General features: G+C 41.6%; 23 protein-coding genes across 34 annotated transcripts; 11 read left to right on the top strand and 12 right to left on the bottom strand.

Annotated features, from left to right (window-relative positions):
- Nucleotides 1-47347: 47347 nt before the first annotated feature.
- B-H2 (homeobox protein BarH2) lies at nucleotides 47348-59514 on the bottom strand. The gene is made up of 4 exons (XM_018110270.3): nucleotides 58551-59514; nucleotides 57238-57664; nucleotides 50203-50452; nucleotides 47348-48322 (listed from the first exon to the last, which is right to left on the bottom strand). The coding sequence occupies exons 1-4, from the start codon at nucleotides 59151-59153 to the stop codon at nucleotides 47701-47703; spliced, it is 1902 nt and encodes a 633-aa protein (XP_017965759.1). The 5' UTR covers nucleotides 59154-59514; the 3' UTR covers nucleotides 47348-47700.
- A 14661-nt stretch (nucleotides 59515-74175) lies between these two features.
- Nucleotides 74176-76279, bottom strand: LOC115564987 (uncharacterized). Its single transcript, XM_030389897.2, has 4 exons — nucleotides 76019-76279; nucleotides 75316-75913; nucleotides 74944-75239; nucleotides 74176-74813 (listed from the first exon to the last, which is right to left on the bottom strand). Exons 2-4 carry the CDS (start codon nucleotides 75855-75857, stop codon nucleotides 74674-74676), a joined length of 978 nt encoding a protein of 325 aa, XP_030245757.1. The 5' UTR covers nucleotides 75858-75913; nucleotides 76019-76279; the 3' UTR covers nucleotides 74176-74673.
- Nucleotides 76280-76803: 524 nt separating this feature from the next.
- Nucleotides 76804-78253, bottom strand: LOC115564986 (dihydroorotate dehydrogenase (quinone), mitochondrial-like). The gene is made up of 2 exons (XM_030389895.2): nucleotides 78100-78253; nucleotides 76804-78028 (listed from the first exon to the last, which is right to left on the bottom strand). Exons 1-2 carry the CDS (start codon nucleotides 78118-78120, stop codon nucleotides 76838-76840), a joined length of 1212 nt encoding a protein of 403 aa, XP_030245755.1. The 5' UTR covers nucleotides 78121-78253; the 3' UTR covers nucleotides 76804-76837.
- A 485-nt stretch (nucleotides 78254-78738) lies between these two features.
- On the top strand, nucleotides 78739-82228 carry LOC115564989 (uncharacterized). 4 transcript variants are annotated; one of them, XM_089263558.1, is made up of 3 exons: nucleotides 78739-78865; nucleotides 78965-79086; nucleotides 79162-82131. In XM_089263558.1, exons 2-3 carry the CDS (start codon nucleotides 79036-79038, stop codon nucleotides 81961-81963), a joined length of 2853 nt encoding a protein of 950 aa, XP_089119684.1. In that variant the 5' UTR covers nucleotides 78739-78865; nucleotides 78965-79035; the 3' UTR covers nucleotides 81964-82131. The 4 variants fall into 4 exon arrangements, with proteins under 4 accessions (XP_089119684.1, XP_089119686.1, XP_089119683.1 ...); XM_089263560.1 differs by having other exon boundaries at nucleotides 78752-79086; nucleotides 79162-81939; nucleotides 82048-82228; XM_089263559.1 differs by having other exon boundaries at nucleotides 78753-79086; nucleotides 79162-81939; nucleotides 82041-82228.
- Nucleotides 82229-82868: 640 nt separating this feature from the next.
- Nucleotides 82869-94165, bottom strand: LOC115564988 (transforming growth factor beta-1-induced transcript 1 protein). Of its 2 annotated transcripts, none has more exons than XM_030389898.2 (5): nucleotides 94024-94165; nucleotides 93388-93470; nucleotides 85801-86025; nucleotides 83765-83998; nucleotides 82869-83670 (listed from the first exon to the last, which is right to left on the bottom strand). In XM_030389898.2, exons 2-5 carry the CDS (start codon nucleotides 93388-93390, stop codon nucleotides 83593-83595), a joined length of 540 nt encoding a protein of 179 aa, XP_030245758.1. In that variant the 5' UTR covers nucleotides 93391-93470; nucleotides 94024-94165; the 3' UTR covers nucleotides 82869-83592. The 2 variants fall into 2 exon arrangements, with proteins under 2 accessions (XP_030245758.1, XP_089119845.1); XM_089263719.1 differs by having other exon boundaries at nucleotides 94038-94161.
- A 109-nt stretch (nucleotides 94166-94274) lies between these two features.
- Nucleotides 94275-101419, top strand: LOC108657335 (uncharacterized). The gene is made up of 3 exons (XM_089263717.1): nucleotides 94275-95281; nucleotides 100203-101027; nucleotides 101102-101419. The coding sequence occupies exons 1-3, from the start codon at nucleotides 94275-94277 to the stop codon at nucleotides 101226-101228; spliced, it is 1959 nt and encodes a 652-aa protein (XP_089119843.1). The 3' UTR covers nucleotides 101229-101419.
- Nucleotides 101420-103022: 1603 nt separating this feature from the next.
- Nucleotides 103023-135022, bottom strand: goe (endothelin converting enzyme 1). Of its 3 annotated transcripts, none has more exons than XM_089263715.1 (11): nucleotides 134520-135022; nucleotides 125875-126284; nucleotides 124609-124959; nucleotides 124385-124549; nucleotides 107339-107602; nucleotides 107120-107271; nucleotides 105162-105289; nucleotides 104534-105097; nucleotides 104336-104458; nucleotides 103766-104269; nucleotides 103023-103670 (listed from the first exon to the last, which is right to left on the bottom strand). In XM_089263715.1, exons 2-11 carry the CDS (start codon nucleotides 126188-126190, stop codon nucleotides 103583-103585), a joined length of 2655 nt encoding a protein of 884 aa, XP_089119841.1. In that variant the 5' UTR covers nucleotides 126191-126284; nucleotides 134520-135022; the 3' UTR covers nucleotides 103023-103582. The 3 variants fall into 3 exon arrangements, with proteins under 3 accessions (XP_089119841.1, XP_089119842.1, XP_017965400.1); XM_089263716.1 differs by having other exon boundaries at nucleotides 124609-124944; XM_018109911.3 differs by having other exon boundaries at nucleotides 134565-135022.
- Nucleotides 108988-110583, top strand: TwdlX (TweedleX). The gene is made up of 3 exons (XM_089263718.1): nucleotides 108988-109144; nucleotides 109219-109957; nucleotides 110026-110583. Exons 1-3 carry the CDS (start codon nucleotides 109130-109132, stop codon nucleotides 110343-110345), a joined length of 1074 nt encoding a protein of 357 aa, XP_089119844.1. The 5' UTR covers nucleotides 108988-109129; the 3' UTR covers nucleotides 110346-110583.
- On the top strand, nucleotides 114137-115273 carry TwdlY (TweedleY). Its single transcript, XM_018107328.3, has one exon. The coding sequence runs from the start codon at nucleotides 114298-114300 to the stop codon at nucleotides 115051-115053; it is 756 nt and encodes a 251-aa protein (XP_017962817.1). The 5' UTR covers nucleotides 114137-114297; the 3' UTR covers nucleotides 115054-115273.
- Nucleotides 118129-119320, top strand: TwdlZ (TweedleZ). The gene has a single exon (XM_018107327.3). It carries the CDS (start codon nucleotides 118129-118131, stop codon nucleotides 118747-118749), a length of 621 nt encoding a protein of 206 aa, XP_017962816.1. The 3' UTR covers nucleotides 118750-119320.
- Twdlalpha (Tweedlealpha) lies at nucleotides 122803-124288 on the top strand. Its single transcript, XM_018107326.3, has 3 exons — nucleotides 122803-122889; nucleotides 123000-123816; nucleotides 123881-124288. The coding sequence occupies exons 1-3, from the start codon at nucleotides 122875-122877 to the stop codon at nucleotides 124168-124170; spliced, it is 1122 nt and encodes a 373-aa protein (XP_017962815.1). The 5' UTR covers nucleotides 122803-122874; the 3' UTR covers nucleotides 124171-124288.
- Nucleotides 135023-135475: 453 nt separating the features above from the next.
- On the bottom strand, nucleotides 135476-175461 carry if (integrin subunit alpha inflated). Of its 6 annotated transcripts, none has more exons than XM_089263710.1 (13): nucleotides 175314-175461; nucleotides 170706-171095; nucleotides 159389-159513; nucleotides 156543-156640; nucleotides 150195-150321; nucleotides 144667-144728; nucleotides 144359-144407; nucleotides 142500-142574; nucleotides 139963-140357; nucleotides 139020-139903; nucleotides 138702-138945; nucleotides 137020-138639; nucleotides 135476-136944 (listed from the first exon to the last, which is right to left on the bottom strand). In XM_089263710.1, exons 2-13 carry the CDS (start codon nucleotides 170900-170902, stop codon nucleotides 136855-136857), a joined length of 3966 nt encoding a protein of 1321 aa, XP_089119836.1. In that variant the 5' UTR covers nucleotides 170903-171095; nucleotides 175314-175461; the 3' UTR covers nucleotides 135476-136854. The 6 variants fall into 6 exon arrangements, with proteins under 6 accessions (XP_089119836.1, XP_089119839.1, XP_089119835.1 ...); XM_089263713.1 differs by having other exon boundaries at nucleotides 170706-171079; XM_089263709.1 differs by lacking the exon at nucleotides 175314-175461 and adding an exon at nucleotides 174009-174113.
- Nucleotides 175462-175965: 504 nt separating this feature from the next.
- On the top strand, nucleotides 175966-177990 carry LOC108657111 (AH receptor-interacting protein). Its single transcript, XM_018109571.3, has 3 exons — nucleotides 175966-176213; nucleotides 176318-176494; nucleotides 176551-177990. The coding sequence occupies exons 1-3, from the start codon at nucleotides 176115-176117 to the stop codon at nucleotides 177241-177243; spliced, it is 969 nt and encodes a 322-aa protein (XP_017965060.1). The 5' UTR covers nucleotides 175966-176114; the 3' UTR covers nucleotides 177244-177990.
- On the bottom strand, nucleotides 177757-180007 carry BORCS5 (BLOC-1 related complex subunit 5). The gene is made up of 2 exons (XM_089263708.1): nucleotides 179886-180007; nucleotides 177757-179807 (listed from the first exon to the last, which is right to left on the bottom strand). The coding sequence occupies exon 2, from the start codon at nucleotides 179788-179790 to the stop codon at nucleotides 178678-178680; it is 1113 nt and encodes a 370-aa protein (XP_089119834.1). The 5' UTR covers nucleotides 179791-179807; nucleotides 179886-180007; the 3' UTR covers nucleotides 177757-178677.
- A 557-nt stretch (nucleotides 180008-180564) lies between these two features.
- On the top strand, nucleotides 180565-182774 carry LOC108657110 (uncharacterized). The gene is made up of 3 exons (XM_018109570.3): nucleotides 180565-180748; nucleotides 180852-181965; nucleotides 182021-182774. Exons 2-3 carry the CDS (start codon nucleotides 180895-180897, stop codon nucleotides 182645-182647), a joined length of 1698 nt encoding a protein of 565 aa, XP_017965059.2. The 5' UTR covers nucleotides 180565-180748; nucleotides 180852-180894; the 3' UTR covers nucleotides 182648-182774.
- Nucleotides 182775-183756: 982 nt separating this feature from the next.
- Yp3 (Yolk protein 3) lies at nucleotides 183757-185313 on the bottom strand. The gene is made up of 3 exons (XM_018109566.3): nucleotides 185048-185313; nucleotides 184602-184978; nucleotides 183757-184534 (listed from the first exon to the last, which is right to left on the bottom strand). The coding sequence occupies exons 1-3, from the start codon at nucleotides 185232-185234 to the stop codon at nucleotides 183863-183865; spliced, it is 1236 nt and encodes a 411-aa protein (XP_017965055.1). The 5' UTR covers nucleotides 185235-185313; the 3' UTR covers nucleotides 183757-183862.
- A 1312-nt stretch (nucleotides 185314-186625) lies between these two features.
- Rtc1 (RNA terminal phosphate cyclase 1) lies at nucleotides 186626-188022 on the bottom strand. The gene is made up of 3 exons (XM_018109567.3): nucleotides 187096-188022; nucleotides 186882-187035; nucleotides 186626-186816 (listed from the first exon to the last, which is right to left on the bottom strand). The coding sequence occupies exons 1-3, from the start codon at nucleotides 187906-187908 to the stop codon at nucleotides 186635-186637; spliced, it is 1149 nt and encodes a 382-aa protein (XP_017965056.1). The 5' UTR covers nucleotides 187909-188022; the 3' UTR covers nucleotides 186626-186634.
- Nucleotides 188023-188528: 506 nt separating this feature from the next.
- On the top strand, nucleotides 188529-197823 carry Pdcd4 (Programmed cell death 4). The gene is made up of 4 exons (XM_018109565.3): nucleotides 188529-189276; nucleotides 192102-193730; nucleotides 194541-194680; nucleotides 197711-197823. Exons 2-4 carry the CDS (start codon nucleotides 192405-192407, stop codon nucleotides 197781-197783), a joined length of 1539 nt encoding a protein of 512 aa, XP_017965054.1. The 5' UTR covers nucleotides 188529-189276; nucleotides 192102-192404; the 3' UTR covers nucleotides 197784-197823.
- Nucleotides 197824-199346: 1523 nt separating this feature from the next.
- Nucleotides 199347-200589, bottom strand: MED20 (Mediator complex subunit 20). Its single transcript, XM_018109572.3, has one exon. It carries the CDS (start codon nucleotides 200481-200483, stop codon nucleotides 199743-199745), a length of 741 nt encoding a protein of 246 aa, XP_017965061.1. The 5' UTR covers nucleotides 200484-200589; the 3' UTR covers nucleotides 199347-199742.
- A 290-nt stretch (nucleotides 200590-200879) lies between these two features.
- Nucleotides 200880-201864, top strand: LOC108657113 (uncharacterized). Its single transcript, XM_018109573.3, has one exon. It carries the CDS (start codon nucleotides 201088-201090, stop codon nucleotides 201649-201651), a length of 564 nt encoding a protein of 187 aa, XP_017965062.1. The 5' UTR covers nucleotides 200880-201087; the 3' UTR covers nucleotides 201652-201864.
- Nucleotides 201865-205435: 3571 nt separating this feature from the next.
- On the bottom strand, nucleotides 205436-210183 carry LOC108657499 (uncharacterized). The gene is made up of 3 exons (XM_018110127.3): nucleotides 208826-210183; nucleotides 208399-208755; nucleotides 205436-207267 (listed from the first exon to the last, which is right to left on the bottom strand). The coding sequence occupies exons 1-3, from the start codon at nucleotides 209657-209659 to the stop codon at nucleotides 206140-206142; spliced, it is 2319 nt and encodes a 772-aa protein (XP_017965616.1). The 5' UTR covers nucleotides 209660-210183; the 3' UTR covers nucleotides 205436-206139.
- Nucleotides 210184-210447: 264 nt separating this feature from the next.
- Nucleotides 210448-212894, top strand: CCT6 (chaperonin containing TCP1 subunit 6). The gene is made up of 2 exons (XM_018110128.3): nucleotides 210448-210714; nucleotides 211348-212894. The coding sequence occupies exons 1-2, from the start codon at nucleotides 210578-210580 to the stop codon at nucleotides 212807-212809; spliced, it is 1599 nt and encodes a 532-aa protein (XP_017965617.1). The 5' UTR covers nucleotides 210448-210577; the 3' UTR covers nucleotides 212810-212894.
- A 398-nt stretch (nucleotides 212895-213292) lies between these two features.
- Nucleotides 213293-253126, bottom strand: tyn (trynity). Its single transcript, XM_089265100.1, has 9 exons — nucleotides 252650-253126; nucleotides 244878-244915; nucleotides 232167-232205; nucleotides 216103-217276; nucleotides 215838-216013; nucleotides 215495-215768; nucleotides 215130-215424; nucleotides 214937-215052; nucleotides 213293-214657 (listed from the first exon to the last, which is right to left on the bottom strand). Exons 4-9 carry the CDS (start codon nucleotides 217274-217276, stop codon nucleotides 214506-214508), a joined length of 2187 nt encoding a protein of 728 aa, XP_089121226.1. The 5' UTR covers nucleotides 232167-232205; nucleotides 244878-244915; nucleotides 252650-253126; the 3' UTR covers nucleotides 213293-214505.
- Nucleotides 253127-272675: the final 19549 nt, after the last annotated feature.

Raw genomic sequence — 272675 nt, 5'->3', positions numbered from 1 at the left:
AGAATCATAAATGTAATTATGAGCAACAGAAAAGTAATTATAACAAACAAAAGTAATTATAACAGGCAGATAGACATGGCTATAGCAACTGGGCGACGACCCTGATTAAGAATACATATAGTTTATGGAGTTTGACAAGCGTCCAAATGCCTGTTATAGACATTTCAATGGGCATAAGGATTGTGTAATCAGATTTTGGCCAGTGCAGCAAGCTAAGTACCTGCTCCTAGCTGAAACTGTTAATCATTTGTCGAAGACGATCTGAACACAAGTAGTTTGTTAAGGAAAGACAGAGGCAACGAATGAATAGAATTAATGTATAACATATAAAATGATCTACACAAAGAGGAGGAATTCTCATAATTTCAAGTATCCGACTTCAATTCTCTTGGACTTGCCGTACACCTTAAGTATTTCCCCTCTATTCGATTCTCATCATTTTCAAAGGCAAAGTATAATATTGTACCAAAGTATAGTATTGTAGAGCAAACAGAAAGTCAGTTCCTAAAGAGCTTATCAAAGTCAAGGAGACAATATGAGACAATATACACATAGAGCCTCAACTGTAATATATACAGCTTTTAGTTCCAATTTTGGTCTAATCGAGCAAATCATCTACAAGGCTGGCCAACATGCAAAATTGGCAAGACGTGAAAATGGTTATAGGGCACTTCATTCGCTCACTCACTCACTTGCCCAGTGGCTCAGTGGCTCAGTGGCTCAGTGAGTTGGCTGCACGCTTTTCCAGTTACGGCGACTAAGCGACGCGTCGCATCGAGCTGCGAGGCGACGCGACGCGACGCGATTGTTGCGCATGCGCAAAACGACGACGCTGCCGACTTCCGCTGTAGACTGAAAATTTATGCAGTTTTAAGTAAATTTGTTAAATGCGCGCTTTAATGCTTCGTTAACGCTTCGTAAATTTTTCACAAAAACAGGCAAAGCACTAAAAACAAAGCGAAAGAAAGAAAAACTTGAGCCAAGACTTTAACAAGCCAACAGAACGCGACGAGCGGCGCGAGAAGGAACAGAGGCGAGAAGAGAGTAGAGTGCGAAGAGAGAGAGGCGAACAACGCATACAAGTCAACCACCTGTAATGAACTGACGCCACCGCAATTTAATTCACGCTGCAGCACAAAACACAGAGCGGAGCAGCCACTCCAGCGGATCCCACTTCGCTCCAGTTTGAGTGAATGCAAAGTGCAGCTCAGTTTTCTGCCTGGCAGAAACAGAAACAGACGCAGTCGCAGGCGAGACCCGATGGTCAAAGGGCTGCTTAAAGCTTACTCAACTGCGCTGCTCTCAGCTGGCAGCGGTGCAAAACTGTGCGCTCCGCTAATGAGCGGTGCAGGAGCGCGGCTGCCTGTGCTCTGAGGACGCTTTTAATTAGTCATAGTCGTACTCTCATGTGTGTGTGAGTGCGTGTATGTGCGTGTGTATGCGTGTACCGGGGGACAGTTGCAGAAGAGGACGGCCTTGCCGTTGTTGTTGCCGTTGCCGTTGCCGTTGCTGTTGCTGTTGCTGCGGTTGCAAAAATTTCTTTGAAATTTAATCTATTGTAACTAATTAAGCTGCAGCCGGTGGCCCAAGGAAAACACTTAATTTACTGTTAATGTTTGCTGTTTGCGGCTTTTGCATCAATTGCTGATGCGAACTGCGGCAGCAACAATGCAAAATCTAAATGCAATTTATATTGTTGTTTTTGTATTCGCAAGCCACCGACCTCTGCCCCTGCCCTAGCCCCTGCCCCAGTCAATTTTCCACAAGACTTTGCCCACAATTGTTTGTAAATTGTTTGCATAACATTTTACACCAGTTAACTAAAGCGCGCGCGCATCTATGAGATACTTTTGCCGCACCACAAGTCATAACTGCGCCTCTGCTAAATATGTGCTGGCACTCACTTAGCCCAGCTGCTGCCGCTGTGAATTCGGTTGGCATAGATAGAGCTAAAGTGCTGTTGATGCAATCAATCTGACAACCGCTTCAAGCGAAAATATATATGTATACGTAATGTAAATATGTCTAATACTCGGCTGATTTACTTAGACAAGCGCTTAAGTATGCGTTCATTCACATGAATGTTGTGTGGAGTGACTTGTCAGGCATTCGTAAACGTTTTACTGGCTGCGTGGTAACTATTTACATCTGAAACACAGATACACACAGTAAAAGACTCTGTCCTCTTTCTTTCTATTTCTATTTCTCTTTCTTTCTCTCTCTCTCTTTCTCTCTCTCTTTCATTCTCACTTTTTGCCTTTCTGCATATTTGCTTCGCTTTAGTTTTGCATTTATTAAGTGTGTTTCATGTATGAAAATTGTTTCCATCTGCAATTAGAAATCTTTATACATTATAATAATTCCTTTACTCATGGTTACATATTCGCAAACGCATTACTGGCTAAACGATAGTCATTTTCATCTGTAGATACATTTAGATACAGTCACAGAGGCTGCTCTTTATCTCTCTATTTCTCTCTCTCTCTCTCTCTCCCTCTCTAAATGTAATTAAATATCGTAATATATCACATAGATTCTTATAGTATTTTAATCACGTAAATGGTTACATAGATAAATATACGATATATACATATCGTAAATGCTTTACCGCTTGACCTATGTATCCAATAAGATATAGTACTATGTGTTCAACTTCGCTTATGACGTAAGACTGTAAACGATTAACAGACTAGTTAAATGAACTAACTTAATCGAAAGATACATTTTAGAATACATAGACTCTCTAACAGCATCTACACTCTACTATATAGATATAGTAATATGTCTTCCAGCTTCGCCTTTATACATAATGTATCCATAAACTGTTTACAGAGTACAATTGATTCATTGCGACCTCAAGCTTAACCTTTGAATTAGATTCGTAATCGTTTTACTGGCTAGCTCAAAGAACAGACTCATACTTTACTTTACAGTTCAATTTAGTCATATAAACTTGCACTTTACAGTTCTCTCATATATTCGTAAACGTTTTACTGTCTAATTGGAGTTTCCGTGAATAATTTGAGTTACATAAGTTTTCATATCGCATTGCATTAGGCCTCATCCTTGGATGCCTCTTTACCTCTTTGCCTTTCGATGCGACTCTGGAGAGCTTTGTCTGGTCTGTGCCCAAGCAGCTAATTTCAAATGATCGTATCGATATTATCGCCAGCTATAATTGAGCGCTGGCATTAACACCGTAACACATTTTGTGCCCCTACCCCGCTGCTCGGCCCCATCCCTTGACACCTCTTAAGCTGCCTGATTGTAATTCGCTGTGTATGCTGCGTGCATCCGCAATCCTGAATCTGTACCTGCATCAGTACCTGTATCTGTATCTGTATCTCCATCTGTATCTGTATCTGTATCTGAGTCTCTGTATACGTATCTGCGTCTCGCGTTCTTCAAACGGCCACTTTTAGGCAGGCTGTCAATATTCGTTAAGCCATTTCATATGTCGTTTGTATGCTAAAGTGTCAAGCCTGACAACAGTCCAGACTTTTGCTTAATGATCTCCCCAGTCTTGATGCCACTCACTCTCTCTCTCTCTCTCTCGCTCTCACTGGAGCTCTCTTTCATTATCTTTTTCCTGGACCTGCACTCACTGAGCAAAATTTGATTCATTTGAATAAATCGAATAAATGGTATTGGAATTGTAAAATAATTAACTTCTTTTTTAACGAAATCAAATTATTATAAAATCAAATTAGATATGTTATATTAATGTTTAAATATTTCAGAGTGATTTTTGTTTCCTGGTATGTCAATGAATTTCTCTCAGTGCACTCGGACAGTGAATAAATCATGTATTCAAAATCAACTTGACGATTTTTTCTCGTTTGCAATTATCAGCATTATGTTTTTGCTAAAAATGCGCACGGCTTCGAGTGAAACCCCCCTCCTAGCCCCCCCAGTGTCCCATTGAGTGCTACCCCGGCCAAGCGCTTTAATAAACTTGTTGCAATCACAACAGCAAAATAAAAAAAAATAAAAAACACAGAGAAAAAATGGAAAAAGAAATAAAAATCAGAAACAACTTACAGCAGCGGGCAGAGAAATAGAAATTATAAATCGTTTCTGACATTTCAATTGACAGACACCAATGAGCGAGTTAATTTTCCAGCCGAGGCACAGTTAAGCGTTAAGCACACACATACACACACACGCGCGCACACACTCACGCACAGTGGCTGCGAAAAAGCACTGGACAGCTTGGATACAGCTCCCTCCAGCCGTGCGCCGTACCCAGCCCGGGCCGTGCCGTGCCGTGCCGAGCCGAGCCGTGCTGTCCGGCTACTGTGTTAGCTGTCGCTCAAAGTGGCGATCAATGCCGTGTGAGGCGATGCGAGGCAGCAAATCCAAAATGTGATTAATTTCGTGCATATTAGAAATCATTTTTCAATTACCAACAATTTTTCAAATCGCAATCCGGGGCTACTTACTTGCTGGCTTACTTACGGCCTGTTATGATTTCTGACAACTTATCAAATCGAACGACAGAAAATCAAAAGTGATATCAATAAAGAGATCAACGAGCCGTCTTGTAAAACTGTTAAGTGAAAGCAAAAAAACAAAATCCAAAGTGCGAGACAGAGTGAGAGAGGGAGAGAGAGAGAAAAAACGAAACAGAAAAAGAAAACCCAAAAGCCAAACACCAATACAGCCGCGACACATGAGCGACTGATGAATGAATGTGTAGGAAAATGTGGACGTACTGAGAAACTGACTCAATGACAGACTGACAAACTGACGATCACTCGGTCAAGCAGACAGCCAGGCAGCCAGCAGTCAACCCTCCTCTGCGCTCCCTTCTCGAAACCACCAACCATCGAGCACTACCGCCTACCGTCTTCAGTCTTCAGTTCAGTTCAGTTTCAGTTTTCAGAGTCTTCCTTCCAGCCACGTTTAAGACGCAACGCAACGCAACGCATCGCGATCTTTAAGCTGCTTAGGGGATTAGTGTTTTGAGACATTTGACACGTTAACGTTGCACACACACACACACACACAGACACACACGCGTGCACATGTAGAGTCACCTGGTCTATATAGTTAAATAAACATATGAGCGACGGGGCAGCAACTGCCCCACTAAATATCAGAAAGGAAGTGCGTCGCGCCGCTTAAGAAATGTATCCAATGAATGCGCACAAAACTCAAGTAGTCCGAGGGGCTTCCCCTCGGTATCCCTCCCCCCTCTGTACAACAGGGTCACAGCAATTAGTGTGCGCGTCTGTGTGTGAGTGAATGTGTGTGAGTGAGTGTGTTAGGTGTTCTAGTGGTAAAGCATCTGCTGCGTAGCTGCAGTAGCCGTCGAATCGTTGACCAAACAATCAAATTTTTCCAGCTGAGTCCGAATCGATTGTAGAAATAGAAAGTAGTAGTACTAAATAATATTGTACGTATATAGAATAGATGTGTATAAACATTAGTGAGACAAGCAGCAGAGTATGGCACGGTATGATTATTCAGATGGCTTGATTAATTAAATTAATGATTGGCCAAGTGAACCGGGTTTCTGAATTCGATAGACTTTAAAAATCCCCAATCCTATCTAAACTGTATGCAAGCTCATCGCTTAAATAATAATGGTATAATGAAAGTATGAACAATAACTAGTTTCTCTTAAAATAACATTTCTTTCAAATATAATAATTGAAGCTTATCTCTCAACATAATGATAGTCTAATGCTAGCTAAAGCTTTTTAGAGTTTTTATATATAATAAATAATGTTTCTCTAATATAAAAAAAAAAATCTAGTCAAATGCTGTAATATGGTTAGTTTTTTAAATTTTTTTTAATAATAATAGCTGTTATTTAATTAAAGTTTTTAAACAAAATTTAAATGTAATATATAATGCTCTAAAAATAATATTACTTTAGTGGTATGCAAAAAGCTAAAGCTTTTCAAATTTTAAAAAATGTAATATTGAGTACCATAATAATAAAAATATTTTAAAAAAATTCGTTTAATGCTGTCTAAATAGCTAAAGTATTTTTAAATATTTGAAGTTGAATAAAAATAAATGTTTTTCTCTCAAAAATAAGAACTAGTCTAATGCAAATAGGAAACTAATATTGTAGCAAAAGTTTCAGTTAAATCACACTACTCAGGCTGAGAGCTTGGTGCATGAAGGGCGTTCCTTAAAATGCGTCATATAAAAACCCAAGCAACTCTCCTTCAGATATGCATTTTACATTTCACGAATATGAGTATATATCGTATATACATATGGTACAACATCGACATATCTTATCAATATCAGATACATTTTTTATTTGACAAACTCATTTATAATAACTTATATTTAAACAATTAATAGAACAATAAAACTTAAAGAGTTTCTATTCCTCTTCTAAATTTCATTTAATTTGTACCTTGATTTATCAAACAATTTTTTATTATTTGATGAGATATAAATCCTCATAGAATTGCCAAATTCAATTAGCTAGAAGCCAAAGAGTTGAGTGCAATAAGTGAATACTTCATGCATACATTCATGACTAGACTGTGCTGGGGTTGAGCTCTATAAATCAAAGGTGTGAATGATAAACCGTTTGGCCAGGTGATTTATGTGACTCGAGCACACGAAGCATTTGAGAGTTCACTCACATGTGGAATTCATTTACATTCATTCACACTCATTCCCATTCATTCACACTCATTTGCCGCATGCACTTTTGCTATCGATCAATTCTTTATATAACGAATCCAGAGCAAATGCCTTCGCACTCTTATTCTGTTGTCGCTGCGGCTGCGACTGCGGCTGCTACTTACCTGTGCGCTGCTACCTGCCTCTGCCTCTGCCTCTGCCGCTGCCCCTCGACTCGACTCGGCTCCTGCTTTGGCTGTTGCAAAGAAACGTTTAAGACACCTTTTTAGTTACGCGCCAATGCGCAGCAATGCAGTCGCGACGCACTGCAGCCGCCGTTCCCAATCCCAACTGCTGCTCCGACTCCTGCTGCTGCTGCTGCTGTGAGCTTATGCTGCAATTCCTTATCTTAATCTTGGCAAATTTAATTTAAACTCAATACGCAATTTACGCAAAAAGCATTTTAGATAAAGGACACAAAAGTGAGCAGCGCCCGCGGCTCAACGCAGCCGTAGAGTCGCCCGACCGGGTACAGAAGCGGCTTATACAGTCGATGCCGCCACTGTTTCAATTTCTTGTTGTTGCTGCTGCTGCTGTTGTTGTTGTTGTCGTTGTCGTTGTTGTTGTTGTTGCAGTTGCGCATGCGCAACGCAGCGCATGAAAGTTGACAAATGCCAAAATGCAAGCGGATTGTGTGTGACACTTCTTTTGAGTGGTCGCAAAGAGGACAAAGTCTCGATTCTTGGGTCTTTTGAGATCTGACTGAGACGGCGACGACGACGGCAACGGCGACGGCGATTGCGTCTTAGCTCTGGCTGCGACGCGTCTCTTCTGGCTCCTCAGCATCTTCCACTGCGCATGCAGAGATGCATTCAATCGTTCAAAGCATTTTGCGCTAAAACTCACGTGACGAGTGCAATGAGAAAGAAGCGAAGATCAAGGAGCAGCAGCAACAGCAGCTGGAGCTCGGCTCTGGCCTCCCTTTTCTCATTTAGTGCTGTTGTTGTTCTCAGCTCTCATATTTATCAGATTTCTTAAGTGCAAAGCGAACTTGTTGGCTTTTTGTCATCTTTAATGTTTGAGCCTCAAGTTAAATGTGACACTCGCTTTTGCCTTTGATTGGATTGGGCAAGTGGACGCGTTTCGCAGTCGTGGGAACGCTTACGCGTCTACATTTAACAGAGTTGGACAACAAATTTGCGCACCTATGTATGTGGTATATGTAACTGCAACTTGATCGATAGACAGTTTGGTGTGAGCGTGCCAAATGTATTGAGCCATTAAATGTTATGCTCGAAAAAGATTGAAAAACCATGTTAAGCCAAAAGATCAAAGAGCGCTTGATTGAGACAAATGAAACGTTCTACCAACTGGCAAAACAGCCCAAGCCCAGTGACAACAACAACGAGAACAACAACAACACACAGCGACTCGCCTTTGGCCACACGCCGAGAGCTGCGAGAGCTGTCGCCCTGAAGCCTTGTCAAAATGCATAAAAATTCAAATGAGAACCACCGCGAAGCTCGGCAACAGCCACAAACAACACGCCAAACATCAAAGCGCAACTCCAACTCCAGCTCCAACTCCCGCTCTCGCTCCCGCTCCCTCTCCCACTCGGAATCCCAGTCCAGCTATGGGCTGGAGCAGCGTTTACATGGCAATGGAGCTGCATTGGGCACACACATTCGGGTTAGAGATTTTGGTTTCGGTATCTAGGCTGCTCGACTCGCGAGAATACTTTGAGATTTAATGCTTATTTGCGCAGAGTCAAAACAGATCTCGGACTCTAAGGCGCTGGCCAAGACTCGCGCTAATCATGACATAAAAAAGCGCAGCAAAAACGATTTTCAATTCAATTTCAATGCGCGCGGCAATTTAATTAAAGTTTTTTCTCAGTTTACAGTTTTTTCTTCTTTTTTCTGCACGTATCAGTTGGCAGTCGGAGACAGCTGCGTAGTCGGCGCTTTGTATACCCTGTCAATGGTAGATGAGGGTATCATGGTTTCCGTTTTGTATTGTATGCCACAGGGAGAGCAAGGCGTGGCAGCAGATATGACGAGCTCAGCTCACATTATTGCAAATGATGTTCATTTTTAGAGAATGGCAATACACGTATGAGACTTGCATTATTTACTAAAAGTCGCTATATTCTATATAACGAGATTTTATGCCAAAATATTCATTATTTTCCGTTAAGTAGAACATAAGTTATGAAGCAAACTGAGCACATGAAATATTTCTTACTCGTTTAGCAAAAATGAATAGAGATACGCAGACAGATTTGCCTAAGTGAAAGTTTGTACTAGATCTAACCGATCCGTTGGGGTCCAGGGTATCCTTTAGTCGTTCACTCTCAACTGCAACTTTCTTAGTTGATTTTTTTTTGTATTTATTTGATTAGCTGATCTCAAGCCAAATGCATGCAAATCGCAGCGAGCCGTGATCGGTGTGCTAAAAGTCATTAAATTGGACATGCGATTAACATTATTTCACTCTAAATGACATTAAATGCAGTTGCATCGATGTGACTCAGCGCAATAGATTAGCCTAAATGTGTGAGACATGTGTCTCTCGCTCTCTCTTTCTCTCTGTTGCTCACTCTCTCTTAGTCACTCTGTTGTCTGTGGTGGTGCGTGTGAAAGCTTTGCTCAATTTGTTGAAGAATGCGCCTCCTGCTCACACCACCGCCTCTTCCACTGAATGACCTTGTGCTGGCTCATGCACATGCAGCGGCCGCTGTCAATTTGCAATTCGATTTGCCGATGTATATCACTCATCTAGCAATTTATGTATTGCAATCCACATGGAACAATGCCAGCTTCCCAGTAAATGCATTAAATATTATAGCCCAACTGTGTGTGAGTGTGTGTGTGTGTGTGCGGCTGCTGCTTTGGCCACAATTAAAGCCGACGGGGTCGGGCGTCTGAGAATGTTGTAGTGCACGTCACAACGGGGTAATTGCCAACTGGCAGCGTTAAACAAAAGGAAATGTTTAAACAAATTATTTTGAATTAAACCGCAGGTATTTATTAATGTTTTGCGCTTGGCCAAGCATGGCGTTTGCAATGCGTTCAGCATCGATGTGTATGTGTGTGTGTGTGTGTGTGCACTTTTTTTGCAGCTGTTCAAAGCTGTTTCGTTCGCCTGTTTTGGCACTAGCGATTTTACAACGTTTCGCTGTCGGTACAAAGCGGCGTATGCGTAATTTTTAATTTGTTCGCGCTGCTCCCGTGCCACACTGACTGCAAAAACGTTTCAATTTCGCTTATCGCTCGCTCGTTCGTTCGCTCACGACGCGGAAGTACGCTTCAATTTTTTGGCCACAAAACACACATAAAACTTGCCACGCCCCCGCCTCCACACCCGCCAGCCCCTGACTCCTTGGCACACGCAATCGCAGCCATTCACTAAGCCAGCCAATTCGTGCGGCATGCAACATGCTGTAGTGCAGCAATTAAAGCACTGCCGCAGCTTATGCAATGCCTCCTCAATCGCGGATTTGCAGAGATATACTCACACATACATATGTACATATGTACACATACATACATATATACTGAGCTCTGTGTCTGTATGTTTCCGTTTACATGAGCCGCTTTAAGCCATGCAGCACCAACCCCGCGCCCCCAGCACCCGCTCAAGTATTTAAGCACTTAATTGCAATTTAACAAATTATTAAATATCTTCACTTTTGTTTTGCTGCTGTCGAACGCATTTCATTTTGTCTTTGTATTTACGGCCATAGCATGAGCAGCAGCCTATTGCATTATGACTTTAATAAAGTCCAGTAAAACTGAAAAGTAATAAGAAATACAGATATTAAGGAGAACAATATCTTTATTAGTTGGAATATGGAATATGGAATATGGAATATGGAATATGGATTATGGAATATGGAATATGGAATATGGAATATGGAATATGGAATATGGAATATGGAATATGGAATATGGAATATGGAATATGGAATATGGAATATGGAATATGGAATATGGAATATGGAATATGGAATATGGAATATGGAATATGGAATATGGAATATGGAATATGGAATATGGAATATGGAATATGGAATATTCAATATTCAATATGGAATATTGAATATGGAAAATGGAATATGAAATACGAATTGAGCTTATAATAATAAAGATAGCCTATATTACTTGAAAAAATTCAATATCATTGTGCCTATCATTGGTGAATAAAATAGTAAAATAATCTTTAACGTCATAAACTAATTCTCAAAATTAAATCTTATAACAACAACCCAAATGTATTACTATTCTATATAATCGACTTTTTAATATCCACAGTATTTAGTACAGACAGGTCTCGATAATTTAGATCCACTTAATCCAAAATGGCAATAGTAGTACATACTATACCATTAGAGTCCTCAATCTGGACATTCAAAATGATATTACACGGACCAGCTGTATGTAATGCAGACTTAACCATCTCAAACCCTAAACACCAGTGCAGAACCTTTGTATTGAGACACTTATCTAATGGCCAACTGGATCTATCTTCTGCAGACGTATTTGCAGAGAAAGAGAGCATTGCCTCTAGAGTCTCTATCTTATCATGTAATACTCACTTTATAATCACGTTTTTAATTATAACAGTAGCCAGGGCCGGATTTCACTCGGCAATTTTATGTTAGTAAGAAAAACTTAAAAGACTGTTTCATGTTTCAGGGACCCAGGCAACTGCCGACTTGATAATTCGGCCCTGACAGTAGCTCTAATCACATATACATGAATTTCAGTACATCTAAAAACAGCTTTTCCGACATATGTAAATGTATTCAACTTAATATCTAAATACTCAAAGTATTTTAGGCATACTATCATCTGAAAATTTCATAAAGCATTTATTTTATATCCACCAAAGTCAATTTTTGGCATTCATAAGATTAAAATACTCATTAAAAAAATATATAAGAAATAACTTTACTAACTATATATAGTTTTTTACAAATATTTTGCATGGCTTATTATAGTTTTCAATCTCCGAATCTCTAGTACACTTGCAACACCCTTTTCGTTGATTATGAGATAACTTATTATATTAATCTTCTATAATAATTTTTATTCGAAACTCCGGTAATTAATCGATAGCATAGATGGACTTCTTTGAAATCTTATCACTAACCAGATCTATTAATTTCTTCCTGATTTAACCGCAATTATGGAATTGGTCAATCTTATATGATCAATCTACCATAGGCCAACACCTTAAACCTATCCAATATACGTGCTTCTCCGCTAGAGCCATTGTGGCTAGGAGACTCCGTGAGTTAATTGTTTTATTACGAAATCAAAATACAATCGAAAATTCGCAAATCTATGCGCTGACCCACAATTGGACATCGAATGCCTGCGGGCCTCGGCTGCAGCCCCTCACAATAGTACTATATCATTCAATTATTTAACACATTTTGTAATGCTGCTGCAGCATCCCAAAGATGACAGCGAGTAAATCGAGAAATGGGCAATGACAGATGAACAGAGGCCAAAGCCATAAGCGCAACTAAACAGCCAACAAAAAATGAGCAGACGAAGAAGAAGACTATATATAGATATGTGTACTGATAAACGTGTATATACGTAGCTATAAAGCGGCCTGTGTAACTGTCATAATTAAAGTAATTTGGTAGAAAATTTTTAGCCAATTAACCAAAAAGACGCAGAAAATGCGAGGCGAGAGTTGAGCGCCGAAAAAAAAAAAATCAACAAACACAGCAACGATTTTTTTTCTTCATCTGACAGGCCAGACAAAACGGACGGATGGGCGGACGGACAGCAAATGCTACTTAGTTTAATACTTTAAAAAGCCATAATAATGGCAACAACAACTATTTGGGCTTTATGGCGACGATGACGTCAGCACAAAATCTAAAGTTGAAGAAATGAAAAAAAAAAAAAAATACGAAAAAATATTTAACAAGGCAAAAGATCTAGATGGACAGAGGGAGAGAAATGGAGGGAGAAAGAGTAAATGAGACAGATAAATAAAGAGTCAAAGGGAAAGGCAGAGAACGACAGAATGCGAGAGAGAAAAGAGAGAAAAGAGAGAGAGAAAAGTTTTTCCTCTTTACTTTTGAAGTTAAGAAAGAGAGGAAGAATAAGAGAAAAAGAGAAAGATGAAAAGAAATAGAGAGAGAGAAATATAGAGAGGGATCGAAAAAGAGAGAGAAAGGTAGAGAGAAAAAGTGAGATAAATGGTGTATAGAGAGAGGGAGTGTGAGAGATATAGAGAAATAGTGATATATAGAGAGGAAGATAGTGTAAAGTAGAGAGAGAGAGAGAGAGCGACAGGGCAGAAAGAGAGCTGTCTCTTCTGATTAAGAGAGAGAGATAAAAAGCATACAGAGATCAATATAGAGAAGAAAAGAAAAAGTATTCCGAGAGAGAAACAAATAAAGAAAGGAATATAAAGGTGATGAGACGGATAAATGTGGGGAGAGAAAAGAAAATGAGGAAAATAGAGAGACAGATGGAAAACGATAAATAAATGTAGTTATGAAGAGAGATACAAAATATAAATAGAGATATAGAAATATTAAGCACGATAGACAACGAGACATTATAATGCAATATATTTACCCCAAATGTCTCGCTATATTCAGTATGTATGTACATATGATATACATATCTACTTTGGGCAATAGGTAATACACATATCCCAAAATATTTGACTTTTTAAACTTCTTCAAAAATATTTCCATCGCATTATTACTTAATCTCAGTTCTCTGTTTTTCTAACCAGAAGTAACGCCCTGCTTGGTGGGCGTGGCCCAGGCCAGATGCTCATTCCAGCTGTATCGATATGCATAACAAGATTTATTCTTGTTCTTTTTGGGAGTCTGACTCAAGCTTTCGAGACATTGCGGCGACTTTTGTTGTTGCTTAACTCCTTGAGTTCTTTTTTCTTTCCTTTTTTTTTTTTGTAACTTCTTTAGCACTCTTCTGGCTCTTCTACTTGTGTATGTTTGAATGTGTACCTTTTTCATCCTTGACTCTGACCGCAAAGTTTTGACGCTTAATCAGCGAAACCAGCAAAGCGTTAATAATGCCACGCCTTTGTCTGGCGGTCAGTTGGCATTGGCATTGCCATGGCCCAGGGCTGGCCGGGCTGCTAGTCAAATGTCACAAGAAATTTGTCAAAATGTGCAGATTGAAAGCACAGTCGAGAGGGTGAAAAGATACTGGATATGGGGTTGTTTGAGCATACTCATAATATTCAACAGACGGCAAAGTTTGTATTGAGTGCAATCATATATTTATATGTATGCATGTGTGTGAATGTGTGCGATAAGTAACAATTATGTGTGTCAACTCTTCTAGCGAGCACTTGTTAGACGGGATTCCCAGGGCAATCGATGGCTTTCGTCTCGAGTCTCGAGTCTCAATTGCGGCGCATTACCAAATTTGTCTGAAAGAGAGCTGGTCCATTCAGTGAGCCGTTCATTCATTCGGCCATTCATTGATTGAGACAAACGAGCAGCCGCAAAGTGCAGTCTCATTGTTTTTGTTGACCAACAGTTTTGTCGCACAGCTGACCCGGGAACGGATCCGGCCTAGGCCCCGATATTACTGTAGTGCCACTTGGCTACTGTGGTGCCCCATTCTCAGCGATGTTCCCATCGACGCTCTCAAATTACGAAAATTATAATCGCCAGCTGAGAGGCAAGAGACATGCTATAAAAATCAGAAACACAGCAGCAGCAGCAGAAACTCACCACAGTCTCACTCACACAAACACACACACAAGCTGAAGCACACTCTGTGGTGTGGGGTGGGTAGCGGGGAGTGAAAACCAGTCGGCAGGCAAATCGAAAGACAACAACTCTGCGCACGCATGTCACTTAACCCGGGCTTTTGACGCTGCTGCTGCTGTCGCTGCCGCTACCGCTGCTGCGGTGGTTGGCGACGTCGTCATCGTCGTCATCGTCGTCGTCGTCTTTGTCTGCTAAGCTGGCTCGTTTAAACTCCGCCTTTTATTTTCTAATTGATTTAAAGTGTGTTAACTTCCGCTGTCGATAATTTCGGTCCAGCCAGCGTGAGAGCAGCGCCGCCTCGCTCTCGCTGGCTCGCTTGCACTCGCTCTCTCGCCGGCGCGGTCGGGTGACAGACGAGCCGTCTCGCTCTGGCGCACGCATCAATCGCTAGCTGAACTTTCGCACCAATAAGCACCAGCGACGGCAATGTTGACGAGTGCCAAAAAAAAATAAAACACACACACATACACATGCAAAAACTGTGCACGTAAGCAGCGCGCAAGTAAACAACAAAAAAAAGAAAGGAAACGAAAAAAGGAAAAAACGCTTGGCTGCCTTTTTACAGCAAATTGTTAATTAATCTTTATGGCAACCGCGCGCGGCGCTCTCTGGCCATTGCTATCTCTTTCGCTCTCTGGCCTTTGGCATCCATGTCTCGCTTGCTCTCTCTCTCTCTCTATCTTTCTCTCTGTGTCGCTGTTTCGCTCTGCTTGCCGGCAGAGCGTGGGTGTGCAAAGGAATTCGTTGCCTGCTCTGTGTGTGTGTGTGTGTGTGTATGTGTGTGTGTGTGAGGCACAGTGGGTGGTTGCCGTTACAATTTTGACACCTCACGCGTTTGGCTTTAACATTGGCGTCGACGTCGCTGCGCTGCTTCGGCTCCGCTATGCTCTGCTCTGCTCTGCTCTGCTTGCTACGCCTGCAGGATGTTAAGTAAAAAGCATTTTAAAAGTTATTTTATGGCATTTAATGCAGTTTTGGATACAGAAAAACTGTGCGTTTAGATACTTTGACTTGAAGTTTGTACAAGCACACCCACACACACACACACACAGACGCACACACACATACTTATCACACCAAAAGAGCGACGAAGTGTGCAGGCTATCTCACTTTAGCCAATGCGCGAGGATTCAGCACTTTGCCTGCTCTCTCCACGCTGCCTCTGCGTTCGTGTGGGTGTGTGAAAATGGCGTACGTAACGGAAACGCTTTTATACAATTAGATGAGAGAGTACGTGGCAAAGATTATGCATCGCTGGCAGCCAGTAGCTGGTTTTCCTGCACGCCAAGTACTCAGCTTAGAAGACGAATTCACGGAGAATTCCGCGACAGAAGAGAGTTTCATGTATTAACAATGGATTAAGTACCATATATAGCAGATGTATAACAAGAATAATTGGCATAATAAAGTAAGACTAATTACATTTGTTTGAAAATAATATTTCTTCAACTATATTCGATTAGTATACGCATAGAAAATAATTTGAAAACTTTTATTTGCAAGCAATAAGAAAAGAATTTTAAATTTTTTCATAATATGATAGTAAATTGAAGTTGGTTAGAGATACTATAGATAAGCTTTTTTCGACTCAGTTACTGAATTTAGAGCAACTTAGGTAAGAAAGTTTTGGAAGTACTTAAACTCCATTTTAATTTAATAAATTATCTATATATATATACATATATATTTAGAACACAATTTTAAAATGAAATAAAAACAGAAAATGTAATCGAAGTCTGTAGACTTTATCATTCTTGGATGGATATTTTTGCAATTAAACAATTTTTAAAAATTTTGTTTCATTTTGGGGGTGATATCAACTGAAAGAAAGAACAACATTTGAATTTATTTCATAATGTTTTTGATTAATTACTTTGGTAAGAGTTTTCGATTTTTTAAATTATGAATTTCACAAAATTTTCTGTTTAAAGCTCTTATAGGTCTTGAGATAGACGCGTTAATCGTACGGACAGACAGACAGGGCCAGACCAAGTCAGTTTTATGTTGTCTGTCCCGCCTCCTTGCTATGCCCTGAATTCCCAATCACATGGAAATAAATAAAGCATAGATAACTAAAACTTAAAGCAAGTAGAAAACTCTTTTCATTTATTTTTTATGGAAAACCTGTTTACCACATGACAATTACGTCTCTTGCCACATATTTCAGCGCAAGTCAAGTGCTGCACATGACTAAAATTGATGTAAATTTTATGTTTTCGAAATCAATTTGATGTTTTTTTTTCCTTCTTTTTTCCAATGCAAGCTGGGCAATCTGCATTGTGCATAGGCAGTCAACTGGGTTAGCTGGCAATTTGTTGGCGTTTCGTGCGAACTGAGTGAATAATAAAAAATCGATAGTTAAAACACACACACACACACACACACGCACATACACACATACACAGTGGCTATAAAAATTGCTTACAAAATCAACAAACAAGCGATGTCCATGCAATGGCCATGCAAAATGACCCATTACCATTAATTAGTTGCGTTTAAAGCGCCAACAACGACAACTAATGAAATGGCCGCAGCCTGATAAAGCGATAAACAAACAACAACAGCAACAACAACAACAACAATAATAACAACGGCAGTGACAATTTAAGTGCAATTAATATTTGTTTTACTTTTTTATTTACAGTTTTTTCTCATTTTTTTATTTATTTTTGATTTTTGCCTGACTGCAACATGCAACAATGTGGGCGGGCTACAGCCTTGGCAATTGTTTGGCGACATTTGTTGTTATTGTTGCTGGCAAATTGTTTGTTGATTTTTCGCTGCTGTTGCAGTGCAATCAGCCAGAGGCCTGCTGCCATGGCTTCTGGAATGGACAGGCAGCGCAACCGCCGCAGCAGCCCCCCTGGTGGCCGGCTCGACAAATACAATAAATATTATGGCGCTATTATTAAATATAATTTGCAGTCACGCCATGCCGCACACGTAATGTTGATTATATTTTAATTAATTTCTCGACTTTAATGTTTTTCGTTTTCATTTTCGTTTGCCAAATCGCCAATCGGCAATCTGAAAAGCGCAATTCGAGTGCCCGATAATTAATATGCGAAGAGGACAAACCCTTATCACACACTTCACTCGTTTGCGATTACAGCGCGATGGCAATCGCCTGGTGTTAAGTGGATTATGCATAGGGATTAGGCCAACTGTTCGGCCGAGCACTAGACATTGCATAATTGGAAACGGAAATATGTTGGTCAACAATTCACTTGGCCGCTGAAGTGGCCTAGAAAATAACCGAAAATTGAAAGGAACAAACAGCAGAAGCACACATACACACACACGCAGAGAGAGAGAGAGAGAGAGAGAGAGAGAGAGAGAGAAAACCCAAATGAAACCCAAAACCAAACAAACCGCTGACTCGAGGGTCTCGCCATGAGCGCGCTATTACGTGTAACTGTAATTAAACGAGTCAGCGATACATGATTTTAACGCCTGTCGCGCAGCCACGGGAAAAAATAAAGGACGAACGGAGGAGCGGACTAACAACAGAGAAACACCTGAACCTGAAAACACAACACAACAGCGACAACAACAGCAACACAAACTGGGTTTGGTAACAGGTTCACATTACCCTGGCGCGCTAAGCGGCTTTTAAGGACTCGGCCTTAGACAGTTACTCCGATGCGGACACGTTGTTCTGTTTATCTAGTGCGAGGACAATGACGCCACAGAAAACGGCTTGGCGCACTGAACATGTGCAGCGCACATGTGTGCGTGTGTGTGTGAGAGAGTCCTGTTGTGTCATGTCCTGGGCAGTTTTGTTTTCATTGTGGCTAACATAAGTGACCAATTTTATGTGTCATTAAAATTGAACGCAGCCAGGACACCCGCTCGCTGCTGCTGCTGCTGCTGCTGCTACACATAATTAAATTACACCTGTCCCTGGGCCCCGAGCTCACCGAGTCCTATACACAGTAGCAACGGTTAAAAGTTCATTAACGCGCCTGCGCGCCAGCTACGTATGGAAAGCGCTTACCGGAAATGGTCTTCGCCTGTGTTTGCTCTCGTCTTTGGTCTAGTTAAAAAGGTGACCCCCCCCCCCCCCCCCCCCCCCTCTCTCTCTCTCTCTCTCTCTCTGGCCTAGTGTGTGTGGCTGCATATCAGATAATAATTAGCCAAGGCAACAGCAACAGCAACAACAACCACGAACAACGAACAACAGAAACCGTTTACAGTAGCCGCCTCGCTTGGCCCTAAAGGCGCCCCAGAGCGTACGCTGTTTTCCATTGATGAAATATGAAAACTGTGTGAGAGAGTGATAAAGGGGATCGTGGGGGGGAGAACGGGGGTAAGAGTAGAAGAGAACGACTGAACGGCTTAATGAGCAACAGAAATGCGCTGCACATGGCCCATTAAAGCGACCCGCATTCGCATTCGACAAGTACAAGGAGTTAAACCAAGGGCAACAGCCATCAAAACTGAGTCAAGGATAAGTTATGAGCACACTGAGAGAAATTATTTGGTATATCAGCTCAGAAATTCACTTACAAACGAAATTCTACTGTAGTTCAAACTAGTTGAGTATAGAAATTGTCAAAAAATATTACAGAGGTTAATTTTTAACTCTGTTTAGATACAATCTAAATATTTTTCATCTATGTCAAGATTTAGATATAACATAACAAAGTCTAGATAGTCTAGTAAATAGTTTAGGTTTCTGTTTATTTACTACATATTCATTTGAATCCTTTTTTCTCTGTATACTTCATAGTAACTATTTTTATATAGATGCCTTCTGTCATCCTATTACATTTTTAGCCCATACGTAAATAAGTTCCGACGAATTCTAATATTATCTGTAATGTTTTAAATGTCTTTTATCCGTTTAGTAAGAGTAAGGATAAGAGTGTATTTTTTTTATATTATATGATATAACAATTCATGTTCATTGATTCATCAAAGTACCTAAGCATCAAATAAATGAAAATAGAATTAGTTAAGCTCATTAAATGTGGGTTATCAAATTGGATTGGATTTGTTAATATGCAAGTGTAGGAGAACCCATGAAGTTGTTATGTATATATATATGTGTACATATGTGCTTCACTAGGACGACAACCCGGGGCAATTAGGCTATATCCATCTAAGCTAATCAGTCCCAAGCTACATAAACTCAGCTGAAATTCTCAGTGTATATTCATGACCCGAAATTCGCAGTGAGAACTTATTAGTCTTATCAAATACTGTTCGGTAGCAATTGATAGTTCTATTTCTTTTTTATGTGTTTATTTTTGGGGCATATTTCTGATTTAATTCGAGATTTTATATGCTTCCAATTCTAGATAGCTCTACCTCTAAAAAAAAACAAGTGTTTTAAATATTGGAGTCTTATTCTTATAAAATAGTTTTGTATTCCTTATTATTTCTTTTTTATCAAACTCGTAAGTATATGTAGAAATAAACTTGTTTGCCATGGTAAGACAAAATGTGGGTGTGTTATTCGCTCTATATGAATGTATCTATATGAAAATGGTTGTGTAAAATACATTCCCCTAGATTGGAAATATGCAAATTGCACAGAGATTGCAAATATTTAAAGAAAATGTCTTATAAATCTCTATTTATATTATCGACAAAATATATTTTTTATTAAGTTTTTACATTTTCATATTTAACATAATATGGACTATATAAGCATATATATTTTTATTTATTTATATCAATATTCTTCTTGTTATTCATCTATTTAATTCATTGTATTGTTTTATCGTTAAAGAATTCCGTATTGTTTTTCAATTCTTATTTAATTATGAATACCTTTTGCTTTCCATAAGTTCTTTTTTTGTTTGCCCAGCATCCGCCTATGCAGCTATATAGAGAAAAGTGTACGGGAAATACGTTACGCTTTAAAATTGATATGGCTTCATTCGATTCGATTTGATTTCGTTTTATGGCCGGACTTGGATGTGGCTTTCAATTTAAAACCAATCTGGAGGCCCAGACCTAAACGCCGATCATTAAAGGATCATTAGTGCTCATAATCTGATTATAATGCGCTCAGTTTGAGTCTGTTTTAGTTTGCTGTTGTTGTTGTTGCTGCTGTTGTTGTTGGCCTCTGTTAATTTTTCTCGTTTTATTTTGCTTTTATTTAGTTTAGTTTTCGTTTTATTAACAACTTTTACCTGATTTTTGGGTATTCGGATGCTGCGAGCAAAAGCCAAAGATTTTTTATGACTTGGACGCCAATTAATGAAGCACATCCCGTTGGCCACTCGGATCGCGTGTCAGCGACAAATCTTTAAGCTACATACATATATACACATATATCTATCTCTGTATCTCTAAATATCTGTATATCTGTGAGTGTGTGTGTGTGTGTGTGCGCTGGGAGAGCTTGAAGCCAGGGACCGAGTGACCCCTGCATGGGAATGTGTGGTTTGTCGGTGTTGAGTTAATGTGCCGGAAATAGAATTATGAATACGTTGGCGTGCGTAATTTATGCCGTTCAAAATGGCTCAGCTCGGCTAATTGGTGGCGGCGATTGCCGCATTGCCGGATCACTGGATCGCTGGATCGCTGGATCGTTGGATCGCCAAGGCTTTTAGATTTATCTATGGCCTAGCACTAAATAAACAGCGAGCCACCTCGCTGAATCCTGTTGCTGTTGCTGGCCCGCTTGCCCGTTTGCCGCGACGGGCGTTATAATTTACACTTGAGCTAAAATATTGATACTCGAAAAGCAATTTAGATAAGCCGATGCGACGGGCCCAGACGCACACTGGAAATTCCGCTTCACACCTACAGTCCACAGTCGGCCGATAGGTGTGAAAGGTGTGCGTATGCATGTGCATATGTTTGTGTGTGTGTGTGTGTGTGCCTGGCTAAGTGCGTGGCAGGACGCGCTGAGCCTCTGACGCAGCCTAAGGCAGCTGTCACCGAGCCAAGTCTGCGCAAAAACCAAAAAAAGGAAAACAGAGAAGAAAATAAACAAAACATGAAAATAACAACAGCGACAACAACAACAACAACTGCTACAGTAACAGTAACAGCCTCGTCTCGTTTTGGCCTTGTTAGAGGAACTCAAGTGCTACCAGCTGTCAACGAATGCTAAGCTGGCGTCGCTGCCACGCCCTCAACGCCCAGCACGCCCAGCACTCGTTGGCTGTGGCATTAATGAGTGCGATAACATCAAAAGGCTAGACATGATTTGTCAGACCCATGCGCGGGTCAAAGGGCAGCAGCAGCAGCAGCAGCAGCAGCCGTCAAGTGCAACAGCTCTCCCACCCGAAAGGAAGTGCCCGAAATGCCGAATGTGTAGCGTATAATTAACGTTCATTTATTTTCAAATTAACATTCGATCAACGTGCAGCAGCGCACTGCACTGAACTCGAGTAGCAATCGAGAGCAGCAGGAGGAGGAACGGCGTCGGAGGAGTAGACGATAATCGGTAACAAGCGAGGGCTACCTTCTAATTTGCAGCCGTCTATTTAACGCCGTTTTCACCTGATGTTCTCATGCAATTAGCCAACACCAACTAGCCACAGCCACAGCAACGCGGAAGACTGTACGTGTTGAAGTCCTCGACATCTAGACCATATATGTTCACGTAAATTATCTATTCATTTCTTATACGCGCCATTGTCTAATGGGAATTATACTTTAAAGAGATAAAGTCTGTAGATAAAGTAAATTTGAAGCCCATTAAATGCTAAACGAAATACTCTCATGAATTAGAATTTCCTCACTTTCAGCTGGAGCTGGAAAAAATGTCAAGGAAACAAATGAAGCAAACATGCTGATTGTCCTCTAATCATTAATCACTCAATTAATTAGTTAATCAATCAGTCAATGAGTCAGCTAGTCAGTAAGTTATTCGTCCAGTAGAACAATCAATGAGTCAATGAGTCAATGTGTCAATAAGTCAGTGATTCAATAAGTCAATAAGTCAATGATTCAATGATTCAATGAATTATGAGTCCATGAATCAATGAGCCTATACATCATTGGATTATTCTGTAATTCGATCAATGAGTTGGCTAATGTTAATGAAGCCAACTCTCAGTTAGTCAGTCAGTCAATCAATCACACATGCGATGCTACTGCATCATACAGTCTGTCACAACCAGTCAGAGAAACATTCATAGTCAATCCATGGCTCATTCTGTCACAGACACAATCAGTCACTCAATCAGTTACTCAGTCAGACAATCATTAATAGATCAGCCAATCCAAAGACTATTTAGTCGATCTGCTAGCTAAGTATTCAATTAACAAATAATAATTCAATTAAACAGTCCTTCAATCAGTGAGCTCTTCAATGAGTGTATTAGTCAATCAGACAACCAGCTAAGCATTCCCATAGGCAATCAGGGAATCATTTCTTGACAAAGTCGCTCAATCCTTCAGTCGGTACATTATCTTAATCTGGTAGTCAATCTGGCTATGCATTCTACGCATCATATAGTCAATCAATCAATCAGCTGAACAATCAACCCGATAGTCAGTCTGTCAATCAATCAAAATCTTTTTCATTTAGCCACTCAAGCTAGTTTCGCTAGTTTTTGGAACAATTTGTTACTCAATCAATCAATCGCGTACTAAGTAACTGTGTTAAGTCTATCAATCATTTGATTATTCAACCAATGTATTGGGCAATCATGCAATCAATTCGGCAGTTCTTCAGGGCTCGGACAATCATACTTTGACTGGGAGTCCCTTTTACTCTCAATCGACCTTATAGAGACTATGCGAGTCAGTTAGTAATTTAGTCAGTGAATCAGTCATAAATCCATAATAATCCGTCATAAAGCCAACGAGTTAGTCAATTGAGTTCCATATCAGACACTAAAATCCGTCTTTATAAAAGGTAATTTGAAGGAACAGTGCAAGTATGACTAGACGATTAAATATAGCTTTGACGTATTTAAGAAGTGGATTTCGATAAGGAAATTCCCTGGTATCAATACACAGAGGAATCCTGCAGTTTCGCAGGATGCTTTAAACACCATCGCTTAGCTAATGGCTGGCTAGTAGCTACTGAATTGGCTGACGGTTGAGTTAACTTTTAAGTGGCACTTTCTATCCAGCTCTCATTCCTAACGCCCCTCGCCCACACCTCGGCCGACAATTGACTAATGACAAAGTTGTTGTGTGTCCTGTGAACATGAACCGGACACAACAAAACAATGGGTTCAGGGTATAAAGAACGAATGAGAAAAAAAAGAATCCCCGGGTCGAGCACTACCCCCGAAAAACTTGACCGTGCTTAAAAACAAAGTTGCGACATTTTCAGACTCATTTCTGCCCTGGGACAGTGTGCTAAGTGGGGTATATCAGTGCAGAGGAGTAGGAGTGGGATCCAAAGACTTCAAGTAGGCACTGTTAATGGGAGACGGTTGAGCAGGGAATAGACTATGATACGAACAGTTGAGGCAACTTTCAACTACTACAGGGTATCTTCAAGCCACGCAGTTGCCCCCTGAGCTCTGCTGCTGTTGTGCATTTCACGGACGGCAGCAACAGCAACACAAATGTCGCCAAAGAATGAAGGAATGAAAAAAATGCAAAATGTTTTTAATGTGAACACTTTTAACACTAATGGTGCCGGAATATTTAATTTGTTAGCTCAAGGGAAAGCAGATGAAGAGCTTGAGGGAGGGGGCAGGGTTAGGGGCAGCCATTGGGGCTGGGCTAAATAGAACCGTTGAAAAGTAACGGGCCGAAAGCGCATTAAGAGAAACACCGACAGCGACAGCGACAGGAATGACGCGGCAGGTGGATGAAAGAACCAACCCTGGCGAAAGTCTACCACAAAACATGTCAAATGTGAAAGCCCACCGCACAGGCCACTCCCCCGCTGCCACACCGCCGCCCCCACGCCGCTGGCACGCAGTTGGCTGGCAGCTTTTGAGCCAGAGATGCTGGCGTAAATTTGTTAATTTGGCACCGCTGACAACCGGAGCCAAGCAGCAGAGAGGCGATCCAAACCACCCAGCCACCCAACCACCTAACCACCCAGCCATGTGGCAGCAACAGGCAACAGCAGTAGTTCTGTGTGGCTGATGAGGTGGGTGGGCAGAGCTTCGAGGGCTTTCGGCAGGTTTGGGTTGTTTTTCAGCAAACATTTTATTTATTTTGTTGTTGTTGTTGTTGTTGCTGTTGTGCGCGTTGGTGTTGCGAGTTAAAATTGTTTTAATGCTGGGGCAAATTTATGCAAATTGCGCTCTTTTTGCATATTTAAAAAGCGAATACACGAGCACTTTACCAAAGTAATTTGTTACATAATGGAGCCAGCTCCAGTTGCAGTTACCACACACACACACACACACACACGCTCTGAGATGCTGCCAGGAGGAGAGACAACGCGGACAGGAAGCGAGCCGAGCGCCATGTTGGAAAAGTTTAATTTGGCATAAGTGCGCGCCATTTTGCAGCGTTTTCTGAACTTTTTAATGGAACCTACAAAAGCTGTCAACACAAAAAAATAAAAATAAAGCGAAAAAATGGAAAAAACGAAAGCAAGCTGAGAAAGCCCGTAACGGCCAGCTGTAGTGGATTGAGAAGGAGCAGCAGCAGCAGCAGCAGCAGCAGCAGCAGGAGGCGGACGTTGCGCTGCGAGCATGTCACAAAATTATGCAAATGCCGCCTGGCTGTTAAAATATGTTAATGCCGCACTCTCTGTGCTCTCCTCTGCACATTTGCACAGCGCTCGGTTGCCTTTGATGCTTTCAGGGCTTCAGCAAAGGCGAGCAAGGACACTTAACGAGCCACATGTGCATGGGCCAAGCCGTCTGTCCATACGTTCGTCCGTTCGTCAGTCCGTCAACCAACGATCAGAAGCAAAAGCACGAACCACGCTCGCCATTTACAGCTTGAGATGAGCTCAACTTGAGAGAAAGAGAGAGAGAGAGAGAGAGCGAATGTACTGAATCCAAACATATTCCGGAATATAATAAAGTATGAACCGGAACTGGAAGAGAGAATTTTTGAATTTCATTTGTATCTCAGGCAGATCCTTTATGTCCCCAGATGCTGTCGCAGCTATCTGAATTTCTCCAAGATATATCTCACGCATTCCATTACGGAAGATTCTTTCAGGCGAGAACCGAACCGAGCGCCGAAAGCTCTGAACCGGATAACTAAATGCAAAATATCTTCGCTGCAGCTATCATGCTGAAGCTCCATAAAATCAATCAACGTACTCTTATAATAATCTATTTATAGTTTTTTAATTATGAATGAGTATAAACAGTATAAAAACAGCATTGGGAAATACCCTGCGTCCCATTCGATATTCGTTTTTATATACACTCCATAAGCTTTCGCATAGCAAGAGGCTTGGTCTATTATACTTCATCAATGGTGTTGCTTAGATACCAAATTTGAATGGCATAAATTCAACACTTAGTAAAAAAATAAATAAAATATACAAACAGCTCCATAAGCATAAGCCAACCCATAAACGAGACTAGCTATAAATTATTTGATGTGCTATATGGGGAACTATGCAAATACAATTTCAAAAATATGCATAGCCCGTGCAGCTCCCGAGATTGATGCGATAATGCATAAGGAGAGAATGTGAGCAAGAATACATATATAGTGTCTGCCACGCCTCTTTTTGCTGGTTACATTATCTTAAAAGGACCATTTTCAATGATCTATAAAGATATATATTATGAATATATATGTTTCTGTCCTATGATTTCTTTGGAGATAGATCGTATATTCTTTCAAGGAATTATCTATTTCTGTCCTCAGAACAATTAGCAGGGCTTAGCATGCATCTAGTTCCAAATACCAAACATTTCTCTAGTCGAACTCTTGGCCTAATCAATGTATGATAAATATCCAAGGATAAGACATATACTAAACTGCGAACTGATTGACTTTATTGCCAAATAAATGAAGAGAGAGTCACTTTCGTCTCGGCAAGAGTGCGTAGTTGAATATTAATTTTAATTAAGCACAAGTAGCGCAAATGGAAAAGATGGGAAAAGCAACGCCCGCTTTAACATAACAACTAATACAACATAAATTACCAACAACTTTTTGCTGTCCAGTCAAAACTCAAAACTTTCGAAAACAGCAGCGCAGAGCCAGCCGAGAGGCGTCAGAGATTGGGTAAATTGATGGATAGATGAATGGTTGCTTGGCTTGGTGAGAGCAGGGGGGGCAGTGGGGGCAGTGGGGGCAGTGGGGCAGTGGCATGGGCAGGAGGACAGGTAGGGGGATGCTGTTGTTGGATGTGGACACAGCAATAAATCGCCACGCCCCAAAACAAAAAAAGCGAAAACAAAGACATCATGGAAAATAATAAAGTGAGCGAAACAAAGAGAGAGAGAAGGAGAGACCTAGTGTCCGCGAGGGTGGGGACATGGGGTCTAGACAATCCCAATGCCAATGGCATTAAAAGCGACGGCCAACAAAACTTGTCAACCTCTAACGATAATTGAGTCATAAACTTTATCTAATGACAATTTATGCCATTGAAAACAAAACAGAGAAACGAGCTGAAAGCGCACTCGACACCGGAAAGATCGAGATAGACAGATGTGTGTGAGTGCCGGACCTCTAGCAGGCGACAGAAATGGAGATGGAGATGGAGAAGCCAGAAGGAGAAGGAGAAGGAGATGAAGAGAGAGACTGCTACAGCTCTAGAGATACATGCATAAATTTCATTCTTGCGGCTTTAAATCATAATTTCAAAATGCATAACAATAAAAGTAATAAAAATGATCTCATTAGCAATGCTGCCATTACTTACAGCGAACCGAAACAGTTGCCGTTAGTAGTTGTAACTGTTGCTGTTGTTGTTCTTGTTGTTGTTGGCGTTGCCAAGAGCCATGTCCAAGCCCCTAGGGCTGGCTCTACGTACTGCGACTCTGGCCGACATAATTTGTCTGCGTCAATTACAGAAACCGCAACGCATTTGAGCTCAGCTTCACTCAACTCTGGCTGGAGCGAGAGAGAGAGAGAGAGAGTCGCAGTATGCGAGCGCTAGAAAACCCACACTAATTAACTTAAATTTCAATTAAAATGTCTTTTGTTATGTGATTTTTATGTGGCCCGGTCGCCCATTAGTTCATAGCCGTGGCGAACCGGAAACTTTTGTCACCCAAAAAATGCTAATGAATGCGCCAGTCCGATCGTCCGCTACACCTACCTGAATACATATATATATTTACTTATATAAAGGTGAGTGTGTGCGTGTGTGTGTGTGTGTGTGCGTGGAGCTCGTTATATTCATTTCATTTGGCCTACTGCAGTGCGTCTCGTGTTTATTTGTTAATTTTTGGTTTTTGTTTTCGGTTTTTCTGTTTTACGTGCTTTTTCTCTCTCTCCCTGCCCCTCTCTCGTTCACTCTATCGCTTTGAAAATTTCTTCATTAGCACATAAATTAAGTTTAATTACATTTTAGTTGGCTTTATTAAAAATCATGTGGCCCAACGACAACTTACAATGCAAATAAATAATATCAACTACAAACAACAACAAAAATAAACAAAAATGAAAAAAGTAGCTGTCGCAAGTGAGAGCAAAATGGCGTCAACAACGGAAATGCGCCATGAAAGCTGACATTTTGACAAGTTGCGGCCACAGCGGGACAGGGAAATGCCCTAACTACTGTCTGCATTGGCAATTAACCTAGGGTATCCATATACTGATAGATACCCATTGAAGCCATTGAAAATGGGCAATCAGGGTATATAGGCTTTGTTAAATGTATGTAACAGGCAAAGCGAGGCGTGACAGACCCCATAGAGTATATATATGCATATACATATATATTTATTCTTAATCAAGGCCACGTCTGTCTGCCTGTCTGCGTCGACATCAGAAGAACAAGAGCTAAAGACGTGAGACAAAAGATTCTGGATATCTCAACTAGTATTGAAATTTAAGATTTACAGCGTAAGGTCAAGATCTGATGATTCCTTTCCAGTGCTCAGTTTTTTTCTGCAATAGCTGACTATCAAAAGCTTGCTTATTTTATATTTAAGATATTTGACTTGTGATAACTTACAAGCTAAGCTAAACTTACGTTGTCCCCAAAATAACTAAGGGATATTGTTCCCTTCATAGGACCCCAGACAAATGAGAAATTTAAATAAATAAGTATTTCGAGTTGTTTCGTATGATATAATATGCTTCATAAAATATACTCTCAGTCTGATTTGGTCATTATCAAATAGTTAGAAACGGCCTTATAGATTGAGTTATAAAATATTTCCGATTTATTTCTTATGACAATATTCCCACCCATCTTCGCAGCTGTTTGATATTATAATTCGACTAGCTCTTAAGCTCCCTGATTGAAAAATTGATCATCAATACCTGAAACTCCTACCGAATGCTGTTTACATCATAATATAACCAGCAATATTTTTGATATTAGATAATCGCACCTTTTTCTGTTTCTATTCAACAGTTCCTTTCTATCAGCTGTTTAAGTGCTTGATAAATGTTGCCAGGTCGTGTAACGCTCTCCAGAAACACCCTAGACACTTGTTTGATACTTTCTGAAAGGTTAAAACAAAGCACAAATTAATATCAGAAGTAGATCGAATTCAGTGGGCCATATTGAGAGAACAAGAAATAACTTGGCCAAAAGCCTGCTAAGTAGTAGTCGGACGTGAAGCTGATGTGCTTGATTTATAGATGAGCTCAGATGAACATGGGGAAATGCAACGAGGCGACAGATGTTCAGTTATATATGTGAGAGAGTGTCTGGCATTCATTGCACCTGTAAACCCTTTTCCAATTATTACCCCTCTCCATTTCAATCTCGCTCTAATGCTGTACCTAACCTCTGGCCATTCCATCAATTCATTAAGCACATACCATTAGGCCGGGCAGGCTGGGCCAATCAATTGTCAAATGTTCGGGGCAAGAAAACAGAAATAAAACCAAAACATGGAAAAGAAAAACAATTATATTTATTTATTTTTATCGTTGCGTATTTATCTTAATTACTTTTCCTCCTCAGCACTGAGTGGCTGCCCAACGTCCTTACACAGAGCCCAGGCCCCTGCCCCCTGCCCTGCCCCTCCTCCAGCTCCTGCTGCTGACGTGCTATACAATTCAATTTGGCCCGACGGACAGCTGGAAAACGACAAACGACAAGCGACAAGCGACAACACACAAAAACAAAGACGACAACAACAAAACAATTCAATCAACTCGAGCTCTTATTGTTGTTGTTGTTGTTGCTGTTGCTGTTGCGGCTGTGTTATCACCTATTGATATCCTTTTTAATGATACGCGCGCTGGCCAAACCTTTTTCAAGCGCTTCGACAATTAGAGAAGCCTGTCCAAGCCGATTGACTGACTGTTAGCCTCAGCCTCGAGTCGCGTCGAGTCGCGTCGCGTCGCGTCGGCTCGTATCAATTTACTTTGGGGCGTTGGCGGTAATGGAGAAGGCAGTGCGGCGACAGAGGGCACGGAGGGCAGGACAACTATGTCATCAAAATGTGAACGAGATGAGAGAGAGAGAGAGAACATGATGTCGTTTTGATTCACCGCAAAACAAAATAGTTCATCAATCATGCACACTTGACCGGACCAAACCGAGCCGGACCGGGCCTCTGGGCCGAATGCTCACGGCACAGTGGGTCACAAAATGCTGTCAACCAAAATAGAATTAAATTAAATAAACATGAATCTAAAGACTGCAGAGAAGATGTACCTAAATGTGAACAGACATATTCATATTTATTCAATAAAAAGCTTTAAAATAAAATATTATTATAATCAAGTCTTTTAGTTTTTTTCTATACAAACAGTTCAACAAGAAATACAAGTTATTGATAATACCAAAACGGTTGATCGATTAATCGATTTGGCCTGTAAACTGCATAATTCGAATCTCTTCAAAGTTTGTATTGAACTAATTTTGCTAGATTTTCTCTTTGAACTCATGTTAGAGGATCTTTAATGGAAGCATTTCAGCTTGAAACTTCAGTTAATCAGTCCACACACACACACACACACGTTAGTTATAGGTATTGCAACGTCTTTGTTCCATGGTGCTGAGCTTGATTGTGTATATCGATACTCAGGTTGCTGTGTACCTTTTTTTTTTCTTACGTCAGCATTACTTTGGCTACTTCTGGACTGCTCTCGGCCGACCCCTCGCCCACACACTCGGTGCCTGCTTAGAGCCACATTAGAGGGCAAATGTCGCATCCTTTAAGTGAATTGATGGCCGGCCGTGTGACAAACGATCATCAATCACATTGAGCTGGCCAAGTTTTGGGTTTGGTTTGAGACTCTGTCGAGCTGTCAAAGGCGTAGCATAGAGGGGGGCATAGAGTTACGCCGGCGTACCGCCTCGCGCCGCCTCGTTTCGAGTGCGGCGACTTTCGCACGCCCAACCTGGCCAAGTGGCCAAGTGACCAAGTGAATGGACCACCGCACTGTGAGAAGCGAGCGAGCGAGCGAGCTGGCCGTATTAAATGCAAATTGGCAAACGTTCAAAATGTAATCAATGCGGAGATGCGTACAATGTAATCGAGACCGACCGGGCCGACTGGGGCAGTGCGGGGGAGCTGCGAGTATGTGGAGCGGCAAGGCACTGGCTGGCAAGGCTTTTTGACCAAGTTAAGTGCCCATTAATGCGTAACACGGAGATTGGCTTCAAAAGCCATGTACCGAGTGCCTTTAATTGTTATTAAATTACCAGAGCCACAGCCAACGCGCGAAGCCCAACAGCCAACAGAGCCAAGTGCGTTCACATCGACAGCGAAATGTGAATGTGAATGGAAATTGCAGACAATAAAGGGGTATATCTATAGATCTATATATATATATATATATATATATATATATATATAAGTAAAGATATAAGCATTCTATGGGAATGCAACACTAATAAAACCATATTCAAACAAGAGGGCTCTAGACGAGACTGCTAGACTAGGAAATACCCTGAAATCTCCAAGCTGATATTCTAATCATTGTGCACTCCTTTGTACACACATACATAAACACATGCACACGTGCTTCCACACGCACGTATAACCACGCGCTGTGGACTGTCTCCAGGTCCAATAATATTAAAATTATGCTGGAAACATCAAAATAAATGTATCGATTACTCTCGATAACAAAACAAACGATAAACTCTTACTGCAGTCTCTAGCTCTTATATATTCTGAGATCTCGGTGTTCATGGAGACGGACAGACGGACAGGGCCATATGGACTCTGCTCGTCATCCCGATCAAGAATATACATATATATTTTATGGGGTATGCGATGATTCCTTCTGCCTGTTAAATAAATTTACTCAAAACCATTATACCCTGATTTCCCATTTTTAATGAGTTCAGGGTATAAACACTAACCTAATCTATTCAAAAAATATTTGGGAGTAGCTTAAATAAATAGAGCAGTAGAGAGAGCAGGAAGAATAATCATATTTATGCACATACTCAAATCATAATGTAATACAAAGGATCGCAATTGGCTTAATCAAAGCTCATTTATTTGGGGCATGCGATCGACATCAACTCCGACTCTGACTCCGACTTCGAGTCTGGCTGTAGACCACACGGGTGGCATGAGAGCCTTTTAATACATTTCAATATAAATATTGTTTAGGGCTCTATTGTTGTTTGGCTTTCGCTTTAAAATGCGATGATTTTGCATATTAGCCGAGCCGAGCAGCGCCGGGCAGCGAGAGGCAGCCGTGAAGTTCATTCAACTGTTCAGCGGCCCAAACTGTTTGGCCTCGGGCAATGCGTTGATCGGACGGACAGGCGGACGGACTGAGCTGCTGCTGCTGCTGCGGCTGCAGCACAGTAGCCAAAGTGGAACAGCGTCGGATGGAAAATCGAAATCCAAATTATTGACACTTGATGTGAGACGAAAGAAAGGCATTACAACAGCCAGAGGGCAGGGCAGCGCCAGAGGCAAAGCATCCACACACACACAGGGAGAGAGAGGGAGGCAGGGAGAGGCAGAGGGAGGTAGGGCGGAGAGAACCTGAACGTTCGCTCAGCTGCTTGTCTTCAGCTCTTTTTTTTCCGTGGCCAAGCTACCGAAAATTGTTCATTAATGAAACTTAATTGATTTCATTCATTAATCATTAAGCAGCGCCCATAGACGAGAGCAGCAGCGGCAGCAACGGCGGCGGCGGCCCGCGAGAGGCGTCGCATCGTGTGCGTGTTAGACACTTCCGCTCTCAGCTCGCAAAAGGGTTACGAGATGACGCAGCTTACGCGACGATGCATACACACACACACACACAGACACACACACACGTGTGTGTATGTGGATTATCATATTTGATACCATACATATGTATGTGATACCATACACTGAGAGAAAAAAGTCTGTTTAGCCTATTGCCATCGATTGTCTATGTAGGTATACTAGAATTGAGGGCGATGTATGTATATAAATGATAGAGAAATGTTGCAGACGTGAGACTTGTTATAATTCAAGAATAGTAAAGACTTTATCTCGCATAAAATAGACAATAGAGAGTGAGCATTAAACTTGCGCTAGCCGTCTATATACTGTTAGATTCATAGAGTACAGGACTGTCCATATTCGAGGACTCATCTGACATATAATGCGGACATCAAAATAATTATGATTTTTCAACATCAAAATATATTGTGTTTTTCTTTTACAAAAATAAATAATAATATTGTAATAAGAAAGCGAAACGCGGGTCCGTCGAGTCTGGGTAACCTTGTAGGGCTGCGAGATTTGTACGTCGAATATGTACACTCCATATAATTATATATCTTAATATATATATTTTTATATGTAATTTGTTAATTCACCTCATTTTTGTTGTCTGCTCTCATTTAATAGATCTGTGCATATTAAAGATTTGTTTAATATTTTATGATTTCTCAGTGCATTCAGAATGTGATTTTCAACAATGACTTTCACTCACACACACACACACATACATATACACACATATGCACAGCAAAGCAGTGCAGTCAGCATGCTCAGGTTACACGCATTCAAGTCGTAAACTAAACTTTGCTATATATCATCTCCCTAAACAATAAAAAATATTATTTATGCCATCAAATCATAAGTTTCCGAGGCGAAAAAGAGAAATAACACCAAAGTGGAAATACACTCATGAGTGGACTCGGGCAGTCGAAGTGTAACCCATTCAAGAGGTCATAGATTAGGGGTTGGATCCTGAATTTGCCTTACTTCAAAGTACAGAATGTGTGAAAATAATCAACAATTCAGAAACAATTCACTTTGACACGGTTGAAACGGTCAAGCTGCCCGAATGTTAAAGTATAAGCAAATCAAAACCCCAATAAATATATGGGAATAAAAAGAATATATATTTCAGTTTGAGCCACTCAAGGACCACAACTTTCCCGGAGATCTTAGATTACATTAAGTTTTATTTTTCCCCTTAGCGAAAATGTAATGATATTATTTCTTATATTTAGTTATTGTTTTTAATGTATTTTACTATTTATAAATTAAGATTTTGTTATTAAATTTTATTGAAGTAATTTATTTTAATTTATTGTATTACTTTTTGGTTCGAATTTAATTAATTGGTTGTTTGTTTTATTAATTAACTTATTTTGACGTAAGCGTTGACATAAAATTAATAGCAAGTCAAATGGTTGATGAAGCCTTCGGCTAAGTTCTCGCAAGACATTTTGATCTACATGATCTACTTTGCCTTTAGTCAGATTTAATGAAAGAAATTGAAATTAATAATCGAAATTATTGTATTGATAATATTGTATAATCGGTGAAAACAAATGTAGTAAATGACACATTTAAAAAGTAATTTTTTATTGATATTATTTTTGGTTTGTACTTTAAAAAAAGGGTCCCGTTGAGGGTTAATCTGGCCCTGTGAATATTACAAAAAAAATTTCTTCTTGTCTGTATTTAATAACTGTTATTAAAGTTTATTGAATGCATAAATTAATCAAAAAATTTATTTATTTACTTATTAAGAACTTGCAAATGGTATAATATTTAAGCTAAGTTAAGGTTACAAAAACGCTAACTGATGAGGCCTTTGGCTTGCTAATATAATCGATTAGTGTATATTAAAGAGCCGAAGACCCTAGGAACCAGTGCTAAATTCTTAAGTTAGTCTTAATTGTTCTCTTTTAAATAAAAAAATACTATATACTGAACGATTTCAATTCGTACATAATTTTTATTACCCCCTTCTCTTTTAAGGTATGGGCAACAAATCGAGCCAAGTAGTTAGCATGCCCATGCCACTCGAAAGGGAAGAGTCAATAATTTTGATTTAAAATGTGCGCAGGCGCTGCTCAAAGCGAACCGCAGCCAGAATCTGAAAGAGACTCCGCATGCCATATGGGCAATGTGACAAATTTATGAGACGGCGATCCCCAGAAATCACTTGGCCTGTGTTGTGACAATGAACGCATTTCGGGCCACAAACGGGTCTATTGAAAAGCCCGCACGAATGCACGAATGTAAGACCTGTGGAGAGAGAGAGAGAGAGAGAGAGAGAGAGCATCTTGTGGAGCTGCATGAGGAAGACGCATTGGATTCAGTTTTGGGGGCTGTGACTCCAACAGCGAGCGCGGCTTCGGGGCCCTTTGTTGAAGTGTGTTTTGTGTTTTGGGTGTTAAATTTATGTTTGGCTTTTAGCTAAATTCAAATTCTATCGCTCAATTATGTTGAGATAAAAGGAAATTGCTGCGACATTAACACTTTCTTAATCTGATGTTCTGAATTTATATGCGGCCGAGGAATTTAAGGCGGCGTCTCCAACAATCCATCCCAGCCAGAGGCCAGAGGCCGATGCCGATGCCGTTGCCGTTGCCATTGCCGCATTAATGCCACGCGCATCGGGCCCGGCCAACAGATCTTAAAGGGTTCCACACCAGAGCAGAACAGAACAGAACAGAACATAACATAACTGAATCGAAACGAGCTGAACCGAACCGAGCTGATCAGAGTCAATGTGGAGCGAAGACCTCAAACGAAAACGAGCCCAAAACCGTGCGCTGTTTATTTTAAAATTTATTACCAAAATTATCGACTAAACGATGCAAGCAAAAACAATCGATAAAAGTGAATTCTTTTAGCCGGGGCGACTCTCTGTGAGGATGCGCTGGACGCTGGACGGGCCCGTTGCTGGCCCGTTGCCAGTTTAAAAGCCATTGCATTAAACGTCAAGAAAAACCTTTTAATTTGCTTGTAACAAAAATTTGTTATCTCCTAAACTGTGCCATAAAAAACGAGAACGCAAACGAGATGTGGACCCAGCGCCGAGCCGAAGCCAAACTCTGCCCCGAACCCAGATCCATTTTAATATATCACAGGCAATGGCCATGCAGGCGCTGTATATTGGGAATGGGAAAGTGAGTGTGTCTGTGTGTGTGAGTGTGCGTGTGAGTGAGTAGCAAGGAGAAGCAGTCGACATTCAGTCTGGCCACGTCTCAGATCTTGAGTCTCTCGCTCTCAACTCTCGATTCTCGATTCTCGTCGAGGCTGGCTCTTAAAAGGTGTTGATGTTTAAGTTTAACATTGTTTCTCGTTATCGTTATAGTTTAGTGGCAGCAACAACAAAAGCAGCCCAAAAACCCAAACACACAAAACTCCGAAAAAAAAACCCTATATAAAATAAGATGAAGAAGAAGAAGAAGAATCTCAACTCTGAGCCCGGCTAATTGATGCAACTTTTATGGCGGGCCCAAAGAGCCGAGAGAAATTGTAGCTGGAGTTAGTATTTTTAGCTCACGTTTACAACTCGACGATAAGCATCGCAGCACTTGAGATAACATCCCCAGCAACAACAACAACAACATAACAGAAACAACAACAACAAGTCCAGGCAATACTCTACTTGAGCTCCAGCTTGTTGGCATCTTGTGGAGGAATATCTGGAGCACTCGCGTACAACTTTTACATTATGCACTTTGAATACATCTTGTGCGATAAGCGCTTGTGCTCTGGTGCTCTTGTTCCTCTGTTAGTCCAATCGGCCCCTCTGCGCGATTGTTGTTGCTGGCCGCGTTGCTGGTTGTTGTCTCCGCTAAAATATATTCATCAGAGCCCCGGCTGATAGAGCGAGCGACGCAGAGCTGCTTTAATGAATGGCCAGTTCCAGTTCCCGAGCAGCGTTTCAGCCTCTTCGGCTGGAGGTAGGTGTGCTAATTGATGTGCCATCTCATGGCCAGGGCCTGACGCACGTTGCACGTCCAGCCCCGGATGCCGGACCCCTCAGCGCCCCACCACGCACCCCTCACTCCTCACCCTGCAGCGTTTCGATGTTGGCGCGTGGGCTTATCGCGCCCAAAGTTGGGGCGTCATAAAGTTGCACGTTGTCAACGCGCGCCAGCCTGCAGCCTGCAGCCTCCAGCCAGAGCTCCAGCTCCAGCTCCACACAGGCCGAAGAGGCAGTCTGACAGACATACAAAGAATTTCTGGGCTGGCTAATGCATCAATCTGTGCGGCAAACTATTTGATTTATAGGCTGTAAGGCGCCTGGCATCAAGCACAGAATGCGGACACTCAAAAGCAGGAAACGGATCAGGCAACAGATTTGTGCTCATTTATATTTTTAAATTTATGTAAATATATATATCGGATATTATTGTAGAGCAAATCTATTCGGTATTCTTTTTTATTTACTATTAAAGTATTTCGAGTACCATTCAGTTTAAGTGACGCTAGAATCGCTTATTGAAATTTATATAATACATATATATGTATGTACATCATATCATTCATGTCCTTATTGTACTTCATATACATCATACTGCACACTCTTCAGGCATTTCAAGACTTCATAGACTTACATAATATTTTATATCCTTTGTATACATTATTTTCTGCACTTGGTTACTATTCAATGCAAAACTTCATATGATGTATACTTCATAAACTTGATGTACATCTTATACTTCATATACTTATGGTACTACATATTACATATATCTTATATGCTTCGTAAGCTCTATGTACTGAATAATATACCTTATATACCTCATTTATATGATGACATTCAGATACATTATGTACAGAGAAGAAAAAGGAAACTTTATAAAGTTTACATACTTTACATGTTTTACATACTTTATATACCTCATATGAATATGTGTACGTACTTCATATCATTCACATTCATTTGATTCGGATTCGTGTTGCCTTACTTCATATTCATTGTATACCTCACATAGTTAATATACTTCATATAGTTTGTATGCTTTGTATAATTCACATACATTACATGTTTTATATACTCTGTATACGTTACATTCCTCATGTATTCTTGACATTCTTTAAGTACCATATTTACTTTGCATATTTATTTATACATATACTCTATACTCTTTTAGTACTTTCATATTTTTCTTACGCTTTATATAATTTATATACATAATTCAAATACTTCACATTACTGCATAAACTTCACACAGTTCATATATGTATTAATTCTATATATTTCTCATATTACAAATACTTCAATTAGTTAATTGATTTAATTAATTTTCAATTCAATTTTTCCAATCTAACTAAAACCACAAATATTACAACTGTTTCTTCTATAAGTAATGCTAAGTCAAAGTCAAATTTAACCATTTGAAACCTGTTTGGGAATATAAGTAGTTGAGCTATATAAAATCAATAAAAATCGATTTCCCTAATTTGCGAATTAAGAAAATCCAAATGTATTAAATCTCTTCAGCTGATGCATATAATATTTATTTATCTGTATCTTTTTATATTTTGACAGAGGCTATGTGAATAAATTGTTTGGAATGCCATTCATATCCTACACAAAGCTTATTTACGTTTAGATTTCCGTCTCTGCGGCTATATATATTAAATAGTATATTAGACTCGATTCGGTTGCCAAACACCAAAGGCCACTTAAAATCAATGGATATACGAATTAATATTGTAGGCACACTTTTCAACTTGGCTAGCGAGACAGAGAAAGAGAGGCGAGGAGAGAGGGAGATGGATGGAAGCGCGGCGAGTGGGGTCGAAAATGGAAAACTAGATAAATGTTGTACAAATTGTTAACTGCTTTTTTATGTTAATCGCTGACTATGTTTAAACAACAAACAGATAGAAAATAAAATAAGCGAAGAAGAAGATGGAGAAGGAGAAGGAGAAGGCGAAGCAGAAGAACGAATGACAAAATCAAAGCGCACGACAAACGCTGTTCAAAACGTTCGAAATTTGTTAAGGCCCAAATGTGGTCGAATGGCTATAATGCGCGGGGCAACAGGTGAATTTTGAATGCGAGCTTAATTTATGAAAATATCAAGCGATGTATCCGATCCGACTTTGGCTTGGCGCTGCCTCGATTCTATTTCCCATTTATGGAACGCGAACAAAAAGCTTGAATTTGCACTCTGATCGGGCTCGTCCAGCCCCGACCAGACCCGGCCTGCACCGCCCGTCCGTCCGCCTTCCCCGACCAGCTGCGTGAATCTGTATCTGTGTCGAAGTCTGGCAAATGGCTTGCTAAGTGGTTTTAACACTTTTATAGCGTTAAGTTTTTAATTTTATTCGCTAATAAATAATTTAAGTCAATTTTCAACATATAAAAGATTGTGCGTTCATTAAATGTGGTGCCCTCCACGTTTTGTATTCGAGTCGAGCCGATTCGGATTCGGATTCGGATTCGATTTCGATTTAATTCGATTTTATTTCTTCGACACACACACTCACACAGAGGTTTATTTATATGAATACGTTTCATTCACTAAAATAAAGAAGAGAAAAAATATAAAACACTCATGAATACAGCTCGAGTGTTAATCGATGTCGATGTTAATGCCTTGCGCTCGGGTTCAACTTGTGGAGCTTCAACCAATTTGACGACAGCCTTTGTCAGTGGACGCATTTGTTGTTTTGTTTAAACTGACATTTAAGTAATTATCTAATTAAGTTAACATTTCGCTTAAAGATAAGTGCCAAATTATTTATTTTCCAATTTCGATTATGCCATGAGTTTTCGTGCATAAATCATTCCTTTTATCGCTTCATCCGAACCAGGTCAAATCCAAATTTCTTGCACTCTTCTCTTTCCACTAAGTCAATTTTAAATAAACACATGAATGCATTCATTTCCAGCACCGTCTCTTAGTGCTGTACAGTGTTGAGTGAATTAGCAGTTAGCAGTTAGTTAGCAGACACTCCTTTAATATTTACATATCATAATACTCTATCCGATAGTTGAGCTCCCCATCATTTACACACATTTACCAAACCATTCAGACATTAAATTCCATCATCTATGAGACTTCTCTCTCATACAATGGATAATCGGGCTTCTTTAAATTTATAGATTTAGTATTTAGAGCTAAGCTACATTTTAGGATATTTTATTTATGTATTTACTTTTTGTTTATTTTTAAAGTTAATTCATTTTCGGTTTGTAAACGATTTTTTTTTATATCTAATTAATTTGTGAAATAATAATATCAAAGCGAATTTAATTTTGCTCTGTATATTTATACTCATTAAGTATATTAGCTTAATGTATATTTGCTTAATGTCTCGGTCTGCACCTGTTTATTGAAGCAAAGGACTTGGAATTTGGAATATAACTCGAATATTTCCCTTGTATTGTATTCAGATTTTTCCGGTACAGGCACTAGAAGCTTGGTAAATCAGGTTATACTATATCTGAAAGAAAGTTATAATTTGAGTATTATATAAAAATTATAATACATTAATTTTAATAATTAATTTAAATAAATTTTTTTTAAACAGTCCAAAAAATTATTTCTACTTCGTAGTTCCTTTTGTAAGAATTATAATCGGTATGGGCCCTGATATCTGAAATATGATCAATGCTATATCTAAAGAGACTTCACATTGAAAGTCAATGACAACCAATTATAGTGTATTTTTAGGCTTTAGAAGCCGTAGTATATATATATTTTTATTCAGGCCCATCAGAAACGTGGCGAGCCTGGAGTTGAGGAATGAAAAACTTAATATGAAATTTTAATTAACCTCGCTTCTTAATAAAATATAGAGAGCGTCGCTCGTAAAAACATATCTTTCAAATTCCAAACAATATTTATAAAATGTAAGCGTCCGACTATTATAGACTTAATTGCTTATATTAAACCTGGGCTTAGTTTACAATAATATAATTGATGAATGGGCTGCAAAGACCAGGAATGCGATGTATATATTCAGACACAATGTTGTACCTCTTCCCCCTCTTCTGTTATAGAGCCGGTTAAAATTTCCATACATGTACATATTTTTGGCTGCCTTGAAGGTCAGACACTTTTTACAGCTCTTCTTTCCCGCTTTTTACTCACTTCACTTGATCGTTGTCTGCATGCAAAAAAATGGCAATAAAAAGTCTAAAGTAAAGTGAAGCATTTTAAAAAATACTTATATTGTATCAATTTTACGATACATTTTTTATCAGGCGCATGTAATCAAATCTCTATAAGGATTCAAGTGTGTGCAACAATTGCCGCATTTCGCTGGTAATTCGAGATGCGTACAAAGTTTCAGTTTGGCTTTGCGGGGCCCCCCGCGTCGCTGCGGCTCTCATTGAAATGTACATCAAAATAATAATCAAAAGTAATTTGCAACAGCAGGAGCAACGACAACAACAACGAAAACAACAACAACAAAAGCAGCAACAATGACAGGCGGCACTTGAACACCAAAATAGGCATTAGAGTCACATCCTCATCCCGCACCACCTCAGCCTCATCCCCAGCCCCATGCATACCCAAACACACACACACACACAGAGAGAGATCCGTCATTGAGAGCGGGCGGGTCTGGTCTCTGGTCACATAGCGTATGCTACACGACGACGGGGTGCTCCTGCTCCTGCTCCTGCTCCTGCGCCTTTGCCTCGTCCTGCTCGTGCTCCTGCTGTCTGCATTTCCACTTGGTTTACCGCGCACATCAACACCCTCGGCTAATTGATGACAAATTATTATGAGCCAGCAGCCTCTCGCACCCAAAGCCAATTTTGATGAATGGAAACGGGAATGGGAATGAAAATGGCAGTGGAAGTGGAAGTGGAAATGGAAACAGCAATAGAAATGGAAATGGAAATTGTAATAGAAATGGATGTATTGTGGATGCGAGTGCGGCTCTGTGGCTCTCTCACTCTCGATGGCATGTGGATTGGCCAACTGACGTCGGCAAGCGGCTGACAACTGTCAAATTAGCAAACGAGCAAACGAACGGCCAAACACAAAAGGAATTAAGGCCAAAAATTACATTTACACATACAGCGGTCGTACTTACCGAGAGAGGACAAAACAGCAGCACGAGCCAAGGACGAGCCACAGTCGAGGCTTGTATTCAAATTGTGAACATGTCGAGGTCGCACTGCACGAGGGCTGCCACCACAGTTCTGAGAGCATGTCAGAAACCGAGTGCAAGCGACTTTGATTCAACAACAGCATAGCTATATGAGAGGAAAAATCTCTTAAAATATGAACATGAAAATTGTTACTATAAAATAATGACAATATTTGTATTTAGGCTTGATTTACTTTAGCAAGATTTGGGGATAAGTTGAATATTTAAAGAATCATATTGGACTTTGCATTATAATAGAGTTTTGTTTCCCTTAAATTAACATTATAATATGATTGTGATTATAATATACACTTAAATTCGAAAGTCAGACCTTTCATTAGAGAAACAATTTGATATATTTGTGAGTGGGCATTAATCTAAATTTAATTTTATATTTAATATAATTTTAGCTACTTACTATTTCATAAAATATATCCTTAGTATAATGTATAATATATTTTGGTATATTCCACTTTTCGAGAGTCACACTTCAAAACATACTTATACACATATACTTAGATACACAACTTAATCTAAACATGATTAAAAAAGTGTTCAAGAAAAGTTGTTATATATTATAATTGATATATATATATTATAATTGATTTTATTTTCAATTTTTATTATACATCATATTTTGGTATATCCGAAATTGGCAATATTAGACCACAAAAAATATATATCAGAAAGTATAATATAATTAATTGTCATTTATAAAACTAAAAGGCAGAAGGATAAATGCTTTAATTCAAGAACAAAATCAACTCGAGAGCTTGTAGTTAGCTGAACTGCAGTGGCCACCCTCGCTGTTCATCCCCCGTGCGGCACGGGCATGGCGTGTCAAAGAGACTGCGTGCCACGGCGAGTCGCTTTCGTTTGCCTTCATTGCCGACGCATCGCCTGCTGTTGCCTTTTTGGCCGTGGCACAATTGAAAATTGGCTCAGCCCGAAGTCCGCGAGTGCGAGTGAGAGAGCTGATGAGCGAGAGGGCGAATTGTAGTTGGTGTCGGAATTGGAATCGGAGGCGACTTCAAGTTCGGGTAATTGGATCCCGTGAGCAACTGTTTGCTTTCTGGGCACTGCAGCAACTTCCTTCTGCCTTTTGTTCTGGCCATTAGCGTGTGCAATGTGCGCTCGCTGGATTTTGGACGCAAGTTGGTGATTGTGCCGCTGGCACCTCGCACAGCTTGCGGTCCATGCGCAGTCCGGGAGGGAGATGCAGCACTTCAATTGCCTCCTGCAGCCAGCCGTAGGCGCATTTTAGTCACACATCACTTGGCACTTGGCAGTTGACAGTTGGCAGTTGGCAGTTGAATTTTGTCGCAGTTGCCATCATAGTTGCAGCCACGTGCCGCATAAACAAAGGCTTGACTTTTGGCCGGGCTGGGCAGGCAGAAGCCCCCACGCACTCCCGACTTTTGGCTAACGGGACTTGGCCCCGGCGCCGCCAATGACAGCAAAAAACAGAAAGAGCCCGAGAAAGAAAAGGGGAAAAAATCCAAATATCGTATCGTCTTACTGCCCTGTGAGAACCTTTTGACATTGGCGTGTGCCTGGGCAACGACTCCACATGCCGCTCGTCGCTCGCCGTTCGGGCTTGGGCTCTGATTGCGCTGCGCACAGTTAGAATTGATTGAAAATTGGTTAACCGCAGAGGCAATTGCGCAGCGAATTGCAAATCGAAGATGATGCCGTAACCGAATAATAGCGCCCAGCATCTTAATCTAAAGCCGCCCCAGCCAGCGCCGTGTAACTCCATCAGCAGCGATTTGCATGCAACGCACTCAAATTGGGCCGCAGGTTCAAAACCAGTAGCCGCCTGTTGTTGCAGTTGTTGTAGTTGTTGCAGCAGCCACAGCCGCAGTCTGAGTAATTTGCAGCGTTTAACTGGCGGCGGGGGCCAGCGGCAAATCGATTTCTGCAGCTTCTGGCGCCACAAACCGATTTACAAGAGACAAGCATGGGGCGGGGGGCGGGGGGGCGAGGGAGTGGTGCACGACTCGACTCAATATTGATTTAGACTTAACCTTGCCGCACAGTCGAGCCGCCCCCGTCGCTGACCTTCAGCTACATAAATTTCGCACAGCTTCCGCTCGCATCCTTCGGCCCGGCTTCCGGCGTGCGCGCGCGCGCTGACATCTAATTTGATAAACACGCACAAATTTATTGATAACGGAAACGGGCGAGTCCAAGGCGAAAGAATGGCTTCGACTTGCGTCCAATGTGCGCAACAAATTGCCTGTGTAATCAAAAAGCTTCCTCCAGCACCGACCCCTGCTCCTGCTCCTGCCCCTGCTCCTGCTCCGGCATAACAAAAGTTGTCAATTAGCCAGGAAGAGCGAGCAGGACGCCGAACGCATTGCAGCAGCTTCCGGTGTGAAAGCATTTTGTCAGCTTGGACGCACAAAAGGCGCCCCCACAGAGCGTAGCCGGCCTCAAGATGTTCGCCGGCAGAGAGATCCATAAAAAAACGACGCCTGGACTCCTTTGTGCCAGCGACTCGCGCTTTCTCAATAACCATTTCAGCACAGTGAATCGTAGGATAACGATCTATCAAAATGCTAATGCTGCTATTTCTATCCACTGAACTGTAACTGGTCAATCGAATTATGCAAATCTGGCATTTCAAGCGAACAATCAATGTCCGATATTACCATTGGATATATGTATGCATACCATATGTGGCCATTAAAAAATCTATGTAGAACCAAGTGAGTATATCTCCTCTTATATAGAGAGAGAGAGAGAGACAGAAAGAGAACCCTGCTTTATATAGGACATACAAACAGTTCCTTGTAAACAATATATGAGAAACTCGATTCATTTAAATTTGAACTATATATTGAAATTAAGACAATATGTACATTTATTCAAATAATAATATTCATACAAAGTAAAGATATTAATGTTATATAGCGACGTCATTTGTAATATGGAATATGCTCATAATAGCTGCAAAGAAAATTATTCGAAATTTGTTAGGTAAGAACAACAAAATATATATGGAGCCGCTTAACTCAATCAAGAGAATATATTATAATAAATAACAAGAGAGCTCTAATCGAGACTGCTCGACTAGGAGATACCCTGAACTGAGCGAACATCTTTTCTAATCATTCAGATGTTCTTTTACTCACATATACACAAACACATGCATACGTACATACACATGCTCTTTTAACAGTCCATAAATTATAGCATTTCGTCATCAGGATGACAAGCTGAGCCAATATAGTCACATCCGGTTTCTAGTGCATCCAAGCTAGAATAAGAAAGATTTGACTACATACATACATATACCTAATGCAGTTAGATCGTAATATTTTCGTCGATATCCCAACTCTCAATTATTCATAAACAGCTGTTGGCATTTTCTTTAAGCATAGCTTAAAGACGAAAAAATATGTTGTGCATCTCGGATTTTAGACAATTTCTACCGTCTCAATATATCTGCCTGAATTTTGATCACGTTTTAAATACTACAAATAGTTGGACTTCGACAAAAACTCAAATTTGATATAACGTTATGAAAATTTGATCAGCAAAGTCCATCCAAAAGAAAAGTTATTGTAGACTGCGTAGTGTTCAGGATATCTCCTAGTCAAGCACTCCCTACTAGAGCACTCTCTACTTGAGTTCGATTAAGAGTAACATCATCTATGGTGCTACAATGTGTGAGCAGCCCCCAACAAATTACTAATCCTGCCTGCTGCGACTTTACCCAAGATCTCTGAAATAGTAGTTGACTAAGAGAGCGTTTAGAATCCAATGTCAGACATTTGAGTGAATTATTAATAAGATCGATAAGAACTTGTAGAGCTTGGAGGTGCGAACGGACGGTGCGGTAGTGCGCCAGTATTGTACGCTCCATTTAAACCACAAATTTGCAGCCTAATAACAGTTTGTCAAGACATTCGATCTATGATCGTACTTCCAGAGAGAAGAAGTATAGGATTTGCAAAGTCAATAGGTATTATTCTATGGGTATTGCCAGCAAATGACATTGAAATTAACAATTTATTTAGACGCAATCATACTCTACAGGGTGGCTGCCTCTTCAGGGTGAGACCATGAACAATGTTGACAGTAAACATCGTTTGTGCTGCTTGTGAAATCTGTTTATCCAATACAATTGAATGAAGCTTGATAAAATGATACAATCCTATTAGCTGCCACAGTTTACCGCCCTTCTTTCGGTTATCCGTCTTGACTATTTCGAGACTCAGCTGTCAGAAATCTCCACAAGACGAAGTCTGCATTACTTAAGTCGGCTGTAGAGTATTGGGAGATTAGACGACTCGGAAAGCCTTACTTCACTTTTTCCGCATTCTTAAGGCACAGGGATAAAGAGAAACTTTTCATTTATTTATATCACCAATATATTAGAGTCTTTTATAATAGGTAGACTACCTTTGCCCCACTCCATCTAGGAATCGCACCTCTACATTTAATCTTTGGCATAGCTAGCACAGTACTTAGCTCTTGTTCATTGATTTCACTTCGATTGCCCGATTCATGGGACTTTCATTCGTGTATACATATATGTACATATATAGCCGCATATATGTCGAATCAGTGTTAATTAGTCGTTCGGTTTGTGGCTACGACAGCATCCTTTACGCACATTTGCTCAGCTCGTTCGACGCGGATGCCAATGGCTAACGAATGCTAATGGCTGCATGGGAAAAGTTTCGCACGGTCGTGCGGCACTCATAAATTTATGAGTGGCACTCGTAAAAATGCAAATCGCTGCCAGAGAGAAAAGCGCAACAAATAATCAATTTGTTACAGAGGCGCTGCGACAGGACCACGAGCAGGCGGCGGCGCCCAAGGATGCGAAGGCCCAGTTTGCATGCTCTACGCACGCAGCTCGAACCCTCCTGAGGCAAGCAGGACTTGGAGGACGCAGTGCGTTGCGTTGGCCACTTCACGCAACAGCCGCAGTTGGAGTGGATCGACTCTAGGCTAGGAGGAGGATGGGCTCAGCCACAGCCTCAGTCGCAGCCGCAGTCTCGGTTCGTCTCGTCTCGTCTCGTCTTGGGGGTTGGGCTCGAGGCTGAGAGGCAGCGCAAATCGAATTCGCTTAGCCGCAACCCCGTAAATTAAGAGCAACAAGCGCTGTTGCCTTTGTCAAACAAAAGTTGCGAAAATGGCAAGCGGCAACTAAATAAGCAAAACAAACAGCAGGCCGCGCCACATACAAGCTCATATCAAAGTGACTGCCCTCATCCCTCCACTTCCCCGCACCCCACCTCGATGACAGCCAGCCCTTGAGGGTTGCAAGTCAATTAGAAACGATTCGAGGCAGCTCGGCGCACTCGAACGCCGCGCAATGCCGCGCAACGCCGTCTTTTACTGTGAGAGCTCAGCGAGTTGCGCGTCGCCCGTGAAGAGCTGCGGGAACTTCAGTTCCGCTCAAGATTGGCAAATGTTAACAATTTGCAAGTGGCACACACAGTTTAGGGCACGGCCTTCCCAGGGCTAGGGCCAGGGCCAAAATGCAACAGTTTTTCAAGAGGCTCCGGCCAAGAGACTCGTGTGTCAGCTCGCATTACGCTCAGGACGTGAAGGACCGCGACTTGACTCGGCCACTCGGCCAGCCACTCGAGCGCACAGTTGCAAAAACAAAGGCTCTCGCATCTCGATTGCTCTTTTCCAGCTCCTTCTCATTCTCGATTTCGGATTCGATTTCGATCTCGAGTCCGGACTCTCACTCTCACTCTATCGTTCTTATTTTTTGCTCTTTTATTTGTTACAACACACAATAGACGTCTTAAGACTAGGCACAAAAAAATACTAAAGATAAGAAAAAAAAATGGGTTTAAAAAAAAAAAAAAAAAAAATTCCCTGCTTATGTACAAAACATTTACAAAAATGTACAAAAATCCTTTAAACTACGTTTTAAATATTTTTATATCGAGAAAAAAAAAATACACTACGACTACATGCATATATATTATTTATATATAGTATATTATTTATAGATCTACTTCATATTTGTTGCGAGACATTTCGTAGTCGCCCTCTGAGATCCAGCCTTGCTGCTGCGGCCGCTGCTCTGGCTCACACCTCGAGCGCCAGCTCCTCGTCCTCTTCGTCCTCGTCGACGTCGACCGCTGGCAGCGCCGTCAGCGTCGTCAGCTCCCCGCGCTCCGCCTCCAGCGGCGGCGTCTTGGCGGCCGACGCCAGTGGCGCCTCCTCGGCTGGGCCGTGATCGCGGCGCGGCGGCGGGCTGCCCGGATTGAGGGGCGGACTCGGCGTCAGCAAGCGCTGCCGACTGCTGCTGCTGCGCTCGTAGTCGGCCTCGCTGTTTGCGCTCTGGCTGGTCGCCGGCGAGCGCTCGCGCGGCGCCAGCGGCGGCGCATAGTAGCCGCCCAGCATGGGCGCGGCTCCCGGCGGCGGCGGCATGCCCGGCAGCCCCATGCCCGGCGGCATGCGGCTGGGGTACATGTAGGTGGCGGGCAGCGCCGGCTTCTGCAGCGCAGCGGCGGCCGCCGCCTGCCGGTAGTAGATGTCGATGGCCGAGGGCGGGGCGCCGTGTGGCGTCTGGGCCGCGGCGGCGGCTGCGTACGGCCAGGCGCTCAAATAGGGCGTGGCGCTGCCGTAGAGCCGCTGAAAGGCCGCGTAGTTGCCGGCCTCGGCGAGCAGCTCCAGGCCCACGGCGGTTTGGCGCTTCCACTTGGTTCTGTCAAAGGCAAACAAGAAGAAGAGAAGGAGAAAAACTCGATTAGTTGCGTGTCGAATGCTAAAAAAAGAAGGCAGCAAAACGAAAAACTACGAATGGGCATTAGGCAGCAGGCCTCGATCTAAGCCAAACTAATCCGCAATGACGGCTGCTGAGGCTGCCTCCTGCTATTAATCATGCCACAGAGTGCCGACTCATGCCGCTGACTGCGCGTGTCCTTGCCGCCCGCTGAGCGCCAGGACGGCCGACCGACCACTCGCAGTCGCCGTCAGTTGCCCTTTGCTATTATTGCTGTTTATATTTCGCACTTAATTGTTTTGTCATTTATCTTGCAGTCCCAACCGACGCACGCCCACCACAGAGACGCCAAGAGTGGAAGAGAGAGAGAGAGAGGGAGGGAGGGTGAGAGAGTGAGACCGGCCTAATTGGCTAGGCACGCCTGCACTTGCCCAAGGCGTAGCCAGAGAGCAAGAGCGAGAGCATCTTTGGCAAATCCTTTAATTGCGCCTAGGCGCCAGTCGGGCCAGCGTCGCGCCCGACGCTGAAGCTGAGCTGCAATTTTCGCGCGTTCATCGACTGCAGCTGTGAAAGTGTTTAACATTACCCAATACCCTACAGAGTTGGTCATATGCAATATGTTAAGGCACTTGGGCCACATGACCTAAATTAAGATTTTGCTATACACTCTAAATCTCTTTCTCTCTCTCTCTCTCTCTCTCTCTCTCTCTCTCTCTCTCTCTCTCTCTCTGTCTCACTCTCTTTTTGCAGGATAGAATGATGGTAAGAACTATTAAATACCCTGCAGCTGAGCATATGTCAAGACACTTTGACCACATGTCTCAAATGAAGATTATTACTACATTCCCCTAATCTCCCTCTGTCTCTAAATCTCTCTTTTTCTCTTTCTCTATCCAATATACATATAAAGGTATTAGCTTCATTACAATTAAGATTTTATTTTAGTAGAGAATATCTCTACCTCTTGCTCTCCCTCGCTCTCTATCTCTCTCTCTCTCATCCACACTCTTTTGGCAGTGCACTGGCAAGTCGTTGCAATCGAGTCAGCGAACTCTGCTCTCAATATCCGGTTGACTTTTTGCCCACCTATGGAAGATGCTGAGACTGCGGCCAGACTATAAATGTCTGAGTCGGAGTCGGAGTCGGAGTCTGAGTCGCCGCTTGAGTCTCCTCGCCGCTTTTAATGCCCGACGAAATGTGACAAGTCATTGGGCAATAATTAAAAATGAGAAAAATACAACAGCAGCAAATAATAATAAACGAGAGAAAGAAAGAGAGAGAAAAAAATGCTATTAAACGTAATAAGGCAGCGACTTTGGCAGCTATTTTTAAACAGCAGCAGCGGCAAATGCCATTAGAAATCGAATCGAATAGCGGATGACGCCGAGCTGCCCCTGATAGGCAGCACCGACAGCACATGCGCCATACGAAAGACTTAGGCAACAAACTTGCGGCGAGTGGTGAGAGGCGAGTGGCGAGTGGCGCACGAAAAAAGTAAACAACTCATTTAATAAACAGCAAAGCATTTTACGACTCTTGCGCAAAATGCAGCAAATTAAGCAATCAGCATAAAAACAAAACGCATAAACAGCGCCGGGCACTGATTCCGAACCGGTTCGCCGCTCGGCAGATGGGCAGACGGACAGACGGACAGCGGGCCGATGAAGTGAACCGAAACGGCTTTCGGGGGTAGCCATTAAAATGGTTTTTATTCGAAAAGTGCGCGAAAAAATGGGCGGTTCCATAAAAGGCGCTGATTAGCTAGCTAGTTGGCTAATCCACGTTCTGAGCAACCCCTTCCCCTGCCCCTGCGCCAGCCCTTTCCTTGGTTGGTTGATCAATCAAAGGTACCGACGACTCACCTGCGATTCTGATACCAGGTCTTCACCTGGCAGTCGCTCAGCTCCAGCTTGTTGGCCAGCTCCATGCGATCCTGCACGCTGAGATACTTCTGCCGCTCGAAGGACTTCTCCAGCGTCTGCAGCTGATGGTCGGTGAAGGCGGTGCGCGCCTTGCGCTGCTTCTTGCTCAGGCTGAGCCCCAAATGGGAGTCCCCATTGGCGCTGCTGTTGCCATTCTTCATGCTATCCTCGCCGTCATCGTCTTTGCCGCCTGTTTGAGATATATATGTAAACATATTAATGCTATATAAACATCACTCTCTCTCTCTCTCTCGCTTGCTTAGTTTTTCTCTTTCTTTATCCATCTATATATATATATACATTTGTCTAGCATCCAACTTGTACTTGGCTTTATGGCAAGAGCACATGCAACATGAGATAAACACAACAGCGGCCTGTGGCATGCCATTGCTAATTTGCAATTAAACACTTTATGAGCACAAATTACAACAACAACAATAATAATAAACAACAACGACAACACAATCACTCGATTTATCTCTCCTTTGCTGTGAAACGTGTGAAACGAAGCCTAACAAATCGCATAGCGAGTACTCAAAAATACTTTTGAGTCTGTTCGCTAATCCAATTTCATCATGGATCAACTTCTATTTATAAGCAATTCGCCATTTAATTGAGTTTTTCATTTTGCGAATAAACGTATTCTCAACTAAGTCGCAGCTGATGAGTTTGATTGGGTCTCCATGTGGAAGTACAACAGTCTGAAAATCTCATCATTTTTGCTTTCATGCATTGCCCAACAAGTCTTAATTGGTTTGCTTTACAAAGATATATATACACGAAAATCAAGTATAAATATAATTATTTTTTGCTCATATATTATACTATATACTACAAGTTTTAAATCTGTGTATCTTTATTTTGATATTTTGGCTGGCTTAGTGAAGAAAAGAAAAGACGAGATCAAAGATCAAGTAACATGATTAATATATAAATAAATTTTTGACTACAAATTTTAGTAATAACCAAAATATTAACAATTTACAAAAACAAATTAAAGTGACATATATTATAAATATTATCCTCAGTATTCAAGATGGTTTTTTCCTAAAAAATGTAAGTAAGATTGAACCTCAAGGCAGGAGAAAAATAAAGCATATTCCCCTTCTTTTTTTTAATAGTAGAGTTTACTAAAAAGTGATCAGAAATCATTTCAGCATTAGTTCAGCTTTCTGCCTATGTCCAATATTTGGTGTACTATTAAAACTTAATATAATGCGTTACTCTGAACCCATTTTATGTCTTGGCACTATTGTGACATCGAAGCGATAATATTCTGTCCTCGCTACAGAGGTGCGCAACACAGCCACAGCTGAATTTTCATCAATATATTTACAGATGTTAAATATTGTATATTCGAATAAGCACCAATTATTTCCTAGGTTTTTGGTTTCTATCGGTCAGTCAAAAACAAAACTAAATACATTATATATGTAAGGAAAATAAATATAATTGTACATTGTGTAAAAATTATGCAATTATATGTATTATTATTATTTTAATTATTTCGACATCCATGACATATTTAGCTTCAACAGATAAAGTATCTGCAAGCATCCCGATCATCTCTGTAACATCGCCATTTGCCAATTCTGCTGGACAAGCATTTGACTATGTCTCTACTCATCCGTACTCTATGCCAATCGCATAGGCAATAATCCCTTGATAAATATCTAAGCAGGCGTTCAAGCTCACACTTGGATATTGAAAAATATTAATAGGAAATTCGTTTTTCTTTTTGCTTACTAGATTTACAGTATCATCTCCTCTCTTGCTTTGTCTGTCTGTCTGCTAGTTTGTTGTGTGTATAGCTATCGTGTATTTCCTTTTCACCCTTTTTAGCCATGTTTGTTGTGGCCGAGTGTGCATGCACTTAAAACCAGTCAACACACAGCTGGCAGCTGCTCGCTGCTCGCTGCTAGTCGAAACTCAGGCGGCAAAACATTTCCGCAATATCTCCATCTCGCTCTCAAGTAGTGCCCCCCTCTCACTCGCCGTGCATTAGTAATTAAGAGCTTGTGGCTAAACTGTATTAAACATGCTTAACTGTGCAGACAAAAACGCTGTTGGCGCACTTCCTTCTGCCTTCTGACTGTCTCAGCGCTTGGCCAAGTTTTGTTGCTGTTGCTGCTGCTGCTGCTGCTGCTGGCTGCATTAAATTGCGCATGGCAGCAACACATTTGCAATTGGCCTTTTTGCATTTTAATTAAAGCAACAACAAGTCTCATTTAGCTGCCTTGCGCTGCTCTTGTTCATTTTTGTTGCTAAACGTTTATCAGCATTTTGATAATGTGCACGCCTAAATGCAGTCAGCAACAACAGCAACAACAACAGCAACAACAACAACAGCAGCAGAAACTAAAAATGTAAATGCTACAATAATGCTTGCATAACGGTAACGCGATTGTATGCATTATCATATATAACTATGCATTGTGTCTAGAAATTTTGCGCTGCCTTTCCGAAAACACAAAAAATCACAAAGAAAACGAAAGACTTAGGCAACGAACTTGCTGTGGCTAAGCCAGCTATACGCAGACGTATTACTGTATGAGTTTTTGTGAGTGTGTGTGTGTGTGCACTTGCTCCATGTAGTTGTTGTTGTCTTTGTTGTTTGTTGTTGTTGCTGTTGCTTTTAGCGGCCACACGCTTCGCTTGGAAGCCAACTTAAAGTTTAAGAAACGAGACGAAACAAAATATTAATTTCAATCAACGATATATATATATATTTTTATAAATATAAGCAGCGAACAGCAACAAAGCAGAGCACAAAGAATGTGAGACGAGTGCGAGAAGGGGAGGGGTGGCGGGTAGAGAGGTGTGATACGAGTGTCTGCATGTCGCTGCGGATCAGCGCACAGTTCATTTGACAGACGGCGACTCAGCTCAGAGTAGCGGCTCGAATCAAGCTAAAGCTCAATTTCAAACGCGCTGCGCGCCTGCGATGCGAGAAGCTCCTTATCCTCACTCGCATCCTGAGCGATCCTGGGACGGGTCGGAGCACTGCGGATCGGGTCGTGTCCGATGTGCAACTGTCGCTCGCACGCGTCTCAAGTGACACGCGAGTGTCACCAAAGCCCTGAGGTGAGCAACAAATTTCAGTTACGAGCAACAACAACAACAACAGCAAGAGCAACTCGAAGCGCATTCTTGTTCTGTTGCTGGCGAGCTTCGATTAGGCCATTTAAATTAACGTTTTTTTTTTTTTTTGCGTTGCGATTATAAGAGGCACACAAAAAAAAAAGCAGATCCAGCCAAAAGGGATGCGACTAAATAATACCCTGGAACAACGCAATGAAATTTGAACTAGTTTTTTGCTAGTAGTCAAAGAAAATGGAGAAAAATGGGGAGAAAGAGAGAAACAGAGAGAGAGAGAGCAAGTATGATATGTATCTACATAAATTTAAAATGCACGCAGATTGAAGAAATCAGTCCAACATAGATATTTATCGATATTTAAAAAATATTAGGTTGCAAACCGAGAATCTTAGCTAAATAATAAATAAAATAAAGAGCGAAAATTAGAACAGCAAACTAAAATAAGCTTCAAATCAATATTTATCGATGTATGCGAAAAGATTATTTAGACTTTAGTTTGGCTCAAGTAACGCCATGCAATCGCAAAACATATAGCAGAAGAGATCACCGAATATATCTATCTATTACTAAAACTATGTCAAAATTGTATATTTTATATTGATTTTATCGATACTATATCAGTTGAAGATGCAATCAAAGTTAAGTAACTTTATATATTTATGAAGCTTAATAAAGCAAAATATATGTTAGAAATAATTATATATATATATGTAGCCTTTCTCGAGTTGAATATCACTTTTGTTAAATATTCCCAATATCTACAGGGTATATTAAATATAATAAAATTAAGGGGAAAATAATCTGTTTTTTTTTTTCATTTGTTTTTTTTTTTCTTTTTTACTGCTTTTTTTTCTTTCTTTTTGTTTTTGTTGACTGCCCCGAAATCGAAGCTCGCAGCGTGGGCTAAAAACTCGACCCAACTGTGAAAGAGAATCGACATCCAGCTGATTAAAAGCGTGTGCGAGCGTGTGCGTCTGTGTGTGTGTGTGTGTGTGTGTGTGTGGGCTGGGTGTTGTTATGGCTGTGACTGTGGTGTGGCCAACACATTTATGGATTTTAAATTTCTTTCATTTGGCTTGTGTCTCAAATCAAAACAGAATTTCTTGAATTGACAGCGACGCGGGGCGCATTTCTCCCTCCACTCATACACACCTCTCTCCCTCTCTCTTTCTCTCTCTCTCTGTCTTCTTTCTGTGATGTTGATTATATTTAATTAAGTTTAGCACAAGTCCAACGATATTAGAATTGTGCGTGAAATCGCGAATGAGTTTAAAAACGTCGGTTGATCAAATCGAATCATTAATAGGCCTAAACAGTTTAATTCGTATGAATATCGTGTCTAAATTATGATTTATAGATGGATAACTTTCTTCATAGATAAATGACTATATAGCCAGATGAAAGTGTGACTCGAAAGAACGTAATTTAATGTGGCTTTCATTAAAGTCTTTCCTTATAAATCCAAAAATTATTACTCATTGAAATTATCTTAATTTAATTTAATTTAATTTAATTTAATCTCAATCATTTTTTGTGACTCATAAGCTCCAGTTATATTATTTTGAGCGTTCCTTTATTCACCTCCGATTGTTGGCCCTGTTCTGATTTTTATTGAGCCATAACAAAACGCTATCGCTGTCTGCCAATTAGGCTTAAATGGATTTTTTATGCTTCTCCCTTTCGTATTGTTTTATGTTTCGATAATGAAAATCAATTTCAAATTGTAATGCTGCATATGAAATCCATTGTTGTTTATGCAGAATGTCGTCAGCGTTGATTCGAATACAAAGAAATTTTGTCGGCCAGAGTTTTGGGCCCAGTTCCAGTCGTTTAGCAATAGAATCAAACTAGTCAGTCGACAGATTCTTGCCCTCTCTCCTTCTTTCTCGTTGTCTCTCTCCCTCTCTCTATAGTGTTTGCCATAGCAGCTCACACAACTCGCAGCGAAATCAATTTCCAACGCACGTTTACGACTATTTAATAGTAATTTGTCATAATTTGCATAACGTTTAAAAGCGCTTAACAAATAAATAATAATAATAAAAAAAGAAACACAGGCAGCAACAACAGCAGCAGCGACAACAAAAGTCAAATACAAATGCTGCTAATGGCAGCAACAACAACAACAGAAAACATTAAAATCAATTAAATTGTTGCATGCGAAAAGCCGTCCGAGCTCAGGTGGCAGCCAGCAGGCAGCAGGTGGCAGGTGGCACTTGACAGGTAGCCCGAATGAATAGAACGTGGGCTTTTGCCCGAAGCTGAAGCTGTTGCCGTTATCGTCTCCGATATTTGGGTGCTCTGCCAAGGATAGCTACTTGAGCTACTTGAGACTGAATGACTAACTGAAACCTCGTAATATATCCACATAATTAAGAACTGTGAACAGCTTAGCTGCATTGTTGGCAGTGAATCAGTTAATCAGTCAATCAGCTAGCAGCCGCTGTTGTTGTAGGCAGACTCATGTATATATTATATATATTTTTATCTACATTCCCAACTAAGCTTAATGCATTTTTTGTTTCTCTTCCTTTTCAGTTGCAGCTCAGCCACAAACCGCATTTACAGCCAGCTGCTGCTGTTGCAAAGCACGTGAGCCATGCTAAGATGGAAAAGCTTTAGGGGAAATGTGAAAACACAATGCACATCACAAATTGATTTCATATTTGCAGCTAAAACGTTTCAGAAAATGCAACAAACCACAATTTCCTCATTATCTAATTATTTCACTTTGAATAAGCCCAACTTAGCTGAAAAGCTTTTTTAAAATCCCGAATCAAAATATTTTTGTTGTTGCCTAACAATAACAATAAATAAATAAATAATAAATAATTTTTTAAGTGAACTAAAATGAAATATTTATAATTGACTTGAGCTATCTCTGTTATGTGTAAACTATGAATAAATGGTTCCTTCTTGCTTAAGCAATGTCCATGATATACATGAAAAGCTCCCATAAGACTCATTACATCAAGCGCACTTAGCTCGCAGGAATTATATTGTTAATTTAAAATTTAAAAATTGGATTAAAATTAAATTAATTTTAAAATTAACTTAAGACTTTCCAATGCTCTATCAATATTAACAACAACAAAAAGCGATTCTTCTGATAAGCTCTAAATTGTCTCTTAGTCTCTTTCTATAGTTTAGTTCATTGACTGATAAGAAACAACTAAACTTTAAATAGCGCAATCCAAAGCTCATTTTAAGTACATTAAAAGAATACATAGACCACATTCAAAGCTCGCTTCAAACCCGCTTACATTTCAGTTCAAATTTAAAATTCACTGAATGTCCTTTCTTCAATTAAACATCTTTAGAAAAAAGCTCACTTTAAGTACATTTTCAAAGTGCCTTAAAGCTTGTTCATAGCTTTCATTCCAATTAAAAAGATCGATGAAAGTTCGTTACATAATTGATTCATCTAAGGTCTAAAACTCACTGAATGTTATTTCCTGAACTCATTTGAAAATCACTTTAAAAACGCCTTAAAGCTCTCTTAGCTTACATCTCAATAAAAATCTAATGGTCAATCCAAGTGAATTAAATTTTTTTAATCATGCTGAAAGCTCGCACAACGTTATTTTTAAAAGTATTTAAAGCACGCTTCAAACTTGCTTAAAATCAGTTAAAGTTTTACGCAACTTTACTCAAAACACACTTCAGGCTAACTTACAGTTTACTTTAACTCAACCCAAAGCGCTGCTAGCCCTAAGAGGAAAACCCTCTCTCAACGCCAAATGTCATTTGTCAAGAATCGAAAGAGAAAGACGAGCTACATCTATGGCCTATACACGCATACACACCACATGAATAACATATGTGTATGTGTGCATTGCCGAAATTCGGTTCTCTATCTATAAATCGTTAGCTTACCGCAGTCGTCGCTGTCGCTGTCATCGATGGTGCTCGCCTGATCGCCGCTGATGCTGCTGCCCGTGCCGCCCAGCAGCATGCCGCTTGTGTTCCCGCTGTTGTTGTTGATGTTGTTGTTGCTGCTGCCGCTGATGTTGTTGTTGTTGCTGCTGCTGCTATTATTGTTGTTGTTGCTGCTGCTGTTGCCGCCGCCGCCACCGCCGCCGTCCAGCGAATGGAGCACAAGGGGCGAACGCGATCGCTCATCTTGGCCATCGACAAGGCCGCCGGCGCCGCCAAGCGGTACATTGGCGCCATGACGATGCAACGCCTCGAGGCGTTCCCGTTCCAGCTGCAGCTGATGGTGATGTGGATGCGGATGAGCATGCGGATGTGGATGCGGATGATGGGCAAGCGGATGTTGCGGATGTGTGTGCGGATTTAGAGGCTGTAGCAGCAGCACAAAGGAAAACCCCAAATGGGATATATTTATTATTTAGATGGAGTAACAGAATAGAAATTTTAGGTAGATGAGCTCGAAGAGCCTTAGGGGAAAATAGATCATAATATATAAAAAATTGGAGAGACGAGAACTTTGAGCCATTCCTAGATTTCTATATAATAATTATAAAATATAATTTCTATATAATCTGAGAGCCTTACGATGCAATTGATAAAGCTGTAATAGACCCTAAAATTTATAAAGAAAGATGCACAACAGACTAATGGATTCATGGATTAGTTGGACTAATATAATATATGATAGATAGATAGTAAGATATAGGTACAAATATATAAATATTCTAAGATAATCTGAACTGAAAAAGATTCATGACTTCATGGATGGAGAGTTAATACACTAATAGATAACTCTAAAATCGAATAGACTTTTAGGAGTTACTAACCCTTGAAATGCAAAAATACTTCCTTAAAGTTAACTATTGACATTATGCTAAGTGCTTACGACTTTTGAGGATAAAAGAACAGAGTGTGGAATGAGGAATTTCAAACAGAGTACACTCACTCCTCAATGAGGGTAGACTGAGAAATGGGGAATTAAAGCATCCACAAATAGGGCTAAAAGCACTTGAATTGCTTGAAATTACCTAAATAAAACTAAAGTCTAACTGAAGATATTCAGCTGATCAGCTTATCATAAAGATTCCCTATCTTCCTAGAGCTTACCTCCGCTCTTCAGTCCGCAAAGTTGAACTGATTGGTTGATTTTATGATTCTATACTCATTCATCCATTCTCTCTCTCTCTCTCTCTCTCTCTGTCTTTTCAAACTCTCTCATTTGATTGATTATTGATTGATTAGATTCGCTCACTCACCGTATTCCATGGGGCTGCTGTGTGGCAATCCTTGGTCAGCGGTGGCGAGTTTTCGCGTCCCGCCTGCCTGGCGAAGCGATGTAGATGGGCGTGTGGATGCTGCTGCTGCTGCTGCAGCACCGCATAGTGGCTGGGCGGGAAGTGGGCCAGCAGTGGCGCCACATGATGGTACTGCTCTCGCTCCCTCTCCCGCTCACGTTCCCGTTCCCGCTCCCGCTCACGATCGCGCTCACGCTCGCGCTCGAAGCGCAGCAGCTGCTGCTGCTGGGCCAAGTAGTGCTGCAGTGCCGCCTGCTGCTGGACTTGCTGCTGCGTCTGCTGCGCCTGCTGCTGGTGCTGCTGATGCTGTTGCTGTCCATCACGAATGGGCGACGGCGCGTAGCAATCCTCGGGCGGGCTGGCCGAGCCGCGTCCGGCGGCGGCCGCCATGGCAGCAGCGGCGGCAGCAGCAGCGGCAGCCGCAGCGGCACTGCCGGCCAATATGTCGGTGATCATGAAGCGGGAGCGCGGCGCCTGCGTGGCCGAGGGCGAGGTCGTAAGGGTGCCCGGTGTGTCCCCAACGGCTGCCGTAGTTGTGGACATTTCCGGTGGCATTGTGGTCATGTGGTGGCGCCGACTCCTTCACTTGTCTCGCTCCCCCACTGAGCTTTGCCGACGGCACAAACCAATATTCAAATAACAATAACAATAAAAAAAATAATACAATTGGCAAGATATTCACGAATAACGGCGCTTTTTATGTTTATTTGTGCTTGGCACTCGCGTCTTTTCTATCAGCGCGCTATAAGTTTGTCCGCTGTTCTTTCTGTGTGGCACAAGAACCGAAACGAAACGAAACGAGACGAGACGTGAAACGGCGAGACGAGACGAGACGAGCTCAGCAAAAGCCGTGAGAGAACCGCTCGCCTTTGGCTTTCAACCGAAACTGAGCCAAGCAACGGACACAACGGGCAACTGCTGCTGCCGCTGCCGCTGCTGCTGCTGCTGCTGCTGCTGCTGCTGGCGGCTGTTAACGGCCAAAACAAAAACACGTAAAAAAAAGTGGGGAGAACAGACAACAAAAGCAAACAAACCAGTCGAGTGCTCAGCGCGCGCACCTGTCGTCGTCTCGCTCACACACACCCGCGTGCTCAGCTCTCGGCCGAGGTGAGTTTCGCATGGTGTGTTTGTTGCTGTTGTTGTCATCTATTGCCTGCATTTATTGGTCGTAATTGGCAGCAATTGACATTCATTAGGTTTCAATCAGCGCCAGCGCTCTCTCTCTCTCGCTTGCTCTCTCTCTCTCTCTCGCTCACGTTCGCTTGCGCTCCCGCTCTCTCAGTGGTTGTGTACTCACATTTGGCAATGGCCGCGACGCTGTGAGCGCTGGCTGCCCAATATAACGGTTAGTTGGCGTGCCATAAACATTTTATGGCAAAGCTATTGCTGCTAGCACGCATTGCTGTTGCTTGCTGCTGTGCGAATGACATTTTAGTTGCCATAAAAATCACACACACTGCCATTTTAGTTGCTATAATAATCCACACTGATATAATAACACTGCTAATTAATTGCATTGCGAGAGTGTTTTATAGCAAGTGCGCGAAACTCAACACCAAACCGAGCAGCTGCTGCTCTCGCCATGCTGCCATCGCTTTTGTTGTCGTTGCTGTCGTTCTTGTTGCTGTTGTTGTTGAGGATGCTGCCACCCTGTTGTAGAAACGTGTATAATCCAGCATCTGTAAGCTCCGCCCCAATAAACTGGTTAATACACACGCACAGCATACAGAGAGACAACTCACGCACTCGCTCTCACCACAACCTATATAGCGTGACTGCTCTAACACATGCCTGGGCTGCTACACCAAAGGGGCTGTCTGGATGGCAGGCTCTCTGCTGATAGCAATTGCCCGTATGTGTGTACATGTATATGTGTGTGTGTCTGCTTGTGTGTATGTGTGTGTGTGTGTGTGCGAGTGTGCTAGTGTGAGTGTCTTTTGTTATTTTTGCGCTTGTTAACACTTTTTGTTTGGCATTTAAACAGTAAATTGGCAGCAGTTAAATGATGCGCTCTCCCTCTCTGTCACTCGCTCGCTCGCGCGCCATCAGCCGTCCTGCTCTTGCGCACGCACACACGAGCATGCATAGTTTCTCGTGTAGTAGTTGCTTAGTATCGATGTCAATTTGCTGCCTAATGTGCAAGTGAATGAGTCTGGCAACTGGATCGGGTACATAATATAAGAGCAAAGCTCTGGCATGGAGGCTGAGGCCCGATGGAGAGAGGGCAGTGGCCAGGCGTGCTCTGGGCGGATGCCGAGATGCTGATGCCGATGCTGTTGTTGCTGTTGTTGTTTTTGTTGTTATTTTGATGATGGAGTTTCGCTTGGAGCAACTGCAGACTGCAGTTGTTTTTGCTTTGGGTTGTCGTTGTTGATTTTGTTCTTGTTGTTATTACTTTTAAAAATGGCTTCATTACAAATGACTACAATTGGCGCTGCTGCTGCTGTTTCTGCTGCCGTAGCTCATATTGTGCTGTACATCTTATTATTGCTTTCCTTACGACATGCCCAAATATGTGCGCGTAAATGTGTGTGTGTGTGTGTGCATTTACATACTGAATGTATTGACCCACTATTGTTATTCTTGTATTTGCTGATTGGGTGCGACTCCTGTTGTTGAATCTTATAAATTGATCGAAACAAGCAGCACAATATCCAGAACAATAAGAATATTGTAAGCGTATTTAAGAATATACATATGTACATATGTATATTAGATATAAATATACCATCAGGATAGCGCAGCGAAATTAAATTATCTACATTGAACTCAATATGGCAACCAGAGTTACCAAATTCTTCTTCAATCTTGGCTTCAAATCAAGCCAAAAGAAGGGGGAAATTCCATATTAAAGCTTTCTTTAATATAATATAATATTATTAAAAATTAAGATATTACTTTATTCGGTTTTGCTTATTTTGTATTAGTAATTACTTATGTAGGTAGAATAGATAGCCAAACCACATTAGGAGAAACATAAAATTCGCTTTAATTGCAAATAAACAAAGAATTGGTGCATAAGCGAATTTTCCAAAGTATAATAGTAAATCAAATTCAACTAATGATCAACAAACTCTAAAATTAGGAAATTGAAAATGTCAATACTCTAAGAAAAACGCTTGAAGTAGTTTTCAATTCACAATATCTAAAGTATGTACATATGATTATATTTGCTTGACGAACATCAGTAAGACCGGCTGTTCAACCCGGAAGGGGTTGAGTTTTAGCCCAATAATCCCCTACGAATCGCTGATTTAGCATTCAAATACTCCGGCAGAATGACAAAAGGTTTTTGAAATGAAATTCCTCGCACCATTTCACACAATTGAAGACACGAATTCGAAGTCAAAACATTAAAGTCTTAGAGAAGACAGTTCATTCGAGTGACTTAAAAATCATCGATAACACTTGAGGATAATTGGCTAGGAAACTTCACTTTCTAGAAACATTCAATTATATAAATTTTGGTTATAGATGTACAAAATATAAAAAATATATATGTATGTATATTGCTATTGAATCTTTTTTTTTTTTTTGGTTAGCAAATATTTTCGGGAATGTCTTGAGTTGTATTTGAAGAAGAATAACACCAAAGATTACTTATAATAATCAATAGATTTTTTACAATCATCTACACATCTGAATTATAATAATATGTATAAACAATATAAATTTACCTTCTCTCTAAATTGAAACTGTAAACATATTAGTTCTGCATATTTTCCAAAGTAAATGTATATTGGTCCATTGTAGAGCTAGAACTCCCAAGTTGAACATGCTATGGGGAATAGATATTGTCAAATGCAGAATGAATTCTGATATTAGACCTTAATTTTTCGACTGCAATATTTAGAGTTATGTTCTTTTCTTTATTTTCATTTTTAGTTCTTTTCTATTATCGCTCTTTACAGAGATTTGCACAGATATCAGAGCTAAACTATGGAGACCTGAGAGCCTGTACTGCAAGCTTAAGGTTTGTTTATATTTATTGAATATAGTATGTATATTTGATTATGCATACTATTATTATTATATAGTAACATATAATAAAGATGAATAAAAATGTTAAGTAGATAATGTCGCTCTAGGCTCTCTAATAGATATATTTGCATGGAAAGTTTGCCGCCATTTTGTTTTGAGTTTGTGCTCCTCCGTTCCTCCGTACCGCTCCACTCCTCTCAGCGCTGCTCTCACGAAAATTAATACAGAGCCGCAATGGCAGTTCATTAAAAATGAAAAAAGCCAAATAAAATAAGAGATGAGAAAATGTTCACACTCGTCCCACAAGTTATTTAAAAAGACATTAAAAATGACACATGATGTGCAGACGTGACAGCACGGCTGGTGGTGAGAGTGGTGCGAGAGGTGCAGGTGTGAGTGGTGCAGGTGTGAGTGCTGGCCAGTGATTGCGTGGACTCATTAAAGTGGCTACAAAATGCCCCGCTGCCCATTAAGGGCTGCCCGATTGATGCTTGGTTAGCTGCGTGTAAATTTCACACCGTTGCTTGCTTGTTTTTGTTTTTGTAATTTTTTTCGTTTCTTGTTTTTAATTAGGTCTTGGCACTCAGTCAACGCTGAATGCCGTCAGAGCTAACGGTTAAAGCAACCAGCCAGCCAGCCAGCCAGCCAGCCAGTGGGCCGACCAACCACCCACAGCTACCCCCAAGGGATGCGCTTAAGTGGCTATGGAATGGGCCTGGGTTATGGTCTTTGAAGGTGTCGTAATAGCACTCAACTCGCTCTGATTCCAGATAAAAGAGAAGCCAGAGAGAGAGTGAGACAGAGAGAGAGATGGACTCGGGGTGGGTGAGCAGCAAAGCGAGGGGAAACGCTTCAACACAAACAAATTAAAAAGCACTTAACAAACGAGCAGCCGCTGAGAAGGCGAGCCCAGGCAGCTCCTCCTGCTCCTGTCAGGCGCCGCTGCTCCCGTTGCGTGAGCTATTCGGCCGAAGATCATTTAGAGCTCTGTCAACGCCGCGAGCCGAGCTAAGTTGGGAGCTGGATGCTGCGAGTTGAGAGCTGAGAGCTGAGAGCGCAGAGCTGTGAGCCAAACTCGTAAATTTCGAGACTTTGGCCGTGGCGTGTGGCGTCAGTCAAAGCGAATTCAAATTGCCCAAGTTAACATCCTGTTGCGGCGCGATTTGGAGAACTCAAAATGGGGCCGCTTCTTAATTGAGGTTTAACACAACATTTACCGCTTTTTGCTAATCGCCTTGAAGCCGCCGCCGCCGTCAGGGTGTGTCGAGACCAGATCTGAGATTCTGTTTCGGATCTAGGTGCCAGACCCTGAGCCGGAGCCAGAGTCAGAGCCAGAGCTAACCCCTGACCAGTACGTGATTTCATTCATAACAAGTAAGAAAACTCTAGTCGAGAGTGCTCGACTAGATACTACCCTGAACCAAAATAATAGAAAAGCACATTTAGTATGGTTCAAATTTCAATTTCGATGTATTTATATAAATTAAATAGAAAACTCATTTCATTAAATAAATAAAAATTTTGAAACAACTAAAAGAGATAATTCCGACACGCTCCGGGTTTGAGCCCGAGACCTTGTGATCAAGCGCCGCGCTTTCTACCTTGACGCCACCCTTCTGTTTTAATGTTCAATGTCAAAACTGAAATAGATTCACTGCTACAGCGCCATCTCCCAAATCTAAGTCAAACTAACTGCTGATGTGACTTTAAGAATGTGCAAGAACAACCAAACTAATAAAAATGTTAAAATTTCAATTTCGATTTTTGAAAAAATATAAGAGAAATTTAATCACAAATATATAAAAGTTTTGAAGCAATTAAAAGAAAACTACAACACGCCCAGCAGGATTTGAACCGGGGACCTCGCGATCGAGCGCCGCGCCCTCTACCATGACGCCACTCCTTTGTTCTGATTTGCAATGTCAAAGCTGAAATAGATTCACTGATGCAACGCCATCTAGCAGAACTAAACGAAACTAACTGCTGATGTGATTCAAAGAATGTGCTAGAAGATGTTTGAATGTATGTGTGCACACGTATTGGAAAACTGCTGTTGCTGCAGCACGTGCGTTTGTTAATTGGCCAAACATTTTGTTATTTTTTAACGTCGATTGACTAAACCGAATTTAATGAAACTTTCAGCATATGATCTACATATTCTATTGAATATTTGGCATTTAAAAGAAAACATCAAATCAAATCATTCACAATTAGCTATACTAGAATCTGACCTTCACTGGGGATTCTGGTGAATTTGGAGCCGGTATCCAAAATATAACAAAAACCGAAATTGTATAAAATGCATTGGAATATACTTTTAAAATTTGGAGACTATAGCTCTAAAAATGTAGGAGTTATAAATTTATAACCTATTGCTCTTGGGTTGCGCTGCATTGTTGGCAATATTATGAGAACTTATTTGTTGAATAATTTAATTTCTAGACGTACGATCGTAATGAAACTTACAGAACGTAATCATGATGTTTAAATGTATGTGCATACCGAGGCACAAGTCTCTAGTATTTGATATACGACTTTTACAAAGATGAGGGTGAGGGGGTGGATTTAGGGGTGGGGGGGTAAATTTTAACAAAAACCGAAATTGTCTAAAATACATCTTAATATACATTTTAAATTTGGAGACTCTAGCTTGAAAGATGTAAGAGATATAATTATTTAAGTGATCTTCGATAAGGCTTTTTATCGATAAAAAACTATCGGAATGAGTTATCGTTTTTTAGTGAAAAACTCGATATGCGCGCTGTTTTTACGGACATTTTAAAAAAAAGTTGAAGTCTCTAGCTCTTATATCTTCTGAAATCGACGCGTTCAAACATACGGACGGACGGACGGACGGACGGACGGACAGACAGACGGACAGGGCTAAATCGACTCAGCTCGTCGCCCTGATCAAGAATATATATACTTTGTGGGGTCTGCCACGCCTCCTTCTGCCTGTTACATACATTTTAACAAAACCATTATACCCTGATTTCCCATTTTCAATGGGTTCAGGGTATAAAAATCGCGCTCTCGCTTCAGTTTCAGTTTCGGTTTCTGTTTTTGTTTCTGTTTTGGATTCGGCTTAATAACAACACGTCATGTCATTTCATTTTCGACCAGGGTCTCGGCCAGCGTCTCCCAGGCCATTCCTCAATCCACAAATATCCGAACTCCCCTTCCTCCTGTCCCCATAATTTGGATACCCATTGAGAAATGTTTATCACGCAATGTCGCGTCTGTGTTTTCTTTTCTTCCTCTTCGTCTTCTTGTTTGCGGCTCCTTTCATCAGTATTCAATGTTTGTTGTTGTTGTTGTTGTTGCCTGTTGAATTTGCTGTTGCTGAAGCAACTTAGCGTATTTATATTTAATAATATTGACGTTTGCCCCACATTGCTGGACCCTCGTTAGAAACAAGCGCGCCTAATGAAACTAACAAATTTTTTAATGAATTTTGATTTATTCCAGCATTTCAATTATATCTCCAGTATATCTGACATGGGTACTTAAGAAGGCATACATATGCATATATATATTTGTACTTATATATAATTATCTATATTTCATATCAGTATTTAGTATTTACTATTTTTGTACTATCTAAGGCTTCTCCGTTTTCATTTATTTGATAACGTTTTTGAAAATACCAGGAAAATGATAAAATAAAATAATATAAAAAAGATAAAATAATTCATATTAAAATAATTAAATAAAATAAGAGCTAGTGTCTATAAGGTATATCCAACTTAAATTAAGCAACTTAAGGCATTTTTCTATTCTAAAGGGGAAAATTTGGGATGATTTCCATTTAGGTATAACAACTAGGCTAAGTCGAAATTATTATATTAGTTTCAATACATTTTACTCATCTTTTTAAGCAATTTTATTTTTAGAACTAATGCGGAACTGATATCCAGATTGGTCCATTTTGAATTAGACTCAGAATTTAGTCATTAGGAAAAGGACTGAACTGCTCCTATGATCACGTAAATATTTAAAGAGATTTAGTAATAAGATTAAATTAACCGAACAGTTGAAACTCTTGAATAACTGTTAATAGATTATTATAATTTCATAGAAACATTCACTAATTAATTTAAGTATATAAAATAATCGTTGTATCGCCCTTGTATAGTTGAGTGCTACCCTAAAGTAAGTGCATTTGGTATATGCGAATAATATTATTAATATGTACATATGTTTACAAACCATGTTTGTCAAACATTTCAATAAAAAGCAGGAAATGTGAACACTAACATTGAGTCATACTCTATATGTAGTTTCACTCAATGCAGTTTATACTAACATTTCATGAAAGGTGTAATAACATTGCAATGAGAGGAGTGCATTATCCTCTATGTTAAGTAGCATATGTCTGTTAAGTCGTACACTAGCAGAAAATGCATCCAATGCAATTTCATCTAACATTTCACTAAAGGTGTCGACGCACTTGGTGAAATGTTAGTAGAAAGTCGATGTTAACTAGCGCATATTAACACTAGCCGTAGGTCCTACACACATTAGAGGGGAAATTCAAATTCATGCGCTGCCCGTGGGGCAAACGTTTTTGTTGTTTCACATTTTGTAAATTATTTATGGGTGCGTTGGGGGCGATTTGGCTGTGTCTTATCGCTAGTTATATATCACTATGACAAAACAAAGAGCGGTCAACAAAGGCGAAGACAAAATCGTACAAACCTTAACACAGCAATAACAAAAGCCAAGCCACACACGCACACAGGCACACACAAGCACAAGCTTTTTTCGTATGTATCTTTGGGTCTTTGTTCGCAGCTCTTCTCTATCAACTAAATGGGCCGTGACCAATGACAACAACAACAACAACAACAACAAATGTGTTGAAGGCGATAAATGTACCAAGTTGTATGCTAATTTTGCGATCTCTGTGGGCCATAGCATACATACATGCATATGTATGTATGTGTATCTGTATGTATGCATAAAAAGCCGATAGATGCGACGATAGATGGATGCACTAAAGCTGAATCAAACGAGCGACAAGCAACAAATAGAAATTAAATTAAATCAATTTAAATATAGCATAAAATAAAAGTACAAAATCATGTTTCTCTAAAAGGCGACAATATAAACCAAAGCCAAAGGCAAAGGCAAAGGCAACGCACGACAACAACAAGTCCACATGAAGATTAAGTCAAAGAGGAGATAGATAGTAAGACAAACGGTTCCATTGGCTATTCCCCTCTCGCTCTATCTCGCGCTCGCTGTGCCTGTAGCGCGCGCGCTCGCGCACACACAGACAAAGCGCAGTGTATTGAAGTGAGTCGAGTTGATATTTATCGCCGCACTAAATCGCCGCAATCGCGCGCTATCGCCGCATTCGCTGCACAATTTGTGAAATTAATTTACAGCTTGAAGTCGAGAATTGCACTTAAAATGCGCATAAAACGCGTCAAGCAGCGCTAATTATGACCAAATGACAACGCCAACAGTAACAGCAGTTTTAAGAGGACACACACACAAACACACACACACACAGGCACACTCTGGTACAGTGCAGCCTGGCTTGCCACCCACTAAAATGAGTTGATTGTCACATGCAGCAGATAAGTTAAAAGTGCAACAGAAACTGCGACCAGCCACGGGGCAGGGGCATAAATCGCAGCACTCGCTCAAAATCTTATCGCCAGAACACATCAAAAGTCAAAGTTTTTGCTTAACAGCAAACAACAACAACAACAACCACAACAACAAAAGCCTCCACTCGACAATATTTTTCATGCTAAAAGACTTTTAAGCTGTCAACGACGGCGCTCATAAAAATCGACCACCAAACTGCAGACAGCTGGACAACTGCAGCATTGCAACTTGCCATGTTGCCAAGTTGCCAAGTGGCCAAGCGGCCAAGCGGCCAAGTGGCCAAGCTGCCAAGCTGCCAAGTTGCTCAACAGCGTCAAACTGTCTACCATTGTTTTTAGCATTTAATGTGGCCCGAACGAACTGCTTGGCATTTGACCATCGCCCGCTGACCAGGCTGAGCAAGCACGTATGTACATACATATGTATGTGTATGTACCTAGCCCAGGATCATGTCAAGAGATTAGCCACAGAGTGCAACGCATACGCACTCGAGCTTTAGCTAGTTCATTTCTCCTTGACTCTCGCTCTGTCACTCTCTCTTCCTATGTTAAAATAAAGGGAGCGAAAGTTTGCAGCAAAGAGCAAAGTGAACTTACATACATATGTATGTATGTACATCGAGGGTAATGTAAGAGATATGAAAACCAAGCATCCAATATGCAGTGATAGACGGAGGCTTTTGAAATTACCTGAGAGTGATCTATTATTCTTGAGCGCCAGTCAATACTGAAAATCTATTTTTGTATTGTTGAGTATAAGAAATAAATAATACAAATTAATTAGTTAAGTATAAATCTTATAAATAAAATGTAAAGTTAATTCATTAACAATTAACTTAAATTTTAATGTTGAAGCTGCAAGAAATGAAGCGCAAAATTATACGACTTTGAAACCTTTCGAATAAGTACATACAGTCGATAATGTTTAACATCGAATTATGCTACCTGATATTTCATAGGTAATTGGTTCAGAATTTATTATGTTATACTAGGATAATAACGTGATCTTACGTATTTCCCTTTAAGATTGGTAATAACGTATTATTAAGTTCTTCCTTTTTCAATTTGTAAAATACAACGATTTAAAAAATTCTTCATTACGCCTGAACGAGCTCCAACAGTGGCCCACTGACTTTTAGCCATCAGTAGGGGCCAATGTATTCATATCTAAGTGGAAAAGATGAAGTAATAAACATATACATTAATATTATGTTATTTTGGTCTTCTATTTAAAAGATATTCTAATATTTTAAAGAGTGAAAAAAATATGAATTTCTGATGAGCAAATGTTTTCCTGAGGTGCAGGAAACTGGTAGCAAGATCTCTTCTTGTCGTTTTTACGGAACTTACCCCTTCCACTAGCTCTTCTCTTGCCTTGAAAACTGCCACGCCCCGTTGGGCTGCCCCATCTCTGCCCATTATCCAGTCAAGTGATGGAAGGTTGAGCGTAACAACAACAACAAACAATTAAGTCAGAGCCGAAGCTGCTCATGTAACAAGTTGGCATCCACACGTGCCACAACTGCCTCTGTGCGTGTGTGTGTGTGTGTGTGTGTGTGTGTGTGTGTGTGTGTGTGTGTGTGTGTGTGTGTAGAAGATGGTGACAATTGCCAATGGCTGGGATGTAATTCCCAATCTATGAATATCAAATAGGCCCGTGCCACGCAGCGACTCGAGGCCCCCAAACAAACTAAGCAACAAGAAGATGGGAGAGCGAGCCGTGGCAGAGGGCAGCGCATGTGGGCAGGGCAGGGGCTAGTGTTGCTGCTGTTGCTGTTGCTGTTGCGAGCAAATCAAATCATAATATGAATTTTAAAACAAGCAAAGCAACAACCGGCTCATTGTTGTTGTTTCAGCTATTGGTGTTTGGATAGGCAAATGCAATTTTACAACGTGTTATTACATGCAAACGTTTGGCTGAAGGCGGCATTTGTGCTGAATGGGGCGGAAACGGATGTGATGTGCCGCCATTGCCACTGCCGCAGCCACTGACGTCGTTGCCATCATTGGCATCGTCGTCCTGCGTCGTCTCTCCATCTCCATGTAAGTCGCCTGCTTGTTGTGCCCGGGCTGAAATGAGATGGCATGCATTATGCTGGAGGACATACGCTTTGACGCCTTTTGATTTGATTGTCTGTCGCATCAGCACGCGACACGCCCCCACTTTTCAACGCCCACCAGCCCGCAGCCCCTCTCGCCAGGAGTCCCACAGGCCTGAGCGACATTTGTAATTCAAGTCAAGTTGTTGTTGTGAAGGACTACGGATTATAATTTCTTTTCCGTTTCAATGCATTTCATTTCCGTGTCCAACGCACGAGCTAACACACACACACATACACACACGTGTGTGTGTCCTTTGCATTTTTGACTCAATTATAATTTTTCATGCAAAAATGAGCGCTGAGTGTCGCAGTCAACATGCATAAGTAACGCTACTTGTAATCTGATTACATAACGTGATCAAATTAAAATGCATACAAGTATTCATTGCAGAGGACCAACACACACACACTTACACTCACACTCACTCAGCCTCACACATCGTCAACTGTCACTCATTTGTATGCATAATTTGAAACTGAATGCAAATGAAATGTGGCATGCTGTATGTTGATAAGTCGAATCTCATGTAAGACTTCGTATAGCCAGATAGACATACTATGCATGTGTGTATGCATGATCCATCAACAATCCATTTAATCAAAGTGCACAAACAACAACAAAGTGCAAGGCGAGTGAAGATGGCTCTACTAATCTCAGATGCTCCCTGTCTCGATTGAGATCTAAAAATTAAAATAACCTAAAAGACAATTTAGTTTCTGTAATATAATTGTGTCGGTTCAGAGATTTAACATATAATACACTGGGCGACATAAGTCTTTTGACAAAATCGGATGAGAGCATTTATGAATAAATTTATTAAATGGTATTATCAAGAATTCATGTTTTTTTTACTTTAAATAAATATTTATCATATATATTTTTAAAACCATCAATGAAAAACTAATCTATGCCCAAAAATCTCAAAATCGTTTTTAACTAAAATCAAAACCTTACCAAATATGCATTTTCAGTGTTTTTCGCTTCATAATACTCTTAGACTCTTAGATTATACAAATTAATTTGAAGTCGTTGAAATAAGCCCAGAAATCGTTCTCGTGGACTTTATAGCTTATGCTTGCTATGAAATAAATACAAAATGTATTTTTCCAAATAAAATATGTCATATTTTTGTAAGTCCAAATATCAAAAACTTGCATTTTAATTGTTGTATACTCCGCACCCATGAAAAGCGTGAAATCAGGGTGTAATTTTTTGTTAAAATGAAGCTAGCCAGAAAGACGCGAAGTAGACCCCATAGAGTATATATATTCTTGATTAGGATAAAAAGCTGAATCTATTCGACCATGGTCATCTTCCCGTTTAAAATCCTCATCAAATTCTGTTATAAAATGATTTCTCCTACCTCTTTAGATCTAGAGTGTTTTATAAAATTTTGATTTTTGTTTTATGTATTTTGGTTTGAATAAGATGTAAACCACTGTATATGTAAGTATAGATATATCGGGTCGTTAATTAATTTATGGTACTTCATGCTAATTTATAACTTTTCAGTTATTCTTCGTAAATAATTACCTGGCTCTAATAATGTGATTTTCCACCATTACTCTTTCTTGAAACGAATTAACATTCATTCTTTCCCACACTTTACTTGTAGAAATCGACAAGTCGCAATCTCATCGCTTATCATGGGAAGTACATATGTCAGTAGCTCTCATTGAGAATTAAAGGATATAGCACAGGCAGCCTCAATCGTATAAATCGCTCGGTCTATTTCAACAGCAAGAGGCAATTAACAGAATTAGAAAACATAACATAAGACAACATATACAGAACAACACAACATCTAATAATATGATTCTGATAAGTCATATATGTATAAATACATACATACATATGTATGCCTGCAAATATATGGCATATTTACCATGCCATAATGGGTATATGTATATAACTAATATATATAATTCCAATAGATACTTTTCCAATGCTGCATTCAGGCTCAGATAACAATGAGGGCCATTGCAATGGCCAATGCATTGGCCCAAAGCGAAAACTGATGACTTTTTAATTAATATACGCTATCTATTCTTATTCTCATTATGATTCTATTATACATATATCAGTCTATTAGTGGCATATTGACCTCTATTTTAAGGGATCCCGTCACACCTGGCCTTATGACATTAATGTGTTTAACAGACCAGGTGTGTAAATAGACCAGGCAAAATAGACCTGACTGTCATCACACATTTATATTCCTGATCTTAGCCAAAAATCTGAATGCATCTAATCAAATCAAATCTATATGAAAGTAGCACAAGTAGCCCTTGAAATTGTAGTATTGATAAGAATCAATATTATATCATTTTCAATACGATCTTAAAAGCTATTTTTCAATAAGCCATCACAAATTATAGAAACTTACTATGTATAGAAATTTACTTTTTAATGATTACAAAAAATTGTATCATTTCAGATTTTAAACACCCTTTAGATTCCTTCATATTAGTGAAAAACAAGAAAAAAAGCTCTAGTAGACTGCTCGACTACGAGATCCCCTGAACCCTTCGAGCGACTGATATTTTAATAAATATTCGCACATGTACACACACACGCGCACACACACAGGCATACGTACACATAACTTTCTTGTCGATTGACTATCCTCATGAAACTTTCTGAATATGATTATAACATGGATATGCATGCATTCGCTAAAGCACAAGTCTCTAGTACTTAAAATACATTTTTAGGAACAATCGAAATTGTGTAAAATGCATCTAAATATATATTATAAATTTGGAGACTCTAGCTTTAAAGATGTAGGATATATAAATTTATAACTGATTTTTATAACGTTTTTATCGATAAAAAATATCTGAATGAGTTACCGTGTTTTAGCAATGAGCTCGATATGCGCGCGCTATATACGGACATTTAAAAACAAATTTGAAGTCTCTAGCTCTTATATCTTCTGAGATCGACGCGCTCATACATACGGACAGACGGACGGACAGACAGACGGACAGTGCCAAATCGTTTCAGCTAGTCGCCTTGATCAAGAATATATATGTATACCTTGTGGGGTCTACCACGCCTCCTTCTGCCTGTTACACACTTTTAACAAAACCATTATACCCTGATTTCCCAATTTCAATGGGTTCAGGGTATAAAAAGAAAATAAAATTCCTAAAGCAAAGACTCGTGCTATGGTAACCATATAAGCTAGATGCCTTTTGTGTGCTCTAAAAATTCGATTGTGAAAGTGCATTTGAAACAAAAGTTATTCGACAATTAATTTCCCATCATAAAGCCCATAAAAGCAGCCCAAGCACAGCCGCTGAGTAAACTGCGCAGCAAGCAGAGCGCGTGCTCATATACCATGTATTGTATATATATGTATGTATTTTTGTGCGTGTGAGTGCGCACATGTTTTTAATATTTATGCCGTAGTTTGATTAGCTCTGCCCAGTGTTCATGGTATCTTCTAGTCGGGCACTCCCTTCTAAAGGAGCCTTTCTTGGTTTTAGCCGAATTTGCAAATAATACACGCTTTTGGCATCCGCATTAAAAAAATTTGAATTATTTTTGTTTTAACGTTTCATACATCATACAAAATGGAAGATCTACACATCAAGAATCAAGTAACTCATAATGTCCCAAATCCACCGATGGGCCAGTAACTGCTAACATTAATTCATAAATCGAACTGTAGGACAGGTTTGATCCACCTTGATTCCAGCTCAAAATCACTATATTATTTTTTATGCTTGTGGTAAACCACGCCCCCATTAGTTACATAGCTAAAGACCTTACATTCACATTTTTTCTAGCTCTAGCCCCACTGGCTGTATCTTTATAATCTTAAAACTACATCAGGCCAATATACCATGTGTATTAGGTTAAAAAATTTGTAATTCATAATGATATGATATATTTGTACAATTTACGAACTATGGAGGCAACTGTAGAATCATCGGGCATCATCCTCTTAGGGCATCATTATTATTGGCTACAGCCTGCACATCAGGCTTAAGTAATAAAACTTCGTTTCTTCTTCGTTTCTCTTTCTTTCTCAATAAAACACTTAAGTCTACATTTGTTACAGGATTGATTTGACAAAAAGGGGGAAAACCATGTTGCTTAAACATAGAACCAATTCGCGCATACAAACTCTATAAAAAAAAAAAAAAACTATATATAATTCTATATATATATATACCAGGAAATTTGTTTGCTAACCGAATTACAAATGCTTCGATAAAAAAAAAAATTTCATGTTTTGAATCGTTTTGGATGTTTTTCCTTTTGTGGATTCGAATCAATTGCCGAATTGTTAGCCAAAATGTAAATAGTCTCAATGACGAATTAACGAAAGCAACATGTTAAATTTATGAAAATTATGAAAATGTGGGCCCCTTTCATTGCGTATGCGTTGTTATCACTATTTTGATCTGTGGATAAACCTCTGGCTTAGCGTCCGAGGTGATTAACTGCACCATCCGTTGCTGTAGCTCATCCTGGCTAGCCTGCGTCCCGGGCGGTATCATCCAAATAGTATCTACAAGGAACAAGTGGATAATTTATACATTAATTTAAATTTAGATTTAAATATATATAAGAAAGCCGCTTCCGATTCTAAGCTGCAGTTGCAAATGGGAATTCCCATTGCCAAATTGTGCACCACTCACCGCCAAAGTACCAACCGTTGGGCGTACACAAGCGCCACATGATGGCCGGCTGAGTGGGCATCAGGTCAGCCAATATATCACAAGTTTCTCCGGGACGCAGGGACGGCACATTGATGCGTTGCGTCTGTATCGGTGATGTTAAATAACAGCCATTGGGCCAGCGTTCGGTGCCGTCGTTCTGCAGCTGGAAGGCCTGCTGCAGCGCGTTCACATGCTGGCCCTGCACAATCTTCATCGAGGGCAATGATTGCAGACTACAAAAGTCCAGGTAGCAACCGACGGCAGTTTGCAAGTTCCTGAGCAAATGGGAAATGAAATGAGCGTAAGTTCAGCTTTAAGAGCTTCGACTAGATTAAATTGACACGAACTTACCAGTTACTCATTTCCAAATAGAAACGAGCCGAGTCGCGATTCATTTGATTGTTCATGAGGCTCTGGAACTGACTGATCAGATCCTCGTGATCTGTGGTGCCCATGCAGCTGAATTGCTGCAGCAGCAGAGAGTCGATATCATAGTCATTTGTTGGCAGAGACGACCCGAGGCCCTTGATTTGCGTTGCTTGTGCGGGTGATGGTAATGCGACTGACGAGACTGGTGCCACCGACGAGGACAGAACGACGCCCATCCCGGGCGGTGCCGGCAATGGTATTGCATTGTTACTAGTGTCCATCATGGGATTTGTTGTTGTTGTTGTGTTTGTGGTGATGCCAAACAGCGGTTCGCATTGCATATCTTGCAGCAATTGCTGCTCCTGCTGCTGATGCTGTTGTTGTTGTTGCTGCTGCTGCTGCTGCTGATGCAGATGCAGCTGCTGTTGTTGCTGCTGGTGAATAAAATTATGCTGCTGCAGGGGTCCCTGCTGTAGCGGTGTCTCAGTTGTGCTTTGTGACTCGTAGGTTTCCTCGACGTCCATAGCTGCTGTGTGTTCTATGGGTTTACAATACTTCGTTCTCAAGTATCCCGTCAAATCTGCAAATCAAAATGTAAAGTGCGTTGTAAGCATATCGTTTTGTTGTTGTTCTGGCAGGGCGCTACAATGACAGAGAGAGACAATGGAGCCTGACATATATTTACCTTCTAGTAGCGTTGTGATCCAGCACGGTATTCCAGTTAGCGCACTCTATTTAATTATAGATTTAACAGCCTTATGCACATTAATGTGCTCCGCTCTAATGTAGTTTCGTTTTTACATAAATATGGACTAAAACATTAAATACGGCTACAATGCAACAAAATATGCAATATGACCGTTTGTGCGTTTTATGCAAAATACCCATCGAATGCTTCAATAATATGATTTAGATGATTTCATAAATACTGAAGCTATGCTACTTAAAATTGTTAGATGAAACACACCTGATTTATAAACTCCTGCTCGGACGTTTTTCTTGCACAGAATGTTGACAAATTAACTCACATGAATAATATTTGACAATTGGCACACAGTGTGAAGCTAGCTACAGCTGATAACATGTGGAGCACAAATGAAATAACAATCATGTAAATTGAACGTTGAATTTTAACAGCACTGTGCGTATTACATTTGTGCAGCTACTACACCTAAAGCAATTATTTTTACAGGACATATATTAAATTAACTATTTTCTTTTTTAGCGATGTAATCATTATTTGTCTCATCTGCGCTCCAAGGCTTAGCAGTCCGGTGGTAGTCTGCCAGCTTGTCCATATATTTTTCTACAGCTGACCTAACGAAAATAGAACACTTAACAGAACGTTCAAAACAAAATGTTAAAGGTGGAGTAAAAATGTAAATAGCAGAGCGCTATTCATGGCCTCCGTGTGTAACAGTGTGACCGCCTCCCATGGACAACAACTTAAAGTGCAGGCTTAGGGAACAATGTGTGGAACATAAAATTTTGTTTATTTAATTAACTATCTACTGCCTGCAGCTCGAACAGGCAGATATTGCTCATAATTTGAACCCACTACCTCTCGGACATTTTCGTAGCCCATCTCAGCGATACAAATTGAGAGCTCCGACTTGATGCGCTCCACCAGCTCGGGCCCCTCATACACAAAAGCCGTATAGATTTGTACATAGGAGGCGCCCGCCTCGATCTTCTCATACGCATCGTGGCCAGACGAGACGCCGCCAACGCCAATGATGGGTACACTGTTATTGGTCAACTGATACATTTGAGCGATCATGATCGTCGAGCGCTGCCGCAGCGGCTCCCCGCTGAGCGCTCCCTTTTCCCTGGACCACCTGGAGCCGCTGATACTGTTATGAAGCATCGTCGCATTTGCGACGATCAGGCCGTCCACCTGACACGTGCTCATGCTGATGACACTGGCAACGTCCTTCATCTCGTCAAGAGTCATGTCGGGTGACAGCTTCAGCAGAATGGGCACCTTCCCATACCTGTTGGGACGCAGCTGTGCGCGCGCCGTGTTCACAGCCTCGAGAAGCTCGATGAGCTGCTTCTTGCTGCTGGTGCTGTGCCGCTTTCCTTTCGCATTGCTGTAGTTGACAACGAGGTAGTCAGCCACTGGCCCGAAGGTTTTCACACCGGACATGTAGTCGCTGATAGGCGTCTTGGAGGAGAAATTGTGCTCCAAATTGACGCCCACAACGGCGTCGAATCCGTCCGTTTCGCGCAATCTGCGCAGTCGCTGGACAACAGCCTGATGGCCATCGCTATCGATGCTATTCCGGCTGATAATTGCCCGATCATCGCTCAAACGAAAGACACGGGGCCTGGGACTAGCCTTCTGGGCTAATGGTGTGACGCTGCCAATTTCGATGAAGCCGAACCCAAGATCCTTCAGTCCGTGCACTGCCTCGCCGTTCCTATCGAACCCGGCGGCCAGTCCAATGGGATTGGTTATGTGCCGCCCAAAGAACGAGCTGTTCAGATTAACGTTGTCCTTATACTTCGAGGCGGGGAGCAGGCGATACTTGCACGCCAGTAGGGCCAAATTGCTGCTCGTCCTGGCGGGCAGCAGCCGCACCGCGGGCGAGATCAGCGCCCGGATGAGGTTCTCCTGGTGCTCATACGCGGTCAGACCGATATACAATGAGATGATGCCGGCCGTCGCTACGCGCAGGAAACGGAAGCGACCCTTTTGCAAAGTTAAAGGCAAAAGATCTCAGTGGAAGGCTGGCACCGGAGCGCGGCAACTACTGAACTCACCCTTGGATGTGATTGAGGCATCTCTGCGATTTTAATAGAGCAGCTTCGCTGTTTGCTATTGTGGTTGGTTGATCGGTGTAGTTCTCTAAATTTTATCTATAGATTGGCCTATTCATATTCATTAACTATTTTCTGTATATTTTCAACTTGAATTACGTTTTGACAAACGAATCAAATGCAACTATAAGGCTAACAAAGATTTACGTATTCAGAGCTCAAGTCTTTATTTAGGCCCGAAGACTGCGTGAGGATGCCCAGATAGCTGGTATGCTTCAAAAAGAGGAGTCTGAGAGTTACATTCAACTTTAATGTTAGTTTATTGTGTATAATTTAAATATATATTATGTATATAAATAATGCAAAAACGAGGTGTTTATTTATGCGTTTATGTCGTCCGCGCGTAATTTTGAATTTTGTTTTACAGCACTCGTAAATACCACTTCTTTGGTCAGTGTAAATACCAAATCCTTGTACAATTGCAATTATGCTCATTGTCGCAATATATCGATTTTCCATTACCGGCTATCGATTCGCAATTCTGTATTATTGGTATTATGCAGCACTAGTATCATTTTGCTATCAAATTTAAATCAAACCCATAAACATAAATTGATGTGAAAGAAAAAGGGAGAAAAGGAAGAGAGTGTGAGGCGGAGAAAGAGGGAGACAGATAGAGTCAGACATAGAGCCATTCAGAATTCAAGGGCTGCTGGAATCCAATATTTGTGCCCTGCCGCCTGTCAAGAATAGACAGCTTTGCTATAACGTACGAGCTGATCAGACTAAACAGGCATAATTTAAAATTTTTGGAAGCGTACATACAACAAAATTTCATCTGGTTATACTTTTTCTCTTCCCTCCAAAGCACAATCTATAACTCTGAGGCTTCCTAATACCCTCCTATCCCACCCACTCACATAGGTAAAATTCTGAGAAATGTTGAAATTACACGATCTGTATGGCCAATCGTTTGCTCACGAGTTTCAGGTAAGTGCGCACTCACAGCACTTTTACTGCGCTCACTTGCTAATGAGAACGACAAATACTATCGTTGGCCTTCAGTTCACCAATCCGGACTCCATCAAGAATGCGGTCAAGCGCTACAATCAGCAGCGCGCTGCCGAACGGGACGAAATCAAGAAGGACCGAGAGGTGCCTAAGGTGGCCAAACCGCGCTTCTGCAAGATGCGGAACACGGGGCGCGATGTGCTCAGCATGGTAACATCGCGCGACCAGGATGTGGAGACGCAGATCTCATTGCACATCCTCCCCGACACGCCGCACAGCAGCGGCAGCAGCATGAATATAGTCGCCAATAGCAAAAGTAACGGTCTAAATTTGATGCTGCCCGTGAAACGTTTGGCTGGCGGAGCAGATGCCATTGCCACGCCTACCAACAGCGGCCGAGCCAAGATGCGCATGCGCAAAACGAAGCGTGTGGCAGCCAAACAGCAGCCGAAACTAATAGATGAGTCCGATTCCTATGCCGCCCACATTGAGGGACTGCATCGACAGGTGTGCGCCGAACTGCAGTCCATGGGCCAGGCGCAGGAGCAGGCGCAGGCGGATCAAACCAAGCGCAAGTCGAAAACTCGGCGCATGCAGCAGCAGCAACAGCAACTGCAGTCACAGCTACATCCACCGCAGCATCAGTTGCACCATCAGCAGCAGCTGCTGCAATATCATGCACAGCCGCAGCAGCAGTCGAAGATTGCATCCCATCAGAGCCCACGCAAGCGCAATCAAAATCCGCGGAAGCGAATGCACCCCGATAACGCGTCCACATACTCCGAGCCCGACATGATACTGCAGCGCCTGAAGCAGGTGCTGACTGAGGAGCAGATGAACACATCGCATAAGGCATCCTACCAGGCCCACTGGACGGATGGCATGCCCCAGTCCGGCCATGGCAATGCGTACGATCCACTGAATGGCGCCAATTCCGATGCCTGCCTGTACATGAAGCAGCGACAATCTGAGGATTCCGAGCCACAGGAAGACAGCGATCTGGAGCAGGAGTACGCCGACCGCCCCGACTACATGCGCTACACACAGCGCGTGCCGCACAATCACAGTGACCCGGAGGATCAGCAGGAGCAGCAGGGCTGCTTCGTTGAGCTGGATCCGCATCCCAACTGGATTAGTTTGCAGCGCAGCCTGAAGCCGATGCTCTACACGTCCCAGCGATCCGACACGGACAGCAGCACGCTCTGCGACCAGAATGAAGCGCGTCAGCTGTCCGACAGTGTCAAGCCGACTAGGGCCAAGGGCGAGACGTTCCCCACCGTCTCGGGCAGATCCCCGACCAGGCAACGTCAACGTAGCCGGCAGCAATCACCATCGATCAAGTCCAAGTCGAAGCCCCGTAGTCCGAAAGGGACGCGGCACGCGAAGCGCAAGGCGCCCCAGCGGCAGGAAGTGACTGCACCACGGCAGCCAGGAGGCGGCGAAAGGGGTTCGAGTATACTAACGGCGCCGCTGAAGCCCTCCGAGCAGCCCCACTTGGATCTGTCGATGCCAACTCTGGCGCCAAAGCGGCGCAAGGCGCGCGCCATCATCTGCACCCGATCGCTGGAGAATCTGAAATTCCAAAAGATGTCCATCTACAACAAGATCTCGCTGACACAGGAGCGCATCATATCGGCCCTGGACAAGCTGCAGTGCAGCCTGCTGCAGCTGCCCCTGATCCACAACAGCAGCCAGGAGAAACAGCGACGCGAGCGGAACGCATTCAATTTCTGTGTGCGATTCTCTCGCAACTTTCTCTATCCGCTGCGTGGCATGATCGAGGATGTGCGGTCCACGCCGGTGGCCAGCTTCAATAGCGCCGCCTCGAACGACGCCAGCCAGCGGGTGGTGTGCGTCTACGGGCTGATGCACCACTCGATCGGCCGGTATCAGCGGCAGGTGCGCTACTTCCTGCTGGACAAGGTGCCGCAGAAGCTGAGCGCGCTCATCGAGATGATGTACACGCTGACGAACGTCTGCCTGGAAAAGGGTGTGCTCGATCGTCAGGATCCGGTGGTGGAGTGCCTGCAACAGCGCTGCACCAGCTTCCTCACGTTCATCGAGGACATGCAGGAGCAGCGCTTCCAGCTGGCGCGCGAATCCTACAGACGTCTCCAACGGCGTGCTTATGGCGGTGGACATGGCCATGGACACGGACATGGATACGGACATGCGCATGGATATATACATGGTCATGGACATGGACATGGACACGGACATGGACATGGACACGGACACAGACATGGACACGGACACGGACACGGACATGGACACGGACATGGACATGGCCATGGACGCGGATATGGTGGGCCTCGCCAGGACATGCACGAGCGATACGATCTGAAAATGTGTCTCAACGATTTAAAACTATACGAACCGCGTCTGGTGCCCAAGGAACGCACCGACAAGCGTCGCCCTCGCATCTGGCTGCGCAAGCCCAAGATGCTTGCCGAATCGCCCAATGCCCCAATCATCCCTAGCATAATGCTAAGCCAGGGATCCGAGGTGCCGCCCGAACAGCCCAGCGAATACGTGCCAACCCACATCGAGTGCGTCCAGTGTGGCGACAATCGCGGCGAGCCAAGCAGCGAACCCGAGCAACCCGAGCAGCCCGGACAGACCGAACAGCAGGTAAAACCCGAACAGCCCGAGCAGTCGGACGAGCATAACCGTCAGCTCTCGAATATATTGGCACTGCTGCAGCAGCCCGGCCGGGAGAAGCGGGAGCTGCATCAGCAGCTGCTCGAGGCCATGGAGCATGTGACCAAGTCGCAGGTGCGCGAGGTGCTGGACCCTCTGGTACGCTCCCTGGGCAACATGTTGGATAAGAAGGTAACTATAACCCAGTCGAAATGAAACGCTCCATACATATTTAACCAACCCCACCGTGCACCCACTCGACTGTATAAACTTTCCACCTCCACTTCACCAAGCATACAGATGAAGCCCAATGAGGAATAGTCGCTGGCAGGAACCAAAGACTCAATTCAATAAAATTGCACTTTTCGTTTTCGGTGAACCAAATTGTAAAGTAGTTTATTAGAGTGCATATGCAAGCGTATGTAAATGTTTCAAATCGCTGTGGGATCAATAAAGCGTATCGTTTTCATAAATACACCAACTACCGCGCCCACTATGTTAAGCTGGCGCATCGGATGAGCGAGATACATGACATCTTGTAATTCTCTATATCCCAAAAGGCGGTCATAGACAATGGATCGTATCTCTGTATACGAATTTATTGGGCGTCTTTATACAGAGGATGATCATTGTAATTGCCAGTCTAGAAGAGGCGACAATTTCTCAGTGACATGTAGCTATATAGACATCCGATAGTGAAGTATACTCTCGGACGTCTATATAGTTATAGGCATAATAGATATGAGAACCATTTATATGCATATAATCAGTTTCCTCTGGAGAACAACAAAAATATATATTGTGCCAGGGGTCTTCAGATGGCCGATAGTTGGGTGAACTAGGATCTATCGGACCTTTGTATGGCTATAGACTTAACAAATTCGATCTTTAATCAAATGAGCAGTATTCGTATGTATGTATGTAATCCCTTTCCTCCAGAAATCTTCTGACGTCCGACACTTGGGTGTGCTAGGATGTATCGGAAGTGTATATGACTATAGGAATTACAAATTTAGCCTTCATTGTTCATGAGCAATAATGGATAATATACTAGCTAAATCTCAGCACACTTAAGAAAGAGAGAGCCACAGTTCCGTAGAAAGAGAAAGTAAATGCTGTGCTGCAAGATTAATTGTCATATATTTCTTTTCATATAATAGCTTCAGTATAATAATACAATTTAGAAAGAGATAACATGTGAGATGAAAAATACGGCGAGACAGAGAGGGAGAGAGCGTTAGAATATAATATATAAACAGTGTGTGAGAGGGAAAGATAGATAGAGATAGAGTGTTACAGGCAACATTCTGTGAGCTAATCAAATGTGTGTGTGTGTATTTTAGCAACTATGTAAACAATGATATATAGTAGAATATGTTTTTCTCGAATATAAATATATACCGTTACTTCCCCGCCCGTACTACTCGAGAGCCGTGACGAACTCTTGACAGTTCTGGCAGCTGTTCTTCTCTAAATGCATTTATCGTGTCAAATGCAATTTATAAATAGTAAAAAAAAAATAGAAAAAGATATATGTACCATATATCTTTATCTCAGCAAAAAGCATTTGCTGGAGTAGCTCTACCAAGTGACGTATGTATGTGTGTGTGTGTGTGTGTGTGTGTGTGTGTGTGTGTGGAAGAGTGGCTTAGCACTTTTTATACCCTTTGTTAGCTTTTGGACCTTTGAACTTCTTCATAGTGAATTCTGAGGAATTTCGTTAGGTTTTAACTCTTTGTTCAACAACTGTGAATACTACAAATACCATAAACATCTATAATATACAGCGAAACATATATTAATGTTATGCCTCCAGGCCCACCCGGCCACCCGCTTGGCCATCTCCTAGTCCGAGCAGGCCGTGCACAGCGGCTTGTTGTCCTCCACGGCGAACGTGCTCGCCGTAATGGGCTTCAGGCACTTCTGCAATCAAAATAAGAGAGAGAGAGAGAGAGAGAGAAAGAGAGATATATATAATACACATTTGACGGCATTGAATCCATTGTGCTGCACTCACCTTGCACTTGAAGCAATCCCGATGCCACTTGGCATTGAGCGCCACAATCGCATTCTCCGTTATCGGCTGGCTGCAGTCGGCACAGCGCGCCGCGAACAGCTGCTCGAAGTCGATGCGGCAGTAGGGCCGGCCGTCCCGCTCATAGAACGAGGTGCCTACCAATGGCTTCTTGCATGGACCGGCGCACACGAAGCACTCCTCGTGCCACGACTGCTCCATGGCCTTGATGGTGCGCTGTCAGCAAACGAAAAGCGTATCTTCAAAATTAATATTTCAAAATCATCAAATCTATATATATATATGTATGTATATGTATATACATTATATGCATAATCATAGACAATCAATCGCTCACACTCAGCCCCCACTCGAGTGGCCTTGATGGCGCTAATTTGGCGGAACGACAGTGTCGCATTCTTAATGCACTTTAAGCAATGCTTGGCTAATAGTAGTAAATGTAAATGTAAGTAGTAAATAATATTAAAAAAACAAATGGAGAACATAACAAAAACGAGATTGAAAAAAATTAAAAAAAAAAAAAAAAAAAAAAACTAATATCATTTTTACAATTTTTTTATATACAAACAAATAATAATTTAAAAAAATATTAAATAATAAAAATAAAATAAATACGATTACAAAATCATTTTTAAAAAAAAAAAAAAATAATAATAATAAACTAAACTAAAATAACGTAATTAAAACAAATACAAAAAAATTAATATGTAAAAAAAAAAAAAATAACAAAGAACTGATAAACGAATTTAAATTAAAATTTTCATGAATTTTTTTTTTATATTATTTCAATTTTTTTTATTATTTCTCATTAAATAAAGCACAAAAAATTAAGGTTTATACGAATACACAAGCCTTAAGTAAAATTCAAAATAAAATTAAAATCGCAATTCGAAAACAATTAAAAATACTTAAATTAAAAAGCCGTTCTATGAAAAATAAAAATAAAATAAAATCAACAGAAGTAATTTTAAAAACTTTAAGCCGAAGCTAAACGAAGTAGAAAACAAACTAAAAATGCATTAGTGCTCATATTTTAACTTCTACTGTGCTTAGGGAAATTCAGGTTGAGTAACACCAACCAGGCTCATTAGCGATATCAAAACAGACAAAGAAAATCTATTGCACACATTCAGGGGCAATAGTCCTATGCACAAAGTATGACAATGAATGTCTGTATTTATGTATATCTATCTAACACGGGCTATATATTTGAGCAGCTGTATCCTCTAGAGTCGAAAACTGTGCGATTCCTTATATCCCAAGCGCGTGTTGATAAGATATGATAATAATGTATGTATATCAATGAAGTATTTGAATGGCATTTCAATAGTTCAATCACTATATCATACCGTTCCCCAGAACGACTTTAGAGGCATACTTTGAATTCTGCATACTGTAACTAACAGATTGACTATTCAAAATTCGCATATACATGTGTATCTATTATCTTCGGCGAAGAACAAACGAAATCTCATTTGTCGTCAAATATATACTCGGATATATAATTTGATATTGTGAGCTAAAATTGTTTTTATAATGCGAGATAATGATGTGCTAAAGTGTATTTATATGCGAGTCTACATCTGTTTGATATTTGACTTTTGATCTATGCGCCTGTCTTTGTCTCCGTCTCCGTCTCCGTATCCGTCTCTGTCTCAGTCTCCGTGATTATACTTGTGTCAATTGATGCGCCGTACCCAAAGAGCGGGATAAACTGGCTGTGCGATCTAAGTGTATAAATAGCTGTCGTGCACTGAGTACTATATACGAGGCATTATACCCATAGCTAAACGCATCTGCATCTGCACACATGACGACTAAAATATAATCAGGTTTCGTATGCATTACACAACAGCTTTATAGACTAGATGAACAAATGTTGACAGTATTCATAAAGAGACCGAGTTTATGGCTAACAGACGAGGGCGATGATGTCAATGGTGTTGCCTATGAGTCGATCAAGGTATACACATATGTACATATATGCATGGGGAGTGGGTGGATGGGTGCATGCTTACCTCCAGAATGGGCTTCTTGCAGCCGAAGCAGGTGCCCGAGTAGTTGCTCACGAAGCAGTCGGAGCACACCGGCTCTCCGTTCTGTATGTTGAATGTGGCCTCGGTGATGGGCTTGAGGCAGTCCTTGCAGGCGAAGTGCTCCGGATGCCAGGTCTTGCCCAGAGCCGTAATGATGCGCTGCTGTATGACCTCATTGCACTTGTGACAGATCGTCTCCGAGTCCGACTGCGTGAATATTCAGATAACAATACGATTTGCACTTAATTAAAATGAAAATCACGTCGGCAATTCGTTCAAATATTTCATAATTTCATTTTTCCCACTTTATTCTGTAAGAACAAAGTGAGTGGAATGAATGGATGACTAAATGTGAGAGAATGAATGGTCTTATAGACTATATTATATATATGTATGTGCACTTACATATGTATGTGTACATTGCCCAAAGGGGCATGATATTATGCCTTGAGTTCATAAACCGCAACAACAACAAAAACATTGAATTTGAGTAACTCAAAGCGCTGACCACAAAACACATTTCTGTTTTTGTTTTTGTTTTTGTTTTAATAACAATAACAATAACAATCAAATGATGAGCATCAGCGCTTTAGTATTTTGATTGCATATGCTTATTATATAGCCATAATTGTGTTTATCCAGTACATATGTATACACATACATACATATATAATAAGTATGTATATACATGTGATGCTAAATAGATAACCAAATGGAAGCTTCGACATTTTCTGTTCATTAATTAAACATCAAAGGTAATCAAGTCTTATAATTATTTGTGTAATTTATATGTATAAAACTATAGTATTTATAACAACAACAAAAACACGCTCATAACAGGAAATCTAGTATTTTCATATACTAGATTTTCATCTACAGTAAAGCAAGCGAGAATATTGCATTCGTTCTCATCATCCAAAATAGTTGAAATTATTTCTAGCAAATCGTCAAATTAGATTAAGCTGACAAATTTTGATATTCTAGCACCATACAGTGTTTTCCGATTGGATACGTTTCCCAAGGGCGTGGAAGAGGAGAAGTCGGCAGCTGAGGACGCTCTAGGAAAGAGATAGCATTTATTTTATGTCAGAGAGGAGGCCAACAATATTTGTCAGCTATTTGCCACGCCCTCTATAAGCTCATATATATGTATATTGTAAATTGTAAGGTCTGGTCTGATGCCACGCCCATCATGGTCACATACATATATATATCAGGATCAGCTAGAATATGACGTTATATAACTCTCTCAAAATGTTGTTCAAGGCTCTACTCTGCTGTATCTGGGCGTAAAGCAAGTCCATCGAAGCGCCAATCTAATATTCTCTTTTCACTACGTGAACAGGCATGTGAAATATGTTCAAATGTTTCAATAAATAAAGATAAATTATGCAAAAATTAAATATTTAATATTGATTAATTGCTGATTTGCTGAATCAATAACTGTTTGCCATAAAAGCGCTATCGATTCCCGAAATTTCGTACTCTGAGTGATAAATTCATACTAGCATTGCAATCAATTCAATTAGCTAAAACATATTTTATGGCCAAGATTAAACCTGAAATCAGCTGATTTAATGCCATTCACTTAATTCAATTCATGAAATGTTCCCATAAAATTCCAAATGAGAAATGATTAAATTAAAAAGTTTCGGCTCTTTAAGTGTATTCGCCTTGAACTTTACACTCGGTTCAGAGAGATTGATGCGGACAGATTGTAGCACTTAGCGAGATATTTGGAAGGCGATTGCAATAAATTTCAAGGCACATACTAGGCCTAGGCTATAATAGATGACTATCTATGTATACTTTTAAGTATAATTTCAGGTACATATATTACGCATGACCAGGCATTACCAATCCGATACTATCTGCATTTATCATCGTTTCGGTGACACGTACTGGATGTTTCGTCAGTTTTCCATGGCTGACCACCATATTGAGTGGAATCGCCCACTAAGTGCTTGGGCCCCCTACGGTGGTGTGTCATGGCTAAGCACACATGGCGTCGAGGCTCGTTAGCCGAGTTGCGAACCATTGCGAGGTGTCGCTACAGGCGTCAACCGATTGTCGCTGATAACGGTTATGCAAAGGCAACAAAAACAAAACGCAAACAGCAAGACGACGTCACCATATAACGCAAGCCACTAACCAAGTGGTAAACGGCAAATGGCCAACGGTAAACGTCAAGCGGGCGCATAAATGAAAATCGTTGCTCATAAAAATGAAAAATGGCAGCAGCTCGTAAATTTACCCAATTTACACGCTGCACTTTCAGCTGACAGGGAGAGAGAGAGAGAGAGAGAGAGGGGTAAACGCGCTCGCCGTTATGCCTGTTGCTGTTCTATTTACACATGAGCTTGCTTGTGTGTGTGTGTGCGTGCATCCGTGCGTGCATGTTGCTGGCAGGGAAGTCTCCATCGACGTCGACGTCGGCGTCGCCGCTCACCAAATTTAATTTGTCCGAATTAAATGCACATTAATTTTTCGGCTAGCAATTGCCAGCACTTTTGCTGCTGCCTGACTAGCTGCCAGTTGCTGTTGTTGTTATTTTACTTGCTTATTTAAAGTTTGCGCCAGATGTAGCAATAGCAACAACAACAGTAATAATGAAGGCGGCGACGTCTCACTTAGATCATCGCTAGAGTTAGAATTGAATTAAACAAATGAACGCAAATCGACACGCAGTGAGAGCGAAAGAGTGTAAAGAGGAAGAGAAGAGAGACCGCGAGCGCGAGAGCCGCATTCGCGCACACACACTCCACATACTAAGACTGCCCTACCATAAAAGAAAACAGTAACAACAACAAGAGCAGCAGCAGCTCGGTGGCAAACAAACAAGACGCAGCGCACAACTTAACGAAACATTTTGGCAACCATTGGCCAGCAAACAAAAACAAATGAAAGTAAACAGCAAACTCAACGATGACGCACTTTTAATGCTCTTTACGGCTTCGCTAGAAATAAATATGAATTAAAAAGATGTATTTCTTTCTGCTACAAAGTGGATCGATTATAGATTCTGGATAGATTATATACTGATACACATATGTACATATGCATGTATGTTGTATATAATTAGCATTCATTTATAATAAGTCTCGCACGATAAGTCAATGCATATGCCAAAGAAGAGAGTCGTCGCTGGAATACCCTAACAATATCATAGAGTTAACTCTAAATGAAGTTTGTATACAAAATTGCTGCCCAAATCAATGCTACTCATAATTCGAGCAATAAAATTTGGATAAATATAAAAAATACAAATAATAATGAAATAAAATAGAAATTTTATAACATTTTATGCAACCTTTAAATTGATAGTAACAAAATACATATGTATGTATATATAAAGTTCTGTATGAAAATAAATATGTATAGTAAGAAAAAATAATATATTACGCACAATCTGTGTATCAATCGTTAGATACATAATAACGGTGTATAAAGTCTGAAAAGTATTTCATACAATTGTGCATTTAAAATTTCATTGCAATGGCCTAAAATTTAATTTGATACAGAGATTATTCCCTATGACCGCATCGTTAATACACATATATGCATATATAATTATACATATTAATATATTTATATATCTTTGCGAAAATCAAAACTACATATTTGAAATAATTTGTTTTAATTTACATAGTTCTTTTTTAAAAGGTACTTAAAGGTTTGTGAACGAAAAAATCAACATATTTTAATTAGAATTAAAGAAAGAACTAAAAATCATTTTAAAATTACTCCAAGTTTATATATTATGTTTCACATAAACATTAGTTATAATATTGCTTAATATATATATTTTGTTTTTTTCAATGGAATTAATATAAAACTTCAAATTTTTTGATGCTTTTCAGAGAATTATTCGAACTAATAGAGTTCACATAGTTTTGATTCAGTTTTAGAGTGTTTCGGGCCACATGCAAATGCCGCTGCTTTTACCTTTTACACCTGTGTGTAATGTGTCGCTGTTTTGCATTGATTGGATTTTGAGCTGTTATCAGCTAATTGGCGCAATCAGAGTGAGAGCCCCCTAGGTAGCCAAATGAACAGAAACAATAACAACAACAGCAAAGCAAAAGCAAAAGCAATAGCAATAGCAACCACCGCAACAATAAATAATAACGTAAACAAGCGTAAACAATTTAGCCGGCGAAGTTTTCCCTTGAAAAGCCAAACAAAGCGCAGTAAGTGAAAACAATTTATTTCAATTTTTGTTGAATTTATATTTTATAGTTTGCTTATTCAAATGCGATAATTAAAATATTGCGCGCATGATTCACAAAGCACTCACTCATACACACACGCACACTCTCTCCCACTCTCTCTCTCTCTCTCTCTCTCTCTGTTTCTCTCTATCTCGCTCGCTCTGTAATTGTAATATTGTTATAGCTGCTGCTGCTGCTGCTGTTATTGCCCAGAGGCCATCAATCAATGCTGTCAATCAACGAGGCGCTATGTTTAGCCATACAAATTATTGCTTTCGGCCAACATTGCGTATAAGTAATTGCCATTTGAGCCACGCCGGGGCGCGGCTGGGGCGGCTCGGCCGGCTGGGGTGGGTGGCACTGTCGAGCTGCTCAAGATCTTAGCAGATCACTTAACACTGGTCATTGACCCTGACACACAAAAAATCGACTACATATGCTACGTATGGATCGACATGGAACAGAATTTCTGTACGATGTCTGCTCCAGCTATAGAGCACACAGTCCATAAGTCGATTCAACTCTTCTTTATGGCCCAATAGAGTGGGCCATACAAATTCAGTTTAGGGCCCATTAATGACAGCCGTAAAATAATCAATCTCTAAATCACTTGGCAGCCTTTGCAATTGTTTGCTCAGATGTTAAATAATTTGAATTTGCAATGTGATATTTAAGGCAGAATTTATTGTTTTATTATTTTTGCATTTCATCAAAATCATTTGCTATTTTCGCCGCATTTGCAGTTGACTATGTAATTCTTTAAATTCTTTAATGTAGAACTACGAATCGATAATAGTTTTATTTTCGACTGCACAATACCCACTCACGGCCCAAAACGCTGACATGTTTATTTTGCCAATTGGTAGATGCGTATTTTTATTGGGGAAATCAAGGGAGCATGTCTAGGATAATATATCTGCTCAATTTTCAGTTTGTAGCTCCAAATCTGTACAAATTACAATGCAGTGCCTCGAATGGGCGTAGATATATTCGCCATATCTTTTTGAGTTTGTCTTGCCAGCGCTATTGTACATTCGGAATATCAACTCTCTAGAACTTCAACTACTAGGGTTTCTGATATACCTTAATAGGCATTATAGAATTTGCCATGCCCTTAGTGGGCGCTTTATAGCTCAATATGGCTCAAATCAAAATCAATATACTCATTTCATTTTCCTAATTTAACATTTTCAATTGAATTTCAAATTCCTCATTCAATTTTATGTACACAGTTCATTCAAAATATCATTTGATTTAATACATATATTTTGTGTTATAAAAAGAAATTTCGTAATAAAAGTTCTAGCTTAAAGAAGCGTCTTCAAATCTAAACTCTGATAAATTGATTCCGTAAACGGACTGGCAATCTAACTTGAATTTAATTAGATTCGTTTGATTAAAGAGCTTTAAATCGAAGTATTTCGGAGTTAGCGAATGTATTACTCTGTTCATGGGTTATTTAATTAGATGATACAATGAATCTGAGTGTAATTACTGGTGTGGGCTGGGAATGAAGGTGAGTCAAAAGAAAGCTGCGTCGAAAATAAAGTTGTGTCGACAGAACGATGAGTCAAAAGGAAGCTGAGTGGAAATAAAGTAAGTAGAAGGAAGCTGAAGGAAGTGGAGTCGAAACAAAGGTGATTCGAAAGGAAGTTGAATTGAAGGACTTGGTCGCGGTTGGTACGTTTGAGTTTACACTTAATACAGCCCATTAAATGGGTTAAAAGTAAAATGTTTGAGGTAAATATAAATATATATTTAAAATATATTTGTTCAAACTCGTTAATTCCTTCCTAGTGGATATCCAATAATTCACCTCATTTTGTTGACTGATATTTCTTATGATTCATAGAACAGCTGTTCCCCAAACTTATCCTATTTTGAAAGAACCTATTTTGGAAGGTGGTGAATATCTTAATTTGTAATAATGCTATATGACTATTATTAGCTCATCAGTTCTTAATTAAGTTGTATACTACAGAGGTTAAGTCAAAGCTTAAATTGAAACATAATTTTGTTACAAACTAGAAAAAGGAGAAAAGTAAATGAGAAAATAAATGAAATATAAATCATTCAGATCAATTGGCTGCCAAATTTAGCCTTGGAATGTCGGCGCTTGAGAATGATGTCAGAGCTGAGCTCCGGGCAGAGAATTCGGCTGCTTTTGGGAGCTGATCTTTGGGAACTGATCACCGTTAGATCGCAGTCTGTCGACTGTCGACGACACTTTTGCTTTTCCCAGCAGACTCGTGGGCGTTGCGCTCAGCTCCCAGCCTCAAGCTGTCGGCTCTAGTCGAAATGTATAACATATGTATATGGATCAACGGCTTTCGCGTGATCAGCTTCAAGTGTCGTTTGGATTACAATTTTCGTTGTTGTATTCTCTTCTTCTTTTTTGGAAAGTTTCATGTTCGCCCACTAAAACAAGACGTCAACTGGAGGAGGCGCACAAGCACGTTGTTAAATATTTACAAATATTTTTTTATGAATAGTTTTTTCGAATTGATGAGTTTGTGCTTGGGTTTCTTTTAGTTTTTGTTTGTAGATTTTATATTTTTGTTATTTTTAGTATGATAATTATCCAAAGTACCAATAAGGCAAGTCAGCCCATATGGAGACGAGCTTTGTGCGGCGCGTGAGCTGGGCTAGAAGAAGCAGCAATTAATGAGTAAGGGCGTGCTAGGAGTGAATAAGCGACTGCTGGATACCCTGTATACAAAATATATGAAGTGAATGTAGTCTAGATTCTTAGAGTAATAGCCTATATCGATATTTATCGATATCAAATGCAAATGCTGGCTATAGTTATTCTCTATTTATATCATAAATAAATCCACAAATGAAATTATTATTATAGGTATTATCTAATTATATTTTGAATACACCTACACCCGTTATCTCCTACAAAAAGCAGATAGAATACACCTCTCTTTCAACAATTACAGGGTATTTACCCAAAAAACAACGACTTTAGAGTGAGAATTTGGTTGCTGTTTTTGTCTATGGCTTGTAATACATTAAAATTCCACTCGCTATGAATCTAACACCAACTTTGGAGTCGACACTTCACACACCACAGCAGCAAAAGAAAATGCTTTCGGACATGGCCGATGCGGCGTATACGCAACGTCGCGACGCGTCGGCAACCTGTTTGCGCCAGGGCAGCCGCCCACACGCCCCACGGCAAACGGCGCACGGCTCACGACTCACTTAGCTGTTAGCCAGCTGGGCGGCTGCTTGGGCGAACCAGCTGAAACTTTCATCTAATGGGCAGAGATTGCTCTCGGGGCCGATGGTTAATGTGATGAGGCGGGACTGATGCTGATGTGGGCTGGATCTGGGTTAGATGTTCACTTACCATTATGAATCTGTTGCTCCTGCCCGGCTTTGGGTTGGTTCTGGTTTTGGAATTGGAATTGGATTTGGTATAGAAATGGAAAACTTGAACAAAAATGAAAAAAATTTATAAGAATTTTTGTATATGGGTTTCGGCAGATAATTTATGTTAACTGTCAAATCATAACTCAAAAGAAATGAATGAAATGACAAAGCCAGCTTATCGTAGTTCGCTCGCATGCTACGATATGATATGCTAGCCAAGGCAAGTGCTGGGAAGTTGCACAAGGAAATGGAACTTGAATAACATGTTCGACATACATACATACATCTATGTATATGTATATATATATATATATCTTTGTGTGAGCTAAACAATCGATTGACATCGGCTTTGATAGTGGAGGCATCACTGCAGGCAGGGCCAGCTAAGCTCTTGACAGAGAGTGATTGGGTTGAAGCTGCCGACATGATGATCATGAAGAAGAAGACGCAGCAGCAGCAGCTCAGCACTCAAATGACAAAATGACACACGCACACAAACAAATAGAAAAAACACAGGCACACATGCATAGAGTGAAACTTGTCAGACGAAATGAATATTGAGAACGGCCAACAAGCCTACAAAAATTAGTATTAATAATTTTGTTACAATTACATTTTTTTTCGTACAAATTTCAGTTGAGAATTTTTTTAAGTGAAGCGTCCGAAAAACAGAAAGAAACCGAAAACCGTGGCTAACCGCGAACCGAACCAAACCGAGAGCGAAGCGAACGTACCGAACCGGCGAGCGTCGACCAAGAAACTGAAACTGAAACCGAAACGCAGCGAGCAGTGAAGCTAGCAGCGACAGCGAACAGCGAACAGCAGCAGTAGCAGCACCAGCGGCAGCGACGTCGACAACAAGAAATGAACTCTAAGAGCCCGACAGAGATGAGCGCGCGCAAGCGCCGCAACCATGCTGTGGTCTATGCACAGCAGCAGCAGCAGCAGCAGCAGCAGCAGCAGCAGCAACAGCAGCAACAGCAACAGCCGTTGCCGCAGCAGCAGCGCCGCAAAGCTGCTGGACTACAGGAGCGTCCAGCTGGCAGTCAGGTGAGCAGCCGCAGCAAGGCGCCAGCTGCTGCCTCCAAGCAAAGCTCAGCTCCGAGCAAGCCCTGGATAAATAGCACGAGCATTGCCGTTGTGCCGCCAAGTCGCCAGACCAACACCATAAACAACAGCAACAAGAGCAATGCCAGAGCCAAGAAGCACCCTCGCTGCACCTCCGCCAGGGAGATGCATCGCGATGTGCCGCGGCCGCCAGTGACGCCGCCGCCAGCGACGTCGCGTGTGGCCTTTGGACGCAGCTGCCCCGGTGGGTCGTCGACCATAACCATGACGCAGACGACAATGACAACACTGACGCGTCGCGGCGGCGGCAACTCTGGAGGCAGCGGCAAACAGAGATGCCGCCAGGACACGCCCAGGCCGAAGCCGATGCAGGCGGCGCACGATCAGCTGGAGCTGCTGCTGACGCGCATCGAGCAGGACACGGTGGCGCCGACGGCACGACGACGCAAGCCGGCCCCGGCGAAGACCGTGCGCCGTCAAATGGAGAATCCGCCGCCAGTGCCGACAGTGACGCCGATGGGCAGCGCCCGAGGCCAGGACCTGAACCAAACGCCGCGACCCAGCAAGCGCGTTGCCCATCACAGAACCCCCAACCTGGACGTGGCCGGCGGCCATGCCGGGGATGGCTTCGTCCCGCTTACCCAGAATCCCCAAATGCTGGCGCCCGGGAAGCGCGAGGCCCTGCTCGAGTTGCTGTCGCGCAGCGAGCCCCAGGACCAGGAGATCGTCGATGCCTTGCGCAGCGAGATCAGCTTTATCGGCGACCCCTCCACAGACGCCATGCGTCTCACTCTCCAGATGCTGTGAGTATGCAAAAAAAACACACACACACAAACCAACAAATGGACGTGCATGTACATATGAGTGTGTGTGTGTGTGTGTGTGTGTGTGTGTATATGTGTATATGTATAAGTATGCCCACTTGGCCCATGCTGCTGAAACAACGCAGGCGGCGGCGTCGTCGTCGTCGGCCAATGATGTCATCATCGTCATCGTCGTCGTCGTCGTGCTCAGAGAGCGTCAGCTGCGCGCTCTCCAGCGTTTTTGCTTTGCCATTGCCATTGCCAGTTTCAGTTTGTTTTTTTTTTCTGGCTCTGCTCGCGCCTCACCTCAGCCTCAGCTGCCAATGCGCAGCTGACGCCATCGCTGGCGCTGCTTTCGAGTTACTCACCCAGCGGCAACTCCGCTGCCGTCGGCTCTGCCTCAGCCGCCGCTGCTGGCGCTGCTGCTGTTGGCATGCAAAGATTTTTGTTTTCGTTTGTTTTGTTTTTATTATTGTTTTCATTTTTGTTTGTCGCCCCCAGTTTGCGATTAGAAGTATTTACTACCAAGTGCTACCTACCTGACTACACACACACACACCCACACACACACACGGCGTGTCTCCTAGGCGCTGTTGGTTAGCGGATCACCTGACTGGATCAATCGGAGCTGACAGCTCCGACATTATCTAGCGACTTGACCCCTATATCGAAGCGGAAACTTATCAATAGCAGACTAAAGACCCATTTATTTATGAGGATATACAGACATACACACGCATACAGACATACAGCTGTTCATATTTGCCTGAGAGACTTTGGGTAACCTTAAGCCTGAAAGCTAGACAAACTATTCGACCTGGCAGATGGGCAGACAGGCAGCAGAAGCTTCACATGACTCAACATGCATGTTTATAATATACACATACATACATGTACCTTTGTGAATGCGTATGTAAACATTTACTTAATGGGTGGTCAGTGGAACACACAAAACATTTATGCTGATATACGAAAAATAAGACTTTTAAGTAAGACTTTGGATAACATTTTCCCATCTAGATGAAGTGCTATCGTATTTATTTTTTGTAGGCGCTACTACCTCGAGCTTTGTGCCACACTATTTCTTTCTTTTTCTGTCTACTTATCTACCATCTCTATCTCTTTCCATAGATATTTCCTTTTCTCTCCCTCCAACTGCTTATTAAATTGTGTATCAACTCATTTGATATCCACATAATCTGCAAACATATCTAGTTGTATTAGTACTTATTTACTTTTCACACCTCTTTCTCTCTCTATCTCTTTCTCTCTTTGTCGAACTTTCTCTCTCACGCACTCTGTGTGACTCGCTCTTTCTCTTTCTTTTCAAGTCTATGCTAATTAGGTTTCAAATAATGCTCATAATTCACTATCTCTTAGATATTAATTACTCACTATGCCTCTCGCTTTCCTTATCTCTATCTCTCTCCCTCTCCTTCTCCAACTATTTGTCTTATTTAATTTTATATCAAATCACCTTGACCGCTTATATTAATCTGATATCAAATCCAGTAATATTATCTATTGTCTCTGCCTCTCTCTTACTCACTCTTTCGTTCTTTGTCTCTTTCTCTGTTTTTCACTCTCTCTGTTAATTTAATTTTTTTTAGAACAACCTTATCCCCATATACATAAATGAGCTACAATCGTATCTAATTGTATTAGCACTTTACCTATGCTATCACCCCTCCTTCCCATTGAAAGTCTTCTCTCTCTCTCTCTCTCTCTCTCTCTCTCTCTCTCTCTCTCTCTCTCTCTCTATCTATTTATCTATCTCTCTCTCTCCCTCTTTCTCTCTTTCTGTCTTTCATTCGGCAGGGCAGAAATATGAAACTTCATTCGGTTCTCTTAATTTACAACGTTTCCTGGTTTGTTTTTGCCTTATCTGCAGATACTGGAACTTTTGCTGGCGACCATTTGTCATTCATCAAAAAAAAAAAGGTGTCTCAGCATATTCAGGGGGGAATTTGTGCGCAAGCAACAACAAAACGCACTGAAGTCCATATCGTTCCCAGAAACTAAACAAGAAAGAAAGCTCTAGTCGAGACTGCTCGACTACGAGATCCCCTGAACCCTACAAGCAACTTATATTTCAATAATAATTAGCAAACACACACGCACACACACACACACGCATACGAACAAACACACGCGCACACACACACTCGCATATACAGGCGATTGCGCTTGGGTTGCACTGCAGTGTTGGCAATATTTTGAGAACTTATTTGTTGAATAATTTAATTTCTAGACGTACGATCGTAATGAAACTTTCAGAACGTAATCATAATGTTTAAATGTATGTGTATACCGAAGCACAAGTCTCTAGTATTTGATATACGACTTTAACAAAGATGAGGGTGAGGGGGTGGATTTAGGGGTGGGGGGTAAATTTTAACAAAAACCGAAATTGTATGGCATGCGTCTTAATAACCATTTTAAATTTGGAGACTCTAGCTTGAAAGATGTAGGAGATATAATTTTTTAAGTGATCTTCGATAAGGTTTTTTATCGATAAAAAAGTATCGGAATGAGTTATCGTTTTTTAGTGATAAACTCGATCTGCGCGTGATATATACGGACATTTTAAAAAAAAGTTGAAGTCTCTAGCTCTTATATCTTCTGAAATCGACGCGTTCATACATACGGACGGACGGACGGACGGACGGACGGACGGACGGACGGACGGACGGACGGACGGACGGACGGACGGACAGACAGACGGACAGGGCCAAATCGACTCAGCTTGTCGCCCCGATCAAGAATATATATACTTTGTGGGGTCTGCCACGCCTCCTTCTGCCTGTTACATACTTTTAACAAAACCATTATACCCTGATTTCCCATTTTCAATGGGTTCAGGGTATAAAAAACAACCGAGTTTTTGGTATTATTTGTCACAATTTCTAGTTTGATATGCAGGCTTCTGGGTTCTGTAGTCGTGTAGCGCATTTCTCTAGTCAGCCTAGCCGCAGCTAGGGCGCTCCTCGCGCTCTCTTTGTCAACTACAAGACCTGGGCTAGCCCCTCCATCCCCAGTTCCGCCCCAATCCAGGTGCTCACCAACTGTTTTTCTTTCTTTTATCGTCGAGTTCGGCTGATATGAGGAATTCTCTCGTAACTAAATACGACGACCTCCAATCGACAACTGTTTGCAATTGAAATTCGCGCCAGCTTCTGCCTTTTTTTCTCTCTTGTTTGCCACATTTGTTGTTTCTTCAAGATAAAATTTGCAAAACAAATTCCTAACAACTAATAATACCCAATCGTAGCGCCATTCACCGTAGCACTCGGTTGCTGCCAGCCCCAGTCCAGTCGGACCGCTGCGAGCGCCTTTGCTTTGCCCTTTAGAATCTATCGATATCGCAAACGTCTTCGACTTGGGCGTGGGGTGCGCTAATATCGCTGCTGCTGCTGCGTTTTATTTGTTTGATCAATAAATTGTCGCCCCTGCACTCAGCGCGCCCCAAGCGTAACGACTGCTCGCAGGTTAGCCCCGTCGCCGTTTATTAATGAACTCTTCGACGGCGCTCCAGCGCTTCAGCCTGATTGTGTCATATTATTTGCGTGCAGTTGGCGAGCTGACAGGTAGAGGAGCGCAGGTAGGGGAATTCGTTTGCCATTAGCATGGAAAGCTTTAACCCCAGTGACCCAGACCCAGACCCAGACCCAGACCCAGACCCAAATGGATGCGCCATCAAATACACTAACCCGAAGTTGTTTGCTGAAATGACGATGCCTAGCAAAATATGTTAAATTCTAATTCTAATTGGGCCTTGGGTATATACATACACACATATGTATCCACCTACCTTCATATTTGTATACCTCCATACAAATCTTTTCCTATCTTTGTATCCTCAACACGTCTTATTATATTTATTATATATATTACTCTTATTATTATATCTATATCTATATCTATATCTATATATGTATATCTATATCTATATCTATATCTATATCTATATCTATATCTATATCTATATCTATATCTATATCTATATCTATATCTATATCTATATCTATATCTATATCTATATCTATATCTATATCTATATCTATATCTATATCTATATCTATATCTATATCTATATCTATATCTATATCTATATCTATATCTATATCTATATCTATATCTATATCTATATCTATATCTATATCTATATCTATATCTATAGCTATATCTATATCTATATCTATATCTATATCTATATCTATATCTATATCTATATCTATATCTATATCTATATCTATATCTATATCTATATCTATATCTATATCTATATCTATATCTATATCTATATCTATATCTATATCTATATCTATATCTATATCTATATCTATATCTATCTATATCTATATCTATATCTATATCTATATCTATATCTATATCTATATCTATATCTATATCTATATCTATATCTATATCTATATCTATATCTATATATATATCTATATCTATATCTATATCTATATCTATATCTATATCTAATAATGTTTGATCTAGATATATGTATGTATATATACATATATTTAAATATCGATATCTATCTAAACCATAGATGATCCAGCAAAGTCTTTCGACCCGTTTTAGTTAGGGTATCGGTGACGCTTTGCTATTTTCTGACATTGGCCTTGAGATCTGGGTTGGGTGGGACATGTGTGCAGTTGCTCTCAGGGGGGAGGAATTGCGTGTCGACAGCCCATATGATATCCGATAGAGCAGTCCGTTGGGCTCTGCGGGCTGTGACGTCAGCAGCGTGCCAGGCTGATGCAATTAGCCGGCTTTTGCGTCGTGCTAATCATCGAAATGGCAAGCGGCGTATTATTTTGGGACATCGACTTCGGGTTTGATTTATTAGCGTCAATTCGAATGTTAAACCTTTCCCATTTGTCTGCTCTCTACCTCTCTGGCGCAGGCCGCTGGCTTTGACACCGGGAAATTCGCCATACTGCGAGCGCTTCTGGGAGGGACATCGCTACCTGAAGGAGCGCCAGCGACTGCATCAGCAGATGCAGCCGGACGACATGCGCTACAAGGAGGTCAAGATACTGCGCTCGCCCAACGGCAAGCTCTTCCTTTCCAAGACACTCGAGGAGGAGCTCAAGGATGAGAAGCATGTGCTGGACTTTATCGAATCGGAGCTGCAGCGTAGCAATATTACCGAAATGACGCCCGAGCCGAACGAGCGCCAGCGCCAGGCTTTGGACGAGCGTGCCGAGCTCGACCGGCAGAAGCAGCAGGTGAGCGAGTGGCGTGCCCAGCGGCGCATGGACGATCATAAGCGCGCGGAGCAGCAGGTGACCAAGCGCATGCTGAAGAAGGCCAAGGAAATGAAGCATCAAACTCAAGACGATACCACCAGGAATTCCAAGCGGCAGCACCGACATCAGCGCCCGCGGCCAGTGCACTTGAACGCCGACAGGGAGCTGGACCTGGACCTTGAACTGGCCGAGTTGCCTCAGAGGAGCGAAGGGGAGACCCTAGTCGGCAGCCAAGAATCAGATTTCAGCTTAGATGACATTCTGGAGGAGGGCAAGGAATATGTCTTACAACTCGACACCGACTTTGACGAAGACACTGATGCTACCCCACGTCCCTCCGGCAATGAGGGTACCATCCAGGAACTGGACAATGACCTGGCCGACTCACGAGAGCAGCGTCGCCAGTTCCAGAATCAATGCCAGAACAGCAGCTTCTACGGCAATTCCAATTGCCTGACTCCCTGGACATTGTACTCCAAGTAAATACATCCTCTCTCTCTCTCCCTCACACTCTCGCTGTCACTATTAATTAACTTCTCTCTCGTACACGCAGCATTAGTAGCAATCTAGTTGATGAAATGACTCGGAATATTGACGCCGAGCTGCACCGCAGCATCGCCGGCTTCATCAAGGACTTCGTGGATAACGAGACGCGCACAACCAACAACCAGACCAATTGATGGTCCCAGCTTCCGGCTTAACTTTAATTCAGCTGCCGATGGATCCGTTAACATAACTTCGTACTCGAGCAGCCATCAAATTGTACGTGCACCAAATGTACATGACTATGTACTTCTAGATATATATATCATCATTTCAATTTGTGCCTCATTTAAAATAAAGCAATTGCACAAAAAACATAAAACCTAAATGTTCGCAAATTTTTGATTAACTATTTAATGCATTCGGAGAAAACACTAGACTCTTTCTTCTATGTGGTATTAGAAAACCGTTTATACAGAGTTTATCTATAAGGAAATATGCATTCGATCTAAATACTACAATCGAATCGAATTCTTAGCCGATGCGAATCCCATACTCAAAAGACAATACTATTGTAATTATATGTATTATGCAAATGATCTACACAGCATTTATTAATCAATAGAGCTCTGTACAGTCGGAATTTATCATATATTATGCAAAGGATCTACGCAGCATTTATTAATCAATAGAGCTCTGTACAGTCGGAATTTATCATATATGTATTATGCAAAGGATTTGCACAGCATTTATCAATCAATAGAGCTCTGTACAGTCGGAATTTATCTCTTAGTCTGACTTACTTCTATTTGAGCCACGCTTTCATTTGAGACATATTTGTGGATAGTCGAGAGCTTAATTCTTCTTTATGAATATACACATATATTTGGGCATATCATTTAAAGCTAAATGCGACAGGTGGGCAGGGTAAACCACCTCCCCAACGGTTTTAAGGAAGAGATGTACTGCTTTGAAGTGTCCCTGGATATTCAGCTGGCGTTCGCTCGAACCTAACCTCATCCACAGTTACATCAATAGGAGTTGCGGTCTCTAAGGATAAGTGGCCCTTACCAAACACCGTATTTTCGTATACACCTACAAATATTCAAACATCTGAGTTCAATATAAGGAATGAGAATAGAATAATTTTGCTGAGCTACGCAAATGACACCGTCATCCTGTAGCGTGACCTCCATTGCTTCGGGTGTTGTGTCTGCTCACCCCCAAGAGGAAACTGCCCGAATGGGACACTGAGATTCAAATCAATTCCGAGTTTGGCCATCAAAGCACAAATCAGGCATACAGTCAATATATACCACGTCTAAATAAAGAGCTCTGAAATTCAAATGAGGGGTGGTAAACTATCGATAGTAGGCGTCGATAGTGGGCGATCGTGCCATAGATATTCCCCAATATGAAACAGGTCTAGCTGAGCTCCACGGATGTTGCCGGAATGCGCAAGTAGTTTACCCTTAAAGGTTTTAAGGGATAAATAGTTATCCACTTGGTTATGCTGAAATGAAAACTAGCAAAGGAAGCGACGAATCGACACTCCACGGCTGAATAGTTGCCGCCATCGATGGTACCGACCCAATGCCTCGGATCAACTATACCGGGGGGATACATGTGATAACGCCATTAGAAAAGTCTATGAATTCGAATTAATTTCACAATTAAAGCTAATCTATTTTATAAAAAACACTAAGGTAATCGAACATCAGGTGAATACTTTTACCTCACACTGTTTACATATTGCATGAGGTGTACGACACCGTCTTTTGCCTGCTACATGCACTTTCACAAATCTATATATTTAAAGAGCGATGTGCCTTTATGATTGTTATTTATAATACCACACATCATTGGAATTAAACACACACTTTGCATTGATGATATTGGGTTACGATAGTTCTAGTAGGCTGCCCATAAGTATGTTGAGATGTCACAATCAATTCGCCCGAAGGTATGCAGCACAGAAAGGCAGTTCGATGTCTGGAAAAATTCGCATTCTGTTTTATTGTTTTATTACTTTGTCAAATGTATGGAAATTAAATTCATTTTATACAGTTGCGGTCAATGCACTTAGCAACTAACTAGTAACTAGTACTACAAATTAGACACTCTAGAGCTATGGAATATGCCGTCGATCGGGGCCATGCATATACGTCTTTATCGTTTTGTAAGTTTAGTTCGACAATTTCAAGAGTACACAATCAGCTAGTGTATATGGGTGTGAGTGTGTGTGTGTGGGTGTGGATGTGTGGGTGTGATGTCAACAGTGGTTTGTCTTGTGTGTGTTACAAATGTTGTGTCTTTAAAAGTAATGGCTACTTATTACACATAAACTAACTTAATTACAGACTATGCTTAGTGCGATTTGTGTGTCCGCCTGTGAGTATACATATACATATATATATATGTATGTATGTATATATGTAAGCCTATGTGTGTGGGTGTGCTTGTTTATATAAAAAAAAAGTACAATAAATATGTTGCTGAGCTAAGGAATTGTACACACAGTATCCGTGGGGACGTGCGGCAAGTTGTGCCCTCACAGCAGATTGGAGCAGCTGACCTCGGAGGCGGCACAGTTCGTGGAGCGCGGCAGGAATTGTATGTGCTGCCAGGTGGCGTTGAAGCTGCACCAGACCGAAAGAGAGAGGCATAGAGGGAAAGAGAGAGCAAGAGGTTAGTGAGCAGATCAACGAGAATTCGAGAGGCCAGTTGGACTTACAGATAGCGCTCGGCCAGCTGCCGCTCCACATGGGGCTTGATGCGCGCGTAGTCCTTGTCCGCAATCGTCGTGCTGCAGTGCTGCTGCATGTATGCGAGTGTGAAGAGTTCGTTCTCGTTGAAGGAGCGCAGGCCGGGCACACGCAGTCGCCGGGTCAGGCCCAGCGCCTCGTAGGTGACCGCCTGGTCGATGCCGGCGCCCTGTATGGCTGTGCCAGCATCGATGGCCGTCACAAAGGTGCTCAGCGCTCGTGCGGCCGTCCGAGCGGCGCTCAGTGTTACATGGAAGCTCTTCAGCGCCTCCGGCGAAAACGTGCGCAGCTCATGCACCAGATGCGGCGGCTGGCCGGCGGACAGACAATTGATGTCCGGCGTGGCATACTCAATCTCCGGCACCGCATCGCTTATGTCCGTGCTCTGGGCATTGAACTGCAGCAGAAAGGTGGGGAAATTGTTGATCAGTGTCTCCAGAATGTCCGTGCCAATGCGCGCAAAGTTGACGGCCCTGCGATGCAAGAGAGAAAGAGAGAGATTGATTGGCGAACGAGTTAACCAACGGCAGAATACCTACACGGGATAGCGATAGTCGTAGTAGTTGTTGTTCACCAGCACGCGCGAAACGAGCAGCATGTTCAGCTTGTTCGAGTAGGCAATGGGCTGTGGATGATCCGTCGTGTACATCTCGGACACGATGCTGCAAAAGCAAATAAAAAGAGCAATGCGTTCGATTAAATCAGCTTCGATCCACTGAAGCTAGCTGTCCACTCACACATCCAGCATGCCCAAGGTCTTCAGCTTGTTCTCCATGCGCGACCGGCGGAAGGTCCAAATGGACTCCAAGTGCTCCACAAAGTTGAGGTTGCTCAGCAGCAGATCGTTGTAGTAGTTGCTGATGTAGTCCGGCTGCTCGAGCACCTCGCTGGGTATGCCGAACTGCAGCCGCATCTCGGCCAGCTTCTTGTGCATGAACTGTCGCGCTGTTGGCTCCAGCCAGCTTGCCTGCGCCAGCGAATCCTGCAGCTGGTTACGCAAGCTGTAGAACATCAGCTGAAGGAACTTCTCGTTGCCAGTCGTCTTGTTGAGGCCGTTTGGCTCGTTGCTGCGCATGCGCGCGGCGCCCTCAAACTGTTGCTTGGGCGGCTGCTGCTGCAGTGCGTCCACGGCAAAGGGCACCCAATCACGCACCACCTTGCTGCAGAAAAGCCAGCGTGGATAAGTCGCGGTACGTCCATAGATGGCATGATCAAAGTGCTCCGCCAGCGTGCGGTACTCCTTTGACAGGTGCGGCAACATTTGACGCGCCAGCGACCAGATGATGAAGTTATTAATGGGCCTGCAAGGAAGGAAGAAACAGTTAAATCAATTCTCAATTTTTGATAATATTTCTCAATTTATACTTCTTGTCCGACGTGGAGATCAGCGTGGACAGCTCGTGAAACACTTCCACATCACGCACCAACACTTCCGTCTCCTCACTGATTCGCGTGTTGGGAAAGATGGCCTGCAGCGACTCCAGAACGGGCAGCTGTGACAATGACAAAGACAAGAGATTTAATGTGAATAAACATAGATTGGGATAGTAATGAATAGATATATAAAACTGCATTGTTAGGCCATGCAGATCCCTAATACAGACATACGTAAAATTGAATGAATTGAATTAAATGAAGTGTTGCTAATATGTTGCGTCTCAGATCATACGATAGTCACTAAAATGATTGAAGTCGAAAGCGAAAATCGACGCGAAATGGGGCTGTTCTTTTTCCCATACGCACGATGAAACAAGAATTAAAATTTCATTTGACATTTGAATGTATTCGACACGAAATATCTCTTTTACACTCCTGGTTTGAATGTTGTACGTCCGAGTCTTTTGTGAGCGCACTTTCTTACTCCAATTTATTTGGCTTCGCATTCACTTTCTTTAGCTATTCATGCATACCTCTTATATACTCCACTACCTTGCTCTAGCAATTGGGCCACAATCGGCCACTCGTCTAACGACGACTAACGAACATATTTCCTCTTACGAGAAAAAAAAAAACTTATCGAAAATATGATGAGGGCTGCATTAAAATGCAATGGAGGAGTGTATAGACGATAGACTGATACATTTCGTAGTGCTCTTTTTTTCTTCTCTTCTCTGTTTCTTTGCAAAACAGTTGCTCTCCGCCCGCGCTGAGTTGGCCAACTACAAAGCCCCTATACCATTAGGAGAAAATATTTAAGTTCTCTTGAGTATAGCACAAGGATGTCTTTTTCTTTATCAACATATTCGTGCCGTATAGTAACGAAAATCAAAAGTAAAGAGGAAAACTTGTGTAAATAATATATGTATGTGCTCATTAGGTCTATATTAAATCAGCATATCTCTCTGATCCGCATTATATATTTTATAGAGTTTACCACTCCTTCTGCCTGTATACTTTGATAAAACCATTGAAACAGAGATACTGATCTCTCATTTTCTATGGGAATAAGTTCAAGTAAGCATTGCAGATCAAATTACATATGTATACATATATATGCATAACTATTAATATATATCTACGCAATGAAGACTCTTGCAAGTTATATTGAATGCTTAACTCTTATGACTCAAAATATAAATTATCAAAATTAGCTAAAATCTATAAACATTTCTATTGCCTGTCTATTAGTTCATGGCGTGATACGTAAAGAATTTGTTTTTAAAGTTTCCCCAATATTGGTTCAGTTTTGTCGTGATCATCTTCCATTGCTATGTATTAGTAGAGGGCTGCACAGAGAAGCTATCAGAGAGAGAGAGAGAGAGAGAGAGGGGGAGACAGAGAGAGAGCTACACAAAAATCGTTGTTGCTGAACGTAGTTCCGGCTATTGATGAGTCTTATCTCAGTGGGGCCATTCGCACAGGGTTGTTACGATTGTTAGTGGACGAAGAATATATCGACTAACGATACGAGATTCTCACGGACAGCACAGACATAAAATTATAAGATTATAATGAATTGTTAACAAATTTATTCAGCCACGACATAGAAATCTATTTCAGGCCGAATCGAACAAATAAGTCGAAATAAGCAATATGGACTTATATGTATGTACATGTGTGTGGATGGATGTATCATTCTATGTGACAATTAAATCACAAGAACTACGTCTGGGCAAACAAATATGTACATATATAATAAATCCGGGAAAGCTTTGAATCTGTGCGGGTTATATAAACCCGTTCCACAGCGAGTCGAGAGAACATTCTGCAACTGAAATGCCAAAGTGCGATCTATGCCTAAATCAATTAGTACGCTTCCAGCTTAATTTGAAACTAGTTTTCGATAGTAATTGGGGAAACACAGTGACTCGCTGAGTGTTTACCGATGGCGCGATGCTCTTGAGCTCTGCCAGCCGGATGAGCTTGTTCTGCTGCCGCTCGCCACGGCCCTTGGCGGACTCGATGTGATGCACGATGCGCCGCTCGTAATGGAAGATGTCATCGGCAAACAGATCTGCCTCGCGCGACACAATGCCTGGAAGAAGACGCGTGTTGCATTAGGAATTGACTTGAATTGAATCGTTAATCAATTTAGTGCTTACCCATATTGATGGCAAAGTCGCGCAGGAGCAGCTTATAGCCGCGCACGACCTCCTCGTCGGCGTCCGGGCCGTAGAAGAACTTGTCCGGCAGTCCCACCTCGCCCTCGTCCAGGGTTATGACGTAGTCGTAGGGCACATTGTAGCTGTTCTCCACACTGACCCGATAGTAGGGGAAGATCCCGAACTTCGTTTGCAGTAATTTCAGCGCATTCTTGTACTCCCAGTTCTGCAATCGATTCGTTGCCGAAATCGCCTGCCAGCCGCCTGAAAGCAATGGGGAGAGGAAGACACTTATTAACATGCTGTAATCCAATATCCGGAGGAATGACCCATTGCACCTCCCCCCTCCCCCCTCCTGCTGCGTCTCTACCAACGATGGCAACATCGAGCGGCGCTAATGAAATTCGACAAAAGCACCAAATATGAAATTTGGCACAACTTATGACAACTTCCACTCATACATATTAGAGCATTACGAGCTGACTGTATGTGTAAGTGTGTGTGTGTGTATTTGGGTTTATAGCAATTAAAAGCGCTAAAATGTTTGACTGCAACGTCTTGGAAATTTCAGACCATCATGCAGTCATAAAAAAAGTCCAAATATCAGATTAATAAAAACAAATGAAAGCGCATTTTATAACAACATTTGTATGCTCTATCCCAGGTAAAATCATCGTAAGATGTCTATCATCATAGGGTAGTACTATGCTATGGTAGATCCTCAATGAGCCCAAAGCTTCAAGCATTGACGTTTCTAGTAATCGACACGGGCTGCTTTGATTGCGGGAGATCTTTCCCCTATACATGAATATGAATGGGATTTCCGGGGCACTTGTGCCCAAGCTCCAATTACATAGTATAGGGAATCATAGCAATAGCCATTAATTATTATTAAATAAGAATTCAACATAGATCGCTGTAGCTCAATCACTGAGTCCAATGGATCGTCTGACTTGCCCACCAAGATGTCAACTGAATCCACTGATTCTTGGCTTTGATAAGGTCTATAATCAACTCAGCAGATATCATAAGCGAAATTTTACTCAAGACCATGAAGATTCAGTTTTATGTTTTTCCCTAAACTCATTATGTCAGGTAGAAGTCTATTCAAACTTTGTAGTTTCTGAATCTCAGATAAACTTATATGGCGAAACATAAGCTTATAGTTATAGTGTCTTTCGGCTATAGCGACGGCCCGTTGAGCGTCGTTATAATCAAATTCTACTTTATTTCCAAATTTTGCTTCTATTATTACAACTCAAAGAACTTTGGTGGTTTTATCTAAAATGTATATTATCTTTAGCATAAATGTGTCGTATTTAGTATTTTTCCATTCAACTCTTATCAGAAGTCCAAAGTCATCAATTTCATTGACTCGGACAGAGACAGAGACAGAGTGGGAATCCGCTTGATCGATCCGATTGAATCGGTGGACAGCGTCAAGTGGCATCAGCCAGCTGATGGCGACATTGGATCAACTATTTGGGAGCGATTGTGTCAGCTGTGTTTGCAGCATTAATTAGCGCCTGCGAGGCGAAACGAGTGAAATAAAAGCCCAAAGCCTCATTCTCTAGGTCCGTGCTAGCCGGATTTGTGTGGTGTTATAGTTATATTTCATTTTAACAATTTATTGCAAATCAATGCGAGCAAATTAATTAACTTCAATTAAAGGCCAGCAGCGACACTCTCTATATAAACTGAGCGCTGTCTCCAGACAGGGCATCAATTCACCGCAGCCCCTCCAGCGCTCAGCTTCATTCAAGTCCGACCGCGTCCACATTGTGTAACAGCATGAACAAATTTCTGGTAAGTCGATGGCAGATAGACTGGATAGGCCTAGGTAGACCCAAGTGATCCAACGATCCGCAATCCACTTGCAGTTTTTGGCCTGCCTTGCAGTGCTCGGCTGCAGTCGCTGGGCAGCAGCGCGTCCTGATCTCAGCCGTCAGGCCTACCGCTACGAAATTGGCCAGAACGACAACCTGGTGTCCGGCCCTGTGGTGACGACATCCACCTCGTACCAGCCGACCGCGTCGGGCAACACCTACTACAACAACCTGGGTGGGGTCAACTCCGGCTTTGTGCCCTCCGCTCAAGTGGGCGGCATTCAGTATACCGGCAGCAGTGGCTACACCAACGGCATCAGCACTGGCAGCGCCAACGGCAATGGCATCTACACTGGCGTGGTCAACGATCACATCGGTCTGACTGGCATTCGGCCTGGACCCGTCATCAACTACAAGGAGCAGGAGGCGTACATCAGCCACTTGGCCAACTTCCAGCCGCCCATCATCAGCAAGCACTTCTATCTGCACACCGCGCCCGAGGACCACGATGAGCAGCAGATCGTGCGCTATGTGAACGTGGGCAAGCCCCAGAAGAACTACCGCGTTGTCTTCATCAATGCGCCCGCATCCACCACCAGCAAGGCCAAGATCATTGCCAACGTGGCCCCAGTCGAGGAGAAGACCGCCATCTACGTGCTGTCCAAGAAATCGAACGCGCTCGATGTCAGCGCCGAGGTGGTCACACAGCGCCCCGTCACCAACAAGCCCGAGGTCTACTTCATCAAGTACAAGACCCCCGCGGAGGCAGCGCATGCCCAGCAGACCATCCAGGGTAAGTGCGGTCTAGGCCATGGGCATCGCGGGTTACACTAATCAATCCATCTTCTACTTGCACTTCAGCCAACTACGATGCCTTGGGCGGCAGCTCCAGCCTCAGCGATGAGGGCATTGTGCCCACCTCCTCCGTCATCAATGCCCTGGGCGACAACGGCGCCTCCGGCGTGATCAACGACGGCAGCGGCAGCATCAACATCGTTGGCACTGGTGGCGTACCCATCAACGGTGTCGGTGTCGGCGTCCCCTCCAACGATAACCTGCAGATCGGCATCAGCGCTGGCGGCAATGGCAACCAGGTGGCAACCGGCACATCCAACGTGGGCAGCAGCATCATCCAGACCTCATATCTGCCCGCCAAGCCCATCAGATCCGTCAAGTACTAGACGTGCCATCTGCATCCCGACCATCCCAACTAAACATGCCCAATCAATCCGCCGGGCAGCTCCTCGATGGACGCTGCCTGGACTCAACACGCGCCCGACTCCTGATTCTAATTGAATAATCCATGGCGATTATTTGGCTAGAATATTCTTAGCTTAACTCTTGCGATATTCATTTTAGATACCTTTGCGACTGATGCAAAACAAATGAAAAACTATTTTTTTTTCTCCATTTTTTTTTTTAATAAAATTTAAGGATTTCTTTAAGCATTCAAAAAAATATGCAAGTCTTTTTTTATAGGAGTTGGATTTAAAGTGAATTGGTTTGAATGAAAATGGAGAACGTACAGTCGGGAGACTCCCAATCTGAATTCGGGCATCAGCATTATTTTTAGAAACTTAATATAATTAACAAATTACAGAAGCAGGTGACCCACAACACACCTGACGGCCTGCCTCGCCTGATCGAGCCGGTCTCAACTATTTGGCAAGCTCTTCATAATTATCGAAACTGCATCGAAAACTATAGAAAACCCACGGGCCCCCTAGCCCCTGCTGGAGATGGAGCGACCACCAACCACAAGCCGATGCCAAATAAATTAGCGTCTTTATATAAAAAACAAAATATAAATAAATAAATAATAATAAGAAGAAGAAGAAGAGGAGGAAAAACAAAGTGGTAGAGCAAACGCGCTGCAAGGTCGCTTCACAAATGCAACGCATTAAAATACCAGAAAGTATTATGGATGTATGTATCTATACATATGTATGTATATACATACATGCATGCAGACAAGACCCACACAGACACACACACGCACACCCAGTGCGCGAACAAATTTATGATCAAATATATGGATTACATCGCTGGCAGATGCTACCTGGTATTCGGTATCAGCATCCATCTATATCTCCCCTATCTGAGCGCATCTGCATATTAATGCGTCGCGATCTTTGCATAAAGATAATCACACCTACTAAATAAAGCGATAAGATCTGTGGCCAGCGCAGTCTGTGCTCGAACATTTGTCCCTCGGTTTTTACTGTCAGCATTTATAAAAAGTTACATAAATTATTTCGCAGGGGCTTTGACGTCTTTCGGGTCTTTCGGTTTGGCTACGGCTTCGGCGACATCCAAAAAATAAACTCATATACATATAAAAGAAGATATGAAATTATGGATATGGAATGCCTAATTGATAATTATCGCTTTGTTCGCTTTTGAACCAGCGCAGCGCGAGCTGTTTATAACTAAATTAGTGGATCAGCCGCTAGATATCTGTCGCACTCTCAAGTTTATGCTCGACCATCAATCAGTGCTCATCAATCACCAAGCAGTCCATCAGCTGATCAAGCTCAGCTTTGCGACAAATTATGCAATACGATGAGCTCTTCTAGCGACCTCCACACAGCCACGGCCCAGAGCCAGAGCCAGAGGTGAATGTGTCGCAGCAGCTTCTGCTTCTGCTTCTGCTTCAGCATCTGATCTGCTTCTTTTCCTTCTATGGATTTCAACACCCGCCAGTCGCCTGACTGACTCATCGGCCTATTGTTAACTGTTGACTGTTGATTGGTTTAGGAGGCCACCATCTACGGCAATCGCCAACACTAACAGCTGAAGAATAACATAATTGGACATTTGGCCAGCATCCGATCAGAGCTATGGAAAATCCATGACAAACAGCGCTTTATATAGTCAATTATAAACGCATTTCGATTATTCAATTTGCCATAATATTTAGCTGGAGGTCAAGCCAAACGAAATGCGAAGACTATAGATAATATACATAGAATGTATAGTATAGAAAGATAAAGATAGACTATATCCGTATGTATTGGAGAATACAAACACGAAAAATATATGACGTAGATACAGATAGGCCTATAGATCCTAATCGGGAAAAAGGTACAGATACAGATACAACTAGAGACATATACGGAAGGAAATACTAAATAGATCTGGATATAGAGAGACATATAGATGAAAATTGAAAAGATACGAAAACAGATCTAAAGAGGAGATATCGATGATACTGGTCAAAGTCGATAAAATGATACAAATACAGATGAAACTAAATGAGATACAAATATACAATATATAAACAGAAGAATCAAACTGAGAAATATACAGATAGGGATAGAGATAGTTACGGAAATAAATACGCATGAAGATACAAATAGTGAAAAAGATACAAGTACAAATAAATGGAGAAGAGATATATTGCTAGGCACAAAGATACAGATGTATATACCGGTAGATAGAACAGTTGCAGATGTATATTTAGGTAACAGTAGATAAATAATTATATGAAATAAAAAGAACGAATGTTGATATTTTTTCTATAGAGACACAGAAGTGTAAAAACAGTTGCAGATCACATCCAGGAGAGGGCCTTAACCATACGCTATGTATTCTTAATTGTCAATAAAATCAAGTAAATCTTATAATAAATAGTTCATTCTTGTCGCCCCCACCACACCTGACCCCATGACATTAATGTGTTTCATCTGCCACTGTTTAAAATACAGATATACACATAAGATGAAAAGAAAATTTATATTTATAGTATATAATCTATATAGATGTATAATATATACTATAGAAATAGCTACACAGAGGAAGAGGGATCGAGAGAGAGTATTTATGTCACATACGATACGGAAGGACTCCATTCTTTCCCTACTCAGATGAGTCTTTCGTGCTTAAGGCATTTCAATCAGACTCAACATCAACTGGATTCAGAGATATCAAGGCTTGATCTACTTTTTTATGACTTACCAAGTTTATATAATATGAATATGTAAGATACATTCTATATATTAGCTATGCAACGATCGAGACACATTGCGTAGCAGCTTTGTGACATATTTGATGCCCATTTGGTTCGCATATTGATCGTATTCAATCAGATGGTCCGTCGCCATTCATATTGAGATGTATGAAACCATCTTTTAAGTGTTTCACATTTGCAAGTTAATCGATCAGCAATGTGATGGGCAGGCCAGCATTGCTCTGGGCCAAAGAAAAACCCAGCAAACTAGTTTCGCTACACACATTTTATTTTATTTTTTGCCGATGGCTTTGGAGGCCTAGAGTCAAAGACTGATGCCGTTCAGGTGCCGTTTAATTAGATGCAAACGGCGGCCAGCAAAGCCTACAGAAACTGGCAAAAAAAAAAAACTAAACTTTCTGTATATCCATGGGTCTATTAATAATCTACTCAGCTGTGAGGCCAGCGCAGCGCGCAGTCAAGTTCAATGCCTAAGCTGCCAAAATTATATAGAGATAGAAACAGATACATATGCTAGATGCTACATATATACACATACATATATCTGTACAAACATATGTGTATATATGTATATGTTTTTTCGAGACGAGACGAGTGGCTATTGTTATACGAGATATATGAGCTCTATTCAAAATGTGAACCATGGCTACACAGCGCATATCAGAATCAGCCACGCCCCACTGCCTGTAGCTGACTCAACATGCAGTTGAGAGATTTGAATACATTTTTGGCAGCATTCGCTGTTTGAGCCTATCTTGAAAGCGAGCGAACTCTGTGGACATGTCCAAATTGTTATTGCCATGTGCCAAGCCGAGCAACCGCCAAGCAGCTCGACTGCCCCGCTGCTGTTGCTGTTGCTGTTGCTGATGCTTTTACTGATGCTGCTGCTGTTGCTGTTGCTGATTATGCTGATTTACATAAATTACAACAACAAGCTGGTAACTGATGGCGCCGACAGCGCAGCCAGCGGCCATAGCCGATCTGGAAAGCAGCGCATATAAGCCAAGTGGAGCGACCAGAAATGCAACCATTGCCCTCAAGCAATCCAAAGCAAAACGTGCTCAAACGAACGCGACGCGATAGCAACAACCAAGCTAGCAAGCATTCAAGGATTACCACAAGGATAACACATAGAAACTCACCAAATCGAACTCAATTCGAAAATGCGCTCCACATCAGCTCAGTTAGTGCTCGGCTGCGTCGCCGCTCTGCTGGCCCTGGCCGAGGCACGTCCTCAGTACGGCTACGAGCAGCCGCAGACTAGCGATCTCTTTACGGGCGGCGTTGGCCTGACGGGCCTGCCGAACCCCGGCGGCCAACTGGTGCTGCCGAGCCCGGTGGGCCAGCTGCAGCAGGTACATCGCGGCGGCGACAAGTACCTGCCGCCGGCTAGCACCACGCCAGCGCCCATCATCAACAAGAAGTTCTATCTGGTGTCGGCGCCCGAGGAGCGCGGCAACGAGAACAAGGTGAAGCATCTGGTGCTCGGCAGGCCGCAGAAGAACTATCGCGTGGTGTTCATCAAGGCGCCAGCTAGCGACAATGCCAACGTGAAGTACTCGGCCGAGTTTGCGCCGCAGGAGGAGAAGACCGTCATCTATGTGCTGAGCAAGAAGGGCAACGATCTGGATGCCAACGATATTGCGACACCAGCGCCAACGCAGCCCAGCAAGCCGGAGGTGTTCTTCATCAAGTACAAGACCGACGACGAGGCCAACCAGGCCCAGAAGGAGATCCAGGGTCAGTACGACAAGCTGGGCGGCACCAACGAGTTCCAGGAGGACAACAACGCTCCGATCACCTCCGTCATCGGCAGCCTCGACAGCCTCAATCCCGATGGCAGCTACAACTATCGCCAGGTCAATCGCCCCAGCACCAATCCCTCTACCCAGTATCTGCCCAGTGCCCTCAAGCTGTAAGCTCCCCCGGCACTCCACACCACCACGCCACGCCACGCCCCTATCCCCAAACCCAATCCCCGCCCACACACGCACACAAACTTCAGTCCTTCTAATAGCTTGTTATGTGTTGTTTAGTTTTAAGCACATTGTTTCCCTCGACCACATATATTTTTTTTTGTTTTTTGTTTTTGTTATTGTTTTAAAAAATAAATAAATAAATTGTATATATAAAGAAGTACGCAACGTTTATTCAAGAGGCACTTCTTTGGGGTAAGGTCGCGTAGTTTCCGCGCTATAAAATGCCATTTAAAAAATTAATAAAAATGCCATAAATAAATTGAAATGTTGCTCAAATCATGCCAAGCGGCTAATAAAGGTCCGAAGCGGCCAAAAAGCAAAATGCTCAAATGCAAATCAACAATTCAAACGTCCAAAAAACAATTCGACAGCCAACAAAGCGGCCCGGCGCCCAAAATACCTCAATATTAGCTTAAATGAAGTGAGAAATCAAAATAAGCACATCAAAGTTAATTATAATTGAATCAAACAGCGCATCTTTTACTTCGAGCGATCGTTAAACTGACGCCCCATGACAAAATATGACGTCGATCTTAATGCTGCGGCGCAGGCCAAATGCATAAATATGCATGAGTTCAACCAGAAACAGAGAGAGAGAGAGGGAGTGAGGGATGGAGAGTGAGTGGAGTGTGAGTGAGGGAGAGAAAATACATTGGAACATTAGTCTCCTATCAGATGGATAGATTAAGAGCTCCATTAACCGCTGAATGTGGCCTAATTGAGTGCAGCATGAATACAAATCTTGGCTCAAATCAGCTGAACCACATTAAACGATGATCGTAACATTAGCGATTGTAGCCAGACTAATGATATTTTGTTATTGTCTGGCATGAATGGAGATAGATCAATGGCTACATAAATGTTGACATCACAATCCATATGTAGGTCAGATGGCGCATAGTAGCTGCTGTCAGCAGTTGACATGAAGTTAAATCAACTCTCGAATTTACATTTTGATTTATTATATGCATATTTTTTCGTTTTCAACAAGCGTTGAGTCCATCACACACAGTTTGTACATCAATCTTAACTAAACAATGTCTTAACATACAATAATGTAATGTAGGACTCTGGATTGACAATCAGCAATAATTGTTATAATAATAATAATTGATATTAAGCTCGAGTTGAGATCTTAAACACCTAGTAGTCCATCAAGGATGTCTTTTTGTAGAGTTTCATAATTTCGACTGAACAGCTGCTCTATTTGCCAACCGCTGATAGTTGCCTTGATCCGACATTCCATTATGGATAGACTTCCTGCAGAGAAATGCACCAGGGTTTCAGAGAGCTGTCCCTCCTAAGCTGCTCGCACTCTACCTAGCTCCATTATAGCTCATTTGACCTTTGTCTAATTAGGAATCTACTAGTCTGTTTGTTTTATTAGGGATCTTTTATCATCCTCAAGAGGCCCCTTCCAGTCTGAAGATCGAAATTGCTGGAATTTTGGAGATTTGCAAACCAATTTTGGCATTGGCGTGTGGGTCAATAGAGCTTCTCCATAAAACATCACAACATTTTTGCCTTACCTAAGTGTAAAAACACTTTCGATAGTAAAACACTAAAAAATTTGGCGAATATGCTGCTTTCGACCTTCCATCCACCAAAGCAAGACTATTTCGCAAGCTCTAACAAAGTTTTTACAAACATGCCTTACTATATCAGTTATTTAAATAAGTAACGGTAAAGCGATTAAATTCAGTTGTTTGCAAACAAAATTCAGATCATCTGCTGTCATCAAACGAAATCACTTAGTGATCGACCCAATACTTCACATATTAAGCATAAACTTGATTTGTCAGTGCCAACAAAAAGAATTGTGATTTATATATTTTTACATTTAAATAACTCGTGCTCTAATACTTTTATAATATGTAACTAGTAATATATTTAAGCAATATATATGTATTTCTGCTTCTTATTTCTGAAATTTGAATGACTTTTTATTATTGACTATTCAAATCTTGAGATACTCTCATTTATGTCGAGCCCAAATCTGTATCGTTTCATTAGGTCGCAGGCGGCAAGCGAGCAGCCCTTGGGTAACCTTCGTACAAGATCATTTACATCTGTATCAGTGATTTCTGATTTCTGGCGGCTTCAGCTTTGGGCAGAGGCGATTTTTCTTAATAAATCAAGTCATAAATCAAATTAGCTGTACCATTTTGCCAAATGCGACATGAAAGTGTGGGAATTACGCGTCAATTTATGCAAATCGATGCGCATCGAGGCCTGAATCGAAGCCGAAATCAAAATTGATGTCAAGCCAGCCAGCTCGTCGTATTCTCACACAAATATAACAAATAAGAGAAACATATCGCTGTTGATATTTTAATTGTCTCGACTTGTTGACAACAACGCGACCGAAACCAAAATGAATTAATCTACTAATCAGCTGCGAGGCTGCGAAACGCACAAAATATACAAAAAGTAACAACAAAAACAATAAGAAAAACTTTGAAATGTTGAACAAATGCAAAGGCTGTGAAGCGCAGATTAGATCACACCAGCTGCCCATTAGTCAAAAAATGGAGAAGCTGAAGAAGAAGAAGAAGAAGAAGCAATGTGGGGGCGTTGAGTGATGCCGCATAAACTGTGGACAATGGCCAAACAAGATGTTTATGCGCGCAGCGATAAAAGATAAATGAGCCAAAACTATGATCTCTGAAATTTATGATATATGTATATGTATGTATATTTATGAAATACAAACATGTGTATATGTGTATTACAAAATGCAGCGGAAATATATGTATTCTATGCCAATCGCAACTCAAACACAAATGTGCAAATATTACGAAAATAATCTCGAGATCTTGGCAGTCAAATGTTGTAACAATTTCGCTTTTAACGGCTCCTTTGTTTTCACTAATTTGCAACAAGTTCGTTGCCAAAGTCTTTGGCTAATTGGGCCCCGAATTGTGTGCAAAAAACACTCCAAGATTCTGCCCAATATATATACGGCATGCGGCCACCCACTGCCACACACATTTCGGGGCATCATCCACTAGCATCATGTTGGGCTTTGTCATCTTTCTCGTTTCGCTGGAGCTCTTTGGCCACTGCCAGGCGCTGCCGACGCGCTCCTATTTGCCACCGGCGGCTGGGGAGAGTCCCACAACGTCAGCGCCGCTGATTACCAAGCAGTTCTACAGCATCGTGGCCGCTGAGGACCCGGAGGAGCTGCAGCCACGCACCAAGCACCTGCTGATCGGACGTGCCACGCGCAACTATCGCGTCATCTTCATCCGCGCGCCCAATACACAGAACGAGGCGCTCAAGTACACGGCCGAGCTGGCGCCCCAGGAGGAGCGCACGGTCATCTATGTGCTGAGCCGCAAGCAGCCGGAGCTGGAGGCCCAAGATATAGAGCCGCCGAAGCCGCAGCAGCAGTCGCTGTCCAAGCCCGACGTCTTCTTCATCAGATACAAGACCAACGAGGAGGCGGCCGCTGCCCAGCGTGAGATCCAGACGCAGTACGACGTGCTGGGCGGCAACTCGGAGCATGCGGCGCCCTACGTGGCGCCCGTGCAGTCTGTGATCGGCGCCCTGGAGCCCCCAAAGGCCCCGGCAGAGGCGGCCAAAGGGGCTCAGCTGGGCTACGACTATCAGCGACCAGCAAAGAGTTTTCATTAAAGCGCATAAGCGTGTGCATATCTGTGTGAGTGTGCATGTGTGTGTTCGAGTGAATGTGGCTGTGGTGCTGCAGGCGATTGGGTGGTGTCAATTTAACGATCGTCCCATGCGCACCACCAAGTGTCTTATTAACATTGCCGGGTAGCAGCATTTGCATAAAAGTGATAAGCGTTAAAAATATAGACAATGCCGATACAAATAAAAACCCCACTAATCCAATAACAACAACAGCAACAACAACAACCACAAGTAGTCATAAAAAAAATCGCGAACGCGTAAATTAAAACGTTCGCCTCAACAGCCGCAAAGTGTTTTATTAGTGTAGATTTCGCATACTTTTTGCAAACTTTTATAGTTTATGTGTGTATTTTTTTTGTCTGATTTTATTTTCAATTTTATATATAAAAAAAAGTGTTTTTTCTTGTCTGTTTTTTCCTTTTTGCCAAAGTGCTATGACCCTGTGCCAAACGAGGCGGCTTGAGGCAATGCGAAGCATATGGACAATGGGAAGAACAAGAAATGCACAAATATTCCTGAACAAAAAACTAATTTGTATTTTAAGCCAAATAAATCGTTGAGAATTTAATTTTGAGTATTGCAAAAATATCATATTAAAAATATAAAAACTAAATGTACTATCAAATATGCACACATTTCTATTTATTTAAAGGGAGAGTAAGATGTCTGCATGTGTGTGTGTGTGTGTTGCCTGGTGCCAGGCATATGACTATATATATATTTTCTTAGTTCATTCCTCTCTGCTGCCTCTGCCTCTGCTCCTAACTACATTAATTATCATGAAGATGCTGATAGAGGGCATTCGTGGTTCGTCGAGGATCGGCAAGCCACGAATTTCAGTTCGATTTACATAAATTTTGCAAATAGTTAAATTAAGAAAAAAGAAGAAGAAGAGATAGAAATAAAGAGACATCAATGCATCTTTTTTATTTTGTTGGCCGATTCGCAAAGCAGCTCGTGTAGATTTATTTGCATTTGCATTTAATTAATGGGATTGTGGAAGCGGCGGCCATATCTGGACATCAACTAGACGACCTTTTTGTGATTGGCAGCCGAACCGAACCGCACAAGACGGCAGCTATTAATCTTCAAATATGCATAAGAAACTTAAAACAAACTCAAAAAAAGAGAAAAAACAACATTAAAGTATATACATATATACAAAAGAAGAAACAATAGAGGAAAAGTTATGCAATCCATATTCCAAGGCCAATGCGTTAATTGGTTTGACGTAAAAAGTTTGTGTTCTAAGTCATTCGTTTTGGACTGGGCCACGCACACACCCACACACACACACACATACACACACTGCAGTGACAAATGCTGTACAATGGACTTAATTGATATAGATTCGAGCATCTCAAAATACTACCGTCTGACTAATAACTTTTTTTTTTTTTTTTGTGCTGCGGCTGCTGAATTCAATCGGCTTATTTCAAGGTGGCTACCGCGCATAAATCATAACATTTTAGCCATATAAAATGTGGTCTTAAGTAACTGCCAGATCGGCCGCGCGAGCCGACAAACCGACAAAGCTCGCCCCAAAGCGCATTCAAATTATGCCAATTATAATGAAATTTTTCAATAATAAATATATAAATAAATATATACAACAACAAAATAAGATGACAACGACGACGACGACGTTTGGAATTTCTGCTTTTAGTCGCAGCTCAAGTATACAAATGACACGACATAATCGAGCCATCTCTTCGTTGCATACCGCCAGCAGCTAAGAGCCACTAGCCACTAGCCACGAGTCTTATCAAATGAAAATGGAAATGCTTCAGTTAACAAACATAGCTATAGACCGGCCTATTTGCCAACAGCCCAGACAAGCCTGACCAGTGTGGCATATTCACATTGAAACACATTGAACCGGGTCGATCGGGCCAGAAATATCTAGCATTTGCTCAGCTGCACCATTTACACTCAGTTGAGCCAACTCAATTTTCTATATTTCTGGAAATATTTTTACTATGAAGCAAACATATTATTTCAACAATATAGGGGCGAACGAATATTAGAATAATCATATTTTAATTCTGAAATTATTCGGAATTCTGCTTTTTGCATTTTATTACAGTTACATACCGCTTCGTTTTATTTCATTTCGGTGTACTACTATGAACTTTGATGAACACAACTTTATGTGCTTGAACTCAACTACAGTGGACCCTCGGTTAACGAACACAATTCATTCCAAAAAATGCTAAAACGGTCGATGGACAAAACAATCATAGTTTCCTTATTTCGTTGTTCGACACACACGGAAATTCGGCATACAATAAATGTTTTTTGTTGGCCGTTAAATGGATCTTATTTTCCCAAAAAATGTGCTCATTATCAGAGGGTCCACTATGTAAAATTATATAAAGACAAAAAACAGTATATTCTTCACAAAATAAAATTGTAAACATAGAGTATGCTGTAAGCAGTTCAATTTTATCATGTTAAGTTTCCGTCGATAACTTTGTTATCGAAAAATATAAATATTTTTAAATCGAAAGACCAATAGCAGAGACATTGTATATAAAGGTGTGTAGATTTCCTGCATAATAATGCCTCGCCTACACTACTATAACCATGAGCACGTCTCTGCTTTTTAAATATATCTTTAATATATGCTCAAATTATATGATTTATCATAATGAATATCTGTTCTCAGCATTGCTTCAAATCCTTGTCTAGACATATTCCGGTATCACATTCAATTGAATACTCTAAAGAGGGGCATCTTTATTTTTAGACTTCTCATTTTGAATTCGCACACATTAAGGCACATCATTCAATATATGCATAAACATTTTAATTAACAAACACCAAGATTCATTCAGGCAGTCTAGAATCTACGTAATTATGCTTTGGCCAATGAATTTCTACGAATTTCGAACTCTCGGGGCTTACACATAATTAAATACTTAGTACGTCAAACAAGTATTCCATTGCGGAAGCTTGGTCTCTCCATAGTCTCTAAGAAAAATCCCAAAGAATTTGTTTAGATAAAAAAAAGTTGTATAGCAGCCAGAGAACTTGTTGTATTGAACATTTCGAACATGGACAGCAGACAAATTGCGTTCATTAATAACATTATCAGAAGAGAATCAAGAGACGCCCAGCCGAGAGCGTACACGATTATCAAATACCCTATAAGACTAGGCATAGAACTTTTGCAAAGGAAATGGGACTTTAAGGAGCTAAAATACATATAGACTTGCTCATATACATATATTACAAAGGAAAATAATTTTCAATTAAATAGTTCCTCAACATATTGAATCGATTCTCCAGTAAGCTCATTTGATTCCATTTAAATTGGAACGAGTATGCTTTTTGCTCTATCCATTTTCACGTTAGACTAAACTGTACTAAATGGAATCGAATTTGATTGAAAATAATCAGACATTGATCTGGAGCCGTTGGCTTGGCTTAATTAATTTAACCCCCACATGAGAATATAATGATAAAATTGATGCGCTCTCAGTCATTAGCTGTGAACAGACGTCATCAGATGAGCTCGAGCTCGACGCATAAATTAATTCGCCAATCGATCATTTCGTGATCTCAAGGAATTCGCAGTTGGCTGCAAAGACAAAAATGCAACGGAAATTAACAATTGATTCTTTTTTTTTCGATTATTTATCAATGTGTTTGCTTAAGCTTATGGTGATGCGTTGTCAATGGTCGCTGAAGAGTTGCAAACTGATCACTTGAAGCATTGATTTATGGCCGCCAAGATTAGCAGCAACAACAACAACAACAACGACAGCTATCAGACAACAGGTCACATTAAAGGAAGCAAGTGGAGAACCGCTGCGCGCTAGAGAGCGAGCAAGAGAGCGTCAACTCAAATGTCAGAGGTATGTTCGCATAGCCAAATAATTGAGCAATTAATTAGCTACCATCATATAGAAGACGAAACAAGAAGCAACAACAATAGCAATAGAAACAGCAGAAGAAATATGAATTCATATTGAATATTGAGTATATTGATTAGGGAATCGCTTCGGGGCCCAAATGTGCGACTATAAAAGCCCAAACGGCGGCGAGGAGCGGCATCAGTTAACCAACTGAAGCTTCTGAAGCCTAACCAAGTCTGTATCCAGCATGCGGCTATTTGTGGTAAGGCTTAATGGATAACACACAAGGATTACACACCCACCTACCCGTCTCTCTCACACTCACACTGAAACTAACTCCATCTCTCTCACTCTCACACTCTCGCTATGCAGACACTGTGCACGCTCTGCGCCCTGGCTCAAGCCAAGCCTCAGGGCTACAACTATGGCAGCGGCGTCTCTGGAACTCTGACCACGACGGGTGGTGGGGGACACGGCTCCAGTTTTCTGAGCGCGCCGAGCACCACTCAGAGCGTGTCCACCTATGGACCACTGGGGGCATTCCATGGCGCCGGCGTTGGCTCGTTGCTGAACAGCGCCAGTTCCGGCTCCAGTACCGCTTACGGCTCTGGCTCTGGTTCCGGTTCCGGTTCCGGTTCGGGCTTTGGCCGCAACACTTACAGCCAGGGCAGCGGCATTAGCAGTGGTGGACACTCCTCACCGGGCCTTGTCAGCGGCGGCTTTGGCAATAGTGCCACAAGCAACTTTGCGGGCTTCGGTCTAACGCCCAGCATTGGATTTGGAGGATTGGCTGGGTATCAGGCGCCCAGCTATCAGCAGCAGCAGCAGGTGGACCAACAGGTGGCCTTCGAGGCGCCCATTGTGCACAAACAGTTCATCACGATCGCCGCGCCCGAGGAGCACGAGAATCTGGAGCGTGTCAAGCACCTGGTGATTGGCCGTCCGCAGAAGAACTATCGCGTCATCTTCATTAAGGCGCCATCGTCGAGCAGCGCCAATGTCAAGCTGTCGGCCGAGTACGCGCCCAAGGAGGAGAAGACCGTCATCTACGTGCTCAGCAAGAAGGACTCGACGCTGGAGGTCAACGACATCGCCACACCGGCGCCCACCATTCCCAGCAAGCCAGAGGTCTTCTTCATTAAGTACAAGACCGACGCCGAGGCTTCCCATGCCCAGCAACAGATTCAGGGTAAGTCCAATCCGATAAGCATCTCCCAATCTCCGACTCACACACACATTCCCTCGCGCCACAGCCGAGTACGACCGCATCGAGGGCACCTCGGAGCACACCGATGGCGGCGTGGCACCTGCCCAGTCTGTCGTTGGCATTCTCGACGCTGGCAGCAGCGGCGTCAGCTCCTCAGCCGGTGGCCTCGCCTCCGCTGGCAGTCAGAATTTCATCAGCACCAGCAGCGGCGATGGCAGCCTGGGTCATGCCAACGGACAGGCCGTTATCACAAGCAGCGGCGGCAGCAGCAGCAGCACCACCACCACCCTGGGCAAGGGCAGCCAGAGCTCGACATATCTGCCGCCTAGCCACTAGAGACGCTACAGCAGAAGCTAACGAATATCTTTTTTTTTTACACTAGTTGCAATAATCTAAACAAATCTTTTTTTTTTTTTGCACTCCTAATAAAACTGCCCTTTGATTCTAAAATATCCGTAAATCAATCGAATTTCGATTCCAGCAAAAGCTAAAAGGCTGCTCCGGCTCCTTCCGATAGCATTTGGCGTTAGCGTTGTGTTGGGCAACTCACCCACAGATTTGATGGCCTGCTTGAGCAACAGATCCGATTGACTCTTGTCCAGGGCATCGATGTCGCGGCAGTTGCGGTAGAGACTGCTGATGGTTGACTCCACGGCGTAGGCTCGCTCGGCAACATTGGGCAGCATGGATATGAAGCGGTTCAGTTCGTTGAGCTCTGCACGAAACGAAGAAGTTTGATCAAATGGCTCGGAGTAATTGCAGCTGAGCTCTTACCCTGATACTCATTGTAAGTCTTGTAGTTCCACTCGCCGCGCTTAATCACATAGTAGTCCCCATTGGCGTACTCGTTGGCAAAGTTGCCGCACGCCCAGTCGTAAGTCTCGTGGCAGGCACTCTTCGTCGTGTTCGCCCAGAGCAGCAGCTGCCGGCTGCTCTCGACGCACTCGCGCTGCAGGCAGAGCGGCGCACGCAAGTGGAACGGCACCTCGGGCCAGAACGCCAGCAGCATGATGATAATCACGAGCAGCAGCGCACACAGGCAGGCGGTGGCCACGTAGAGGATGCGGCGCTTGCGCGACAGGCTCATCAGCGCATCGAAGGAGCGGCGTCCTGGAAGCAGCAGGGCTATACATATATCCAGCAATATGATCCGCAGCATGCAATGATGATGTGAGCAGAAAATATGATTATGATCACGATGATGAATGTAGTGCTATGTATTTACGTTTATGGCCCCTCAATAAGTTCTTCTCAAGAAATTCCATGTCTATTGCTTAAGTTCCTCACAAAGTCAAACAAAAGCCTATCTCTCCTCTACGGTGTTATCAAGAAATAATGTCACTTGAAGATTATACATTGTTGTACTCGAGTTCCATTCAAAATTCCAAAAATTAAAATTATTCACTTTACTTTTGTTATCTTCGCATTGCCCTGGAAGTCGAGTGCTACCGACTGCATAATACTCACTCACAATAACCAGATATTTCGATCTTGGGTATAGTCAGTTTAACTTTTGCATCTTTGTGATTTCAAAGATATATGTTTGGGGTTTCATGCTTCTAGATTAAATAGCGAAGAATTGACACGACAAACAGAAGAGCAGACGAACGTAGAGACTCACGGACTGTATAAGCTTAAAAGTAAACAACAAATCTTTATCTCTTAGATCTTCTGAAATCGGCGAATCCATACATACGAAAGGATGGACAGGGATCAATCGTCTTGACTCGTCGCCCTCAGCAAAAATATACATATATACTTTATGGGATCTACCTTCTGCCTAATACAGATATTTAACAACGCTGTCCTAGCCTGACTTCCCATTTTCATTTTAAGTCGGAGAACAATTTGAAAGTATCGTTGGTTAGGTATGTTTAGTGATATGCGAAATGCAGTGATTCATTATTAAATGGCGCACTTAAGTGTAAATGCAATGATCATTTGATTATATTAGTTAAGTGAATGCCTCTTTTATTTTCTCTCTTTCCCTCTCTTTCTTTTCGTTCATCTTAACCGCTTTTATTGGTGTCGCTGCCTCACCTCTCAGTCCATTCGCCGATGCGTGCGTCGAGTTCGGTGTGTTCGCTGTGGGCGTAACTCCGCCCCCCGCGCCACTGACCTCGCTGAGGGCCTCCTTGCGCGCCGCCTCCAGCTCCTTGGGCGTCAGGCCAGCATCGTCCATGTGCAGCTTCTGCTGATTGGTGGTCAATGGAGCCGTTTCGCTGCCCTCGATCTGCAGCTTGCTGCCAAGGCCGACGCGCTCATCGTCGGGGCCCGTGTGGAGCTTGTAGCTGCGATCGTCCACCTCGTCGATGGCACAGATTGTCGGCTTGTACTTGCCCTGGTTCAGGGCCATGCTGTCGCTGGGGCACTCAGTCAACTAAAGATGTCTGCTACGGCTACCGGCTGCTGTTCCAAATCTGCGCTAATTTAAGCGCATTTTACGCTAACTGCAAGCAAAACATAGAAACGGAAATAAATCATTTGAAATCGCAGACACTCGAAAGTAGATGGGCATATTTACGGCTATACTATGGTATATAGTTCCACTATATATGTTCAAATACGGCAATTTATAGTCATATATATTCGACTAGTTGCTCAGTGAGTTTACTCGCATCTTATCAGCTCAGCGAGCTTGCCGTAGCGCTTGATTATCAAAAGATTACCTTGAGACATGATATACAAGTCAAACAGAAAAAAAACATTCGCTCGCACTCAAGAGACTATATGGAGCATCTCAGATAAGTCAGAAATCGCACGAAGATAGCGCCCACTCGGCAGCTCAGATATGTGCCAGCGAGTACTACATGATGCGTGCTTAACAGATATATACATGTATACATGTCTATATAGATATGTATATACATATATATATTGTTATATATAGCTTGTGCATTCCTGTCAACATTTGACTTCTTTTCAATTTTAAATTGACAACAATTGCTGCCAATTTGCAAGCCAACTCATGCACTCTCTCATTCTCTCTCTCTCTCTCTCTCTTTCTCACTCTTTCTCTGGTGAGATATAAAACTACCTATATATAGCGGATTTTGGCTTTATTTCAGTCACGAATGTAATGTACATAAATTTCAATTGGCAGCTAATTAAGAACAAACTCAACATTATCTCACTCTCTCTCTCTCTCTCTTTCTTTCTCTCTTTCTCTCTCTGCTAATCATAATTGACCACTGACATAGAAATCTTGCCCACTCCTGGTTCATTAGGTTGGTGTTAAAAGTTTTCGCACCTCCTGGCTCGGATTGCGCACGTTTTCTCAAGATGCGCCCCACCCATGAGTGGATCGTATTATAGCCACACCTTGTGGGCGGATACGCTGCAATTGTGCCGAGCTTAAAATAGCTTACAAATTGTAATTTTATCGCCAGCTTGTCATATAATCTGCGAGCCACCCACTATTTAGCAGATAGGGAAGAGCTGGGAAAAAGTTAATTCCATTATTTGTTGTATTAAATCTGAATATACTTATATAATAAAATATAGCTATCTAAATAAACCGTTTAAGACTTATAAATATAAAACTTATTCATTTGTGACATAGTCTAATATAGAAAGTAAAAATTTTTCGCTTGGCTCAACCTTATTATAAGAATCCAACTGCCCTGATCAAAAACATATATAGAGGGCATGTATTTTTAACACTGACTAATATAGCTTTTCAGTCCAATTGCAGGGCATGCATCATATCGGACTCTATACAACTATGCCTCAGGGAAATCTAGACGGGCCAACAAAATCGATGGCCGCACTATTTCTGTTGAACTTGGATGATTTATCATATCATGGCAAATGTCCGCAAAGCTCCTGTAATCGTGATAAGCGATGGTCAACTTGAAACTTGGGCTGGATTACGTCCAGCTGACCAGCAGTCCGAAACAAAAGCCCAAAATAAGGCGACAAAGTGAAGAGAAGCATTGAAACGCTGGCTATCTTATCGTCCCAGCGATTATTGCTTAATTCGGGACCAGTTTTAGTCGTTTACTCATTTACTCAGTGCCCATTGGCACTAAGCAATAAAGAATGTCTCTATCTCGGCGTGAGTGCGACAATCTCAGATAACTATTTGGCCAAGCGACATGAATATGAATAAACCTCGAGCTTCCTTCGAACCCAAGTCAAATGTTTTTGTTTTATCATTCATTTGTTTTAATTAAAAATGAATATGGTGCATACGTAATAATTGCGAGGGTTTTGTAAATGAAACCACGACCAGCTATCAACTATCTCCATCTCTTTCCCAAGGGCCCACTTCATCAAAAGCCATGGCCCAAACAATAGCGGACGAACGCAATCGGGTTGAGTAATAGTCAGATAAGTTATTGTAGTTAGTCAGTTTAAAGTCTAACGCAAATATACATGCATAAACACATACACGCACACACGCACACATACATGCATATACATATGTGTTTGTTTGCAGGTGAGTTTCTGAATTTCTAAACGTTTGCTTTCAGCATGATATCATCTCGTGTAATCATCTTAATGCTATTTGCATTTGTTTGAGCTGAGTGCTAAGCAAACATTTGCTTAACTACATAAGCTAAATGTTAAAGATTGATTACATCTTTATGGAGATCAACTAGATCGAGATGATAAATACATTCCTGCTTTACATACAGTAAAATACATAGCATTTGCCATATCTTCATGGATTTTTCATCCTCTATATTAAAAGTAAAACAGAGCTCAATTTAATATATGTTTCATATATAGTATGATAATAGAAAACTATTTTGAGCTGATACATGGAAATTGAATCAATGTCTATGGCACTATTATCGCTTGCATATCCCCCATATACGACACACATTTGAAATTCATTTCTATGCATCTCTAATTTGTTCCAATATTTTTGATTTCCGCTTTTCAAAAAGTCTATTTTGCAGCTGTTTATTTACACATATTCATTATGCATACGATTTTTTCGCAGTTTGCATCTTTAGCTGACCATAGCGTAAAATTTATGGGGGAAAACAAAATATAATACTAATAATAATAACAATAATAAATAATGCAAATGCAATATGATCTTAAATGGGTCGCGACGATGACGGCGGCGAAGTCTATCAAAGCAAAAGTGCCGCTGCGGCACTTTGAATAATGGGCACACGACGCTCCAAGACAAGGCAAGACAAGACACAACACACACACGCACACACACTTATTGGGAAATTGAAAGAGACACATATATTGGATTGTTAAACGCGCAACTGTCCCATCCAAAATGCTTGATTCGCATTATAAATTTGGCTTATGCCCAAGTCGAGTGAGCTTCCTGCTTGGCTTTGCTTTTGCGTTGCACTTTTTAAGGCAACAACAACAACAAACAAACGGCTCTTGCCGCACACTTGCTGCCCCGCTGCCCCGCTGCCCCGCTGCCCCGCTGCCCCGCTGCCGCCATCCCACCCCACCCCAGCGATTTCACTCCATTTACGTGTTGCGCACTTTGCATTATCTTCCGCGTTGCCGGTGCTGACAGCTCCATCCCCTATCCATCCATTGATGGTTTTCGTTACGCAGCCTGCGACGCAATTCGAGATTCGCCCCAAAGCTGGTTTTCAGGATAGGCACCAAATGCGTGAAAGCTGCTGCGATAGGCAAAAATCGAAAGATATATTTATGTTTATTATTATTTGCATTTGCAGCTAAAGAATGCCAGTTCAGAGCTCAAATAAACCCTTAAGCTCATCTTAGCTCGAAATAAAGCACTTTCAGTCAAAATAAAATCGAGACAAAATAATCTGGTTTCAAGTAAAAAATGAAAATCATAATCTCAAGTGTCAGTCAAAACTGAAAGATATATGTACATATGTATCAATTAGCCAAGTCAATAGAAATAAATCTTAATTGGAGACTTCTAGTCGTAATAGTGTAGAAGATAATATCTTCTAACATATTATATTATAGTTATGGGATACTTTAATGGGCACATATGTATATGTTTACTATAACAATATATTTTTTACCCCAAATGGAGTGTTTTCCGATTTGCCATACGCTTAATGAGTGCATTGAAATAATTTTAGGTCTTTATAAAACCAAAAATACCACCGAGTATTTAAGTTTCTAGCTCCACTGGATGGCTTCAATTCAAATATACTCCATTGATAATGTGGAATTACATACATACATAGTATGGCAGTCACTATATCTTGTTGCAGGCCACAGATCTTCTTTTATCTTCTTCGTAAGATAATTAGTATTATTTTGAGCATTAAAAAATTCACTCCGCCCACATTTGGCTGGCACACACCTAGATTCGAATAGTAACAAATAAAGGCCCACACAAGATTCAATTTGGCCTGCCTTAAATGGCGGGCATTAGTGGAGCTCCATGGAAAGCCGACAATATTTGATTAATTATGTCAAATTGCTGGCGGTCACAGAGCATAAATAAATAATTGCTTGCAAATTTGGACATCTATTTGAAATGAATAATTACACTGCTTAACATGCAACAACATTCACTCAAACAAAAAATCAATTTTGGCATGGAAATTCAATTTGACGGATGTGTAATTGGCTGTTGAAGTTGCACACCTGTCAAACTGAATCTGCCGAGCACCTGGCCAAGCCAACTAGCCACTAATTAAATGCTCTTCATTAAGGCTATTTCGGGTTGTCTATGCTACATGAAATCGGACAGATAGTTATCTCCCACCAAACGGATAAATATTTACATTTTCAATTAATTTAAATTTATTTTTGTTTAAATTTAACTTGAAGTTTAATTTTATTTAAATTTAAATTTAATTTTGTTTAAATTTAAATATAAATTTAAATTTAATAATTATTTAAATTTCAATTCTAATTATTTTTTAATTTATTTAACTTTTAATTAAATTTTTTATGAATAACAAAGATCTGTGCTATTTAAGCATATTTTGAAAATATATTTATAATTTTTCGAAAATCATATCAGAGTATTTAAGGTTCAGCATCGCTGTTGTCGTAGCATTATCATATTAATTTCATTTGCTGCTCTACCATAAAAATTTCACTTTGCTGTTGTTGTGTTCTCGTTGTTGTTGCTGTCTTGTACGTTATTGTGCTATTGACATTTAATTTGGCTTAATGGCGCACCGAACATCGTCGCCCATTATTAAACAAGTAAGAAGACTCTAGTCGAGACTGCTCGACTAGGAGATACCCTGAACCCTCCAAGCTGATATTCTTATCATTCTGCACTTCTTTTATGCACGCACACATACATACACATGCATCCACCCTCACGCGCCCGCGCTCTGCTAACTGCGCAGTAAGCAGCGACTGCGCTTGGGCTGCGCTGCAGTGTGGGCAATAGTATGAGAATTTATTTGATGAATAACTTTTTTTGTAGACATGCAATCCTAATGAAATTTTCAGACCGTAATCATATGGTCAAAATGTGTGTACATTTTAAAGCACAAGTCTCTAGTACTTGAAATACGTTTTTTGCAAATTGGGGGCGAAGGGGGCGTGGTATCCAAAATCTGTTGATTACAAAATGTTTGTATTCATCATATATATATACACAGTAAATCTGAAGTCTCTATGTCTAATAGTATTCCAATGAGGCTCAAAAAACAAAATCAATTTTTCAATTATTCTCGATAAAAAAGTTATCGGATGAGTTATCGAAAAAATAAAGCAAACTCGTACTGCGTATGGTATACACGAGTATGCACAAAAAATTTCAGCTCTCTAGCTCTTATATCTTCTGAGATCTCGGCGTTCATACGGACGGACGGACGGACGGACGGACGGACGGACGGACGGACGGACAGACGGACAGGGCTATATCGACTCAGCTCATCGTGCTGATCAAGAATATATATACTTTGTGGGGTCTGCGATGATTCCTTCTGCCTGTTACATACTTTTACACAAAAACATTATACCCTGATTTCCCATTTTCAATGGGTTCAGGGTATAAAAATGTTTCAAGATACTTGACACAACAACAAACAAACAAACAAAAAACAAGCAAACTCGGTCTAGTCTCGAGTGCACGACCATAAGATACCCATTGATAAATATGCTATTCTAATATACACATACATATATTATAATGTGCACCATTACAGGGTATTTCATGACATGCCATCATCTACAAAAATCTAGCCTCGAGTGCTAGACCATACCGTACCCATACTCATATATAGCAATGTACTGCATTGCAGGGTATCTCATTGTTGACATTCACATGCCATTCAAATATTTGTTTGTAACTAAAATCTAGACCCAACCGCCGAACACTCGACCTAAAGATTCCCCTAATTATACCACACTATACATATTCATATTTGACAATATTCTGCATTACAGGGTATCTCTTTATTGACTTTCACATAGCATTCAAATATTTGTCAATAAAATCTAGGATAGACGGAAAATGTCCATGTAGCTTATAGAGACAGAATGATCGGCTGCATAGGCATGGGCCTTGGTATACCCGTTAGTAATGAGTGCTGGGTATAAGCAGAAACTAGAAATTTGACATTTGTATTGGGCAGCTCTGCCCGTCAATAACCTTGCCGGCAGCCAGCCTGGCTTGCACAACTCCAACAACAACAGAGCTCTGAATTGCTGTTGTCGTTGAAAATAAATGTGTCAACAATTTGTCAGCCTAGTTGTAGTTGCTAAACAGCGACGCCAGCAGCGCCGCCGACTGCGCTGTTTACGCTCAGTTGTGCACAAGGTAAATGTGAATGTGTTTGATCAGCGACAACTGATAAGGCAATGTGCAGCAGAATATTTAAAAAAAATATATATGTACATATAATAATACCTAGACAAACATTTGCACGCGTACAGTGTGTACTCGATATGTTGCACCTGATATGCACTTAAGTAAATATAAACAGGTAAAAACAAATCAAATAAAATTGTTCTATACATACATACATTAAAAAATATCAGTATTCAAATTGTTTTTATAGATTAGAAAACAGTAATCAATCAAAATCTTTAGCTGCTCGGCAGTACACGACTTGCAGATACCCTGCACACGTATATGTGTGTAAGGTGATAATCTACATGGACAAGGTGATAATCAACAGACAACTTACTGATAACGTATGCGGCATAACGTAACGTAACGATGCTAAAAATAATCGCAGCTCAAAATTTATTGGCAAGCTAAGTTTCTCATTTTCCAACCGATTTCAAAACTGCTCCTGCAATATACATACATATATTTATTTTTTTGCATACATGGAAACTTACATACACACAAACTCAATCTCACAGACATTATATATGTACATATGTATATATAGATATATATAGTTCGCTTATACGAAACAACGTGAAAGCGATGACGACTTTGCTGTTAGTTCAAGCGTAAATCAGAAGTTCAAACGTTTAACGGAAGAAGGTGCGGTTAGTTGCCATATTTATGTACATCACTAACACACACATACACAAAGCCAGACGCAGCTCGCACCGAACATACATACATATGTATATTGTTAGGTTTGCATACAATAACCGTAAACACTGTTCGCAGCTGCTTTGTAACAACTGCAAAAAGAACACCAGAAATTACAGCTGATTTTTGAATACCGAAAATTAAATACCCTTATAAAAATATCTCTACATACATACATATGCTCCAACTGCAAAGCGACTCGAGTATAATTATTAAGTTGCATACATGTGTATGTATATGTATATTGTGATATTATTGCTAATACCATAGTTTAAAAGGGTATCAGGGATAGTGGAACTAGCAACGTGCATAAACGATGCGATGATGCGGGTGAAAAAAGGTAACGGCAGTTAACGAGCTATGTGTGTGGGGGTGGGAGGAGTCGATGGGTTCAAGTCGTGCGTGAGCGCCACAATGCGCAAATGCAAAGGCAAAACCAAACGATGCTACATTAACAACAACAAGCAGCACTTGCACATGCACAAAAACAAGAAAGAGAAGGAAAAAGTTAACGGTACGTGAATTCGCGTAAAAGTAATAGCAGCACTAAAAGAAGCGGAAACGTCAACGCCGACAGAGCTAAGATCTGTATTCACAAACACACACACTCAAACACACATGCACATGCGCATGTGCATGGCTCGCCTGCGAACGGTTATTGCGCATCCCTGAGCGCTGACGACGCAGCTGCTGTCGACGTCGACGTCACCGCTGTTACGCATTAATTATGGGAATTTTTGCGTTTCTCTTTTTTTTAGGAACGAGCACATGTGTCCTGTGTGGGTGGGTGGCTGGCAGTCACATCAACAACCACCAGCTGAATACTGCGTGGCTTCTCAAGCTATAAAAACGATACAATGTTGCTGTTGTTGGGGGAAGAGAATGCAGCACAGCATCTCATGCAATGAAAACGAGACAACACTGCCGTTGCCTCTGCTGCTGCCGTGGCGATCTTCGTACATAGCATTGACATTGCTTCTCGCGCCGCTCTTCTTCTTATTTCTTTCTCTTTTTTTTTTTCGTTCTTATCGCTGGTTTGGCTTGGTTTGGTGACTTGCCGAACCGGTTGTGCCGGCATTTCTCACAAAAAAAAGTAAAATAAAATAAACTAAAACTCACAAACACCGAGACATTTTTTGACTTGTTAACTACGGCTTGGCAGTACGCTCTCTTTACTCTGAATGTACTCCACATTTGTACTTTTGTTGTCTCTTGCATTCCACAACACACACACAACTATATACACATATACATTCACTCGCCAACTGAAGCTCAGCTTAAACAATTTTGCTTTTACCTTTGATATGAGTTCTTTGTTATTGTTGTTGCTCTCACTCTTGTTAATTATATTTGTTGTTTCAAAAATAATCAGCAAACACTTAGCAACACTCAATAAACATATTAGCCCACAACGCACTTTAAAGACACGCTAACAGTTAGATTTGCATTTATTGTTGCTCTCTTTAAATTTCTCACACTATTGACTCTCGCAACCGCGCTCAGCTTAGATTCTCACGGAGAGCCATGCACTTTCTATACACACTTACGTACACAGTCAAAAAAAAAACGCATATAAGATCCGAAAAAGAAAACAAAAATATTACATTCGTTGATATTTGAAGTAGAATGAAGAAGAGACAGAATTACAGTTTTACGTGCACACTAGCTAAACCACCTACGAACGCTCGTCAACTGCGTAGCACACGTCGCGCTGCGTTGCTTTCTCAATGAGCACTAAAGTGAAATGTAGAACAAAATGAACGCCGCAATTACCGTTCTATGTATCGTGCGACGTATTCGTAGCTTGAGTGCAGCTACGCGCTACTGCCGCTGCTTGCAAACAAACATGATGCATGCTGTATTAAATTTAAATTTAATTTATTTAATTTGAAATAAACTATATTTGCATGTAATTTCTAACTAAATAAAAGCAAAAAGAATGAGTTGACTTCAAATTTAAAACAAAATTGTTTACATTTGCAGGCGCGCAGCTTAGCTAATACACGAACCCCACAATCAGCGCTAACTACGTAAGCGCAGAAAGAGTACGTTAGCGCAAAGTGAGACAAGTTCCCAAGCGATAACTAGATGACGTAGAAGAAATGCTAACTGACACAAGCTGACAGATATTGTTTCTCATTATTGATTTAAATTTTTGAATTTGCTTTTTGTTACAAGCTTGTACCCAAAATTAAAGTCAAAAGTGCATTTGTTTTTACAATTCGAGCGTAATTTTTATTTATAAATTTATAATAAAGAATTAAATGTAATACAATATTAGCGAAAAAATATGTATAACACACGCATTTATAAGTACAGTTAATAAATTAAACAATAGCGAGTTGTGTTTAAAATTATAAGAATAACAAACTGAATAGCTAGGGGGGCAGACTGTGGGGAATAACCAGCTATGCGGATACACTACCCATTGTTCATTTCGAGAATACACCGAAAGAAGTCGGTATTCTTCTGTCTTCTTGCGGTGTAGAATAGAAATAAATGCATTATTAATTATTAATTAAATAAACGTCTTAAATGTTTTGGTTTTTTTGTTTTCTTTTTTTGTTTTTTAGTATATACACAATGAGGTTTACCAGAATAAGAAGGAGAAATATATAATATTACACAAATTTATCGAATTAGTTGTATTTGTTTCCAATTTCAATTTTCTCAAACTTTGAGTTTGACAAATAAATTTAAAACAATCAAATCGCGTATATAAATAAGTATTTTCAAAATTAACTTCTCTCGCACGCACAACAAAATTTCTTGAAAAGTTGCAAACAAGTGCAATGAAACATAGTAAATTAGCACCTATTATTTTAGTTTATTTTTATAATTATGCTACGACCAGTAGGCGTGGCAGCTTCTCTGCGGGCAGCATTTGAATCGTGGTTACAAATAAAATTCATTTATTTAGTTTTCTTTTCTGCTCATTTTATATTAGCTAAGAAAAACAAAAAAAAATCAGAAATAACACATGCATTCTCTCTCTCTCTCTCTCTGTCTCCTGCTCACTCACTCTTTCATGGCCACACACTCTTTCAGTCACACATTCTCTCTCTCTCTCTCAGGCATTCACACATACACTTAACATAGTTATCTTTAGTAGAGATTAATATAGCACTTGTAACTCCTTCGTTCAAATATTTGCAAGCTCCGTGGAAAAAAAAATAGTCGAAATAAAAATAATAAAAAAAAAAAAAACATATAATTATATAATTAAACCGTTTCGCTTTCGAGAGTTCTTAATTCGTGACTAGGCAATTTTTACTTGTTTTCTTTTCTTCTTAAAAAAAAAGTCTACGCAACATCGCACATGATTTTTGTAAGTTTTTTTTTTCTTAATTTTCTTTTGCTTCTGTTGTCGTGCTTATGCCCGCGTTTTTAAAACGCGTGCGCGGTTTGAAACTTGGTTAAGTGCGTTCGTTGTTTTAGTAGTGTTTTTTGCTGTTTTTAGAACCGTTGTTTGTTTGCATCTAGCTGCATTGTTTTTAGTACATTTTTAGTGCGATGTTAATTGTTCGTTTTTTTTTTGCAGTTCTGTTATATAAATTTTGACAGCTGCTGCTGCGGTTGCAATGAGTTTACAGATGTTCATCGCCATGGTAACCGTTGCGCAACGGTTGTCGCTCCTGCGAGTGATCTGCGGGTCGATTGCGCTTGAAGAAGCCGCACTAAAAATTAAACGGAAAAGGAAACATAGAACATATAAGAGACTCAGTTGGTTGTTGCATTGGCTAAGCACTCACCTTGTAGAGCAGCAGTACGAGCAGTAGAAAGATCAGAGCACCCGCACATGCAGCCAAGACAACAACCCAGAGCGGCACCACATCGGGCACCTGTTGCGGCTCTGGCTGCGCCTTGTAGAAGATCTCGTGCGTCTTCAATATCTTCTCCTTGGGCTTGCCAATGAAGGGCAAGCTGGTCACGTTCGCCACGGCGAGCGTGGATACATTCAATGGCACAGTGGGCGCCAGCTTCTCCATGGTGGTGGCTACCATGCGAGCACGTATGGCCACAAAGGCCGCATCCGCATCCTCGTATCCCAGATTCTCCAAGTAGCAGCGCAGCCGACGGCATCGCACACCCAGGCAGGGTGACGTGCCATTCGCCAGGCGCATCTCTATCGTAGTGGGGATGTCGCGCCTGTAGCGGCGAGGCGCAGAGTTCGAGTTGGAGCTGGAGCTGGAGCTGTGCCACTGGCCAAACGCCTTCTGCTGTTGATTGTCCTCGTCGTAAAAGTCCTCGTTCTCACGGCCATAGTACGGCTTGCTGCCGGAGCTATAGACCACACGTCGCTGCACAGCTGGCTGGCCGTACTGCACCTGGCTGTTGTGCAGCTCATTGTCCACGTTGCCACGGTTGAAGGTGCCCAGATCAAGGGTGCCCGCATGGAAGTCGCCATTGCGTCCGCCATACATTGACTTGTCCACTGGGCCGCCAGCCAGATAGACTTGCTGCTGCCGCTGCTGTTGGGGTCGCATTTGGTAGCTGGATCTGGAGCCGGAGGCAACCTGAGGCGGTGCCATTTGAATGTGGCCATGGGTGCTGTGGCTGAGCAACTCGCCGCTGGGCGCAGCTGGAATGAAACCAGCACTAGAGAAGCTGCCGCTGCTCTGATTCATGTTCGCCTCGTGGCTGCTGCTCGAGCCCGCTTGATTGGCACGATCCAAGTGCACAAAGGAGGCGTCTCCAGCCGCATCCTGGGCGTCCTCGCGCTCCAACATCTCCTTCTGCTTGGGTGTCAGGCTGCGCTGGTTGTCGTTGCCGACGGTGACGCCGACCGTGTTTCCGGTTTGGATGCCATGCGAGATCTCCACATGACCGCCAGCTTCCTCGCCGCCAGCCGAAGCATCCCATGTGGCCGGCACAGAGTTGCTTATCGCACCCTGGGCATGCAGATAGGACTTGTTCTTCTGCTTCTCGTTCAGCTTGAGGCCCAGCTCGTTAACCTCGATCATGTCGCAGCGGATTTTACCGCCAGTCTCCGGCTGATTGACGATGTACATGAGTGGATCACCAGATTCGGTCTGATAGGGATAGTAGATGTCCACGACGGCGCCCTCAATGTACGAACTAAGATTGTTGCGCAGCTCATAGATGTGCACCACCTGTGGACCCAGCTCGTCCTCGGTGGTGGCATTGCCGGGTGCCTTGTAGTCGGCTGCCTTGTACACCTGATAGTCGGGCAGCGAGGTGCCCTTGATGGTCAGGTCGGTCTCCACCCAGACGCCAATGCTCTTGCTGCCCACATTATCGTACTCGGAGTTCTTGCGCTCCACATTTGTGGAATTGGCCACCCAATAGAAATCGTAGCTGGACGTCTTCGTGTGCTTCTCCGCCGGCACGAAGCTGACCGCAAAGTGAGTCTGTTGGTCGATTTTCAATGGATTAGGCTGACCTCTCGGGATTACCTCATCGTTGGACTCACCATGTTGCCACCCTTAAGCGGATTACCAATGTCACATTTGAGAGTGTAGTTGTTGCTGGCATCGGGCGCTGAGCAGGTGATGGGCATGTCGATCTTCTCGCCCAGCTGCTGCAGCTTGGTGAACTGCAAGTCCTTGGGCGTCATCATGTAGAACGCAGCCTCGAAGGCATCCTCGTTGTTGTTCTTGATGAGCACCTCAATGGTCAGCGGCTCGCCAGACACAAACAGATACTTGTCGACGGCCCTATTGAAAAGGAAGGAGAGGAATCCGATTAGACCACAAAGGGAAAGAAGACGTTAAGAGCTAAGCGAACATACGTTACGGTCAGTGACAGATCGGGCTCACAGATGTTGTCCGGTCCGCAGTTCTTTTGTATGTTGATCGCATCGCGTAGAATGATCTCGCGGTTCTGATCGATGACCGGCTCAAGGGCTGCGCGACGTGTCCTGGAACGGGATTCGATGGGGCGACTGCTGCGCAGGTTGTAGCGCGCCTCTACCTCGAGGGGTGTCAGCTTATCCTGGACACCGTCCATGAGGTAGACGGTCTCGTTGAGGCAATATCTTTGGCCGTAGGCGAGTCGGATCGTCTGGTTGCGTATGTTCTTGCCCTCGTCACGCAGGAAGAACATGCGGGGATTGCGCGTCTTCTTGGCATCCAGCAGCCAGGAGACTTCAAAGTCCAACTGAGCGGGCAGATAGCGACCGGTGTAGCTCCAGCAGGTGCTCAATGGCATGCAGGGCACCATCTTGTGATCGCGCTGCAGCTGGCAGGTGCGGTCCTCCAGGCTGATCAGCTTCGAGGCACTGGCAAACACCGTTTCCGCATTGACAGCGGCCACAGGGCGTGACTTGAAAATAAACACCTGATCCGAGGCATAGGCGCCAACGGCCAAGTCCGGATACGTGTTGCCATCCATGTCCACTCCGCCGGACAACGCAAAGCCGAAGGTGCGCGGATATGGAGCCGCCTCGACCAGACTTTCAGCCTTAATGATCTGCGAGGGCTTCAGCAGGGGACCCAGGGCAGAGCCATGATAGATGTACACCACACCACGGCCCTCGGGTCCATCGTAGGGTGCACCCACTGCAAAGTCACCATAGCCATCGCCGTTGACATCACCCAGCGTGGTGAGAGCCAGGCCAAAGCGTCCCTTGGTCTGAAAACCTTCTCGTATGAACTCGTTATTCCAGCGATCCGACTGTAAACAAACAAGGATATCAAAGTCGAATCCTGAGCTAGTCCCGTCCGCAGACTTACCTGAGATACGCCGCCCTGTAGCACCACATAGACACGTCCCACATCGTACTTGCCCTCGACATTGTTCAGCTCCGTGTACATGGGCGCACCGATGATCAGATCGTCGAGTCCATCGCCGTCCACATCGCTGCTGGCCAGCGCATAGCCGAAGTACTCGCCAATCTGGTGGCCCGATATGTTCATGATGTTGGCCATATTCCAGCGATTGACGACGACCTTGCCGGACAGATTGGCGCCGCGCGGCATGCCGATGGCAACGTCTTCAGTGCGATCTGCATCAAAATCTCCAGTGACCATGGAATAACCCAGATACGAATCATCGTTGGCCGACGAGCTCTCCGCCGTGGAGAACACCTGATTCTCAGGCCTGGTCACATCCTGGGATATCGCTTGACCTGTGAATATGTTGGTGAAGTGAATGAGTGCGGTTCGGTCGGTTCGATTTGGGCCAGATCGTCTTTCAGATCAGTTTTTGGGGTGAGATGTGTTGGTATTATTAGCTACGATTATAGCGGCATGCTGAATGACAACAACAACAACAATAATAACAACAATAATACGAATAATAATAAGAAGAATGAAGAGCAATGCAATAAAAATAAAATGCTCAAGATATACCACGACTACGATTACCAAATAACTAAAGCACACTACCGTTACATTACCGTTAAATATGGATTAGTACCGAGATATCAAGTGAGGGGGTGACTAGCATGCAATGCGTCTTTAAGGGGGCTGACTAGCTCAGCCCTAGGGAATTGGTTAGTAACAGACCAACATCCAACATGCAAGACCAAAATAACAAAATTCCGATCCATTTTCAAGTTAACTTAAATTCAAAAACTTAAGATGTAAGGTGTGGAACGGTTAAAGCAAGAGAGAGAGAGAGAGAGAAAGAGAGCGAGAGCGAGAGAATGAGAGATAGAGGATATAGAGAGAGATCGGCTTTATATTGCACTGTAACGACACCACCTAAACATAATGTTAAACTTAATCGAGTTTACCCATTCAAATATGTATCATACTCGACACCAGGTACTTCACCTGACAAGGCAATCAAAATAGAAAAACATATACAACATCTGTGTCAATGCCGGACATTGTGATAGATCGGAAATGTCAACTCGTCAGCTCGTATATTTAGCATTATGATTGATTAATAGATCTAGTCTCTGTCGAAGAAAATAGAATGTGTAAAATATTCGAAATATCGATGTATGCGATCTAGGCAGCGTACATAGGTAAGTATCGATACATATGTACATACATATATGTAATGCAATATTGGCAAAGAACAGTCAATTTAATGCTAGTTCTATATATCGAAAAAAAAAAAAAAAAAAAAAAAAAACAAAGTTCATTTTGATAATCTATCAAGACACTTTACATGTATGAATATCAAATTGACTATGCTTATCGATAGATATCAACAGAGATTGCACATGATATTGTCAAAGCACAGTAAGTTTAATTCTATTAATAAACTTTTTTTCATGTTTCGAAAAACTCTAAATTGAATACAAAACATCGAAATATAGATAAGAAACAGAAAACGTTGGCAATCTAAGAGCACAATTGAAGTATATCGATAACTGTATGAATTACATATGCATATATCGATAAACGTCTAGTTTAGTTTAGGAAAATAAAAGAGAATTATTATCAATTCACAGAATATATATTGAAAGGTATGAATTAAAGAAAAAAGATCGAGATATCGTAAAGCGAAAGAAATAGTTGACGTTTGGCAGCACTTTGTGCATTTATAGTTGTTAAGTTGGCTGCGTCTAACAGGTGCTGCCCATTTCGGCAACTTTTAACTGCACATATTCTATGTATCGGTAACTATCGCAATGCGCATTCATGTTAGGTTGGCTGCACATTGTAGCAAAGTCGTCAGGCTTAAGCAGCTCCTGCTTTAACCGTTCATTTGTTATAACTATGTTTATGTTTGCAATATGGTTGGGGCGCCTAAGAATTTAGGTACACACATGGGCGTACCACTCAGATGGTGGGTACATATTAATTGAAGCGTTTGCTTAGTGATGACAGCAGCTGCCTGTGGCGTGACGAGGCGATCGGGCAATGCGGAATGCTTCTGTGCGACTTTCGATGCCGTCTCGTTGCACTCGTTGTTAGCGAAGCTTTCGATGAGTGGGCATGGGCGTGGGTGTGGGGTGCAGAGCGTAGGGGCTGTGCTAGAAATCTAGGCGATCGCTGTCAAATCGTGAACAGGGGCAATCTATCTGACCCGACTTGACAGCCTCTAGCCCGCCAGCAGATGAGTTCGGTTTGAAGTTGATATAACAGTAGATATTATCACACACCATTTTATGTGGGTAGAAATGAGGTTTTAGAAGCTTGCGTCATTTCTGACAGTTCAGGTAGTTTGTACAGTTTATATTGTTTCACTTGGTTTTAGTGTTAATGTTGATCAATGTTCTATATATAAGGTTTGGCTTGGTTTTTGTTTGGTTTATTTATATTTTGCTGACTTTTGCAGTGTGAGAAGCGAATTTGCGTATTTTTATTATTACCTCCAGTGCCGAAGGGCTGATAATAAGGCGGCTTAAATGGAAACTCGGCATCGGGCGGTATTGAGTAGGTTTGTCCTTTTTTTTATGTATTCATATTTTGTATTTTGGTTTAATGTTTGATATCAAGTTGTAAGGTTTGATGTGTATTTTATGTTTGGTTTCGATGTTTTTTTTTATTTTAATTTTTTTTGTGGTTGTGGTTGAGGTTGTGGTTGTGGTTGGGTTGAACAACAGACACAGGTCATGGCGTTCGGTACAGAATGCATAGATGATTTATTTTCGAGTTTTTTGTTTTTATAGGTTTTGGTTTCGTATTGAAATTTGGCATGCATTTTGCGCCGAGGCAGTGTGTAAATAGGAGCAAAAAGAAAAAGAGAGAGAGAGAATAAAAAAGATAATACATAATACATATATTAATCAAAATGAGACGAAAAAAAAAAGAAACTTTGACTAAAAATTCAAATAGGATATCATGACGCATTATACGGTACAGGTACGGATACAGTTATAATAGTTATCATTACATTTACTGTTAAAATAAAAATAGTTATAGTTACGATTACGATTACAATTACGATTACGTTCACGATTACGATTACGATTACGATTAAGATTTACGGTAATAGATATATAAATAGATTTATATATACGATACAGTAAATGTATTACGATAAAGTACAATAATTAATTTTCAATAATCGATCGATATTAAACTGACTACACGACTATACTTAATGTCTGTGGTTAGTTATCAGCGGCACTTCGAGCTGCTGTCGAGCTGTGGACGTTATTCAAATATAGTTAGCCAAATGGGGGTTTCCATTTAAATTTTGGTTTGGTTTATGCTTTCAGGCAGCGACAACACTAAGTGAGATTAGGTCCAATTGTGTCATAAATTTGGATGGCAATCATAGCAAAGACGGCAGCAGCAACAACTCGACAACACTAACGATACATAAATCGGATCGAGATGTACCTCAAAGGTACACGATAAACGTGAGCTCGAAAACTATCGATGAACTGTGTAACTTCATGTGATTCAGTGTGTATAAAACTTCTATCGATTGTATTCCAGCTCCGCCCTTATAAGTCTGCTTAACCACTAAGATTACAACTACAGTTGGATCATCCAATAGATGGACGGCCTAAGGCTAGTTCTTGAGTTTCAGTAATCTATGTTAGATACACTCGTTTCAGTTGTAAACACTTGAGGATCGCTTAAATACTAGGGTAGTCCACCTTATTTTTAGTTTTATTTGGAGGATTATTGATTTTCTTTTTATTTGCATTTTTGTGTTAGGTTAGGGACGATCTAAATTCTAAAGATGCTCAAAAAATTAAAAACAGAACTGAAACTGAAAGTAACACAAATTAAGTTCAAGAGTTTTGTATGCAAAAAAGAACCGGGACATAAGGCACATAGGAGTTGGAAAAGAACTAAAAATTAAATACATTTTGCAGCTAAAAGAAACATTAAATAATTGGAGAAATAAAAAATCAAGAGTAAATAGTTCAAACCAAGAGCTACGGGTGCTACGTATATGGCATTTAAGGGAATATTGGAGATGCGACTCATATCTTGGCTAGGATGAATACTTAAAGGCTTAACACTAACTGAAGACAATGGATATAGGAGCTGTTGTATTTATAAGTATTACGAGTAATATTTCAATTTCAATTAAAATTTTTAATTTCGAAATACATACAGTACAAATAAAACTGCACATTTTAAATATATTTTTATATATTTCTTATTGTTTCATTCTAAATGTAAACAAAAAAAAAAAAAAAAAAAAAAAAAAAAAAAAAAAAAAAAAAACAAAGAAAAAGAAAAGAGAAACAATAAAACATTGACTTACCTTGCCAGTACCAGCTGCCAGGTGCGCCAATGAACAATCGCGATCCGTTCTGCAAATGTGAAATGGGAAATGCGAATACTTAAGATTGTGTATGCAAATGTTATGCCACGATTCCAACCAGGTGACAACTAAACGTGCCCACGTCTACCACAGCCACCACATCTACAAGACCCAGAGCCAGACCCGCTGTCCCGTCCCAGTCCCAGGCCCCATTCATAGCTAGAACCAGACACAAGCGCAAATCTAGCTAACTCTCTTGAGTCTGAATCCTCGAATTATGGCCAATACCCCTGCTAAATGGTACTTACACTGTTGATAGCCGCACTGAAGCCAGCTTGACATGAGCCTTGACGATGATAGCCCCAGTTGTCTGTAAGTAAATAAAAAATAGAATATAGAATATAGAATATAGAATATAGAATATAGAATATAGAATATAGAATATAGAATATAGAATATAGAATATAGAATATAGAATATAGAATATAGAATATAGAATATAGAATATAGAATCTATAGAATATAGAATATAGAATATAGACTATAGAATATAGAATCTATATCGAATATAGAATCTATATAGAATATCGCCTATAGAATATCTATCTCTAGAATATAGAATATAGAATCTATGATATAGAATGATAGAATATAGAATATAGAATATAGAATATAGAATATAGAATATAGAATATAGAATATAGAATATAGAATATAGAATATAGTATATAGAATATAAAAATATAAAATAGGGAATGTGGATCACAATTGATTCGGACCTCCAATATGAATTGTAATGTCTATGTCGCAGAATGTGTCTAATGCTGCAGGCAGTAAACGGGCCAATCAATTGCAATAATTATCTGAGCAATGCTATAAATTGCACCAGTGATTTGTCAGGCGATGAGGGCAGCAACTGCCAACTGCCAACTGCCAACTGGCAACTGGAAACTGGCAACAGGCAACAGCCAAGAGGCGACTGGCAACATAAAAGGATTAGAGAGCGCGGGCGCGCGCGCTTTGGAGCATCGGCGCTGGCTGTGCCAACTCAGCCAGCTTCTCAGCCAGACGATGGACATTGAAATGAAAATACAATAAACTACAGCGGCGGATCGCCAAACAAAAGCAAACAGCAGACAGGCGACCCAAAGGCCACAACAACAGCAACAGCAACAACAACAGCGACAGCAACATCAACAATGGGGCCGAGCAAATGGAATGGGGATTGCGTTGAAGTCTAAAAGGTGACCACAAGTCCCACATCCTTTTGTTGGCCGTCTTTGCTTTGTTTGTGCTGTCGGCGAATGTTTGCTACCAAATAAAAATCACGCAATGCTTGCGGCAACAACAGCAACAGCAACAGCAGCAGCAGCAGCAACATGTCGCGCTGCCGGCAACGTTTTTCCTTCTTCTCGTTTTTTTTTTTTTTTTTTGCAGCTGAGCACAAAATCAACAGTCAGATCGTGCGTTTGATCAAATTAAACGATAACAATTTGTCTCCGAAGTGTTTCAATTTGAACGTTCAACCAGCGACAACAACAACAACTACCACAGCAACAGCAGCGATGACGACAGCAGCATGTTGCTGGCGTGTTGCTGTTGCTGTTGCTGTTGCTGTGGCCAACGCAGCAACCTTCGCGCATAAGTCAACTTTTAAGGTAAAGTTGACACACACACACACACTGAGAGGGGGAGCCAGAGATAGAGAGAGTGAGAGAGAAAGAGAGAGTGAGAGACTTGACCATTGTGCGTTGCAGTTGTAGTAATTCCCATAATAAAATCGCCCCCGTCTTGAATTACAATTAGTCTTAGCAAGGGCTGGACGCGTTGTCGAACTGGGACTCGAGCCATAGACACGGACGACTTCGACTCCGACTCGGTCGCTTGGTCTTTGCCTGCACTTGGACAGCCGCTCTGGTCGGCTCAGCTTAGCTGTCGGCCGCACTTGGCAAACGATTCTCAATTCTCGATTGTCGCTCTCTTGGGCAGCTTTTTTGCCGTCGCGTGTTCGTCCGAATGCCTACCCATTTTTTTTTTCTTTTCGTTTTTCTTTTTTATTATTTTTACTCCTTTTCTTTGTTTTATTTATTTATTTTTTATTTTTTTTCATTTTGATTTTGCTTTTTTGTTCCCTTGCCTCGATTCGTCTTAACTATTAGTTTGGTATTTTGTGCGTTAAGTTGGTATTTATTGCTTTTAGTGATGTCGGAATGTGCTGGGCCAACTGTCATGTGATGAGTAGCTGCTGCCGCTGCTGCTAATCATTTCACAACAACAACACCACGAAGAATAAGAAGAAGAACGACAACATTAATAACGCAACAGCAGCAACAACAACAGCAATGGGAACCAGACAGCGCGTTTGGAATCATTAAATTGGCCTTGGATCGATCACTGGCAACAACAACAACAACAACAACAACAGAAGAACCAATTGAGCAATCGCCTTCAATCGTTTTGGGCAATACACAACAGAACTTAGTCGGCAGCATTTTTATATGTACGACTTCAAATCATTTACTAGGAATTCAAAATCATAAAGTTTCTTCCAGCGGACAGCAGATAGATCAGTGGATCAAATTCATTAACGGAATCAATAATGAAACGATTTTTCGAGTAACATATGCTGACAAATTTGACTATATCTTAATTATTTTCCATTGTATATATATAAATATATAGGTTAAATATATATAGTATATAGTTAATAATATATCTTGCCAATTTCATCTTCTTTCTTACTTATATCTTACTTTATCTTAATATTATAAGATAATATCTTTATTTCTTACCTTCTATCTATATATTTTATAATAAGAAATATATATTGACTATTTCATCTTCTTTCTGCTATCTTTTATCATAAGATAGTATCTTTCTTATACACCATTCTATCTACTATCTGTAATCTATCTCTTATATTTTATATTTTTATACCCTGAACCCATTGAAAATGGGAAATCAGGGTATAATGTTTTTGTGTAAAAGTATGTAACAGGCAGAAGGAATCATCGCAGACCCCACAAAGTATATATATTCTTGATCAGCACGATGAGCTGAGTCGATATAGCCCTGTCCGTCTGTCCGTCCGTCCGTCCGTCCGTCCGTCCGTCCGTCCGTCTGTCCGTATGAACGCCGAGATCTCAGAAGATATAAGAGCTAGAGAGCTGAAATTTTTTTTGTATACTCTTGTATACCATACGCAGTACGAGTTTGCTTTATTTTTTCGATAACTCATCCGATAACTTTTTTATCGAGAATAATCGAAAAATTGATTTTGTTTTTTGAGCCTTATTGGAATACTATTAGACATAGAGACTTCAGATTTACTGTGTATATATATATGATGAATACAAACATTTTGCAATCAACAGATTTTGGATACCACGCCCCTTCCGCCCCCAATTTGCAAAAAACGTATTTCAAGTACTAGAGACTTGTGCTTTAGAATTTACACTCATTTTGACCATATCATTACGCTCTGAAAATTTCATTAAGATTGCATGTCTACAAAAAAAGTTATTTATCAAATTAATTCTCATACTATTGCCCACACTGCAGCGCAGCCCAAGCGCAGTCGCTGCTTACTGCGCAGTTAGCAGAGCGCGGGCGCGTGAGGGTGGATGCATGTGTATGTATGTGTGCGTGCATAAAAGAAGTGTAGAATGATAAGAATACCAGCTTGGAGGGTTCAGGGTATCTCCTAGTCGAGCAGTCTCGACTAGAGTCTTCTTACTTGTTTATTTACTATTGTTCTTTTATATATTTTATTTTATATAAATCTTCACATTTTTTCTCTCTATTCAATAGGCAATATAAATTCTCAATGCTATATATTCTATTTTCTGTCATAAGTATTTTATAATCTTATAATTTATCTTCTATTTTCGAAGATTTTACTCTTAGATTTCATATTTTATTTTTTTACATTTGTCTGCTACCTTGCACATTTTATTCTATATCTCTCTACTAGTTGCTAGATTCATAAACTCATTAGCTGTTCCCATCAAGATATTCTTTAATATTTACTTAATATTTGAATAATCGATTGCGACTTCTTCTAGCTTTTAAATGTGCCTCCATTTTCATTCATTCCAATCCCCATTTCGTATAGTCATCGCCATAATACTACATAATAGCAATTAAGTGACGCAGTTTGATTAGTTTTAGTTCTTCTTCAAATTGAAACTGTAGATTGGAAGCTACAGTGGAATAGGCGATAGGCGTACATACGTGTCTATATATACACACGAGTGTATATATATACGTACATTCGTATATGTATGTTTTGCATGCTAAAAATAAGCTCGTGGCCGTGCCACATGTGTCTACATGTCCAGCTACATATACATATGTGGGGGCACGCACAGACTCTAGCTATACCCATACAGTTACACATATACATACATATATAGATGCTACATATAGTAGCATGACTAAGCAAACAAATTGGCAGGCAGTTCCGATCTCTAACCAAAATAACAGACATAATGCACTTCAGCTGCGATCTGCTCTGCTCTGCTTCGCTCTGGTTTATGGGATCGCGTATACAAATACATATCTCACGGCATCGAAATACACTAATAGACAATGTTTTAATACGGGGCATATACATTTGCTGCAAGTCGCGGCCTGTTGACTGCCATAAATCTTACTAACGGTAGCATTGGTGTATTGAAAAATTAGTTTAGATAAATATTACTATGCCAGAGTCCAGAAATACATTTTTTTTTTGTTCATTATTCTGGAATTCATTTTCGTTGCAGTTGAAGTCAAAGTGTGACTGCGGCAAGAATACTAGAAAACTGCTTTCATAAGTATTTATTTTTAGATCTTCCATGTTTGCAAAACATTTCAGAATACGTGGGAGAATCCAAGAAAATCATGGCAGGCATTTTTCATTTAATCAAGCTCGATCGATTTCTGTTGCTGCTAGAGAATGTGAAAAAGATTGAAATTTATGCTGTATATAGTATAAATTATATACCACGTACCACTATAAAGTATATACATATATCTGGAGCTTTAACCGAGAAAAGATGGGCAAGAGTATAGAAATCTTAAAAGTTTAAACGCTTTGTAAATTTAAGTTCTAGTAAACGAGTGTCTTATATAAAAATATTAATAAAAATTTAACAATTCAATTAAAATAAAGAGTTATTCAAATCTAAATTTTGCAATATCTAAAATCAATTTTTTTAAGTTTTTAATATTGTTTGAAATTTCACCAAATCAAATCTAAATTTTGTTCGAAAATTTGAATATTTTGAAACCAAATGTATTCACATTTAACACTATACAAGTGTGAATAAAATACTTTATCCAATTTTCATTGAAAAGTAGGCAACATTGAACAAAATTCAATCTGAACTTGAATCAAAATCGAAAAGTTTAATTAAATTTTATATATGTTAAATATTAAGGAATAAAAATACATTTGAGCTTAGAAAGATTTCGAAGCCTTTCGAATATTTTTTTGAAAATTTGATTTCCATTTGCAAATCAAAATCAGTTTTGGATTCGTTTCAACATTCGTTTTTAACTGCAATCTGTTTTGCAACCGAATTGAATCTGCGAAATCGGCTTAATGTAAGCCATACCATTAAAGCAGATACCATTACTCAGTCTTGGCCTTGGCTTCCATATGCGGAGCGCTTGCCTGCGCGCTTTTAAAGTGATTCTTTTTATGTTGCTTTAAAATGTTGCGTTTAAAGGGATTCCCTGCTCGAGCTCAAATTACTTTGAGGCGCAAATCAGAGAAGGTTGGTCGGTCGGTCGGTCGGTCGGTCGGTCGGTTGGTAATTTGGACTGGTCTAATTTGGTTCGACCCACTTACTTGTGCGGCACGGCGATATCTCGTGGAACTGGGCAAAGTTGTGCGAGGTGAAGCAGGTGCCCACCGGATCATAGCGCAGCGCCCTCGATGGCGTCATCGTGTGGAAGACGTAGCGCGGCGCGCAGGCCTGCAAAGAGACAGAGAGAAAGACAGAGAGAGAGAGTGAGAGAGGAAGCCAAATTGAGAATAAGAGAGAGAAAAAACAAAACAATGACAAAACAACATGAGAATTATTTAGCTTTTGGTGGCATCAGCAGCAGCAGCGGCAGCACCAGCCGCAGCCACAGCAAATGCCACGATGTGAAGTTGTGAAAATGCGAAACAATGGCAGCATCAAGCAGATCATGAAATGCTGCACACCAAAAATGGCCAAGGTGAATTACGAGACGCAGGAGGCGAACGGAACGGAACGGAGCGAAACGGAACAGAACTGGGCGAAACGGTGCTGCAGGGTGCGGTACGGCACGGTTGATCTTATGCTATATGTAGAATATGGTACGATGCGACCCTGATGCTGCGTCTCCATCTCTAACTCCATTGGCTTGTCTGTCCGTCTATCTGTCTGTCTGTCAGTCGGCCTGTTTGTCTGTCTGTGCGTCTGTCCATTTGTCTGTCTGTTTATACATATAGTTTTATAATGTATAAATGGCTGGCAGTTGGACATAAAACACGCACGCTGCCGGCGCTGCACACAGACTGGCAATACTTGGGCCTATGGCCCATGCCAAATATGGCTGGCATGCAGTTGGCCCGGCCCGACTAGGCTCGGTACGAAACGGAACGGAGTGGCATTGTTTGATGCTCGCTCTGTGGCACATATGCCAGCAATTACTTTTACAAATTTATACATATTGTGCCTTTTATGGCATTGCCAGTGGCAGGATCGCAGAAGCCAGCAGCTCTATTGACTTGCTCCTGCTCGCTTGCCACGCCACGCCACGCCACGCCACTCCGCTCCGCTCCACGCCACGCCACTCCGCACTTCGCCGCCCAACGGCCTGCCTCCATTATGTGCCTCTGTTCCGCCCCTCCCCCCTCCAAGGCATCCACATCCGAAATGACGCGCGTTCGCCAAAAATGCATGCTGATCACATCATCATCGCAGCTCCAAGTCTGGCGCTGCGGCCACGCCCAACTCATTCAAATACCCATTGAATTTGAAATCTATGCTCGCGCATTATGCAAGCGACAATGCCAAATCACAGTCGCAGACCGCGAAACCAGGGACGCATAATGCCCATAATATTCGGCACATATTTATGAGTTCGAAACATTTGATGCATGCAATGCATTAATATTGTTATGGCATTCAATAATCGACTCTTCCAAGCATGTTTCCACATATATCGTACATTGATTAGTCGCTTAATTCTATTTCTTGAAAGCTCTGATTATATTTTTGGATATACGTCAATATTTATTTATTTAAGTCGATATGTATATATACTTCATCTTTTGATTTATTTATTTTAAAACCTATTTAGAGTAAATAGAGAAATTTAACGATAGCTAAACGGGTGTTGGATAAATGATTTGTTTCTATAAATTAACTTATATTTGGATTCATTCATTTGAAAAATAATTGATGAAGATAAGGAACAAAAGCTATTTAGAGTAAGGGATTCATTCTAGAAATTTTTTTCTATTATAGTCATTCAATGAATTTGCTGAATGTATGTATTTATAATAGAATTCAGCTCGAGTATATTTACTATATTGCTATATTGCATAATTTTTTTTATAGAAATTCGCAGCTAATATACAATAGAAATTCTTTTATATGACTAATCGCTCTTTCGTAAGGTAAACAGTATTATCCTCTCTGTACAATGTGAAGCCCAACGCCCTGGATTGGCTCAGCCCTGTCGCATATTTGCATAGTCGCATTCAGATCGCTGTTTTGGAGCACTTCTCAGGTGCACTCAGTGCGGCCATAAAATGCGAAATAAAGACAATCAACTGAAGGCAGAAGCCTGGTGGTTGGTGGTTGAGGGCTTGCGGCTGGAGGCCCAGGACCGCAGCCATTGAACAACAATTCAATTGAATTGAGAATGCGCAACAGCAACTTCATCGTGGCCTGGCCCCATTTGACCGCTGCCCACCGTGCGGCCAATAAGCTAATAGCGTTTTCCTATTAAAAATACAAGAGAAATATTCATATTATCAGCGCCGCATTGAGTAAAAATTCATAGGACTTGACTCCCAGAGTGTTGAGTTGCTTGCGCCCAGATACATTAGATATGCAAATGGCTTCCAGCTGAATGGAATAGAACTGGAAATCTCTGCAGCGCACTCTGTGTCCATCGCCTTGCCCTGGCTAGAAGCTGCAATAATATTACTCATTCCCCGCGAATCACAATAAATATATCAATAAAAGGCAAAGATGCTCGCTGTGCTCCTGTCGTAGCGTCGGCTGGGCGACTTTCCTGATCTAGATATTGTAGAGCTGTTGCCAAATTGGGCCAATGTCTTGGCTGTCAATTTAATGAGAATTGATATTTGATCGGCTTGAATAATTTAGCAATGCCTCAAAGTCAATGCATTGCCAAATATAGCTCCGCTCACTATTCATCGAGCCTCGTCTGCTATTCTGCACTATTATTAATATTATTATTATTATGTTTGTTGCTGTGCGACTGCTGGATCTCGGCGTCGGCCTGCTGGCTTATTGTCCATGTTGTGCACAGAGCGCATACCGAAATGCCAGCGATAAATTTTTGAGACATTAAACTGCACTTTCGCAGATGGCAAGAGAATGGAGCGATGTTGGCTGGTTCCTTGCCGGCCTGGCCCGTACAACAGGCAAAAGTCAAAAGTCAACACGCTTGACATGGTCGACATGCAGACGTTATCATTGCGAATGCAAAATTCTCTGAGCAAGGATCGCAGATCGCTCGTTCGCCGACCCAATCCATGGCCTCTGAGTTCCCGAGCGCCCATGTGGCCCTGGCCATATTTGAGCTGAGCTCAATAGCGCTGGCAATTTCACAGATCGTGTCGATGATCATGTCGCAATCGCAACAACAAACAAAAAATGAAACGAGACCGCACGACATGCGGCACATGCCCCAAAGCCACATTGCCCCCAAAGCGGCACTGCCACAGTCCACACAGTCCACCCGTACAGCATAGAGCATGTACTACGTACCACGTACCGCGTTCCCCGTACCACGTACCACGTAGCGTGTACCACTCCCAGCCACACAAACCGATCACCCATTGGCGATGATGTCACCTTGCATCCCATTCCAACCAGACGCCTTCATTCATCAGACGCTATTCGCTTTCATGGTCAATTACATCAAGTGCGAACGAGGCGTCTAAAATCAATCAAATATATTCGGACATAACCCTAAACTAGATGAGAGGAAACAGTTCAGAGAGATAAAGCCAAGAGACAAGATCTAATTTAGAGCAAAAATTACAATTATTACAGCTTTCAGTATAATGCAAAGCTGACTCCATGAGAATCGCAGAGTAAGGCAATGCGTTTTCTTTTTCTTACTCTACATTACGTTTTGTATTACAACTGTATGCCAGAAGAGAGTTAACTTTTCAGTATAATAAAAAACTTGTTCTCTTTAAGTACAATTCTGGCCCCATGAGAATCGCAGAGAGATCCAATCCTTCAATATTATACAAAGCTTGCAGCTCTTCGAGTATGATTTTGGCATAATGAGAGTCAGGGAGAATATCTTGTAATATCTTTCAGTACTCATATGGGAACATAGCCTTGATATTTAGTCTGGCTATTGGTATAGACAAAACATATATCAATTATATTGTATCACTACATATATCATCATATACATATTTGGTAGATAATTTAACTAAAAATTGTTTATATTACTTCTTGAAAGTAAGCCCGACCTGAACTGACTTGAGCTGACCTGACCTAAACTGATCCTTCTATTCGTATTCAAGCCAAGAGTATTGGAAGAATTCGCAATCTGCCTTTTGAGCTTGGACAGACTTTGAGGTATTCCCGCATAGACAAGATGTTGAGTTCATTGTTTGCTGTTGTTGGCCAGCTATGATGATGTAGTTCAAGTCCCGTTGCGCACTTGGTGCTAACATAAATCGATGGCCTGTTAATGGGCATTTGAAGGCCAGGTCAGCGCTGGGTGCGCACGTGGCGGAAGTGACCTGGACTCTGATGGCCAACAAAGCCAAACTGCAACAACAACAATAACAGCAACAACAACAATAGACTCCTTGGCTGGCCATCAATGTTAACGGCTCGTATGGTTGCCAAATCAAATGGGCCAAATCAAAGTTAATTGAGAACTAAAGTGAAAATCAAATGTTGCCGGGCATCGGGTGGGTGGTAAGGTTCTGTTCTTGCTTTGTGCTGCTTCTTCTACATTTTAGCCTGACTTGGCCAACAACGCCAACGCAATTAACCAAAGTTGCGACTGTGGCGCACCTTAAACGGCGCACGCTTTATACAGTTGATGGCTGTGTATGTGTGTGTGAGTGAGTGTGTGTGCGAGTGTGTGTGTGTGTAGTTTACTTGACGCAATCCAAGAAACAACCACGTTCACTGTGACCAAAAAGTTGACAACAACAACAACAGCAACACATTGAATTCGAATCAAAGCGCATTCAAAATTTTTGCTGTCTTTGTTATTGTGGCTAAGACCCCAACAACAAATCAAAACAAGTCAAAGTAGAACTTAAGCTTGCCCAGCTATCAAATACCCTGTAATGAGTAGTAAACAGAAAGTTTTCCTATGAATGTTCTTTTCGATATAGGAATACAATAAGAATAAATTATGCCTGAGATAGAATAGTATATTTGAAAATGAAGTCTAATATATAAATATTGTTTTTTCCTTTTTCATTATTTCTTTATCTCATTTAAATATTAAATTATGCATAAGATAGAAAATAGAAATTAATAATAAAGTTTGACTTATAAACGAAATCATTGTAGTACATTTTTATTGAGCCTAATCCCGACACATCTGCCAGTTCTATCTAAATCTTGACTTTTTCAAAAATATATTCTGCTTAGGAATAGCTAGTTAGAGATACATAGATCCTAAAGATATTCTAATATTTCTCTCTCAACCATAAGCTGTATTTAATATACTAGCAATAATTCGATGTCATTTAATAAAAGCTGTCCACAGATAAATCTAAATATGGAACGATAGAAGATATCTTGTGAGCAACTACAAAGCTCATTTCGAGCTATAGACAGATTTGTATCTTTTATGGACATTTTTACGATTGTAGGGTATATGTACAAGACACACACATACACACAGGCGCACACACATTCACGTCATAACGGCATTGCACACCCACCGCAGCTGACATCAAAAGCGAAACTCGCGTCGTAAAAAATGTCATTTTGGATTTTGTTTTCCTTAGTGTAACCTGAAAGTTTCAGTTTCACAGTGACCCAGCTACGTTGGCATTGGTTGGCTCCTCAATGGACAGCCGCCCACCTGCTTGGGCGGCATCTCCTGGCCGACTGCGCTTGCACTTTCAATGTGCCCATGGGATGTTGTTGTTAATAAGAGAGCCATTTAACGAGCTATCGCGTTTCTCGATGATGCCATCAATGCGCATGAAAATCAAACAATCAGACAATCGACCGCCACAGCACCAGGTGTCGTTGGACGTTGGCTGCAGCTGCTGCTGCTGCTGGTGCTTGTGCTGGTGCTGGTGCTGGCGAGCGGGCAGACAAAGTCAGTCAGTGGGTCAGTTGGTGAGCGACAGAAAATGTATCTCGCTTGGGCTGTCACATTAACTACGGCTTTACAGCACTAAGCAAAGAGCGATAAGATAGCCCAAGTCCAATTTGTGGGCATGTGGGCATGTGATGCTCACCATTATTTTAATTAACTTTCATGAGACTAGCGTGAAACCTTGTCTCACATCATCATTAACAATGAGCCAATAAATATGCATAAAGACTAAATAAGGCTGTTCTGCCAGAGTCGAAACGATTTCTAGAGGCAATTGATATATGGGCATGGCATTGCATAGCTAAAGCGAAAATATATAGTTTTTGGAAGTTTTCAATATTGAGCTATTCACAATTCAAGCTATCTGAATAGGAAATATAACATGATGTCTTAATTTTGGTTTTCTAGCTGTTATACTGTAAAATATTTATAGGACGAAGGTAATACTGGACATAAATTTAAAGCTTCGAATCTCTAGCTTCTAGAGAAACGGATACCATTCATACAGTCGGATGGAAAGGACAGACGGAGACCACAAAACTCTTTCACTATGATAAAAACGCTATATATATATATAACTCTAAAGAGAAATATGATAAAAATATAATATGTTATATAGAATCTCAATTAATATTCATTTTGTACTCACCACAACCAAGTCGCTGTCCCGTCCGGTGGCGACAGTTGCGCCGAGCCACTGATACGACTTTCGATCGATAGTTTCGCCCATTGTGTTCTTGTTGTTGCCTACAGTGGATGGGGGGAGGAGAGAGCAATTAGAAATATTGACAAAGGAAAAAAAAAATAAAAAAACAGAAAACAAACGCAAAGCCATTAACAACGAGTGCTGCAAATTTAAAAGAGCCTCTTCACTCACTTTAAGTAAGAAGGCGACGCAAAAACCGAAAAACGACGGAAACGAAAAATTTGCCGAAATTAATACAGATGTCTTTTAAAGTGAAAGCAAAGGCGGGCGGACGGCCGGCCACACAAGAGTGACGGTGAGAGAGGGAAGGAGGAGAGGCGAAGAGAACAAAAAATACAAAAGCAAACTAATTAAGTTGATCTAAACAAGGCACTTGGCAAATAACGGCATAATGGCCACTTCCGTTGATGTTTGGCAATGATTTATTACGCTTTCGTTTCATTCTACGGCTCCTGCCGAGGGTGGTGCGGACATAGATACACATACATACATACATACATAAGTGTGTTTGTGCTAGGTGCAGCGCTGTGTCTGGGGTGCGTGATTGATGCTGATTGAAGTACTTACAAATGCTGATTGAGTGATGATTGAATAGAATTAGAGGCAATGAATGATGTGTGACAGCGACAGCCCTGATGAATGAATGCTGGGCATCTAACGAACAAAACATCCCTGCTCTGCGTTTGCTTGAAATTTAAAACTTCAATCAAAACACAAAGTGAAAAATAAATTGAAAATTTCGCCAGATACTGCAATATAATTGAGCTGATCTAGATGTATTCACTCCTAAAAAATATTGAACTATAGAACTTCAAACTTTTTACTTGATTCTAGGGACTTATATATGCAAACAAATTTAAAGACAATCACGAGCATCATATCTTCGGATGTAATCTCAAATTCGTATATCCTAAGAAAACTCTAACTAGAGAGCAAAACTACAAACATTGTATATGTTAGCACCTAACTGGGATCTTAATAGCAATCGGAAATACAAACAAGCGTACTATCATTGGGAATACCGACTAGGCGCTACCCAGAACCTTTAAGAGTGGTAATTAACTACGGAAGATTGGGATATTCAAGAACTTTAACATAAATGCAATTTCTAAATGATGTTTTCAGATAATAATATGAATATACTTGACATAATCTTTATACTAACTATATCAAAAATACTATTTAACGATTTTACAAATCAAAAATACATATTAATAATCAGGATCTGCCTGTATAGAGACCATAAAGAATCCCTCAGGTGAATCCGGAAAAAAGTACTTAGTACATTGCAATAGATATGCAAGACTTTTGACTTTAGTTGAAAGAAGATCAGCATCTATAAGGACGGAGGGATAATTATATTATGCCTTCCATTGGTTATTCTGTTTGACAAAAAATATGTTACAAACTATATTAGTCCTACCGCTCTCTGTTTGTATAAATATTCACAATGTCCTTAATTAACAATTGCAATGAGTTCACAGATAAGATAATAAGTAAATTTGTGTACAAACTGAAGGTGCACTATGATTAATGAGAAAGCTGAAATATGCAGCTAATTATAGGTATCTGTATATTTGAATAGATAAATATGTACATGAGAGCAGGTGAGTAATGTTTTGCCATGATTCAGATACATTTCGTTAGAAAAGTTCGTTGACTAACGGCAATTGATCGATAGTCCGTTGAAAAGTTAATGAATTAATGAACAAACCTGCGAGCTGAATGAAGCACCTGTTGACTCCTGTTAGTTGTTTTTTGTTGTTTGTATATTAATAATGTGTTAGCAAGCATACGATACAAGAGTGAGGAGCGAGCATTAAAACATTTGGTTAGATTCAGATGCCTCGAGATGTTGCCGAGCGACTTATGACACACTTCGAAAACGGCTACAGTGGAGCTTACGAATGTTGGCTAGCTAAATTATGGGATATGTAAATGGGACTGCAGCTCTGATTCAGCTTTCCAAATGGACAAACAGATGACGCTTCGCAATAGATACGTTTATGCGATCAAGAATGCATTTGCAGCTCTTTGCACAGAAGTCTGTCTGTTCTATTAAAAGCCGCACCGAATCGGAACACACTGCACGCACTCTAGACATGGGTGCATTCATAGCATTTCCATCGACCACATCGTCGTCGGCGTCGTCATCGTCGACAAAGCGAATAATTTGTATATACGCATCCGTTACTGTGGAGTCGTGAAGTCGTGGAGCCGTGGAGCCTCTGGCAGGAGAGGCAGCTGGTGGGGTTGGGGATGGAGCTGGCTATGGGCAGCAGCTGGTAGGCCGTGCGGGGCGGACCTTGAAAATGGGCGTCTGTTTGTCTTAAAGGCCGTCTGTTTATCATTTCCGTTTGCGCTTAAGGAAGTGCTGGGATGGCGAAATGGCAAACGTATAAAAATAATAATCAACTGCAGCCGTGCGCATTTTTTCGCAGTTAATTTTCTCTTTGTTTTTTTCACATATTTATATATATATATATTTTCTGTTGTGGCTGCTTTGCATATTAGCATTCGCAGTTTGCATACTAAGGAAAAACGCTGCGCATGCGTGTGAGCCATAAATAACTAATTGCATTTGGCGCTGTTGTCGCTGGCGCCAATACGAAAGAGAAGAAATGTATATCAAGACTGGGAGAGCTCAAGACTCGACGACTCGACGACGACTCAAAGGCCCGGAGACACTGGGCTTGGAAGCTCTCTGAGCTGGCGCCAGATCCAGAGACCAGGCCCAAAGACTTTCCGATCGCTCGGTTGCTTAATGTTGACTTTTGCCGTCTACTTACCTTTCGAATCGAATTGCACCAAATGACAGTCATCGTCCTTCATCGAGCATTTGAATACGGCTCCAGCCTCCACCACGTGCTCCTGATACGACGACGTGTCGAACTTGGGTGCGCCCACAACCAAACTGCAAATAAAGTAAAAGATGTAGATGGAGATAGCATTAACATTATGCAAGCAAATGTCGAATTTACAAATTATATATGTATGTAAAATATATACATTTTGTTCAATTTAATTTTCTGTATAGAGACAAAATAAATATTTATTATATTTCTTGATTCCCAATTCATTCTTTGCTGTTTCCCTTGGAAAAAACTAGTAAATATTTACTAAAGGATTTATATTTATATATTTATTACTATATTAAAAGAATAAATTTGTTATACATATATAATATATATATATATATATATATATATATATATATATATATATATATATATTTTTTTTTTTTTTTTTTTTTTTTTTTTTTTTAATATAATTTACCTATTTTTCTAGAACTGTCTGATGGAGAAACTATCTTATATGCAAATGTGATGTACCTATCTAACACATATTTACACTTTGTTAACTGAGAATACGAAACAAACAAGATAGACAGCAATATATATGCTCATTTCACTTCCTGAAGGAACACAAAAATTGCATAGAAAAATAAGAGAATTAACTAAGATGAATTTAAATATAAATTCAGGATATGTAGTGGGAATCACATTTCAGAATTCGATTAATATATCTGACTACTATATAAAGAAGTTCCAGACTCTATTCAATTACATTATTCAATCTATCTATAAGAGTCCTAGATAGAATTACTATAGATTTTCATATTGAGTATACATATTACAATATATCCAACTGTTGTATAAGAAGCTTTATTTGCTAGTGAATAAATATTATTTGACTCATCAGTTCACTATTCTAAATGGATTTCGTATATTATATAAACAAATTTACAGAGATACAGCTATCTCAGATATCAAATTTCATTGTCAATTCAACAAATATACATCATCAAACATATAGTTATGTATGTATACAAAAGGGTATTCATTGTTATGCGATCAGCTTGGTTATTTGCCGAATGGCTGAGGGATCAAAGCTAGCTGACCTATAGCAACACTTAAGTGCCTCATTTCCAATCCATTTGCAGGCTTTATTCACATTTCATGCACTTTGAGTGCTACGACATTCACTCACTCACTCACTTACTCATTCATTCATTCATTCATTTACTTATGGGCGCCTTGGCTCGCCCTGCCCTCATATGAGACGCATCTGTGCAGATTTCAGTTCTAGTCAAACGTCAAATTGTTGCATATGGGCGCAACCCAAGGCGGGGCGGGGCAGGCCGGGCCGCGTCGGGTCGTTTTTAATAAACTCTCAAGTGTTTGATTTGCCGTTGCGGCCGGCAGTTGTGCCATTGCTGATATTTATTTTCAGTTTTCAGTTTTATTATTTTCAATTTTAATGAATGCCCATTTACCGCACTCCCCCAGCAGCAGCAGCAGTCGGCAGTCGGCAGCCAGCAGCAGCAGCCAGCAGCTAGTAGAGAGGCCCTTCAATGGGTTTTTGCCGCGCTTCCGCAATGAATGCTAATGACAGCTGTCAATGTGCGTGCCATGATGTACTACTCTTAGGGCGAACTCCTCACCGGCGAGGGTGCGCGCTGACAATGGCCAATGCGCCGCTGTTGGACAACCACCTTTGGCCCAGCCACGCAGCTGAAGACTCTGGCCACCACATTTCGATCTTCTCTCCCTCTCTATTCTTTTTAATTCGTTTTAATTGATTCAACCACAAGAATTCATAGTTCAAGTTTATGCATTTCTTTATGAGTCTTTAAGTGAAAATCTAACATAAATCTTGATCTAGCATGATCATTTAGGAAAACTTTGTTCACATTCCGTTCAGACATTTTAAATGTTTCTTATAAAAAGATATACATATGTATATTACATGGTATCTTTTACAAATGAACTCAGCCTTCAGACTTAGTTATTCACTATTCAAAGTCGCCTTAAACATTTTGTTTAACTCAAGTAAAAGCAGGCAAACAAACTAGTTGCTTTTCAGCTTTACAGTCTGTACACAATCTATAGCTGTAGAGGCTCTGACATCATGGCAATAGAAACAGCATTTGATCATGCTTGGCGTAGCTATAATATATATGTACATATACATATATATAATTAATAACAATGTATCGCATATAGCGCGGCGCCAAGAGTGAACAGGTTTAATTAAATTTCCCTTCGCTACGCCAAAGCAATCTAAATTTCTGTTCATATTTCATGTATGAATGAGCATCTAGACAATTGTTCACGAAACTCTAAGATGTCCAAATGAATCACATTGAGTGCGTCATTTGTACAAAAGTTGAAGATCTTAGTTTACAAATTATATATACACATAAATATATACATACATATATATACTGTAGATATATGCTTATTCATTCATTATTTTGGCAAATTCGCAATTCCATTCCTGGAATGCCCAATGCCCAAATCATATTATGAATAATGCAGCAGATTGTGTATCACTCAAGGGGTTATTGACTTCTATCTCTCAAATAAATAAAATACTATACGAAAAGAGTCACTCGTCGTATTCATAAAGTTGATATAAGCCAAAGTTTCATCTCTGCGAAAGCGGCAATAAGAAGCTGTTTTAGAGAGTACGATTTCAATTTCAATGTAGTGCAGTTTGTCTAATTAAAACGATATATAATCGACATAGATAGATTGATATAGAATCTAGCCTATATACCAGATATTATGATCGTCAATGGCTATGGGGAACGTGGCTGGCGCAATTTTCGAATCAAGAGCAGCACGCGTCAGCATTGTCTGTGTGTGTGCAATGAACCAAAACCAGAACTCATACAATTGCAAATCACACACACGAGCTCACACTCACAGACAACTAGATGAATACACAATGGACCCTATAGAGCGGGGTACACAAGAGTAATCAAAATCAATGCGCTTCAATTAAAAATGGGCAATACAAAAAGAAGAATTTACATATAAAGAGCAGAGAGTGCGAGCCTAGAAAATACCCTGTAATTAATAAGCTAGTTTATCCAAATACTATAATAATATTAAAGAACTGATCACTAAGATCAATATCAATATTGATTGCTATCAATTAGGAACTAAGAGCTCGCACTTAACTAAATGTCATTCTGCCCACGGCAAACGACGTCACACCCTTCGTTCGAGCACATTTAATAGGTATAATGGGTACAGGGTGTAAAGAACGAATAAAACGCATCATGAATAAAAAACAATGCGGCAAGATCGCTGAGTAAAGGCGCCAAAAAACAATGTAAAACCAAATTTAAACAACAAAAAATAGAAAAAAAAACGAATTTGCTTCAATTGTTTTTGTTTTTTTTTTTAATGGAATCTGGGCAATGTCTCAATTAAAAATGGCCAATAGCCAGAAATGGGCCGCAAGGTCGTGCATGGAAATCGAAGCGTGAAGATGCCACACAATGCATTCCAGAAACGAAACGTTTTCCGCACACATGGCTCACCGCAGAGGAACGTAAACATATTTAGGGGAAATTCAAGACGAAGCCATGAGGAAAATCAATTTAACTGGAACTCCAAGGTAGCTGAGACAGCGAACTAGATAGAGAGCGCGAGAGACAGAGAGAGATACTGAATAGAAATTGAAAACCCTTCGAATTGTCTGTGAGTGAGCCGCAACGCGCCTTGAATGCCAAATCGATCCATCGATCGGTGTTTTCTTGCTCGTCGCGTGCAGCAGCCGCAATAAAAATTATGTTAAAAATAAACTTAAGTTTTATTGTTGTTGTTGCTGTTGTCGTTGGAAGCATGTATGCGCCTTCACGTGCCCGACTCTTGACTTGTGACTTGGGCACAACACATGCACAACATCCGTTCGGCAGGACAGCACGAGCTCAACAGTGAATACCCCTCATGCGTGTGAAGCTGCGCATGTTTCCTGCCTTCTCAGCTTTGCTGTGAATGAATCTACAGTGTGAGCCAACTCTATGCGTACAGCTCAAGCAACGGCGAGTACCAACAATATGCATATTTGCATATATTGTATACATATATAAATATCTACCATTACGATGGATTAACAAGAAGTAATATTGTATATACATATAAACTTATTTTTTTACAATATGTAAGATAATGTAAGATAAGAAAAATTTAAATTATAAGAAAACAACTACGAATGCCTCTAAAGGGCTTAGCAACTTCTACAAACTGTTGAGATTTACGAGATATTTCAGTTCTTATAATATTACAATGAAATAGGCTTTAAACTCAATTAGTCATTAATAAACCATAAACTCAATAAGAAACTAATTATATAAAAATGAATATATCGATAAGAGTACATAAAAATAGTTTCTTGATGAGTAATGTCTATAAAAGTGATCTTTAGGCGATCACGTAAGATCTGGAGATAACAATGATTTTACTATCTCATAACAATCGCGAGCAGCAGTTGGCATTTACTTTTGGCACGCACTGTGCGCGCACAGCGCAAATACTAGTATCTATATAAATGCATGCCATCTGTGCATACTTACATATGTACATTCACATACATCTATAGGAATACTATAGGAAAGGGCTACATTTAATTTACCAAAATCGCTAAGTCATTTTGAGTGACTGCGCGCGAGGGTACCTAGGCTCGAGGTTATCCTCGGTTCGAGACATTTTACGTCGGATCTGTTGTTTCTTTTCTTTTTGTATGGGTGAAACGCGCGGGCGTTTCGGCGCTAAACATGTGCGCGCCTCATTTCTCTAGCGCTCACGCTCTCACGCTGGATGGCAGATAGAGATGGATGGATAGAGAATTCCGGCTGGGAAAGAACAAACAACTAACTGTACACACGTGACAACGCGCTGCGCCGGCGCTCGCACCCCCTCCTGTGTGTGCCTGCGTGCGTGTGAGTGTGTTTGTCTTTCTTACTCTCTGCGTGTGTGTGTGCATTTTCCCAACACCTTTTTTACACATTGACACTTCCGTACAAATGAGTGGAACACAGGATACGGCATGGCCCAGTAGCTGTGCGGCTTAACTCCGGCACAGCCCACATCGTTTTGATGCGATCTTTATCTGCATTGCGGCCACTCGACTCTGCAGTCAAGCGGCAATCAATTAAATGGCAGTTAGATCGGCCAGCCACACAGACAGTCGGCCGGACGGACAGACAGACGGCAACTGAGCGAGACTCGCTAATGCCAGCCAAATGCCAAAGTGTACAAAAGTACAGTAAATATTTGAAATCAATTACATTTCATTGTCTATCTGCGGCTGCTGTTGCTGCTGCTGCTATTGCTGTTGCTGTTACTGTTGCTGCTGTTTGCAATTTCATCACCACAACAAAGCGGCGACCGACCGACAGCAGCTGTCGTTGGCAATTGGGAGTCCATTTATAGGACCTCGAAGGGGAGAGCGCACCAAGACGTGAGGCGACAGCATCGATTTCATCCAAAAGCAATTGCTGAACGCGGCTCTTATGCAATGGCTCCTCTTCATAGATAGATAACTAGATATTGTAGCGATCAGAAAGTGTTTAACTTTCGCCTTGCGAAAGGCAAACTCAAATGATCTTTCATCTCTCTAGGTAATCTAAAAATAAATTTGTTGCTTCATCTAGCAGCTAGGGCAAAGAAAAAAAAGTATCTTGTGATTTCAATATCAAATATCTCTCTTATCTAATTGTGATTTGTTGTTTCAAATATGTTTTTAATCTAATCAGTGTAATCCCACGATATCTCATGCAGTCAAAGACAAAATGGGAGATAAGTGAGAAGATATCAGCTATTATACGCTTCTTCTTGGAGGCCATCTGCGTAGCTACACAGCTATGTCATGTTTAGAAACGGATCTGGTGACGCACCCTATATGCATGATATGTAACCCAGTTTCGCCACTGGCCGTTGCGAACGAGGCCAGGCTAATGAGGGAGCTCCATCCAACATGCAACATGCTGCATGCTGCATGCCAGTTTATAAGGAAACCTGGGCAGCTCAACAAAGCGGCAGCCACCTGCAGATGAGGCGATCCTAACGGTCGCCCGGCCGGCCGATGATGACTTATTTGGCCAATTGGGTGAAGCGCACAGGCGGACTGGCGGACAAATGGCCAACCTTGTGGCAAACACTTGACCGTAAATAGCACACGCACAGCTCTAACTGTGTCAGCAACAGCAACAGCTGCAGCTACACATACAGATACAGATACATGGATTCAGATACATTTACTGCTGCTCTACTACAAGTCTCTGGATATTTGTGCGCGTATTAATTGCCGCCGCCGACAATGCGTCAGGGCAAACCGCATTGGCCAATGGCTTGCCTTATTCACAATAACCACAACTTGTTACAAACAAAGCAACAAAACTAAAGTAAAAACAACAAAAATTAAACGAGAAGAGAAGAGAAGAGAAAAAGAAGCAAACTTCTGCTTCCACTGCGGCTCCACCTTAATCTCCATCGCCCTGAAGCTGTTAACAGCCTCCGGCTTTGTTTGCGCACATTTAACACACAATTATATTGTGCAGCAGATGGAGATGGAGCCAGGTAATTTTCAGCTTTAAGTGCACTTCAGATCGCACAGTCGGCGGACGCAGCTGGGGTGTAGCGGGTGCCGGAGCATCACCCTTCGAGTATCACTCAACAAACACCTAAAGCCCTGAGCTGAGGGCAAACATATGTGTTAATTGTTAGACAAACCTAACCCATAAACAGAGAGACGGAAAGCCCAGCCACTGACAATACCCATTAGCTACCCAAGAAGAGCTATAATTGTCCAAGTTCTCCAGAGGAGCCATCATTATAAAGCTACTCAGGGCAATAAAGATAAAGATACAAAATCTTTGTTTGACTAGCTTAAATGGTAGCTCATATAAGCTATAAGACAACGATTCTGTAACGTTTGCTAATATTCATAAAGTCTTTAGGCCTGAATGGAACAAAACATCTCTATAAGCTATAAACTGTAGCTTTGTAGGGTATAAGACTTACGAGTTGTATCTGTATCTGTATCTGTATCTGTATCTGTATCTGTATCTGTATCTGTATCTGTATCTGTATCTGTATCTGTATCTGTATCTGTATCTGTATCTGTATCTGTATCTGTATCTGTATCTGTATCTGTATCTGTATCTGTATCTGTATCTGTATCTGTATCTGTATCTGTATCTGTATCTGTATCTGTATCTGTATCTGTATCTGTATCTGTATCTGTATCTGTATCTGTATCTGTATCTGTATCTGTATCTGTATCTGTATCTGTATCTGTATCTGTATCTGTATCTGTATCTGTATCTGTATCTGTATCTGTATCTGTATCTGTATCTGTATCTGTATCTGTATCTGTATCTGTATCTGTATCTGTATCTGTATCTGTATCTGTATCTGTATCTGTATCTGTATCTGTATCTGTATCTGTATCTGTATCGATCTGAATATATATACTTAATTGGTTCTGCGATGATTCCTTCTGCCCGTTACATACTAATAATATACCCTGATTTCCCACTTTCAATGGGTTCAGGGTATAAAAATACTCTTTTTTTATGGTCGATTGATATTATATTAAATTCACAATATTTTTTTGAGGGATTTTGATAAGTAGAAATATATTACCTTAAACTCATGGAGTAATATATAAATATATATGTAGATACTAAAGGTAATATGTATATACATACATGTATGTGAATATATTTTTTCAGAAGAATTAACTCGTTTAATTGTGGTAAATATTTTGAAATAGTGACGAGATCTGTTTATGGCCATTGCTCAACTTTCTCTGCTTGTAGTATATATACCCGTTCTTCTGAGCGCTCTATTGGGTATAGCTGAACAACATAACTTAATTGCAGTATTCAACACATGTTCAATGCGATGATAACTTAGACTTTCTGTCTATCAGCCGCCTGCTGTCTCTATATTGCCCTCAACTCTCCCCACCACTCTCCGTCTCGCTTGCATCCTCTCTCTCTATGTCTATCTCCCTCTTATTCTTTGTATACTGTTTATCGCTAGCTAGCACACTAGCTCGCCTCCGTCTCTATACATGGCTCGTATCTCTGCTCATCAGCGTCTGCTTCTTGTTGTTATGCTCTGAACGTGCGAAAAGTCAAATGTGGCTGTGGAAGGCATCTTTGCATCTGAGCTGAGCTGAGCTGAGCTGAGCTGAGCTGAGCTGTGGCCACTTGATTAACACGCTCAATGAAGCTGGCCGAACCGTTCACGTTGACGAACTTTCAAAGTTCAATAGGCTATCGGGTACATAAGAATCTTACTGTGTGTGAATGTGAATGTGAATGCGAATGCGAATACATGAACTAATCGACACTGAGGGCCGGCACTTAAAGGCAGCAAGACACGCGAATGTTTCCCCCATTTGCCATGGTTCAGCTGCATTCGGCTAATAACATTCCGGTTCACAGCCAAAATGCCTCATTTGTAGCATCGCAGAGCATTCACATATACACATATATTCGTATGTATACATATGTGTTTATGTATTCACATATGTTTTTATATGGCACATATTATTTAATAGCACTTTGCAGCCAGCGACATTCATATATAGTGCAATGTGACACGCTGCCGCCCATAAATTTTGATCGGGCACTGATTGAAATTAATGGCATTTCTGGTGTTGACACACTTCGCACTAAACGCAACCAACATAATATCCCCTAGGAGTGGGCGCCCACTTTCCGTATCTCCCGAAGAGTGCATTCGTAAATATAGATCTGTCGAAATTCTTTATGGGGCTGAAGTTTTCAATAGCAATACGAACGGGTTTGGCGTATTTATGTAATATATTGTTGACCATTTCATTTATTAAGTTATTTCATTTCATTCATTAAGTAAATCGCCTTTCAAAGTATCTCCCTCGCATTATTTATGAACTATTTGTTTTTATTTGCGGCATAATCTTTTGTTTATGAGCTGGATGTGCTTGCTCCATATGACAGTTCAATTGATTTTCAAATAAACATGCAATTGTGCCCGATACGGAGCTGCTTGTCAGCATATTCCGGGTGCATTTGTTCTCTGATTTGATACTCTCGAAGAGGGTGTCATGAATATGTAATAAGATATGTTATGCGACAATAGAGTTGTATACGTATGTATGTCTACATGCTGGACTCTATATTTTTATAGCTATCAAAATTTTCATTTATATATGTATATTTGTATCTGAATAGGTGTGCACATAGAAAATTGCATGTATTTGTATATGAAACTATCTAGCTAATACTCTAATCATATCAGTGAGTATAGTATTTGTATCTGTAGATCTGTATCTCTATTCATATTAGTATCTGTATCTGCATTTATATATGTTTCTCTTGTATTTTTATATGTGTCCATATACATAGTATGTTTTAGAACCGATTATAAGTCTATTGTGGGAAAAACCTTATGACAAAAATTGAAAAAAATGTAAGCTGTAAGCTGCAATATAGCATTGATATTTTTCCAGAACTTAAAATATCATCGACACGATATTTTAAAAGAATACGACAGCCCTCGATCAGTGGCAGTGTCAATATCTCACTTGATTCGAGTTCCTAGTGGCAACAGAAACTGGGAAGCCGCGACAGAGCAGTGATAAAACGCCATTTACGCTTATCACGCTTATCATTTCAATGCTGTGATGATTGCGGCGACTGCAGGCAGCTTCAGTATTTCATCAGCGAGCACAAAGCGAACTGCCTAAAAAGAACAATAAAATATGTGATATACATATATATAAATATATATATATATACATATATATACATATATATATATATATATATATGTATGTTTACATATCTCTCTCTTTGGTGACTGTCGGCATTCGCTCGCGTTGCATGCATCAATGTGTTGCTTTGGAGCGCCCCTATTTGAAGTCAACGCCTGATTGTTTCCGGTGCGCATGCGCAGTGTGCCATTGAAATTTCTTTCAGTCTGAGTGTCTGTGTGTGTGTGTGCATATGCATATGTACATACATGTGTGTGTGCGCGTATGTGCGCTTCGGTATGTTGCCTAGGTATGCATATGTCACTGTCACTCTTTTTTGGCTGGGCTCTGTCTGTATCGGGTGTCAGAAGGTCGTTCGCTCGACTTACATAATTGCTTTTGTCTACGTTTCGACATATTCGACTAAACAGAAATTAAAGAAAAGTAAAAACCGAACTACAGACTGAATGTTTTCTTTGAATTTGTAGAGTTAACAAAACACAAAAGTGAATTTGTAAATTCTTTAATCATTTGAGAGACAGTTGCTATCGCTTTTCACAGGCTCATCTGATCATCTATCTGTGAATATTCGAAACATAATCCACTTCTTTCATAATCTTCGCAGAAATGCAGGAATGCACGTCTAGCAAATTAATTTGCCAACTTGCAAAAGTTAAGAGCACAAAAGTATTCGATTTCTATATATTTCTCCTTTTTAACTCGATCAACTAGGGATGCTGTGAACAGTCAGCAGAGGGCATATTCATTAAACATTGGAACTGAACTATCGAATGATGTACTGATGCTGCTGGAAATTGGAACACTGTGACATATATGGAATAATCACTCTACTTGGGCAGCTAAGACAGTGAGAGCAAATATTGATTGTTTCCCTGACATAGATTAAATATTCACAGTTTTTGAAAACTGATATGAAGAAAGTTTAATATCATATGCTTCACTGTACTTAGAGACTTATAGAGAGGCAAATGTTCAGAGAAAACGAGAGAGAGAAAGAGAGAGAGAGAGTGACAAACTTTCGACTGTCATTAATAAATTTAATATTCACTGTACTCGAAAGCTAACAGAGATAGAGAGAGTGAATATTTCGATTGTTATGATAAGATTATCATATATTGAATATCAAGGGTATTATTAGAAGAGATTGTTGTGAATATCTTCTTATACATTGAATATTCTATATACATATACCCCTAAAAGCTAAGACAGGTAGTCAGGATTTCTATTATTGTACATATATTGAATGTGCACTGTATTCGAATGTTCATAGTATTTAATAATATTGTATATACTATCAGATGATAAGACAGATAGACAGAAACTAGTTGGTTTAATATAAATATAATATAAGACTGTTAGAGAGACAAAATATCCTCTAGATATATAGAGTATTCACAGTAATTAGGAGTTAAGACAGAGACACAAAATCTTGATATTGGATACAGTATGTACATACATATGTAATTGAAGACCATATCTTATATTGAGTATTCACTGTAATTAGAAACTTGGGCAGATGGACAGAATTTAAATTGTACTTACGAATTGTTGGCATAGTTGCTGCGCGTCTTGTGAAGAGCAATGCTGAAGCCGAACATCGAGTTGCTAGCGTGCCGATGTCGCACGTAGCTTGGCAGGTCGATGTTGTAGGCGTCTGTTGCTGGGTGTCGGCTGCAGTGCAGTGTCAACATGAGGAGCAGCAGCAGTGCCTGGAGGCTACTCCACCTGCTGCTGATCATGATGTAACAGTTGTTATGATCCACGTCCTCGTCGTTGTTGTTGCTGCTGCTGTTGGCGTTGTTGTTGTTGTTTGTCGGCTCTTGGCTGGCCTTAGCCTTAAATTGTGTGTTTTGTTGTTGTAGTTGTTGATTTTTTGCACTTTTATTGCATTTTCGTTAATGTTGTTATTGTTGGATCTGATTATTGTGTAAACTATTTCAATAAACTCAACATTAAACATTGCAAATCTCACATATGGTCAACACAAATTCACGCGCGCGCACACACACACACCTACACGTTCGCACCCACATGCCAGCTAATACATACACAAATACATACATACATACGTAGACAAGCTTTATTTTATGATCTCAAGTTGTCGCTTGCTGACAACCTTGGCCGAAATGTCTTGAGAAAACGCTCAGCTCAGCGAAATTAAAAAGCAGCCGCCAGTGGCAAGAACTGCGAGAGAGAGAGACACACACAATTGTGGAAAAAAATCAAGTTTTTTGAGCGGATTTTTTGGCTGTTTTTTTTTTTCACGTTTTTTTTTGTGCGTTCGTTCGTAATCATCAAATTCTTGTTTATTTATGTGCTTAGTTTTTGATTCCTGCATTGGCGCTCTCTTCGCTTGTCACAGCAACAGTCGCTGCGGATGCTGCTGCTGCTGACGTAACCCACGGAGCAGAACATGTTGCCAAAATCAAATATCGATATACACTTGCCAGAATAAATATGCTGTACGCAAAACTTTGGTGGTTAAAAAAAGGACTTGTAGGTGTGCTGTTGACCAAATGATATTTTTTGATAAATAACACATTCATTATGAAATGTTTACAACAAATTTAAAGTCGCTATGACATTTGGTTACTTTTCTATGATTAAAAGACTAAAAAAACATCGGATATCGGACCAGAAAAAGTATGCGTACACCCTAAAATATCAACAAAAAAGGAACTTTTTCATTAAAATAAAATTAAATTAAGTAAGACTTGGGATACCCCTTCCTTTTAATGGTCTCTGTCAATCTCTTTGGCATTGAATTTTTTTTATTTTCTAGTAATTTTGGAGGGTAGTTTAAGCCACTCCTCTATCAATGCGTCTTTCAACATATCCTTGAATTTAATTCATCGTAATCGATTCCAATGTTGCAGAAAATCCCAAATATGTTCTACAAGAGTTAAATAATGCAACTGGAGTGGCAAGTTTAATTGCTTCTTCAAATTATATAGTAACCATAGCTTCACATCGTGGGCTGAATGCTTTAGATCATTGTCTTGCTGGAACCAAAAGTCATCGCCAAACCCTAATTTCCTGCAGCTACTGAGCTAATTCTCTTTTAAAATTTGTAGATATGCCTTGTGATCCATTGTGGAGTCAAGGAAGTCAACCATCGCACAGCCTCACTGTGAGGGAGATTGTTCTCTAATATCGGACGCCAACAAAATAAAACGAATAACGCATATACATATTTATTCTGGCAAGTGTATGTATGTATATGGCACAAAATTGCATATGCATTGAAGGCGGCGTCGGCGTCGACGTCGATGTTGACGTAGGCGTTGACGTTAACGTTGGCGTTTGCGCTTGCGCTTGCGTTATCGTTTCCGTTGGCGTTAGAGTTGAGGCTGCAGGTAACATTTGACAAGTGGGCATCATGCACTAGCTGCACATGCGTGGAGTTGTATTGTATGTGTGTGTGAGTAGTGACAAATTCAAGCTCATTGATGGTTGTCATTCATTGAGTGTCACAACACATACACATACATACGTATAAGTAACAGCAAATCGTAAAGAAAATAAAAAATTCGATTGCGGTAAACGCGCCATATGGCCAACGACAGCACACATACATATGTATGAATGTATGTATGTATGTAAGTATATAATAAATACATGGGCGCACACACATGTACATATGTAGCAGAGGGAGATCGCGAGAGCGCTAACGGAGCAATAAGGGGAGCTAATATCGATGCCAAAGATACGTTGCGTATGCCCGCCCAGCAGTGGTGCCAGATTTTGAACGACAAAATAGGCGAAATTTCTCAAAAATATAAGCTAGAATAGGCTAAAAATTCGAAGAAAAAAAAACAGGCTTAAAAAAGCCAAAAACTAAACAATACATAAATATTATGTGCACTTATTTTACCTAATTGACAGTCTGAAGGAGATTAATATTTGCCCTGACGGCGCAATTCATTTCGACAGGCTTATTCATTTCCAAATAGTCTAGATCTAGCCATAAATAGGCTGCAATGGCAACACTGATGCCCAGTGGAGGAGATACGACACACACATGTGTGCACGAATATGTGCATGTGTGTGTGTGTGTATCCATATGTATACCTTAGACTGTTATAAAAATAAGCATCTTTAGCTAAACAATTGCTGGCAAGACTGCGAGGAGTAGACGAAGTTCTTAGACGCCAAGCTTGAATAATATATATATGTATGTATGTATATGTAATGTACCTATGTGCATATGTATGTATATGTATTGTAGTATTATTATAAATTTAAGACACAACACAAAAATATACATATTTGCTCATAATTAACCAAGTCTCTGTGTGTGTGTGTGTGTGTGTGTGTGTGAAGGTTAAAGCTCGAGAGTAAATTTGAAAATTTTTTAACTCGTTGTCAATTTCATTGTTGGAGCTTTGGCATAATTTTGTAAATCAAGTTATTTCTAAAGATTTTCTGATTATTTCAAAGAATTCAAATCAAGTTCTCGAATCACTTCAATTGATTAATATTGTATAATACGTTTGTTTCTTTATCGCCATATACACGTACATATATGTGTATGTATGTATGTATATGTGTAGACGAATTAGCATTAGATCATTCGAAAACTGGAAGCACAGGGTATTTTTCTAGTCGCAAAAAACGTTGTTTTTAAATTCACTAATTTTTTTCTTTAGCTTATGCGTCACTTTTGTATTTTTGGCACATTTATAAGATAAAAAAAAAAAAATGTTATAAAAAAAATGTGAAGAATATATGCAATTTTTTTAAATAAAAAAATATTTTAAATAAACTGTTGTTGGAAATGGTTGAGGCACGCCGCGTACTACCGTTTAAATATTAATTAAAATATTATAATTAATTTTTGAATACGTTTCGTTTGTGTTCGCTCCGCCAATACGTGCGAAGCGGAATTTGTAGAACGACTGCGAGCAGGCGAAAAGTTTCGTATTGGCCTAAAAAAAAAACACACAAACAAAAAAAAACTTAAGTTAACACATGCCACAAGCATACGTATCTATTAGATGTGTTTCAATGTGTCTGTCTCTGCATCTGTAGCTGAGAGTTTTGTGTCTGTTGTTGTTGTTATTTGTACCTGTGAATGTTGTTCGCTCACGCTAGTTGATGGCCGTCTTACCCCGCCTACTCACAAGCAAACACAGATCGAACGGCAGAGAGATAGAGAGTGAGAGCAAAAGAGCAACAAAGAGCCAAAGTTTTATTAACTGGCAGAATAGTTAGACCTTTTGTTGTTGTTGTTTGAGTTTTTTGGATGCTGTGTGGGCTGCATATGATCACATTTATGTAAATAGACACATATGTATATATGTATGTATATATGCATAAATCTATATTGTTGATATTGCTTTGCTCTTACTCTCTCTCTCTCACTTGTTCTCTTCTACTTTTAGATTCAGTAGGCAGACAAAATTTGATTTTTGTTAGCAATATATGTACATATTTGTTTCTCTTGCTTTCTCAGCAATGAAACAAAACAGTGTTGATGTGTCATTTTTGTATAAATTATGAACGATATATGCGAGATTATATATAGAGCATAGCCCACGCCCACGCTAGCGGAAAAGGTGCTCAGGTGGTCTAAAAAGCAGCATCAAGATCTTAGATTTGTTGTTGTATTTCTTTCTATTTTGTTGTACTACATACATACATACATATATGCGTAATGTTGTCTACGTTTAGTTTGGATCTTGGATGACAAAACGATTTGAATTTCCAGCCAAGTTCACAGTTAATTATTTGTATATCTAATATCACGCATACGCCGCATATCCCATGCACAAATAAATTCTCGTTTGGAATTGCAATTAATACAAAATAACAACAAAATCGTCAAGCGTTATTTGAATATATTTTGCATAGAGTACAAGTATTTGTATGTATTGTATTTGTAAATTTGCTTAATATAGCGGGTGTAAGTCGAATGAGTCGCGACAGTTCTAATTGAAAAATATATACACATAAAACAGTGTAAAAAAAAAAACTAGAGAGCAGCTGCTACAGCAACAAATATAATTGATTGTGATGCGATCGTTGAGATTGTAATTAAGAAGCATTGTTGTTTGTTCTTCATTATCAATTTTTGCACAAACACAGAACACCAGCATTCACACACTCACACAAACAAAAATTAGAGCATATACGAATAAATTTACTAACAATTAAGTTGCTTTTAACTAATTCAATATTCAATTTCGATTACAATTTTTAAATTGCTCGTAACGGCTTTTCGCTCAAACGGGAGTCGCAGCAAGAGCCGTTCATGCGCACACAACTGACAAGTTAGGCTATACGCGACCGAATAAAATTAAAATGAATTCATAGTTGGCGGCCAGCTGGCAGAATTGCCAGCTGACAGAGTTCAAACAAGCTGGCAGCTCTATGTGGCTTAAGGACGGCAACTCTGTTCGATGCATTCGATAACACATTTTGCTGCTCATCCTTAGCGCGCATATATTCATTTGAATATCCGTTTTTATGATTATAATATATCGCATATTAGTATGGCTATTTGTGTTTCAAAAATTGTATTATTATTATTTCATAGTCGAAAATTGAATTTAAAAAAAAAAACATAATTATTTAAAACACTGCCAAGGAGGGCTCTCTCATATACATATATTATGACAATTCTAATTCTCCAACCTATTAGAACCAAAGCTATGTGCATATCTATTGAAATTAATTATTAGGCTTTGTTCACGCAAAATAATTTGTTTGTAATGTAGTTAAATAAATTAAATTTCAAAATTAAATGTACAATTTTCGCCTATCGATAGTAACAGCCCAATCGATTTCAAACGAAACTCTAGTGTTGCTCATCCCTAGTGAGCTCTAGAATATTTGCGTTTCCCTCTAGGAAGTTTGTTGTCCTTTGCCGAGCAGGATTAGGAACTGCATCTAATAACAAAATAAATCCAGCCAGCCCTAAAAAGCTACTTAAACATTTACCAATCAAAAATGGATACAGAATCAAAGGAACAAAGTAATTTGAAGCCCATCCGCAAGGAGATTATCAGTCCTGGAAACAAATACATCGAACTCAAACCAGGCACCAGGGTAAGAAAAATGAAAATCACAAAGAGGCAACAGTTGTGTGTGGCCAACAAAATCCAGGTCATAACTGGGCCAAGGCCATAGTTGACGGTATACGAATATTACAGGTTAAATTTCACTTCCAAACGCGTCGGGCCAACGATGTGCGAATCATTGACGATAGCAAGAAAATTAACAAGCCAATGGAGCTGGTCTTGGGCAAGAAATTCAAATTGGAAGTGTGGGAGGTGATGGTGCAGAAAATGTCCCTAAATGAAGTGGCCAAGTTCACGGTCCACAAATCGGTAAGCAAACCGATAGATATATTAGTTGATTAATTCGATACTACTTGTACTTACAGCTCTGTGCCCAATATCCGTTCATTTCGAAAACTCTACGGGATATTGGCAAGAAACCCGACGAGCGTCGCCACTGCTGTGGCATGACACTGCAGAACGAGGGCATGGGCTACGAGGATCTCGATGAGCTGCTGCAGACGCCAGTCGACTTGGAGTTCATCATAGAACTAATATCAATTGAGCTGCCCGAGGAATACGAGAAGGAGCGCTGGCAAATGTCTGACGATGAGAAAATGCTCGCAACGCACACCTTGCGGGAGCGCGGCAACCGGCTGTATAATGCGCAAAATTACGCCGAGGCGGAGATTTGCTACCGCGATGCCGTGGGCATGGTTGAACAGCTGATGCTCAAGGAGAAGCCCCACGATGCGGAATGGCAGGAGTTGGCTAACATCAAGGTTCCCTTGCTGCTCAACTACGCCCAATGCCGTTTAATTGCTGGCGATTACTATGCTGTGATTGAGCACTGCAACGAGGTGCTGACGCTTGATCCGCGCAATGTAAAGGCGCTATTCCGCCGTGCCAAGGCACACGCTGGTGCCTGGAACCCGGCTCAGGCGCGCCGCGACTTTCTTGATGCTCTGAGTCTAGATGCGAGCCTAAAGACCACTGTCGCACGCGAGCTGAAGGCGATTGAGGAGCAGCAGCATGAACGCAACGTTCAGGATCGCATCCACATGCAGAAGCTCTTCTAGAATATAAGTTGTGCTAACGTACTGCTCATGCTCCTCGTTTATTGGAGCAACTATGCGCAGCGTTAACAGTTAGCCAATACCTTTCTCTTCTGGCAGAGTAGCTATATCTATACACTGGTCTTCTATGTCTCTAAGGGTTTTGTAATGCTCTGCCTTCTCTTCAATCAACTCTTGTGCTGCTGGATCATATTCAAGACGCTGCTCCTGCCCAGATTGAGGCGTCTATTCGGCTGAGGATGGGCGCCACAACGGTGCGTAGTAGGGAAGGCAACAATAAGATCAAATTCAAATATACTCTGCCTCTGTTTTCTCTCTCTATCATCTTCTGTCCTGTATCTGTCTGTGTTTCAATGTGTCTATGTCTCTGTCACTGTCTGTCGCTATATCTTTCTGTGTTGAACCGTTAATGGCATTTAGCCTAGCTGTAAGCCTTTCGAGCCTTCATCTTCATCTGAAACGGTTTCTGCAATGCCATTACTACGCCATCAATCGCCAAATATTGAAAGAAATGTATATGTTGTATGTAAATGTGTATTTAGGAATATTATCTATCATAAGTAAGGCCTCCACACGAGAGCCGTCAAATTGTAAGTGTAACGTTAAAGCGAACCATGCTCGTCTGTATTATAAGTGTATGTGTGTTATATATATATATATATAAATATATATCTAGTTCCATGTAGGCTTGTTATCCTAATAGCTAATCGTTTGCATGTGTAATAAACTTGTGTCTAAGTGTTGTCAACGTCTCTGTTTGCATTAGCATTGCATTGGCTACTCAAGCGATTAGAACTACTTAACTAAATGGGCCTAACTAGTAATCGGGTGCTATTCAAACGCTACTAGTCTTAAGGCAGTTAAACTTGTTAATTGCAATCTCATCTGATTTCCAGAGCTCATACTCTAAAGTTAAGCAAGAAGAGTTAAACACGAAATTGTTATATTGTTTACGTAAAAGCTGATTGTAAAATTTAAATGGAGTTTCAATTGCTTGTTACTCATTAGTTAGCCTTTAGTAATGGAATTTGTTTTTGTTTTTTGTTATTTATGAACATGCCCGACACACACTTGATTGTTTAAATTTGTTTATAATACACTTCTAATGGATATGTGGATAAACACATCAATTGCTTCTGCCTGATTGCATATAATATATGACACATATATATATTTATAAAGAAATCATTATTTACACAGTTGGTCTCCGCTCCAATGGTGGAGCAGAATTTTTGCCCCAGCAAATGTACGAGATCGAGCTGAGTCCGCAACAAGAAATCCGATTAACCATTCTTAACATGCCCAGTTATTTATACGATAAATGTTTAAACTTTAAAGTTAATATACACAATAAATACATAGCATAGACCTACGAGTTAGACCAATAACAAATAACGAACTGTCTTTGGAAGCGAGCTTGCAGAAGTGCGGCCGCATCTAGAGGCGCCACAGGCGACTGCTGTTGCCACCAGCGGCGCCTTCGGCCTCACCGCGAAGCTTGTTGTCGTCTGTGCGCCAGACGAACGGCTCCAGGCGATCGTCGTCGTCCAGGAAGTTATTGATCGCCTCCAGGCTGGCGATATTCTCGTGCAGCAGCGAATTGCAGCGGCTCAGCTGCTGCGAGATGCCGCGAATCTTAGCGAACTGCTCCGCATACGAGGCGTATGTCTTCTGCATATCGACGAAGCTGGCGAAGAGCGTGGTTATCGAGTTGCTGACCACCTTAGTCCGCTCCACGAGATGATTCTGTTCGCTGGCCACATGGCTGGCGCACAGATTCAAATGGGTCTGCATGCGGCTGCAAATATTCAGCAGATGCTGCGAATTTAAGCGCTCCAGAATCTCGGGATCCCGTGTATATGTCGCTGAGCTGATCGACTCCCGCAGCACGGGCCAGAACTGAGGTATGTTACGCAGGCGCAGCAGATCCGGGTCAATGTCGTCATTGATGTCCCGTGTTCCCGGCTTGACGATCACGATATTGTGACTGGAAGCCGTCGACTGCGGCCGCTTTGGCTTGATGGTTGTGGTAATGCTGCCAGGATGCGACTTGCGAGCGGCAGCCCGACTGGCACTGCTCTGCTGCAGCATATGGGCAGGTCGGTTGCGTATCTTGGGCGAATCGCCGATAGGACGATCCGTATAGGAGACATACGGCAGATCTGAGCACACGCTAAGCAGCGGTGAAGGCGGTCGGCTAAGCTCAGAGCTCGTGGGCGAGGCGGTATCCGAAATGATTTGCTTGCTGGCAATCACAATGCTAGCTGGTCCATTACTAGCGCCATGCGGTAACGCTGAAGGCTGCTGTTGCAGGAGCTGCTGCTGCTGTTGTTGTTGCTGCTGTTGCCTCTGATGTACAGCGCCGCCCCTACGTTTGTTTGTGGCTGCCGTCGCAGCCGCCGTCAGAGCCATGGCGCTGCCATCGCTCATTCGAACAGCGTCAGAATTGCTGGAGGATTGGGCCATGCTACTGATACCAGCTGGATCGCGTTTCTCGAAGATTTCATGGCCGTCAGCCTCGACGCGCTGCTGCGAGTGCTCCGCACCCATTGCGCTTCAGCTGTATGCTTTAAATATATTGATTTTATTTCCACAGCGACATTATTATGCTTCAGACAGGCCTAGAGTATTCTGTGTTTTCTTACCAGCTTTTTCTAGTCAATTGTAGAGAATCCGTTCTCTCTCGTTTGTAAATATAAAAAAAAGCTCTCTTTTCCACAGAAATTTGTTTTGTCTTTTTGTTTCCTTTTTGTCTTTATTTTCCCGTTTTAGTTGTTTATATCGAAAGTATCGATATTCTCGACCCACTGAGTATTCGATATATCGAACAATTGTAGTTTCAGTTTTGCTAGTTTGAATTGCAGTTTGAAATTGGTAAGCTGCTATTTTTGCCGCTCACGTAGGGGTATTACTTTTCAAGCCCCAATTAATAAGTTGGTTAATTTATATAATATAAGATGTATTGATTTGTTGTTTATATAAATAATTATTTATTAAACATAAATATATAAATAAATATACAATATATAATAAATGATCGTTTTATGTAAACAATTATTGTTAATGTAATTGTTGATTATTGTAGTCTTTAATACAAACTTGTCGATTTTATGTATCATATATAAAAAGAAAAACAATCATAATTGATTAACACTTGCCATTTTATATGGTTGTTATTAGCAAAAAAAAAAAAAAAATCAAAAATCAATAAATAAAAACGTGAGAAATAGTCTTGCCGATTAATTCAGCTTTCAAGCTCTCTGCGCGAATGGCTTTGGGGATGGCATAAATGTAGTATTATTGAGTAACTAATTGAAATCGATAAATATATTTATGAAATAACTGCCACTAGCAAAAATCCTTCTGTTTGAACGAAACTCTCGACCGAGTAAGTACGGAAAGGCGTAAGTTAATCAAATTTTCAATTTGTGCTGCAATTTCCGTGTTAAAATCAACGTTCAAGAAGTTTTTCAAGATAATATCTTTGTGCAACACACCATCGAAACAAGTATGTACAACAATATTCTATTGCGTTCTGTTTTAATATGCAATTTATCATTTTACCCCAATAAAACCAAAAACAAAACAAAAACCTAACCTCACATGTGTAGCTAAAATTTCAAGAAAAACTTAGTGTTAAACTTAGTGATTGCGATGAGTGAGAACAATCCACAAGCCCCGACTCAGCCACTGGCTAACGGAGTCAATCTTTTGCAACTGCAAGCCCTCAAATGGCTCTACGCGCAGGCTCAGCTGAAGATTACAAGTGCAGCTAATATACCGGGAGCCGCCCACTCCAGTGGTCAAGTGCCACCAACTAATGCCGCTCAGTCAAATCTAAACAATTGGTTTTCGGCCAACCATGGCGCCGTTGGAGTCCAGCAGCAGCAACAACAGTCGCTGTATAATAACTTAAGCCAATGGGGGGCCACTGACGGTATCAAGCAAATCTACAATCATGCGCAGAGCGCCAGCCAGAACAACCTCCCATTCAACTTTGGGAAGTCGCCGAATAACATGCCATTTAACTTTGGGCAGTCGCAGCCGCTGCAGAACAACTTCGCATTCAATTTGGGGCAGTTGCCGTCGCAGCCGCCGCAGACTAGCTTCCCATTTAACTTGGGGCAGCCGCAGCCAGAGCCGTACCGTAATACCAACACCCCATATAATATTTGGCAGTCGCAGCCGCAGCCGCAGTCGCAACTGATGCCGCAGCCGAAGTCGCAACTGATGCCGCAGCCGAAGTCGCAGTCGCAGATAGTGCCGCAGTCGCAATCGCAGTCGCAGTCGCAGCTGGTGCCGCAGCAGCAGCAGCAGAATTTCATGGGCTTTGTGCCGCAGCAGCAGCCGTTTAGCGGATATCAGGACCAATCCGCGCCGTATTACCCGTACGGGCAAGCTCCATATTATGGCTACATGGGAAATGGGCCAAACATGGCTTATATGCCGCCAGGGCAGCAGCAGCAAGGTTTTTACCCAGGAATGTCCGACTATAACCATATGAATCCACCATATGATCAGGCCTATTGGGATCAGCAGGCCAATGCCAACTCGATACCCTATGGCGGCCACCCAATGCAGCCACGGCATGTCTATGTGAACGGCGCACTCTATAACGCAGACCTGGTCGAACCCCCCGTGGACTTTGGCCGACCACCGCCAGAATTCGGGCCAAACAATTCGTTGTTGGAGACCGAAGACGACTCCTACGATCCGATGGACCCTGTAAGTGCTTAGTTCTTGGTTGACTTGAATTTTGTTTTATATCCGTGTTCCGCAGGTGATGCCGACCATCTATGGCATACGCTTCTATAATCCAAACAACGGCCCAGATGGCGCCATTCCGCCGCGTGCTCCGAAAAAGAGGAAGTGCAGTCACAACATGTACATGAACTCCTGGCAGCCATCGAAGGCAGCCAACTACTTTGGCCAAGGCATGCCGTGGTATAACAACGCCTATCCACCAGTCCCATATAATAACCTACCCACTGGCGGTAACTTCCCCAACTACACTTACGACAACTCCAACGGCACTGCCAACAACAATCGCAGCCAGCTGGCGCCGGAGATGCCGATGGGGTCAAGTGCTGGAACCAACGCCGGTGGCAGTGCCACCACCAGCGCAACTGGCCAAAACTTCATTCCCATTTTGTCGCCGAGCTCGAAGACAAAGCGTCGTCAGGGCCGCAGTCGTCCACGCGGCTACATCCAATCGTTCGGCATTGTTGCCCCACTCAGCCACAACAACAATGGGACCAAGAATAGCGCCGGCGATGCCAAAGCCAATGTCCCGGCCGCAGCCGAGAAGAAGTCCCCAGCCAAGAAAGTGGAGAACTCTGACGCTAACGATCTCACTCTGAAGTGGCCTTTGCCCGCGGAGGGCAACAAGCCCGACCAGAAATCCTAAGCGAAACGCAACTTAACTTTCTTGAAGCCAGGCAAGGGAAATTGATCTTCTCGATCACATCTCTTTCCATTCTTTGAGAATCACTAAGAATTTAAACATAATGTTAAAACTATGAGTATTACGAACTAACCAAACAAAATGAAGTCAAAAATAAACGTTAACCAAACAGAAAATAACGGAATCTTGCAAAAGAAAACATATTTGGCTTTTTGTGTCTGAGAAATCTGTTTTTAAATATAGGTAGGTCTGGTTATCTTAAAAAAAAAAAAACCTTTTCGGGATCTTTCGGAAAAATATTGGACAATAAGTTCTTACCACTGAGGAAGGGTTTGTTAGTCTTAAAATAAATTAGATATTTGTGATGACTGGGAAGATAATATTGGCCTTCGATCAGTTCTTTTTTTATTTAATATCTTTAGCATTAAAATAATGTTTGATTCAAGGGGGGTAAACCGTTTTGAAATATATAGATTCTTAGGAAATCACATCGGAATTATTTAAGATTTTATTTTTATTTTTTGTTTTATTACTGAGATAAAAAAAAAAAAAAAAAAAAAAAAAAAAAAAAAAAATTGTGACTTCTTTGAGATTTTTCAAATGGGATTAACTTTAAGACATTTAGAACAAAATCGAAATTCTATAAAATACATATGAGTCTACATTTAAAATTTGCAGATCCTACCTCTAAAGGGGTAGCTGTCTAGCTCGTATATCTTCTGTGATCGACGCGTTCACATATGTATACGGACGGACAGGGCTAAATCGACGTGCCCTGATCAAGAATATATATACTTTGTGGGGTCTGCCACGCCTCCTTCTGCCTGTTACATACTTACCAATATACCCAGATTCAATGGGTTCAGGGTAAAAAAAACATGTTTAGAAATATATCCGAATTCTTGGCAATTTAGGCCCACTCATAATATATACAACATCTGAGACTTTCGAATTCAACAAACTATGGTCTAATTAAAAGCTTGTTGATACAAGTTACGGAATTTACTGTGCTCCATCAAGAAGTCCGATTCTTTTCAACATACAATCACAGATTGACCAGTAAGCGCCTTTCTCTGCTCTTTCCATTTGTGAACTATTTTAAAGCCCAGCCATTCTAGTTTAGAAAATATGCTCGTTTATTGATTGATGCTTAAATGTAAAATTAGTTTGTTGTTTTCCATTTTCCAAGTTCTGGGTCGGATGCTCTTGTTCAATGACTTAGATCTCGTGACGCTGGCCGTGGTATGAGATCTGTTTCTGGGCGGGGGCACGCTTGCCGAAGGGGCTCTTCGCGTTGACCTCCAACATGTAATCGCCCTGCAGGTCGTAGTCGACATCGATGCCCATGTAGGCGCGCTTGCCGAAGCCGTCGTTCTGCTTGTACTGCTTCAGGGACTTGGCGGCGACGGCGGGGAAGTTGCGCTCGCAGCCGGGACGCACAGACTCGGCGAAGTAGCGGGTGGCGCGCACGACAGCCTCGATGACGTTCTCGGAGCCGGGTGTACCCTGACTGGGGCCATTGGGATAGAAGTCAACGTCGCCGCAACGCATGGGCGTGCCCATGCCCAGGCTGGAGGTGTGGATGACGTCGACGAATTCGGCATCGCCACGGGACAGACCGACGAGGTAGTCACGACGCTTGGCCAGCAGCTTGGAGGGATCCAGACCAGTGATGCGACGCAGCTTGTGTCCGGTGTGGCCGGTGTACTCCTGTCCAGCAGCACCAGCAACATGAGCGCCAATGCCCTGTCCGATCAAGTGGATTATCTCCTGGGGCACACCCTTGTTGGTCAGCTCGATCAGGGTGTGGCCAACCATGGCACCGGTGGCGGACACGTCGAGCAGGGCGTAACGCTGGAAAGTGGTCAAAGTGTCTCCCAAGTCGATGATCTGCCCAGTGGTAGGGAGTAGGTGACACAATTCATATATATTTATATTCTATCGTTGATGCACTTACGATCAAGTCGCCGGCAATGGTTTGGGCATTCTTCCACTCATCGGCTGTTTCCTCGCTAGAGGTCGACTCGTACTCAGTGCTCTTCTGCTGGTTTTGGAGGGCGTGCTTCTGCTGCTCCTGCAGATTGTAACGCTGTAGGTAGGCTTGCTCCAGCTTGTACATAGCCTTCTTGATGGTGGGCGAGGTCTGGGGCAGGCCAGTCAGCACAATGGTGACCTCATCCTGGCCGAATCGCGGCTGGGCAAAAGCCTTCTCCACATAGTTGTTCAGCTTGGCATCCACACGATCGCCATTGGCCTTGATGATCCTCACTGGAATGTTGCTGGCGCTGGGCACAAAGCTGGGCGTCAGCTCGTTGTTGATTTGGGCGATGTGATCTAGATGGATGGATGTGTTCGCCACAGATTAGCAACGCTCTACCACTTATGCACTTCGTGGACACTTACACATCCTCTCCACCATATGAGCGCCCTTTTGCAGGGGCATACTCTCCAGCCGCTCGAACGAGATGTCGTTCAAGGATGGCGCAGTTTCCAGCTCATTGGCGCTCAGCCAGTTGGTGGGCTTCAGCTCGCTCTTGGAGGCACAAGCAGCCGCAACCAGGCATGCCAGTAGGCACAGTCTCAGACTCATAATGTAGGGCGTATCGGGCTAACACAGAGATGAATGGTGTCCAAACGTTGATCGGCGTTTGATAGGTGTTGCCCTTCAGCGTCCGCTTTTTATAGCTGTGGACGCCTAAGCCGCGCTTACGTCGCAGGAAGTTGCCGCCGTTGTCAATTTGATTTTATTTTTGTGCTTTGGTTTTTTGCACTTTTCCATTTTTGCTGATCTTGGCAAGCGTGTGTGTCGCAAGCCTCTCACCTAGACCACAAAAACTGTTTGAGTGTGCAATCAAACAACAACAAGGGCCATCGATTGCTTATCGCGGTTACCTTGGCAACCCATATTTAGGTTTTTGAACCCGCCAATCCAATCCGATTGTGCCCGATCTGACCACTGATTACAAACTGCAACGCCGCGTCCTGCAACAAAGTTGTGCCAAGTTGTCTTTTCAATTTCCATTTAAATGCTAAAAGTGTGACCATATTACAACAATCCAACGGCAACATTTCAATCGATTGCCGAGCTGGCTATCGGTGTAAATGCCAACGATAACAAAAGCACCAATTTTAATTATTCGTTTTTAAATGTAAACTGAAATAATATACCTTTTTCTTGCGCAATATGGTATATTTTATTCATAAAAAATGACAGTTTATATATATGTATGCATATATAATATATGTATGTCTGTTAGTATTTTGCTGTTCAATAAACTTGCGGCTGTTTTGCATAGCTAAGCAAAAACTTATCAACTTTTCTTAATGCCCTCAACTTATTGCAAGTGGGAAATCAGGGTAGAATCGTTTTGCAGAAAGAATGTAACATGCAAAAGCAGGCGTGGCAGACTTCGCAAAGGCTTTACATTCTTGATCAGGACAACTACCTGAGGCGATGTAGGCACGTCCGTCGATGGTCTCGTAAAGCGCAAAAGCTGGGATCTTGATATTTTGAGCGTATGCTCGTTTATACCATCAAACATTCAAATGACATTACGCACTTTAGGATATTATTTTCATGTCATTTCCTTATCTGCGATAATAATCGATAGCTCGTTCATTAAGCGTGGTGTCGTTTACCGTTAGAGGCGGAAATTTCGTAGAATAATACCCCCTCCAGCTCTTTGCCGGCCTCAATCGACCTATTAGTCGAACAGTCTCAGCAAGAACACTCTTGCTTAATGTACATATATTTATAAATATAAATACATACATGCATATGTATCGTAATAAATATTGTTTAAATTGCATAACTTATTAGCATAAATTTTAAGCAATTTTATGTTACAAAAGCATTTACACGAAATAACAGTATTCTGCAATTCGAACTTTTTTCATTTCATAATAATAGACATCGGCTTACATACATACATATATTATATAAATGTATTTCTTTATTTGTGTCTAAATAATTATTAAAAAAAAAAAAAATTACAGAACGCGTTTGCTTATGTTCGTGTAGCCAATGCCCACACAAGTGAGAAGCACTTTTTGCGCACCTCGCATATCATCCTCGCCATCGTCATCCGTCTCGGGATTCTCCAGTTTGAATGTGATTGAGAAGAAGTCACGCAGATGCTGTAGGAAGTGCACTGTGTATGTGGAGAGTGGACCTGAAATACGGCCAGATAAAGTGTTAGTCGAGTAAAAGGTATTTATGTAAATGGCACTGCGGTACCTGTTAAGAATTTGGAGACGTGCTTCTGACCGAGCGCCATGTAGAGGGCGGCCAGCCATTGGTAGGCAGAATCACAGCAGCCGCCGCGATAGATTTCGTCTAACAGACGCATGGCCACATCTCGCCCCAAGTCTTCTGGTATAGATGGCGTATCCTGCAGAGCAAATCAAATGTTATTCAATTAGAAGTGAGAACTCCAAGTATGAGTACTTACCGATTCCTCTCTGGTGTTGGAGATGCAATCGGCGGCGAAGCAAACGCCGTCTGTGGTCTCGGCCAGAAGACAGATGCCGAAACCTGGCGAGTTGCCTGACAACTTGCCACGATTTTGATCCGTGTAGATGTAGACGTCGGGCAGGAACTTGAGCATGCAGCCCTTGGCCGCCTCCACGGTACGATTGGCCATCGCCGGAGAAACCTTGCAGGCGTAGACAGTACCACGGATACGCTTCACCATGCCCTGTTCTTGGAACTGTATGGCGCGAAGGCTTTTGCGCACAGGACAGCTGAAGAAGACCTCACCGCCGCCAAGGGGCGCAACGCCGCGACGCACGACGCGCAGCTCCAGACCCTCGTCGACCAGGATGAAGCGTTTCAGCAGCGACAGCGCAGCTCCTTTGATATGATCCACCGACGGCGAGTCCCTGCTGTTTGTCACGCCACGCAGCGTGCACTGCAGCGGGTACTTGCAGAACGGACCCAGTGCAATCAGTGCATCCAAAAAATAGCCAATGCCACGCTGCACACAGCAATCGTGCTGTAACGCACCGCCGTGCAGCAGACCGGGACTGAACATGACACTGGTGCCGGCGGGGTTTAATTCAATTTTGGTGCCGTTTGTCAGCTTGTCGAGCAGACGTATCAGGCTGATCTCGTATTCCCGCAAACCGGGTGCTTGCTCATCGTCGGCGCGAATTTGTGTAATTTTAACTGGTTTTCCACTCAGGCAGGACAGCACAAGACGCTGCTTCAGGAAATTGCTGCCGCGATATATTAGGCAATTGCCTTCCTGTGCAATTGGCGGCATAATTTCTAATTATATTTATAAACACAAGAAAGAAACAGAATCTATCCTCAGCGTTTGCACGTGCGTCCAAATTGTAAACAATAGATCTGGCATGCGCGCGATAACAATTAACATCGATATATCGAGTACAATGTATCTCGTCACTGTAATACTTTTGAAATATTAAAAAAAAAAAAGTACTGCCAGCAACAGAGATCAAAATAGTTCAACAACAAAAATGAGGATTCTTTACTTACCTGAAATCCGCAAGTATGATATGTATTTATATTAAGAGATTTCAGAAACTCAATACTAGTTTGAAAGCTGATTCTAGTCTAGCCAACAATTTGGTCACAACAAAGGCTTGCCTTTAATTCAATTTAAATAAATTATTATAAATATATCTGTTTGACAACGTTTTTGCTATTATATACATGTGCATTTATTTTTGATTTCAGAATCATCAATTTGCTGTTCATAAATTGTGCTCTCGCACGTACTGGCTATATTGAGTATGGCAGCACCAAAATCAATATGACCAGCCCTTGCGCACATTTACAGCATATTTTTTTAGTATTTTTGTTTGAGCTGGCAATAGTAGTGTATTTCCCTCCGATATAAACCCCCAGTCAAAGCGAATAACAGATGTTACTCTCAGTGGAATTGTTGTCGTGTTCACTTCGTTACGGATATTTCAAATCTCATACCCCAAGCACCCTTCTGATTAAAATAAAAAGAAAACTGAATTTTGCTACAACTTCAGTAAAGTTGAATACAATTTTTTTTAAAGTTGATTAAAAAACAAAAAAAAAACTAATTGAATTAATAAGAAAAGTCTAATTGGACGCCGACTTGCAGCGCGCTTATCCAGCCCTTTCATACATACTCACGTGTGTGTGTATAAGAGTGCATTGCACGTTTTGAGCTCTTAACTGCGAGGGTGTCGAATAGCCATTATCTGCTATTAACGCCATTGCATCCGTGATCATCAATATTTTTTGCAAGTTACTTAGATCAAAAGTGAATGGTTGAAAGCAAGAAACAAGTATAAACATCAAAAAGTATTTTCCAATTGCATTTTGTGTGCATTCTATTGCGAGCAAACCCACGCGTTGCAGAGAAAACAGAACCACATATACACACACACACAAGCAAACGCATTTACACTCACATAAAAATCCTCATACATACAGACGATTTTCAACGCCAAAAGCAAGTTGCCAAACAAACAAAAACAAAACAGGCTCCAGCAGTTGCAGGCGCGCCAACATCGTCGTCGACGTCGCTGCATTTAGCCCAACGTCGACGTTGTTATTGTTGTTGTCGCCGCGAGTGTGAGGACGCAAACGAACAGAGAACAAAAGGCAATCAGAAAGTACACACGCTGAGGTAAGTGAGAATTAAGTCTCATGTGGATATGTATGGAGTAATATACAGAAATATTTAATTTATATTTTTTTGTTCATATGTATATGTACATACATCTGTATATGTACATGCATATGTATATGTATTATTATATAATTTGAAACAAACAAACAAAAACCGGCTTTTACCGGCAATTACCACGAAGCGAATATGAATCCATAATAAATAAAATACTTGTGCGATATAAATACATAAGTATACAGCTAAAGAGTATGCACACATATATACATATATATGCATACATATATGCACTCACATATTTGTAAATTACATGTTCTGTTATATCAGTTACTGCAATTGCGATTGATGCAATATATTTAAATTTAAAATTAGATTTCAAATGCTGCATATTTTTGTATATGGCGTACGTGATAAATTCGGCCGGCATTTACGCACACAATCAACCAAACAGCTTCACACATAGATGGGGTGGAGAGGGCGGCCCGAGAATACAACCATGCGCGCCAACTTGTTTTTCTTCTTCCTCTTCTCTTATGCTCACTGAATTTGTATTCGGCAAACTTCCAGCTCATTCCATTTCCATGCGCGGCTCATAACTGGCGTTGCCACTGTTGCAAATTTCCTTTTATATGTTGTTTATGTTCTTAATGTATGCTTGTATACATAAATTCATACATGTATTTACATTACATAATGGAATGCAATTTTTTATTTACCGTGGTGTGAATTGCGTCCGTCATGGATAGAGTGTACTTATTTATATAGACGTTACTGTTTTTAGTGCAGCATACTTACCTATGTTTGTAGGTACGTTAGTTATGCTGTTGCTGATGTATTCGCTTTTGCAGCCGTTGTCTTTATTTTTTGCGACGCAATTTCGGCAAAGCGTCGTTTTATGCTCTTTGCAGAGAATTTCGAAAACAATTACAAGCACGCACGAAAACAACAAGAATATACATACATATATACATAGGTGTGTGTGTGTGTATTTATAAGAATATATTAATGCATGTGCTTTTGTTTATACATATATCTACATACGCATTTATGTGTTTATTTTAAAAACATTGCCAAATTTTGAACTGGGCACTCCTGCTGAATCGCAACGGTGGTTGGTTTTTGTTTTGGGTGTGCTTGCAGAGGGGACACAACAAGTGCGAAACAGAGGCAAGAACAACAACGCAGTGCGGCAATAACATAGAAAGTTTGTAAGAGGGGACTCATTTTCAAGGTTAAACCGGGCAAAACAAACATCAAACCGGTTACAGCATACAAAACCATGCGTGTGTGTGTGCTTATATGTATTGAGAAGGAACATGCGACGCAATAGCATAGGATTAATGTATGTAAATACACATGTATTTAAAACTCATGTTAATATATGTACATATGTATGTATGGAAGTGTACGTGCATATGTATGTGTGTATGTATATGTACTTCTTTACACTGCCTACCCATGTGCAGTTTTACAAAACAATGCAATAACAAATTAAAAAGAATCGGTGCTGTTCTCCACGTACTAGTGTATATCCAAACAGAACATATACATATACAAATACATACATACATGTGTGTGTGCATATGTATGTCGATGAACATACATATGTATGTATTTACATTTCTCTGTTAATACACATATCCAATACTCTGTGCACGGCCAAGCACAGCACATATCGATGTGTCTGTGACAAACTTCGTTTAAAGTTCTCTTATTGAGAGCAACAGAGATGGCAATAATATTAGTCAATTGTGAGGGTTGGAAAGCTAACGGCGACATTTATGCTTGCTGTATTTGTGACCTTGAAATTGTCCAGGCCGCCAGTGAGAGTTTGATATGCGTATCTCACATATCTGCATACAAATAAACGTACATATGTCCATATATGTACTATGTACGTATGTATATATTTACATATACATACATTCATACATTGGTGGAAAGACAATGTCTACATATACAAACATATATTTATTATATTGTATGCCTTCAGGACTTTAAGTATACAATGTTTAAAAGCAAATAATTATGAATATAAACATTGTCATACACAGTCTGCATTTACATACATACATACATACATATGTTGTATGTACATATTTATGTAGATATACATATATGTAAATACGTACAAAAGTATGTTTGTATTCGCCTCGCATATTCATTTGGCAGTCTCTTTGCAATAAATAACGGCACTTGCATGCGAATGTAACAACAAAAAGAAGCACAACAAAAACCAAAAACTATGTACATAAATGCCAATATTGTTTATTTATAGTTTTTAAGCGACGGCCGCCGTATCGCTGTTGCTATCATTTTCTAGTCTAGTCAGCCGCCTGTTGTGCTTGTTTGGGTGTGTGAGTGATCACAACAATGTATAAGTTAGTACATACATATATATATGGATAGATGGCGCAAGACTTTGGGGCGACTTTACATGCATTGTCCACGTATTATGAATTATTTGAATATGCATTCATGTATAGGGATGTTATTCTTTGGGCTTTGCTTCCTTCAGAATTCGTCACATGATATATGCCCTACATAAAGAATGAAAATGCTCAATAATAAATCGACTTCTTAAATGCTTTTCGCTTTTATGAAATTTGCCATTCATTTACATTGAAATATTATCGAGATGGGGAAGAAAGTTATAACGGGATTGTATTTGAACTATATTTCTCCAGTATTGCATAGTTATTTTCGTTCTCAAAAATTGCTTTAATACATACATATGTATAACATAAATATATTATAAAGAAAATCAACTAAGTTGGCATTCACTAATATCTCACTCTTGATATATTATTCCTTGTGTTTTATAGCAACCGATTAAATCAAGAGCAAGTAAACACAACAAGAGCACAAGGAAAGTGTAGCACCTGGTCACACGGTACAATAAACAAATTGGAGATTGAGAAAGAGTGAGCGATACATATACATATACATACATAAGGTTCCACGAGGGTTACGGAGAGCAGAAACTGTGTTTCTTGCTCTAACTGTTGTGCATTCCAAGAAGAAACAGCAGCGAGAAGAATCCAGAGAGAGCGAGAGGGGGAGAGAGAAGGAGAGTAGGATCAAAGCGGATAGAGTACAAGGGAAGTGAGGGATCAGAAAACAGCAGAATGGAGCTAGAGTCGAATATCAACCAGAAAGCTAACGGCGACGTCGCCAGCAACGGCGGCTCCGACTCAAAGGAGAGCTCCGTGGAGCGGGAACTGAATGGCGAGATTGAGGCGGTAGAGCTGAACGGCGGGCCCTCGAATGGGCACAATCACATCAAGAAGCCCTTGCCCGTGGGCGACGGCCATGATGGCCGCATCAAGCGAAAGGCCAAGCGCCTCATCCAAAGACAAAATAGCGGCAGTGGTAGTGGCAGCGGCACATCTGCCACGTCCCTAACCAATGGGGCCGCTACTGCTGGAGGCGGTATTGTTCCGAGCATCGCCAGTACCACGGTGTCGTCGCTGGCCAACGGCATGTTGCCATCCGGCACGGGCTATGTGGTGCCGCATCGGCGCTGGAAGAATAGCCGAAGATCCCGCAATTTGACACGTGGGCGGGGCCTGCCTAAGAAGGGCGGTGCCGGTGGCAAAGGGGTCTGGGGATTGCCCGGATCGGAGGCGCTGGCCGAGGTGTACGAAGATGAGAATGATCCCAACTATGACAGCGAGGTCAACGATCGAAATGTGGAGCTACGCGAAGTCATCACCGAAATCACGCCCGAAGAATTCTTCAAGCTCGCCGAGCCGATTGTGCTCGAGTACTACGAGCACGGGGACACCCACGAGGTGGCCGTCAGCTTTGACGAGATCTTGCAGAGCCCGCTGCGAGAGTACATTACCAGCATCCTGGTCGAGATTGCGATGGACCACAAGGACTCGCAGCGGGAGATGACCTCGGTGCTAATCTCAGATCTCTATGGCCGCGTCATCACCGGCAAGGACATCGAGAAGGGCTTCAACATGGTGCTAGCCAATCTGCCCGATCTCATACTGGACACGCCCGAGGCGCCAGTGATGCTGGGCAACTTCATGGCCAGAGCCATAGCCGACGACTGCATGCCGCCGAAGTTCGTCAGTCGACCCGAGGAGCACCAGCAGATGAACGAGTACGCCGAGCAGGCGCTGCGCCGGGCCGATGCGTTGCTCCACAAGCAGGTGTGGGCCCATCTGGACAACGTCTGGGGCATGGGCGGACCCCTGCGGCCAGTGAAGACCATCACAAAACAGATGACCCTCTTGCTCAAGGAGTATCTGTCCTCCCGCGACGTGGCCGAGGCGCAGCGCTGCCTGCGCGCCCTCGAGGTGCCCCACTACCATCATGAGCTCGTCTATGAGGCCGTCGTGATGACACTCGAATCCTTAAGCCAGACCACCGAGGAGGCCATGTGCGAGCTGCTGAAGTCGCTCGATCTAACGTGTCTGGTTCTACCAGCTGGCATGGAGCAGGTCAGTAAATCGTTCCATATCTACTTCCACCCATTGTTTTAAAACTAGAGCAGCCAGAAGCAAAACAAAACTCAAATTAAATTTAGAATAGATTAGATTCAGTGAAATACAAAAACAAAAAACAGCCGTTAATCGTCGCGCGGTGACCTCTTTGGAAAAATACCAAAAAATAAATTAAAATATATAGTATAGTATAAATAGATATAGCTGAAGCTGGGGGAACAGTGATGCAAAATGTTTTTCGAATATAAAAAATTAAAATTTACAAACGTGAAAAATGTCGAGCAAACAGAACCAAGGAAATTATTTTAGCAAAACAAACAGAAAAATAATTTAAAATATGAAAATATCGGGCAACTAGAAGCAAAAACATCATTTGAAAATATAGAAAATATCAAAGAAACAGAAGGAAAAAATAATAATTAAAATATAGACAATTATTAAAATAAAGGCAAAGTTAATAATTAAAAAAAAATATAAAAATATTTTAGGCAAAACAGATGCAAAAATATTATTTTACATTAAAATGTAATACGAGACAAACACAAGAGAAGCATTGATCAAGGTGCAGCCAACTTAATGCGTAATCAAACCATCTGGTGTTGCCCCATTGCTTAAGTTGTGAGTGCACGATACCTAGAAATAAAACAAAGTAGACTAGACAGTGTCTAGTATTACCGGTGAAAATAAACTTTAATTTCTGCCTGATACGGGCACGCACATGTCTGTACATGACATAGATATGACTAGCACATCTGTATGCACTTATTATATCAATGTTTATATTCGTTTGATTGGTTTTGATTGCAGGGCTTCATGCGCGTCTTTGATGACATGGCGGATATTGTGCTGGACGTGCCATTGGCGTATATAATACTCGATCGATTTGTAGAACGATGCAATCGTGCCGGCTTCCTAACCGACAAGATTATCAACAATGTGCCATCGCGGTAAGTGTGGGTGTGCTAAACACCCCATCCCCACGCCCCTCTTTTAGGCAGTACGAATGATCGGCATGCCAATAAACTTATTCGTTCATTATGTGTGGGTGTGTGTGTAAAAGTAGGGCCCGTTGCTCGGGCCCACCTGTAAGCCACAGCAAGAACGGCAACAACAACGTTTAGTAGCCGTCAGCCCAACAAAGCAAAAGGAACAAAAATAAAAACAAAAACAATTTACTTTACGTAATCTTGTCAGTCAGAGGCGGCTCCCCCGTCAACAATATATAGCCCATTATATAGTCTTGCTGTTTTTATTATTGTTCTAAGCTTTGTAACATACATACATGTGTACATATGTATGTATATGTCTGTATATACAACAAATATCATATGCATGTATACGTGTATATATATAGCAATGTGCATGGGTATGTATAGATACATGGATATGTGCACACACACATATGTATGTATATGTGCATACATGTATGTATGAATGTAGACACCCCATCAACTTGTTTTTGATTTTGTTTTTTGTTTTTGCCGGCATTTTGCGGCTCCCCTTCTTGACTTGTTGTTTGTTATTTTGTGTGTCGCCCGTTGCGTCGTTCTTGGCTGTTGTTTATCTTCTACTTTTGCTTTTGACTCATTTTCTCAATTTTGTGCTGCGTGTGAGTATGTATGTGTGCCGTCTGTCGCTCTCTCTCCCTCTCTCTCTCTCTTTGCATGTGTGTGTGTTTGTTTATGATATTTCTATTGCGCAGTTTGATTTTTGCGGCAAGGCAGCGTTGGCTCTGCTGGCGTCGTCAGCGTCAGCGTCTACGTTAGGTTGGGGCAGTCGCAGGCGTTGTTTGAGGGGCCGGTTTATCAGCGCCGGTTAGTTATTATTTCAAGGTATATACATACATTTGTAAATATACATACATATATGTATATTTGTACATACAAGCATCAGTTTACGTACATATGTACATATACTCTTTAAGAAATACATATGTATGTACATATGTATGTTTGCTTATTTTATAAGATTTTACGGCCAAACAGGCCTAGAAAAGTTTTATTTTTATTGATTTTGCTTTGGTTTGTGGAAAAATGAAAACAAAATATATACGTATGTATGCATGTATGTATGTATATACTTCAATATTCTGCGAAAAAATATCGAAAGCTCTTATTGCAATTTTTTCTTATTAACACATACGTATATACACGTATATAAATACTGAACATGATATACATAAGTAGATATACACATTGTACATGTAAGATGATCACCGCAATAGAGTAAACAGTAGTCGTACTGGGAAAAAAAATATAATATTAGATGAGTAGCTTCTATTTACTATCGACTTCTAAGATATGAAGCTGATTTCGTTGTTTGTTTGCCACGCAACCTGCAGTATTTATTAACTCGTGTGACTCGTTTTCAATTTATTTAGAATTTTTCAGTCAAACATTGTGTGTGTGCGTGTATGTGTGCGAAGAGAGGGAGAGAGAGAATGTGTTTATATCGATAATATGTACGTATCGATTGCGTGGTGCAGGTCACACCTACACACACTTCTAAAACACAACAGAGTTGGCATTGATAACACAAATAGTTATAGCTGCTGTGATAGTTACATATGCATTTATAGGGTGGTGATGGTGGATTTTGTTGGTGGTGCAACAACCTGCATGTGGCTCAAGATCGTGAGTCCCATGGAGAAGGTAAAAATGGCGGCTAAGCGACTACGACTGTGACTGCTTCTGCCTTGACTATAGTCGTAGTCGTAGTTGTTGCCGTTGCCATTGCAGTTACAGTTGCCGCTGTTATCGACCTGCTCTGCCACACCCACAAAACAAAAGCAGCACAACAACAACAATATGAACAAGCTAGCTGGCTGTTGTTGTTGTCGTTGCTGCTGCTATGAGCTTAGCTGCCGTCGTTGCAGTTGTTGGAGCTGCATTTTGCATTCGCCTTGGCTGCGGCTGTTGCTCTTTGGCACTTAACATAGTCACAATGAAAAAAAAAAGCACCAACTACTATGACAGAAGCATTTACATTGCACACACACACACGCTCACACACTTGAGCGCTACTGCGACAACGTGTCCCTCAATACCCTAGAAACGATGTGCTGTGTGGTGTATGCTGTGCTCAAATGTGTAGTATGATTATTATTATTATTATATTTATTATTTGAAAACAGAGTATTGGGCAGCCAGGCACATAAGCCTAATTTATTTGTTGTTTCTTCTGTCTGTCGCACTATCGCTCGCTTGAGCTAACAATAATTCGCTGCCTATACTCTCCATACATAGTTGATCGCCCAGTCTCCAAATTGTGCTTGCTTCATATTACATACATATATTTGCACACACATACATATTCATGCAGCAGAAATAGAGCTTTGAAGTTGATGTAGGTTAAAATTTGATACTGGCTTGTTCGGCACTTCAGATAAACCAGCGAAACTAGTTTCTAGTTGTATAGTGCACCCTGCGCTCCTCACCTTCTCCCTCTCACCCACACATACAAACACACACATATGCACAGGTTAGTCGTAACACAGCTGTTTTGTCGCTGCAGTTTTTCGTTCAGAGAGGAGTAAAAAGGGTCAACGGTTGAATAAACTCTGCTGCAAATTCATTCGAGTAACGCGTCAAGATTTGTTGTTGGGGCTTTTTTAGGACATTTTCGTTGTTGCTGTAGTTTGATCTCACTTGCCAAATTCGCAAAATGTATTTTCGTAATGCGATTGTGGTATTTTTTGTTGTAATTGTTTTTGGCATTGCATAATGCGTAATGTGTGTTGCCTTTATGGTTTTGCACGGAATATTTTATGCACAAGTGTGCTTAAAAAGCGAATAATGCAAAACAGAATATACCTTTGTTGCCTGATAAACTACAAATTGTGAATCTTTAAAAAGGGAGGATGAATGCATTGGATGTATTGATTGGGTTTCTTGAAGTCTGAAAGGGCAATTCTATAGTACTTTTAGTATTTTTGATCTACATATATCAATTGATTTTATTCTCTGCTCTAATTACAGTGGACGCAAACGTTTTGTCTCTGAGGGCGACGGCGGACACGTTAAGCCGGCAACTTTGCCTATGCGCGACTAAATAGCAAGGATCGATTGATTTCAACTCGGAGGCAGTGGCAGCAGCAGCAGCAGAAGCAGAAGCACCAGTAGCAGTAGCATACAACAATAACAGAAATATTATGAAAAAAAAAAAAAACAAAAAACAAAACAGAACAACAATATCACAAAGCAAAATACCGTTAAACGCAAGCAACAACAACAGCAACAGCTTAACACACAAAACTTAAGAGACGAGGACAGAAAGAAAGCTGGAGGGAGGGGGGAGAGAGAGTATACAAAGCAAAAGTTGTTTCTCTTGTTGTTGTTGCACATGGAATAATAAAATGAGGACATAAAATACAAATAACTCTAAAAAGTAACTACAAATAACAATCAATCGGAAATTGATCTCCGTTTAAACTATATGAGTAATATATACATACATATGCATGCATACATACATACACATAAATATATCTACGTATAAACATAAAATTATTTTAAAAATATTTGTAAAATAACAATGCAACAAAAAGAAAATGGCAACAACGACAACAACGGAAACAGCAATAAACACTACATACAAACACTTAACACACACACACGCTCGTGTACACACACACTCACAGACCTATAGACAGACACCAATACTTTCGAAGAGCGAGTGCAGGAAAGCAAGAGATAGAGAGAGATAAAGAAAGAGTGCGCGCGAAAAAGCTGATGAGAGCAATTTTCGTCGCTGCCGCAGCTGCAGGCTGCAGGCTGCAGCAGTAAATGGAACTGCAAACATATTTACTTATACGAAACTGTTATACATACACACACAAATACACATGAACACAATCACAAACTGAAACACAGACACAGAGACACCGTTATTATTACTAGACATCTAACACACAACTAAAATTGATTAGAATATACAACTAAGTTTAAGAGAAATCCATGCAAGCAAACAAAAATGAATAGTTACAGATTATATTACGATAATTGTGTTATGTTTAAGTTTTCATGCGACAGAAAAGAGAAGAAAGCTGCAAACAAATGAATGCATTATTCAAATATTTACAGAGATACATACTTAATATTCATGTTTGGCCCTATGAAAACATTTCAAATACATGTGTGTATATTGAAAATAAGGCACATCGATTTCAATTCCAGACTTTTTAGCTTTGTATTACAAAATTTGCGGTTAGTTTTTTTTATTGTATTTTACATTTTACACGTTACAACCACACACCTATATAAACACATACACAATCCATTTTTACCATTGGAGCAATAATAAAAATTGCAAGAGCAGTTTCTTACTTTTAAGCATAAAAAAATTGGTCTTGTTGCGAAAGAAGACTCGGCCCTACAAATTATCTACTTATTATCATTATAAACATATACAAACTACACCATTTTTCTTCTTTGTAATGCTCGCATACAGTTTGAATAAAAATACATACATATATTTTATGCACATTTGAAAAAAAAAAAAACACCAAAAGCTTCCATCGTTTTCTTACGTTTATTTGTATAACAGTTTGAGAGTATTTGGAAAGGCTTCGACTACATTTTTCTTTGATTTCTTTTGTATAAAAATGAAAGAATATTATTTTGCTCTGCCTGAAAATTAAATAATTCCGACTTTTTTTTTTACTTTTTTTTTTTAAATAATTTGTAAGCGCTTTGAACGCAACTGTACTTTGAAAAAATTGTCGTGCGAGAGAGCAACTTGCACATACGCATATTATAGGATATTACTATACATATACACGCATATATATATATTTCTATATATATATATGAATATTATATTATTATATATATTATATACAACTATTGTGTTACAAATACATACAAAATAATAATAAAAAGAGAACATAAATACATTAAAGTTTCAGTTTTTTACTATTTACTTAAACCCGAAAAGAAGGGAATCGTAAGGTTAAATCCGCTGTTGGCCGGCTGGTTAAGTGGTATCTGGCGGCTCCAGCTTCACCTCGCATCAGGGTCGCCCCATCCCAACGGACGAGGGTAGCATCCCAGAGCCCATGGAGGCAGTGGAGCTGGCCATCGAACCGTGCATCTGGACGTGTTTGCGGTAGTTGGTGAAGTGCTCGAGGTATTGCTTGACTGTGTCCATTGGCTCGTAGAGGTCGTTCTGCTTAGCGTGCAGCTGCTGCTGACCCATGGCATTCATGATAGTCTGAGTGGTGAAGTAGGTGGGATACTCCTTGGGCACACTGATGCCGAGGAAGCCTTGCAGCATTTCGCGTATCATTTCCCAGCAGTAGGAGAGCGTGATGCAAGGCCTGTACTCGATCTCGATTAGGATGCCCTTGAAATGCTCCATCATGGTGACAGAGCCAAGCTTGATGACAAAATCGCCGTACTCAAAGCGGGCGCCGCGCGATTCAATCTTCGTCTGCTTCTTTGATGTGAATATTGAAGTCATTTTAAGCATTAGCAAGTCGAAAATATTGTCGGCCACGATGGCCACTTGCTTGCCGGTGCCATTATCGATTATGGAGAACGTGGAAGCCGGATACTCGGAGTTGTGCAGCACATGCACTGCTCGAGCCGGCGTCCCGTGCTGCGGCGTCGAGATGAATGTCTCACAGTCAACCAAAAATTGGCCGGCATGCGATGCGCCCAGCGAGAGTAGCCGCTTGCCAAGATGGTCCATGATGTGGGCTCCAGACTTGCCCTCTGGGAGTGGATATGGTTGCAACACGGTTACACCCATGTTCAATCGATTACAATGCCTTTCTTTTTGTTTATTTTCTATGAGCTTGCAACCGTTCAGTACACTGAATCGTAAGTGTGACCACAAATAGAGCGCGGCCAAAATCGCGAATGTCAAAATACCAAATTGTTACCGAAAATGATAGTATTTCCAAGATTTTAAACTAATTTGTGTTTTAGCTTGTCTGGCAACGCTTCATTCTAATATCAATACGTTTAAATATTAAATAATAAATGTAGTATTCAAATGATTGAAAATACGCAGAGCTCATAATATTTTAAAGTAAAGTACTCAATGAGTTGAATTGTAGAACCATTGAATGCGATTTCATCTGTTTTTAAGCTCGTACTTCATTTCCACCATCAACTTATTGGCCGGTGATTTAACGATACTATCGGTTGTATCATCACTTGCTCGCGTATTGGCGTGCGGTGGTGTAGCTACAGTGGTCGCTCTCGGCAGAGCAAACTGCGTCGTTTGTTTATGATAATAATAATTTAGTATCATCTAAATAACTCACACGCGCGGATCGGCAGTGTGTTTGGCATCGAATAACCTATATCCATATCCGTATCCATCATAACCGTGAATATGTCGATGTAAAATGAATGCATTGCGCAATATTTTTACGTCGCGTACCCTCAACTATCTACGCCAGAATGGACAGAATGCGATCCTCAATGCCACACAACAGGGACCAGTGGCGCTGTCCGATGCCGAAGCCGATGCGGACAAACCGCTGAATAACGCCCAACGTTCGACGCTATCCATTCCGCGGTCCATTCTCGATGCCTGTCGCTTTACGGCTAAGCCGTTCGAGATTACGGGCAGTGTCACTGGAGCCAAGCCAAAGGGCTCCTTATCGCCGACCACGTTGAAACGCTTCCGGCGTATGCAACGGCGCATGGAGATCGTGTATCTCTGCAAGCTGTGCAACACACGCAACACGAAGACCATTAGCGAGGAGGCCTACAACAGTGGCGTGGTCATACTCCAGTGCGATGGCTGTGCCGTCGATCACTTGATCAAGGACAATCTGGGCCTCTTCTCCAATAGAGATGGCAGCAGCAGCGCCAGCGGAGGCAGCTGGAATATCGATGAGATCCTATCGAATCGCCAGGAGAAAGTGCGCATCATCAAAGTGAATGAGCATGGTGAACTAATCTAGTTCTAGTCAGGACAGCGATGCAGTGTCATCGTGTCGTCAACACCTTTTGAACATGGAGGAGACGAAGAAAAATAACCGAAGAACCAACTTAAGCCTCAAATTTTTGACTTGTTATGTTTTGTTGTATACATTATGAGAGCCGACGGCTAAATATAATTTGTTATCGCGGGTCAAACCAGCCATGAGTAACTCAAATTGAACAAATATCAAAAATTGTTGTCTTTCATTTACTACAATCTTAACTATTGCTTTGCCTCAGACATCTGACGATCGACGAATGACAATCGATCGACCCAATGTACCCACATTCTGATTAATGTGTTTACCAGAATTTCTAATTTCCTTGGAATATAAATATACTTTCGTACACACATGCATAGATACAAAAAGAGCACGCGCCCACCGCATTGCTGTTTATAGTCTCTAGGTACTCGCATATAGTATATGCGATTTTACGTAGTTGCTTTCATATCTAATTAGTGGTGAGCGAAATTATTTCTCTGACGCAGCCGAAACACGAATATATAAATGTTTCAGTTTATATATTATAATTATAATATATGATTATTATCATATATTTTTATTTATAAATAAATCATTAGTCCTACTATTGCAACATATCAGATCTCCCAGTTCGTTATTTTGTGATCTGTGTTCGTGTCAGTCACGCGCTCATCTCTAGTCTAATCCCGAATACGAGACAAACGAGTCATCGTGCGTCTGCGCCCAAGGGGCCTGACGGGGTTTCGTTCAAATTCTGGCTGGCGATTGCTGCTAATTGTAACATTGCAAAAACAAATCCAAAGTCCGCGAATGCACGAATTTGTTAATTGTTGGGCATTATCAGCAGGCGCTAATTGTTAACGCGAATTCAGATCTTGAATGAAATCGAGTGCAAAACGCTAAGGTTAAGGAGATGGCAAAGTTTTAAATATTTCAAGCTTTTTGCGGTTAGTAGCAGCTTTTAAACGTGTTTCTTTTTTATCTGAATATCAAGTGCAGGCACCGACGTCTGGCACAATTAAATCACTGTCCCACACGCTTGATAAGTTTATCGCATTCGCTGACAGTGCGGATAAAAATGCGTGGTTCTCAATTAATGGCACTTTTTGATACTTGATAATTGCTGATAAGCAATTTGCATTCGGCGTAATTAAGAGTTCTATTGGTCGAGGGAGACACAGAAATAGAGAGGGATAGCTGAGGTTCGGAAGCATTAAAACAAGCTGGTATTCATGTGAATGAGAACATACCTACGAAATAAAACGGAGAGAGAGAGAGAAAGAGCGAGCGAGAGAGAGATAGTAATAGACAGACAGAACAAATTTGAGGAAGACAACTAAAAGTTGCGAATGAGATACTGATAAAAGAAAAGAATGAGATAAAATGTTCTTATTTTATTACAAAAGAATTGTGTAGAAGGATTGCGAGTTAAATTACATACATGCGTATGTACATAAGAATAAAATAAAACAGAGCAATATACATACATACATACATATATAGATGCAGAGAGTATCATCGATAATTATAGAGATAGTTAGATGAAAGGGAATACCGCAAAAGAATTAGCCGGTCAGACGTTGCGAAAAGAATTGAGAGAGAGAGAGAACAGGGAAGTCTTTGGAACGTATAAAGAGCAGTAAGGTTTGCTCTAATGGCATAGAATGGGTTGTGAATCTAATGAATATTTACATACATATGTGAATATCAATCAAATTAGACATTTCTATGTATTAACCACTGATTTGGCAATTTTTCAAATTCAAAGAAAAAGTTCGAAAACAGAGGGAAGCGGGAAACCGATTCCCACGACATGTCACAAACGAAGAGCAAAATATCAGAATATAAAGATAATGGTAGTGGTACGAGGTACCAGGAATCAAGATCATAGTTAAGACTTCTTCTTTGCTCATTTTTGGATTAGATTACGTCATTTGAAGGATACCCTAATCGTAACAAAATACTCGACTTTTAGGAGAAACTTTGATTTAGATTCCAGCACATCTGTTGGGAATGGAAATACTTTTGAATTTGTTAAAATAAAATAAATCATATAATAAATATAATTGTATTTATAGTTTTTTATTGAAATTTACATGTGGTAGAAGTTGGCGTTGGAGTTGATAATCTCTGTGTGCTCGCCTAAAATGTTGTTTTGTTTGTTTGTTGCTCTCGTTTGTATTGCAATTGTTGTTTGTCTTTGCTTATCAATAAATACATATGTATACATACATATATATGTATATGTAAGTAATTATAAATATGCTAGTAGTTAGGTATATATGTATTTGTATTTGTATTGTTTATAGTTGTTTAATAGCTTAAGGAAGCGCACTTTGTTACGGCCTCTGAAACGAATTGTGGATCAATTCGTGTACAAATCTCTCTTACAGCTGCTGTTAACTATTTCACAAGTTTTGTTAAAGAAAACACAAACATGTTTGTTTTCGTTTTAATTGATATACGCAGGTGTCGCTAATCACCCGCGCCTGTTATTTCTTAAAGCATATGAGTAAGCCAATTATTATTAAAATACTTAATTATACTATTAGCGGCTGTTGCTGCTGATCTCCTGCTGCTGTTGGTACATTTGCATTTGTATTTTTTCTTGTTGCTGTTAATTGTGCTAAATGAACTTATATATTTAGGTATGCATTTCTTGTTGTTGTCTTATAAAAGTACATAATATATATTTATATCTATTTATATACGTATTTGTTATGTTATTATGCTTGTATGTGCATGCATTTGTTATGTGTGTGTGTGTAAGGGTTATTGCAGTTTTTGCATTGATCGTTTTTGATTTGGCGCATGCAATCGATTGCAGTCGCTTATCGATAACAGCAACGTCGAGGCATCTGCGGCAAGCAGTTCATAAATGCACATCTCAAACTATATACAACGACAATAACGAACTATTATGCCAAATCGATGTAATGTATGTACGTAAGAATGTGAACAGATGGATGCATGTGCGCGTGTGTGATGAGGTTTTTCTTCTTCTTCTGCTCATAGATCAGAAAAAGAAGTCCCTGAATAGAGATGAAGCAGCCAGACGGCCGCCAGAGGACTGCACGCCACAGATGATAAATAAATATGTTAAATGATTTGGTTTTACAGATAGGTACACAAACATTTTGGCTGGTAAACAAATTCATGTTTATAATGTATATAGCTGCATTCGAAATTAATTCTATTTAAATGTTTGTGTGTGTATATATGTATATGTATATATCATGTGCAAATATGTATGTATATGATTTTTAGAAGCTACGGCTAGCCGTAGCGGGCTCTCAACATGTTACTTATTTTCGCTTTTACATCTCTATATGTAAACGTATGTGTATAATTATGTGTATGTAAATGTATTTTTCAGATTCAGTCGTTTATGTTTGTTAACTAAAACTAGTTTGATGTATGTATTGTTATTATTATCAATAGAATTATGTTAATGCAATAGTGCTGAGCTTAGTAACTGTTATTGTTATTGTTGCTGTTGTTGCTTTTTATTCTTTTTTCAATTTTTTTTTGTTTGCTTTTTTGTTTTAAAACTTTTATGAATTGTTTTCTTTTTCTTGTTTGTTAGATTGTTGCTTCATTTAAATGGCCCTGCACTTGCGCAACTGCAGTTAATACAGATTTTTTGTTGTTGGATTTTCTTGTTCTTATTTTGATTTTATGAACTCGCACGCGCATTTTAAATAAATATATAGATTATATGCATACTTAATTGTACATAGAATACTTTATGAAATACTTGTTTTTTGTTTTCTCTTGTTGCTGTTTTGTTTTCTTGTTTTTGTTTGACACTTATTAATCATTTAACTAGTGTGGAATGTGTTCGCCTCGTTGCCTCGTCGAAGATCTAAAGTCACCATATTCATTCACATTTTGCTGGAATTGTCTTTTAAGCAGATATAAAATAACTAACAAATGATCAGAAATCGCATTCGATTCACCGACATTGACATTCCCACCAAAATGAGCATTTCGGCTGCCGTGCGAGCAAGACGGCAGATATCTAAATATATGTATGTATGTGTATATATATGTCTATGTATATATAGTATATGTCTTAGATGTATTAAAGTTCTTGGCTTAGTTGCGGACAATTTGCAATACTTGTTTAGTTTAAGTACAATTGTGAAAAGCGCTTCGTTCAGAGGAAGCGCCAAAAAGTTGCTAAGGGAAAGGAGGGGGGCACTAAATAATTAACTGAAATAACTAATAATCAATACAATTATTAAAAATAATCGCTTTTCTACAATCATAAAAAAAACTTAAACTAATTTAATACATTATTCCAAAGAAAAAAAAAAAACGATTTTAAAATAGCTGCCGCACATTGGCATTGGAGGACATTGCAATAATTTAGAAATAATTTGTATGTATGTGCTTGTGTGTGTGTGTATGTATGTTCGTGCTTGTGCTTGATCTGAGGCAAAACACATATCAGGATAACCGCTTGGGTCTGGAACGGATCGCTCACAGCGTGGTGCGGCTGGATCGACCGCCAACGGCGCCGGTGGTGCCATTGGGACGATTGTGACGTCGCTTGTGCAGGTAGAGGCCAGCAGCCTGGGCGAATGCCGAGCCGCATATCTGGCAGACGTAGCGCTTGACTTTGTCGTGGATCTGCTTGTGGTTCTGCAGATTCTTGGTGGACTTGAAGATCTTGCCGCAGATGTCGCACTTGAACTCCTCGTTGCTGTAGTGCTGCTTCAGATGGTCGAACAGACTGTGGCGGGACACAAACGATTTGCTGCACTGCGGATAGTCGCACTTGTAGCATCGCTCGCGCTCATCCTGATGCACAATGCGATGCGCATTGAGATGGCCCGGCGAGGCGAAGGTGCGATGGCATACCTCACAGGCGAACGGCTTCGGGCCGTCCGGCGGAAACATATCCTCCTCCTCGCCGGCCCCCACAATAGATGGCCCGTCGCCGCCGTCCACGTCCCCACTGGCGCTGTCCAGGATGCTGTGGTTCAGAGCCAACGTTGGCAGGAAGAGCTCATCGTTGTGGCGGCGCAAATGCTCGTCGTAGTTGGACTTCTCCCGAAAGCTGGCCGTGCACAGTTCGCAGTTATATTTGACCTCGTGCCCGGCGCCCAGATGCAATTGCTTGTGATTCTCGAACTCGTCCGCATTGTTGAACTGAATGTTGCACACGTTGCAGTAGTAGCCGCCGCCCAGGCTCGGCTGATGGCTGAGCATGTGGAGATCCAGTTCGCGCAGCGTTTGCACAATTTCGCCGCAATGCTGGCACTTGAATGGCGGTATGTCATCGTCCATGAAACTCATCTGATCGTAGTAGATATAGTTCGGTATGAATTTACGACCCATTCGCTCCGCATTCAAACGCTCGCTCTTCTGCTTGGAGTAGTCGAAGCGCAGCTGCGAGATTCGCTTTGATATCTGTATGGTGGTCACATCGATGAGCTGCTGCAGTTCCATTGCCATCTGCTGCAGTCCCTCGCCCCGGCGCTCCTTGCTCCGATAGTCCGGATCGAACCGATTGTAAAAGCACTGATAACGCTTCACCATCACCAACAGCTTCGCCGTCGACGTATCGTTCCAAATGGCCGAGAAGCGACGCCGGTATGACGTTTCCTGCGAACGAATACACAATTAGTTAACTGATTATCCTACGAAAATTGAACTAGCAAAAAATGGTAATATTTAATTTAATAGATAACAATTATACAAATAAAAAAAATATTATTTAATTACAAAGTAAAAGCATCACATTAATTTAATTTTTACAATCGCTTTTATTACGATTTTTACATTAAAAAATAAATTGACGTTATTTAAAAACTCAGATCAGTTATAAGTTTGTTTATAGGCATAATAAAAATAAAAATAGCCCCTAAATCCGATATATTTATAAATATATATTATATATTATTTATAAACAGTTCTATTAATACAATTTGAGAAAAATCATGGGAACTTGATTAAGTTTATGTATATTATATCATATCCTCATATCAGTGCAAACAATTTTTATTAATAAATTACATTTTTGTACGTTCATTAGAGTTTTATCAAATTTATCTGATCAATTTAAATAAGCCTATTGTCCATGTAATCCTTTTTTATAAAACTACATTGCACTCGAAACATATTCAGGTAATATACATAAATCGTTTTTATATCTATCTGTGTCCCTATTAATATAGTTTATTGCATAACATTATATAATTTATTTATCTAGTATATGAAAATATTATAAACCGGTCGAAAACTGGTTTATAATGGGGCACAATATTTGTTTATTTGAAAAAAAAAGAAAACAAATATGAATCATATTTCTATATAAAAATTGGCTAGAAATACAAAAGATGATTTGTGACAAAGACTGAGCAATAAAATCAAGTTAACTTAAGCACCAACAAATTTGCATAGATCTGAGCTGTGTGAAATCAAAAATTCTGTGAACAGTTATTCACCATGTTCAGAGACATTATGATGAAAATATTTCAAATGTATGCAGTAATCGATACACTTTATATTATAATTAGCTGGGAAACCTGAAATGTTTCTTAGTCAGTATAAATGAAATTCTGAGTGTAACCGATCGCTTGATTCAAATCAGCTTTGTTTATGTTGTTATCATTTGTATTGTGTTAGATATCAGTTCCCAGTAGCGAATATAGACCAGCCGTGGAGTATTGAATTACACGTACATATATATACTCCATATATGTATATATATATATATTTAATAGATGGACTCACCTTCACAACAGCATCGGACATTTTCGAGTTATAGCTATAGACCTCGTTGAGGAAATGGAGTTCCTTGAAGTACCACAGCGTGCTGATATTCGTCTTTTCGAGTGCCATTCGATTGCATTCCCGCTTGTAGACGGTGCGCAAATTGTCCCATTTGCGTGTGATGGCATCCTTGGCCAGGGAGATGTTGAAGCGGTTCTTGAACTCGAGCACAATCCAGTCCAGGAAGCGGGCACGCTTCACGCGATCCCGGAACTGGGCGTGACTGTGATCCCAAAGGAATGGATTCCGCTTGTATGAGTGTATCAGGAATTGTATCATCTTGCGATCCTTGATGTGCATGGTCAGCTCACGATCCCGCTGCAATTGGTATCACAAATTGAACAAGGATAAGAGCATAGATTCAGTGCATGAGCTGCACAGGACTTACACCAATTAAAGACTCCTCAACCATTTCATCGTAGCTGAGGAAATCGGACTCGCCAGCCAGCGGATTGGTGCCTTGCGCATTGTAGCTGCTGCTGCTGTAGTCTTGATACTCGCCGGAATTGTCGTCCGCATAGCTCTCGGCCTCGTTTTCGCCGTACTCGTCCATGGACTCATCGCCCTCGATGGGCAGGGGCTCGCTTTTGACATGTATTCTGGAGACCCTGTGCCGGGCTGGCTGTGGCGGTGGTCCCCTCAGCTTTATGCGAGGTCTGGCGCTGGGTGTGGGCACATCGTTTTCGGGCAGTATTGCTTCGCTCTCATCATCGACATCGTCGTTGTCATTATCGTCGGGCACTGGGAGGTTGTTGGCGTGCTCTTCCTCCTCGTCGTCGATGTCTTCGGCGTCGTCTCCGTTGCTGCTGTCCAGCTCATGCATCTCCTGTTTAATCACCATTTGGGGCTCCAGCAAGGCAGTGTCTGCGTCGGTCAAGTCTTCGATCTCATCAAATTGGTGCATGCCATTGTTTGCGTAGTCGTGCGGCACTCCCTCATCATCGTCATCGGCTACGCCCAGCGACATGGGCTGGCTCATGGGGTAGGACATGCTGGCTCCCGTGGCGGAGCCAGAGCCCTCCATGGAGCGTTGCGCGTCCTCCATGTGCACTGTTTGCATGTGGCCAATAAATGCATCGAAGTAGAGAAACTTTTCGCTGCAGAAAATGCAGCACAAGGCGAACGATTGAAAGTCCTCGGTGGCCGTCACAACGCCACAATCCTTTGTGCATTGACGAAAAATTTCCTCATCATTTTTACGTGGATATGCCAACACACTCATCGTGCCCCACACGAGTTTGTTTATTCCACCTCGAACAGTATCTTTTCTAGTTTTTTGGCGTCCCGTTCCACGCTGGATATGTGGGAGCACTGCACTGATTTAATTTTTTGTGTTAATTTCTTTCAACTAAAAAAAAAATTGTCGCCGAATTAGTTTCGTTTAGAGATGCGTGCTATGTATTGGTGTGTGTATATCGTTATCGGTATCGGAGTCTTATTATTATGCTAGCCAAATGGTTTAACAAACATTTAAACCTATGTATATGTATGTATGTATATTTGTCACACCAAAGATTTGTTTATAATATGGCAGAATGTGGCCCACTAAATACATCAGATTTATAAACTGGCCATTTCAATTAATAAGCGGAAGCAAATAACGCGCAAAACATTTTTACTCTCCATGCAGAACACATAATTTAGATTTTGACTATATAATGTTATTACAGAATTTTCGGACAACTAGAAAAGCAAACATGTTTTTATTTAGCGCTGTCCACTTGCTAGTTTTCATTACTGAATGGCAGGGTTCACTGGACAGCCCTACCAATTATATCGATATTATCCATCTGAAATCATTGTACATACAGCAACAATAGTTAATGTAATTAATCATACTCAAGCTTGAAAAAAAAAAAAAATTTAATTAAAATGTATAAGATACATTCATTTGAGTTGCCTAATCAAACGCATTTGGTACACGAAATATACAATTCATTGCCATATTGTGCGAGCAGCATACTATCCTATAGTTTTGATATCGATAGCGCCATAAGTACTCGATTGTCTGTAACAATTACTCACAGTGATAGTAAAATCGACATCTCTGTGATTCTTCTTCAACAACTGGTCCGGCGTGTTTGTTGCACTTGCATTTAATTTTCTCAATTTAATATTTGTTAGTAATTGAACTACAGAAATGGCTTCCATCAGCTTGTTGAACCCAAAGGCTGAATTTGCGCGTGCCGCACAAGCTTTGGCAATTAACATCAGCGCCGCCAAAGGTCTGCAGGATGTAATGCGAACCAATTTGGGACCGAAAGGCACAGTTAAAATGTAAGTATATTAACTTAAATATGAATTTAAAGCATGCATCTAGCACATGCGGAGTGCATTCAGCTTTTACACAAAACCAGCATTGTAATTAACAAACTTTTTCGGACATCTGTGCGGCCGCTACTCGAGTGAGGTTAAAATCGTTCTTGTTGCTTTCGAATAGCGGCATGCGTCATCGAGTGACTGAGACAGCCATATCGTATTTAGCCTACAAATGCAAGTGCTAAAACTTACATGCTATTGCTTAAAATAATATGTTAAATGAAACCTATGCTTAAACATTCGGTATGTTACATTTTCAAACAAAATTTGCTTTCTGAGCGTCTGCAAATCGACATGCTCATACAGCTTTTTTTGTCAGTGTCATACCTCACGCGCTCTCACGCACACATATGCACTAATACATATGCGAGCCCACACAAACATATGGAGTCATAATTTGTTTGGATTCTCGAACATTCGCACATGATGATAGATAAATATCGATAACTAGATAATATTTATTATCAAAACTTGTCAGTGAATGGGTAATGCACATAAGGATACATGCTAAATCTATAAATTATATATATTATTGATCGGTATGAGCCTTAAACCTATCTTAATTCTGCTTAAATTAATAATTTCTTGCAGGCTGGTCTCCGGCGCTGGAGACATTAAGATCACTAAGGATGGCAACGTTCTGCTGCATGATATGCAAATCCAACATCCGACTGCATCGATGATTGCACGTGCGAGTACAGCACAGGATGATTCCACAGGCGATGGAACCACCACCACGGTGATGTTAATCGGCGAGTTGCTGAAACAGGCCGACATTTATTTGTCGGAGGGCTTGCATCCACGCATCATGGCAGAGGGCTTTGAGAAGGCACGCGACAAGGCGCTGGAAGTGCTCGAGAATGTCAAGGTGCCAGTCGATATCAACAAAAAGAATCTGATGGAGATTGCCAACACTAGTTTAAGAACCAAGGTGCATCCGCTGCTTGCAGACCTGCTGACGGAGGTTTGCGTTGATGCAGTGCTGACAATTTCCAACGATAAGAAGGTACCCATCGATCTGCACATGGTCGAGCTGATGGAGATGCAGCATAAGACCGACACGGACACACAGCTGGTGCGCGGTTTGGTCATGGATCATGGAGCACGTCATCCCGATATGCCCAAGCGCCTGGAGAACGCCTACATCCTGACTGCCAACGTCTCGCTGGAGTACGAGAAGGCCGAGGTGAACTCGGGTTTCTTCTACAAAACGGCCGCGGAGCGTGAGGCCTTTGTGCGTGCCGAGCGTGAGTTCATTGACCAACGCGTGAAGAAGGTCATCCAGTTGAAGCGTGCCGTGTGCGATGGCACCAACAAAAGTTTCGTCTTGATCAACCAGAAGGGCATTGATCCCATTTCGCTGGACGCTCTGGCCAAGGAGGGCATTCTGGCTCTGCGTCGCGCTAAGCGCCGCAACATGGAGCGTCTGGCTCTTGCCTGCGGTGGCACTGCCATGAACTCGTTCGATGATCTGCAGGAGGAGCATCTGGGCTATGCTGGCTCCGTGTACGAGCATGTTCTCGGCGAGAACAAATACACTTTCGTGGAGGACTGCAAGAATCCGTTGTCGGTGACAATTTTGATCAAGGGCCCCAACAAGCACACCATTACCCAGATCAAGGACGCCATTCGTGATGGTCTGCGCGCCATCAACAATACCATTGGCGACAAGGCCCTGGTGCCTGGCGCTGGCGCCTTCGAGGTGCGCGCCTACAACGAGCTGGTTAAGTATAAGGACAGTGTTAAGGGCAAGGCCCGTCTGGCCGTTCAGGCGTTCGCCGATGCATTGCTGGTCATTCCAAAGACACTGGCTGTCAACAGCGGCTACGATGCTCAGGACACCATTGTTAAGCTGACGGTTGAGGATAGACTCAGCCCGGAGCTGGTCGGCATTGACCTGTCCACTGGCGAGCCCATGAAACCCTCTGACCTCGGCGTTTATGACAATTACATTGTCAAGAAGCAGATCCTCAACTCCTGCTCCATCATTGCCAGCAATTTGCTGCTCGTTGACGAGGTGATGCGTGCGGGCATGACCAGTCTCAAGGGCTAGTGCTGATTAGCTGGTGTCGCCTCTCTGAGTTTCATTTAATATTAACCAGGCTAACTTAAACTACACACACACACACACACACACACATGCACTCTCAAAAGAAATCAAACAAACAAATCAGCATACGCACCCGCAACAACCAGAACTCAAATAAGTATGAATTGTCGTTATCGCCGATTCGATAACTTATCGAACTAACTGCAGGCGCTGCTACAAGAGTCAAATGCTAAACAAAATATCTTAACTTCATCAAGTATTTCTCTTTTTTTTTGTCACTAACGCTTACTCAATACGAACCATTGGTTTAAAAAAATAAATTAAAAACTTCAATAAAACACTGTTTTTTCTTTAATGGGAAATTCATTTTTGCTGTGCATTGGAATTGGGAAAAGTCCAATTGGACATATGTATAAAATTAAAATGAAATATTAAACAAGTTTTGAGCATCTGAGGATACTCAACTTTCAAGGCAGAGATGACGCATTTTCGTTTGTATTATCATTCTTTATTATCATAAATAGATTTAAATTAAATAAATGCAATACAATTAAGCACAATTTCATTGTACAAACTATGAAATTAGTTATTTTTGCTTCATTTCTGATCGCTCGTTTTTATTGTTTCTCATTTTTTTGTTATTGCTGTTTTATTGCCTTTAATTGCTTCTTAAACTTTCTTCTCATTTTTTTAATATATATTTTTTTTGTTTTTTATTTTATATTGTTATATTAAATAAATGTGAGTATGTGCGTGTGTGTATGCGTTTGTATTTGTGTGTGTGTGTATGGGAAATTAGTAGGACTTGCATGAGTGGGTGTGTGTCTGTGTATATGTGTGTGAGTATGTGCATCTGCGGCCGCAGTCTCTATACAAGTTATAAAAGCGAACGATCGTTAGAGCTTAAAGCTCACTCCATACCTCTGTCCCTGTCTCTGTCACGTGCTCGTGGTGCTACTTGGCTTTACGATTCAGCGTCTCTTTCATAACTTTATAGAAAGTACGCGCTCGCAGTTCCTCCTTCGCGTTCATTTCTTTTTTCATTTGAAAAATTTGTTAAATTAATATTCGCATTTAAATGTAAATGTGCAATTCGCTTTCTGTTTTGTCTACTAAACGTTAGAAAATAAGTTTATATAAAAAAATAGGCTAAGGCTGGCACATTCGCCTAGCCAGTCTGCTGCAAATTAACTCACGTTCTAAATCTAAATAAATATAAATAAATAAATTGTATATATAGTTATTAATGCTCACAAAAAAAAAAAAAAACAAAAAATATACGCTTGCCAGGCAGCTGCTCTATGTGTATATATGTGTGTGTGTGTGTTTGTGGAGACTTTCTTTATCCTCATTGTTCTCAATTTCTCACTATTTTGTTTTTTCGTTTTTCTTCTTTTTAAATTGTTTTCCATTGCAAGCCGAAGCTAAGGCTCCGTTTCCTAATTAACTGCACTGTTGCTCTCGTTGCCGGTTTCTCTCTCGTGAGAGAGCGCTGAGCGCTGACAAGCGTGCCATAGGCGAGAGAAATAGACATAGCGTGTGAGAGAGTAGGCGTGAATGTGTGGTAGTGTATGTTTGTGTATATATCTCTGTATGGAATGGTGACAATTTGTGGGTTCTGTATGGTTTTTGTTTTCTTTTTTTCCTCTCTTTACTGCTCCTTCTACACATTGCATAAAGAATTGTGTCCCGCCTTAACTTATGCTACGATTTTGTGCGGCTGCATCCATTTCTTCATGTAGTAGCAGAACAATGTGGAGATATAGAGCAGGATCATGAGCGCGCAGGTAACGGCCAACGCCAGCACAGACGTCTTCGTGGGGCATGGCTCGATGATGGTAACAGTCTTGTCTGTAGGCGGAAAAGAGATGGAATGATTAGAATATGTTACTCTCTTGTGTATGGGAATGAAAGGAATGAAGAGAAAAAGAGTCTCCAATTGTTGGGATTAAGATGGTAAGAGAATTGGTATTTGAGGTTAGGTTAGAGGAAGAGAATGACATAAAGTAAGCTTGCATATTGTAGAAATAAGTTGGTGAGACATGAAACAAATATGATTATAGAACTCCATTTAGATAAGGCCCATGTAAATTAATTTCTATATCATATAGTAATAGATCAGTTATTTACCTTTGGCAAAGTCCGTGCTTGGATCTGCCTTGAAGAATTCACGCTTCTCATCACCAAAGTCCAAGACCAAAATCTCCTGAGAAATGTTCATATGATCCTCGCTCTTGGTGTTGTTGCTAATGGGGAAGAGAGAAAGAGGGGGATGAATATTTATATATTGTCTAGCATTGTTTAACACTCATTGAATACTCACCTCTCGATCGAACGACGACGCCTCCTTCCTAGAGACTCAAACGATTCCATGTTCCATTCGCACACGGCCGGCTCGCAGGGACCCAGACAGTACTTGACGTTGCACTGGAAGATGACGCCGTAGCTCTCGGTGAAGCGGAATGCCTCATAGGTCGACTGCAGCGCATTGCCATCGGCGGTGAAGCCGGGGAAGATGGTGGGATCTGTGGGGCAGCCATCGTCGTCGATGATCTTGAAGCTGGTGCGTGCATCCTTGGCCATGGCAACACAGCTGCGAGCGAAGATGCCATAGGGAGCTGAGAACGAGAGAGGCAACATTAGCAATGAGATCTAGACTGCTAGGCACAGCCAAGCTGATGTACTCACTGTCTTCTGGTATTTCGATGCGGAAGTTGAGACGATCTCCAATGCGCACAGTTTCCACCTCGCGCTGGCGTGTGTCCAGGATGCGAATCCTTGGTGGGGGCGCCTCGGGCGATGAGTTGATGTGAATCATGTCGGGATCGCGGATGGGCATCATGCCGAAGGTAATGTTCTTGGAGCTCATGTCGTATGTGCACTTCACCTTGTAGATCTTATCCGCCTTGGTCATCACGACGCTGTGGTGCTGCAGCACCACCGTGTTCGAGTAGACGCCGGTCTAGGGAGCACATTCATGAAGTTATTGCAGGCAGCTGTCTCGATTCGTTAACTGAACTCCTCCACTTACCACGCTCTGTGTGTTACAGTCCTGTCCAATCATGGTAAGATCGAGGCGGAAGGCATCTGAGTTGATCACATCGATGTTGCAAGTCTCCGAACGGCCCAGAGCGTAGATGCGTCCGTTGAATGGCTTGTTGGTGCGCACCTGCACGGCAATGCGGGTGTCCTTGCAGTGCACGGAAACTAAGGGTGGGAGGAGGTACCCAAAGAGAGAGAGAAGAGAGAGATTCAATTAGAGCCTGGCTCCATTTGGTGTAGCTAGGATCACCCACCATCGTAGCAGGTGCCGGTCTTGTCGCAGTTGACATCGTTGCGCGTCATGTTGGTCAGGTTGGGGTCCTCGATGGTGTCCAGGCTGACGGGCAGAGTGTCGATCTTGTCCAGCGTGCCGGGTGGAGTGCTGCCAGAGCCAGCGCCAGCGCTTGCTGCCGACTTCTCGCACTGATTCTCAAAGTACTGGCCAATGGGCTCGCCGTGATCGATCAGGGGGCGCTCGTGATTCAGATAGGTGGATGGACCGTCGGGCAGGGTCTTGTGGTCCAGGTGATAGAGACGGCAGTTGTACTGGGCGCCCTGGGGCTGGCCCAGGTAGAGGAAGGAGCGGCACAGGAATTCCGACTCGATTTCGCAGGCCAGACGGCAGGCCGACTCGGAGGTCACCTGCAGCTCCTTGTCCGTGTAGTAGTGCAGACCGACGTATTGGGCCACCTTCTCCTCGGAGACGCCCATGCGTGCGTTGGCAAAGGAGCGCGTGTTCTTGCAGGCCTGGGCGGGCTTCAGGCACAGATTCTCAAAGTAGTCCGTGCCCTGGGCATCCACCAGCTGGACGAACTGACCCGAGCTGCGGCGATCTGAGTCGCTGAGCACACACTTCATGTTGTTGTAGTCGTATTCGACGGAGCGGCAAATGAAGCGCTTCTCGTTCAAGCAGGCGGAGAGACAGGCCTCCTTGGTGCTGGTATAGATGAGGGCGTTGTCCAGGCCGCGGATGATCTTGTTGGGCACGCGCTCGAACGACCACGGGCGGTGGCAAACGTTCTCGCTGCGCAGCTGCAGCTTCACCATGTAGTACATGTTGGCGGAGCGCTGGGGCGCTGCGGAAGGATTGGCTGCCGACGAGTCGTTCTGCAGCTGGCAGTGCGTCTCCTGCGACGGCGACAATGGGTTCACAACAAAGCTAAAGGCGGCCGCCTGGCAGTCGGCCTCCTCGCGGCACCAGCCCTGGCACTCGTACAGCGACAGATTCTTGACGCTGTAGTACGTGGTGCCGGCGAAATCGTAGTCTGTCAGCTTCTCGAAGGCCATGCGTGCCGCGGCCTGGCCGGGCAGAGCCATCAGCACGGCCAGTCCCAGCGCGAGGAGCAGCATCCCGTTAGAGATCGTTCTGTGTGTTTTGCTGCCTCGACTCCGGCTGCTGCTGCTGCTGTTGCTTGCTGCGGTTTGCATCTGCAAGTGAAAGAATTGGAAAAGAAGAAACGCCGATTAGTCGTGGCTAGTGGATCTCTCTTGGCCGCCAGGTGGCGTTTGGTGGCGGCGAGTGTTGACAGCCATGCTATACATCCGCTCCATTACACGCTTAACCGAGTCGCGAATCAGCGAACCAATAAGAACAAACGGCCAAGACTTTTGTCTTCAGTTCGTTGCCTGCATTCGCAAAGCGTTTAATGAGCTGCCCGGACGGAAATTACAAATGGCATGGAGCGGCGTTCCACTTGTACGCTCATCCAGCTCTCCCCACCCCACCGCTCCTTCTCTCTCTCTCTCATTCTCTTTCTCTTTCTCTTATCGACAATTTGCGGTTTAGCGAATTCTAATGCTCGAAAGTTGGAAGAAAAACTGGGGCCTGACATTCCTGCGGCTTCCAGTCGAGCGTGCTGCAAATTGCTTTTTGCGGCTGACCCCCACAAATGGGGCAGATGCGGGGGCGCGCACATTGACCTGGCTGGCGAAGCGGGCTCACTGAAAAGCGAAAGCCCTGCCAACGCCAGCTGCCAACTTGCCAACTCATTCGCATTAATGGCGCAAACGAATTCACGACTCGAGTGCATGAATGATTCAAGTGCGCACTCACACGATTATCACCACCATTCATTCGCTCGTTCCCTCACTGGCCTGTTGAATCAATCAAGCGGACCTGTCAATTGACTGCAAGTACATTGGGGTATTATCTGTCGAGAGCCGTGAGTCAAAGCCCTAACTAACTTTTTATCTAACTGTGTCTAAATGTAGTTAAGCTGCCTTTTGTTGGTTCCATTTGCAATACTTATGACTAGGCTTTTCTAGTATTAAAAAAAAAGAATCATATCTGAAGTTATCCATATCTAAGAATCTAGTAAGATGAGTTCCAAGGTAAGATCATGCATATATGATCTTTTTTTTATGCATGGAGGAATACCGGAATACCGGCTTTAGATCAAAGCAAACATAAAACTTCAAATGGGGAAAAAGTCTTTCCAGGCACCCACTGCAGCTCTGTGGAGTAGCTCCATCAAGGCATGGCTCGCACTCATATTGTTTATGGAGCATAAAATGCTGTTTAATTCACTTGTTATTCAAGACTATTTCAGCTCATCAGCGCAATGTATTCATTTGCATTCGAGTGCCGCAAATGGAAATGCGGAAGTCCATTGACAGCGTTGCCATATTTGTGTGCAAAACGATATTGTTAGCAGAGTGTCGATAACGATTAGCGATAGCAATGCCGATGAGCAGCCGGCGTTGCGTTTCAAGCAATCATTTGGCCATTCAATTTATGGTTTCTTAAACGCCCCCAATGATGGGGCACCCTGGCTCCCCTGGGACGGACGGACGGACGGACGGCATGGGCCATGCAATTATATTAACATATTCAATTCAATTTGTTTGCTTTGAACTGTCCCAGGCAAGTGGGCAGCCAGCCAAGCGCAATTATTTATACGACTGCATTTATTTTATTGCCGGGGCCAGGCGAGGCGGGCAGCTGGACGCGGGTCTCTCGACTGATTACAGCGTAGGGAACGTGGCTATTACAAACAATATTAACTCAGGGAGCGCGCGCAACGAATGCGAGCAATCGTTGCCGCCGTGTCCAATTGCAGCAGCAGTCGCAGCAGCAGCAACATGGCAAACATGAGCAACATTGACAACGACAACGACAACGACAACAGCAGCACCAGCATCAGCAGGAGCAGCAGCAACAAATGTATGAAATAGGTGGCAAGCAGAGGTCGCGGAATGTGTAGCGTGTTCTCAGCCAAAGCGACAGCAGCAGCAGCTAAAAGAAAAACAGCGACAACAACAGCAGCAACAAGAGCTGCAGCAGCAGCAACAGCCATAAGAACAACAACTAGAACAGCAACAAGAACTGCAGCAACAACAAGAGCAACAACAGCAACAGCAGCATCGTAGGGAGTCGCCTCTTTTTTAGCTCTGTTGCTGTTTTTTATTATTTTGCTTTTTTTGCCTGCTGCTAGTTCGTGTTGTACAATTGGCAATCTGCATGAGAATCCCATCTGCAGCAGCTGCGGCTGAGAATGAAATGCGTTTGAATTGCAGCAGTGCACAGGGAGCCAATTACATGGCCACAGTCGAGCGATCTGCTTGCCCAGATAAAATGCAGAGCGCATGCGTTGCGCATTTGACGTCATTGCCACCGCGTTGCCTGCTAGCCAACTAGCCAACTGGCAACTGGCAAGTGGCAAGTGGCAAGTGGTAAATAGTAAATGGCAAGTGCTGTTCACGATTTGGTTTATTTATAGCCCGAATTGAGTTTATTTTTGGGGCGTCCTTGGCTTAAGCGCAGCTCACATCTAATTTGACTTGCAACCGACAATGCGGCTGCCACATTTCTGCTGCAATTGCTGTTGGCTGTAATTGCAATTGATGTTGTTGTTGCTGTTGCCACTTGGCACTGGTAGCTCGAATCAGCTGCTAAATGTCGCCTCTAGCTGGCAGGAAACGGCAGCTGCTGCCATTGCAACATCTCACATGCATATGTACATATGTATGTATGTATGTATGTATGTGCATATGTGGCGCCACGCAGCAGCACCACCGAAATGCTCCCAGTGTTTGGGCTGTGACGGTGCTCGCACCACATTGACGCACTGGTGGGCGTTGACCAGAACCCGGAGCGTTCAATCAGTGCGAATGCAACTAACGCTGATAAAAACAACAAGCGAATGTGCTAATGGCCAGCATACACGATCTGCAGATACCCTGTAGCAAGCTCTGATGTTAATACAGCGTGATGATATGAGGGCGATATCTCAAGGAATAAGTTCAATCAATCGACAGATATACCGATTTGTCTGATTAATTGAGGTTAATTAGATCTAACTCAATTGGAAGTTATCCATTTACCAAAATATAAAGTGGTATCAAATCTATATGTTCAAACTCTAGGTAACTAGAATTCAAACGGTATTCGATACTTATTGTATTGGTGGATGCACCAGGCAGCTAGAAACTATCTCAACCCAGAATCGATATTTATCGATTTCGCTTAAATGAATGTATCTAGGCATGGAATCATCGCTTTCAGGCAACCTAGCTCCTAATATAGATAAAACTTTAGCTATGTATGCTCACTTTGTATATAATATCCCTTCTCGATTCAGTACAGGGTATAAGAAGTAAAATATGAGTGCAATATGCGTTGCGTTGGCTTGTGAACGCAAGTATGGGAATGGGAATGGGAATGGGAATGGGTGTGGGTTTTCGTATTGCCACGATCTTGGACAGAGCTCGGAGTATGGCTGCTTGAGTGTACTCATCCCAATCTGCTGTTGGCTCAGTTAGCTGCTGCTCGGCCTGGTCAGTGGCGCGTACTTAGTTAGATGGATGATGTAGAGCCGGGTAACCGGCAATCAAGAAAATTGTACGCTTGCCCCCCAATGGCAATGGCAATGGCAATGGCCATGTTCTGGGGGAGGTTGGGAACCGGCGCTCACTACGTTTGGCCTGTCCCTACCGCGCTCTCTCCCCCTCCCCCTCCTTCTCCCCCTCTCTCTCCCTCTCACTGTCTTTCTCTTTCTCTGTGAGCTTGGACGCCCTGTGGCTGAGCAGCAGGCAACAAGCTAAAGGTTATCATTAGGCACGTTTACTTCCTCCTCGCGTATGGCCTCTAATTACGAGGCAGCTGAGCAAGTGAATGCCACGGCCAGTTGCAAGTTAGTACTGAAAGAAGGTAAAGTCGAAGATGAAGACGAGGCAGAAGCAGAAGCAGAGCGACAGCAACAGCACCAGCAACACATGAGCAACATTAGACGAGCGTTAGAAGAAACAAAGCAAAGAGGAGGCGAAAAGAAAAGCCGTCAAAGGTCACTCCGTTAGTCCAATCAAAAAGAAAAGCTTACGAACAAAAGTTAAAAAGAGCCGCAAAAGAGATGAAGAAACGAAGAGGAATCAAACATAAATGAATCATTATAATTGTTCATATAAAAAATACCATGAAACAATACACAAACTAGCGAAAGAAGAAACGGTAAATTAGATGCTCAACCGAAAAAAAAACTAACAGTGACAAAGCGAATAGAACAAAGCAGTGAAAGTAATAATATGCAATTAACTCAATTAAAATGAAATGAGAGACGGCTCTCCAAAAATATATTTTGAACAAAGAAACGAAATTTGCAAGCTTCAACGGCATTTTTTTTGTTTGCCTTTTCTTTTCTAATCTTTTCTTCATTGATGAAAAGGCGAGAGACCAAATAGACATCAATACATGCATACATACATACATATATGTATATATGTAAACGCCAGAGGAGTTACAGTTTTAATTAGTCTAAGCGACGGCTCTATCACGGCTCTATAAATATAAATAGAAATATCAATATGTAATTATGAGAAGCGCAGTTAGCCGACCCCTCGAGCTATTCGTGTCAATCAGATCGAATCAGAGATTCGATTTATTGTTGTTGTTGTTGGTGTCTTTCATCTCGATGAGTTTATTGAAGTGAGAGAGTGTGAAGAGTGGATAGAGATTTATGGGCATGCAGGTAGCAGCTGATAGCCGTCATAGGAATGTGGAATCGGAACACTAGTTGATGTCTTGATGTAGGCTGAAGCTTTGATTATTTTAAAATATGACCTAAATATTGGCAATTTACTCAGCACTACCGAACTGATATTCAAGTGTTAGCCAACACTGCTTGGCATTTACTGAAAATTGGAATTTGAATAGAAATCTTTGAAAGTTTCGAAGAAAAACCCTCACATGCAGCTGACTTTCCAGCTAACTCACTTCCTTTTGCTGGCTCTCTCGCTCACTCTTGCTGGCATCTCTTTCTGTTTAGCTATTCTCCTTTCTTTGTTTTCTTTTTTGCATTTAGCCAACACTCGAAACTCGAGGCCTGACTCGTATCGAACATGCAAACTGTTCTAGTCGCATTCATGGCTCTCGTGCGATTGAGTGTGTGTGTAAGTGTGTGTGTGTGCAGACGGATGTCTGGGCCTTACACCTTTGGCGTTGCAATCTGTTCACCCCGTTGGCCGACTGTCCACTCGATTGGCGGCGGAAATGGAGGCCTTTTCATATTTTTGCAATTTGTTGTCACAACACGCGAGTGTCTAAGTGAATGAGTGCATTTGTGAATGTGCGCAGTGTCTAACCCTCTCTCTCTCTCTCTCTCTCTCTCTCTCTCTCTCTCTTTCTCTCTCACTGTGTGCGTTTATCTGCTTGCTGCAATTATGCAATTTTCAATCATCGCAGTTTAAAGATGCGCAACGTGCAAGCGTTCAGCTTGAAGCACCTGCCATAAACTCTATGCCCCCCTCTCTCTCTTTCTCTATGTGTGTTTGCGCATGACTTTGCGTGTGTTTCGCCTATAGACACGCCGAGTCCCAGTTCCATTGCCCCGTTTCGCAACGCAATAGAAGTGCATTGCAATAATTGCTATCGAACAATGGAGCATCGCAAAACATGTCAAGGCGCAGGCTCAGGCGCAGGCGCAGCCGCAACACCTGAACGAGCTGCCAGCTGCCAGCTGCATGCAGCAAAATCATGCCCGACTCTGCCTCTGTGTGTGCGTGTGAGTGTGTGTGTGTGTGAAAATATTAAAAGTTATAATTAAAAAAAGAAAAAGGAGTGAATAGATGGCAGAAAAGCGTGAGCGAAGCTAACAGCACGAAGCGATCTCTCGCTGATGCAGCTAAATGCTCTGCTCCGCCACCTGGACCACATGCATATCCCAGGTAAGTGGTAAGAATCCAGTGCAAATTAAATGCGAAATTCCAGTTGCAGGCTGCACGAAGCCGAGCGGAGGCTGGAAGGCCAGCGCCTCTGCTGGATAATGACTGGCAAATCGCATTAGCATTGACAGCGACCGAAACTGAGCCAAGGCTGTGACATTGCCACAGGCTGTGGACGCCAATGGCTGCGGCTCCCATCTGCCACCTGGCTCTAGCACCTCCAGCAAACCATTGCGGACCATAATAATATAATTTGATGATACGTGTTAGAGCAATGTTAGTTAATATATTAATAATAGTTAGTCAGGGATGTGGCTGATTATGCTGCCTATAAGATAATATGATGTATGTTAGGGCAATGTTAGTGAATATACTAATTAATGTTATTCAGGGATGTGGCGTGATTCGTATAAGATCAAGGCGGGGCCTTTGGCTACGACACGAATGCATCCGCTCATTATCCTTTTATTTATAGCTACCAGCTGCTTCCTATATGGCCTGAATGCAGCAAATATTGCAATGAAGTTAAATTTAATATCTAAATCAATATATTATACCTTATACACCATTCGAACTTATTCTTCCCTTGTGAAATCGTTATACTATTCCGTAGCTTATATTTTCTTTTGATATTCTCAAATAAAATGATTTTATAAACCTCAATTTAGTAAATAATTTAGTTAAATATTGCATATTATAATATTTCCATATATAATCTAACAAATAATTCCAAAGAAATTGCACGAAAAACAAATGACTTAGAACACAAACTTGTTTTGTTAGATACAGCTCTACCTTTCTCTCTCTCTCTATCCCTCCCACTCCCTCTCACGCTATGTCTTTTCATATGTGTATGCTATTAAATGCCGTTACTAATTTGTAAAGTTGACACCCACTTAAAAACGAGTCCAGCTCTGGATTCCATCCCCGTCGCTGGCATCAGGCGCTGCACATTATGATTGAAAGAGAAACAGAAACGGGCTGACTGGCTGCCTGGCTGCTTGTCATGGACAATGTGGCCTGACCGGGATGTGCCACAGGTGTTGCATGTGGCAGAGGCAGTGGCAGTGGCAGTGGCAGCAGCGTTCAATTTAGTGGCCAGCGCTGCGAATTTCATGCCAAAAGTGCAAATCGAAACCGAAAAAAAACTAAAACGGCTGAATAAAATAAAACTGGCCGGAAAAAAGAGGCGCAGAGAAAGGCGCTGGACCAGGTACGCGGCTGGCTGATTGCCTGCCGCTGGCCAAAGCTATTTATGTGTGTGTGTGTGTGCACGCTGCTATTGTGGCTTAGAACCGGAAATTTATTGCATAACAAGTTGATATCACATGCTAGCCTGAACTGAACTGAGGATGTGGCCAGGCTCAGGCTTGAGCACCGCCTGCCCCAAGGTTGTTTAGCCACACTTAAGAAATAGGGATACGGGCAGCAGCTGCTGATAGATGGATCAGTGGCGGAGAGAGATAGAGAGAGGGCTGGCAGGAGGCGGAGGGCTGGTCTGGTCTGGGCCAAACATATTTGAAAGTGCATCGCGCGTTCGTCTGATGCAGGCGCAAGATATGCGGGCAACAAAATGCTAAAAAACGGGTGTGGCATTGCCCACGCTGCGACGACGATAGCGACGCCGACGCCGACTGCGACTTCGACTGCGACTGTTAGGGGCACTCGATGTTGGGTCACACATTTCATAAATTCTTCTTGGAATGGCCAACCGATTGTCTGCAGCATGCAAATGCAGCTGTCAGCGCGAGAAAGAGAGCGAGAGAGAGCAAGAGGGAGTGAGAGGGGCGACAGCGAAAGCGAGATGGGTAGCTGGCATTGTGGGTGTGGAGGAGCGCACAATCGATCGTTCAATTGTCTGGGCGCATGTTTGGCAACTTGATTCCGATCAGCTGTGTGGGCCGCGGCTCATTCGTGGAAGCGGCAGCCAGCACGACTCCACTCCGCGCCGCTGCCACAGCCAGCTTGGCCAGCTTGGGTACGCGGAAGTTATGCCACGAAAAGCCATTAGCCAGCAGCAGCAGCAGCAGCAGCAGCAGCAGCAGCAGCAGCAGCAGAGGCAACAAAGAACAGGAGTCATTAGAGCGCATTTGAGTTGCGGAATGCGGCAAACGAAGATGCAGCTGACAGGGGGGTGGGGCAGATGAGCACTTGTGGCAGTTAGGGCAAGCTGTGCTGCAAGTGGTGCAAGTGCAGCGTTGCATGATTTATGGCAATTATGATGATGACGCGGCTTCAATGCGCTCACAAATTACAATTAATTGCAAACGCTGACCTCAGCCCAGCCCGGCCCACAACAATGCCGCCGCCGCCGCCGCCGCCGCCTCCTGCCCCATCTGCCGCCCATTTAAGCCAACAAGCAAAACGCATGTTATGACAGGCCATTTGATCTATTGAACCAATGCAACAAATGAAAGTGATTAGCGGCGGAGTGCTCCAAGTAAACGAAATGAAATATGCTCAGGTACTTGAAAGAGCTGCCTTTGTATCTGGGCAATGTGATAATTGAGTAAGTATATTATGAAGTGCAGTGAAATATGTTCAAAGATCTCAAAGAGTTGGCTCTGTAACTGGCTAATGCATCATATTAGCTGTCTAAGCACTTTACAAAAAAGTCTATTTTAAGAAGATTTACAAGGGAGTTTTACTTGAGGAGGAGCTTCTTCTCACGCTGCTTACGGCTCGTTGCAACACTGTTTTCCAGCACTATGCCAGTTGTTATAAGGAATAATGAATATGAATACTAAATATGAATAATAAATATGGAAAGTTATATCTGTATGTACATATAGAGAGAGTGAGATCCTTAATTAATTTTCTGTAAGCCCGCAGCTTGACTGGCAGTAAGGCATCAATAGTGAAAGCTTTAAGCTTTCAGATTTAATGTGTTTAGAGATTAAAGTCAGATCTGCTGCACTCTTAAAATCAGTCTTAAATCTATTAACTCTAATTAAAGCAGCTTTATGCTTTCACTCAGCATCAAGCTGGGCTGGACATGCTCTTTGTGCTCCACAATTGAGATCAGTCCGCATGAAGCTCCAAGTGACTCCAATGTGACTTTAAGCCAGCCAGTCGGGCAGCTAAATAAAGCTCATCCCAGCGCCTCTATATATATATAGAAGTCTTATACATATCGAATTGTACTGCATGACAGCTTGTTATGATAGACTGAACTATGTTATCTTATCTGCCGGAGCAGGCAGTTGCTGTTGGCTGTTGGCTGTTGGCTTGTTTGTTCTGTGAGCGTGTATTTTTAGACGAGACATTGGCTCATTACAACAAGCCCTGACACTTTACCAGCTGCAACAGTTGCTGGCGCTATACCAGCAGCAGCAGCATCAGCAGCCGCAGCCGCTGCAACAGCTCATTAAAAATTGTGGCAATTTAACGTTGTGGCGGCCTATTTTTAAATGCAAAACTCGCGCGGCCGCACGACAAGACAATCAGGACATGGAAATAATTGAATGCGCCACGGCGCAACACAGAGAGAGGGAGAGAGAAAACGAGAGGGAGGCAGAGCGAGAGGGAAGCTGTGTAACAACGGCAACTTTGGCATTGCTAAAGATGCCACATGAAGATGACCAATTTGCTTGCAACATGGCAACATGCCACAGCAAGCAGCAGCAGCAGCAGCAGCAGCAGCAGCAGCAGCGGTGAGCCAACTCGATAAGCAAATGCGACCAACTGTGCATGTGTGTGTGTGCATGTGTGTGTGCTACTAAGTGGCCCATTGTGGCTCATTTCGCAGTTGCAATTTTAAAAACCAGCATTTAATTAAACCACAGCGGGATAGAGGGCGAGCCGCAAGGCAGGAGGCAGGAGGCGGGAGCCGATGCGGCGGCTGCTTGCGGATGGGAGTTAAATGCCGCACGTGACGCTGCAACTGGCAGTGGAATGGAATGCCATGTTGCATGCTGAATGATTGTGCATGTTTCGTATGTGGTGTGTTTGCTAAGAATTATGTTCTGTGTGATTTTGATGGCATTTTACACACACACACACACACACACACACACACACACACACACAGATGCACACTCACACCTTCCTCATTTGCGGCTTGAAAATGTAGCACGCAACGGGGCAGAGTGAAAGAGGCAGCTAGTTGAAGCATGCGCCGCATTTGATTAAGTCAATGGTGCGAAAGCAAAGACAACAGACATACGGATTGATCGACTAAGAGACGCCCTGTAAGTATACCAACTCTATAAGAATATAGTATAGTCCAATCATATGCAATATGAAAGTTATCTACATTAGATATATCTATGTATCTAGCTATATATAATATATACTATCGATTTAGATAAAGTCTAGGATATATACTTAAGCTATATACTAGGCTATGTACTAGTCCGCTTTAACCTCCAACTGTTAGTCGCTTCCTGCAGAAAGTCTCCATTTACAGGGTATTTCCTATGCGTGTACTCTCCATTTACAGGGTATTCCCGAGGGGTGTAATGGCATGCAGAGCACGCTGTGGCATGATTGATCGCACCAACACTGTTGTCATTTGCCAATGTGTTTGCTTAAACATTAATAACAACACTCGGGCTGCAGCTGCTGTGGCCAACGAAAGACTTAGGCAAGAAACTTGTGCTGATTTATATACGCTCAGCTTTTCTCTTCTTCTTTTTTTTGCACGTTAAATGTTTTGATGGTCAACTATGCAGCTGCTGCTGCTGTGGCTGCTGGTGTTGCCGTTGTTCATCATTTATTACAATCAAATGGAAATTGCTGTGGCTGCTCGCAGCAGCAGCGGCAGCAGCAACTGTTGCTGGGGCTGCTTCATTAGGCAGCTATTAGGCTTTAATGACCAGAGCGAACAAAAAGATGAGCGTGGCCGGGGAAGATTAAGCGCCAAGATCAATGGGTGCGTCGTTTGGCACCTAAAAATTGTTGCTGTTGCTGTTGCTGTTGGGCCCTAACTGTATGCGCTATTAGGCAAATCGGCTTAGAAAGCCAATGTCAGCAATTGGAATTGCTGAAAAAGAAATTACGGGCATTTGTAACAATTATTTGCCATTATCAATGAAATGTAATGAAATGAAACGAAATGAAAGCGCCGCTCGTTCAAATAAAAATAAAAAACATGCCGAAGCGTGGCCCGCCCCTTGCTCCTTGGCCGCTCGTGGCCCCTGACCCTGTTTGACGTTTTTAGCCGAATTGAAAGAAAGCGGGAAAAACTCAATAAGAAAATTGAATGTGCTCGTAATGTGCGTAAATTGAGAGCTACAAAGGGGGAGACAGCGGAAGAGCGAGAGAGACAGCGAGAGAGTCTGGCATGCAGACAGTTGAAGCAAGCGGAAGAGGGCGACTGAGAGATAGATAGAGAGAGAGAGAGAGTGAGAGAGATGCTGCGACTGAATGAATGAGTGTTATTTGTTTAAGTTGGCTTTAACAGCTTGAGGCCGTTGCCGTTAGTTGACCTGGTTAAGAGCCTGAGATAAGCGTTAGAATACGGCAACAACGGAAATCAGGTAACAACAACATCAGCAGCAGCAGCAGCAGCAGCAACAGCAACAGGGCAACAGGCAACTGAAGATCTTTGAGAAATGACTGCATAACTCAGTCGCAATCGCAGTCGCAGTCGCTGCAGTCGCTGAGAGCAGACAGCCGATCAGCCAAGCGATAGCAACAGTTGTTGCAGCTTCAAATTGTTATTGCCGTTGTTGCTGTTGCTGTTGCAGTTTGCTGTTTGCTGCTGCCCATCACAATGGGATTTCGATTTGAATTGGGCAGCAAATTGTTGGCACGAAAGGTCGCCACATAATCCGCAGCAGCTACGCACGTAGCAGCTGCCCAGGCACTGCAGCATCAACTGGACAGGGAATAAGTGGACGAACGCGACTGCCAGGGCTGTCATTAGGCGCATCATCATCATCATCATCATCAGACGGCTGATCATCATGATTTGATCGGGGCTTAATGATAATGCATTTGGCATTTTGTTTGCTCAATTCTCGTGAGGCTGCTGCATAGACGCAGCATCTTAATGACGCACAATTGCTGAGGACAACGCTGAAAATATGCAGAGCTTGGGCATAGTTTCTTTGCGAATGGGCTCTCCAGACTCCAGACTCCAGAGTCTGAACTCTATAGAATGCTGACACTTTCTGTACTTTTGCTGTCTTTTTTTTTTTTTTTTTTTTGCATTGAAGTGAACTTCATAGTTTGCCGGAAATGATTTTCTTATTATGCGCTTTTCTGATTCTCTAATTTCGCAAGTTTCACTGTCAAGTGAAATAAAAAGTAGCTAAAGTCTGATGATGTTGTGCGTATAGCACTTATCGATGAATAGACTACAAGTACTAATCGATAGGTTCTTCAACTCTTAATTCCATTGAACCAGCTTAACAGCTAGAAATTTACAACTCAATTCGATTTACCTCTCGACCCATAGGCCCATCCATCCTTCAAAGATAATTCCACAATTGCTACATCACAATCTAACAACTTTGCTCGATAGATCAATCAACTCAATAAGAGCTATCGATAAATGCTTGCTCACTTGCACTCAACGATAAGCATTTCAAGCAGCACTCAATCAACGTCCGACCAAACATTTATCGCCGCACTAATCGATAAATTAACGCAATGTCGGCCAGTCGCACTCGTTCCACTTGGCACTCGGCCCAGTTGGCGCAGGTGTCAAGATAGCGACAATTGATCGCTGGGAAAGTGCGTTGGCTGGAAAGTGCTTGAGCTGTAGCTGCTACTGACTCTTTCTCTTTTTATTTTTATTTTTTTATTGACAGCAGCGTGTTGCAGTTGCATCGATTACAAGCCAACACACACACACACACACACATGCATGCATACATGCATACAGCGACAACAAGCCACCAAAGGCGGTCACATCACATGGAAGTGGGCCAAGTTCTGTGTCGGCGTTGCCAACTCACACACACACACACAGACACACTCAAGTGGAAGAGAGTCTTTGGTTCGCTGTCAAGATTCGGGTTGAGTCGTCGAGTTGCCTGGTCATGCAAATTCGTAAGTGTTTCTGGGTCAGCCGGATATACGAGTGCATTTTCGGCTGTTGAGTTTTCTTTTAGCCGGGCGCCTCATTTGGCATTTGACGCGATCTTGGCCGCCAAATCAAACCAGTTTCATGTGCAACATGCGCAGCGCTGATTGAGCCGACTTCCCCTTCCCCAAGCTCTAGGGCCTAAGCCCGAGCAAGCTAGCTGTCAGTCAGCAAATGAGTTTTTGCGGTCAAACACTGGACTTAGCGGTATGCATATATTTATCGATAGCTTTGTGTTATATAGCTAGAGAAAATGTAATTATCTAATTCAACTTTAAGGTTATGATTTTATCGAGTATCGATTTGTCTTTACATTCTGACGAAGCTTTTAGCATTCCGCTCAGATTCTACAGTTCTTACGATAAGTTATCGAAAAAAGATAACAAGTATATGCCAGACCGATAACACAGCGATGCTCTCCTTTAAAGTATTTCTGTCTTTTTCATACGTCTTTCTAAAACCTCCACATATTTTTATTGTTATTATGTTTATCGATAGTTTTCTGTGTCGTTGCGTTTATTTTTACAACCCAATTGCGGTCATTCAATTTGTTCAGTCACCTTAACATTTCGCTGCGGTTTACCCCACCTGCTCGCTCTATCTCTCTCTCTCTTTCTCGCTCTCGCTCACTTGTTGAAAGTCAAACTTTTTTTTTGCTCTTTGCTCTGGTTTTCACTTCAGCGGGCATTTCTTCTGGCTTAGTTTTCTTTTATTTTCTTTTTAGACTCTAATTGCCAAGAGTCTTGTTTATTTATTTATTTTTTTCTTGTAAATTTGTCGCTTGGCTTTGTTTGCTTTGGCTCTGGCTCTGGCTGTATGTGGAGCAGACTAACATAGTTAACCTGTGTCGCTGCCACACTGCCACTCACTTGTTGTCTCTCTCCCTCCTCCTACTATCTCTATCTCACTCTCGTTCTGCATATAAAGCACAACGTGCGCTGTCAAAAGGTTTCTATTGAACCTTTCGGCTCACATTTATTGAAATTTTCTTGTCGCTTGAGAACTTTTCATTTTCATTTTCATAGGCCATGTGGTTGTTGTTGTTGTTGTTGTTGTTATTGTTGTACATTTATAATGCGCATCGCTGTTGGCACGACCTCAGACAATTTCTGGCCGCGGCAACACGGCGCTGTGTACCAATTTTTAGCTCCAATGCTTGGCTCATTCACATGCCACTCAGCTTGGCGGGCCGAGAGAGGGGCGGGGGCAGCGCGGAGGCGAGGCGAAGTGGGGGCAACAACATTGGCCGGGATCGTGGCTTCAAATTCATTGGCATGCCAACATGTGCTGCTCCGGCCGTTGTCATATGCCCACCGCCCCTCCCCCTGCCGCCCACCGCCCAGACTTTGGTTTATTTAGCACTTGGCTGCACTACTGCTGCTGCTGCTGCTGCTACTGCTGCTGTTCCTTGACAGTCGCGACTTTTTTTTTGTTTTGGTTGTTTTTTTTTTATCCAACACATATTCGCGTACATGTTCCAAATGTCTCAAACAAGGCCTGTCCGTCGCTTCGTTCGTGCAAACGTGCTCGACATGCACAGAATTCAATAAATAAAATGATTTCGGTGAAAGCGAAGCGGGCATAGAACGAACCAAAGCAGAAGTCGTGTCGTCGCTAATGGCCAAGACAGCGCCAGGAAAGCCCAACAGTTCAACACCCCCTCAGCACCGCCTCAACACAGCCTGGGTCATAAAGACTTTGCATAGCTATGCATTGCTGTCGATTTTCGCTAACGTTTTCCCATTAGCTACGAGTCGTTAAAGTGACAGCCAGAGAGAGAGAGAGAGAGGGAGAGAGGGAGATGCTGACGCGTATCCATCAAGATGTTAAATGAGTTATGTGCATGGTAATGCGTGGCGACACAAGTGAATCAAGTAAATCATAAATTCGCTTTGCTCTCCAATTCTCCAATTAATTGTCGCGAAACAAGCGACGCAAATCAATGAAATTGTTGAAAGCGAAAGAAAAAAGTCGAAAGATAAAGACAGAGAGAGAGAGAGGGAGAGAAAAATAACAAATACAAAATTTAACGAAAATGAAATGCGAAACATGCAAGAATAATAAATAACTTAAGTCTTTTTTCTTCCCATTTTTGCGTTTTCATTTGTCTGCTTTTTTTTGTGAACTCACCTTTTTTTTTTGCACAAAAATTTGCTTTCGTTGTAGAATCTGAAAGTAAAAGCAAAAGTTGTTGAACAGGTTAATAATAAGCGAAAATTGATGGACAGCCAAAGAGTTTAAAGAAACTTCGATTGGCTGCGGCAAAAGCCCGAAGAAAACCAAAGCCATAGCTTGATAGGGCAGATCTTAAATATCAGATATGTATATGTATGTATGTCTAGCTGAATGTAAACTCCTAGTGATATGATTTAGTGCTGAGCTGAAGCTGAACAAAATGTTGTTAGATTATTTGATAAATGATCTTTCGCCAGCTGTATTAGACGGCGCGTTTGTCGCTTAAGTCATTTGTTTGCTGGTTTCTCTACGTCTCCTCTGGAGCTCTTCCTTTTGTGGCAGCCGCTTCTTCGGCTCTAATAAGATCATAAAATGGAAAACAACAGCAAATTGGCATAATAAAAGCATGAGCATGAAATTAAGCTAAAGCCCGCATCATTCTGCCCAGTTACAGTTACTGTTTCTTTTTTCTTCTGCTGTTTTCTGTTCTTTTGCTTCAGGGCAAACGCGTATCGCTTCAGTGTCGTGGTAAATTACCGTTACCTAATGACACACGACACGTACCAGAACGCGGCTGCACGGCGGAGAGCAGAGGGTACGGCATATGGGGTATAGAGGGCGCTGGCCCGCTTCCAAACGTGCCGCAGACCCCGGCGATGAGATAAGCCTCACAGCAAAAGCCACAGAGCCAGAGCCAGAGACAGAGCCACAGCAGCTGAACAGCAGCGGCTAGAAGCAAAAGCCGCCGCTGTTCAGCTGCTTGGCCAGAATCATAATGGAGCTGCGCATAGTGAAAGTTAATTGAATTGCCTGCCTTCTGGCTGCCCACTCAGTTGGCCATCAGAGTACATAGAAGCTGACGATTATTAGTTGCGCGAGTGGAGTTCCTCGAGTTCTCGAACCAGCTCAATTGTTATGTTGACTCTGATCGGAACCGATGGGGCTAACCCCTGCCAGTATAATCTGTAATAAAGAAGCTGCGTGATATTTGACGTCGACTCTGTTTACATATGGATCAAACGCAGTTAGCTGCAAATTGAACTGGTTCCAGACAGGATCTGGCTTGGGTTCATTTCATCTTGGCAATCTAGAATATGAGCTGAACTAGGAATAGTCTATGATATAGTTTTAATTGACGACAAGATTTGGTTAATTAACCCAGAAATGATTCAATGCCTATTTTATAAAATTTTCAAATTAGCATATTAATATCTAGTTTATAAAGTTTTAAAGTTCTTCTTAATGTTCTTTTTCATTGGAAGATGCCGCATATTAAATTAGAAAAGTTCATTATTTGTATTTATGTTCTCTTATTTTATATTTGTTTCTTTATACTTTTCTTTTTTGAGCTAGTCAGATTTATCTTTAGGATTCGTGGAATTGTGTAGATCTCTGGCTAGATAATTAACTTTTCAAGAAGTTTTGTGCGGACATCTCAAGTTATTCATTGTCTTTAGATGGATCTATACGATATGTTGATCTGTTTACATCTATCACAATATATCCTGAGCCCAGCTGCTTCCCATTGAATCTCAGAAAGTTCTGTCAATCTCACAGTTCTGTTCAGCTCAGTTCAGTTCCAGCTAATCTAGGTTGGCAATGCTCCAGTGTCTAAGCTAACGGCTTTATAAACGTATAAATCCCGGGAAAACGAACAATGTTTAACGCATAATCAACTCGGGCGAATCTGGCAAACGGGCCCAGTTTCACGCTAACTTTGAGCTCTGTAACCGAATTGCGTTCGCTTCGCATAAATTGTTCCCGCTGCCCAGCAACGGGCACTTTGCAGCTCTTTATAATAAACAAAAAGGAAATGTATATACACATATACATGTCTGTGTGTGTATGTGCATGCGGCGAAAAAATTGTTATGCATGGCAATTTTCCATTTTGAAGCCTCGGTGTTTTAATGCCATGAATTACATTTGACTCGCAGTTCTTGCCCTCGCCTAGACGCGGGCCAGCTTCTCTGCATTGTTGCGGCCAGCAGAGCAGGGCTGGGCGGCAGGGCCAGAGCCAAAAGTGAAATATTTTAAACACCACCGAGCAGCTATGAGTACGTGCCGCCCAGTGCAAGTGTATGTGTGAGTGTGTGTCTGTGTGTGTGCGAGATGATATCTAAGAACCCAAATGGTCTAAGCCAGCTGCTCTTCTTCTGCTACTCCTGCTACTCGAATGCCATACCAAGTGCCAGCGCTTGGTGTTGCAGTGTCAGTTTTGCATCTGTAAACAGAGCGAAACGTGGCCAAAACACACACACACACACAGACACACGTATATACAGAAGTATAGTTGGCAATTGCAGTTGCAGTTGCAGTTGCAGTTGCATTTGGCAGTTGGGCGTGGACGCGCTGAACAGATTTGCATAGCTACAGCTACAGCTACAGCTACAGCTGGGGCCTAACGGGGCCCAACCTTTTACCGACCCCAAGGTATTTGGTTACCTTATGCAAATTCAACCAGCAAATTCATGGGCATTGCCCAACGGATATGGACTATGCGGTTATTACCATTTATAGCGTTCAGCCACGGCTATGAACCGTAGCTGAATGCCAACGGGCCAAGTGCAACTGCAGCAGATATCCGGATACCAGATACCAGATACCACATACCAAGGGCTGCCGCATACAGATTCCGCGATGAGCTAAAACATTTCTATTGCTTCTGCTGTGCCAAGTGCTTTGGCTCCAACACTTGTGAAGGATATGCTTCAGGCTCGGCTTAAATAGAGGCTGAGTCTATCAGCCGATTCATGTTTGATGCACTCATATATATACCATACATATGTATATGTATATCTCTTTCCATATCTAACTATTCATACTGGGCTCCACTGCGTGCAGGCTGGCCCCCACTTTAATTCGTATCTATAGATAGCTCTGCGCACATTGTGTGTTCCAGCCAAAGGTTCAATTGAGTGACCCTGCCTCGCCTGCTCCTGCTCCTGCTCCAGCGCTGCCTCCCTTGAGGCCTGTTTGTGTTGTGCTGCTGGTGCAACAGTTGCTCTTGTTAACCCCGAGAGAGAGAGAGAGAGGGAGAGTGGGCGAGAGGTGGAGTGTCTTGTTGCACATCCTATAGCAAACAGACAACAGCTAGCGAAATCCTGTACTGGCCTGGCAGGAGCAACAGCAACTCGACACCAAATGGTCGCCATTATCCAAATGGCTGACATGCAACGACATTGATGATGTAGTTCTCTAACCAGTGACCAGCCCAGCCTCACATCTCCTACCACTCCCCCCACTCTGACTGGCAGCTCCTCCAGTTGCCAGTTTTGGTCTTGTTGCTTGGTTGTTTGGTCTGTTCTAATTGCTGTTTGCCTCGTGTTTTAGCTCGTTCGGTTTGGGGGATTTGCCTCTGTCCCTCTCTGTGTATCTGTGTGTGTGTGTGTGTGTGTGTGTGTCGCTGGGGTGTTTAACTGCGATTTGAGTCACGTTTCATTACTCGTGATGCCAGACAGTAATCACTTGATTTTCCAGCCATTTGCCGGCCTGTTTTTGGTGTTGACTCTGCCAAAGACAAAGCTGCGGCCAGAGTAGATGCCAGAGTCACGTCCAATTTGATTTTGTTTCTCTTCTTCTTCTTCCACTTCTCTTTTTTTTTATTTTGGTTAGCTGTTAGCTACCACTCTACGTAGCTTGTTAGTCGGACGACTGGCCTATGGCAAATTCTAATTTGGTTCTCTGTCTGTCTCTCTTTTTTTTGTATATGCTTTGATCTCGTGACGCTTGTCATTGCACTCGAGACGGACGCTGATCTTCATTTGCGCGCCATGCAGGCGACAGGAACAGGGACTCGGCGGGGCGGGAGCCGGAGCCATGATAATCAATTAACCCTGGCCAAATGGGCAGCCTGAACAGCCTGGATGGCCTGGGTGGCTGCAGCTGCAGCTGCAGCTGGAGAGGGGTTTTTGATATCGAGTCATTTCGCATTTGGTTTGTGCTCTTTTGACGCTTTGTCTTAGACCTGATTGCGGTTCGGGCTTTTACGTGTTGCTGCTGCCATTGGCGATTTTCAATTTCGCATCGCGGTTAACCTCAAAACACGGCCAGCCATTAGCAGTGCATGAAGGCATCTAACAATCCAGACAACATCGCACTCGCACTCGCACTCGCACTCGCACTAGAAATCGCGAAATACGATACTTGTTCTGGCAGAGAGCTGCGAGTTCTGCTTTTCTATTGCTTTGTCATTTCTTCTCTATATAGGTAAGGCTTTTCAGTTGGATGGAGTTTTCTACGTTCACGTATCCATGACATGCTGGGAGAAATCGCAAGAAACTAATTTCACATGATCCACGGTCGACGATCTTCAGCTTCAGATCGATTTACAAGCCGCAGATATTTTAATTATCATTATAATTACACAGAACCAAGCTCGGCATGGGAAAAGAAACTATCGTATGCAGGGGAGAAGGCTGAATACGAATATTCCATTGGCTATATGAGAGACTTTCATAAGTTGTTTAGAGAAATGTAAATGCAAATAAATAAATATTGGCGTTTTTTTTTGGGAGGCTAGCGATGTGTGCGTGAGCAGTCACGAAAAATGCATTTAGGCACACATTTACCGCAATGAGACGACCAAAAATTGTAATTTAAGTTTATAAAATTCCCAAACAACTTGCGAGCTGCATCTTCGGTGGACTTGGCTGGGGCACGTATCAAAGATTTGTTTGGGGCTCAGCTGCTTTTTTTCGTTCCTTTATTTTGGGAAAGGCGACAGAGTCGGCAGCTGGCCGTGCGGCTAAGTAGGTTAATTTTGACCGGTTTGTGGCAACTGGCAAACGCCATTTGGCTAACAACTGCAGCAGTTGCAGTTGCCGTTGCAGTGGCAGTTGCTGTTGCTGTTGCAGTTACTCCTGCTGATTGACTGCTGAGCTGGGCTGCCTTATTAGCCGTCTACTCTTTTATTTTCCCTGCATCTATTTAATGAAGCAACAAAGCGCTGCAACAACTGCTCTAACGATGCAAATGTCAACGTGGCCGGCCCCAGCCCTCTTGTCGATCTTGGATCAGCGTTGCTCAATCCTTGCCCTGCGCTGACATTGAATTCCTCTATCGCAGTTCGTTGATCTCGTTAATGCCGGCTAAACAGAACCTTGGCCACCAACAGCCAGCCAGTCAGTCGGTGTATTGATAGATGCAATTACATATACATAAATACACACTCACACACATGCACATTCAGTTGGCAATAGTTGAGCTATATGCAAATGAGACGCAGTCATTGCATTGTCAGTCTATTTGAAGTGTATGTATGTGTGTGTGTGTGTGTGTGTGTGTGTGTGTGTGTATGACATCTTCTGAAACTCTGAAAATGACAGCTGATCTGTTGCAGCACTTCCTTTTTAAGCCCCACTCGAGAGCGTTGAAGATGCTCCAACTCTTTGGCATTTGGCATTTCTCTCGACAATTTCCGAATCGCAAGTGACTAACGGGAATTCGGTCATTATATTGGAGCAGGAACTATCAATATACGAAATCTGAATCAATTTGCTATTGATAAATATTTTATCTAATTTGATTTAATATGTATTTCTCTCACATTGATCTATTTGATATACGAAAATATTTTCGACCTTTATTATGCATTCTTTTACTTCCAGTTGTGTTTTTCTAATGCCTTTATATAACAGCTTCTTCATATATATCTTTCACTTTGATCGCCTTACAGCTTCTATATCAATAGTTTCTTTCTTCTTCTTGCTGCTTTCAGTCCCTCTACAATACAGTTGGCTTCTCCCTCTCTGCTGCTCCCTTATTGACTCTTTGTTAATGGATTTCGAATGACAACGTGTGCTAGATATAAACGATTCAGACAGGTTCTAGTTAATATTATAATCAGTGATCGTAAACATTTTCGTGCTACAGCCAGGCCACAATCGATTAACAGATTTCCTGACGGTTTCATTCTCCCTCTGTCTGTTTGTCTGCTTGTTCGTCTGTCAGTTTGGACAGTTGCCTGGTGCTAAGTGCGTTTCGGTTCTCCATTGATTTATAAACATCAACTGCACGGATCACTCAATAAGCTAGCTCCGACACTTTTCGACTGGGTCAGGGGTTGAGGCAAGGCAGGGCAGGCATCTGCAGATCTATTTGCATATATAAATATATGTATATATATATATAGATATATATACTTGAAGCTTAGTAACCATAAAAGGCCGCCTGGGCGAGAGTTTCGAGTTGAAGCCAAACAAAAGGTAACAATCTTAACTGGCCAGCCCAGCCTCGTTTGGCATGGCCTTAACTGGAGAGCTGCAGACCTGAAGAGCTATAGGTCTGAAGAGACGTGAGCTGAACTCGAAGCCATTTGGTGTTGTCGCCGTTGCCAGTTGCCGGTTGCGTGTTATCTCTGGGGCCGCCTTTAGCATAAAACATAAATAGCGACTGCATTCAAATGAGTCTGACAAACAAACTAAACCAAAGCAACAGCCATGGCCACAACAACGTTCACATCCACATCCACGTCCGCGGCCACGTCCGAGCTGCAGTCGCATCCATGTCCACATCCACGTTCACGTCTCTCGAATAAGGCGCGGGGAAAAAGAATGAAAAATGCAAATACATGCACAAAAAAAAAAAAGCAGAGAAGAAATAACAACAAAAAACTTAAGAGAACCGAATGCCATGGAGCAGTGGACAGCAGCGAACCTCGGCAGGCTGAGCGTTTGGTTTGGCGGCCGCGTGGGCGCTGCATGTGCCACAAATGGCAACGCAAATGCCGCACACTGTGCAAAAACAAAAAAAAATAAGGGAAAAACAACAACAAAGAGCGAAGCTATTAATCGAGCTTTCGCTTTAAGATAGTTTTAAGACAGCTTTGAGATAGCCCAAGCAGAGCTTTAACATTGCTTAAAGATGGTGTAAGCCAGATCTGAGCTAGCTTCAAGTTCGCTTTAAGAGATTTTCGTAGATTGCAAATGTCGAGCTTCTTTTTGATGACAGCTTTAAGCAGTTTTGGTTTATTTTTATCAAAGAATTGAAGGGAGAAAATATGTTTAAAGCTCAACTTAATCAAGAGTTGAAGTTTGCTAAAGTTTAAAAATGAAGACTCTAAAATGAATCATGCCAAGTAAAGAGAAAATTCATTAAGTTTTTTTTTTTAATTGACAACTGCCAAATATTTGAACAATATATTTTCTGCCAAACAATATTAGTAAATGTTGCATTTCACTTAATTGTACTTTGTGAATATTTGAACTTGAAACAGTGTAGCAAAGTTTTTTGTTGCAGTGTGAAGATCGGAGGATGTGCTGCATTTTGCAGCTTGTTAAAGGCCTACTCAATAATTGCAATTATTTCTCATATTTTATGAGCACATTTCAATAATGAAGCCACCAGACAGCCGACAGACAGATGAAGTCAAAGCCAAAGCCGAAGCTGGAGCTGGAGCTGGAGCTGGAGCTGGAGCTGGAGCTGGAGCTGGAGCTGGAGCTGTGGCTGAAGTCAAGGCTGCAGCTGCAGTCGGAGCTGCTGTCGAACGGCGGATGGTCACTGCCATAGCGGGTGCATTTGGGGCGTTTTTAATGAGGCTTAAACTGCCAGTCAGCCGGGCCGTCAGGCAGTGGCCAACGGCAGCCAGCTTGGCAATTTGGTCTTTCATTTATGGCTAAATTGCTAAATTTGGTTGACTCCGCGGCGCTGGGTTGTTATCGCATCGATTTAGAATCGATTGATCGATGGCTGCTGGCGCAACTTTCTCGCCAACGTTGGCATTCCTTCAGCAGTGCTCTGCCCCCATTTTGCCATCCGGCATCCGATAGTTTTGCCAACCATTCACCCGATACCCGCCGGCCTAATGCATGTGTGTGTGTGCTATCGCTAATGGTGTGCACTTAATGGCCAAAATGAAATGTGTATTTCGCTTCTCTGCCCAATTCAATTGCCCAATTGCGTCTAAATTTCCAGTGATCAGTTTTCTATTTTCAGTTTTCAGCTAGCCGGCCCTAGCCAATTGCCCAGTTTCCTACGGTACTAATGCCGTTGCCCAAAATGCTGCCTGAAGTGTGCAAATCTCGGCCATAATGAACCACAGCAGCTGCCTGACTAAAACGGCATCTAACACACCATTAAATATCATTTGTTATGCCAAATTGTCTACGAGTGTATTTTGGTCGGAACGCTATCGATTCTGATACTGGCTGCCCATACGGGGATTTCGTGTCGTCTGATGATTGCTTTGCTGCCCAAGCTGTGGCTAATAGCTGGAGATAAGCCGTGATTATATGAAAGTTCTGCTAGCCCGCAGCTGTAGAAGACCTTAAACAGCTAGACGAACGGAAAATCATAATTAATTTTCCCGCTCAGAGTCGACAGCAGGCCAAAGCTGGCCATCGCTCCTCATTGTATCTCAGCATTTTCAATAAGAACTTTTAATGATAGAGTCAGCCAATGGCTATGATCCTTTAGCATCTTGCACTCGAGGTGTTGTGTGTGTTTGTGTGTGTGTGAATTGCGACTGATGGCAGCTTTCAGGCCTAGTCGGCAGGCCGTCAGCGAAAAACGAAAAATAAATGTGATGACAGACATTTGACTGATTGACTGATGGGCATTAAGTAGCTAAAATTGCATAACATTCGCGACCAGCAGCAAGAACAGCGGCCTGGCTAGCCCAGCATCCAGCCATCCATCCAGCCATCGGCAACATCTTTGTCTTAGTCTTTGGCTTTGGCTTTGGCTTTGGCTTTGACTTTGACTTTGGCGCTGCGTTCGATGTTGGCCTTTGTTTGGTTCTGTTTAGTTTTGTTTTGTTTAGGCCATTCGCCAGTCGTATTGATGGCAGTGCCGCTGATGTTTAATGCTAATCCCAGTGTCTGTCAGTCTGTCAGTCTGTCAGCTGCCAGTGGGTAGGTGCCTCAACAGCAGCAGTGGCAGCACTTACAGCCGGAGGAGCTGCACCAGCCCCTGCCAGCAGCTGCAGGCCAAGTTATTGTTACTGTTATTGTTGTTGTTGTTGCTGCTGCTGGCAGACGAAGATGAAGCTGGCATTGTTGGCAGCCTGGCTAGCAACCATCGCTGGCATTTTCATAAAGTCCGCAAACAAATGACAAGCTGCGAGTGCTTGGACTCTGCCTTCAACTCCTTTTCTAGCGCTCGCCTCGACTTCTTCTATCTCTGCTTGAATCTCATAGCCCAACTCTTTCGCTAGCAATTCAAATAAGCCGCATCATGGTTACTGTTTCAGTAGTGGATGCTGCTCCAGTTCCTGCTTATGGTAAATCTACCTCTGAAATTCTCTGCTCATCCACTTGCAGATTTCTTTCCAGCTTCCTTCCCATGCTACGTTAATTTTACTTCTTCTTTCATATCCTTGCCATCTTCTGCTCTTCTAATTGTCTACAGCTTCACCTATTCACATCTAGTCACTCGTTAAGTTTTAACTTGAATTCTTTCTTTTGTCTGCCGTCTCCTGCTTGGACTTGCGTGTCTTTTAAAGCTTTTTCCTCCTCTGCCATTTCGCCTCTCATTAGCAGCCTCCTTTTAAATCTGGCAAGGATCAGCTCTATTCCAATTACTCTTGTTTTCAGTTCATCTCTCTGCCATCATCTGCTTCCTGGTCGCTAAGCTCCTCGTGCTGCGCTCATTAGCAGCCCGAACAGCGAACTTTGTGTGACAATTTGTACCACACAATGGAACGCATTGTTAGCAGAACTCTTAGATCGCCCCGTCGTCCCCCTGCCCGGGCGGGTGTATCCGTTACTTGGCTGTTAGAGTTACCGCTGCTGTTGGCCATTTGTTCTTGTTGTTTGTTGGACGCTCGAAATTGCCCATAAAGTACAAAAATGTATGTGCCAAGCCATTGGCAATGACCACAGCAGAAGCAGAAGCAGCAACAGCAGCAACAGCAGCAACAACAGCAACAACAGCAACAACAGCAACAGCAGCAGCTTGGACAACTAGGAACAGGAACCAGAACAATATTCCGCCAAGTTCATGAAGCGAACACTTTGTCGTTGGCCAAGTTTGCTGCAATCGTAGTACTGGATGTTGTTGCCGTTGTTGTTGTTGTTGCCGCACGCAATTTGGAATTTATTTGCACAATAATTGGCAAGCTGAATCAATAAACGCTTGCGGGCAGCCAAAAGCAATAAATTTACAATTGCCACTTCTAAATGACGATAATGAGCACGAGCATCATCGTGTTCAATCACGATGATGATGATGATGATGATGAAGCCGCTGCGGGCCGGAGGGCGCACAATTCGAGCAGCGATGAGAAATGACCCAATAAGCCAGGCGAATAAATGAAAACGCAGCGCGAGAGGCGCAGAAAAAAAGGGAAATTGAATTTGCAGGCGAAAACAATCGATAAATTTGTATCGATTTATGAGAGATTGCCTTGTGGCTGGCTCGCTTGCCTGCCAGCACATAAATCAGACGGCAGCCAAGCAATTAAAGCTGAAAATAAGTGCAAGATAAATATGAAATTTCGCACTTATCGATAATTGAACGCTGATCGATAAGTAATTGAGCGAGTGTGCTAATTGCAGGCAAATGTGTGCCACTTTCCCAGCTCATAGCTGGTTGGGAGTGGCTTGCTAACGAGCAATCGAATGGCAAAGAGCAAATGCAATTTAAGCATTTTGTGGCCAAGTCGAGCAAACAAAGCTCAGCGGAAATGGATGGAGTCGAGCTGATAAGCGAGATAAAGGCTCACAGCTAAACAGCCAACAAAACGAGCCACCAACAACAAATAAACCAGTGCTGCGCACGAAGAACGGTCAACGATTTGTGGCACACACATGAGACCCAAAGTTGCCAGATACAAGCGAGAGATACGCGCAGTTTTGTGGCAGCAACAACTTCCTCATACCAACAGCAGCAGCAAGCAGCATCTAGGCAAGCAGGCAGCTTGACAGCGAGCGAGAAAGAGAGAGAGAGAGAGAGAGAGTCAGGGGGCTGGTGCATAGCTTAATTAGTGCAATATTGTGGCGAGTTCGTTGCCTAAGTCTTTTGTGTGTGCCTCGCTTCAAGTGAAGCGAATAGCGCACGGTTGTTGCCAAAGACTTTTGTTTTCAGATGTTATCAAAATATTGACGCCAAGACCACAAATCACAAACGAGCAGCAGCAACAGCTGCAAGCACCGTTACGGTAAGCGCAAGTTCGTTGCCTAAGTCTTTTGTTTTCATTGATCGAAGTAGTGAGAGCTTTCCAATAAAACAGTGCCAATAAAACAGTTGCAAGCTGCTTGGCTGCCCATGCCCATGCCTCTTATTGTTAACTCTCAGAATAGTGACAGGTTCGTTGCCTAAGTCTTTTGTTTTATTACCCGAAATAGTTGCAAGTTTGTTGCCCAAGTCTTTTTTTTGCTGCTAGCTATCAGAATAGTGATGGGTTCGTTGCCTAAGTCTTTTGTTTTCATGCCATCATAATATTGATGTGAAGTGCTGAAGCGCAGCGTTTACGCCCAAAACACGCACACACACACACACACACGCGTAGCCCACAAATCTGTATCCAGCATCCACTGCCGCAAGCACCGTTACAGCGCAGCCTTCAAACCGTCGAGGCCGTCGAGGCCGCCGCCTGCCCGAGCAATAATCAAAAGGCGAATTAAAAATAGACATAGAAATTAATTGCAATGGCAGCGGCCAAGCAACGATGTGGCCGACGGGGTGCGGCTGCGACAGCTAAACGCATCTTGGCATCTTTGTGGCATTGGCATGAAGATGCATCTACAGCTGCATCAGATAATGAATTATATGGTGAGCGGCAGAGAGCGGGCGCGGGCGAATTGAAAGAAAGATTGTGAGACGCGCCCTGCGCTGGACCGACTCTGACTAGGCGTTGGGGCGTTGTTTCTGCTGGAATTGTTGCCGCCTGTCTTTTGTCTCGGTGCGGCTGGCTGCTCTTCTTCTTCTATTTTGAAAGCGGCAATTCATTTTCGTTTTGTCAGCAGCAACAGCACCAAGAAGAAGAAGAAGAATAAGAAGACGAAGAAGAGCAGCAACACTTAATTGTTGGCCAGTCGTCAACAGTTGGTGGTTCAAACAAATCAAAAGCAACGTCCAATGGCCTGTTGGCGGCAACTATTGCTGCTGCAGCAACAGCAACTGTTGGTGCTGTCTAAGCGTTGCTCGCATTACTCAATGTCATTGAAAGCCGCCAACGCTGCCGCCAAAGCTAAACTTGCGGCTGATCGTCAATTAGGTGGGGACCAAAGACCACTGACATTTATCTGCAGCCACGCAGCCCTAATTGTGAAGTATGGCCAGCAACAGTTGCAATCACTGCTGCCAGCCCAGCACCGGCCCAACATCGGCCCAGCCAGATCAGCCAGTCAGTCAGTTTGAGTGACTAATTGCCAACTGATTGCAGCGCAACGCTTTGCCTTATAAATAGGCCCAGCAGCAGCAGCAGCAGCGGATCACAGCTGAGCCGAGTGGCCAGTGCCCAATGCCGACTGTCGGCTGTCGACTGCAGCAACAGCGATTAGACGCTGCCGCTGCCAGCCCCCAATAGCAACATTAACTGCAGCGCAGTTAATCAACTGCAGATCGCTGCAGCTCAGCAACACCTGCCATTGGCATCTGAGTGCCAAGTTGAGTAAAAGCTGCCCAAAACCGCATCGCGCTCTCTTCTGCTGTGAAGCTGAACTCCGATTCGCGCAGACTCGATGAGGCGACATCGACATGGATTCGCATCGGGATGGCAACTTACCTCTAGAAGTTGCAGCTCGAAATGTGATGTCGATGAAACTGTAATTTGAAATGGAAATAAAAATACAGTTAGTTCAAGTTTGTGGCATTTCTTTAAGTGAGCTTACAATAGAATATACAAATACCAAAAATAATGTTTTAGATGTAACACTAAATTCTATAGCTAAATAACTTTATTTCAGTATTTCAGTATTCTTTTGTATTTTATATACATTATAGATGGGCGTGGCGAGTTCAAATCAGCTAGTCTTAAATTTTGAATATTTATTTATAATTTATTATATATATATGTATTGCTTTTTATTCAAGCAAGAGCATATAAAATAATTTGATTATAGATCTTAGATCTTAAATTCAAAGTGTTTAGTAGGTCTGCATATATGTACCTACATCCATATTTAAGTCCCATTAGACTGCCTGAAAATCCCAGCTAATTTACAACTCAATTCGAGCTTTATGGGTCTCTCAGCACTATTCTGAATAATCGCCCAGGCAAAATTAGCATAACAAATACTGTCTAGAAGCATGTTTATTGAGACTTGCATTATGAGTGGGTTTTGGCTTATCTCAGAATTGAAAGATATTGTTTTTGCTTCTGTTGACTTTGTTTTTCTTCTTTTTTCGGACGCTCAATGCATGTAAAACCAATGCATAAATCTTTAAGTCCCATCTGGCAGCATTTCCCCAAAAATAGTCAAGCTTCTTCGCTTTCAGCTGCCACTCCACAGCAGCAGCAGCTTTCTTTGGCTGCAGCTAATCGGACGGACACATCTCGGCCGCATCTTTCAACGCTGCGCGTAAACAATGCGCCTTAATTATTAGTTATTCCCGAATCTGATCATAATAACAATCAGGGGAAATGCACTTTACGGGCGAGCATGCAGCTGGGCAAGCGCGGAGAACGAGTTTTTTTTTCGATTTTCATTTTGGATTTTTTTTTCATTTTCTTCATTTTTTTTTTTTTTTTAATTTAAGCTACTTTTCTTTGGCTTTGAAGATGAACAGCAGGCGAATGCATATTTGAACTTATTTGATGGTCAGCTGAGAGCTGTTGTTGTAGTTGTTGTTGCTGTTGCTGTTGCTGCTGCTGTTGCGGCATTGTCATCATCATTATGATCATTATGCCGTTGGCTGGCAGTTGCTTCATTCTGGTTTCCAGCAGCGGCAACAACATGTTCTTCGGCTAGTAAACCGCTAGCTAACCGAAGGCCCCGACCCGGCCCGCTTGCTTTGGCTGAAAAGTTGCTGCGTAACGGTATCTACTACTCGCAGCAGCTCCCAGCTAGCGCGCAGCTCGTCTAATGGGTTATTGATATACGCGCTGACTGGCTGAGAAAAAAATAGACGCAAAGCAAAACAAAACAAAGCGAAGCAAAGCTAAGCAAAACAAAACAAAATAACACAGAAAAGAATGAAGAATTGGAAAAGCGAACAAGCAAACAGGCGAACGTATTGCCATGCCACGCCCATATCGACCCGACCCCTGGCAGCCACCAGGCAATAAGCAGACGGCCAGCCCACCTGGCCTCTAGTTTGGTGGGGCACTCGCCGCCAAGTCGTCAAGTCGTCAAGTCGTCAAGTCATCATTCAATCGACTGCATCAGCAACAGCAGCAGCAGCTACAGCGAGTGGAAAGTGCAAAAAGAAATTGTTGCGCTGCTTGAGGCAGCCGGAGATCGGGACACGGACTAGCGGATATATTTGCATGCCACCAATAACAGCAACAACAACAGCAGCAGCCACAGCAGCAGCCACAGCAGCAGCCACAGCAACTGTAGCAACAGAAACATCCACGGCAATAACATGCTGAGTAATTAAAGTAACAACTACAGCACGAACAATTAAAAGCAAAGACAGAGCGAGGCACAGAGCGAGAGAGACAGAGGGAGAGAGTGAACAAGATCTGGAGACAGGAACATGACGTGTCGTGTCTTCCTCGAAGCCAGAAAAAAGCCATATTTATCTATATATATACACTAATATATATGTATGTATGTGTATAAGTTCATATAAAGTTGCAGCTACAATAACAATAAATGTTTGCTTTCTATTTGATTACTTGACCGAATTTGAAAAAAAAAAAACAGAAAAACAAAAGACTTAAGACACAAACTTGGCCGAGCAATGCTATGCGGCAGGTTAGTTGGGCGGCATTCCCATTAAGCTCTATGCAAATGTGCAACGCCTGGCTGAGCGGCTGCCACCACTGCGGTGCGGTGGTGCTGCTGTGAATAACAAAAGGCACAAGCAGCGGCAGCGGCAGAGGCAGTGGCAGAGTGAAAAAACGATGCCAGCTCACTGCAGTTGCTCCAATTTCCAAAAGAAAATTCTATGGAGCGCGGCAGGTAACAGAGTGATAGATAGAGGAGAGAGAGAGAGAGAGTGGGAGAGGCACTGAACGAGAGAGAGGGCACTTGGCATTCGCACACTCCAAAAATATACCTTACACACACACACACACACACACACAGACTTGGAGTGAGGCATTTGCATGCTGCCCAAGTCTAATTAAAGCTCTGACGCTGCTCATTAAAACTACGGCCTAGTGGCTCAACGAATGAGCACACAAACACTAATATACAGTTGAACTGGGCTCTTGTCCGCTGGACACGTCAAGTGCAATGATATCATTTAGCAGCATGTTGAAATCCAAAAAAAAAAAAGAAAAGAAAGAAAAATGAGCAAGAAGAAGAAGAATCAGAAGAGACGAGCACTACGCCCAACTTGAAATGACACTCGAAATGGGAACACTTTCACACGTTGCACGGACAATGGCACAAGTGCTGGAGTGTAGCTGTTAATCCAGCTCCGGCAAGTGCTTTCCACTTCTGCGGCTCATCATCATAAATGTCCAACATGATGCCGCGAGTCATCATCATTCAATCATTCAAACGCCAGCCGTGAGCTGCTAATCAAGTTAGTTATTTAAATTTGTTTGCTTTTTTGTTTCGAGAAAAGAGAGAACTGAATATTACAAATTCTTTTTGCTGTCATCTTTATGGCATGGAGAATGCGAATTATAACAAGGCCAGGCCTTTGTATATGGCTTTAGAACTTTTGTCGTGGAATTTGTAAATGAAATAGTATTTCGGATGCTAAATGCTCGCTCGCTTGTTCGCCTTTGTGACAGAACTTGAAATGGAAATTGTAGAAAGCAAAGCTGTATTTATAGAAATCCATGAATAGCTGATCTTGGGCTGACTCAGCTGCTAATAAATGACGTCTAAGCTTCTCCATTGTGACTGGGCTTATAACTGCTGATTCCATCAAGAACCAATAAACCTCGATTTCTGTAGTTCATATGCCGTTCCTTTAGTCAATAAAATATTTCTCCATTGTATCTGCAATTCCTATGAAAAGAGCGTTAGTTCTAGTAATTCGAATATTCCTTCAGCCCATTGAAATACCCGATATCTAGAGGAGGACCTCAGCTGTTGCCCTATATACACTTTTCTCACTTCATCTTCATTCTCTCAGCCCGTCTTCGATCCACACCCTCGTGCGACCATTGTGTTTGGATTCTTTGTTGGGCGTTGAATAATTTGATGGCCTAATTGGGAACTGTTGTTGAAAGTTGAGTCAGCTCAGACAGATTCTGCGACAATCAAATTCATAATGGGCGACGCGAACAAAGCCCAACGTAGAATCTTTCTTTCATTTGGCTTAGAGGGCGCGTAGCTAACTACAAATAAAGCCGAGTGAGCGGTCAGTGGGGCGTGCTGTGAACAAAAAAGAAGAAGAAAAACAACCGTTGACTAGCACAGATTCCAGCTAGCTCCCCCCCTCTAAAAGAAAACGAAAATATTTGAGGTGGAACCAGCCAAAAAAAAAAAAAGAATAGAAAAGAAAATTCTGAAAAAAACTGCCAGCTCATCATTTGCAGCATTTCGCGACTTGGAATTCGGAATTGGAACAGGCAGCAGAGAAAAAAAAAAACAAAAGGAAAATGGCAAAGCAGAAGTTGCAACTCAGCGAGTGTTTAAGCGATTTGAGCTTGAGTACACTCATATACACATACACGCTCGCACACTCACTCATATACTCACTCAACACATGTATCGCTGACCATTCAACAGGCACTTGAGGTGTTCGCTGTTTGAAGAGCTTTAAGAACTGGGCGCAAAGTGTTTTGCCAGCTATTTTACCATTTATCCAATTGTATATTTGTACATTTCTTCAATTGTCTCGTTATTCGGGCCCATGGCTCGCGAATCAATTGTCGCAACAGGTGCTGAATTCGTGGACTTAATTTGCTCAGAGTGCCTCAACAGCTGCTGGGATTGCTACAGTTGCTCTGACTGGCTGCTGCTGCTGCTGCTGCTCAGAATGTGGGTCAGCGCCACAGCAACAACAATGCCAAAGAACAACTCCAACTTCAACTCGAACAGCAACAGCAACAACAACTCTTAACTGTGCCACAGCGCATTCAGTTACAACTGCCGCAGCGAAGCGGCACCAAACCCGAAACGAAATGAGCCGCCAGAGCCACCAAATGGTTGAGCCACTGATGGCTGAAATGTGAGACAGGATGAACAAGCATCTTGTTGTTGCTGTAGTTGCTGTTGCATTTTCTTCTTCTTCTCTTTCCTTTTAGTGGCAGTTGCTAGTGTGTAGGCAGTAGACAAGTTCTTAAAGGAAGAAAAAAAAAAAAAAAATAGCAACTCGGAACGGGCAAAGAAAACTTCTTGCAACTGGTGCATCACATTTTGCATAGCTGCTGCATGAGATGGCGCACTTAGATATGAATATGCTGTTTTTCCCCACTTGAAGAAAGCAGCCACAATTTGTCGAAACTTAGTTGGAGTGAGAGAAGCCTAAATGGATTTGTGGCCATGACTTAAATTTAATGATATGTGATTTAGCAATGAAAAGTCATAGAAACTCTTTAGAGTGGTTAAGCAGAGATGAAATAGAAGTAGGACAAAGGTGGAACTTCAGACTAAACTCAATTGAAATTTAGAGTGGAATACGTTTTTTTTGATTTAAATAATAAATTCTGATTTTCTGAACTTTTATTTTTTTTTTCCTTCCAGTCTTATATCATATATGTACTTCATTGTGAGCTGTTTGAAAATTGTATCTTATCAACTACTTAAATATTCGCTTTAACTCTTCTTCTATCCTCTACTTCAGCCCAATGTAAACTCGATCTCGATTTTATGGACCTTCAATTAGCTTTGCTTGAGCTCAATCTACATTTAGTTTTCACTACTTAGCTCTTTTGCTGTTGTCGGTGTTGTTGTTGCTTTTATTTGTTTGTATTCTAATCTAATCAAAATCGATTTCATCAATTTCCGCTGCGAAACTTGGCAACTTGATTGCCAGCAAATGAACTGAAACACATTTAAAAGTGGGCCAAGAAACAACAACAACAAAAAAGCTTTTAGCGCTTAACGTTTAGTTAAAGCTGTTGTTGTTGTTGCTATCGGCATTTTCTCATGTATTTTTGGTTAGTGTTGCTGGCTTTCTTAAGCCTCTGGCAGATGTGGGTCAGCTCTGTAGCTCTCCACCCCAACGACCCACCCGCCCGACACGCATCTCGTGCAGATGGCGACGCAGAATGAGCGACAGATAACGACAGAGAAATCTCTTTCTTTTGCTGTCCGTGATGTGGCGGGTGGTGGTGGGTGGAGGTGGCTGGTGGTGCTTAATGTTGCGGGCGGCTGGTCGTAATTTGTTTGGTCTTGTGGTCTGTGTGGCCTGCTGCAATTAAACGTTTTTCCACTTAAATGCAAATGCATTTCGCTGGCAAGTTCGTTGCTTAAGTCTTTTGTCTTGGGGCATGCAACGCGTACCGTTTCGCTCTAATGTTAAACCGCTTTTATGGCCGCCATTCTATTTCTTGGGGGCTCTTTTACGATTCGATTATAAAGCAACAAGTCATTTTTATACAACATTATTACGTTATTTCCGGGGCGGCGCACTATAGGTGTGTGTGTGTGTGTATGAAAAAACAATAAACTTTAATTTCAACAAAGTCAACTCGCATTTTTTGGCTTCTGCTTAAGATGTGCTCACATATGCATAAGTGTACGTGTGTGCATGTGTGTGTGTGTAAAGCTATAAAAGTAGACGCCGGCCCGAGTGGCGCAGTGGGTAGGTGCAGTGCACTGTGCGCCATGTGGCGGCAGGGGCGTGGCGGGGCAGCTAGTTATTTCTTTGGGGGCTGCTGCTGCTCCGCATTTCAGTTCTTTTTGCTGCGTGCGCTTTTTTTCATAATTTTGTTGCTATAGCTTTTTTTTAATGCGTTTCTCATGCTCTCGGCCCGTTGCTTTTTGCTGCTGCTTATCGTTGTGTGTGTGTCTTTCTTTTACACTAAATGCTTTCCTAATGAATTGGGTGACCAGCAACGACGACGTCGACGCTGACGACGATGGCGGCCCGGTAATAACGGTTAATTGCGTTAATGACTTTAACAGAAAATATAAAGCGCAGGCATTAAAATAATAAAAAAAAAATCTAAAGTAAAGTAGCCAAAGTAGACAAAAAGAAAGAGCATTAAATGTGCCATTGCTGCGAGCGCATGTATGAGTACTTGTGTGCGTGTGTGTGTGTGTGTGTGTGTGTAAGAGAGAGAGAGCGTGTCCAGCTTGGTGGCTTTAGACTTAGTGGGTTTGGATCTTGCCTGCATTTTCCAATGAATTGAAAATGGCGCAAGTTGTGCAGAGCCAAAGCTGCGACTGCGGGCAATCTAAGTGAGTGCTCATCCTGCCGCACACACACACACACATATGCTCGCACACATGCACTCCAGAAATACGCATGCATTATGTGTACTCATATTTGATTTTATTCACATTTGCATTCAAGTTTGTTGCCTAAGTCATTTGTTTTGAGCACACAAACTTAACAAAAACTGTACCGCCTAACCTGAGCTCTGGTTTTACTAAAACTAGTACGAAGTATTTTACTATGCTTCTCAATGATGCAAGCTTGAAAATGTTTCTGCTTTATAATTTCTTATATAATGATAATATCATCATTTGATATATCTTTAGATTGGCACTGCTCTAATCTCTAGCTAGGTGAAAAAAACTTTATCTTTGGAGTGACGGTAGTTTCACTTAAATATTTTTATTATTGTATGCAATTCATTTAGCATTTATATTTTTTTATATTTTATTATTTTATAGTTTTCAAATATTTGTATATTATTAATTTAGTTTCATTTATATTATTTCAAATATTTTGATATATTTGATTAAAATAAAAAGAATAGAAAAAGAAAATAAGATTTGGTGTATGGTTGGGGTTCCTAAGAACTTTAACAAAGGAACTTTTTTGGTTTATTATTATTTTATATATTTTTTTTTTGTATTTTTTATTAAATATTTATATCCTCATAAGAAATAGTTTATCTGCTTCTTGAGGAGTTTTATTTTTATATTTTCGGTACTATTGTTATTGTTATTTATTTTTATAATATCATATATGATAATATCATATATGAATTTTAATAGGATTTTAATTGTGTCTTATATTTTTTTTTTTAGCTTTGTAAATATTATTCTTGTGAAATATAATATTTACTAGGAGATGTTCAGCTCAGCAGTATTTCCCATAACTGTTCATTTACCAGTTTTCTTTCGTACGACCTTCGTGTACATGTTTGGCATTATATTGTAAGTTTCCATTTTCTTAGCTGTTCTTTCTTGTTTCATTTCGGTTTTTGCAACACTTCTTAAAATTACGGAATACCATAAAAAAAATGTATAAAAAAAATTCAGCACTTGTTGAGTTTTGAACTTCACAGACATTTGGAGTTTTGCTTACCTTCGTTATGTTTATATTGCACAATAAATTGAATTAAGAGTTGTTTCTCGAGAAGGCTTTATGTTTTCGTTGACCTTCTTCGGCTTGTATGCGTTGGCTACGAAAATCCTTTCGCGTGTGTTTTTTTCTTTTTGTTTATTTTTTCTTTATTTTTAGTATTGACGAACAGAAAAAAATGCTTGCACTTTCACACTTTCGACACTTTGTTGAGCGCTGTGGGGCACAAGGAGGTGTCTGGTACTCAAATCCGAATGCCACCAAATGTTGCAATGTTGCACACTACCAAGTTCACTAGGAGCACACAGAGTTGTTTGAAAAAAAAAAAGTATTTAGTATGTCCACGCTAACGCTGCTGCTGCTGCTGATGATGCTGCTGCTGCTGCTGCTACTGCTGCTGATGCTAATGCTGACTCGACTCGGCGCTGTTGGCACTTCAATTGCATCACGCGCAATGGCTGGTGGGCCAGCGAGTGCGCCACTTTTATGCTTTTCCCAGAGGTCTCCACAGCGTAGAAGAACCAGCTGGGAGAGCGCACAAGAACAGCGGCAGAGAAAGCGACGCCGGCGTCGTCGTCATCATGTTAAGAAAGCTATGCAGCAGCGGCAGCAGCAGCGGCAGCGATAGCGTCAGCAACAACAACAGCAACAACAGTAGAAGCAGCAATGCAAACGCACGAAGCAGAAGCGAAGAAAAGCGCGAGCCCATTTCTACTTTACACACACACACACATACATTCACATGGGCACTCACACAGACACGGTCGAGCGAGCGTTGCGCCTCTTCTGCAGAACAAGAAAGAGTTCACAAAGCTGAGAACGAGAGAGCGCGCTCTCCAAACTTACAACAACTATAGCGCACGCGCGCACACACACTCTCCACGGAGAGTTGGACTTGAGGCGACCTCAAGCTTAACAGCAGCAGCAGCAGCAGCAGCAACAACAGCAGAGCTAGCAGCATTAACAGCGCTCGCTTGGTCGTAGCATTGAACTTGAACAACAGAGCGCCCACTGTTGCTGGCTGTGAGACAAGCAGCTCGCACGCCTCTCTCCGCTCTCCGCTCGCCATTCGCCCCACTTTGCTGTTGTCTCTACATTACATGCTGAGAGACAACGGCACCTGTTACAGCGCATCGATTTGCATGGCTACCGTTCGGGGCGTTATTTAGTGTGGCAGGGGTAGAGGGCACGCGGGCGAGCGGGCGGGCAGGTGGGCAGGTGGGCAGGCGGGCAGCCGCTGGGAATCAGTCGTAATCTTGTCAGCATCTGTGATGCGGTTGATCCACTATTGACCGATAAATATGCTAATGAATTATGCGCAGTCATTGCAGCAGCAGCTACGGCATGTTGTGTAATCAGGCAGCGATGCCAGCCCAATGATAAATATGGGCGTACTTTATTGATGGTCGTCAATGTAATGAACAAACATCCATTCTAACTGTACTCGAATTTAGAATGCGTCTCCACGTGCTTCCCAGAAGAGTCACAAATATTGACTAATTGCTGCTGCTGCTTGGCATACCTGAATGTCTTACTAGATTATTTACCTTTCACAGTTAACCTTTGGAATAACTTTCGGTATGCTAAGTTTGTTGAATTTAGAGAACTTCTAATTTACAAATGTTGGATGGGACTTTTCAACAGAAAAATATATATACACATATAGAGTTTTCGGTTTTTTTCAATTTGAATTATTTTCTAAAAGTGCATATACATCATGTGATATCTTATACGTTTTAGAGAACCGAGTAATACTTGTACAATTATATATCATCGTAAAGTCGAAGTTCTCAGTTAACAGTGCCTTATTCTCAAGTTAGTTTCAGATGAACTCGAATATCTAATAAATAAAGCATCATAGTTTATCATATCATATTTTATTCTATCAAAGTTTTATTCATTCACTGTCTTCAAGCAAAAGGCAAACAAATTGTTGGTTTTGGGGTATTTGTAGAAAACATATTAAAGTTTGAGACGAGGTGGGTGCTATTCGAGTTCTGAATTGTTATGATTATTCTCAGAGCTATCCTATATGAGTACTAGCATTTATTCTTTGATCTAGCTTTGCAGTATTTATACGATATATTTATGAATTTCCATGCATATTATTTTATTTCGACTTCATTCAATATATGGTGATAATACCTATAGTCCATGAACCATATTATGTGAATTTTATCACTGTTTTCTAATGAATCCACATCCTCATTCAGCAGTGGCCATAGTGTTTATCCTACATATACAGCGCCAAATCACACCAAACATAAATAAGTCTTAGTGCGGGTTTAGAAAGCTGCAGTTAGCTTCTATAGAAATAAATATTACATTTTATGTACATCTGGCATGTACAATAAACATGGAGGTCTCTGGCCAATGGCCATGTGAATTTTTCAGCTTTTCAAGCATTTCGTTTCATGTTTTTTTACTGTTTTGCTTAGTTATTTCTTCTTTATTTTTTATGCGAATAGAAAGTGGTTGGGGTACAGCATATTTTGTTGATATTATGCCAATTAAGGCAAAGGGTGACAAATTCTGCGGCCGTTACGTCCGAACTATGTTAAGTAAAAATGTAAAAGAAAGAAAGAAGAAAATCAGCTGAATCGCTGGCCATATTTGCATTAAACATTAACGGAGTTGCCTGCGAGGCGCAAAGAACTAACAGCAACAACAATAAACTAGCTGGAAATGAAGAAAACAAATATTAAAGTGGCTGCCCGTTTTGCGTTTTGCGGGCCAAGGTAGAGGCTGTGTCTGCGGCGACGTCAACTGCGGCGCTGACTTGGGCAGAGACTGCGGCTGCGGCTGCTGCTGCTGCGGAGTAATAAGAATTTAGTCAAGTAAACTCTACGCAGTCGCAGGTCATTGCCATGCTGCTAACGGCGCAGCCAGCAATAATGTTAACAGCGAGCCTTAACAGCGCCCTAACAGCGCCTTGTAGAGTTACCGCAGACGAGCGACTGTAAATGTAATCATAATTCATTAGAGGCGGCATCAATTGAGCTGCAGCTCGCCTTGACATAACAGCAGCTGAAAGAAACGAGAGATGAAAATGGAGATGGAGATGGAGACTTGCCTATGTCTGTCTGACTATCTGACTGACTGCAAGCGACAATAATTAAGATCGGAACGAATGGTGAACGCGCTGCCGCTGCTGCTGCCGCTGCCGCTGTTGACGTCGCAGTCGTTATTGTAGCTGGAGCAGCCGCCGCGAAAGCGTAAAGAAATCACTTAAAATAAGAAAATTGCTTGACGCTTTGGGTTCCGCTTATTTAAGCTGCCGCTGTTTAGTGCACAGAGCAGCAGCCTCACTCCCACCAGCTGCAGCCTGGCTCTCGGCTAGCCCCACCCACCACGCCGCACCTCCCACCACCCACCGTCCCCTGAGAACATGTTCTATGTCACAGCTGCAAAGATCCAAAAGCCCCGTTGTTCGCCATTGCAACTGCTCCGCATTCAAGTAACTGCTGTGTTTTTGGGCGCCAGCTATCAGTTACCTCATACGCTAGTGATGGTTGCGTGATACGAAAATACGATTGCTATAAGTCTATGAAATATGTCGGATATTTCTACAGATTAGATAATCTTATGGAGTGCAGCGCGTTTCTGCGTTCTTCCTCTTGCTAATCAACTGTCTGATTTTTCACTAACACGTTCGATTACATCCATCGCAACCAACTGGCAACCTCGTCAGGACTACACTCCATATTAGTGTTAGCTAACATGTCACTCAATTAATATTAGCCAGTACTATGAATGAACCGACATATTGATAAGATATTCTATTTGAATAATACTATCATCTCCGACAAATATATATAATTCTGATAAATAAAAGCGCTCATCTCTAATAATTTACTGCAATATATGATGTTACAGCCACAGTTCTTATTCCAATCTTAGCTTCAAATATTATGAACCACGCTTGATCGTGTTATATACGATCTATCGGAATTGTATGCAATATTTAATTTCATTTTGATGAATTCCAATGTTATTAGTATGTGATGACTCAAATGAACTGCAGCTGTTCCATTCTGGCAATGAATTCGAACCTGAATATTAACATTATTTAATTGATTTTGCAATTTCACAACTGAGTTTTCTACAGTTAGGGCCTGACATATATGAAATATATTTAGCTATTCCTTGATATGCGCTTAAAGCATAGCTAAATTGTGTGTCATCTCTAGCTGTCAATTCATGGCCATTTCGTGTCACGCGCTCATCTCAAGCCGCTGTCATAGCATCTCCTGCAGTCGCCTGGCATTCCAAGCAGCTGTTATGACAGTCTTAACTCACAGCTGACGCAGCGCTTTTGACCAGTTTGCCATACACACACATACACACACTTGCGGGCTTGTTGTGCGTCGTTGTTTTTTGTTGTTTTTGGTTCTGTTCTAAATATTTGCACGGCTTTGGTCATTTTGTGGACGAGACAGCCTTTCTTTTTTTGCTCAGCTTTGGCGTGGCGTGGCGTGGCTCAGCTTGGCTTGGTTTGGCTTGGTTTGACTTGGTTCTCTTCTGGTCAGCTCAAGTCGGGTGTGTGGAAGGCTTTTACTTTTTTAGCCGAGTTCACTTCAGTTCGGTTCAGTTGGACACTGTTCCGGTCTTCTCCATGCTCCGACGATGCCGGGGCGACAAAAAGATGGCCAACGCCAAGTCCGCATAACCTTTCACTTCCCTGGGCGAATAGTTAATCTTGTCTCTCCGTCCATCTGTTCATCTGTCCATCTGTCCGACTGTCTGTCTGTTCGTTTGTTTGTTTGTTTGGTTGTTGATTCGATTTGATTTCTAGCTAATTAGTTGTTATCATACAGGCCAGTTAATCACAGACAGCAGCCATTAACCGTTAGCTTTCCAATGCGGCCAACGAGTTTTCGATAGACAAAGCGTTCGCCCAGGCGGCCGGAAGTCGTCTCGGAGAAGGCGGCGATGATCTGAACAGATTCTAAACACGAGCTCAGCCCATCCCAGCCAAGAATTTGAGTACAGCCCAAAAATTAATTTCATAATGGCCAGGCGTCGGGCTATTACACTAATGCCACCAATTTCTAAGCCTACCAAATAGCCCCGTTTCGTGCGAGGCGAGCTGAGAGCTGAGCCTTGGCATTTAAGGTAACGCCACAAAGTAAATTTCAAACTTTCGGAAAATAGAAGTCGTTATACTTGAGCATATTATGACAGCACCTCGAACAAAGGAATTCTCTCGTACATCTCCCAAGAAATTACGTAGTAGATGAAACGTTTTGTTGCACGATGAAAAACTAAGCAGATGTCGTTAAATATTCTTCAATAAAGAGGAAGGAATAATATATGTAATATAATATATATATGGGCTGTGATTAGAGATAAAATATAACAAAGTTAGAAAGCACGCTAACGAATCGAGTGTAAAATCCAGAGATCCATTCACATAGATCTATTGCTCAACAAATCGCTTAGTTGTTGCAGCATCTACATTAAGCAAATGAAATTTAAAATCTTGATATGTCTGCGTACGTCTGAGCAGTAGTGCGATGCGGACTAAGATATTGTATCTCAAATGAACTAAAAAAATGGTGATTATTACCTCTCTCGCTCTCTCGCTCTCTCTCTCTCTCTCTGAATCTCTCACAGAACTCGGCGAGAATGTTAATTTATAAAAATTAGCCGCTTACACACTAAAATCTTTATAGCGGGTGTTGATCGTGTCCGCTGAGTATGTGAATTACCCATTGAGGTATTTGCTGATGCAGCCCAAGATCAGAGGCACGCAGAGCTGTTAGAGCGAGGAGGGATGGGGGATGGAGGGTGGAGAATGGAAAATGGCGAGTGGGGGACAGCTCATTTAATGCTGTGGAAGTGCCGAAACGCAGGTGAGTTCTTTGGGCTTTCAATCAAGTCATGTCCAGGCTGAGGCTCGGGCTGCACCTTCTCTTGGCCCATTCGCTGTCAACAAGGCGCAAGAGGTTCGCTGCCAGTCAAAGAGTTGGCAGCAATTCGCTGGCCATGTCGGCTGGCCAGCCCCAAAGCGAACGCAGCTAATTAGCGCCTGGGCTGCGGCTAACAAGATGTGCTGCTAGCAGCGACGCCGACTGCGCAGCTGACTGCAGAGACAAGCGCAGTCATTTATTAGGCTGATTGCCGAGCCGAGCTGAGCTGCCGGGCTGATTATCAAGGATTGCGGAGCGCGGATCGCGGATCGCGGACCAGAGCAAGGGAAGCTGCAATTGCATTTGGCAGGCGAGTCCATTTAGTCTCTAATTAATTTTTGCACAATTCTAAGACGTGCTTGACATTTATCTTAATAATTTTTGGCATCGCCTGTCGTCGGCTCTGGCTGGAGCTGGCGCTGAAGCTGGGACTGGGACTGGGAGCTTGGAGCGCGGAGGCCATTTGCATTTGGCCAATTTAAATGCTGGCAGACAGAAGAGGCGAAATGTTCGACGTGCCACGTTTGGCCGCAGCGACAGCGACATGCGACGCGCACATCGATCATCATTTGCGGCACGAAAAAAGTGAAATGCCCGCAAACCCCAGCGGGGGAGGGGCAAGGCGAACGGGGGGCGGGCAGAACGGTCAGCAGCAGAAGCAGGCAATAGGCAGAGGCAGCTAGCCCCGCCGGTCACACAGACGCTGGAATTCTGATTTTCTCGCTGCTGTTGATGATGATGAACGTCTCCGTCTCCGTCTCCATCTGGGCTTGCGTCTTGGTCGTGTCCGACGTAGCTGGGCATTAGAATTAAGCTGTAACTTTGCATCGAAATTAAATTTATAGCTCGAGCAGCAACTGCCAGCAAGAAGACAACGGCGACAACAGCAACAACAACAGAAACTACAGCAACTACAGCAAGAGCCATTAGAAGAAAATCAGCAAAATTGCAAGGGAGAAAAAAAAATTAAGATAAGAAGAAGCACAAGATGAAGAAGATGATGATGATGAAGATGAAAAAATGCCAGCATAATAAACGTAGCGAGACATTAGCTCGAAGCCCCCAAGGGTGGGGGCAAATGGGCCGAGGAGATCACTTGGGCAGGAGGCGGGCCGCTGGCAGCCTCTTTAACGGCTGCGGGGGCGGGGGCGGGGCCTAGGCGATGACGGCAATCGTCAGACATCGCATTCACATGTGAAAGTTGTACAACAACAAGAAAAATTATTGAGTTTAAACAAAAACAGACGATGAACAACAACAATAACAACAACAACAACAGCAATAAATAATAAAAAAAAAAACGAAACAGAAAACAAGAAGAAGAAGCAGCAGCAGCAGCAGCAGCAGTTGAATCTGAAGAGGAAAACGCGCCTGTCGATTGGCTTGCATGCTCATCTCCAAAGATCATGTCATGTGCCGCTTGTTATTATGAACGATAATGATGATGATGATGGCACCATCGGACTGACCCAAATCTTCCGCTAGATGCGGCCATAAAACGAGATTAAGCTGCAGATGAGCGACAGCAATCCTAACGAAATGATATCCTACATAAATTGGAGATAGTCTGAAATGCATTTGACATGAAAGAGCGAAACTCTTTCGCACTGCAGCAGCTGCGTATGAAAGTGTTTTAATACGAAACTATTAACTAACTTAGCTTGTTCCTAGATAAGCTACTTTATAGAGTAATCTGATGGGAGCATGAGAATTGGGGCCAAAGTCGACGATAAGCTTTGTCAATATGTCAAAATAACATATGTAAACAGAAGGGAAACAGAAGTGTTTCTTGAGAGGTATTTGATATATGTATATAGATGTCTGTCATTAAAGTGAGATATTCAAAGTTCATAATTGATCATTAATATGAGAACAGCCACAAATAGAGAGAGTCCAAAGGTTGTATCAAATATTCGCACATAAATGGAGAAGTTGCAATCTAAAAGTATACGGGGTTCATTGGGTTGTGGATTTGACTTAGGTACATTACCTATATAGTCTACTTAAGTATTCAGTCTCCTGCTGAGTTATGTAAATACCGATATTTTCACACTTCTCCCGGATACTATATGTCTATATGCACAAGTAAATGCTCTCATATATCAAACAAAGTTTTTTTTTCCGTTGTTTTTGCAGTTCTGTTTGTTCGATCTTTGGGTTTCACCTCGGCTTTGGGCCGAGCCAAATATAACCTCTTTGGCCATTGTCCAGTGTAATTTGCATCATGTTCTAGTTTCCATTTATGTATATATTTGCTTTTGCTTTTCGCTTAGGTCTCGGGCTTTTTGTTTTGGAATTAAATCAGAAAACAAACAGACAAAAACAAATTTTGGTAGAAAAAGAGCGAGAGAGAAAGAGAGAGAGAGAGAGAGAGTGAGAAAAAGAAACAAAAATGACTTTAAACTTCTACAAATAGTGCAAAGTTTGCTGGTCATTGCCGAACCGTTAGTTGGCCATATATAAGTATATCTGAACAACATATTTGGGCTAGACTGATGTACGCGTGAGCGGGCAGCGCGCTGATAAAGCGACCAGGGGAAGAGCAAACAAAAGACTTAGGCAACGAACGCGGCGCAGGGCGACGCAAGCTGAAGCCAGTTTGCGGCATCTTTAGAAATAATTATCGCCTCTGTCCATATTGTTCTAACGTGAAAGTAAAAACCGTTAAGAATTAATAACTATGCAAAGTTTTTGGCTTAAAAATTTGCAAGGCAACAACGACAAGAACAACAACAGCAACAAAAACAATAAGATTGCAAAAACAGCCAGAGGAAGGGGCAACAAAATTTATAAAAATAAACTTTTTCTTTTACTGGGTCAACTTTTTGTTGTTGCTGTTACTAATGCTGTTGTTTGGCTTTTACGCTTATAATAGCAGCAACAACAACAGCTATAGCCCCATCAACAACAATAAATGAAAACAAATAACAGTCAAAACGAATCAAAGAACTTTATTTGATGTCTCAGCGGCTGCTCGAGACGCTTCGATACATGCCATAAAATAAATAAATAATAATAAAAGCACTTCTGTGATTTATTGCGATTATCAATATGAAAGTGATACGCGACCCAGAGACCCACAGAACGCGCAGCGCTACACGACCTCGCCTACTTCCAAAACCTAAAGCCATAGGCTAATTAATTTCCATAGCCAGCTTATAGAGGTCTGTGGGGGCAGGTCTTCGACAACTTACCGTGGGCGTTGCTCTGACTCAATTCTACAATGTTTGCCAACATTTTCGAGAACGAATAGAAGTTACCCAAATGGCTGAATGATCGGCTATGTCAATGCTCATTCGATGCCGTTGCCCGCTGTCGCCTGGGAGGTCTCCAATACTCTATATATGCACGCATGTATGTATGGGTTTGCATACTTGTGTATAATTGCTGGAGCTATGTATAATTAATCACGGAATGGTCTTTAATTTAACAGTAATTTGCTGGTAATACTATCACGCATTCCCCGCTGTCTGGCGTTCGGTTAGAGTTTTAGACTCAGTTCAGTTAGTGGACAGTTGTCAGCTGGCTGGCCATCATTATCGCTTGCGAGCGGCCATTATCATAATCATCATTATCATTAGCATTAGCATTGGCATTGGCTGAGCAACAAGAACTCGCGCTCAGCAGCCACAGCGACCATCACGACAACGGCGCAAAAACAACTGTAAAGCTCACCAGATACAGATACAGATACAGATACAGATAGAGATACAGCTAAATTTCAAGCTACAGATACTCAGCTAAATATATCCATGAATGAACAGTCGCAGCCGTTGACTTTTCACTTATTTGCTTTGTTTTGCTTTAGTTTTGTATATATATATATATATTTTTTTTTTTTTTGCCAAATAGCTGAAAGTTTGCCTGATTTTATCTGGCGTGAGAAAACGCAGCTAGAACTTTCTTATGAAATAACTTGGGTATCCGAGTTAACTACTTTTCCTTTTTAATATGAATGCTTAAATAAGTCCCAAGCTTATTGTTTTGATTTTTGCATAAATTCAAAAAAGGTTTTCCTTCATAAAAAACATATTTCATATTACTCTTGTTACTAAATTAAAAATCATTTTGTAAAAGTCTAGTCTAAAAAATTGAAAGTAAGCTCTATTATAATATAAATTGTTGTATAACTGTCAAGGCAGTACAAAGTTATATCAGATATCTAAAGTTATTTTAGATAGCTTAGGTTTAGTATTAGATGCTTTAACTGAACAAAATCTGTATAGAAAATCGTAAATAATATCCAAAAAGCCAAGATTCAGCTTGACAATACCTTTGTATCTCTTCAAGCAACCGTGTCTCAGCTCGGCAAAGCAAACAGCTCACATCTTTAATCTACTTAGCTGAAGGTCATTTAGCGTAGGCGCCTCCGTAGACCTGAGCTGAATTCGAGGCCAGCCAACTCTCCCTCAACATCAAAGCCCATATCAAATGCCAATTCCGAATAGTCATTTAGGCCAACATACTCGTCGCAGAAAGGTGGATAGAAAAAAAATGAACAACAACAACAACTAAAACCAAAAGCAGTTGCTAACAGTTGACCAGGCAACAATTGACCGATTTCCATGGCCTGCTCCTGGTCCACGGCTGGCTGATAAATGAATGAGACATTGGCCAACACCATAACCAACCGAGCAGCATCGCTCCTAGTGCTAGTCGCTGACCTAGAATGCAGCTTCAGCTTTAGCTTTTACTGTTGTCTCTGCCTGTTCCGTAGCTGCTTCTGATGCTGGTGCTGCTGCTGTTGTTGTTGCTGATGCTGCTGCTGCTGCTGTCGCTGCTGCTGTTCTGTGTTCTATTCTCTCTGTTTTATGTGTCGTCGCTTGCAGCGCTTTGTGTCCATGAGTTTGGTTAGCAATACCGTTTGCTGCTAACTCCAGCGCCAACTTATTAGCATAATCTCAGCCAATGCATTCGTAGCCGCAGCCCCAGTCGCAGTAGCAGTCGCAGTCACCGTCGCCGTCGCCGTCGCTGTCGGACTTGACGTCGCAGTCGCCAGCTCTCATTATGCCTCTGACACTGGCAGCGGCTGTGGCACCTCATCATCGGCGGCATCAATTCGCCGCTTGATGCATCGCCAGTCAGCGTGTGAAGCGAACCTGGCCAAAGCCGGCTAAAAGCTGCTGCTGCTGCCTGTTGACTGCTGCCTGCTGCTCTTGCATGTTTAGCATTCCACTGCTACAGCGGCAGCCACAGCAACAGCAGCAGCAGCAGCAGCCGCAGCAGTGGTAGCAGTGGCAGCAACAGCGACTGAGTCAAATTCAGATTTATTTCCTTTGGTTCGGTTTGTTTTCTTATGCTAGAAATTAGAAGAGAATACACGGAGTAGCAGCCACTATTACACTGACAGAAATAGGGAGTATCAGTATTAAAAAAAAGTAGTGCTAGCCTTGTCCTATTTCTGTCAGTGTAAATGTAATGCATATGTAACTAGTCCCATTGCAGATCCATGAAAGAAAAGTTAGCATTATACATCGAATTTCCCATTAATTTCATACATAAATGAAGTAAGAGTGCTATGAATACTTTAATTTTTTAAATATATTAATTAAAAAGCTTAAAAATATACATACATATATATATTAGCTATCACATGCCAGGTATCGATGACTTCGCGAATAAGTTGTTATCGATTAATACTATAAAACCTAAATCGATAGCTAGGCTAATATCGATAAAAGGGCTACAAGATAAGTGTACTTAAAATAGGCTTTTATGGATCGATTTTTGGCATTATATTATAGTGATTTATCTTTGATCTATTTTTTATAGACTATGGGAGTTATATTTTCATTTCAATATTTTCGATAACTATAGTCATATATCGATTGTTATTGATACTAAATAATAAAAGCTGATAAACTTATATAAATAATCAAAATTCTCGGCTTCTGTACATTTCAGTTCATGATTATGTGTATGGTATTTATCCTTATAGAAGACTCACATACTGTCCGATATTTGTATATATGATACACGATATATGTATTTATGTATAATAAAATTTCCGCTAAACATTACAAATAGAGGTAAATGCTGAGTCCGTTTGGGCTTTACACTTGTTTTTGCTTTGTTTTCTCTCAGTGCATTCGTACGCCTAATTCTATTCGTGTTTGCATTTATATTTGTATTCATGTTTGTATTGGCATAATTTCTGGCTTTCATGCGGTCTATGTGTGTGTGTGTGTGTGTGTGTGTGTGCCATAACGGCATTTATAACCTTTTCATTAGCTTTTTGATTTGAAACTCAAATCTGCCTCACGTTGTGTCTCTGCCACAGACAGCCAGCTCGGTCTGTGCCCCCTTGCCCCACCATTTGTCGAACAACCGTCGCACGCCATTTACGCGCATAATTTTCGGTTAGCCAGGTTTTTTGCCAGAGTTGTTTCCTCCTCTCTTATTTAGCTTTTTTCGTCTGACTGGGAGTCAACTCGATTCGCCGCTTTAGCTTACGGCCAGTTCTTCAACTGTCTCTTCTTGGCCATGTTTAGTCAGCTAATATTGAATGAGCGGTTCGCCGGCTGTTTGTGCAAGTCTTTGGCGTTTTCTATTTGCCAATTTTGGGACAATTGCGAGTGCAAATAATTCCAGATTGAGTTCACTGATTATACGTCAAGTTCTGTCTGCCAGTCGAGCTCATTACTGTCTATTTAAATATGCTAGCTGCAGTGGCACATCGGCAAGTAGCCGACCGATGAGTAGCGAGTACTAGGGAAGTGCAGCAAGACGACCTACAATAGTTGAATATGACCAAACGCATAATACATATATACATAGACGCTAAATCATAGGTAGCCGACTTTCATTTCTGGTTGTTCTTTGATTAACAGCTTTCCTCTAATGGAAATCAGTGAATTTAATTCTTACTTATAATTGGACATAAATGCAAATAGGTTTACAAAGTTTGATCAAACAATATGCACACACTTCATGGGCAATTGATTTCGTTGTAGTACCAGCTGGAACTTGGTAAGCTAACTGGATAGTGAACAAGCATGCAGGCCCGCTGGAAGTCTTCAAAGGATTTCTATAACTCGAAATTCATCAAGGCAATATATTCATTTGAAGCCACAACCAATAACTCGATCATTGCCGTCACGCGTGCGGTTTCTTCAGGGGTTGCGGCTAGCCGCGGCACCGTACTGAGTATTAATTGATATACGCGCATTCTCATCCCATCCATCTGGACGCTGACTTCCAGGGTACTCATTCTCTCCCCCTGGTTCTGCTGCTGATGGCGGTTAGCAAATAGTTGGCCCAGCCTGTGATGCTCGCTTAGAATATTCTCCACGTTCTCCCGTACGCAGTCCAATTGCATTAGACGATACTCCCGGTCGCGTCTATAAGCCATATCAAATTGTAATATTTTTCCAATTTTGGATATGAATTCAACAATGTATGAATATTCAACCAAACAAGCTCGAATTTGACATTTGACAGCTTGGAAAGTGTAATCGGTGACTGCTTTGCAACCTATCGATTGGAATCATTTTCTGGCTAATACAGTAGCTCTTAATTATTAACTAATCCCCCTGGATTCGCTTGTGTTTTTTCTCTTCGCTGTTATTATATATCCATGTGTCTTCTTCTTCCATGGAAAAGCCTATTTCTTGTTCAGTTTCTCTCCCGGCTGAGGTTTGGCTGTTAAGTACATGGCTTATGAGGCAAGATAGATACTGCCCCGCCTGGGTGATCCCAATCATTCGAGTTCATAAAGTGCCGACAGCCGAAAAATACAAAAAATAATAATAATAAAAAAATAAATAGACAGAGACGGAGACGGAGCGAGCGAGAGGGAAAGAGAACTAAAGAAGATTTCACTGGCCAACGAAAATGAAAACGAAATTAATTTCACAATTATAGCAATTAAACGCAAAATAAATTGTGTTTTAAGTTGCAGTGAACGACAATGAACCGCTACGGTACTTCTCGCACGCCCAGCCCCTGCCCCTGCCCCTGCCTTGTCCCTATCATTGCTCTTTGCTCACGCAGGTGCCCCACGAAAGAAGCAGACGCATAGAATATGATAAAAGCGGAAAACAAGTAATGATCTACGCACTTTTCATTACCCGTGTCCGACCCTCGTCGTTGTCGTTGTCGTTGTCGTTGTCAGCGTCGTTGTCTATCCGCCTCTCTCCCGCCTCCCGCCGACTGTTGTCCACTAACCACAATCCACTATATGTCATCTTTATTAAATTCCAAAACTTTTCATTCGAGATCTGATTCACTAGAGCATTTAACTTGCAACGCTTTGTTGAAAGTGTGGCCTTTGTTTAACTAAAATTTATTAATAAGTCTTGTCACATGTGTATGGACATACATACATACATACATATGTATCTATGTTTTATTCAGCTACAATTTAATTAAATTAATAGTTGTTTGACAAATACTTAAAGCTCTTTTTTAACATTTTAAATGACGCATAATGCATATTATATATTAGGTAGAAAAATTTTATTATGTATTTTAAAGTTTTTGGTTATTAGACATTAGATCTAAAATTCCCTTCCTCAATATGCATACGAGTATTATATAAATATAATCATATTACTATAAAAATATATTATCAAATATGTATGCATAAGTAGTAATAGTAGTAGAGTCAGTAGTTATAATAGTAGCAGTAGAAGAGTACTTGATAAGTTGGTTATTTTACATATATTAAACTACAATAATCTTATTTAGTCTACAGATTTCATTGGTACTATATTGTTTGTGGACAAATTTCGTATTTACATTTGTCGGAAATGATAGCATTATTCGAACAGCATATCTTATCGATATGTAAGTTCATGCATAGTATTGGATAATATTGATTGAGCGAGATGTTAGTTAACACTGATATCGAGTGTGGTCCTGACGAGGTTGCCAGTTGGTTGCGATGGATGTAATCGAACGTGCCAGTGAAAGCCCGGAGTTGATTAGCAAGAGGAAGAAGAGCAACACATCATAAGTTAACTCCATTAAGTCTCATTTCAGCAATTGGAATATCAGAGAGCTTCATATTGCGGTTGAGTTAATTTGAGCTTGAGAACTATTCCTACTCCTCGCATTGCTCACATTGCGCTGCTCTGGGAAAGAGTATTCAAGTCTCGGGTACACGCTTCTCGGACTTGTTGCTCGCTTTTCATGCGGCGCATTGTAGACGTTGTGGCATTGAGTCAAAATTTCACTTCCAGAAAGGGCACAAAAGTCGTTTCCGATGTCGAACCAAACTCGGCGCGACTCAAATGAACTGAACCGAACTGAGCTGAGCTGAACCAAACTGCAATAATACTAAAACTGGCGGACTCTGTCTGCTTGCGTCTCTCTCTCTCTCTCTCACTATTTTTTTGTTGGCTGCAGACCGACTTTTATTTTAGACACTGCTTTTCTTTCATTTTATTTCGCTTCGTTTCGTTTTTATTTTGATTTTTATTATTGTTATTATTATTATTATTTTTTTTTTTGTAGTTTTCGTGTTAAGTTGACTTTATTTTAATGTCCAGCCGCACTGAAGTCTGGCTCGCATATCTCTGCGGCTTTGTACTGCACGTGTCGCACGTCTGCTTTCTTGTCATGGTCATCGTCGCTCATTGAATCTAATGGGTTTTACTTTCATTACAATTTTGACAAATGTACATACGCATAGAGCCAGTTGTCGCCACTGTCGTTGATTTCACCTGACACTGTGCACTGAGACAATTCACACACACCAAATTAAGATCTCTGTGTGCGTGCATGCGTGTGTGTGAGTGTCTGTGTGGGAACCGTATTAATGTAGATCTTAATGAGTCAGGTGCTTGCGTTCAGCAGTCATTAGCCTAACAAGCTGCAGTCGATTATGTATGAAACAAGAATTCGTTGGGCATCTATCAATCACTCCATCTGCCATTCCTGCAATGAAAATTCCCATTGCTTTCTTTTCCTCCGATCAATGAATTTTTCAACTCTTTTTAGCGCTCGCTCCTCCAGAAACAATTGAATCACGTCTTCGGGCTATGATTTCTTCGCCTCGGCTTTCTTATCGAGAACTCAAGCTCACATACAGACATTCGATCACACATACACACGTCTCTCTTGGCTTAGGGAAATGCCTAGAAAATTCAAATCTGTTTAATGACCAACTTCTTCGGCTTCATCTTAGAGATTAAATTTTTCACTTCAGCCGAGGCCTTAACACCAATTTAAGTTATTAATTGGAAATGCTTAGCATGCTTCCACATTAGACAAAAGCCAACGCATCATAAATTATGCATCTAAATAGAATCGCATTCTGAATAGCCTGCGACGATTTGATTTATTTCATTAAGCTCGCCTCAGACAGCGCCGCACAAAGGCCATTCAGCTCTCTTAGCCGTAATCTGGTTCAATAGGTGAAAGTGCTAAGCCGTAGAAAAATGACATCTGATTCAGACTTGGACTCGACGTTGGCTATTTCGGTTTCAATCTCCAACATCGTCTGCAGCTGGCGACAGCTTTTTAATTCACTTAAGAATCCAATTAGAGAAACCCGTTACGGTTCTGGCTGACATTTGAATACCCTACACGAATGGGTATAAATTTAAAGCACGCGATATAAATACATATGGTTAATTTATAGAAACTAAGTCTGCTTTTTTAGTATCCTAGATGAATGGACTACGATATTGAACTAAGTCTGTTCAATATCTCTTCGTAAAGTCTGTTTATATCATACTTTACATAACTTCATTTAAATAATTCATTTGAGTACGCTACATAAATGGATAAGTAGTTATGAGAAACTTCAAGTTTTCATTAACAAACTTTTAAAATATTCAATTAGGCAATTAGAAATATGAGTATTTAGTAAGTTTTCAAAAAGGGAAGGAACACGCAGAATTAGTTCAACAATTGTAAGGCAGAAATAGATATTGAAGACAGTAACATAGAAGATATACATAGATACAGAGATATAGAAGATCTTATGTATTATGGTCTTGCCATAATCCAATGGCCTATTATCTAATGTCTAGTAAAACTAAGCATCAGTATACGAAAATGATTTTATGTTGCGGAAGTTATTCAAGTTCCAGCACATGAATTTAATTAAATGTGCTGAGTATTCTCTTATATTTTCTGTCGTCGACATATTAATAGATGTAAACGACTTTGGCTAACAGATCCGCGGGTTGCATGGCTATAAATAGCATTTAGTTGCTTGGCTTGAATACCCTGCCCTCCGAGCGGAGGCACACTCCTATAAATTGAGACATTATGCAAATGCCGCACAGTTGGTCTATAACTTAGGCTGCGCAATCGACTGGAGTGGCTAATAGAACTACTAAACTAAAGATAAGTGAGAGCTGCTAAGGCCCCGCTCCTGGCCACCAGAGAGAGAGAGAGAGAGAGAGAGAGAGAGAGTGAGTGTGCAGTAGATCGCCCGATAGACTATCGGTGGAGCTATCTTTGAATTTAAAACTTCTAGTTTCGGATGGTGATTCGAAGTTGAAATTTTCTGATTCGGATTCTGGTTCTGGCTCTCCGTCTGGCTCTATATATTTGTGTTTTGTTTCTATTTGGGATTCCACTTCCATCTCTGTTTTTCTTCTGCTTATTTTTTGCTTTTTGTAATGCGCTCTAAGTAATCGTAATGGCCGCGGACACCATCTGCCCCGGCACCGGATATGCGGCAAGAGAGACAAAACAACAATAAATTCAAAGCGGCGACGCAGTCAAGAAAGTGAGAACAGTTATGTAGTGTAACTGATGCCGTTAGATAGCATTTTCCACATACAGCAGCTAGAACAAAAGACCGAAAAGCCAAACCGAGCCACAGACGGGGCCGCAAGACAGACGCCGTCGTCTTGAATAGAGCCACTAAAAACCAAACGAAGCAAAACCGAAACGAAAAACAAAACAACACCAAAAACGAGCCTAAAATCTATCTGAAAATGTCCAAAAATTGTGGGGGGGCTAGCAAAAAAAAAAAAAAAAAAAAAAAAAAACGGAAAAAACTTTCTTCGGTAATAATGGAAAAATAAGAGAAAAAGCACCAAAAATGATTCTAAATGCATTTGTCGCCGTTGGCGGGCTCAGGCATCTTTGACTCTGGCCCTGGCGAAAAGGCTGTGAAAAATAGTTTTCGATTTTCGTTATGGTTTTTCCGCAGTTCGATTGATGGCTGCGGGGCTCACGTTTCTGGGTTTTATGTCTCGTATACCCTGTGCTCACTCAAGGCGAAGGAGGCGTTGACTGAGTGAATAAATTAATGTTGATTGGGATGATGCCTGGCCGGCTAAGTGCGCCCCATCAGAGAAATCATGTAAACATCTAGTTAATTCAAAATATATGTAAATAAAGTAAACAAAGTTTCCATGTTGATTTCCGTAAAAAAAAAAAATATATATATATATATATATATCAATATATTAAAGTTCAAATATGAAGGGCTTATTTTGAAATCCGAAATATATTCATACTCCAAACTCTAAGACTCTACACTGGATGGGTATCTGCTGGTTGATCATTCACATTGGCAAAGCTTGCTCAGTCATCTTTTTGCTCATTTGCGCATTCCATTACATGCAGTTTCCCAACCAGGGAATGAGCACAACCTGAGCCTGCGACCACGTTGCAGCCTGGATCTGAGCCATGGAAGCTGGATGTAAGCCACACAGCTAGAGATCATCTGCTTGGCCAGGGAAGAAAGTGATTGCCGATAATTGGGCGCTGCTGACGGGCGGACAGTGAAAGCCCAGACACGAACTCCAGTGAACCATATAGTATTTCTTGTTCTCCAATTCTCATATTAGAGAGATTTGCCAGTCGGGAAAAGGGAAGCCCCGCCCAGAGACGAGCTAGAGGCAACTGTAACTGCAACTGCAACTGCAGCTGCTGGAGCAGTAGAAGCCATAATTTGTGAACAAGCGGAACCATCAGCCAAGCGAGCAAATCCGTGGAACGTGCTGTGACAATTGACAGTTAGATGCGTTTTGTTCAGTTAGAAATTAGTTGGATGCAGTTGCCGCCGCCTCAGCACTGCAACTGACATTATGATGTCATCAAGCCCAAAGAACAGAAGCAACTCATGTGAGTGTATCTTTGGGTAGCATTCTCTGGCAATTTTCCTAGGCCTTGACTCGAAACCGTGCGATCTACGATTAACAGCAAGAGCAGCAGCAAAGACATTGACATCGAATACACTTATCTGGCTGCCAAGCATGAAGATGAACATTCCACATAGATATATGTATACACATATGTATATATATCTATTCTAGTCTATGTGTTTATTAACTGTTAGAGTTAACTAACTAAATCGGAGCGACAAAGCTCCGGCGTGGCATCTGTTCAGTTTACTTAGGGCAGGGTTCTGGAACCAATTCCAGTGCTCAGCCTTTCAAATCCAAAGACAATCATCTTACGCACTCATATCATTATGAATGCGATAAACGAGAGCTCGCTCAGAGATATCCAAGTGCACGCCAAGAGGTCAGTCAACAAATCCGTCCCATTGCCAATAGCCAAGTCGAAGCAGTTAAGATAATGATGGAATGGAATGGGCTTCATTGACCTCTGTGACCTTTGTCTCAGAGCAGCCAATCTATAACAGTTTTGCTTATGTCCCAAAGTTTGGCTTCACTCAAAGCTCAGTTTGTCAAGCTATTGGAGAGGTTTTGCTCATCAGAGCGTAAAGTCAAATGTTAAGTTTAAATATGAGGAAAGAGCTATTTAAGCTAGAGCACTTTGTACACATCTGCTTAGTATTAATATCATAGAGCTGCTGAGCAGCTCTAGGTACATTTAAGTTTAATCTTAATCTCTTAGAAAAGTTCAACAGCTTCAAGTTTATATTTTGTCCTGTCCTTCAGTTCATTGCCTTTTTATACGCTGAACTCATTGAAAATGGGAAATCAGGGTATAATGGTTTTGTTAAGACTTCATTTTCCTTTTCGGGAATCTGCCCTATATGTATATTGTATTAGCAGGATTGAAATGATTATTGATTATTCCGTTAATGTTTAATTTTATTGCGAAACGGGAACGAAAAATAATTAATTAATCATTTTCCACCTGTTAAGTAAATAAAAACAAAAAATAAAAATAAATTAAATCATTGATTAATGATTAATCGTAAATTATTCGTCGATTAATTGAAATGAATAATCGCA

This window comes from Drosophila navojoa, chromosome X, assembly GCF_054131105.1.
Source record: "Drosophila navojoa isolate 15081-1374.11 chromosome X, UAZ_NAV_1.0, whole genome shotgun sequence".
In the NCBI taxonomy this organism is placed as follows: Eukaryota; Metazoa; Arthropoda; class Insecta; order Diptera; family Drosophilidae; genus Drosophila; species Drosophila navojoa.
Note: the sequence above shows the minus strand (reverse complement) of the source record. Positions and strands in the feature narration are given on the sequence as shown.

Bases quoted from the DNA above. Each gene is read 5' to 3' on its own strand.
- B-H2 (XM_018110270.3), bottom strand. From the start codon at position 59,153: ATGACCACAATGCCACCGGAAATGTCCACAACTACGGCAGCCGTTGGG. The intron at 57,665-58,550 runs GTGAGTGAGCGA...CTGCTGCTACAG, and splicing joins CAGCAGCCCCATGGAATACG to CCTCTAAATCCGCACACACA. The intron at 50,453-57,237 runs GTAAGCTAACGA...TATCTCAAACAG, and splicing joins CAGCGACAGCGACGACTGCG to GCGGCAAAGACGATGACGGC.
- LOC115564987 (XM_030389897.2), bottom strand. From the start codon at position 75,857: ATGGACGTCGAGGAAACCTACGAGTCACAAAGCACAACTGAGACACCG. The intron at 75,240-75,315 runs GTAAGTTCGTGT...CCATTTGCTCAG, and splicing joins TATTTGGAAATGAGTAACTG to GAACTTGCAAACTGCCGTCG. The intron at 74,814-74,943 runs GTGAGTGGTGCA...TGTTCCTTGTAG, and splicing joins CAACGGTTGGTACTTTGGCG to ATACTATTTGGATGATACCG.
- LOC115564986 (XM_030389895.2), bottom strand. From the start codon at position 78,120: ATGCCTCAATCACATCCAAGG. The intron at 78,029-78,099 runs GTGAGTTCAGTA...ACTTTGCAAAAG, and splicing joins TGCCTCAATCACATCCAAGG to GGTCGCTTCCGTTTCCTGCG.
- LOC115564989 (XM_089263558.1), top strand. From the start codon at position 79,036: ATGTTGAAATTACACGATCTGTATGGCCAATCGTTTGCTCACGAGTTT. The intron at 79,087-79,161 runs GTAAGTGCGCAC...GTTGGCCTTCAG, and splicing joins CGTTTGCTCACGAGTTTCAG to TTCACCAATCCGGACTCCAT.
- LOC115564988 (XM_030389898.2), bottom strand. The intron at 83,999-85,800 runs GTAAGCATGCAC...GTTTGCTGACAG, and splicing joins GCAAGAAGCCCATTCTGGAG to CGCACCATCAAGGCCATGGA. The intron at 83,671-83,764 runs GTGAGTGCAGCA...TTTTGATTGCAG, and splicing joins GGGATTGCTTCAAGTGCAAG to AAGTGCCTGAAGCCCATTAC.
- LOC108657335 (XM_089263717.1), top strand. From the start codon at position 94,275: ATGAACTCTAAGAGCCCGACAGAGATGAGCGCGCGCAAGCGCCGCAAC. The intron at 95,282-100,202 runs GTGAGTATGCAA...TCTCTGGCGCAG, and splicing joins CGTCTCACTCTCCAGATGCT to GCCGCTGGCTTTGACACCGG. The intron at 101,028-101,101 runs GTAAATACATCC...TCGTACACGCAG, and splicing joins CCCTGGACATTGTACTCCAA to CATTAGTAGCAATCTAGTTG.
- TwdlX (XM_089263718.1), top strand. The intron at 109,958-110,025 runs GTAAGTGCGGTC...CTTGCACTTCAG, and splicing joins TGCCCAGCAGACCATCCAGG to CCAACTACGATGCCTTGGGC.
- TwdlY (XM_018107328.3), top strand. From the start codon at position 114,298: ATGCGCTCCACATCAGCTCAGTTAGTGCTCGGCTGCGTCGCCGCTCTG.
- TwdlZ (XM_018107327.3), top strand. From the start codon at position 118,129: ATGTTGGGCTTTGTCATCTTTCTCGTTTCGCTGGAGCTCTTTGGCCAC.
- Twdlalpha (XM_018107326.3), top strand. The intron at 123,817-123,880 runs GTAAGTCCAATC...CTCGCGCCACAG, and splicing joins TGCCCAGCAACAGATTCAGG to CCGAGTACGACCGCATCGAG.
- goe (XM_089263715.1), bottom strand. From the start codon at position 126,190: ATGGCCCTGAACCAGGGCAAGTACAAGCCGACAATCTGTGCCATCGAC. The intron at 104,459-104,533 runs GTGAGTGGACAG...TTGCTTTTGCAG, and splicing joins ACCTTGGGCATGCTGGATGT to CATCGTGTCCGAGATGTACA. The intron at 104,270-104,335 runs GTAGGTATTCTG...CTTGCATCGCAG, and splicing joins TACGACTATCGCTATCCCGT to GGCCGTCAACTTTGCGCGCA.
- if (XM_089263710.1), bottom strand. From the start codon at position 170,902: ATGATCAGCAGCAGGTGGAGTAGCCTCCAGGCACTGCTGCTGCTCCTC. The intron at 138,946-139,019 runs GTATGTTCGCTT...CCTTTTCAATAG, and splicing joins GATCTGTCACTGACCGTAAC to GGCCGTCGACAAGTATCTGT. The intron at 136,945-137,019 runs GTGAGTGCTTAG...TTTAATTTTTAG, and splicing joins TCGTACTGCTGCTCTACAAG to TGCGGCTTCTTCAAGCGCAA.
- LOC108657111 (XM_018109571.3), top strand. From the start codon at position 176,115: ATGGATACAGAATCAAAGGAACAAAGTAATTTGAAGCCCATCCGCAAG. The intron at 176,214-176,317 runs GTAAGAAAAATG...CGAATATTACAG, and splicing joins AACTCAAACCAGGCACCAGG to GTTAAATTTCACTTCCAAAC. The intron at 176,495-176,550 runs GTAAGCAAACCG...TTGTACTTACAG, and splicing joins AGTTCACGGTCCACAAATCG to CTCTGTGCCCAATATCCGTT.
- BORCS5 (XM_089263708.1), bottom strand. From the start codon at position 179,790: ATGGGTGCGGAGCACTCGCAGCAGCGCGTCGAGGCTGACGGCCATGAA.
- LOC108657110 (XM_018109570.3), top strand. From the start codon at position 180,895: ATGAGTGAGAACAATCCACAAGCCCCGACTCAGCCACTGGCTAACGGA. The intron at 181,966-182,020 runs GTAAGTGCTTAG...CGTGTTCCGCAG, and splicing joins CCTACGATCCGATGGACCCT to GTGATGCCGACCATCTATGG.
- Yp3 (XM_018109566.3), bottom strand. From the start codon at position 185,234: ATGAGTCTGAGACTGTGCCTACTGGCATGCCTGGTTGCGGCTGCTTGT. The intron at 184,979-185,047 runs GTAAGTGTCCAC...CCATCCATCTAG, and splicing joins TCATATGGTGGAGAGGATGT to ATCACATCGCCCAAATCAAC. The intron at 184,535-184,601 runs GTAAGTGCATCA...ACCACTGGGCAG, and splicing joins CCATTGCCGGCGACTTGATC to ATCATCGACTTGGGAGACAC.
- Rtc1 (XM_018109567.3), bottom strand. From the start codon at position 187,908: ATGCCGCCAATTGCACAGGAAGGCAATTGCCTAATATATCGCGGCAGC. The intron at 187,036-187,095 runs GTAAGTACTCAT...TTTGCTCTGCAG, and splicing joins CCAACACCAGAGAGGAATCG to GATACGCCATCTATACCAGA. The intron at 186,817-186,881 runs GTACCGCAGTGC...GCCGTATTTCAG, and splicing joins CGTCTCCAAATTCTTAACAG to GTCCACTCTCCACATACACA.
- Pdcd4 (XM_018109565.3), top strand. From the start codon at position 192,405: ATGGAGCTAGAGTCGAATATCAACCAGAAAGCTAACGGCGACGTCGCC. The intron at 193,731-194,540 runs GTCAGTAAATCG...TTTTGATTGCAG, and splicing joins TACCAGCTGGCATGGAGCAG to GGCTTCATGCGCGTCTTTGA. The intron at 194,681-197,710 runs GTAAGTGTGGGT...CTCTAATTACAG, and splicing joins ATCAACAATGTGCCATCGCG to TGGACGCAAACGTTTTGTCT.
- MED20 (XM_018109572.3), bottom strand. From the start codon at position 200,483: ATGGGTGTAACCGTGTTGCAACCATATCCACTCCCAGAGGGCAAGTCT.
- LOC108657113 (XM_018109573.3), top strand. From the start codon at position 201,088: ATGAATGCATTGCGCAATATTTTTACGTCGCGTACCCTCAACTATCTA.
- LOC108657499 (XM_018110127.3), bottom strand. From the start codon at position 209,659: ATGAGTGTGTTGGCATATCCACGTAAAAATGATGAGGAAATTTTTCGT. The intron at 208,756-208,825 runs GTAAGTCCTGTG...TACCAATTGCAG, and splicing joins TTGAGGAGTCTTTAATTGGT to CGGGATCGTGAGCTGACCAT. The intron at 207,268-208,398 runs GTGAGTCCATCT...ATTCGTTCGCAG, and splicing joins TGTCCGATGCTGTTGTGAAG to GAAACGTCATACCGGCGTCG.
- CCT6 (XM_018110128.3), top strand. From the start codon at position 210,578: ATGGCTTCCATCAGCTTGTTGAACCCAAAGGCTGAATTTGCGCGTGCC. The intron at 210,715-211,347 runs GTAAGTATATTA...AATTTCTTGCAG, and splicing joins CCGAAAGGCACAGTTAAAAT to GCTGGTCTCCGGCGCTGGAG.
- tyn (XM_089265100.1), bottom strand. From the start codon at position 217,276: ATGCAAACCGCAGCAAGCAACAGCAGCAGCAGCAGCCGGAGTCGAGGC. The intron at 216,014-216,102 runs GTGGGTGATCCT...TCCCACCCTTAG, and splicing joins GACCGGCACCTGCTACGATG to TTTCCGTGCACTGCAAGGAC. The intron at 214,658-214,936 runs GTAAATAACTGA...TTCCGCCTACAG, and splicing joins AAGCACGGACTTTGCCAAAG to ACAAGACTGTTACCATCATC.